General features: G+C 37.1%; 10 protein-coding genes across 16 annotated transcripts in view; all 10 read left to right on the top strand.

Annotated features, from left to right (window-relative positions):
* Positions 1–13,617: 13,617 nt before the first annotated feature.
* LOC132117082 (splicing factor, suppressor of white-apricot homolog) lies at positions 13,618–57,931 on the top strand. Its single transcript, XM_059526134.1, has 8 exons — positions 13,618–14,091; positions 14,447–14,694; positions 19,562–19,746; positions 36,706–37,031; positions 46,070–46,216; positions 50,083–50,244; positions 51,007–51,079; positions 57,260–57,931. Exons 2-8 carry the CDS (start codon positions 14,556–14,558, stop codon positions 57,323–57,325), a joined length of 1,098 nt encoding a protein of 365 aa, XP_059382117.1. The 5' UTR covers positions 13,618–14,091; positions 14,447–14,555; the 3' UTR covers positions 57,326–57,931.
* A 32,684-nt stretch (positions 57,932–90,615) lies between these two features.
* LOC132117075 (matrix metalloproteinase-17-like) lies at positions 90,616–157,627 on the top strand. The gene is made up of 10 exons (XM_059526122.1): positions 90,616–91,138; positions 127,084–127,216; positions 127,429–127,564; positions 139,345–139,631; positions 145,804–145,980; positions 148,526–148,628; positions 150,197–150,279; positions 151,037–151,189; positions 151,872–152,129; positions 155,487–157,627. Exons 1-10 carry the CDS (start codon positions 90,998–91,000, stop codon positions 155,807–155,809), a joined length of 1,794 nt encoding a protein of 597 aa, XP_059382105.1. The 5' UTR covers positions 90,616–90,997; the 3' UTR covers positions 155,810–157,627.
* Positions 157,628–163,346: 5,719 nt separating this feature from the next.
* Positions 163,347–186,897, top strand: ulk1b (unc-51 like autophagy activating kinase 1). 4 transcript variants are annotated; one of them, XR_009425732.1, is made up of 29 exons: positions 163,348–163,972; positions 164,330–164,422; positions 164,514–164,555; positions 168,333–168,365; positions 168,835–168,871; positions 170,254–170,427; positions 171,440–171,513; positions 171,621–171,722; positions 171,861–171,919; positions 172,004–172,086; positions 172,207–172,257; positions 172,871–172,959; positions 173,859–174,027; positions 174,192–174,252; positions 175,136–175,225; positions 177,253–177,387; positions 179,358–179,500; positions 179,616–179,693; positions 179,922–180,151; positions 180,975–181,117; positions 181,297–181,412; positions 181,639–181,761; positions 182,994–183,166; positions 183,258–183,436; positions 183,573–183,691; positions 183,873–184,030; positions 184,137–184,272; positions 184,358–184,622; positions 184,667–186,897. XR_009425732.1 is itself a non-coding variant. In XM_059526118.1 (29 exons), exons 2-29 carry the CDS (start codon positions 163,883–163,885, stop codon positions 184,411–184,413), a joined length of 3,036 nt encoding a protein of 1,011 aa, XP_059382101.1. In that variant the 5' UTR covers positions 163,348–163,603; positions 163,715–163,882; the 3' UTR covers positions 184,414–186,897. The 4 variants fall into 4 exon arrangements, 3 of the variants coding, with proteins under 3 accessions (XP_059382103.1, XP_059382104.1, XP_059382101.1); XM_059526118.1 differs by having other exon boundaries at positions 163,348–163,603; positions 163,715–163,972; positions 184,358–186,897; XM_059526120.1 differs by having other exon boundaries at positions 163,347–163,972; positions 182,997–183,166; positions 184,358–186,897.
* A 436-nt stretch (positions 186,898–187,333) lies between these two features.
* On the top strand, positions 187,334–190,156 carry pus1 (pseudouridine synthase 1). Of its 3 annotated transcripts, XM_059526116.1 has the most exons (7): positions 187,334–187,436; positions 187,531–187,660; positions 187,728–187,957; positions 188,036–188,173; positions 188,698–188,800; positions 189,173–189,858; positions 189,987–190,156. In XM_059526116.1, the coding sequence occupies exons 2-7, from the start codon at positions 187,591–187,593 to the stop codon at positions 190,017–190,019; spliced, it is 1,260 nt and encodes a 419-aa protein (XP_059382099.1). In that variant the 5' UTR covers positions 187,334–187,436; positions 187,531–187,590; the 3' UTR covers positions 190,020–190,156. The 3 variants fall into 3 exon arrangements, with proteins under 3 accessions (XP_059382099.1, XP_059382100.1, XP_059382098.1); XM_059526117.1 differs by lacking the exon at positions 187,334–187,436 and having other exon boundaries at positions 187,443–187,660; positions 187,774–187,957; XM_059526115.1 differs by lacking the exon at positions 187,334–187,436 and having other exon boundaries at positions 187,443–187,660.
* Positions 190,157–190,766: 610 nt separating this feature from the next.
* LOC132117070 (nucleolar complex protein 4 homolog) lies at positions 190,767–197,208 on the top strand. Of its 2 annotated transcripts, XM_059526113.1 has the most exons (16): positions 190,767–190,913; positions 191,008–191,128; positions 191,400–191,506; positions 192,007–192,114; positions 192,200–192,349; positions 192,439–192,541; positions 192,622–192,656; positions 192,728–192,778; positions 192,853–192,964; positions 193,052–193,112; positions 193,198–193,308; positions 193,423–193,586; positions 196,194–196,276; positions 196,372–196,485; positions 196,582–196,668; positions 197,079–197,208. In XM_059526113.1, exons 1-16 carry the CDS (start codon positions 190,773–190,775, stop codon positions 197,091–197,093), a joined length of 1,563 nt encoding a protein of 520 aa, XP_059382096.1. In that variant the 5' UTR covers positions 190,767–190,772; the 3' UTR covers positions 197,094–197,208. The 2 variants fall into 2 exon arrangements, with proteins under 2 accessions (XP_059382096.1, XP_059382095.1); XM_059526112.1 differs by lacking the exon at positions 197,079–197,208 and having other exon boundaries at positions 196,582–196,806.
* A 7-nt stretch (positions 197,209–197,215) lies between these two features.
* Positions 197,216–198,937, top strand: phpt1 (phosphohistidine phosphatase 1). Its single transcript, XM_059526114.1, is given in 3 exon segments — positions 197,216–197,360; positions 198,246–198,373; positions 198,456–198,937. Coding segments are annotated over 3 exon segments (366 nt in total). The 3' UTR covers positions 198,549–198,937.
* Positions 198,938–199,310: 373 nt separating this feature from the next.
* Positions 199,311–213,416, top strand: mamdc4 (MAM domain containing 4). Its single transcript, XM_059526111.1, has 28 exons — positions 199,311–199,578; positions 200,803–200,898; positions 201,005–201,166; positions 202,153–202,278; positions 202,360–202,593; positions 203,838–203,963; positions 204,099–204,260; positions 206,389–206,489; positions 206,617–206,772; positions 206,877–206,967; positions 207,106–207,222; positions 207,451–207,549; positions 207,645–207,782; positions 207,871–208,010; positions 208,116–208,218; positions 208,319–208,423; positions 208,532–208,663; positions 208,812–208,939; positions 209,148–209,361; positions 210,005–210,142; positions 210,219–210,343; positions 210,454–210,544; positions 210,712–210,861; positions 210,958–211,083; positions 211,530–211,654; positions 211,749–211,848; positions 211,999–212,189; positions 213,137–213,416. Exons 1-28 carry the CDS (start codon positions 199,521–199,523, stop codon positions 213,170–213,172), a joined length of 3,570 nt encoding a protein of 1,189 aa, XP_059382094.1. The 5' UTR covers positions 199,311–199,520; the 3' UTR covers positions 213,173–213,416.
* A 6,208-nt stretch (positions 213,417–219,624) lies between these two features.
* Positions 219,625–222,280, top strand: LOC132116675 (glutamine synthetase-like). The gene is made up of 7 exons (XM_059525537.1): positions 219,625–219,774; positions 220,209–220,407; positions 220,501–220,662; positions 220,896–221,042; positions 221,216–221,343; positions 221,419–221,618; positions 221,944–222,280. The coding sequence occupies exons 2-7, from the start codon at positions 220,239–220,241 to the stop codon at positions 222,254–222,256; spliced, it is 1,119 nt and encodes a 372-aa protein (XP_059381520.1). The 5' UTR covers positions 219,625–219,774; positions 220,209–220,238; the 3' UTR covers positions 222,257–222,280.
* A 3,096-nt stretch (positions 222,281–225,376) lies between these two features.
* On the top strand, positions 225,377–263,150 carry arrdc1b (arrestin domain containing 1b). Its single transcript, XM_059526110.1, has 8 exons — positions 225,377–225,595; positions 253,519–253,629; positions 258,636–258,686; positions 259,405–259,559; positions 259,653–259,835; positions 259,989–260,165; positions 261,211–261,676; positions 262,747–263,150. The coding sequence occupies exons 1-8, from the start codon at positions 225,478–225,480 to the stop codon at positions 262,812–262,814; spliced, it is 1,329 nt and encodes a 442-aa protein (XP_059382093.1). The 5' UTR covers positions 225,377–225,477; the 3' UTR covers positions 262,815–263,150.
* An 18,835-nt stretch (positions 263,151–281,985) lies between these two features.
* Positions 281,986–288,358, top strand: part of ehmt1b (euchromatic histone-lysine N-methyltransferase 1b) — a 19,018-nt gene continuing 12,645 nt past the window's right edge. The window contains exons 1-10 of the mRNA XM_059526109.1: positions 281,986–282,144; positions 283,740–283,827; positions 284,281–284,771; positions 284,943–285,105; positions 286,323–286,486; positions 286,715–286,867; positions 287,068–287,142; positions 287,313–287,424; positions 287,540–287,677; positions 288,263–288,358. The exon at positions 288,263–288,358 is cut by the window's right edge and continues 74 nt beyond it. Coding sequence (XP_059382092.1) covers positions 282,001–282,144; positions 283,740–283,827; positions 284,281–284,771; positions 284,943–285,105; positions 286,323–286,486; positions 286,715–286,867; positions 287,068–287,142; positions 287,313–287,424; positions 287,540–287,677; positions 288,263–288,358 — 1,624 coding nt within the window. The 5' untranslated portion in view covers positions 281,986–282,000. The remainder of the gene's footprint in view (positions 282,145–283,739; positions 283,828–284,280; positions 284,772–284,942; positions 285,106–286,322; positions 286,487–286,714; positions 286,868–287,067; positions 287,143–287,312; positions 287,425–287,539; positions 287,678–288,262) is intronic.

Below are 288,358 nucleotides of genomic sequence, written 5' to 3'. Positions count from 1 at the left end.
CAAGTCATTATAATCAGTAATTATTTCTCCACTGGATGCAACAAATGCCTTGTTTATAATGGTTTTTATTGTTTTTTTACTGGGACATGGCATCACATCATGGTAAGGGCGTAAGATTTCCATCACACGCTTGAGGAATTCGGCCAATCAGAACGCACTGGATAGCTGGCCAATCAGCGTACACCTCGCTTTACTGATCGATGAGCTTTGTAAAAATCTACGCGTTTCAGAACACCGAGGCATAGAGGAGCAACAGTAATGTGCATTATGTGGAAAATAATGTGTTTTTTGAACCTTAAACCACATAAACACATTTTATTACAGCAAATACCCAAAATAATGTTCTTTTTAGCAACATCATATGACCCCTTAAAGCAAAAGTGATATCAGTGATAGGGAATTATTTCAATATTAAAATAGTCTCTCATCTCCCAGTATCGGTTTAATTTTAAACTGGATTTTCAAGAATTTTACTAATGAATGATTAGTCAATAATAATTGATGATTAGTTTTCAGTGTTTTCACTAGAATTTAAATAACAATGTTTAAGAATTGTTTAATATTTTCCTCATAATATGAATTGTTTTCAGACAGTGAGTTTGTGCTTTAAATTTTTTTTACTTTAATAAGGATTTTATTTCCTTTCTCTTTCTCCAGTAAAACTTCATAAGCTTAATCAATTCAATTAACATTGATGAATATTTCATTGATTATTTAGTCAAACTGATGTAATTATTTAAATTTTAAGTTAGTTTCTTCTATCCCTATTTCATGTGCAACGTGCTATATTTTACACTTAGCCAGTGCTATTAGTTTTGGGCAGGATTGTTTGTTTTTTGATTAGTAGAAAATAATTAACCAGATTCTTTTTGGAAATCCATTTAATAAAGCCAATAGCACACTTTAACATTGCTGTGTGTGCTCGGGCTAATCCAAGTTTATTAAGCAACTGGTCTCAGACTGTGAACAGCAAATGATGCCAGTCTTGACCGCTGACTGCCAGAAAATGACATCTTGATATATTTACCAGTCAATTAGTCATGTTGACTCGAAAAAGATGTCAAGAAGAACAGGAATAATTAAGGCTGTTAATTCCCATCTTTATTATTTTGTATTTTTTTGGCATATTTTTTTTTTTTTTCAACTTTATTTGTTGTCTTGTGTATTCTGCCTCTAATGGTGTGTGTGATGCTGTAAATCCATTATGCTAAAACTACTTGTTGTTTTCCCTGTCATTACTGCTTATTAACTCCCTGGTCATCCTTAATGGATTGAGAGGCAAGATCGACTAACTGTGCAGCTGTACGTTATTGAATATAAGAAACATTCCAGTGAATTGAATTAGAATAAGAGGGTTTTTATGGATACATCTGCCTGTAAGTGCTCAGAGTGGCCTTTCTGTATTTCTCCTATGCGTGGCACTAGCTAATAAAAATTTCGTAAGCAAGTGATAGACTGACATTGTTTACAGTAGAAAGGAGGTGGGATTCATCATATTATCTGTATAGTAGAACACATACATGCTTTAAGTGATCGTTGACCTGTGATCTCTGTAAATCAATCGTATGCTAATAGACCCATTCTCAGCTTTAAATTGATATTGCATGTGCACAGCACAACGTTGAAGTGATCTAAATTCAGAGTTGCCGTAATCAGACCGTTTTCAGGTGTAGTAATGTGGCTTTATTTTTAAGGAGCTCATTTTGCCTGTAAATCAAACGGTAGAGCATGGTGCTATAGCAACACTGAGATCATGGGTTGGATTCTTAAGGAATGCATGAACTAATAAAATTTAGACCTTGAATGTAATCCAAGCCACTTTAGATAAAAGCATCAGCCAAATGCGTAAATGTTAAGACCATAACCGTAATATGTGCTTCTGAATAATAATTATGTTCGCCTAGAGGAATTACCTGAGTGGCTATTAGGAAGACATTAAGTATGTGCTAATCAACTGGTTAATAAAAAAAAAAAAACTACTATTGTAAAGGTGTCTTTCATGATTATTTATTAAGTAACTTGAGTTGGACTCTCATGGAAGGTTGCCAAGGAACTTCTGCATTATCTAATTAATATTCACTGTACCTTAAATTCAATGGGCGTACATACATAACAAGGTTAGATGCTCAGAATCCGTTAGATGAAGCATGGCATAATGAAATAGGAAAAACTGGATGGAACTGAAGATATAGTTGCATATAGGTATAAAGTAACAAAAAAGCAGCAAATTACAGTTTGAAATGTCAATTTGCATAGGTAAACAAGTTTTATTATGGATTTTTAAAAGATTTGGTATCAGATGTCACTTGCACAAGTTTACACACATTGAGTTGAGTCTGTAGCTCCTTTTTTTTCACAGTGTGTGATTATGATCAACAGTTTGACTGAAGATTGTCCTTCCCTTAATGAGACCGCCGGCTGCGAGCTATGGCTGTGTGTCTCTGTCGGTGTGTGTTTAGGTCAGAAAAGTGAGGATCAGGCTCTGATGTGTGGTTTTGTATGCGCTGCACTGCTTTCATCCGGGGCTAAGCAGAGACTTTGGGAGCTCAGATGAAATCGATTCCTTTTCCGGTTGCCATGGCATAGTCAGCAAACTCTGGCTCTTTGATTCTTCAGTGTGTTCTTGAGGGTAGTGTTTCTGGTTAGGTCAGTTCACTCATTCATACCTTTAATGTTCTTGGATATCAGTTGAACATGTTAATTTATTGTGATTAATTATTTAACAAGTAACATGTAAAAAAAATAATTATAGCATTTTATTCTTTGGTCAGATATGTTTACCTGCATGGGTTGTTTTACATGATATAGTAGCAGATAGAAAATTATGGAATAAGAATATATACACTTTTTATGCCATAAAATAACCATTTTTGCATCCTCCGTTAACCTTTCGGTTAGCAGTTCTTAATAGAACCATTTTTTTTGTGTGAAGAACATTTAATGGAATGGTTCCATGGATATTAAAGTTTATTTGTGGAACTTTAGATGCCAATAAAGAACCTATTTTTAAGACTGTACTATCATCACTTTGTCAGAAGAGTGTCTGAATATGGAGCTTGGAAGTAATAAGGAATGAAAGGAAATAAGAGCTTAGGAAATTGAGGGAAAAGAGGAAGGAAAGTGTTTTAGTGGGAAAATTAGACGAAATGTTCCATTGTTGCAATCAGCGCAACAACGCTGTGCTCACAGCAGGAACTTTTGTTATTTGCTTACCCTGCCAGTAATATTGTCTCCAGAGACAGAGCTGGGCTACAGCTTTAGCTAATTTCCTTGCTTCTTCAGAACTTTTTTGCATTATAAGCTGTGCAATTTTTTGTTGTTTATTCATTTTGAATGTCTTCCACTCTTATTTGTACTTCCAACTGGGTGGCAATCATTCCAGCTGCCGGATGTGCTGAATGCTTCCCAACCTCTTAAAGCCTTGGCTTTGCTTTGGGAGCACAAAATTCGACATGCATTCCCAAAATTTACTGGATAGAGAGCTCTGGAGATCCCTTGAGCTCATTTTTGGACTGCTGCTAAGCATTGTCTGAAAGAGCGATCAAGTTATAAACAGCGATCCCAAGAAGTATTTGGACTATCTTGGAAGCATAAAGGTGTAGTTCACCCAAAAATGAATCATTTACACCCATCATTTACTCACCCCATGTTCCAAATTTCTATGACTTTATTTCTCTTATGGAACACAAAGGTTTGAACAATATTATTTGAACATAAGTTTTCTTCATAATCTGTTTGTAACAGCTTTAGGGTGAGTAAATTTCACTTTTAGATTTAACAGACCCTTTAAATCACTCTTAAAATATCTGAATATTATTACATAAGACCAAGCAAAGTATCCAATCAAGTGGCAAATGCAAACAAATAATGCTGAGATATATCCACAGAGATATATATGGCTTAAGACTATAGTATCTTTTATGCAAAATACAGTTTCATGGCCAGTAAATTTTCTCAGTTCAAGGCTGGTGTTTCAAAAACTTTTTAAATTATGCTTTTCCTGCATGAGTATTTTGTTTAATATCATCTTAAATTGCGTGTTTTATCACGTCATTAGAGTGAATAAGTGAACTGATAGAAAATCTGAACCATGTCTAAGCACTGTCAGATGAAGCGAGTTTGCTTCTGCATTCGTGCACACTTCAGTGCTTTATTATTTTTTTTTTTTTTCATTTAAATCATTTTGGAGGATTTTTATTTGCACGGTCAGGATAGAAATCCGGAGGTTCAGAGGAAGGACAGAGGAAGCCCCAAGCCTGTGAAAATCAATTTATTCTTGTAACTTGTGCGCATACCTCAAGGACACCATCCCACAATCTAGTTCTTTGAGCATCATACTACGCGATGGAAGTTTATGTGGTTATTCATATTTCACTAACACCCGCTGCCTCATTAAAACCAGTGTCCCTCCAAGTGCCTGAAAGCCCTTTTTTTGCTTATGGGTGAATAAAAGTTGTATCAAATTAATAATAAGGACAGAATATCCCAAGCGCATGCACAGGAGAACCACAATCTAATACCTCAACACGAATGTTTTTTGTTGTTGTTGTTTTTTTTTTAATTGCATAATGTTCCTTTGTTCCTCCTCACTTATTCAGGATCCACTTTGGCTTGATTCACAAAGTTCCCCATTCCTGTAAATTCGTCTGTCTCAGCCAACATTTAAACTTGATGTTCTGGGATCTTCTTCAAAGCGAGTGACATTTGGTTCAGATTTCTCCTCCTCAGCAACGTCTGAATGCTTTAAGTCAGCTATATTTAACATATATATTTCATGTGTTTCCCCCCCTTAGTATTATTTTTTCGGGAAATATGTGAGGGAACTTGTGCCGTAAAAAGCTTTTACAAGGCAGAACAAGACTCTCAGGGACTGCTGTGGCTTGACTTTTAGAGGAAGATGTATTGTTCTGGATGGTTCAGGCGCTTTGAATAATTTTTAAGGTCAGGTGAGGAGTTTGACTTTAAAGCTGGCAGGTTCTTAAAGTCACGATTCTTGTAATTGCGACCCAGTCTCGTATTAAAAACCGTCTGCTTTAGCCATCATCACAGTTCTTGAAGTGTTCTCTTTGAAGAACATGTTCTTATCTTTAATAAGGTCTTTTTAAACATGGTAATGGTTGTTCCGGAGCCCATTGCCCTGGTTTATTTCTCCTTATCAGACCTTTCTCAGACAAGGTTTTTATATCAGTCCCATTAAAACAAGTCTAGTATGGCACTTAATGTATTTATCAAAGACAAACAGGGTCTAGCAAGTATGTCAGATGATGGCTTAATGTTGTTGTTTCTGTACTCTCATTAATGGTCTAATTATTTGATATTTAAATTTTTGACTGTAAAACTGCTAAAGATCCAAGTTAATTTGAATGAAATCGACTACGTTTTGTTCTTGTTTGGCAATCTAGAAACCTGAAAGGGGGTATAGTTTTGCTTGATTTGGGGAGATCCTAGTTAATATTTTCTTTTATGGCTTTTGGCTGGTCCCTCAACTTCATAAATCATCAATATTGTTTATGTGCTGCAGCTTTTCAGTTTCTCCATGAGACTTAAATGCTGCACCGCCGACGTTTCTAGCTCTGAGGTTTTGGCACGCACTCATGTTTAAATGAAATAGTCGGCCTTTTAGCTGCTTTTAATGAAAAGTGGAAACATTTCTCTGGTGTTCCAGACCTCTGTGTAACTGAGCTTTTCATTTGATGTTTTTTTTTTTCCCTGCTTTCTTTTTATTGCATGTAATGGAAAAGAGTGGATTGATATTTCATACCACCAACATGTATGTTTGTATATATATATATATATATATATATATATATATATATATATATATATACATATATATACAGTACAGACCAAAAGTTTGGACACATCATGACTATGAAAATTGTAGAGTCACACCGAAGGCATCAAAACTATGAATTAACACATGTGGAATTATATATGGAATTATATACATAACAAAAGAGTGTGAGAAAACTGAAAATATGTCATATTCTAGGTTCTTCAAAGTAGCCACCTTTTGCTTTGATTACTGCTTTGCACACTCTTGGCATTCTCTTGATGAGCTTCAAGAGGTAGTCACCTGAAATGGTCTTCCAACAGTCTTGAAGGAGTTCCCCGAGAGATGCTTAGCACTTGTTGGCCCTTTTGCCTTCTGTCTGTGGTCCAGCTCACCCCTAAACCATCTCGATTGGGTTCAGGTCCGGTGACTGTGGAGGCCAGGTCATCTGGCGCAGCACCCCATCACTCTCCTTCTTGGTCAAATAGGCCTTGATGCCTTCAGTGTGACTCTACAATTTTCATAGTCATGAAAATAAAGAAAACTCTTTGAATGAGAAGTGTGTCCAAACTTTTGGTCTGTACTGTATATATATATATATATACATACACACACACACACACACACACACACACACACACACACACACACAGTTCCTCACAAACACACATTTGATCAAGAATGATCCTCCACTCTTGAGCAGCTTATTTTATACATTAGAAGGATTTTTTGAACTGCACAGAGCTTTCTTCTAGAATTCAATAGAGCATATCCTCTGCTTATAACATGGCTCTCTAGAATACTTGATTCTTATTCATAGTATTCTGCTGATATTTTTGTAGAATGGCTGCTGGACTATATACAGTATGTGAATGTTGTCCCTGGCAGCCAATTTCCTAGATAGCTAGTTTCATCTCTTTCGTAGCACAGTGCATTCTTTTTGTGCTAGAATAATTTCAACTTGGATCAATGTTTTATGTATTTTTTTTTATTTAATTATGTGGTTTTATTTGTTTATAAGCAGCCATCTAAGCAACAATGAACTGTCGTTAGGTCATTATTGCAAAGTAAACCCCTTCAAGGGGTTATAAAGCTGCTCCACTTTGCATGGGGATCCAGATCAGCCTTTTGAGGTCTAATTTGTGATAATGAGTGGCGTTATCCCTTGCATATAATCTTTGATATTTTTTAATAAATGCTTGTTCATTTTTTTTATTATTAAATAATTAAAAAAATATCTCTGCTCTCTTTCTTCAAGTTTTTGCTTCTGCCAATATTTCATGTTTTTTTTCTTTTTTCTTAAATTAAAGTAAATTAAAGCTTTCGTTTTTAGAAGTGTTTATTTCTTACCCTCTGGCATGGTTTCTGCATTCCCTTTCATATCCAACAGACTGCTTTAAAAACATGAAAAGTGAAAGACAGGAATTATCTTTGTTGTGGTTTTTGAGGGCGGTAGGAAGTGAAAAACATGTCCTGCGTACATATAATATTTTCCAAATACTGTAATTTTTTGTGTTTTAAACTTTAATCAAAATATTTTTTTATTTTTTTTTAGTGATTAGTGGTGTTACCTGGAGGTGGTTAAAAAAATATAGGGCTGCAATAATCTCTTCATGATTTACTTTGGCAGATGGATGTGTGCTACAAATGTCAGTGACTTTGAGAATTGCCTTCGAGCACCAGTATCTCAGCTACGAAAGTGGCGCTTAAAGGCTGTCTGCACATTTCTAGCAGCGTGCCACTTTACAGCCCCCTCTAGGGCACTTTTACCTCAGCTTAACCATTTTTGATCATGTGTCCCGCTCTCTTTTTTATGTACATCCAAGGCTCCATGTTCCCTTTGGTTTCAGGTGGCATACAATGCATGAACAAGTGAAGGAAATCCACAGGGTCTTGAATATAGACTACAGGCAGTATGTGGAGGAGGAGACTGACCACTTTGCAGAAAAATGAATCAGAAATTGCTGTGCTCAATATAGTGGGTATAGGAAAGGGTATCATTCTTTTGTAGGAAAAAAAAAAACTTTTTTAACATAAAACAGTCAGTTAGCTTATTAGTAAAGACTTATTTTGGTCTGTTGCTGGTCTATAAGTAGATTAGCTGGACAAGCCTCGAGATAAAGAATTTAATTTAGTTGTCAGATTTTTTGTGTTTCTTTACACTGGCATTCAAAAGTGTGAACTTAAGATATTTTAATTTTTTTTAATGAAGTCCCTTATGCTGGGCTGCATTTGGTAAGAAAAAAAGTAATGATATACAATATTTTCAAAATGCAAAATAGCTGTTCTCTGATTGAATTTATCTTGAAATATAATTTTTCCTGTGATGCCAATGAGATTACAGCAGTATTCAGTGTCACGTGATTCTTCAGATTCTTCTTTCATTTTTGTTTGTGCCTCTCCTTGCACTCTCTTGCAACGTTTGCTTCTCATCTTGTCCTGTCTCACGTCTCACATAGTTCACTTAAGCACCAGCTGAGGTACCAGGGTATGTGCTTTCTGTCAAGTCCCAAGACTCCCGTATTCTCTCGTACCTACTTTAAAATCACATTCTGTAATTACTGCAACTGGCAGGCCATTAGCGGCAGTGCAAGAACAAACAGCAGCTCTTCCTGTTCACTTCTGTGGTGATTAAGCAGGCATATTTGCAAACCCCAACCTCTGTTTTAATCCTATGAGCTGAGTCTTTGTCTTTGAGCGTCTGCTTCATCAATTATAGATTGTATCTGTAATTAGAACCTCTTTGTCAATCCTAGCATTCTGCACTCCATAACCTCCATTATTATGTCTGTTCTAATTGTAAAGAAAATTATCCAGTATGTGTATTCAAAGCCTTGATGAGTACAGCTTTACTGTATAAGCGCCCCAGTGTTTCTGTGGTTATTTTTGAAATAATTATTTATCCTTAAAAATGACAGGTGGGTCACAACTTTCAGATGCACCAGCTTTCTTAAGTATTACAGTTATTATTAAGATAAATGTTGATTTTAAAATACATTTGATCATTGCTAATCTATGTTTATTTATAATACCTTGTCGAGATTTGATTTATATAACTTGAAATGTTAAACATTTATTACATGTAGAAATTAACATTGGTTAAAAAATGCAATAAAGAATTGTTTGTTTCTAGTTTTCTTATATGCAAAACTTTCTAATGTTAAAAAATTTACAATTTTTTTTTAGAAGTGTTGCTCTATTAAACTGCATGCTTAAGCAGTACATTAATGCAAATTACAGTTTTAGTAAAGTCATTTCTTAATTGTATGTGTTAGCATCAGCAGTGAGAGTGCTAATATGATCTGTGCTTATCTAGTCTTTGTAACTCTGTCTTGACCATCTGCCTACAACATTAGTCCTACCACTAAAATGATGTTTTAATGGACAAATAACATTTGCAGAAGTGCTTTAGCAAAAACATGAGCTTTGCATTTCTGCCTAAAACCCTCCCTTTGCCCAAAGACCTCCACTGAAAATGTCTTGTCCCATAGACTTCCATTGTAAATGCTTTGCCCTGTAGACTTCCACTGCAAATGCCTTGCCCTATGGACTTTCATTCTAAATGTATTACCCCTAGACTTCCAATTTGAATGCTTTGTCCCATTGGCTATCATTGTAAATGCCTCGCTCAGTAGACATCCATTGTAAATGCCTTGCCTCATAGATGTCCATTGTGAATGCTTTGCCCCATTGACATCCACTGTAAATGCCTTGCCTTATAGACTTCAGCTGTAATTGCATGGCTGTAGACAGTTTTCTGTTTCATGTACAAGTTGATAAATGTGTACTATCTTTCTTTCTCCCTTTTTCCTTCCCTCTCTTATCCCTAGCTCTCCTCGGTCCTCCTGCTCATTGTCGTACTTACCATATCTTAATGTAATTTATCTAACTTTATAGTCCAGTTAGCTCTGTGTTTGCAGCTTGAAAACCACTGTCCTTTATTTGTGCCTGTGTCTCTTTACTCGGTCTGCAGTACTTCAGCTCACCTTTGAAGAGTTGAAAGAGCCAAAGAGTGCTTCAGTCACCCTGCTTTCTTTGTTTGCCGCCTTTCATTGTATTCTCCTCTGGGGAAATGAACTATGTTTGCACCTCTCCTCCCTTAGCCTTGCATCCCTTGTTATTCCAATTTGTTTTGTCGCTTTTTTTTAATCCATTGTTATAGTGCCCTGCTTTTCTGTGAGCGGGAAGGGAACACTGTGACAGGGCGGCATCGGATTCGTCAGATAACCCAACCATCCTCGGGCCAATGCGTTGATGGCTTGATTAGTGGAAATAATTAAACCGTATGCAAGGCCTCCAACAGCTCATTTAAACTGAATAATTAAGAGAACAGGGGCAGCATCACTAAATAAGTCACCAGTTTCTTTAAAGCAGTATTTTTTATTTGTTGTTGAATGCACTTTTGTTTTACTTCTGACTTTCTGGAATAAGAAACCTACTTTTGTTTGTCTAAAAACAGTTTTTGTTGTCACTTTCTGTGCTTTCTGCCACCTGAACTTTAAGAGAATCCTTACATGTTGTTACACACATGGTTTTGCCACTGCTCAGAAGAAAGTCTGTTTTGTGAACTATTTGCAGTATAAGAGTTTTCAGTCTGTTTGACAAAGTTCAGTTCGGTTTGAGTTCGGATGTGAGGAACCTCACAGAACCTCACTAAGGAAGAGTCTGGCATTCAATATGGAGAACATTCTGGTTTAATGTGCCCAATTAAACTGATATTGATGAAGTACTGATGACGACCGCACTTGCGGGCATCAGTCCCACAGCACCAAAGCCTTTCCTGTTGCTGCTTGTCTCTGCAGAAAAACCCTGAAGTGAACAGCTAACGTTTTTCGCATCTTTGATGCAAGACAGATGCAATAAGCATGTAATATGAATCACAACCATTTGCTTTTGTAAATGTAATTTTTTAACAACATGACAGGTTTTAACACGTAATTGTATCATGTTTGGAGTTTTCAGCTTATGATGTGGACTGAAATGTCATGCAGTCAGTTGAAATATTGAAGCATCTTCAAATAAGATGAGATACAGCAATACTGGTACTCAAACATTTATCAACATTGTTTCTTGCAGTTGATGGTGTTTTGATGGCAGCATGTAACCTAATGTGACCAAAAGGTTTTATCGATTATTTAATTTTTTGGTGCGGTTTTATCTTTTGGTTGTTTTTATCTTTACTTGTGTTACACTTAATGCCCATTTTTTTAAAAGCTTCACCTACTCTCTTTTATTGCAGTAATAAGAAAATAAACTGCACTAAAAGACTCCTAGACTGTTTATTTACTTGTCCCTGTGTAAAAAATGTTTTCCCTTGTTAACATTTTCCTGTTCTTTAACGACTTTATTTTAAGATTAAAATACACATGTGCCATCCTTCAGCTGCTTTTTGTTCAGACATTTGCACATGTAGGTTTCAGTACTGCACCACATGGACAAAAACGTGAGTTTAAAAAAAAATCAATTTTTTATGCCATCCCTTCACATTTGTAACTTTGCTACAGAGCTAAACAGCTGTCGCTAGTATTCATGGTTGAACTGTGTTGATGCAACATTGCTGCTGTTCAGAACCAATTAATACAATTTGAAAAGGCATATGTTGCATCAAGGGAATAGGGCTGAAATGTGAACTCTGAATATTCTGAGATGTACATTGTGTGAAGTGAGCAATTTTGTTAGCGAGTAGTCTGATTTAACATGATCACTATAGAGTGTATGTGATTATGGGCAGATCATTTTTTTCTTAGAGATGATGGGAGAATCATAATTCCCATGGCATCAAAACTGTTTGTAAGCCACCTGAGTGACACCTACCATCATACTCTGAAATTGCAGCATGCTAACTCTCCCATAGTCACATTGCTCATCCATGTTTTGCTTTTATATTGCTACTTCCACATGCCATGGTCCATCAGGATGCGTTTCTTCTGCTGGCGCTACCCATAAACAGGATTATGGGATTACAGCCTTTAAATGAGAGGATGAAGACATTCTGTATGGCACCATCTCCACAGGGGAGAATGTGTTTAAGGAAACCCAAGGCTGAAGAAGTAATGTCACTCACAGGGGGAGACTTTAGAACAGCCCTTGAGTTGTTATTAATGTTCATTTGATATTAATTCAGTGATGTAAGTAGACAGCAGAGGTCTTTAACGAAGGATTCTCTGACAACCAAAGCACACTGAAGTTCTCATTTTTAAAGCAGAGCAAACAGGCAGAAACAAATGGACTGCTCACGAGAGCGATCGAAATTCACAGCAGTTTTTTTTTTATGTAGGAGTAATGATGGGAATCATAAGGATTCAAATGAGTCTGATTCTGATTTTAAATGTATGTTTATATTTAAATCAGAATGGAGTAACTTGTTTGTTTTTTCCCCCTTTTTACTAATTAATTTAAAAAATTGGCTCCATTTTTTATTTTTTTATTTTTGATATTAAAAAAAACTGAATCTGAATAAGGCTCATCAAATCTGAATGAAGCCCAGTTCTTAATTCTCAACACTAGGTTGGAGTACAGGCTACAGTACACTGAAACATTCACTCTCCCCACAGTGTCTCTCATCACTTTTTTTTATCAAGTGTCTGGTCACAGATCCAATCTCCCGCTTTAATTCCTTCATCTTGTCTTTCATCTTTGGGCGAGAGATTTCTAACTGGGTTTAATGTCCTCCTGACCCTTCATCTTACCCAGGGCTACAGTGAGGATCTACAGACACTTCTTTAATAGAGCTGTAAAATATTGAAAACTTCCATTAGGGACACTAAACTTTCAGAGTCTCTCTCTTTCGTCCTCTCACACTGTCCTTTTTTTTTCTTGTTACATAAAACCCGGCAGTGAGATTACGTGGGATTATCACAGCATGTGTGATTCTCTTTATTATTATTAGGGGCTATGCCCATCAGTGTAGAATATTCATTTGTACACTTCCGCTGACTCAGACTAAAGAATAAAACAAAGATTTGGGTCAGTATAAGGAAAACAACATCTCATTAGTGTGGAAACACTGTAGCTCATTATTAAGTTTTTTACCACCCCACAGTATGCAGTCCAGTCTTCCACTTGTATTGAGGTGGAGTCAGACATTTTTGAGCATGCAGGCAGATGGTTGATAAATGAGCATCAGGCCTGCATTGCTCTCATGCTGCATGACCGTGAAGGATCTTGTCAAGCTTTTCTCTGCTGCAGAACGTTCCTGAGATTATACTCGTCCATCAGTGTAGCTTCCAGATTGATACTCAATCCCTGCATCTCATCCTAATAGAGCTCAGACCACATGGAATATAGCAAGTGGGAAATGCTCTTTTCGTTTTTTTGTTTTTTTCTGTTTAAAGATTAAGTAATTTCTGTGGCTTAAAACATAATTGCAAATATAATCATTGTTTCTGAACAAAGCTTACAATGTTTCTACACATTAATCTGAGAGTGAAAAGTTTTTTTTTTCTTTCCTATAGTATAGATTTTGGGAAGGAAGAAAGGTAAAATGGAATGAAGGAAGGAAGGAATGGAAAATGGCAAGAAGGAAGGAATATAAAGATGGAAGGATTGAACGAAGAAAGGAATGTTAAATTGAAGGAAGTAATGTAAAATTAGAAGAAAGGAAGGTTAAATGGAAGGAAGGATTGAATTTAAAATGGAAAGAAGGAACCAAGGAGGGAAAGAATTTGAAAAAGAAATAGGAAATTAATGCAAAATGGGGAAAAAAGAAGGGGAAAATGAATGGAAGGAATGTCAAATTAAAGGAAAGTGAAATGTAAAAGGAAGGAAGGAATGTAAAATGGAAAAAAGGAAGGTAAAGTGGAAGGAAGGAAGAAAGCACAGAAGGTGATGAAAGCAGGAAGGGGAAAAAGGGGAAGAAAGGAAAAAAGCAGGAAGAAAGTAAAGTGAAGAAAGCAGTAATGAAAAAGAGGAAAGAAAAAGCCCATAGAAAGAACTTCACCATCAAAATATTACACATGTGGCCTTTAAAGGATGAGATGGATTCTCTCTCAGCCTCTTCCTGTAGCCTGAACTCCTTCCATTTCCCTTTGTGCCTCTTCTTCACCTGTGAACAGTATAGAGACATTTCTGGCTCAGAATAACCACATATTCCTTACAAAGAAGGTTCCTTAAAATACTTTGTCTGAAAACTGAGAGCTTAGAATTTTCATCCTAACCTGTGTCTGCAAAGTAAAGTAACTTTGTGTCTCTCTCTTCCCTGTATCTCTCTGTTCCTGCCGTCCTGGCCTCGCAGGGTTCGCAGCTTTACAACAGTGAGGGGGACCGCACACCGAACTGCTCTTCTGACAAGCAGCAGAACGAGGGCAAGCTCATTAAAGGTAAGGCAGCTCTGCGCTCCATGATCGAGCCCCGCACCACCTGACCTCAGAACATCGTTGTCAGCCATACTGACATTTCAGAATGTCCTCATGCACCCACATAACCACACCATCCCATGTCTCTCCATCTGTTAATTGCTGCTGTTGTGCTCAGGCTGTTTCACTTAGGGTTTAAAAATGGCGCGCTGACCCCTGTGTCTCTGCTGATGTAAATACAGATGAGTTGTTTGGGCTTGACTGTAATAATCACATCTTTGACTGTAATGACAGTACTTATGCAGCAAATTTGTGCTAAGTGAGGAAGGTTAACGACAGTTACTAAATAAATGCGTGTCTATTATTGCCCACTTCCCAGCGTCCTTTGCGCCCATCTGCTTCGCTATAAAGTCAAAAGAAAATGACCTTCTGCCTCTGGAGAAAAACCTTGTGCGATTGGATGATGACTCGGATGAGGATGGGATGGGATGAAGGGGGAGGTGCAAGAGGGAGTGGAGTTGGCGATAGGATTGGTCGAAGCAGCCACCAGAGAGCCACCCCCCCAACCTCCATTGGCTGAGGAGAAAAAGCTGGTACTGTCCAAGGAAGAGCTAGAGGCCAAACAAGGTATGTCAAAATCTTCACTAAAGAATTATTTCACTCGAAAATAAACATTTTGTCAGCATTTACTCACCTGCTTGTTGATCCAAACTCTGTGGAATTGTGTGCTAAAGTCTGAAGTCATAGTAGCTTCAAATGACACAATTCACCAAGATTTAGATCTGCAGAAGGAAAGAAAGAGGGATAAAAAAAGGAAGGATGTAAGGTAGGTAGGTAGGAGGGACATAAGAAAAGATTGAATAAAGGAAGAATAGAAGGGAGGAGAAATGTAATATAGGAAGAAGGAAAGAAGGGTAAAAAAAAACAAGAAGAGGGAAAGAACATTGGGAAAAGGAATGAACAAAGAGAGGAAATGAAGGTAGAAGAGCAAAAAGAATGAAGGAAAGAGAAATGGAAGATATGAGGAATACAAAAGAAACAGAAATGAAGGATGGAAGGATGAAGAAACAGAACCGGAAGAGAGGAGGGAGGTAGGAACGAAGAATGAATATGAGGGGAAAATAGGAGGAGTGGAAATAAAGGATAAATGAATGCCAGGAAAGGGGAAAGAAGAAAGATTGGAGGGAAGAATGAACAAAGAACAGGAAGAGGGGAAAAAAGGTAGGACGGAAGAGAATGAAGCACAGGATGAAGTGGGGAAATGGAGACAAGAAAGATTGGAAAAGGGAAAAGAAAGATAAAAACAAAGGACAGAAGGAAGGTCGGTCAGGAATATAGAAAGTGTGAAGAAGGAATGATGGTACGGAAAAGAAAGGATGGATCAAGTAACAAAGAACAGGAAGATGGAAGGAAGGTATGGAGAAAGAAAACTATGAATAGCAAGAGGGATAAGAGGGAAAAGGTGAAGGGAGAAGTATATTATGGGATGGGAAGAGAAAAGGAAAAGAAACAAGGAAGAGGAAAGAAAGAAAAAAGGAAACTAATAAGTAAGAAGAACTAAGCATGATGGAAGGTACTGGACGAAAATAAGGCCAGGAAGAGGGTAAAAATGAAGAATGTGAACAAAGGGCAGGAATAAAGGCAGGAAAGAAAGAAAGGATTTTAAAGTCTCTGCTCACTTTCATTATGTGGAAAAAAGTGGCTAGAGTATTTCTCAAAATAAAGTCAAAGGGGGTTGGAAAAAACATTAAATCAGTTGTTAATTTTCAAACCAGCCCTTTAAAACCACTAGACACTTTTCTGGACCATTCAGAAGTTAAGTTTCGTAAGTGTATCATAATTGAAATAATTTCTTGTCTGATGTCTTCAAGGCTGTACCTTTATAAATGTTCTGAAAAAAATGGTTCAAACAGAAGAGATGAGTCAGTTTGTGGAGTATTACAGAAATAACTCAAACTGATTTCCCTCACTGTAATTGTTGCAGCCCAAATGTAATTTCTCACTGGCCAGAAGCTTAGGCAGACTTTTACTGTAACAAGATAAGAAATATTGAGAAACAAACTGTAGTTTATCATGATCGCATTAAGCCTCGAGTTACCGGATTTTGCTGCACTTCTAGATCTTCTTCATTGTTCTTTTGACCCTCAGAGACTTAAAATAGTGAGCTGATCTGATCGCTGTCACATCACGATGACTGGCAGCACATGAAATTACTCCGGCGAGGGCCAGGGATCTAATGTAATAGATCTGTCCATATGGACCGCGCTCAGGAGCGGCAGTAACTGTCCCCTGTAATTAAGCGAGAGTGTTTCACACAGATAAAAACGAGAAGGACACTTCCATCAAAGATACCGACAGTGTCTACACTGGACATGAGATCTGCAGATGTGCCTGAGAGATTGTAAATGTGTTTTGGCCGAAAAAGATTTATTTGATCAAAACGTAGTAATTTTTATGTAATATAGATTTTTTGGTAATGTTTAGAAAAATCTTTACTGATACTTTCATCAAGGATAAACTTTTAACAAGGATACTTTTAAGGATAATTCATTCAAAAAAATAAAAATCCTCTTATTGTTCACTCACCCTCGATTTGTTCCAACCCTGTATGAGTTTCTTTCTTACAAAGGAATATATTATGAAGAATTTGACTGACCAAAGAGTTGCTGGTCTCCATTGGCTTCAGTGGTATGAGGGGAAAAAATTGTATGGAAGTCAGTAGGGACCGTAAAATTATCCCTATAAAGACACTGATTAAAAATATAATTTATCCAATGTCAATATTAATAGAAAAAAAATTATCAATATTAATTTCTTAAGAAATGAAAAACATACCAGCCCTAAACTTTTGAATGGTGGCGTATATTTTAAGTTTTTGCTATAATAATTCATTAGTATATTTTTGGATAGTTCATTCAAAAATGAATGCTCTGCATCCTTTATTCTCCTTCATGGCATTCTAAACTCGTAAGAAGGACTTTTTTCTTGTAACACTAAAGGATTATTATTCTTTTTTTTTTTTTAATGGATGAATTGGCTGCTGATTTCAATATAATGAAGGTCAGTAGGGATCCATCTCCAAAATGACTGAAAATCACATCTGAAGTCATATTTTTAATATGATGGTCTAATTTCATGTGATACTCCAATTCATGTAAAATCTTGCCTTTAAATGTCCACATCTATTAAAATATGACAGTTTTTAGATGTAAAACATCAAGTTTGATTGTGTCAAATCCTTGTCAGCTGAGGCAAAGACGAAGTCCAGAAGTACAAATACTGTATGGACTACTTTTAGGGTACTTTTTTTTTTAATGTTTGAGCTTGACCGCTCCAGTCCTCATTTACTTTCATTATATGGAAAAGGGCTGAGCCAGGCCCAGGATATTGTTCAATATTTCATTTTCCCTGGAAGACAGAAAGTTACAGTGTTTAGAATGACACGAGGGAGAGGAAATGATGACAGATGTTCACTTTAGGAGAACTATTCGTTTAACAAGAGACGTTTAACAATGTTTAACAAACTTTGCATTGGTTTTCTTGTTCCCCATTAAAAATTAATTTATTTAAATCTCATCACTTACACTGGACTGCACAGGGCAGACACTGGGGCCAAGCACTGAGCAGTAATGCTCCTGGAACGCGGAGTAATTACAGTAATAAGACCAGATGCCCAGAGGAAGTTTACTGCATGAGGAAGTGAAATGAATGGCACTGCAGCAAAGAAGGCCTCACTCAGTAGCAAACTAGCTTAGATTGCATGACTATCGACCCACCCGGAAGAACATAATCTGTATTGATGAGCTGTTAAACAACCAACGCTCAGTCTGTTTTCATGTGTCCATCTGTTACCTTTAGTCTATTTACTGAATAGAGTAAGTTTGTGTGATTATGAGTGGGAGTTTTATTGGGTCGACTCTGCTGTTTTTTTTTTATTGCACCACTTTAAGAATGTACACCCCTTGTGTATTTACCAGAGCTTACCTGTTTATATTGTAAATTGTAGTTTCAAAATTAAACCTCAAAATGTAGCCTTATTGGATTTAGTCAAAATGTTATTTGCTGCCTCAATTGCAGATTGACTTCTGAAGTGTGCAGATGAGAAATTATGTGAAAGAAGGAGAAATTTGCAGGAAAATTATTGGAGTCATTGCTTTTAGAAATGCCACGAGCAAATTACAGGTGTTAAGTGCTGTGGATTGCTTTGAAAAGGCTTGTCACACATGTATAACGTTATTGCAGTCATTTTTCTAGTGATGCGCACTGGCGCTTTGAAAAGACAAAATTTATCAATAATATAAAAACTTAATTACATATGACTTGATTTGATTTGTTTGCAACTTCAATCAATTTTAAGCTGGTCGAATTCTTGTAACAGCCATGTCAAAATGGCTCATCTTTTTATTATTTTTATGTTTTGGGGGCATTTTATGTAAAACCTTGGAGAAGAATAGGTGAACAGACATTATTTGCTATCTGTCTGTCTGTCTGTCTGTATCTATCTATCTATCTATCTATCTATCTATCTATCTATCTATCTATCTATCTATCTATCTATCTATCTAGCTATCTATCTAAGTGAGTGAGTGTTCTTCAGAGTCATTGTTTTTTAGTACCATTATTTAGAAACTACTCTTGTATTATATCATATCATATTATTATAATTTTTTTTAATTATATCATTTCATTGCGGTTTGTCTCTGAGCTCTCTCATTAAGGCGAGGACACAATGCCTACCACTAACAGAGGATTAAGTTAATTGTAACAGGACAGCAAGGCTTCAAGATTGCTTTTGTTTCAAGGCAGTTCAAATAACTTGTGACTGTCGAACCACTTGTGGGAAGGAGCTTTGCAGATTGAGGGACATCTCAAACAAGTTTCGTTCCTGACTCCTCTTTTTTTGTCACTGTTACACATTGTATTATCTCACTCGCAGTGACGTAATGAAGGAGAAGCCTCTGTTCTCTCTCCAGTTGTGTTTGTTCCCGAGTTATATGTGATTGTCTGTGGCAGGCAGTCTATTTTTAGTGTGGACACTGACAGGGGCTCCTTCTTGTTCTTGTATAATATAATGCCTTGCCCCCCCCCCCCCTTTTTCCTTTTGTCATTACTGTTCCTATAAACAAAAACGGAAAAATTATGCATGAGTAAATAGCCTAAACTGAGACACCGTCGCCGTTATACAATCCACAGCCAGGCAGCATTTAACACCTAATGTCACAAAGGATAATTCTATCGTGGTTGGTGCAAAACATTAAAATGCAATGCATTATCTTGTAGCTTTTTAAGCAACCATACAGTTTTTATGAGGTGCACTGGCTTACAAAACCAGATAAGTCACGAGCAGCCTCATCTAAAAACGTTTTACATTTGCTTAGCTGCAGCAACACAATGCACTTATGCATGCAAGCTCTCATGCTTTTAGTTTTCAGAGCATATGGTGTGTATCAGAACAAATGTGTGTGTCTGACCTTTCTTCCCTTTTCTCTTCGAGCCAAACAGAAGCTGGAGGACCGGTTAGCAGCCGCAGCGAGAGAGAAACTGGCCCAGGCCTCCAAAGAGTCCAAAGAGAGGCAGCTTCAGGCTGAGCGCAAGAGGAAAGCTGCCCTCTTCCTGCAAACTCTACGAGGACCAGAGGCTGAGGTCAAGCATACTGAGGAAACCGATGCTGCGTCTAAGGTTTGTTTTTTTTGTGTGTGTTTTCCAGCATTGTCCGTCTACCACCACATACAGTACACCTAGGCTTTCTCTGAATTCCTATTACTATTAGGAACTGAATTTGAAATGCGATCAGATGTGCATTATATACTTTATCCGTCGTATTGACATTAAACTTTGACTTTTAAAAGAACATTTTCTTATTACTAGAGTGCTTATGCTGGCAAAGAGCTGCCCACTCTTCGTTTTTCGCTTTCATTGCATTGCTTGACATGCTTACCCTGACAAAAAATTCTGTCTTTGCTCTGCACTTCAGAATCACGCTCATTGCCATGACGGATGTAGGTTTTGGTGTTTTTATTTCATCGGTCAGCATCATGTCAGGAGTCCTACTCGATAACACGGCTCTGGTTTCCTTAGTCTGTTTTTTTTTTTTTTTTGTCAAGTCCTCCTTTAAAAATAAGCAACATAGTTTATCGATCTATCAAGAATCTTGTGGAAATTGCTTGAGGGTATTGCCGGCCCGAGACTCAAACCCACAACCTTAGTGTTAGGAGTCAAACTTTAACCATTAGGCCACGACTTCCCCGTCAAGTCATATAGACCACTGTTATGGTACTTTTTTGGATCTTGAAAGTTTGTAGAGACACCCATTCCAGAGTTAGTTGAGATTTTAAAAGATTTCTGTCTGTCTTCTTGGCTAAATATTGTGTATGGGGTCTGCTTAGAGTGGTTTCTCAGCAGGTGTTTTTAAGATGGTAACCATGATCTTCCTCCAACTCTTGCTATAATGGCCAGCGCTGCCTGTGTGCAGCTCATATTTCCCCTGATCTTCTCCACAGGCTGCAAACACAGTTTCTCCTCCAGAATGTTTTCTCCATGGTGTCCACAGAGGGAGAACGAGAAAAGCAGAAGTGTGAGAGGTAGAGACTCCATTAGGAAAAGCGTGAGAGAGTAGGAGAGTGGCGAAGACTATTCTCGCCCTTTGTCTGCACAGGCGTGTGGTTCAGCTCCACATTAATGAGGCCAATGAAGCGTGAAATCAGAAGGAGCAGCTAGTGGAATGCGGACTGCCTCCTCTGGGCTTTTACCCGAGTCTTTCGCTCACATATACACAGTGCTACTCATACGTTCCTAACCAAATCCATTGTGAATGTCCCTCCTGCTTCTTATTCTTGGATACCTTTGCGTAGGATGCCTTATTTAGTTTCCAACTTATTGCTTTACTCTAAGGCCTGATTTAAGATGCACCTCGCAATAGCTTATGGCGGTTCTGTCATTCACCCTCAGGAAAGAAACAAAGATAGTTTGGCTACCCAGGCAAGATGCAAAAAAAGTGATGTGCGCAAAAAACTTTCTCTTGCTTCTAAATTGTTTTCATCCTAATTAGCTCTGTCCACGAGGTCTGACAGGATATTTCGGAATTATTCAAAAAATATTTTTTTGGCCCAAATCTGTTTATTTTTTATAAATTTAAATTGCGATTAAAATCAGGCTTTTTTTTTGTGGATTCATCTTAGTCTCAATCATTATTTTTGTATTTTATCCAGGGGAGTTTTTGTCGTTTAATCATTCGCTAATTTGCCCTTTTAGTAAACTTTTGTTGATCGCTTCCAGCTCATTGTGAAATCTCATTGGTCCAAATACTGCTCCTCACTACTGTATGTTAAACATGTAGTTTATTCTGATTGGCTGCCTGTGATCTCGTCTTGCGCACTAGTTTCACGTTGAGTGTAAATAGATGAATTGTTTGTTGCTGGGAAGTTTGCATCGCTCTTGTTCAGACTTGTTGTTCCTGTCTAAATGCTTGAAGTCCAATAGCTATGAAGTCCTAAAGGCCTGATTTATGTTTATGCATGCTTATTTGCCGGCCTGTAAGTATGTATGCGTCCTGCCTTTATCTGCTGACTTGACTCTGTTGAACCCACTTTAAGGCTTCACGGCTTCAAGGATTTTTGCTGCGTCTTCAATGCAAATCGTTGCGATTGGTCATCACTCATGACTGCTCTATCATCCTTTGCATTGCCTCGCCATTATCTTTTTCCATCTTTTTCCGGTGACTCAGTAGTGCTAATGATTTCAACCAATTTAAGCTTAATGCCAGCTGTGATCTTTGATGAAGCCGATTGCCAACACTGATCTTAGCTTCCCTTGCCTTTTTTTAGAAGTAGTGATACACCAAAGTGAAAAGCTGAGACAGAACATTTTTGGCTCACTGGGTTGAAAATTGAAAATGATCATTATAAGATAGCCTTTGTTTGGAAAAACTATGTAAATTATTTTAATATATTTATATATCTTATATGTCTTAACAGTTGGATTGTTGTTAGAGTAATATGTAGGCTACAACAAATAAATAATTATATTTATTTTATATTAATTTTCCTTTATTAATAAAATGTATATAATCAGATTTAATCTAAATTAACTAAAAAATTGTATTTAATATTTAAAATATTTTATATATTTCTAATAAAATATTTACATATTTTATAACTGTATAAATGTGTTTGTTTGTTTTTAGTTTATCTTTTAATTATTATTATTATTTTTTTTAATTATTATTATTTTTCTTTTAACTCAAGAACAAGTTTTTTCAAAACCCCCTTTTCAAATGTGTTGCATTAGGATTATGTGAACTGGAACATTTTGTGTATTTTTAATTTTATCTTTGTATTATTTGAGAATATATTTTTTTATTTTATTTTATTGTTTTAAACAGGAGCTTGAATTGATTAAGAAAAAACATTTAATAATTTACATCAGTAAGTAGTATATTACTTAATGGAAAATAATGTTGATTAATGAAAAAAAAAGATATATAAGTTGTAAATATATTATTTACTATTATGATTTATTATTATTCATTATTATTACTTTAAGGATAGCATGTCCTGGTTGAAAATTATTATTATTTATGTTTTACTTTATTAGCACTTTTAACTGCATTCTGTGACGTTTCTGATATATTCCATCCGGCTCTTTTTATTAACTGAACACAAGAACGTGGGTTTTCAAACCCCCCTTTTCAAACGTGTCGCATCAGGATTATAGGAACTGGAACCAGTGTAATAATTATAAAGCTTCTTGAAATTTAAAGCTTCTTCTGATTAGTTCAAGCATTCCACTGACTAGTCGATTTTGGAAATGGGTACATGCTGCAAAATAGAAGCAAGTTCTATGCACCCATAATTCCTTTTTAGATCTTTCCGCATGTGAGAAAACAGCACAGCTGAGAGACACGTTCAGAATACACAGAGCTCCCATTGTGTTTGCAGCTCCCACCACCCAGATGTACAGCCTTTAGCGCTTTACTGATTGCTATGGCAACAAAAATCAAATCTAGCCATTTCAGCATGCATCAGGTCATGTTCCCTAACTTTTACCAAACCAAGGACGTGCTACAATGTCTATAGATACGTTTAATAACTGCAAATAGCAGCGTTTTACAGAAAACTCTCCAGAGGCCAGGGTGGTCATACATTTTCGCCGTGTTGAACCAACAGCCATCTCGTTCCATCACAGTCGGCCGTGACTGCAGCCCTGTTTGTTCAATGAGAGTTTTCTGTTTCTTCTGGAGAGATAGCTTAGAGTGCTTCTGGCAGAGCTTGTATTTGTAGTATTTCATCTCTTGTTTGCTGGAGAACATGATTGTGCCACAAGATCACAGAAAAAACGTGAGCTTGATCTGCACTGCTGTCGCAGGGCTTAGTAAGATAGATTTGTTTTGACAGACAGGAGCGCTTTAAAGTGGAAATAAGACCCTGTTAATTGTTTGATGGTTAGCTACAACCTTTCGTCACACTAAATGCAGTTTGGCAGGTCTCTCTCAGAAAAAGCCAAGTTTGAAACAGGAAATGTGGGCAGTCATCTGTGCAGCCAGGTGGCGAAGCCCAGCAGTCTCTCTCTGCTTTCATCAGCATCTTCTACCATATTGCCTCAATGGCTGTTAGCTCTTTTGTTTCAATTATTTAGCTGATTGTTTTATTTTTTTTATGAAGTTTATCTTATCCAGCTTATTCCAATTTCTGAGTTGAATATTTTTTTTTCTTTGTCTTTTTTCCTCAATACTAATATATAATGAAACAGGAGCTTGAATTGAGGGGGAAAAACATTTAATAATTTCCATCAGTAAGCAGAAAGGTATAATACTTAATGGAAAATAATGCTGATTTATCAAAAGTAAATAAGCTGTAAATAGATGATTTACTATTATGACATTATTATTTTATTTTTTAATTATTGTTATAATAAAAACTACTTCTATGTTTTTACCTTTTAACTTGAAGTCACTTTCTAATACTTTTAACTCTTCTCAGTTTCTGTGCTCCTGCTGGTTCTTGAATTTAATAATTTAATAAACTACATCATAAAATAAGCAAGTATAATACATAATGAAACTTAAAATAGATTAATTAAAAACAAATAAGTTAGTGGAGTTGAAATAATGGGCAAAGAACATCTGTCAAAGCGGAGCTTATGCGACTGTTTCTTAGTCTGGCCAAAGCTTTAGCTGGATGTAGTGAAAATGTGCTTCTGAATCAATAAAAGCTGATACGGGGATACAGTTGTCCAGTTTCAGCATTTTCTGCAATTGATTTCAATTATTAAGAGCTGAAAATTTGAGAGTGAAGCAGCCAAAGGCACATTTATTAAATGGGATTGGAGAGGGAATGAGATCAGGACATTTAAACATGCATCTTTTTGTTGCTTTGGCCCCCATAATGTTGTGATGAAAGTCAATATTTATTCATGTTTGTTCATGATCGTTGTTTTATTTTGTTCACGGCTTCAGACACGCTGTGATTTTGAAACACCGTTTTCTACTGATGGCATTGATTTGGAGAAATAGTCTGCTGTGATTTTGCATCTGGTTGAGTGAAGTGATAGATAATGTTTTAGCTTCTGTACAGCTGAATTGAAATGACGAACCACTTTTTTGAAAACGGGAACTACGATTCAATATTCAGGACTATTGTTGTTTTTTATTCTTTCCCCATTTTGGGTCAGTCCCTATACACAGTACTATATTTTTAACTACCGAATTTAGACATAGATTGTTGTTTAGCAAAACACGATGAGAAATAATATCAATTAGCATTTCATGTATTATCTTATCATCAGGGATCTCAAACTGAGATAATATTTAATATTTTATCCTTAAATCCAGCCTACAAATTCTATTTGTAATTCTAGATTTTTGTACTTTTGTACTTTTGGTAATATATTTTTTCCACAAGCCTAAAAAAATAAATATAACCAGATCTAGTCTTGGTAACAACAAAAAGCCTACATGCTCAAAACTGTCAAAAAAGTTTGGTTCTGTTTGTGCAATCTCTCGCTTGTTTGCATGTTTACAATTCGCTATATAGTGGATTCCATGTAGTGGCTGATATTCAAGGAAAAAATGGCAGTTCTCAAGGAATGCAATCATTAGTCCACAAAACAGGCAACTTCAGTTTGAAGCTTCAAGCACTGCTGTCATGAAAGAATAATGATATTAACTTAAACAATTCTGTGTTCAAGATCTAAAATGAGACTGAAGACAGAAGCTGCAGAAAGAACATGGCAGGCCTTGGAAAACTTATTTTGGGGAAAAAGGAGACAAAGAGGGCACCTTTGTCAGTGTCTGCATTTTTTTTTTCAATGCTGCTGTTTGCAGTACTATAGAAATGCACCTTCTATGAAACAAGAAAATCATTTTTTTCCTGCTTTCTTGTGAGTATGTGTAGCCGGAGGATTTGAAAATCGTAACAAAGTGAGCTTGTCATGTTTCTCAAAAGGATCCTTTTGTTATTTTATATACTTTTTTCTAATTTATTTTAATCGTTTAATTTCATATTATTTAGGGCTGCACAATTAATCAAATTTCTAAACGCGATTCCAATTATGGACGCCACAATTACGAAATCGTTCAAAGTGGCAATTAATCATTCAAAAGACTTGACTTCTGTTATTCTGCATGTTTAAGATGCATTTTTTTTCTTTCTACATGTTATCTTAAGGGTTTTTCCATAGTTTCAATTTTAGTTGTAATTTTTTTTATTAAAATGTTTTTAATTAAAAGTTTAAAATTTGGTTTAGTATAACATTATAATCAGTGTTGGGGAGTAACTAGTTACATGTAACGGCGTTACGTAATTTAATTACAAAATTATTGTAACTGTAATTAGTTACAGTTACTAAGAAAAAATGAGTAATTAAATTAGTTACTTATGAAATGTTTAACGATTACAAAGGGGATTACATTTGAATATTTACACACATCCACATACAGATTTAACTGATTTCTTTCCCAAATTGCACTGACTATCCTGAGACATACCGCCCTAATAATTTCCGGGATGCGGAAATACAGTCTGGTTCGTAGAATCCAGTCATAAAAACGGAATGCCTAACGCGGACGGAATATCCCACATTTTGGATGACTAAATCAAAAGTAGGTAAGTACACTTGAATCAAAACATGACATGGACTAGTGCCTGTGAATATAAAGCCCCAAAATGTCAATGTCAATGTCACCTTTATTTATATAGCGCTTTAAACAAAATACATTGCGTCAAAGCAACTGAACAACATTCATTAGGAAAACAGTGTCAATAATGCAAAAATGATAGTTAAAGGCAGTTCATCATTGGATTCAGTTATGTCATCTCTGTTCAGTTAAATAGTGTCTGTGCATTTATTTGCAATCAAGTCAACGATATCGCTGTAGATGAAGTGTCCCCAACTAAGCAAGCCAGAGGCGACAGCGGCAATCGTTATTACAATTTCAAGGGGGATAAGAGACAATTATGTTTTTTGTCATAATCTTGCAGCCTTAATATTATTAAATATTATAATGGAAATTAAAATCAATTCATTATAAATAAGTAGGGCTGTGAATCTTTGGCAAGGCAGTGATTCGATTCGATTACGATTCATAGGTTTTCGATTCGATTCAAGAACGATTTTTGCAAATTTAGAACAATTCGATTCGATTCACAATTAAATTCGATTCGATTCGATTATAACGATTCGATTCTGCATTCTTTAAGTGCATTCACGGGATTATTTAAATGCTTCTACTAAATTATTTAAATGCTTAGTCAGGGGGCAAATTACAGTAGCATTTATGGTTAGAGAACCATAGGTTAAAAAAAATAATAATAAACCTTTTGTCCATTGTTAAATGCTAGTTTAATGATGTGACATGGCATAGGTAAAAATGTATGTAAGCCAAGTTTTTAAAAAAGAGCTTAAAGAGTATTATGTATAAGCTAACATTTTGTCACACCAGGGGCGTAGCCATAATTTCAGAAGTGACAGAAATGTCAAATACAATCATTTTATGTATGTAGCCTATATAATAATAATAATTATTATTATTTTATTTATTTTTTTACAAGGAATTATCTTCTTTTTTAATTACTTTTAATTAGCTGTAATAAATCAAATACACTGCTGGACAATAATCAATCATTTGTAATCGATATTTTTTTCCTAATGGCAATTTTATGATTGTTTTATATACTAGGTTACATTTAATTAGCAATTATTTAAAATTTCTGCACAGAATAAGGTAGAAAATATACTTTATAATTTCTGTACTGTAATAAATGTCAATTAGCACTGCATCATTCATAAATTGTTTGTGGGTTTTTTTTAGTTTCATCAGTTCATTCTGCTTTTATTCAGTTTAGCTGCAGATATAGCCTGGCACGTCTATGAGAGCGAGATCGCTTCTCTTTCAGTGTGAAAACGTCTTCATCTCTATTTGCCTTTTCCTCTCCATCAGCGAATGATTCTGAGAGAAAATGCACCAGATGTCCGTTTGCTAATGAAACAAACGCTACTTTCATGCATCAGATTATCAGATAAATCTCGCGCTCTTATTTCAAGGTCGTTGTTAATGCTGTGGTTCATTTTAAAAGTTTCCTTCGTATATTCGGTTCATCCGCATTGTTTAAAAACATTTATCATTCAATGGATCTGTGCGTATGATTTAGACACTTACATTTCTGCTCCGTCAATGCAATAAATACAGCTGTCGACGGCTCCGGTAACTCCGTCGGTAAGATGCAGAGAGCCATTGACAAACTACAGAAAAGTAAAACTACTGGCCACGAGTCCTATAGATCACACGTCAGCTGCGTCAGAGACGAACGGAGTGCGAGCGCAATCCTGTGACAGTCTCAGGCGGTAAACAGTGGAGCGCGTGAAGGACAGATAAGAGGCACGATTCACGAACACTCTTCAAGGTCTCCATTAATTCGTGCGTGTAGTAATTTAATGTGTATACATTTTGAAAGCATTGAATCGCTATAGAAATCGCGTTTCATTCGATTCTTAGCATTTTGAATCGATTACTGTCCAAGATCGGTGATTCACGATTCAAAAATCATGTTTCAAGATCGATGCATATGAATCGACAGGGTTTGTAATCGATGCATCGAGAAAACGAGTGAATCGTTACACCCCTATAAATAAGTAATGGACAATGAACATCTGCCAAAGTTCTTTTTATATGCAACTATTTCTCAGTCTGTCCAAATCTTTGGCAGGATTTTGTGATTTTTTTTAAATATAATTGTTATTTTTATAATGGTACTTCAACAGTTTCTGTGTAGTGTAGTCCACAAGCCAGTCTATTTGTGTTTCCCCTCAGACAAGAACAAAATACGCCAAATTCACTTTGGAAAAACAGCTAAATCAGTGCAGTGCTTTTCTGTGCTTCATTGCCATAGGATGTTCTGCCAATAGCAGTACAGCTTCTGGAGGGCCGGCTTGCCAACATATGGTCTGAAGTAAGTGTCCTCTGACCACTGTTCCAGACATTGGCATGTTTACTGGCAAATCCCAGCAGTCGATCGAGCACAGCTCAAAACTGTATTGGATTTGTGCTTATGGATCTGTCTGTCACTATGAGATGGTATCAGGACAGCTTATCCTGTAGACACTTTCTGTAGTGTCCGTGTGCATCCTCACGCCTCTGTGCTCTTTTCCTTTAAACAAATAAGTTCGCTCCGCAGTGTAATCCTCCACTTAACACCCACAGCCAAACGCTAGCTTAGCATTGATCGATGGTCTCAGACAGATTACAGTTTTAAAGAACGCTATTCTGACTATAACGGACTAACCTTAATCACAACTCTCCAGATTTCATGTGAAATTATTCTTAATGGACTGTAGCAATGCAGCCAATTGAATTAATAAAAAAATAACTTTCTTGGTCTTTTTTTGTTTTATAATGTGACGCTTTCGAGAAGTCAATCTTTATTATTGGCCAGTGACTGATGAAGACAAGCTGTGACTGTATTAAAAACCAACCGTCAAAAGGAGGACCTGTTTTCGGTTAAGGCCAGTATTTTACTGGAGCCATCCTTTTTTCCTGATCATGGACACAAGACAGAATTAATAAGGGGAAAGGAATCGATAGACCCTGAGGAAATCAGGCGATCTGAAACTGTTGAGGCTCCCCGCCACTGTGCCTGTGCTCCCTCTAATTAGTTTATACATAAATCCATAGCATAGATTTAAGAGTCCGCTATAACTTTCATCCTGACCTAAATGGAATAGAATGGCTACAGATTAGCTCTCAGCTAAAAGAAGAATTTTTACCTCAACAAAGACACTGATTTTACTGGTGGACCATTTTTCACAAATCCCAAATGTCATTCAGAAGACAGAAACAACTTCTTAAATGGGTTAGTTCACCCATAAATGAAAAGTATGTCATCATTTATGCCCCCTCGTGTCTTTTAAAACCTAAAACCTGTTTTTAACAGGTTCTGTATTGGCATAGATGACTTAGTGAAGTACTTTGAACATCAAAAGAATTTCATTTCACAAAAGGTTCTTTTTAGTAGAAAAGTTAGGTTATTAATGTTTTTACGCTAAGAATACTGAGAACTGTTCCATGAAAGCTTCTTTAGGCAAAGCTTCTTCAGGTACATTGTTGTGTAAACCCCTTTTTGGAATCTAAAGAGTGTAAGTACAATATTTAAGATAATTTTTTGTGTTTTTACTCCGTCTCTCTCTCTTTCCCTCTGCCACTCTTGTATGTTTTATCAGAGGTCCCAAAGCATGCATGTGCAGATGATGTCAAAGAGAGGTCGGAAGAGTTTGCCTCAGTCCTTGGTGTGCTGGCATTTTTAACACAGAGCTTTTAAAGCTCTGCTGGCAATGACTGCATTTGTGCTTGCATTTCTCAATGCTTTTGTATATGTTCATCTGAAAAACTGTATTTTGGCTATGCAGTCTTCAAAATGGCATATTTTTGGCATTTCCACCTCCTGGCTCACCGGCCAGGAAAATTTAGAAACGTCTCAGGCATTCACTCAGTATGTTGTCAAGAATTATTCTGGGTGCTAAATAAACAGTCTGCGTGTGATCAATAAAGCCATATTTTTCATCTTGAGTGTATTCGGATTAATTAGGAAATGTTCCGGCCTGCAGAAAATCTTTGTGCCAGCTGGTCTTTCGTCTTTCGTTTGACGAATGCACCGTAAATTGTTCACAGTGGACTGACGACTCTCCAGTTTACCCTTGTGTCATCAATCTTACATTGACTGCTTATTATTATTGCTTTTACTTTAATCCTGTTTCTTATTATTGACCTTTCATTATGTGGAACACATAGTGGAGCTTACAGGATGCCTAATCATTGCGTTCTTTTTGAAGGAAAAGAATATCAGATGTGACAATATGGCCACTTTGTTGACCTTCACTTTTGATTTGGTGTTTTCACTTAGGACTGTGCCCATTGTTCAAGTCAACCGCAAACTGTCACAGTTTAAGAAAGGACAATACCCAGAAGCCACTGCAGATCTCACAATGGAAATAGAAATAGAAATCAGGCCATTTCCCACTTCCCTTATTCTTGTATTTCCTGTCCATCTTTATTTTTAGATTCCAATGTACTTTATTTTCAGCATTGTTGGATTTTCTTTTTGAAGAGCAGGTTGTGTGTTTGGTGTGTATCTGTCGTTCCTGTAGAGCAAGGGTTTTCAATCTTGTGTCCGTAATTTGAAGACATATAAAACTGAATTCTTCAGTAAATTTAGTTAGGTTAATTTAATATGTAAATCAACCAACAACATGTTTTACGTGTCATTTATGAGTGTGTTTATCTTAAAAAAAAAAACTCAAAAAAATAAAAATAAAAAAATAAAAAATTTCTGTGAATTTCTTTTAAATTATTTGATTCCACTTACCTGGCAAACTTTGACAAATTCCACACTTAAAATTTTTGTTATATCAGCCTAGTACCTTGTTAACATTACTTAAAAAAAAAAAATAATAATAATAATAAATAAACTTGTGTGCTGCTACAGTTCTTGCCAAGTCAGCCAATCAGATAAGAGCTTGCCAGGTAGATCAAGTGTTTTTCTGTTATTTAAGCAGTATTTATTAGGCTGAGTATGAGGGCAGCAGACATCTGATGCTAAGACTAAGGTCTCCCTGGTGTCACATTTCTTGTCTTTCATGTGTGATAGTTTTTACCCTGGATGTGAGGTTGTGGGGAATTGTTTGATGTGCCCTTAGTGTGCGTCTGTTCATTTGAGCTTGTTCACACTCCCAGTTGCACACACTCCTGCCCAAAGGGCTGTGGCGTTTCTCTTCCTCTGATATGTGATTTACCATTTAATTGATTGGGCTCTTGTATCCGAGCTGCTCTTTTTAAAAGATGCTCTCATGGGAGAGCTGGTTCCAGCCGGTACTGCTTTAACAAGACAGTCATCACTCAGGAGGGAACACGCTCCTGATCAGTGACAAAAGCAGGGGTGCAGAGGTGAGACTCAGTGCCGTTGCACTTCTCTTTTGTCCGTGTTAAACAAGAATGTAGGGATTGGCGGTGTCCCTGAAGCGTTTTGTGTGTATCATAGCCGGGATAGAGATTTCTGAAGCTGCTGTTGAACTCTCTCTCTCTTATTTGACATGCAGAAATTGTATTTGCTGTGTCTTAAAAGTTTATGAATTCTTTTATGAAATGTTTTTTTTCTCCTATCACTATTTTATATGCAGAGAAAACTATAAGCAATTCATAGGCTGATTTCATCAAAGAGTAAACACTATCAAACAAAGGTGTGAGTTTGGGGTGGGGCTAACCATTTTTTCTTTTTTGAACAATGGTAGATAAGGAGGGGTTGTTTAAAAGAAAATTCCAAACCTGCATGACATTCTTTCTTCTGTGGAAAAGTACTGAATTGAGTTATTTTTCGCAAATGTATTAAAGGGTTAAAAGTCATTTCAAAATGTTCATAGGCAATATTAGTTGTGTGGTATCAATCTGGTATATCTCATATATAATTTGTGTGTGTGTTACACAGAACAAAGTCATACAGGTTTGGAACAACATGAGGGAATACATAATGAATTATTAGAATTCAGCTGTACCTACATTTTTATGTGTTAGTTTGTTTGACTCATTTAAGAATGGCAATGTCATTTAATGTTTTTGAACCACAGTAAGTCGGTAGGTCACCAATTTGTCTAGCAAATTTGCTATCTAACAAAGCCATTGTTATAATAGTTCCCTTCATGATTGCCTTACATTTAAATAATCAGTGTGTTTCTTTTATAGTTCATGTCCCTGGTAGGAACCTTCCAGGACGTCAGTAAGTACCCGTAGTGTTGCTGTTACTGTGCCAAGCAGCTTCTGTGACAGATGTCCATTCATTAAATTGGCATACTGAAGAAAAACAAACACAAAATTATTTTAACTTAAAAGCAGTATTTCTACCGCAATGAAGATGAGAGCTTTGAAACATTCATGGATGGTTCATAATGACTAGCCAGTTTTTAGATTATTCAATCTTTGCTGAATTGATTAATGAGAACATATCCATCGTTCACTGCTCATCCACCAGTACTGACGAGAAGAGAGTACTGAATTCAGCCATCTTGACTTGTCGAACTGCAGCCATTTCCATTTAAATCACAGATGTTCAGTATTTCTATTTGATGGGCTCTCTTAAGGTCATACTAAAGGATCTCAATAAGGATGAGGTCAGGACTATTCTGTTGAAGCCTTTCTGTTGTTGGTTTGCTCCTGTGTTTTGTGTCATTGTCCTTGTCCTTCAGTTGGTCTTTTACAACATGTCCTGAATTCATTTTTCCATTGGTGATAGCAAGCAACTCAGGCCCCAAGGCAGAAAAGAAGCCCAAATCCATGATGGCCCCTCCATTTCTATGCTTTTTGTTTGGTACACATCAGGCAATGCCTTTTGTTGTTAGCAAACCCAAAATGTTAGTGCGGTGCTGACCAACACCACCAATCTCGTCTCTCTTACTGAACTCAAGGTAAATTGAACACAAGATTATCTTGGTAGCCATTAGCCTAGGTGTTCATATAGTTTTTCCTCCTTGGAATGTTAGTATTTTCACACTGTGTTCAATAGACAAGAAAATGTATTTGTGTTATTTGTTTAAACAGACTCTGTTGACTGTGAGATCAAAATTTATAATAAATCAAGTAAAGGGATTAGTTCAACCAAAAATGAAAATTTTGTCATCATTTACTGACCACCATTTCATTCCAAACATGTATAAGTTTGTTTCTTATGTTAAACACAAAAGAAGACATTTTGAAGAATTTTGAAGAACCAAACAGTTGTTTGTCTACATTGACTTTCCAGGGAAACAAATACTGTGAAAGTCAATGAGGACCATCAGCTGTTTGATTACCAGCATTCTTCAAAATATCTTATTTTATGTTCAACATAAGAAAGAAACTCATATAGGTTTGAAACATCATAGTTTTTCCATGCATCACTATTATTAAAGACAGCATATGCTGTATCACAGTCACAGATGACTGAATGCAAAAATGTTATCAAGTCAAATCACCTTTATTTATATAGCTTATATTATATAGCAATTATTTATATATGCTCTAAATAAGCCTCTCTGTAATTTTTGTCCCCATAATACCTTGCTTGCCATCCAGCATGATGCAATGGCTTTACCGCTTCCTTTCAATTGCTTACTATGTCTCTCCCCTTCCAACTCTAAGAAATCAACAAATCATTCTTCACTCTTCAACACTTACTAAGTTTTGCATTTTCACTGTCCAGCAGATGCCAAGGCGATTTGGCAGGTACCTAGCCATGTGTACAGAGTAGTGAGATTGCACACAGCAGCTTTCAGAATTTCTAAAATCCCTTCATCGACCTCAATCAGAGATCCTGTGGGAAGAAAAGTGTCCTAATGTTTCATGTGAATGTCGGGTGAGATTAAAGCTTCCCTATGGTCTACTACAGTGCTCCTTTAAGAGTAGTGTGAAAGGTGCTTCAGATGTTCCCTACCATGATTTGGAGATCAAAAGTGTGGTGTTGAATTTGTGTTTTAGTGGAAAACATTTTTCTTGTGGCAAAGAAAATTCAGGAAGTAAATATGAAGCCCATTTCTCTTCAATTACGAAGATAATAGCTTTTTAGACTCCCATTAGATGTGACACTGTGTGTTTGTGTGGAGAGAAATCATAAATAAATTGAACTCCTGTTTCCCTGAAGTACCTTTGGAACGATTGTCCTTAACTCCAAGCTAACCAGATGCTCCTCCAGAATTAGAGAAACAATAGCCATTAGTTTTGAGAAGCTAAAGAGAATCATAAATAATGGTCCGTTTCAGGAAGCCCAAGCTAATTAGCGTAGCGCTGAGTGTCAACGCGTTGCCTGTGCCAGAGTCGCTGTGCCTCAGTATCCAAGGAATTCCAGGAGAGCGAAGTAAACTGTGGCAAAGATCAAAGAGACTCATTCTAGGTGTTGTTATTTGAATGAAAAAGGGTGTCTGTACTTTTGCTGGCTATAGGGAAGAGAGAGATGTCGACTATCTAGAATGTTGTGCACTGCTCATGCATTTAAATGCTCTCATAACACACTGAATCTGCCCTGTGCAGTCAGTGTTTGGGGGAAATCTAAAACAGTAGATGGGTAGGTATGTACCTACGTGTGTGTGTGTGTGTGTGTGTGTGTGTGTGTGTGTGTGTGTGTGTGTGTGTGTGTGTGTTTCTCCCTTTAAGTAACCAATATACTTCTAAAAGAGGAGATAGTTTTGCACTCATATTCCCAAGTGTCTTTATTGAGCAAGTAAGGATGCGATTAATCCCTAAAGCTTTGGGAGCAAAGTACCACTCACAGACTGTTTCTTTACTCAGGCTCTTTTGCTTTAGTCCCAGTCTCAGGTTAAACAAACAGTGTTTGACATATTTATAGATCGATAGATGACAAATACAATCTTCAGATTACGATTTGTACCATGTTTGTGTGTGAAGGACCAAATGAAAACATTTATGAAAGAAATGAAAGGTTAGACCTTGTCGTTTGTCTCCCACTAGCACTTCAACCTTTCTCTCACACTCAATCTTCCTCGCTCTCTCCCTTTCACTTGAATTTCTTAGAGTTCCAATAGCGGAACAGCAGCTGTTTTTTATACTGTAGGGATTTGGATGAACACTTTTTCCTTATTAACATGCGCGATGACTAAGCTCTCTAACTTTGCTGACCTGGCATTCTCAGCTCTTCTCTGAAGGTGGGTACTTAGTAGTACTTAAAAGGCAATGCGTCACTATTGCTCATACCTTGGGTTATGGATTTAACAAACCCCTCACCCTAAGTATTAAACTCCTTAAGTCATCATGCACAGTTTTTCCTACAAAGTTTGTGCTCCAATCATGTGGTATTGCGCTAATACAATAAAATTGTTCAGAAAACCCTTACAAATCCATGTTGATTGTGGCACCCAAGCCATAACTATTGACCAAAACATAAACTTGAGGCTGATCTCATCTGACTTCACCCAGAAAGCAACATCCTAAAAACTATATAGCAATGCTCTGGCAAACTTTTTATTATTATTATTATTATATATATATATATTTTTAGAAAATGTAAAAAATATACACATACCTGATTACATGGGCTCTAGCAAGCTTGATATTTTGGAGGGCACTTTGTCCCTATCTCTTGATAACAGACGTGAGAGACCGGACACTTGTGCCACGCTCTCCTTTGGAGTTTATCTAGCCAAATGTCAACCCAAAACCCCTGAAATCAAACCCAACCCTGCGTCCCATTATGTAACTTCAGCTAGAGATTAATCAAATTGAATGCACTTTTCTAATCTTCCATCTACAGCACCTACTCCAACATCCTTTTGCCCTGAGCAGCAGTATCTTTTACATAAGAGACGTTCCCATGCTAGATAGAAAGAGAAAAACACTATTTCTAGATTAATTGGGACACGTCTAAAAATACTTCTGGATGAAATTGCGTCCTGGTTCCATTTAAGCTCTCCAGAGCTTTATTATATGACCTGTAGCCCTTAGATTTCAAGTCTGACTTTATTGAGTCCAATGCCTTTTCTGCCTCGTGATAAAATGGACTTTTTATTTCCTCGTGTGTGATGAACCGAGACCCGCAGATGTGGTTTCGACGGCGTGAGCTGCAGGGTTGATTGATGAAATTTTATTTCTGATGTGAATCCAACAGCAGAGGGGATCTCATTTAACCAGACAGACACATATTGAAGTGATTACGACAGAAGAGAATGGCCAATTATGTTTCTGCCAGACCCATATTATGCTGCGAAACAACCAGTATTTTTAATTAGCGCTATTTCTGGGGTGGAAGGAATGAAGTGGAGTTATTAGGACCAGGGATAAAAAAGACACAGGCACTGGGGAGCCATCCACATACATAGTAACATTGCTTCCTTTCACATGGAGACATACACTGATGGCAAAAAACCTTTTTAAATTGGATACGGTCCCCGAGACTGCTCAAAGCCAGTTGGGGCTCTATTGATTGGGGCAGATGCGCAAATTTAGAAAGCTATTGGGAACACCTTTCATCTCAAATGTGTAGTAATTGTGTCCAGAGAATGCAGCCTGATTGGATTTTGCTCATTAAAATGGCAGTTTTCTTTCATGTGCCTGTCTAAGATGCGCTTCAGGTCTTGTGTGTCTAATCCCTCTTTTTTGTTGTTGTGTCTTTACAGCCATTGGTGTCCACCCTTCCCATGAGCAGCATCCCTCAACAAACATCTCGTATACCAGGCTTTGACTACCAGCCTCTGGAAAGCGCACTATCAAGGAGTGCAAACACCCATGCTTCTCATGTGACCACGTCTTCCTCCTTGTCTTCGTCCCGTGGGCCTGAAAGGGATCGGGATAGGGATCGTGGTAGGGATTGGGATCGAGAACTGGATAAGAGCAAGAAGAAACATAGGAAAAGGTCTCGGTCCAGGTCCCGCTCGCGCTCCAGATCCAAATCCAAAACCAAGCACTCTTTGCCCAGTGCCTACAGCACCTACAGGAGATCAAGGTAATGGCTTGGGAGTTGTGACATATTTCCAGGAACGATTTAAACTGTTAAGAAAGAGCTTGTTAATTTCTAATGGCATGTACCCAGGGCTACATTTACTGAAATGTAATTATATTTTTAAACTGCCTTTTCCACCTTATCCATCCAAAAATGTGTTAATCTAAGTAGCCTTTTAAGTTAAATGTAAAATGTGGTTTTAGGGCTTAAAAGTTGAAATGAATCATTTGAAAATGTCACTTCTTAAACTTAGAAATAAATTTACAGGAAAAGGTACATGAACCCTTGGGTGAACTTGGATTTCTGTGGTTGTAAAGTGTTTGTAAAATGTGATCTAATCTTCAACAAAATCACAACTTCAGATCTGCTTGGACAAATAAAACAAACAATGACGCGTTTTCTTATTGAAAACTACTGTAAACATTCAGTGCAGGGTGGAAAAAGCATGAAAATTTTAATTTGACACCCATGTTTTCCTATACAGGTTTGGCACAATATGAGGTTTGGAAAATGGTAATAGCGTTTAATTTTTGAGTGAACTCTCTAAAATAAGGGTCTCAATGTGCACCAAATGATTCCTGTAATTTCAGCTCATTTTCAGATAGGAATATCTGGAAGAATTTAGGAGTAATTGTGACTTTTAATGACCTCTATATGCAGAGATCAATAGTAATAGTCCAAGGGGTCACATACTTTTTTCTGCATCTACACACTACAAAATGTTGGGTTAAAAATAACCCAACCTGTAACCCAACTATGGGTTGGTATAGCACCTTCCCATCTATGGGTTATTTCAACCCAACCCATTGGGTTAAAATCCTGTTGGGTTAAAAGTTACCCAACAGTTGAGTTAATTATTTATATTAATTAACATCAGTATTTTTATTAAAAATTACTTAATACAACCATATTTTGAAACTACTTTGTTATAAATTACAGATTTTATTTTAATATGCAAATAACACATTTACAAATATATTTTAAAATATTTTATTTAAATGTACAAGAATGTGTAAAAATACAACTGACATTTTTAAGATGTACAAATGTGTCAATTCATATTCATATCAAAACACACAAACGTGCAAATACAGTTCACAGCTGTGGCCTAATGGTTAGAGAGTTGTACTTGTAACCCGAAGGTCGCAGGTTTGTGTCTTGGTGCTGGCAGGAGTTGTAGGTGGAGGGAGTGAATGAACAGCGCTCTCTTCCACCCTCAATACCCATGGCTGAAGTCCCCTTGAGCAAGGCACTGAACCCCCAGTTGCTCCCCGGGCGCTGGATCTATAGCTGCACAATGCTCAGGGGGTGTGTTCACTTCTCACTGCTGTGTGTGTGTGTGCACTTGGATGGGTTAAATGCAGAGAACCAATTCCGAATATGGGTTACCATACTTGGCAAATATTACGACTTTCAAATAAAATGAACCTAACATATAATAATAAAACAAAAAATTATCATAAAATCAAGTAATACAAATATACCAGCTGCTGGACCTACTGATGATCAACAAAATAAAAAAGTTTTTTATTGATTACAAAATACAAAGTTTTTAAAGAGGAGACAGTGTGCAGAAGAAACTATTAAAGACTGTGTGTTCCAAAAACTCTCAAATGGGAGCAAAGGGCTTTAGGTAGTAGATGTCATATACAAAGAAAAGTTTGAAACACAGATCGACTGCTTGTAGTATCTTCTTCTGTTCCATCGCCTCCCCGTTTAAAATAAAATCTTGGGAGGAGTTTTCCTTGTCAGCAAGCACCAGGACATGTAGATTCTGGCTTGTCTCATGATTCAAGTACAGCACTAATTAGTGCCAACCTTAAAAGAATTAAAAAAAAAAAAGTTCAGTTAACATGCATTGTGATGATATTTCATTGATACACTCACTTTACAAATGAGTGAATTTAAATTAGTTAAAAGCTATAGCGAATTTAAATTGGTTAAAGTGTTAATTCACCCATAAATTAAAATTCTGTCATTTTTTTTTTTCAAAATATCTTCTTGGAACGATTTGTATTGTACAACGTGTGTCTTATACAAAATAAATAAAGGTGACTTGATTACACAGGGCACTGTAATTTTAAGTGTTGCTTTTAATTACAGATTGAATGTTAATGAAGGACCGCTTCATTTCCGTGTATGATGTGCACACCATTTTTCCATTTGTGTGGTATGGTGCAGACAGCAGGAAGGGTTTTAAAGACAATTTCTTCACGAAGGCCTTTTCAAAAGTACAGAGAAAGCACAAGTTAAAAAAAACTAAGCTTACAGTTTAAATTTTTACAGTCTTTGTGGGGATCTACTATCATTTGCACTAAGAGACAGACTAAACCATTTTTTACTCCCTCCAGAAAATTTGTGGCAATATTTGCGGCTAATGTGAGTAAATTTTACCACCCTTTCCCCTTTAACTGATTTGGACTTGTAGGGAGGAACAAAAGTACACTGTAAATGAAAGGAAGCTTTGTTGGACGGCATGCAACAATACACTTATTTCACCTCATTTGTCTTTTTTCATAATTTTTGGAAGTCATAGGTCTAAGTAAAATTGAAAACTTATGTATTAATTAAATAGGTTACTTACCTTGAAATGTTTCAATTAACAGGCAGAAATTCTATTGTTGCAATTTTTCCTTCACGAAAAAAGTCCATTGACTAAAAACATAAGTATAAACACATTTAGTACAACACATTTAAAAAACATGTCAATTAATCTAGCTTCATAAGAGAAATTGCTGTAATTATAGGGTATTCTGATAGATGCATAACAATATTCAATATGAATAAACCATAAAAACACTATTACTGTACAATTAATTAGTGCTGCTGCGCTAAGACGAATATGGCTTCTGTTTTACGCTCCCCTCTTAAAGGTTGGCTGTAGGAGTAACGTTAACGTTATGTAAATTTGGGACACTGGTAAAAATTTCTGCTGAAAGAGCGGATTGCCTCAGGACTGCGCACTTTTCTTTCGTCTGAGTTTTGAACTTTTATAACCGAAAATTGCAGGTTCATTCAAACGATTCTCGCGGAGTCTGTTGTCTGTTGGATGACTGATGTGTGAGCTCAGCTTGGTCGCTCGAGCAGCTTCTTTCACTGGTCCGATCTGATAAATGGTCCGTGCGGCTTTTCTAGCTTAATTCTAATGATTTCGTCAAACTTTCACATTTCACCAGACATTTTTATCAACTTTAAGTAATACTTGTCTAAAAGTTTTGCAGCTAATCTTTTAATGTATTAATGCTGGCGAACAAACAGGAATAGGATTCCTCTCTGGGGGAAAAAAAACGGACTAAAGGGAATAAAAACTTTTTTAACGTATAAAAAAATAATAACTAACGTATCAGACACGTTACTTAATGTTACAACAGTTATATAAATCATAAGATTATATTAACAGTTACTTACCCTTCATAATCATGCAGGCTGCCGCTGATGTCCGAGCTGAGTCGCTGACTGGACCATTAAAAATTTGAACCGGAGTGAAGCGGGAAACATATTTAACCCAACGTCGGAAAAAAATGACCCAACAAATTTTAAGATAACCCAACACATTGACCCAATATGTGTAACCCAACGGTTGGGTTTAAAAAAAAAAACAACCTTTTTTACTGTGTATAAATACGTGTGGGGAGAGTGGCTTGTCAAAAGTTTTATTCCCAGAAACTGAGGCAAGGATGCAATACCCCACCTCTAAACTTTGTTCACCCCTCCACCGCCCTCGTTTTTTTTATTCTTCCTCTTTATTGGAACTCAAGGCCGATTTGTCATTATCCGCTGCTGAAGTTGCAGTAATTACAGTCCCCTCATCATGCCCGTCCTGACACGCCGTAATATAATTTCTGGAGATTAAATCATTTTGGCCCCAGCATTTAAATCACTTACAATGTGTAAAGGGCCTCGCTTTCTTCTCTCTCTCTCTCTCTCTCTCTCTCTCTCTCCATCTTTCACAATCTCTGGCTCTTTTCCTTGGTTAAATTTCCATTAAAACTTACCAAACAAGGGCAAAAAGTGTGGCTATAAGTCAGACGAACTTGGTAGGTGAAATATCGAAAGGAGTAAAACCGCTTCCTCTAATACAAGATAAGGAATGGCCTCGTTCTCTCTCCCTTTCTTTCTCTATGTGTGTGTATATATTTATATACACTTATGGAGAGAGAGAGATTTATATATATTTATATAGATTTGTAGAATAAATCTTGTGTCTGTGCAAGAGAAAGATTGAGATGAGTTTTTGGGCAGAAGCTCTTCTTAGACTACTAATCTAGTTTGGCTGAGCCCCTGTGGGGCTCTGTAGATATCGCCTTGGCTTTAGCCATGTTCTCCAGCTAAGAGCTGTAAGAGAAATCTTTCTATCCCTGGTGGTTTTCTTATTCCTGTTATTGAACTGCAGTTCATCCGCTTACTTCATAGGCTTTGCACCGCTGTGCAGACTGCAGCGTCTGCATTAAGATGACAATCCCATCTCCATCTAATCCAGATCGTCTCACTTCCGAGTTAATTTCTCATCGTGTACAGCCCCATCATGGCCTTCCAGTGTTGCCCTTTCCCATTAGTCCTCAGATGACCTGAGATAATGAGTGCGGATGCGGAATATAACATTGTACAGACTATAGGCTAGCCTGATGTTCCCTTTTTATGTTGCACTTTGAAAAACCCAAATCAGAAAAAAGCCACTTATGTTGCACTTTGCAAAAGGTTGTTATTATAAGTGTAGCCTTACAAATAGTAAAATTATAATAATGATGATTTGCTGTTACAAGCAATGAATTATTTAAAGTTTTAACCAGCTGCGTTTGGACGAGTGCGTTTATGTCCAAGGACTGTTACCCAAAAAACAATGTCTAAAGAAATTGGATTTGAAGTTTAGCACAACTCACCAGAACTAAGCAATGTTGGGGCATGTTGAGCTCAGCTTGTTCTTTCTGCAGTTTACTCAGGTTGTTATTCTTTTTATTATTTATTGTACAAAGAATGGGTTACAATCGATGACAAAGACTGTTCCATGTATCTATATCGAGAAAACAACAAAGTTAAAGAAATATATATTATTTTATGCTAATTTTCATATAATTTGCTGTTTTAATAATAAAGAAGACTTCTTTATTATTCTTCATTTTCATGTTCAAGCTTCATTTACAAGCTGCATGCGTTCTTGATCATAAGTCATTGGAGATTGACGTGGCGATATCCGATGCTGATACTGATATGTACTTTGGTTCGTTTTTAACAAGAATTTCTTTGTTAGAATTAAATAATCAACAATGAAGTCCTTTTATAATTACAATACATCGAAGATTTGAAAATAACAAAATAAACTATATATTAATCACCGCATTGTTTTTCCTAGAAAGACGCAGTGGTAACCTTAACATTGTATTTTATGACTCAACATTTGTAAATGGCCTAAAGCAAAAGAGTTGAAAAAATTCTGAAAATCTTTTAGAGCTATCTTCAGAGATTATTTGTTTAAAAATCTAACACACTGTATTACAATATTACACATGATTACACATAATAAATAAATCTGTATACAGTGCCCTCATTAAGTATTGGAACAGTAAAGACAAAATTACTCTGTTTGGTGTATAGTCAAGAAATCTGTAAATATGAATAAAAGATGAATATGAGACAAAACTACAGAATGTCACATTTTGTTATTGGGTGAATCAACACAAAGATGTTTTACCAGCTATAAGATCAGCATTTTTATAGTTTCATATCTCTATCTGATGTGAGCATAAGTATTGGAATAGTATAAGCTGCTTCATCCTGTTGCATTAATTCTACAGATATTAAAAGCAAGGAATTTGTCTTATCAGTTATATCATTGCTTCTGCATTCTAAGTCTTGCATTCGATGATGACACACACAAACCAGGATGAAGACGATGAAACCAACTTAGAACTATAGGGCATGGAGAAATAAAGAGTTTGGAAACTACCGGCGACAACAACGACCTGATCAGCTGAGAAAAACAACAGTAGTTGATGACCGACAAATCATAAAAGCTGTGAAAATGAACCCTAAAATACATGTCTATAAAATCACCAACAACCTCCAGAAAGCTGGGGTGATGCTCTGTCAATCTACAGTCCGCAGGAGAATTGGACACAGAATTACAGAAGCTACACAGCAAGATGCAAACCTCTGATCAGCACCAAAAATAGAAAGGCAAGATTCTTCACAAATGTGAGCCAGTAGAGTTTTGGACTTGATGGACCGATGAGACGAAGATTATTCTTTATCTAAATGATTGGAAACCTAAAGTGTGGAGAAAAAAGGGAACTGCAAATGATCCTGAGCATACAACCTCATCGGTATAGCTTGGTGGAGGTGGTGTCATGGCATGGGCATGCATGGTTGTCTCTAGAGCAGGACATCTTAATTTTAATGATGACATGATGTATGATGGCAGTAGCAGAATGAATTTGGAAGGGTACAAAATCATCTTGGCTACCAGTATTCAAGAAAATGCCACAAAACTCATTAGAAAGCACTTCATATTGGATCAGGACAATGAGCCAAAAACACCCTGCCAGTTCAGTCAAGGATTTTACCAGGGCAAAGAAATGTAAAGTCTTAGATTGCCCAAATCAATCTCCTGGTTTAAATCAGATTGAACTTTAATTTCTCCAGCTGAAGAGGAGACTAAAGGCAGAAACTCCCTAAAACAAGCAACAGTTGGAATTGGCTGCATTAAAGGCTGGGGAAAAGCATTTCAAAGCACAAGACCAAGAGTCTGGTGATGTCTATGGGTTAAAGACTCAGCTCTGATTGCATGCAAGGGATCTGCAACTAAATATTAGCTTTTAATCTTTTACATCTGCCTTAAATTCAACTGTTCCAATACTTATGCTCACATCAAATAGTGGGAAGAACTCTAAAAGTGCTGTCCTTTTTATTTGGTAAAACGTGTTGAAAGACCTAATAACAAATTTTGACATTCTGTAGTTTTGTCTCATATTCATATTTTAATCATATTTGGAAATGTCTTGACTCCACAGCAGAGAAAGCAATTTTGTCTTTACTGTTCCAATACTTATGGAGGGCACTGTATGAATAACTATTTAATTTAAGTGTCATGTTTGTGACTTTTTTTTCATATAAGCTATAGCTTCTGACCTTTAAATCAAAACACATTCTAAATATTTTTATTAGAAGTAGACCAACAGCGCCCCCTACAGAATTAAAATTCCTTACTGAGCGGGCATTAGGACCCGGGGGAGGCTGCTGCTGCACGTGCTATTACTGTTTACTCTGTGTACACCAAATACTGACATGATCTATTTGCTAGCACACCCTGAGCACATGTGAGTTAATGTGTTCCTCTTATCGGCAAGATATCGGCATAATTTTTCATAAATCGGGCAGATGCCGATATTGACATTTAAAGCCTTTATCGTCCGATTCCGATATTGGTCCGATAATATCATACATTTCTACCACAAACCATGAGGCTGTTGTTTTTTATTATAGCCTTCTTTAACAACAAGCCCATATCTCAGTCGGTGACTCCAAAAGTGTTTTCTGACATCAAACATGACCAGTGTTATGCCTCTAATTTTGTTACTGGTAATAATACAAGATTTAAATACATTGTTTAAAGCTGCTCACTCGTTTTTATTTGCTGCCTCCTGACACCTGACATCTCATCTCCAGTCGGTGCGTCAACACCAGGAACCATCCGCACATTTATCCTTAATGAGTATATTTGTTCAGTGTAGCGGAAAAAGAAAAGAAAATTTTAATTCACACTGGACACAATTATAATAAATGGATGCAAATGTATTATGGTTGGTGTAAAAAAAAAAAACTTTCCTCTTCATCAGATAATATCTTTGACACCCCTGCAGTAGATTATTAATGATAAGATTTAATATCTGTTTACTTTCTTTTTCCTGTGTGTATAAATATATGTTTTTCTCTCTCTCTGCCTGTTCCTGACCCCCACATTTTCGTTGCTCTACTTGTCTGAAGTGTACCTGCATATGATATATTTATTTTAATTCTCATTATCCTTCTGAGTGGGTATATACACATATGATTACATTTCAACCTACGCACAACTCTTAATAACAGCCCATCCGTTTTGTTACTGGAATGTGTTCATCAACATCACGAGCATTTTCCAGGATCAGTGAGGCTTTTGTTTTGTACTGTTATTGAACATTGAAAAAATTATGTAGCCATGCCCTGCAATGAATCAAATACATAATTCTTATTGAAACTGAATGGAGTTGATGTTTTATATATTTTGGAGAGAAGTTTCACAAGGTGTTTGTATTTTTACTCTGAGTTTTATGTCAAAGTCACAGCATTGCAGTATATTGCAGTGCTGCTGTCAGTGAAATCTACTATAAATGTGCCAATTGCTGCTTCATTTACAACTGTAACTGCCGTCATTCTCGACATTTATGATTCGCCATTTGAGATCCACTCAGGTGTAGTGTCAGTCCCAGATGGCTTGCACTGGAGAACAATGCTCACTGATTTGCCCAAATATTCCAGGTCCATGACATTTCTTCAATGTCTTTGTAATGTTTACAGTGATGTCTGCTGTGTATGGCACATAAGTCTAGGACTGTCATAGATAAAAATGTGACAGCTATTTCAGTGATTTATGCCACATACTAACAGGACATATTATGTGTGAGAACCCGGAAAAAAAAAAACACTTGATGCATGTTTAATGTATTTCATGGTTTTAATGTCATCCACACAAAATGTTGCTTTATTTATTTCAGACATTTTTTTTTTTTAAGTAATTTAATATTTTACTTTATCTTATGTTTGCAATAATAACCTTCCATCAATGTTCAAGACCTCAACTCTTCCGTTACTTATTTTTAGAACTTTCTTCATCTGTCAAAAAGGTTTTAAAGAGGTAATAGAGAGCAAAGATCAATGGATCATCATCAACTGTCAGTTAATTTAATAGCATCAAGTAGTTTAACCTGTGTGTTGATTTCTTGAGCAATGCTTCTAAGTTGATTATGTTTCTTTCCTTTCAATCTCTTTTTCTCTTTCTCCTCTCTCAGGTCCCAGTCTCATTCGCCCAGCCGTAGACACAGACGAGCTCACTCTTCGGACAGAAAGCGTGATGAGCGAGAGAAGGTTAGCTACGGCCAAAGCACCTTCCGCCTTGGCAGCAACCCAGCACTGGGCAGGAAGCGCTCCAGATCAAGGTGGGGTGGCACTTAGCTCACATCAGGTCTAAAATAGAATTTTTTTTTTTTTTTTTTTTTGCTGTGACAAAAAATATACATATTTTTTTATATAAAAGTTTGGGGGTCTTTATTCAGTAAGAAAATACTTTAGCAAGGATGCATTAAATTGAAACGTATCATTAGAGACATGTATAATGTTACATTTAGATTTTTAGATTTCAAATAAATACTGTTCTTTTGTACTTTCTATTCATGAAAACAAATCCTCAAAATATCATGGTATCATGTATCATGGTTTCCACAAAAATATTAAGGAGCACAACTGTTTTCAACAAGGATAATACACTGATGTAATGGTAATAATAATAATAATAAGAAGAAGAATAACAATAATAAGAAATATTTCTTGAGCACCAAATTTGAATATTAGCTTGAATTCTGAAAGTTATGTGCACGTGAAGACTGGAATAATGACTGCTGAAAATGTCTTAACACATATTTTAAATTGTAATTACATTTAACAGTCTTCCTGTTTTTTACCATTTTGGGTCAAATAAAAGCAGTTATTGTGAGCATAGGAGACTAAAATGCATTTTAGAAAAATTTACCAATCACAAACTTTTGAACAGTGGTCTACATATACAAAAATATGCCATATATTTAATTTTTAATGTACAGATTTACAGTGGCAAACTGCTGTGAATCAGGAAGAACATGTTTTATAACGGCAGCTGTGATATGGCCTCATTTGAAACCCTCTGGCTGTATATCATCACAAGGAGCAGTTTGGCTGATTGTCAGCATACATGCTGCTGTTCACAGTGGCTAAAAGGTGCTTTCCTGGTGTTTCCTCAGAGTCTGCAGCAGGCATGATCTTTTCATTTACTGTAATCCTTCTATTGAGGAGTCCTGTGAGACTCCACTCCATGACACTGCTATCATCACACTAGCCTCCCTTTCATTTCCTCTACCTTCTAAAAGACCACAAAAAGAGACAGTCATGGTGACTTTTCAGATCTCACCCGGCTTTTATGTCATTGGTTTTTATCTGGGCAGCCCACTCTCTCCAGTGCTCTTTAAAGCTGAGCTGAGCTGAGACGTTTCTTCATATTCTGCTGCAGAGGAGGTTGCAAAGACAAACTTTTTACACATCTCCTACAAAAGATAAAAAGTTCAGCATCTTTTTTTTATTACACCCTCAAACCTTTCTGGTTTGAACTGAGGGAAGAATTGAGAGGGAGAGATGGATGGTTGGATCACTTACAGGGTTTTAGTGAGGTTTGGTTTGTTAGAGTGATGATAGAAGCATCTTAGATGCAGAAGCTCGCTTACATGCAAGCATAGGAAGATTGAGTGCCTGTCTTGGACTAGGCAGCAGCTGTTGTCTTGGAAATATAGCATAACGGTTGGGTTACGGAAGTAAAATATAATTTATTCTCTTCAGGAACATATATCTTTACAAAATATGTAAATCTTTCAAGACAGACCAGCCACATGGTTAACCCTCTGAAGTCGATTAACGTGTCTACGCGTTATGAGGAATTTTCTCCTGATAACACTGAAAAGAACTTAAATTACACTTTCAGTGTTGATCGTACAGATAAGAGCAATACATCAATCGAATCTGTAAAGGGTCTACTTTTTTTGTAAACGGACATAATAACTTCAAAACCACAAACCTTTGTGCATTTATAAAATAAAGATAACAAACAAGGTGTGCTGTCTGCAGCCTTTGTCTGCGCTGATCTTCATTTACAAACGTGTCATTAAAATGAACTTTAACTCATGAGAGACATGAGAGAGATATCTATAGAAAGCTTGACATGTCTACATTTAAACTAAACAAGTGCTGCCGAAAACAAATATTCTGTGATAAAGTAATCCATATGAAAATTCTAGGCTACATCTCCAGTTCTCAAACGTCCCGGGAACCAATGTTCTCTATGTATTTTATGGCCTTATTCAAGTGATTTAACATTTTTAGTTTTTCACTAACCAAGCATAATTTAATTTTTTTTTCTCCAAAAACACAATCATGTACATACATGCTGCTCACATATTATTATAGCCCAGTTTGTGCTGATTACAGTGATATTAGACTTTAGCCATTTAGATGTTTATAAGAAACTTAAAAAAGCACAAATGTCAGCGCATGACAAAACTTCTCCAGGCCCCAAAAATACCCTTAGACCTCAGAGGGTTAAGCGATGGTATATGCTTCTGTAGAAACCAGTGAGTCACATTTAAAAAATAAATAAATAAATGCTTTATAGCCTAATTCTTTGTAAATCACTACACTACCCATGATTCTAAAGACTCATTATTCAGAAAAATCATAATCCTATCCATTTGTATATTATACTTTTAAATGTTTAAGAATTTATTAACTTGTAATTTTGTAATCATACAAGGATATGTGTGTGTATATTGCATATAAAATTAAGTCATTACTGTTTAAAAATTAAGTCATATAGGTAATAACTAGAATAATATACAAAAATTAGAACAATAATATTTACATGATGTATAAAGTTTCAAGTAAAATATTAGTAATACATAATATATACAAATATGATTTAGAATATTAGAAATTATCAAGTAATGATTCGCAGTGGTTTATGAAATGAGTAGTTTGTTCCCTCATAAAAGATGTTAAGTGCACAGTGTTTAACCTTTTTCCGTTTTATTTTTGGCTTAAACTCAAAGTTTCTGCTTTTCTGTTTCATCTCAGAGCTGCATGGCTTTGTTCTTTACTTAGAACTTTTATTAAAGTTTTTTTTTTATCATTATTAAAAAAAAATTTATCCCTTTTGAGAAAATGAATGGAGAAAAATATATTCGTAAGTCTCTGTTGATCTCCATACTGCTCTCATGTCCAATAAGCTGTAAAATAATCTTAATCATGCCATGATTATCTGTCTTTTAGGATTAGCTTATATCTATTTTCCTGTACTGATTCAATTAGTCATAACAGTTTATTACTGGGGTGGAATTCTTGGCACGTCTGCAGCAGTGCATTTTTAACCTCTTTGTGTCTCCTAGGACTGCTTTGATCCACTCTCCAAACATGTCTTGTCATTTTGCTACAGTGCCACAGGTAATTAGAGGTCACCATGCCCATTAACTGAAGTTGGGTGCTCTTTTAAAAATGTATTTTTCCAACTAAAGGACATGCCTAAGGTATTCAAATAAAATATTCATAAAGGACAGCATGGTAGATAAAGGCCCCTCGATATGGACTGTGCGCTTTTTCTTTGGAGAGAGCGCACACGCTGTGACTGTTATGTGTGATTGGCCTATTCCAGTCACCTCGCTGATGCAGTGCTGGATCAGGGGTCTTGCTGAAGGGACGTCTGCATGTTTTAAGACCTCACAGTGTTATCTCCTGTCAAACAGTTACTCTCACTTAACTGCATCATCCACAGAGCCACAAGAATCAATGCTTGTTTAGCTCATATAATAGTTAATGAAATGTGAAATACTTTATATTTTATATTATGTATTATTCTAAACCTATGACTTTCCATCTTCTGTGGATCAAAGAAAGAAGAGATTTGTGAATGTCAATGAATTCAATTCTAGTATGTGTGAAATATTCCAAATCTTATAAAGTTATACAAAACAATTTTATTTATATAGTAAATTTGATACAGAGTGGATTCACATATATAGATTTTTTTTTTGTAGTAAACATAATGTTCAAAGAAATAATTGAATAAATAATTTCATACAACATAATAGACTTATTAAAAATAAAGGCAAACATGCTGGTATTAACCTAAAATGTTCCCCTCTCAAATTTTACTTGTCATTTGATGCAAAGCAATGGCAGTGGCTCTTGTAGCAAACAATGCAGTTAAACTTTTTTAAATATCTCTTTTCAGATCACCTCATGAAAAGAAGAAAAAGAAGGGTTCAAAGTCATCACACCAATTTAAGGGTTCCTCCTGTTCGCCCTCGGCATCCCCTGACAGAGGCGGAGCCATGGCCAGAGTGTCTGCAATCCCCTCCCCTGCCACAAGCCCCACCTGCCTGAGGAGCTCCAGGTAAAAAAGCATCTCACTCTGGTCCCATTACTAAACAATCAATGTGAACCTCATGAGAGAGCCGCCCACCCTCTGAAACTCAGTCCGCTTCAGTCAGAATCATAGATTTCAAGCATATTTTCCCCCCCACTTTGTTGTAATATTAATTTGCCTAGAGCATTGCATGTAAGACACAAAGACAGTCTGTGCTGTAGCTTTTTGATTTGGAAGTTATAATGATTTTATGTATGATTTGACAACTAATTACCTGTTGAATAAAGTATGAAAACTTCAGATGCTAAAAATCAGCCATGATGACATTTTGATAAAACATGGCATAAAATGCATAAGTTTTACAAGATTTTTTTACATTATGGAGAGGTTTTGATTCAAAACCAGAGAAAGCACCACACTGCGAAGGGTTATTGGGTACAGGGACTGACTTTTTTCATACAACTTCTCAAGTTTCATCAAAAAGTTGCTCTAAACTCCCTCGGTCTTCGGTTGTTTTTGCTGCTTCTTCTTTACCTCCCACTGTGTGCCTCTCTCTATACTTTGTTTTATTTGGGCAGTTGTTGTGTCTCTTCCGGCATTGGGTGAATATTTCATGACCTTCTTCTGGTCGCTCAGTTTCAGCCTGAGATGTCTGCCCTGGTTACGTAGTCACCATTCGTCATGAATACTGTATTAAGATGTTTTTCACAAACAGTGCCAATTGGCGGCCCTCTGTCTGTATGTCACTGTCTCACTCTCTCTCTTTTTTTGTTTTTGTTTGTTAAACAGGGATGGCTCTCAGGAGAAAGACAAGCAAGTGTCCTCCACTATTGTCTCTTCTGTGCAAAGCAAAATCACTCAGGTATGTCATTAAGCAACAAAGCTTTTTGTGTAAACTAGGGCTTTCACTTGATTAAAATGTGTAAATGAATTAATTACAGTATGTCGCCTAATTAAATTGAATCAGTTTTATTTATGCCAATATTTGCAGAGAAATATCATCAAATAAAGATATTAATGAAGACATTGCATTTTTTATTTGTATTTTATTTATTCACTCTTTATTAAATAGGACATTGGAGATTTTTCAAGTCTGTTTGGGCTGAATTAATCTGTAAGGTTGAAGGTTTAGAATAAATATAACCAGAATGCTTGAGAAATATCAATACAGTGCTGCCTTGCAAACACTGTAATACATTAAAAAACACAACTTTTGCTACCTCTCTCGTTTTAATTTAGCGCCTAAGGGGAAAATGGACCAAAATTGTGTAGCAGAGCTGAGGAGATGCTTAGTATAGCTTTGATGTATGTAATTTAGAGCCAGTCATTCTCAGTGGTCTCTGTTTGCAGAACCTTACGTGCTGAAACTGAGAAATATAGTGATTTGGTTGTATGACCCTGTCGCCAAGGGTGGGTATGTACGTAGGTGTATGTATGTTTATGGGAGAGAGAGCTTGTCGCTATCGCATGCTGATTCAATGCAGCTGTCAGTCCCTGCAGCTCTGTTATGATCTCTGGCCTTGTGCAGCTAGGATGAAATGCAGAGTGCGCTCGCTTTCCTTCCTTTTGCTTATTGTTATACAAAGCAGACGAAAGGTAGCTACTATATGTATTCAAAAAATGCAGTTGTGTCAGAGAGAAGAGGATGTGAGAAATATGGAATGTAAGAAGATAAACAAAGTACACTGTACTGTGTTTCGCTTGCAGCCATCTGGATTTCAGCAAAAATAGAAGTCAGCAGGATAACAGCCTTTTCATTCACCCTCTTTGTACTAAAAAGTCCACAGTCTTGACATGGTTTCAGATCTTTTGGAAACCCAGTTTACTTCCCTTTTCTCTCAGCGCATAAAATCACTTCTGACACCTCAGAACTGGGGCAGGACTTCCAGGGGGCAACGTCTTTCAAAAACCGAGTTGGTTCTTATTAAAACCAGCCACTGCTGCTTGAATCAACAGAAGTGTGGTTCACCTTGACAAATAATTACCGGCAGAAACTTCTGCATGCCTGTGCATGCTTGCATTTCGCTTGCATGAGGAAGCCCCTTTGACCCCATTTCCCACTCTAGCCCTGGCAACGAAAGCTCTGGGCTGTACGCAACACTCGTGGATCCTGCGGTAGATCAGCTCGTCTCAGTTTGATCTTTTGCCCGTAGCCCTACCTCACACAACTATATCGGATCCTCCAGAGGAGAATGTTCCAGCTCTGACATGCACATCCCTACTATTGATAGAGGAAGAAGTGCTCTCATGAGGTGCCCCGGTAGAGACTGACGGGGGTTTTTATTACCGGCAAATGAAAAAAGCTGTAACATTAAAGGCTGGGGAAGCGTGTTCTCGATCTTAGCACTACTCCCCTGGGATTTAACAAACCCTCGATCTGCCTGTCAGACGAACAACAAGGGAGGCTGGTTTATGATTCTCCCTGAGGAACACAATAGTCTCTTTTTCTTTTCTAGTGCTCTGTGCTGTCCTCCCCATGATTTAAAATTTTGCTTCTCCTTTCTTATTTGCCACTGTTTCGCATGGGTGGTGTGTTAAGGGTGGAAGGTGAATGATAGTTTGATTAGGAAGCGTTTATGGGTTGCAAAATGCACCTTGGCAGGTTATGAGCACATTACTGTTGTTGTGTGCAAGATAAGAAACCAAAAAGCATTGCGTTCCCGTGTACCTCCCTCTGTGACTCTGGGGTAAAAGGTGTTTTTCATACTAACAACATGTAAAGGTCCTCACTGTATAGTTACAAAACTAAAATGAGAATATATCAGAACTGGGTTTTTTTCCACCTTACCTTGTGGCTCTTAATATTGGAGAATGACAAATGACAAAATTATGAAGAAAAACATTAACAAACTTTAAGGAACCTTTAAAGAATTCTGGAAATCTCCTAGCCCAAAACCATCTATAACCAACAACTATGCATTCAGTGCTAGCAAGAAAGTATGGACACCGTCATCATGAGAACTTGATTGGAGATGAAAAGACATCACTTGGATTGGTCTCTTTTGGATACCAGAGAGAACTAACTAGAGGAAGCTTCTAAATCACACCTGGGACTCCATTCTGAAGCTGGCCTACAATATAGGCCAGCGATATTGGATGTGAGTTTTCTAAATTGCTTTTAAAAGATTCGGTGATTGAAGCGCAACCTCCTTGAACTGAAAGTGGGGTGATCCTCTGAACTCTGAAGATGTACAGTCGTGCCCAAAAGTTTTGAGAATTACATTAATATTAGTTTTCAAAAAGTTTGCTGCTAAACTGCTTTTAGATCTTTGTTTCAGTTGTTTCTGTGATGTACTGAAATATAATTACAAACACTTCATACGTTTCAAAGGCTTTTATCGACAATTACATGACATTTATGCAAAGAGTCAGTATTTGCAGTGTTGGCCCTTCTTTTTCAGGACCTCTGCAATTCGACTGGGCATGCTCTCAATCAACTTCTGGGCCAAATCCTGACTGATAGCAACCCATTCTTTCATAATCAATTCTTGGAGTTTGTCAGAATTAGTGGGTTTTTGTTTGTCCACCCGCCTCTTGAGGATTGACCACAAGTTCTCAATGGGATTAAGATCTGGGGAGTTTCCAGGCCATGGACCCAAAATTTTAACATTCTGGTCCCCGAGCCACTAAGTTATCGCTTTTGCCTTATGGCACGGTGCTCCATCGTGCTGGAAAATGCATTGTTCTTCATTAAACTTTTGTTGGATTGTTGGAAGAAGTTGCTGTTGGAGGGTGTTTTGGTACCATTCTTTATTCATGGCTGTGTTTTTGGGCAGAATTGTGAGGGAGCCCACTCCCTTGGATGAGAAGCAACCCCACACATAAATGGTGTCAGGATGCTTTACTGTTGGCATGACACAGGACTGATGGTAGCGTTCACCTTTTCTTCTCCGGACAAGCCTTTTTCCAGATGCCCCAAACAATCGAAAAGGGGCTTCATCGGAGAATATGACTTTGCCCCAGTCCTCAGCAGTCCATTCACTATACTTTCTGCAGAAGATCAATCTGTCCCTGATATTTCTTTGGAGAGAAGTGGCTTCTTTGCTGCCCTTCTTGACACCAGGCCATCTTCCAAAAGTCTTCGCCTCACTGTGCGTGCAGATGCGCATACACCTGCCTGCTGCCATTCCTGAGCAAGCTCTGCACTGGTGGCACTCCGCTCCCGCAGCTGAATCCTCTTTAGGAGACGATCCTGGCGCTTGCTGGACTTTCTTGGACGCCCTGAAGCCTTCTTTACAAGAATTGAACCTCTTTCCTTGAAGTTCTTGATGATCCTATAAATTGTTGATTTAGGTGCAATCTTAGTAGCCACAATATCCTTGCCTGTGAAGCCATTTTTATGCAACGCAATGATGGCTGCACGCGTTTCTTTGCAGGTCACCATGGTTAACAATGGAAGAACAATGATTTCAAGCATCACCCTCCTTTTAACATGTCAAGTCTGCCATTCTAACCCAATCAGCCTGACATAATGATCTCCAGCCTTGTGCTCGTCAACATTCTCACCTGAGTTAACAAGACGATTACTGAAATGATCTCAGCAGGTCCTTTAATGACAGCAATGAAATGCAGTGGAAAGGTTTTTTTGGGATTAAGTTAATTTGGCAAAGAAGGACTATGCAATTCATCTGATCACTCTTCATAACATTCTGGAGTATATGCAAATTGCTATTATAAAAACTTAAGCAGCAACTTTTCCAATTTCCAATATTTATGTAATTCTCAAAACTTTTGGCCACGACTGTAGGTACAATTGTGGGTTATCTGTCAGATTGGTTGGAGGTCTGGACCCAAATAGCTACAAAGAAACCAGCCAACTACAAAAAGTAGTTCTCAGTCCCAATTACGGCTAGCTCTTGTTTGGTCATTTGATGTCTTAAAGCAACATCTCTTAGGTTTCCATTGAGCTAGAGTGAAAGTGAAAGTGAAAGTGACGTGACATTCAGCCAAGTATGGTGACCCATACTCAGAATTTGTGCTCTGCATTTAACCCATTTAACCCATCCGAAGTGCACACACACAGAGCAGTGATAACACACACACACTGTGAACACACACCCAGAGCAGTGGGCAGCCATTTACGCTGCGGCGCCCGGGGAGCAGTTGGGGGTTCGGTGCCTTGCTCAAGGGCACCTAAGTCATGGTATTGAAGGTGGAGAGAGAACTGTACATGCACTCCCCCCACCTACAATTCCTGCCGACCCGAGACTCAAACTCACAACCTTTTGATTGCCAGTCCGACTCTCTAACCATTAGGCCACGACTTCCCCCCTAGAGTAGACTTAGGTAGCCATATTTTCAGATGTCCTCAGACTTCAGCCAGCTGTGGTCTCGTAATGAGCTCTAATCATACTGAAGATATCCTCCTTTCATTGCAGTAATCTGCTCGGGTCAGTTGGAAGCTTTAAAAGCTCTTTATCCCAGCTTAGTCCTGTCACTCTAATGTACTGGATCAACACACTATGATTAGAGAGAAATATTCTCACTGTATATGTGTTCAAATAGTGGTGTATGTGTGGGAATTTGAATTAAATTAGTCAGACAATACAGGAAGCTGATGTGGAATCTAGGGCTGTACGAAATTGAAATTGAATCGAAATTGTGATTCGACAGAAGCTGTGATTTTCATGCATATCTTTCATAGAAGCACGGTTCTGTCATTAGCAGTAAATCTCCATCCGAAGACCAGAGAACACTTTCGCACTGAAAATCCAAATATGCCCCAAAGAAGAAACCCAGGAAATGCCTATCGCTGCAGCTGAATAAACAGAAGTTTAACTGTTTATAAAACTGCTTTCATGAAAAAACTGGCTTTACTAACAAAATGTGCATGACAATCGCATTCGATTAATCTTGCAGCCCTAGTGGAATCCATCCATCGATCCATCCATCCATTTTTAGGTTTATTCTGAATTGTGCACAAACCTGGTGGGTAGTGATGTGCAAGATTCCCCGACCCAGACCCTGATTTACTCTGTTTTAGTCCCAGTCTCTATACACTATTTAATGGCATCCATGTAATTGTGTGGTTTCACTTACCCAAAACGACTTTAAAAATGATTTCACCCCCATGAAGTATAACAGCAAACCCTTCTCTCTAGAGGCACGTTGGTCCTTGCCTGCGTTGTTTGTGCTTTTCTTGACCACTTTGTGTAATGATTAATTCTGCAGGGGCTTTATTGGAAATTCAGGGTTAATAACTTTCCTTCGACTGGACGAGGGGGTGGAAGGCAGCGGCAACTTTAATTCTGCAAACGTCAATGAGCAAACTATGCTCCCATGACAACCATGCAATTCAGCCACCTGTTTCTTAAGATTATTTTACTGATTTGCAAAGTTGAGCTGCTTTCAAATTTATAAGGATTAAAGAACTTTGAAGTGATGTTATGCTAGTGGCAAAGAAAGGCGTAATTATAAGAGAACCGAACGAAATGTATCTTTACTGTATCTTAACTGTTATGTTCTTGCACAATTTCTTAGTATTTTAAATTAATATTACTGTTTTTGGAATGTAATAATCATTGTAGAGCTAAACTTCTAATGAACCCGCAATATTTCATGAAGTACTTTTTTTGTTTTGAGTTTCTTTGATTAAAATTCCATTCCTATGAAATCAGTGACACCAGTTAATGTGCATATTCATTAAGCAAATGTTTATTCAAGTGCCAAGCTGTGAGTTCTCTGGTGTCACATTCTCCCTATGGGCCCTTAGCATGGAACCGGCCTTGGGTAAGGTAACCTGAGCCACATAGAATGAGGGGAGGCATTTGAAGAGCAGGAATCCAGCTCTGTTTGCCCATGGCCTTCTCTTCTGTAGGATGCCACTAGACATCCGTATGCATATTTAGCATGTTGGATTCTCATGCATACGAAGCCAGAAGCAAATCTGAATTTCAAATTGCAAAAAGTTGTCTGCAAGCTTATGGATTTGTGTTTCTGTTTTCTTGTCCTGTGTGTTTATATACTATGATTAGTTTCTCTCCCAGCTCTGCTCCCCTACGAATACTGTACTAACTTTTCCTCCATTTCTCCTTGCTTGTAGGACCTCATGGTGAAAGTGCGAGCAATGCTTGCTGCCTCCAAAGGCCTTCAGCCGAACTCCTCCTGAGAGAGTTTCACCACATCCAGACAGGATAAATCTCCAGCAACATCTAGCAAGGCAGCAGCAGCCTTCTGGCTAACTACTGGACCGCTGTTTGCCTGACAAGCTGCACAAAGCTGGATGCTTTTATCCCTTTATGTACTGTATGCCTGTTTGGACCTTGCGTTAGAAGTTTGTATTTCTTCTCCAGATTATCATTAGGCATGGATATCTCCTTTATTTTGAAGGTGCAGGTGGAACCAAAGCAGGTGTAGAAAAAACGAAACAGCAGCAGATGGTGGAGCCTCAGTCCTGCTGTGTGTTTTAGCAGTAAAACAACAAGTATTAAAGGCGTAATTCCTTGGATGCAACTAAAACATTCTTTCCTTTGTAATATTGTGTCTACCAGAAGGACACCGTTATATCCTTCTGTGAAGGATAATGCTGCTTATTTCTCTCCTATCTCCTTTTTTCCCTCTGAGCTCTTTTCGATACGAAGTCATCGGCTTTCTTGGTTGTTGCTGGGTTTTTTTTTTTTTCAATATGTGGCCTTCAGTTTTTCATTTCTAAGTTTATATGGGCCTAATTTTGAAGCTACTTTGTAAAACCATCAATAAAGTTTGAATTATGGAACACGAGTGTGGTTGACTTACTTTCCGCAAGCGACATCTCGTCATGTTCGCCTCTTGCTCCGTCTGTTTTTCATTTCCTGCACCTGCGAGCTCTGGCTTTTCGACCGTCGGCACATATACTGCAACCCAGCATGCACTCTGCATGATAATTAGGCCCCATGTTCTGCTGAAAGGTCCATATGAGTGGGGTTCTCAAGAGAGGAGAGAGCGAGAGTGAACGGTGGGAATCTTGGTCCATTTTAAGTGAGCCTTTAATCTCATGGCGGTTCAGCCCACAGAGGCAATGCTGTGGGTCTCATTTGGACTGGTAAGAGATCCCTGGAGCAGGTCAGTCCCATCCAAACCCATACAGTATTTACACTCACTCCCAAACTCTCTTGACATGGGGAACTTAACACTTTCCCATGTTCAGATTATGTTGAGTCTGATTCAAGTGGGATTTCCTGGAAAAGGAAATTATTTTTCCCATTATTTTTGCCAAAAAAAATATCCATCTGGTGTGCTTTTTATTGATCATCTTGGTTTTCATTGTTCACTATGTCCCGTATGTTCAGCTAAACCTGCACCATTTAATCAAGGCACTTAATTTACTCAAGTCATTTTTGATTTGCATTATATCAAAAAATGTTCTCGTTTGTAATTTGATGCTTAATGTTCCATAATTGCACCAATCACGATAATCGTAATGCTACATGCTTTTGAAAAGGGCAGCTTTGAACTACACTTAATAATAGACCCTGCATTTTAATTACACACTCGTTGAATGGTCACAATTTACATTGCACAGTTGGTTTGATCTTATGCTGGTTTTTTTTTGTTTGTTTTTTTTTTTTTGCCTTTTTATTTATTTTTTGCTTTCATATATTTTTTGGTCATTAACATGAAGCACATGACATAATGAAAAACTATATTAATAAATTATTTTAATATGAATTATTTAATGAGTATAATATTATTTAATATGAAAATATATGAATTATTGTTAAATTACTATGTAGAACAAGTTCTATAATTGTATTATTTTGTTTATTATTTTAATATATAAATATTTAATTATTAGTAGTAATAGTAGTGGCAGTATGTGCCCATTTCAATAGGCTTACAAAAGCCAAGTGTTTCTAAAATGAAATTCATGCTTTACAAATGCTTTGTTGTGAACGGAGCCTGTGTTAAGTGAGCCATTCACTTTGAAACGGTCCTGAATGTCTATTCCTTATGGCCTTCGTCCCTTCTAGTTTTCCATTATTCCATTTATTATCTTTATCCTTCTACATACTGAGTCTTGGAAATAAAAGGCTCTGCTAGAGTAGCAGTTTAGTTTGTTGTTGTTTGCTGGAGTACAATATTTCATTGTGACGCGGTTGTTAAGGACAATTTTCAGGCCAAGTCTTTATAGGCAATTACCTAATTATAATCTTTAAATGGAACTGTATTAGCTGGATTGAAACCAAAGGCGACATCTCTGGAGGATTGTTTTTTTTTGGTGTCGACATTGACCTGTTGTCAGAGCCGGTAGACAGAAGATGGGTCAAGTATGAGTCTTCTTGCAGGCGGGGGCATCTTTTTTCTTTTTCGCCCGAGAGCCTGTGTTCATTACACAGCAGCAATCTGCTCAGCCAGTGATTAAACACAGCTAATTTTTAGCCAAGGCTTCACTCATTCTAGGCTCGTAATGGCCACAATATTACCTCCAATAACTGGATTGCCTCGTATAGCATTAAATAATGGATTTATATGCCATTAAATGTACTTCATAACATCGATTTGATTCTGAAGGGCTACATTCAAGGTTTTGCCCACTCGCACTGTCTTGAATTTTGTGTATGACAAATAAAATGGCTGTGTGGTATCCAAGAAGTCACTTCCAGGGCAGAATGAGGAGGCTGTTAAGGTGATATTGTTGAGAAATACCGGCTTCAGTCTGATCGAGTGAAATGCTGGAACAAACAGCCTTCTGTAGACAGTAGGTTTGTTGATTTGTCAACTGATCTTTGGGTGGCTTGCAATTTTATTTTATTTTTTATTCAAAGGAGAATACATGCCAAATTTACTATCTTAAAAGTTCAATGAACTTGGGTTGGGTTGGTAATGACATTTCATGGCCTGTTCTTAAGTTTTATTTCCCTTTGCTTCCCACCGCAGTGGAAGCCCTGCTAAAATGAAAGCAGTCGTGCGGCGACACATTGGAAATCCAAGCTGGACCCAATTGAGTATGTAAAATTCAAAATCCAGAAGAGTGCCTTTGATTCTCTTGATGTGGTTATTCAGCAGAGGGTTGTTGCGCAGGGTTGTGGCCTGAACTCCTTTAGCAGCTTTGCAGAATTTCTCACAAGGGGGAAAAAATCTGAGCTTGCTTTGATATATCTTGTATATTACGAAATAGAAGGGCCATTTTGGAAGTGCAAAGAATAATTTCTAAGCGGAAAAAGAATATAGATGAAAACCCTAATCCTCTAAGGCATCGTTTTATGTGATGTAGGTGCTGTGTTACTTTTAAAGGCTTTAATGTGGTAATTGGGATGATTTCTTTCTATATATGCCCTCCTACAATTGTAGAAGGAGGGATTTGTTATCCACAGAACCTAAATGAAATGTAAAACATTAGAAAGAATGAAATGGACCATTGGTATGAGCTGTTTGTAAAGGTCAATTGACCAAATCACTCTTTTAATCCCTCTACGCTGTCTACTGTTTCCCATATTCAGGGTGTCCTGATTAAAGTGCTGCAGACTGTCTTAAGTCTCACTCTTGTCCTTCAAGTATCAATTCTATCCCACACATCCTCAGGAAATGGGTTGTTATCTCTCCTGTGGCAATACCATGTGATCACTCTAGCTGGACTGTCTGCAGATTTATCCAGCAGATGTGAGAGATTTGTGAGATGAAATCACCGGCTTCCAGTATAAGGTTACAATTTCATTTTGTTTTTGTTGCATTAATACATACATCTGTTTTACCCACACACATTACTCACTGAGACAATTGTAATAAATAATAACATCTTACCTCTCTTCAGTGAAAAACAATTTACTTGTTAACATGGACTCATAATTATTTAAAAATAAATAGTTTTCTCAGCCTTACCTGTCATATTAGAAAAATAAATATGTATTTAATATATAATTTTTTAATTATCACATTGATAATCAGGTTAGACGCCATATTGAAATCAATTCAAATCATAACATTGTGCTACAAATCCTTATCAGTCATTTTGGCTGAATGGGCTTTACATTTGAATTTATTTTCTATAATGTAATAATGTTACATTTGGTAGGCTATATCAATGTGACGTGATATATCAACAATGTCTATAGAATAGCTCTTTTCAGCCTGCTGCATTATTTTCCTCTTGATTATTTTCATGTTTCCTTCAGCTGCAAGTAAATGAAAAAAGGCAACATAAACTGTGCATTTGTGGTCTGCTCTCCCGATTTAATTTGCGATATAAACCATGAATAATTCCCTGGAATGCACTAAGAATCTTTCATTTTTCTCCCAAAATCCTCATGTCTCTTTCCAGGTGTATTTTCACAAAGATGCAAATGTAATTCTTACATATTAGTGAAATTTAGCATGTTTGTAATATTGCTGCTGATGCTCTTTATGAGTTATTCATGGTGTGTCGAAAGTAATGTTAATGCTTTTACATTTTTACATTTCCTTTTAATGATCGATGGTTGAGGTTTTTGAAAATGCTTATTATTGTGTTCATAGAACAAACCTTTTGCTGATTGTTTACAGTGTAAACGGAAGTTACTCCCATAATTTGGGCATGGGAAAAAGATGGATATACTTTGGTCTAAATAAACGCATGCACTTTATAAGCACCCTAGATCACATCATGTTCAATCATTTTCTTATAATGTAGTTTTGGTTGAATTATGGTTGATTTACTAATTCAGATTGTGATCAGAAATTAGAGACGTGTTCAGGGAATTGGGCTCAAATTAATAAAATGATTCGATTAAGGACTTCTGGGTGAAGGCAGACAAAGTAATTCAAATTGCTGATGAACGAAACATCATGAATGGAGCTGTACTTCTAAATTGCATCAGATGTAGTTCTTGTCCAAAGCCACAAACACGTTAGCAGAACGTAGCATGCCAAAGACGCAGGTATTTTTTGTAATTTAATTAGTATTATGAATAATTTTTAATACAACCCGAATTCCGGAAAAGTTGGGACGTTTTTTAAATTTTAATAAAATGAAAACTAAAGGAATTTCAAATCACATGAGCCAATATTTTATTCACAATAGAACATAGATAACGTAGCAAATGTTTAAACTGAGAAATTTTACACTTTTATCCACTTAATTAGCTCATTTAAAATTTAATGCCTGCTACAGGTCTCAAAAAAGTTGGCACGGGGGCAACAAATGGCTAAAAAAGCAAGCAGTTTTGAAAAGATTCAGCTGGGAGAACATCTAGTAATTAATTAAGTTAATTGATATCAGGTCTGTAACATGATTAGCTATAAAAGCTTTGTCATAGAGAAGCAGAGTCTCTCAGAAGTAAAGATGGACAGAGGCTCTCCAATCTGTGAAAGACTGCGTAAAAAAATTGTGGAAAACTTTAAAAACAATGTTCCTCAACGTCAAATTGCAAAGGCTTTGCAAATCTCATCATCTACACTGCATAACATCATCAAAAGATTCAGAGAAACTGGAGAAATCTCTGTGCGTAAGGGACAAGGCCGGAGACCTTTATTGGATGCCCGTGGTCTTCGGGCTCTCAGACGACACTGCATCACTCATCGGCATGATTGTGTCAATGACATTACTAAATGGGCTCAGGAAGACTTTCAGAAACCACTGTCGGTAAACACAATCCGCCGTGCCATCAGCAGATGCCAACTAAAGCTCTATCATGCAAAAAGGAAGCCATATGTGAACATGGTCCAGAAGCGCCGTCGTGTCCTGTGGGCCAAGGCTCATTTAAAATGGACTATTTCAAAGTGGAATAGTGTTTTATGGTCAGACGAGTCCAAATTTGACATTCTTGTTGGAAATCACGGACGCCGTGTCCTCCGGGCTAAAGAGGAGGGAGACCTTCCAGCATGTTATCAGCGTTCAGTTCAAAAGCCAGCATCTCTGATGGTATGGGGGTGCATAAGTGCATACGGTATGGGCAGCTTGCATGTTTTGGAAGGCTCTGTGAATGCTGAAAGGTATATAAAGGTTTTAGAGCAACATATGCTTCCCTCCAAACAACGTCTATTTCAGGGAAGGCCTTGTTTATTTCAGCAGGACAATGCAAAACCACATACTGCAGCTATAACAACAGCATGGCTTCGTCGTAGAAGAGTCCGGGTGCTAACCTGGCCTGTCTGCAGTCCAGATCTTTCACCTATAGAGAACATTTGGCGCATCATTAAACGAAAAATACGTCAAAGACGACCACGAACTCTTCAGCAGCTGGAAATCTATATAAGGAAAGAATGGGACCAAATTCCATCAGCAAAACTCCAGCAACTCATAGCCTCAATGCCTAGACGTCTTCAAACTGTTTTGAAAAGAAAAGGAGATGCTACACCATGGTAAACATGCCCCGTCCCAACTATTTTGAGACCTGTAGCAGAAATCAAAATTGAAATGAGCTCATTTTGTGCATAAAATTGTAAACTTCCTCAGTTTAAACATTTGCTATGTTATCTATGTTCTATTGTGAACAAAATATTGGCTCATGTGATTTGAAAGTCTTTTAGTTTTCATTTTATTAAAATTTAAAAAACGTCCCAACTTTTCCGGAATTCGGGTTGTAATTTTGCCCACTGAGTATGCCATTATTAAAAATTAATATGCCTATCCCTGTCTTTCTACACTATGGTGGGTTTTTGATAACCCGAGATTGCAGCTGTTAATAATGTCCCTCGAGATGCTATTTACTGGTTTGATTCTGTAGCGTTTTCTTAGAACCATCTCAACTAATCTACTACAGTCTTTCTTGGGGCCATCTTAAGGGCTCCTCGTAACCTGCAACTCAAGCCAGCATGTCATTTATGGGTTCAAGGGAAAAAAAGGAATATTTTATCAAAGCCATTGACTGAAATGTTTCAGTGGACATTTTGCAAGTCAAATAGTCTGTGGGATCAAGGGACTTGACTAGAGCAGGAATCCTGGGAAATGTTTAACTGCTTTATTCTGATGCTTTATACGTCTCCCTTATGTTATATCAAAGAATATGGTTTGATGCATCAATTAGAGTTTATAAAAAGCAGAATTGAAGTCTTGATTCTCACACATGCAGAGGCATGGCACTGTGTTTGGGCAAATGTGTGTCCCCAAGGTCCTTCACCTCATAAATGGTTGATTCAAGTGGGCGCTGCATAAATCCTTGTAAATCCATTCCTGGTGCTGAGACTGTCCTCTCATTTTTTTTTAAAACACCTGAAACATTGTTATTTTAGCTGCTGGGTGAAGTAGCTCTCCTCTAAGTGCTCTCTTTCCCTCCATCTCCCCCTCTTCCCTGTCTTGTTTATAGAAGTGCTATTAGTCTGTAGCTAGTCCGTGTCCAGAAAGCAACATTTGTCCAATGCTAATCTTGAGGAGGGAGATTGTGTTGAGGAATTATGGACTTGTATGTAAGTCTTATTATACGGCTCAAGGTTTTTGGCTGTACAGTGTCAACAGACTTGCCGAGTTAGCTGAGCTACACTCAAAAATATTTAGGCCTACATTTAAGATTTATGTATTTGAATTGCATAGAAAAAGATGGATTACACAGCTTTAACATGAACTTAATGTGATACATATTTGTAAGTCAAACAGGTAAGATTTAACGTACTCAATTTGCATCAAGTTAGATTTTCAAATGCCTTTTTTTATTAAATAGAAACTGCATACATTTTGCTTTACAAATATGCACCATATTATTAGTTTATGGTAAAACTGCAATCCAAATGGATGGGAATGTTTTATGCAATTCAAATTCATAAATGTAAAATTTAGGTCTAAATACGGTTTTGAGTGTCCCTCACATCCTCTAAAGGGAAAAAATAAAATTCTGCCATAATTTACCCTCATGTCATTCCAAATCCTAATGATTTTTTATTCTTCTGCAAAACACAAAAGGCACTGAATTTAATCAAAGCGAGCAATGTCATCTGACTTTTTCTGTAAAATGCCTTAAATATCTTATTATTTTTACTAAAACCAATAAGAGATTTTGCTTACACTATTGTGTGCTTCATTAGGCATATTTTATTATTATTAATGTTGCACTGCCATAGTATTAAACTGACCTTGTTTAGGAACTACATGAGGTGCGGTAAATGGTGGCAGATTTTTAGTTTTTGGGTGAACTATCCTTTAGAAACATGGATGTCTGAAACAGTGAAGGTTAATGATGGCTGCTGGCACTGCCCACCTCACTAGATTGAGGACTCAATCAAATGCCCCCCTCCAAACGCCAAACTCATAAATTTTCCTACGCAGTGTGCCCAGCGTGCTGCTGAATGTCATTTTAACTTATGACCTTGCAGTAGAGGGCCATGTAACGTGAGAGGGGAGAACTCGAGGCTCCAGACATCTGTGGGAAAAGCCGTCTGGTTGCCCTTTTGAAAAAATCCAAATCAAAACAAATCAGCTTCAGTTTGTGCCTGTCTAATTAACCTCGTATGAATTCGAACGAGCGCTTGCCTCCACAGGGTGTACACAATCGCAGCGAGGTGGAATATCTACTCGCTTTTCTTTTGATTTTCTTTGTTTCTGTCATTAACTTCCCACAGCGTCCTAAGAGGATGTTTTCAATCTTGTACTCTTTGTGTTTCTTGTGTAATGAGAGAAAATAGCATTTAGAGCTTTTAACAGGGTTCGATCAGATTCATGAGCTTGAGCTGCAGCGCTCTGATTTCGCTCTCTTCAGCGCTGCATGTTCAGACTGATTGAACTCGGAGAGAGTGAACGAGTGCCTCAAGCTTTGTTGCGCCTTCTTTCACAGCCCTACAGGCGGATGCTCACTGGAGAAGGTGACCCATGAGATTTGATAGGCTTTTTTCATTCTCTGTAATAGAGCTGACTGGATGAGAAGGACTTTTAAAAGTATATCACTCTCCATTTCTCACGTCTTCCACTTTGGAGTTTGCAGTGCAGTGTATGTAAAAGGGAAGACCCTGTTCTAAATGGCATATTTAATGTAGGCTTGTTGTCCCATGGCTTTTCTGCAATGTAAAATCAGTCTTGGAGTTGAGTCCAAGTCAAGTTTGAAGTCTTTCAAGGGCAAATTTAAGTCTCAAGTTTTTTCTCAATGGCATTTTGAGGGGGTGCCCCGGTTAAAATCACGTTCTGGGAGATAAAATATGTGTTTTTTGGGCAGGGTTCCCCTGGTGAAATTCGCATTCCAGGGCCTTAATATCACATTATTGGGGTCAGTTCAACCCATAGACATGAAAAACAACCCACAACAACAGTGTCAAACTAGCCCCAACATTGGGGTAGGTAGAAGTCTATTATGCTCACCAAATTGATTTAAATACTATAAAAACAGTCATTTATTTATAAAAAGAAAAGAAAAAAAGTGTAAGAATCAGCGGGATCATTCCTGATCAGTTTGAACTCCACTGAGAATGACACTGAAGTCACTTTTTAGAAATGTGCTGGTGTTAAAAGATAGCAAACCTGCTTATAAAATGATGAAAAACTAAAGTAAACAGGTTGATCATGGGGCAAAGTGATCTCTTAAGTGAACTGCAGTTTTAGAGACAAGACGTGATAGCAACATGATTACAATGCAGCGAGGAGTATAATTTACCTGCGAAGTGTGCCATTGTGTTTGTCCTGTGGCATACACCCACCCTTTATCAGGGAGAATAATGGCCTCATCAGTTTTCGTCTTTCTTGCCTCTGCACTAGCGAGAATGTGCCTTACTCTATGTGGTGGATAGCCGGGGAAGATACACCATTTCACTCAGAGAGAGGCTTTTTGTTAGGGCATGTGATGAGGCATGTTCAGCGTCTCGAAATCATGTATCTCCTCTACGAGATTGCACTGAGCTCACCTTCGGGCACTGCCACTATCAAAAATTATTTTCCTTTATCTTCGTAACATAGGGAAGCTGATGTATCCATGTTCCAAACTGAATATAACAGCTTCGTACTCCACCTAATTGGCTTCCACATTTACGCTGAAGGGCACTTAGATACATAATAATTTTCAATGCGAGTAATGTTTCACATTACGTCTGCCCTTTTATTTTCTCTTTCTCTTTCACCCTGTCAAATTCCTCTCCCGTTTCGTCTCGGTGTCTTTTTTTCACTTGCACACAAATGCACAGTCGGATTTCAGATGCTCTCAGCGTCCCCCGTGGACTTTGGTGTCCATATGGTCGATCTCTGTAGACGCCCGAGAGAAATGGAACTGAAGTGGTCCGAATCCACTTCATTTAAATGCTCATTGTGTTTTGATTTGTTGAGTTCAAGTGTTTATTCGAGAAGATATTCCCTTTAGGACTCAGCTGGACTCGTGGCTTTTTGTTTGAAATGTTTGTTATTTATTTATATATTTTTACATTTTAAAGCATCGGAATAGGAGGACTGTAGGGGCTTAGCCTGATTGCGCGTTAGAGGCCGTATTTGATCATGCCTTTGCTAGCTGTGGAGAGAAAAGTGGCTTCAAAAGAGTACGTTTTCAGTGGGGAATCACATAATGCAGGTTTTGGCCTCGTGTGGCTTTGTAAACAGACACTGCTTAGTGCTTTGATTCTTTATACCCTAGTTTTTGTGCTTGAGACCAAGATTTTCACCACTATAAATATGGTAGGTCTCATATACATAAATGCAGCTTTCTTATTTGAGTAGGGATTGTAAGGGAATGAAATGAAGGGATTTGTGGGGAAAGATCGAGCTACATGCTCTGCACAGACAGATCAACAGAATCCAGCCACACTTAAGTGGATTACTGTGGTTGAATTTAATTGCGACATCAGAACAGAACGGACACTATCTGATCTTGTAATGGTCTGGCTGAAGCTATATGTAATATCTAATTTTGTCTAATTACGTCGTAGTTCTGACCTGACGGGTGTCTGGGGAGTCATATTGCTACTTTGACCTTATTAGTTTATAGCTTCTATTTATGTAAAGGACGAGTATTGCTCTATAATGTCTCTTTTTAAGGGATAGAGCACCCTCCTATTGTACTGTTAGTTTTAGAACTGTCCTTTAGGGCTGTCGATGTAATTTTTTTTTTGTATTTAAGCTAAAGAGCAGGCTTTCATTTTCCTTTCTGAGTTTCATTAAAAACAGCATTTTCATTTTTAACAATTAGAACCCCCCCCCATTTTATCTTCTTCCACAGAGCAGAGAAGGCCATGACCTGGTTTGAAAAAGCATGAAAGCGAGTAAATGATGACAAATTTTTCATTTTTGGTTGAACTAATCCTTTAACAGCATTTCATTCCTGTCAGGAGACTACTCCAGCATACCAAAGCAAACCTCTGCCGAACACATACATTGACTCTAACCTTCATTTTCTTCTTATATTTCCTCTCAAGCCTTACTTTAAATAAATAAATAAATATGAAGGGTCAGGACTTTCCGCTGACTGGCAGGGTTAATCAGCACCTCTGCCTCTCTGCCAGTCAACCCTGTATCGGGTTTGTAACAGCATAATCCTTTTACGCTAATGCAAAGGATAACAGGGGAAAAAATAGCAGCTCTGTAACACTGAAGCCAGACAGGCTCTTGTTTTCACAGTATTACTGGCATAGAGTCGAGGGTTTCATTCATAATGCTTTATTGTGTGACAGCCGTTTTGAAATGTGCCCTCCTAGTGACAGATAAAATGGATAGGCCAACGAGAGACATTTCAGGAGCTGTTCATAAGTTACGGAGGGGAACCAGTGAAGCAGAGTGAAACTGAAATTAATGTTTCCCTGCAGAGGGGCAGCCAAGGCCATATCAGCACAGGAAGTGCCTGTCATTTAACAGGCCTCGTCCTCTTTAATTAGAATCTGCCCCTCAAAAGTAGCCTGTATTTCTGACTAAACACACAGCTGGCAGCTCTGTGCATGAAACTTTGGTCTGGCCTGGACTTCCCTGTGGTGCGTGTGTACTCAGACAGAAATTTCTCTGGCATGTGCTGTGGACGTTTTTGGAAGCATGCATGTAGACATGTGTGAACAGGATTAGGTTTAGCTTAAAATGTGCCCCATACAGCACAGGGGCATGAACTTTGTCACCTGTCTCACAGTCCACTGAAGCCTTTGAATCCAGTGTTTTGCTTACACCAAGTGTGATGGAGTGGCACATGTATGTATATGTGTCATGGATGTTCTGATTTGCTGATGTTCTGGTATTAGATTTTTGCCGATATCCGATATGTCAGTGTTTTTTTACATCTTTTTAGCCTATAGCCAATACCGATATTTATTTTCGTTTTGTTTTGAAGCACCACCAAGTCTCTGCTGTGCAGAAATTATAGACAAAAATATTTTACATTTAAATTTTGGTTAGTTTGTTATGCATTTGTTAGAACTAAAACAAACATTATTAAAGGTTGTTGTTGTTGTTGTTGTTTTTTTATGAGAGTACATTGAAAGCTTTGAAAAATATTTGCTGTTTGTTTGTTTGTTTTCCTGACAGATTCAATTGAAACCTTAACATTTTATTTATGGGTTTAACATTAATAGATGTTCTTTTAAAAGCTTCTTGTATTTAAGTTTTCATAATCCATTTGAAAAAAGATATTACGTTTGTGATTTTTATTCATGTAAGCTATATCTTCTGACCTTTAAATCACACAGACTGTTTATATATTCAGAAGCACAAGTATCTTGATGTTATTTGTGTATTTTACTAATATTTTATTACAAGTAGGCCTACAGTCCCCCCTAAGTAAATAAATCACCTTGATCTTAAAGCCAGCACACGTAAGCTATATATCTTATATATCTTGTTGGCAAGGTATATCTGCATTTTTCCCCCAAATTGGCTGATGTCTATGTTTACATTTTAAGCTTTTATCATCCAATACTGATAACGTTCCAATAATATTGTGCATCCCTAATATTTTTCCTTGTTTTATGTTTTTATTTTTAATGTTATTGTGGTATACTCTTAAGCTAAACCCCGAATGACACGTAACAGTAGTACTGTAGGTGGTTCTTGGTCTTACCTTAGTTACCTCAGTATTTGGGTTTCTGCTCGGGATGCTTTTTCTAAAAATATTTTGGCATGAGCTCAGCCACATCTGGTCGTTCTCATTTTTAAAGTTTGGCACACTGGACGGCATGGACTCCAGTAGACAGAGAAATTGATCTGCTTTTCTTTCCTCACAAAAGCAGGAGCTTTGATATGCATTGGGACTCTGGGACTGACCATTGTTTAACATTGTTTAATTTTTTACAGAGTAGCTTGTGAGTGGCTTTGAGGGGTGCACTGCCTGCTGTCTCTCAGTGCCCAGTGTCCCACGAACCAACTTCATTGTTCATTGCATTCTAAACCTGTCCATCTCCCAAAAGGAAATTGCATTTGGCTCTGTGGATGAAGCATGTGTAGTCACTTGTGACTTTTTTAAACTAGGCTTAGATGGATCAGCTCCCTCAATAAAAAGACCAGTCCAGCTAACAGCATATTACTCTCCAACACATGCACAAAGACTCATCTGAAGAGTTGGAAAAGATAAAAAATGTTTCTAAATCTTCTTGCTGTACTTTTATCTTACAGAATGTGAGTTTTCAGTGGAAAAATAGAATTTCATTCAGCCTGGTTTCAACTCGAACAACAAAAGCTCCATATTTTCGTAGCTCTATGCTATATAATTATGTTGTTGCTTGCTTTGTCTAATTAGTGCATAAAGTCTACACTTCTTGTTTTCTTGATTATATTTGGCTTTGAAATCTAACCCTTAGGTTCTTGCTGGACTGAATACAAGACTCTGCATAAACGTTTAGCATCTATGTAGCCGCACATTAAATTAAACTGGTTTCAGTCTCTCTTGGTAAAGCTTATTTGGAGCTGCGCTCCCCAGATACTTAGGAACTCTCTTTAGGCCTGTCAGCCTTTGAGAGAATCACTGTCTTGTCTTACACGCCACACTCGAACGCATTTTGGATCTTTGCTCCCTTAAGTGGAAAGAGCAAAGGAAGAAGTGACTGGGCATAGAGACTCTTCTTCAGAGCTCAAAAAACTGCACAATTTAAGTGCTCTATCATGGAACCAATGCCTTGTACTCTACTTCTCCAATGGCTCAGGTACCCGAAGGCATGAACAGACTTGATATTATGCTAAATGTTGCAGTTGTTACCTGCATCAGATGCTATTTCAATACTGGCGTGATTACAACAATTGGCTTTGATTGCCACTGAAATGAGCTGACGTATAACTGCATGAACTGCATGCATGCATTTGTTATTTTAGTGAACATTTCACCAGACATGATGTGTGGAGACGTTTCAAAGCTGTAAGATAGCGGATGGCATCCAGTACCCGTCTCCAAGGACATGTCTGCATTATCCTCTTCCTATTCCTCCTACGTCATTCTAGTAGTCTGAAGGCATTCAGGAAAAGAAAGGCATTTAATTTCATATATTATCTTGAAGAACTTCTTTTGACAGACACATGCATGTGCACTTGAAACTGGGCATTTGCTGTCATCATCTATTCTGTTGTTAAGCAATGGATTTGTTTTTCGAGCTTTATTTCTATTTCAATTGCTAATGCAATCAAAACATAATGGGTAGAATGTAAGTATCGGCATGAGCTTCTTTCATTTGCCTCTTTCATTCCTGAGAGAACAGAGGCTATTAAACTGGTCCTGAAAGAGAGCTGATGTACCAGTAATGCACATCCGTTTTGGTAACGGATAGATGGATATTGGCCACAGGGGGAGAGAGTTGTAGTGATTATTTGTGGCAGCATTATGTGCAATTCTCAAGTCGCTCAATGTATTTTCAGCCATGCATTTTATTAAGTTTTTAAATGATGGATCAAGATTCAGATGGCAGTCATAGGAGGTTCGGCTGGAATGCGATTAGCTATTGTTAGCCACACTGTGGTTAGACTTTGTACAATTGTATTGAGACTCAAAACAATGTTTGCATGTTTACGCAGAGATTCACACATTTCATTAGAGAAGAAATCCCATCTTATGAAGCAAGAGGGGCTGTTGGCAGCTTCTACGAATTCTTGGGAGAAATTATGACAATGACAAGTTATCAATCCTCTCTATTTCCTTCTCTCCCCCATTATGATAGCCCTCAGATGGATTGAAATCGTGCCAAATCCTCTTATCTGATTCTATTGATTTACCAGACTGCTTTAATTGCAGAGGTAGTTTTAAAATCAGAGAGCAAAAAGGTTTTCTATTTTCTTATATGTAATCTTTGTTCTTCCTTGAATTTTATAAAAACGTCTAATTTTTCCGCCTGTGCAATGTTTTTTGAGGCTCCACTAACCAAAAACGCTGTGATGACACTTTCATGAATTGAAAAAATACCCTTCTGCTTTGAAGCTGTTTTAGTTTACTCTGGTTTTGGTGTTATGTGATGTTGCAGTGAAATGAGGTTGGTTTTTACATGCGTTTACTACCACAGTGATTTTGACTCTGAGTGCTCCTCTCTTAAGTTGATGAATGTGAAGAGCAGCAGGGCTGATGAAGAGCACTACACTTTGAGGACCATCGAGCGACATTAGTAAATATGCAAAATTAGAAAATTTGTTTTCAGTTAATAAAATGTTGCTCGCTTTGCAATTCTGTAATTTAGGAATGTTATTTCCTCTTCCACACCCATATAATCTTTAGATGTTTGATCGTGTTTTTGTTCAGCAGGTCATGTCATCATCATTCTTCTGTGCTGTTTCTGCTGCGTCACTGCGTCTTTAATTTGATGTATAGCTGCTCTTGACAGAGCTGCCAGCGTAATCCTATTCACTGACCACACGGTCCATTCTACAGATTGTTCATCATTAATTTGCTGGAAATGGCTCAATGGCCCCTTGCCTTTGGGTGCAGATTAAAAGATATCGGTCCAAGAAAATGTCAGTGGATTCCTTTTTGATTAACGTGGGTGGTTTTCATTCGCTTGAAAAGAAGTGCTCCCTGTCCTTTGTGTACTGTATGATATTAATGGGTCAATTTGACCCCTTGGGCCTTTATTACACCACTGAAATATGAGTAGTTTCATAGATCAGATTTTCTGCTTGTTTTCTCTCTTCTCTTGTTTTCCTAATTTTTCTTTATCATAATTTTTTTTTGTGTGTGTGTGTGCACGTGTGTAATATTTTGCACAATTGTCTAATTTGTGAGGATATTATATATTATATTATATATATTATATCATATACATTTATTATTTAAATAAAGTGTACATGATTAAATGTATCTTATTTAATATATCAATTAATATATATATATTTATAATATTTTAATTAATATCATGTTATAAATACATTTATTTCCATAGCGATTGCATGCCTTGCTGTTATTAATACTGATTTGTCAAGATTGCAAAAAAACAACAACAAAAAAACAGACTCCATACTATTGGAGGGATGCTGTCTTGATCTTGTAAATTAATATTGCATATTTATGAACATGTTTTTTTTTTTTTTTTCGTACTGAAAGTCTTTGCACATGTGTTTGGACTCTAGTTGAAATGCTGAAATTGTTTTAGCTCTGGTTCAAAAAAGCTTTCCCCTCAAAAGTTTTAATCTATTAAAAAAAAAAAAAAAAAATCTAATCTGCGCAGGAGCAGCATCAGAAGTCTTCAGTCGGTCAGAGGAACATTGCTCATTTTCAGTACAGTGACGTTTTAAATTGGTCCACTTCTCAAGAAGGCTTGTTTGTGAAACCTCCATTAAATTTGCCTCTGAAGCCATCTGTTGGCATCCCATGGCGCCCTGATGAAAATGATCAAATTAGAGATCAGCGAGTAACAATACTGGCATGTGAGAGTCTAGCAGCTGTGCCAGACCCTACCCTTCTCCTTTTGGGCGAGTATCATGGAAGCCTGTTAGAAGAGAGTAAATGATAAGAGAAATACAACGGCAAAAGCCATAAGTCAAACGCAGCTGTCTTGTTAGGCATCTGGCACCAGAAAACCCACCGGACAGTATGTGTAGATGTGATGTCGCAATGAAAGCTTGAAAGAGAAAACCGTGTGACCGCTACAAATGAGTAGCTTGGATATGCACACTGTGTTACCACCAATCTGGATGATTGATTCACACTAACGTTTTGGGTTTTGTCACACAGATTTCTTGTCATTCTGAAGTTGTATGATGACTTCTTTGGGATGGGATTACTTAATATCCCATCGTTGTACTCTTTAACATAACATATGGGGAGGAACACCTCATCTAAAACTAGACGACTGGCAAGGGAATATCTGTATCTGCTCTCTCTTTTCATCTGGAAAATTACATGGCATCTCAAATGGTACAGTCGGAGTCTGAGGAAAGCGCTTGCCAAACGTTGACAGATCGTCCGCTTCTCTTCATTTCACATTGGTGTTATCTTACTACACACAAAATCTGGGGCGGAACCGAGCACCACGCGTGGCATGTTTAATTCAGGGCACCATGTTCCTGTATTTGTGTGCTGAGTTAAAAACTGTGACTCTGGTTTTCATTCACTAATAATTGCATACAGGTTTTGTACTGTTTATGTACATTTGAAATAAAAGTCATATATTATGTATTTTAATAATTTATACATTTTAATATTTTATATACACACACACACACATATATTACAAGTATTTAGTCAGAAAAAGGCAATTATTCATCCTGTTACTTTGAAAGTATTTTACTCGACTGATTCCATTTTTTATTTTTGTGGCATGGATGCTTCAGTTAGTTTGCAGTTTTAACCTTAATTTACAATAAGCTTGAATTTATTAATGAATCATGATTTTTGTGCTTGCAAAAAGATGCACATGGGCACGACTGGAGAACATGAAGGCTTGCTGGAGATAAGACAGACCAAAGGCCCTTTTGCCTTCTCCCGTTTTTTTAATAACGGCGACAGTGACTCAGTAATCAAGGGAAAAGCACCAAGCCTCTTTCCCGAAAAGATCCTGTGGCTAATTAATGGAGTACTTTGAAAGGGTTAGCTGTCAGACCGGAGGGATCCATAAATCAGAATTCCCTTCTGCTCGTTTTACTTATAGATCCAGCATTAGAATGGATGCAAAGAGGCCGGCACACCCTAAACTTGTCACTCATTCACATCAATGCATCTGAGCCCAAGCCTATTAGCAAAATGGATTTAGGTAGAGAAAGAAGGACGATGATGCACAGAAAAGGATGGCCAGAGTAGGTGAGAAGAATCTAGAGAGAGCATTAATGTTTTCTTAGGCCTCCATTACTCAATGAAGGTCAGAAAAATGTTTCTGACACCAAAAGAGGGGAAAAGGAAACCAATAAAAAAAAAATCCAATGTACTGTATAGAGCTGGGGTGGTGGCCCCTGCAGATCAGTGGAGCAAAAGAGATTATCCAGTTAAAATGAAAAATGTGAATGTCAATGCCTCTCCATTTGTCTAAATTAATCCATCAGTAGATCCATGTGCACTAATGGTTAAAGTGATTAGGATTGATATTTCTAAGCTCCGCTAAAGCTATCAGATGCACTTGTGATATCGACAGAAAATATAAAAAATAAGGGTTAATAAATAACCCTTCGGAAGCCCTTTAAAAATAGGATGGTTCATGCGCTCATCGCTGGCTAAGTATAGATGCATATTTCAAACCTCAGAGTGTTGTCCACTGGGTGTTGAATGGAAAGGCATAATGATCTGGCGAGATGACTGGTCTGGGCATGGCATGTTGAGAGCTTCCCACTGAGGGATCCTTCAACCTTTCAACTCAGTATACCACCCACACCGAGACTCTGTTGCCCTTTTTTCCACATCAACAAGAGCTAAAAGTCCTCACTCAGTGAACTTCCTCCCAGAACTAAATTGAAAATGCCTGTTAAATTACATTTAAACTCCTGAATTTAAAACAAGGTAGCGAACAAAATGTAGAGTTTAATATAAGATGTTAGAATTAAAATTAAAACACGACTTTTAACTAAAAATGCCAAATACAAATTCCAAATGTTGGCATGAAGTATTATTTTTCTGTTTGAAAAAGTTTTTACGGTTGATCAAATAAATGTAGACTTCTTTAAAAAAATAAATAAATAAAAACCTTACCAAATCCAATCTTTGGAACATAACTGAAAATACATTTTAGATTAATTTTCTCAGTTTCTGTGGCGTATTTATTTGTGTACAGGTTATGTGGTAACAGTCAGCATTATGACAGTGGTAACATGGGCTTGAAAAAAGAATAGCCAAAAACCATTACTATTTTGATGGAAAGGGTGTAACTGAGACCCACATTACCTCATAAATGGACAAGTCCCACAGGAAGAGTTCCGCCTGCTAAATAAGAGTGTTGTATGGTCGCTTCTGCCATAAGAATAAACCTCAAAGAGTGAAAAATAGTGACATTATTGACGTCTCCGAAGTCAAAATCTCGAACTTCAGTGAAGCAGATGTCTCTAAACTGTGGGTGTCATTTATGACTGGGTGTGTGATTAGAAACCTAAGATGATTTGCTGGGATTTCTGTCTCTTTTTCTGTTGGCTGTGGTTCTGAAAGGGCAGGATTGAGTGTGCTGTAAATCTGCCCCTCTCACTTACACCCCAGCCCTCCCTGGGACATTATCAACCTTTAGAGAAGTGCACCATCTTACAAGGAAATGGGCAGTATAAAAACACCAAATTCTGATAAAAGATTCTTGTAGTCATGTGACTCCAAGGATGTTTGGGATAGATTTAAGGATTGTGTTCAGGATTGCATCTGGGTTTGTTTTTAAGCCAATCACCTGAGCTCAAAAATGAACTAATGAATCTTGAATTGTAGGACAAGCAATTCATGCACTGGCTGATGGCTCTGCAAAACCCTGCAATCTTTTTCCATTCACTGGTGACCATTTTACAAACCTCAAAAATATCAGGTACTTGTACAGCATTTGTCATAATATACTGAAATATTTATATCACTTGTCAACCAACAAAACTACCTTTAAATTGGGGGAGAAGCATCCATATGGTGTTGATACAGAATCTGCCATCCAGACCTCAACCCCTTAGTGAGGACTCAATCATGCAAAGAGAGCCTTTGGTTTGCTAATGTGTAATGTTTTCTTTTAGTTCAATCTTTTTATCTGTTTCATTGCCTTTTACATTTAAACTCAGATACTGGCTTTGAGTACTTCTGTAAACTTCAAATAATGTGCTCTCACTCGCTGTGCTCAGAAAAACACTCTAATGGTGCCATTTCTTAAGGGTTGAATTGTTAGGAGAAAGGTTTTGGAGACAGGGCAATGGTGTGTAATTGTTTAAAGAAACTGTGTGTCAAAATGCCCCAAGGCCCAATTCCCAACTGTTGGACAACACAATATTCCATGTCTTGTGAGTAAGAGGAAAGTTTTTTTATGGACAGCGAGTTGTGAAAGGGCATTTCAAACTACATTTGAACTTTTGAATGGAGCTTAATTCGTGCAAAACCCATCATCATGATGCTAGGGTCGTTCTATTTGGTTCCTGTTTTCTCTGGTTTTCTAAATGGTGGTGAGAGTATTGCTGTATTGTTTCTTGGATTTTTTCAGTGGTTGTTAGGTAGCTGCTTACTAGCACAAGTGTAACGAGCCCACCCTCATGTTTATAAAAGGTTTATATATTTATGCCCAGACCCTAAAATCCCTAAATCTTATTTCTTAGAACAGTAATAGCAAAACGTTTACAATAAGCCAGCGCAAACGGTGCAGGATGAGTTGCGTGCCAATGTTTTAAACTTGTAAGAACACTGTTCAAAGCTTCTATCTTGATGTAATTCATTTCAGAGAAGTTTTCCAGATGTGCTGTTGGACACAATGAGGACACAATTGTATACTAAGTCTCAGAGTGGAGCCTAAATAGTCTCTAGTGGTCTCTGATTGTTTATACATAGTCGCCACCAATATGAAGAGTTTGCTGAAAAATGACATCATTATAAACACAGATGATTCGAGACCCAGCTGAGTGACCCACTTTTCAAGCCGGTGAATTTCACCCCATTACGTGAGCCAGAATTTAGTTTTTTATAATGAGAATCTCTCCATTTCTTTGCGCTGCTTGATATCTCTAAGCTCCCGCTCACTGACACTGTAATTGTTTTGTTAAACTGCAACAGGAGACTGGCACAAGTCTCCCTTGAAGAAAGCCGTGAAATTCAATGTCTGCAACCGGGAGCTTTGATCAGCCGGCCATGCTACTACTTCTTCCAAGCCTCAGATTTGCGAAACCTGTCTCTGCAGGAGAGCTTCTGCTATTACAAGCTCATCAGCATATGTAGCCTGAACTGGGACATATCTTCATTTTCATTTTCATCATCTTCATTTAAGCCCATTTGGGATTCTGCCACCACTGATAGTGTTGGTGCTTCACTGCTTTTAATGTTTCCAGACTTTGATGGGAAGCTCTTTGGTTCCCAGGAAACATTTGTAGCTGAAGCCTGTTTTGTAGTTCAGTCCCTCAGGAAATGAATTCAGAAAGTTTATGCATGAAGTCATTCAGTTCAAATGGTACAGTCTCACAATCTGTTGGTTGCGTTGTGAATGCAAGAATGTATCATACGGGGGCTTGTGAGGAAAACTGTGCCATTTCTTTTCTTTTAATACGCATGATGACTTTTAAAAGTGTTAAATGAATAGTTTACCCAAAAAAGAAATATCCATTCACTCACCCTAAAGTTGTTTCAAACCTATAGAAGTTTCTTTCTTTAGATGTAACACAAAAGAAGGTACTTTGAAGAACCAAACCTGTAATGACACTCCTCATGATCCAAATTTGCAATTTAATCCTTCGTTTAAAGCAACCAGTCTAACGTGATGAACTCATCCAAGTCGTTATATTCCTTTTTTGATTCCCATTTATACTTCAAAGCAGGAACAATCTTTTAACTTTATATAACAACACAATATGGAACAGTGGTGGAAACCTGTATTGCTCCATCTCTTGCTTGCTACACCACTCACTCAGATATGACATCTTAATCACATCATCACTTAGCAAGGACATAATAAAAGCATATATAATCACAGTATAAACATTCTTAAAGATTATAAAAAATAACAATGCTGTAAAAAAGAATTTTAACAATACTTCAATATTCTAATATTTGCATATTGTCTAAATAAAAGGATATAATGCATAAAAGGGCCTCTAATGCACAATCCCATTCCGAAGTCTTATTTTGCCGCAGAATATCTTAATACTGTGGAACCATTTGTAACATTTTAAAATCATTTTTATAATAGTATTTAATTTAGACCTGAATATGGTTATTTTTTATATATAATATATGATAAACAATAGTTAGGGTTTGTAGCATAAATATTAAAGTAATTATAATTATGACATAACATTTGAGCCATTTACATTATTTTGAATATATTTTTTTATAATTGTAACTATTGACTGTCTGTCTAGTTTGACCACCACTTTTTGGAAAGCTGGGTTTGGATCATACTAATATCAGGAGTTGCATAGCATGCAATCTGAGATGGTTACGGATTGATACCATTTTTTAATTGAGACTCCTGGGGTTAGCAGTAATTACTGTATCTATTCAACATGAAACAGTACACACCGCTCTTTTTTTTACTCGCTATTTTCAAATGAAGACAACACTGGTCAGGCATCTTAATTTGTGTGCTGTTCTTGATGACTTTGACCGGGAAACTTCTAATTAATTAAAACCGTTGTGCACTGAAGTTTTAATTAGGGTGGCCAGTATGTGGCAGTGATATAAAATGTAGCTCTAGCCGCTGGTTCATTATTGAAAATAATTGTGTCGCTTCCAGAGTGCTGCGGCCAGAGCCTGCATTTCTAAATGTGTAAGCATAGAAACTTACAGGGAAGAAAGAAGAAAAATGGGTGTGTTAGGATGGTAACAAACGGTCCCAGGTGCTCTGTCGGTAGAGTGGGATGAGCTCCGCACCAGCACGGTATGAAACGCAGGTCGGCATGCTGCCAATGATCCTGTCACCCTCGTACTGCACTGCACTATAAAATAATTCGTAAGCAAGTGACAGGGTCTGGGCTGGTTTAACGAGCTTAGCAACCTTACAGAAGCAGGTTGATGACTAGCATATAAAAGAAAGGTAAGCGGCAAGGAGGGAGAAAGTAATAATGGTTTGAATTAGTAGAGCCCGTCCTCCTTCCAGACTCTCTGTGCCAAAACTGATATAATTAGCCACCTCCTTACCCATCTCCTCTCAGCGCCCACCTCCCCGCTTGCTTTTTCGTCTATTTTTGTGCACCTTCTTCAGATTAGTGTCTCACTAAGGAGGCTATAGCAGTAATTAGTCGAGCTTCCAAAATAGCTTTTAACCCCATTCTCAGAGAATTGGGCCTAATAATAGATTAGGTTAATTGGTGACTTATTAATTATTATTAATTAATGCTGTTCGCTTTGTGGCCTCAATCTAACCCCCGGGCCATTATGTTCACTGTAAAACGAATCTGTGCGAAACGAATGCAGATTTTTTTCGTCATGTATTTATGTCTCACTCACAGGCAGCGGCCTGCTGATGAGTTCTGGTAATGATGCGACATCAGCGGTCGAAATTGCCGCATGTGTTTTGGGATGTGGGGTGGGGAATGGTGCAGACTTTACCATCAATTCCCAAGATGCATTTGTTTCCCACGTCTCCTCTGGCGAGCCTGTTTGTTACACCATCCTGCTGCTGTAGAACCAGAGCAGTGTTAAGCATCACATGTACGTTGCACATGCATACACATTTCTCTGTACTGAAAATGGAAACAATCTGTGCTTATCGTATTAAGGAATTTTGGAGGAATGGTAGCATGTGCCTAGAATGCAAATAGATACATGGATGTCGGTGGAGAACGACAACCGATCCATTTGATGACTCTGGCTGAAGTGGTAGCTAAAGATATTACAGCAGACTAGAAAAGTGCCTTTTCTTGATGCCCCTCTTTCTTAAATATTCAAATGCATCACATATACAAAATCTGGGCATGCTGTATCTAGTCCCAGTTTGCATGACTTCAATCTCAAATGACTTGTCAGATTTCAGCATGCAAGATCACCTCCAGGTTTGCCCTGCTTGCAGTTTAATCAGACTACCAGTCATTTTGTTTCACAAGATGTTACTGGTCAACATTTTATAACACACAATCAACAAAGAGATGTTATATACTTTCATATATAAGAGCAACTCTCTTAAATGAACCCATAGAATAATTACCAGTTGTATAGATTAAAATGAGCCCCAGGTTATCCTCAAGAAGTGAAACTGAATCTGTGGTCACAGTACATTGCCTCTCCATTCATCATATTTAATGTTCACAATTCTACAAATATGCCTGCACTTTAAAATTATTAATTAGATTATTAATCAATGGCACAGTCACTGAGAGCTTTATTTGGCGGCTTGAATTAATCTTTCAAGCAATTAGCTTTTCACACAACCACTTAATGCACGTAATATAATTTTATAATATATATCTTCTGTTTTTTCACCTATGTGGAATTTTTATTTATTAATTTATTTTGTAAAATAAGAGTCAGCTAAAGATTAAGTCTGCAAGAAATTAGATTTGTTACTGTGTGAGTCACAATGTAACTTAATCATATAATTATAAAGCACTAAAAAGAGTGACTTTTACTGATGGTGGTGTGTGGGATCTTAAATATATATTTCCAGCTTAAAGTGTATGGTAATTCATACTTTTTACATCATAGTGCATTTTTTTTTTTACAGTAAAATTACAGTTTTGTCATGTTAGTTTTTATATGGTTGGGTATCTAAAACAAACTGTTACATTGTTGTTCAGTTAAAATTATGAAAAGCGGAAGAGCAGAGGAAAACCTAGACAGTCACAGCCTTGATGTTGGATTGCATGATTCCTATAGTGACCCATCACTAGGCTGCAATCATGCTAGGAAACCTTTCTGCTTTGAACAATTGTTCCAGATGTAATGTACTAGCTGCTAGGCCTGTTAACGGAGGTGAGCTACAGGGTGACAAAGGAGAATAAAAGCGCTCTAAGCAACCATAAATCAGGAGACTGTCTGGCACAGTATAAAACCCCCACCCCCCAATCATCTACAAACCAGTGTCCGGAAGACAAACGAGTCTGATCAAATCTGCTTCAAGCTGACATGCTCAAGCCCTTTTAATTTCCTTCCTTTGATTGAAATACACAATCTCATCAAGATAGAAGGAGCTTGAAAAGGGCTCATAAATGACAGCAATTAAGGTAAAATGTTCTGTATCCAAAATGGCTTGCTCGAACATTGATGGGTGGTCTGTTGTGGGTTTTGTGTATTAGTTTTTTTCCTTTCTGAACTGTAATTAGGTTTATAGTTAAGGTCACACTGTAAAAAAAAAATTACAATCACTATGTGTTTATGTATAAAAAATAAAAAAAAACTGAAAGATATGGTTGTCTTTTACCATAAATTTAGTCTGCTAAGCTGACAATTCGATTTTTCGGAAATGATGTCAATTTGTAGGTCAACCTAGATATATAATTTGTTATAGATTTCCTTGTAAATTCAAATGTTTTTTTTTTTTTTCTTTTCTTTTATTTACTTTTTTTATAGCAATTTTAGGTCCCTAACTTTTATTTTGGGTAGAATGTGTGTTTGTGTATGGACACACAAGTGAGATTGGTGGAAAATCATTTCAGTTGGATTTTAATAAAAATTACAGTTTTCTAAATAGACTTTTGTTTGGATTTAAGAAAGAAATGAGGTCTGTTATTAACTTAAAGAGACTTTTGTGTTTTGTTCTACAACTTAAATTACACAGTCACTCCCAACCTTAAAAATGTTGCTAACAAGTTGCTACAACAGTTGTAAAATACATCTAAGTAAACTCACCTCTTTGTGGTTGTCCTCATTTAGCGGGTTGTTTGCATATTATGTTTTTAAAGTACACAGAATTCAGTAATATTCACATTTGAGGTCTTACTGTGTGTAATTTAGAACAATCGACGAAGAGGTAATAATTAAGTCAAGCTTTGGGGTGTTGATCGACTTTTTGTTCAAAATGTTATTTATTTTTTATTCAACTAATCCATATTAAAGTATTTTAAAAAAGAATGCATGAAGCTAGAATAAAATGTTTTTGACTGCAAGCAGATACCCTGTTCTTTTTTTTATGTTTTGTATGTTGAGATATTCATGCATATATAAAATGCATAAAAATGAAAACCTAAATAGGGACATAGTAGTATACTTAAAGTATGAAGTAAAGTTCACTTAAAGAAAACTTAAAAGTAACTTGCAGTATCAAACTACTAAACTAGCTATACTTCAAAGTGTACAAAGTATTTAATTAGTAGACTATCAGTATACGTTCACTTAGTATAATTGAAGTTCAAACTACAAGCATGGAGGTAAACTAGTTGTGTACTCAAAGTTTGCTACTGTATACTTAAAAATATACCTGAACTTTACTTAAGTGTACTACTTTGTGGTAAGGGTTTGTTTCTCATAAATCCAAAAGTTCTGTTTTCCAGGTTGGACTCCAAATAATTGAGCTCATTTTCATTTCCTATCCACACAGAGCCCTTTGTTGTTAGATTTAAACTTTTCAAGATCTGAAGTTGTTCCTGCAGGTAAAGGGCAGGTCCATTGTCGTGATGAAGTCATTTCTTCCTAGCATCTCGTCTCTCACTGTGCTCTCTCTTAGTGATGTTAGAAGTGTCACTAAACTGAAAAAGTCCTTGACAGGTTCATAACAATACTTTCTTTCAAACTGCTTTGTGTCCAAAAAATCGAATTGAAAGGACGAGAACCAGGGGTTTTAAGATGTTAAAAAAAAAAAATACACAGCACTGGACAAAATGTGAATGGTAGAGGAAATGCTGTGCCGAATAAAAGAAGGCATCAGGATGCTCCGAGACTACAGTAACTGAAAGAATGGCAATACAACTAGAGCATCCTGGGGGTTTTAGTCTCAAATTTGTTTGGGTCAGATATGACTTCCCAGAGTGAATCAGACAACATCTTCTCTTGAATAAGTATTTCAGTTCTTCCAAGTGAACCTGAACATTTACAGCCTATTTTGCTTCTGCGTTTTATTTCATGAATATTTGTTTGATTATAGACTGTGAATGTTGAGTGTTTGGAGGGGAGGAGTTCAAGTGGATGGGACTGGGGATTTCATCCGAAAAGGAAAGTTGTTTTAGTCAGAGCCGTAGAGAGAGAGAGAGAGTTGTGACAACGGAAATTCCAACCGTTCGACCGTCACGAGATTCACGTAGACCTCAAGTAGTTCCAGGAAGTTCATAACGGCCAATTGGAATACATTGAGTTAGAGAGACAGAAGTGCGATTTTTGGCAACTAGGAGACAATAAAATAATTTATTTACATTATTTATAAAATAATGTATACGTGGTTGTATCAGTGTTGTTTTTAAAATATAAAATCCACTAATATTTGAGGATTAATGTAGTCATAATTTATATGTCTATGTGTGTGTGTGTTCTTACTAAACATCTCTTTACAGCTCTTGGGTCATCTGAAGTCTTCATTAGAGGCTGGAAATAGTCAGCAAAATCAACAAAATTTAATTTTAATCATACTTGGAAACTGGCACTTTTTCAAAAAGACCAGGGAAAGACATGCAAAGTCCAGTCTTCAGGTGGTTCTTGTTCTGAAAGCAAGACAGACTCGGAGAAAAACATGGGAGAAATGGTTAAGTGATGCTCCATCACATTTCAGTCCTTTGGCATCTGCTCCTTCAACACAGTACTTCTATAGTAGCTATTACATTCAAGTAAAAATACAGTAATAATATACAGGTTTACTGTGATTACTTCTATAATACAGTAGAGGTATATAATACATTTTTGGACATTTTTCACATTTAAAAGCTTTAATTATACAATGAAGCATGAAGAGAATGAATAACATCCCTTAAATCTACTAATTAAGTGAGTAATAATCTAATAATAATCTGTTTTAATGCACAAGGTAATTTGATTAGCTGTGCTGATAATACAACACTTTATTCTATAAATGTCTTACCTTTCAAAAGTTTGTCCCAGCTGTGTCCTCTGCTGCATATCTACCGAGCTAATAGTATGAATGCTAACTTCTGGAAACTGTTGAGTGGCTCCATGATCCGCCATTACTGTACAAAAAAAAAATGGTCAATTAGACCCAAATACATAGAAACTATACCCTATTTTCCTGTTTAAACATTAATTCTTTTTTTTTTCTTTTTTTTGCATTTTTTTTTTATTATCTGGATAAAAATATAATCCTATTAATGGAGATATTTGTGCTTTTTAAATGTCTGTTCAATAAAAACAAATTGTTCTTGGCAAGTGGGTCTCCAAATGAAGTCAGCCGAAGCTAAAAAAATTCAAATCCTTAAACCCTTTAAAATCACTTTTCTAACCCCCCTGCTTTATGGGGCACATGATAAAGTATCTCCTAGTAATATAATAAAGAAGCAATTTCTTCGTGTTTGTGATGCTTATCTTCTGAAATATTATCTAAAATGATAACGTTTTCTCATTTGTTGTCAGTGTTGGAATGGGCAGAGTGGCCATATTATTGATCAATGAGGCAGGCGGGCTGTGTCTTTAAGTCGGTAGTTTTCACAGTGGTTATTTTTTACTTTCATAGGCCAGTTTTGATTTATTTTCTATCACACAAAACATCCCTTTGTCCTTGAGATGTTTGCTTTAGCGCTCAATTCTCTCTCTCTCTCTCTCTCTCTCTGCCCATTCAGCCACAGGAAGAGATTAATTAATGCCCAGCTGACATTTGTGTCTGTTTGTTTGTGTTTTTTAGACTGTAATCTCAACCTGTCCAACGGGAATGCCCATTAGGCTTCTACTGGAGCTGCGGATTTGACTCTCTGTGCTTCCGGATGAAAATGCTGTGCATGGAAAATATAGAGCAAACCAAGACGAGCATATAAAAAGATTTTCAATGTGCTGCAGTCAAAAGCTCAGAATTAGAATTTTATATTAGGATAGATGTATATATAATATAAGACGGATTACAGACTGTTTCCCTGGGAGCAATGGCATTTAGATTTAAATGAATATGGCTGCTTTGTCATTGATTTGTTGCCTGGTCTTGTTGAATTTCACGTGTAGAAGCAGAAGAATCCACATGATGATTCCTGCTATTTGAGTTCTTCTTTTAGGATCCTTTAACTGTCATTCTTTATATGCAACTGTTCAGTTACTGTACAAGCTTTTGTTTCCATCTCTGCAATCTTTTTGTCTTAATAGAGAACACAGACTGAACACGGTGCTCTCTTTCTCTTTCTCTCTCTCTCTCTCTCTTTCTTTCCTCAGCTAAAACAAACTCCAGTCGTGCATAACATTAAGAAACTTTCAATAGAGTTTCAGAAAGGTCTCTGCATTTCAAATCCCGAAAATTGCTTGCATAACTTACAACTTAAAACTGTCTTTGTTCAGAATAGAAAACAGTGTTACACGCTCTCTGCATCTTCCAACTGAAGATGTCATATGATTGACAGTCTGTCTTCAACTTACACCTGAGTGAAATTTAAATAAGCTAAACAGAGCAATGATTATCTTTTTATAGTTCCATGTGTGATTTCTTTGACATTACTAGATTGTTTGTTTATCCAAACTATTGTTTGCATTGGTATTTTGATTTAATTATTTGCAAGGAAAGCCGCCAAACAGATGGGCCAATTGCTAGTCATTTGTTGCTATGACATTTATCCATCGACATCACAGAGCCCAGCTCTGTCCAAAGCATTAGTTTATTTTTATAGTCATGAACAAATATCTATCTATCTATCTATCTATCTATCTATCTATCTATCAGAATTCTTTAATCTGTTTATTTAGCCACTGTTGCATTTTTCAATAGCTTTATAAAATCATGCCCAAAGGTTGACAAAATGGAGAATATAGATTTGTTTTCTGAATGAATTCCATAATTATGCCTAAGTCAGTGACTTATGCATAAAGATGGTAACTTGATTCATTCAGTAAATCGGTGTTTTGAGTGAATCTGTATTTGAATGAGTCTTTTGACCTACTGGAATAATAATACAGAAGAGTAATTTCTTGGACCTTGCATTCATGCTATATTTCCACAAAAATGGCAATAAAAGTTTGTTTTAAAAAGCTATTGAGAGTCTCTTTCTAGATCTGTACAGTATATGTGCAATTTTAATAAATAGTGCTCGTTTTAATTGTTAAATATTCAGTGTTTGAATGAAGGTGTTGAGTGGTCTGATGCGGAAAGACACTTAGTGGTTGCCAACTACTTGCTACAAAAAAAATACAAAAATAATGTTTCTTGTGAACAGAGTTGAAAGATTCAAGTTACTGGTTTGAATCAAAATAACCCCGAACTACAAGGCATGCAAGGATCCATTGTTCTCATTATAAAGGGGCACAGCTCTTGCTTGTTCCTCAGCAGATCTGAACGCTACAACAAAGTACTTTTTAATTTGCCTTTTCCTCTGCAACAATTATGCAATATTTAAGCCGTGAGATAGACATGTTACACTGTGTTGCATTGTAAGTACTCCAGATTAGTACAGTTATGATGTTCATGGCTTTGAAACGCTGATGTGCTTGCCGTGCTGTCTTTTGAAATTTAGTTATAATGAGCTTCGGAGAAAACAACAGTTTTGTATTTTAGATGTACAGACTTTCTAGGCAAAGGAGTTTGCTTCTCGAAAAATTAAACTACATTTAATAAGCTGTCAGTGCCGTCCTCTGTATGAACACTGTACAATTTGATCCTGTTGCTCTTTAAAGGCAAAGGTAGTCATATGTACTCCTGTACTGCTCAACACACTGCTGGTCAATTTATTGACTGATTGAAGGATAATATATTGACTGACTGATTTGTTTCAGGGTCAGGGTAGCAGTACCATTTTTGCTTCTGTAATGCTTAGTTGTAGTTTAAAAGATACTTGTTATTTAGTAATATTATTGATCTGACTGCACTGAAATCAGAGAACGAACTTGAACTGAATTGATCTGGGTGATGGAACTATTGTTTTCTGTATAGCTACTTTACAGCCAACTTAGTTTCATAATTGATGAATTTTGCAACATTGATACTTATTGAACTGAACTGATGTGAGCTGAATGACGACACTTGTCTTTTGTAAAGACACTTATAAATTAATTAAACTTGTTTCATTATTGATGAACGTTACAGTTTTTGAACTGCAATTAATCAACAGTTAAGTGCTTAAGCTGAATAATGATGCTATTGTATTTTAGAGTTGCAAAATTTGAAATAGTCACAGATTTGAAAAAGTTTGCATCATTAGTTCTGTTATTTTCCTGTTTATTACTTTGAAGCAGCTTTGAAACATTCTGTATTGTATAAAGTGCTATTGAAATACGGTTGACTTGCCCTTTACAATGTCAGAATTCTCAGATATTAAACACTTCGAATTCTACACTTTACATTCAATTCTCAATCGTTTGTATCATGAATGTTGATTAGTGTCTTCTTTCGTGACAGCAATCTAAAAGGTTCTCTTGAATTTTAATGATCCTATTAGGCAGTGAAGGCATTTTTGTGGGCTTTCTTTGAAAAGAGAACCTTATTTAACCCATCCATCCATCATCTGTTTAGCTTTGAGATGACTAGAATTTCATGTGATTTTTAGTATTCCTTTAATTTAACTCTGACTTGTCACATTGACAAAAGGTGCAGTAATGGTGAACCAGGGCTGTTGCTTAAATTCACAGGGCCCATAACATCTTCAGGCCAAAGGTGTCACAGGGCTGTCCAACCGCGAACAGCAAAATGTAATTTATTACACATCTCAGAAAGACAATTAGGTATTCTACACTTAAAATGTGCAAAATCAGATACCTCCAATGCTGTTTCTCTATTTCTAAGCGATATACATGGAGGGAGGAGTTCCATTAAAGCTGATGTTAACAGAATTAAGTGCCCTAAGTTAACTTTTTCCCCAAAGTGTAAGCTCAGCAGTCTTTTCAAAACGTCAAGTCTGAAGCTGGTAATCACTGGACGCCTGCGTAAAGGGATGCTATTCATTTGAATAAGAACCCTTGATAATCTTCTTCTGGATTTTTCTTGACAGATGTTTCGCTTTGCGGTGCGCCCGTGCATTTGATTAGCCACATGCAAATGAGAAGTTGTCATGTGCTTGACACCAGCGATCTTCTGTCCTTCCTCTCTTTCTCTTTCAGTCCTCTTGCCACACCATCTCCATTAATCTTTTTCTGCCTTCAAACCGCCATCTCTCTTTATGCATCACGTCCCCACACCCCAGTCTCCGTTACATGCTGTTTTTCAGCCAAAAGATCTGCTCCAACACTCCTGTCCTTCATTACCTGAGGCCAGTGCTTAATATTTCATATGTCTTTGCATTACATTTCAGGGTTGTGTCCCTTGAAATGTGCATTAAGCTTAAACCCATAACTCTGTAATGTACAGGCTTGTGATTAAGTGATAAGAGCTCTTACGGACTGTCAGGTGTGCCGTTCCCTGTGATGCATGTTTTACCCTCAGCTGCCTTTAGATTATTCACTGATGGGGAGATTTGTTGCAGCACTGTTTTTGTCAACTACAAAAGGTATTTGTACCTTAAACACATACATAGTGTGATATTTAGAGAAGGCACAAAGCAGTTTTATAACTGAAAGGTCACTTACATTACAGTATTAGTATTGCTGAGTAAACGGTTGTGCTGGCTGAATAAAGCCTGTGTTTCATGTAGAATTTTATTGTCATTTTCTGCAGAAAAGTTGGTTGCCAGGGTGTTGTAAGGTGGTTCCTTAGGTAGGTGCTTACTTGTTGACGTTGTTAGCGCTTAACGGTAAATCAGCTAACGTTGATATTTTGTTGTTTTTAGGTTGTGTAATCTAAAAGTATCCAAAGTTAAGTCAATGTCAAATTGACATAAAATACTAACGTCAACCCAATTTTCATTCTCAACCAAAATGCAACTTTTGTCCGAAGTCCAACATCAACTTGACGTTATATTTATGTCCAGTGCTGTACCTGCTGGGAAGGAAGTTCACACAGAAAATGAAAATGATTTCTCACCCTTGTCGTTCCAAATCTCTATGGCTTTCTTTTTCTGCAGAACACAAAAGAATATATTTTCATTGCTGATAATCAAATGTTGTTATCAGTGTTGGTGACCAACAGACATCTCTCAAAATATCTTAAACCCCATTTAATACTCTGCATACAGGTCTTATTTTGGTTTCTTAAGATATAACAGATTAATAATAGAATAGAAAAAAAGCTACTGTAGCATCTCCACAGACCTCTCCAGATCGATAATTTAATCTATAGCCTACATTCTCCAGCTGCTTTTATAGGGTGGTGGGTAGAAGTTATAAATTAATTTCATAATCTTAAAACATTAAAAGAGCATGCTAATTTATTGGCGCTCATAACCTAATTAATATTCATGAATAAGCTTTCGAATTCAGTGACGTCAAAAGTAGAACATCTGTGAACCATCATCTGCCTCTGTAACTTTTTAAACCAAAGTGTTATTTTATTAAAATATATATATTTATACATTTACTTCAGTATCATTTTAATATGATTTAAAAACGCACAGGTCTCAGCTGGAGTACAGTGCCCCCGCAGAGCCCCCCTCCCATCTGGGAAGTAGCTATAGAAGTTCTCCTCGCGTTTTCCGCGCGTCAGTCCGCTGCGTTCGGCGCTGAGAGCGGCAGCTCTTCTCTGACAGCACATGCACTGATCTCAAAGGGCTTCGGATTAGGACCTAGCGAAAACATTTGACTTTTGGTCTTTTGGGAGTGAATGCGTACACGGCTCATCTTCAGGATCCTTTGGTAAATCGTGATGCCCACAGTGAATGACATTTCGTTTGGAGACAGAGATCCCTGAGGAAATTAATCGCCCTGTATTGTGTTGTATGTGATGTGTTTCACGTGTCTGCGCACCACAGTGAGGTAGTTTGACTGACACGTGTTCCCACGGACCGTTAAATGACCGGGACCCGGCTTTGGGTGATCTATACGGTGGATGCGGCGGAAAGAAAGACCTTTCTTTGATCACCGGGAGCAGAGACAATATGAAGTCTCTCAGAAAGTGGAATTCCTCCTGGACCATTTGGATTATTTACCCAGAGATGATTCTTTTTCCAGTTCTTTGGTTTTTATCTCAGACTCGGGCGGCCCCGTCTATAACAACCGAGCAGATGGATATGGGGGTGGTAGGTGCTCTTTCAAGTCTGTCTTCCGACTAATAATTATCGTTAAGGGAAAAGGCGTGAAAGAAAAACCTGTGGCCTGTGGTTATAGATTATTGCACGTATTAGACACATCTGTAAAATCAAAAATGTATTCGGACTTACACTCCAACACGTCTGTATCTAGACGCGTAACGGATTCGTTTCATTATGTCTTCATAGAAGTCAAGTTTCACGGCGACGATTCAGAAGAAGCAAAACGTGCGTCAGAGTGTTAAAGAAATAGTTCAGCCAAAAATGAAACCATGTCATCGTTTACTCACCATCATTTTGTTCCAAACCTGTGTGACTTTCTGTCACACGCAGGAGGCTGGAGGTCTCAGTCACCATCCACTGCATTTTCACTGCCTGAAAGAAATTCGTAATATTTTGGAATAATAGGAGGGTGAGTAAATTATGCCAGAAATATTCATTTAAATATCTAGCTGATCATTGTTTGGTTAATTTACATTCCTTACCTGATTATGTTTGAAGTATAAGTTGCACAAACACCGTCTATCTCATTCACAAGCGTGGGTCGTATTTCTGGAAAACAGTCTATTTCAATTGACCTGTTTACGCTAGAGAATGTCGGTATTCTAAACATTATATGCGAAGATGCCGGACTGTAGCGGACAATTTTTTTATTTTATTTATTTTTTGTCTGTAACTGGAGCCATAATCAAGCTCTTCTCGGGTAGCTACTTTCCCCCTCAGACTCACTTTCATGCTGCGCGCGGATTCAGAAATAATATTTGACGTGACATTTTCACGCGCACCGAACTTTAAAAAAGCACGTAAACTGTGCACATTTGTTCGTTTGTAAGAAATGTTGACCGTAGAAATGTTCGTTTACTGAGTGGGATTTGTTGGCTGAGAATTTGTTCATTGCTCAAACTAAGTTGTTAAGGTATTTATTCCTGCGTTTCACACTGGCAGTTTCTCCAGAAATGTAAAATGATGGTAGCAAAAAAGAGGTAACGGCACTGACATCAACAAAACAGCAAAAGTTGCTTACTCAGCTTTAGTTGCATTCAATCATCCCTTCAAATTTTTTATTCTTTTATATTTTCATAATTTAAACAAGAGGCGTCATGCACCTGTTTTGTTTGTTGAAGATGCACTTCCCTCACTTTGTACACTAGGTAAGAAAACAATTTTTTAACAGCTAAGAAGTTTTGTGAATGATGGATTAGTCAGAGATTTTCATTTTGAGTGCAGAACGATCTGAGGATCCTGATTACATTTTTTGTTGTTGTTGTTGTTGTTTGGTTAAAACAAGAAAACGTACTTGCAATATTACTATTGCAATATTTGTTTTCCATTAGTTTCAAGCATGACCAGGGGTGAGACACATGCATTTTAGGCAAAAAAATCAATACAATAATCATGCCTAATAAACTACAAATCTTTTTGTTTTAATTTTTCTAAAATACACCATGCTTAAAAATCCCAGGTGTCCCATGTCCCCTCATATTAAATGGGCATAAGGTTGTGATCTGACTTTCATATTTGTGTGTTTATTTCACTTGGCCACATACTGGCAACAAAAGCATTTAATTTCAGTTAACAAGAGTACTCCAGTACTCGCTTGTTAAGTTGTTCTGTGGTATATTTGATGTTCTCTTCAAAGAAATGGATTTTCCTAATCAATATCCTTTTATCTTTTATATCCAGTAACTTTCCAAGAAGTGTTCATAAAGTACTGTATGAGTATTGATCACTTTCGGTCAGATATTCACTTACTTAAATATCCTCTTATAGTAGAAACTTTTAGCAGCGTCCAATACGTTTTTCATTTAAACTCTCAAATGAATGTTGGAGTTTAAAGGCTCCGTATTTCTTAATGACCCTCACAAATCTAATCTTGCGCTACTGAGCAGTTGGTCCACATATAATGAGGCTGTTGATGTCTGTCAGCGTGTAACACTGCATGTCATCAAACCTCTGATCATTAAACATGGCATAAGACGCTCTGCAAATGATCTCTGATGGGTTACAGCTCTCTGTGACAGCAGCTGATAATAACACGACACATACACTTCTTTCAGATTACATCTCCAGCAGCTTCCGTATAACTGTGGACGGCAGAGCAACTGTTGTTGTTAACTTTGCACCCCAGACAACTCATGCTTGAATGAAGACTTTGGGAGTCGTGTCCACCTCCAGGGAGGCTGGCTATTGCTTTGCGGGCTGTTGGCACAGCAACACTTGACAGGCGCAGACGATGCTTTTAGAGATCTAAAAGCTACGGGTGATGGCACAGATGGTGGGGTATTGTTGGGCTGGGATGGGCGGGTGTTAAGTAAGGGCGTTGTGAAGGAGCAGATGGGCGTGTGGCATAATGATTGGTTTTAAGACTGTTGCTCAGACTGTACAGAATGGGACAAGTCAGCACAATAACGATTACAAACCCCATGTGACACAGTGGACTTCCCTAAGTATCCCTCCCATTGAACAATGCAGCTGAAAATGACAATTCACGTCTCATTCACTAATAATTGCTTGCATTGTTTTGTATTTGTATGCACGGGAGAACATCTCACAAACATTTCCATCTATTAAACAACACGTTCCTAAGCACACAAGTTTGTTCTTAATGTCTCTTTAATGTCAGTGAATTTAGAGTATTCTTAATGAGCGGCCACATGCCCGAGGTTTGTCATTTGCAAAAACACACCCAAACCAGCTCCATATAAGGACTTTCCACACAACCTTTTCTTTATAGCCTTTTATCGTCTGCAAAATGCTCAGCAAGATCTTGAGGCTGTGTGCCATCTTCAAAATGCTTTTGGTGAGCCATGATTTGTTTGTTAAAACACATATATCATGCACAAATTGTTTTTAAAATGTAAAGTTTTTTAATTAAAAATAAGTGTATTTAATGAATAAAAGGCACCGTAATGATATGTGTGTGTGCAAGTTGTCATTACTGTAATTCTTTTGATATTATCTTATCATTTTAATGATTATTTTGATTACTTCTCATAATTTACATTTCATTACTATAGTAGTCATGATACAGATTAAAAACTGTATTTTTTCTAATAGTTTTTAGCTTTTGTCTGCAACAAATTGTACCATGTATAAATACTTAAACATTTGAATTAAAAAGTTGTTTTTGTATCTTTTACTTGGAGGGTAATAACAATTCCACATTGCAAAAAGTTGTTGTTGGGTTTTTTTTTTTATCTGAACACTTGTTTGTGAGACTAACTGAAATGGAAATGCATGGAAAATTCACCTACATTCAGTCCGTTTGCAAAGGTGTTTTTCTTGCTTTTTTTATTCTGCATCACATTGCATTCTGTTTTGAAATCCTCTGAGTCAAACTAATGTAATGTCTTTAACGAACGAGAGCACCAGCTGGACCCATCAACAGATGCATGCAGCAGCGCATGGGATTCACCGCCCGCCACCATCACCCATGCCATACTCATTATAGTACACACCACATATTAGCTCACAAGCCCAGAGTGACATGTCCTCAACTAAGCCAAAGAGAGTCAGCCACCTCTGCTGTCATGAGCCTGTCCATCATTCACATTGTCAGTTTGACCAATGTGCTCACTCACTGGCTCTCACTTCTAATTATCCTGAAAGACTTCAGCATGAGTGTGACAGGCCTGCGATTGAGCAGCAGAGTAATCAAGAGAAAGGGATGAGCATTAGAGCACAGCCTTGGAGACTAAAAGGGGCCACATACAGCATTTAGAGAACTGGTAAACATTAAATCAATAGCATTTCTCTTTGGCTAAGATAGACTTTGGCTGCAGTAGATCAGGTGATCTATTTTTCGGGGAAATACTCCCATTAGTCGTTCCTGTCAGTCAGAATTGGCTCTATTTTCCATTTCCATTCTGCTCAGACAGATAACAATGCAATGGGGTGTAGTAACTATTCTGATGCTGGGTGGGCCTGTAGTTTGGTGAATTTTCTACTTTCGGCTGTCGTTCTGGATTCTGGTGACCTGTAGTCCATTGCAGGTTTGGGATTTGGGTCAAGGAGATTATTTCAGGAATGAGGTCTGTGGAGGTGTGGATGAAAATAGATTTGGCACAGTGAGGCAAGCAACAGAGTAATATGTGTCGAATTATGCACCTGCTAAAGTTGCATGCCTATAGTCATAATTTTGAATGTCTATTAGGCTGCCTAATTAGATTCTCTCACAACCTGGAAGATACTGTGCACAACTTCCAGGAATCAGGTTTAAAGTTTGGGAGTCAGAGTCACTTCCCAACATCAACAACACTGATGTATCTTTGTCCCAAGCTATCACACTGTTTTTGATTGTGTTCAGCCCAGAGTGGAGAAAAGCACTAGGGAGGAATAGAAAAGTATGGAGGCTCATCACTCTCTTCTCACTCATGTATTATAACCCCTTCAAAAGAATACCTGGATGGTGTTTGTAGATATATAGAGTGTCAGACAGTCAGACCTTTAAGGAGCCTCAGATTCTGTTTCTCATTGGCACCCAGCGCAGCTCATCTCTCGGAGACCAGGATATTTTAGGGCTTTTGCTGCTTTCTGACCCTGTAGACTATCTAGATAACATGAGCAGCAATCTTGATGCAGGGGTCAGGCACATGGTTGGCATTCTTTAATAAGAACCATGTCAAACATCCAAATCCAAATATCTCCTTTTTTCATTACTGACATCTTGCATTTGAACACAACCATTTATATTCATAAGCTTTCGGGGGCAAAAAAATCTCTTATATACATAGATACATTTATTTTTTTCAGGCCCGAAAAGAAATAGTGAATCCGAATTTATCTGATAAGGCTAAATTTTTGCAAATGCAACAATAATGAGAATTACTGGAAATGTTATGGGAAATCATTGGTCAGAAAGTGTGGGAACTTTGGAGAAGCATTAGTATCTTCTATGCTTTTCTGCCTCACAAAATGTATGTATATTAAAGTGTGCTAGCATTTTGTTTAACATGTACACCGACAAAAGAAACCAAAAATAGCTAGTCCTCTGTGCATGATAGTGATGTGTTTTTGCTATGGTCCCTATGAACATTACAGGCCAGGGTAGTGATTATACTGAAAGCCTCGATGCATAAACCTCAGGAAACACAGTGCCCTGTAATAAGTCAAATGTATGAGGGAATGAAAAGAGCAGGACACTACGCCAGCAGCTAGGTCTGAATTCTTACAGATCAAACTGTGTGGTAAAGGAAGAAGGAAGGATGTAGTGTAGCTGCACGCAATATTACGTGCTTTCCATTGGATCGCACCGATTTCAGCACTTCAGAACCAATGCTGTTCAAGTCGAAATTATTAAAGAAAACCCTATATTGACTCCACGTGCACCCTTGGTCTTATTTTTAGCTCAAGGGAACCCCTATCAAGGGAACCCCTATCCTCCAGGCTGAGATCAAGGACGTCTTTACCATGGCTGTCCAAACAACCGACTAGCGCTTATAATTATGGTGGTTTTGTATTGGTTTGGATTTTATATAAGTACTCTCAATTTTAGGTCCAAGCCAGGTGGTGAAATAAACAGCCAGGCTTGATCCTTTATCAGTGTACCCTTGGCAAGACTCTTTAACCTCGGAGAGCTTTAATTGTACTGTACAGTCTTTTAGGATAAAGCTATAACCAATTTACTGCTTTACCTTCATTATTTGAGCAGCCATGTTGAATGCATCCATATTATATAAAATTATCAACTTCAAATGTCTTTTGTTACAACCTTTTTGTTGAATTTACTTGAATCCAGTAAGTACAATTAAATGAAAGCTTGGCCAACATAGTTGCAGGGAACCACTTGACATGGCATTTTGATAGAAATATAAAATCTAATACTTTTGAGTGCACAGTGAAGGATTAAATTGCTATAGAGCACAACAATGACTGACCACTTTTTAAGCGGCCTTGGTTGTCACACAAAGAAAAGAAAGAAAAAAAAGAGATGCATTCAAATAAAGCGTTCTAAGCCATAAACTGAACAAACACTCTCAGAGATGAATCACAGCATTGCATTTTTTGTTTTACAGATGGGTATTTAAAGTTTATTAGTAAATATTTTAGAGATTTAGAGAATGTACTGTAGGTAGGCTGAAGTATCATTTGCAATGCAAACAGTGTGGGAATTCAGTTATTAAACACAAATATTGATAAAGTGAAATTTTCTTTTACAGCACCATATATTATTACTTAATCTCAGAGCTCATGGTACATTTTATTGATTTATTACTTTTTTAAAGGTTTATATATATATATATATATATATATATATATATATATATATATATATATATATATATATATATATATATATATATATATATATATATATATATATATTTTATATATATATATAGGGATCAAAACAACATTGGACCCCACTGAAAAAAAAAGTAAATAATGACAGAATAAAAGGCAGTGACAGAAATGAAATATTGGTACATCAGTGCATTCATGATTTTCATGGCAAAATAACTTTGGTTGACCTTTCCACAGTGTTTGACATGGGGAATGGGGGACTGTTGTAACAACTTTGTTGTTTCTGAGTTCAGTGGTGAGTCAGTTATAGATGAGTCAGGAATACATGCTGGCTCCTTTGCCATTTAGACTGTATATTGCATAATTGCCCCAAGGATTTTGAAAACAGTGGAGTTATGAACTTCAGGCTGGATGAGAAGATCTTCAACATCATAAGGTTTCAAGCAATTTTCAGGTAAACGATCTCTACAAAGATCAGCTGAAAAAAAAGTGTAGAATAAATCCAGCATATGTTCAAAAATATGGCTGACGCCCACATCATCTAGCAACAGCTTTGCCATGATGGTATACAGATGGTGGAGGTACAGTAGAGACAAGACAGAAACGATTCAGGAGGCATATGTCCATGACTGCCCCGGCTAGCCAATTACACTTGAATCATTTGTCATGAAATTTGCATGTTTCAAAAGAAATGATGCAATCCCTACAGATCCCACCAATGAATTTAGAGGTAGAATTGTTATTGGATATGATTCAGCTCCATTAGTAACCAAGGAAGCAAATTACTACATTCTTCTGTTTGTTTATTTATCAGGAGCCTCTCCTGGCTGTTCTGAACTTTTTGGACTGCTTGTTTGTCATGTTAATTTCTTGCAGTTGCTAAAACGAGGGCCTTTGGGGAAGGTTTTTTTTTTCAGGTAATTTCTTGTCTCACTTGGATTGCTGTGATGAGTAGTTGGGTCAGTGGGGTTGTCTGGAGAGAAAAATAGCAGTTTTAAGTGTGCTTTTATGATAATTTCTGTTCTTAGCATTTCAGGGAGATGAAATACAGAACAGAGCACCAAATAAAAATTACAGTTCACAGCTACCAAGCATTCAAGGTGAATATCTTACCTCTTAATAGTGTTGGGAAGTAACAAAGCCAAGTGCACACTAAAAGACTCAGTGTCTTGTTGCTGTGCTTTTTTCCCCAGTTCTTTGTAATTTAGTGCAAAACAATTCCTTCCTCTGTGTCTTCGTTGACATATTGTCAACATATTATGAATAGTCTTCCTATGCGAGCTTATTAGGAAGAGAAAGATCTTGTAATTGACATTTGTAGTTGTAGTAAGTTTGTGAGAGGAGAGGAAGAGGACAAAGTGATCGGCTGGACTGCTGACGAATTTATTAACTCAAATTCAAACTCAAACTTTATAAACACCAATGGTGACTTTTACTCTGACATCAACACAGACACGATCGCACAACACTTCCGGGTTACTCGTTCCGGTTCCGTTTCCGGTTCGCGTCAGCAGTCCGTCTCTCTCTCTCTACTGCTTCTGTCTCTCCTGGCGTTTTATACTCTCTCCGCGCCAATTACTGAAACAAGAGACAGGTGTTGATAGTTTTCGCCCAAACCACTCACTTACCGCTCGTCTCCTGATTCTCTCTCCCGCTGCAGACTTCGCTAAACCACGCCCCCCCCTACCACATACCCCCACCGCCCGTCTCAGGCCGGGGAGCCATCAGGAGAGTGTAACAACGGCCCGCCACACAGGGCAGCCTTGACCTGGGTGAAGGCCTGCTGACATGGCTCCATCCACTGGACCGTATCTGGCACCTCCTTTTTAGTAAGGTCAGTCAAAGGGCTGGTGAGGTCCGAATATTTAGGAATAAACCGTCTATAATATCCCGCCAGCCCCAAGAACTGCCTTACCTCCTTTTTGGTCTTGGGACGTGGGCAGGTCGCAATAGCGGTTGTCTTGTCAATTTGAGGTAGCACCTGTCCATGCCCCAAGTGGAAGCCCAGATACCTTACTTCCACACGCCCAATCGCACACTTCTTTGGGTTGGCCGTGAGTCCCGCCCCCTCAGCGATCTCAGGACAGCCCTCAGATGCTGCATATGCCGCTGCCAATCATTACTAAATATAATGATATCATCCAGGTAGGCAGCCGCATATGCAGCATGGGGCCGCAGAATCTTATCCATGAGGCGCTGAAAGGTAGCCGGTGCCCCGAACAACCCAAATGGAAGGGTAACAAACTGGTGTAATCCAAACGGCATTGTGAAAGCTGTTTTTCTTTGGATAATGAAGACAAGGGGATCTGCCAATAACCCTTTGTTAAGTCCAATGTCGAATAAAAATGAGCCGTGCCTAGCCGATCAAGCAACTCGTCAACCCGTGGCATTGGATACGCGTCGAATTTTGATACAGCATTCACCTTGCGGTAATCCACACAGAACCGGACTGAGCCGTCCGTTTTCGGAACTAAAACTATCGGGCTCGCCCAGTTACTATTGGATTCTTCTATTACCCCCATGTCAAGCATTGCGCCTAATTCAGCCTGAACTACCTTTTTCTTTAAGCGATACGGCCGGCTGCGAACTACCACGCCCGGCTCGGTCTCGATATGGTGCTGAATAAGGTTAGTACGGCCCGGTAGGGGCGAGAAGACGTCGGCAAACTCTGCCTGTAATTTCGTTAAATCAGTGAGTTGGGATGACGAGAGGTGATCTCCCCCTGGGGCCAGGGCGAGGGATTGTGGTTTGACATTCGCCTCTGGTCCGAAGATCATCCTCCCCGCCAATCACCGTTGCCAACATCACTGATTCCGCCTCATTCCATTTTTTTAGGAGGTTGAGGTGATAGATCTGATGGGCCCCGTTCCTATCGGACCGTATTACCTCATAATCGAGATCTCCGACTTGTCGTGTGACCTCAAACGGTCCCTGCCACTTAGCCATTAATTTAGAGCTCGACGTTGGGACTAATACAAGTACTTTCTCTCCCGGTGCAAATTTGCGTTATCTAGTTCCCCTGTTATACAGCTGGCTCTGGCGGTCCTGGGCTTGTAACAAATTCTCCATTGATAGCCGCCCCAATGTGTGGAGTTTTGTTCTCAAGTCCAGCACATACTGAATTTAGTTTTTGCCCTGAGATGGCCCCTCCTCCCAAGTTTCTCTCAGTACATCCAGCACCCCTCGGGGCTGGCGTTCATAGAGAAGCTCAAAGGGGGAAAACCCCGTGGAGGCTTGTGGGACCTCTCGCACAGCGAATAACAAGGGCTCTAGCCACCTATCCCAATTCTTGACGTCTTCTTGAACGAATTTACGGATCATGGATTTAAGTGTGCGATTAAACCGTTCGACCAGGCCGTCGGTCTGTGGGTGATAGACGCTAGTTCGAATCGATTTAATGCCCAATAATCCGTACAGTTTGTGTAGCGTACGTGACATAAACGCCGTGCCCTGATCGGTGAGGATCTCTTTCGGAACCCCCACCCGGGAGATAAGACGAAACAGGGCATCCGCAACACTCTTAGCGGAAATGTTGCGGAGGGCCACTGCTTCAGGATATCGTGTTGCATAGTCAACTATGACTAATGCAAAGCGATGTCCCCGTGCAGAACGCTCTAATGGCCCAATGAGGTCCATACCAATTCTCTCGAAGGGGACCTGCATTAAGGGAAGAGGGCGCAAAGGCGCTTTTGGGGCAGCCGGTGGGTTCACCAACTGACATTCCGGACAAGACGCGCACCACCTGCGCACGTTGTCGTGAATGCCCGGCAAAAAGAAACGGGTCATGATGCGATTCAGTGTAGCTGCCTGTCCCAAATGGCCAGCCATAGGATTAGAATGAGCCGCATGGAATAGCATATCCCTGCGGCTCTTCGGAATCAACAACTGGGTTGTATTCACTTTTGTCCGAGCGTCTTGGGTCACTCGATACAACCGATCTCTTAAAATGGCAAAATACGGATAGGTGAGTGGGTGGGCAGGTTGGAGAGGCTGGCCATTGATGGAACAAGCCTGTTGAAACGCGTGTTTTAATGTCTCATCCTGAGACTGCTCCAGAGGAAAGTCATCACGCTCCGAGAGAATAAGTCTCCCGATTTCGCTCTGTTCCTCTGAAGCAGAGCCCAGCAGTCCTATATGTAGTTATTTTTGATTCAAAACAACTGAACACCTGTGACAGTGCGATTTGTAGTTGTAGAGAAAAGCCACACATGTGTATCAGTAAATTTGAAGTCACAGAGAGTATTGGGCAAACATCGTATTGGGCAAAAATCTGAGTGCAACATGAGTCATCAGTATTTTGTTCCATTTTACCAAAAGAAGAAAGCCAGTCATTTTATAGTAATTTTATATATCTGCTGTTAGTTTAGCATATAGATGGCCATAAACTGAATGAAAGAATGGAAAAAAAGCTGCAGAGTTTCATTTGTACAAACTGAAGACTTTGAGAATTTGTAATACTAATGTATTACTCGTGCTACAGAAATCAATCAAGTGAACTGCAAGTTATAAGAAAGAGTCGGTCAAGGCAATATCAAAGCACGGCAGAAGCCGTATATTTGATGCTTCAGCAGATAACATCTATTTTCTCTGCCTCTTCTCATTTGCAGAGGTCAGAAATCTTCTGAAAGCGATGTGTGTATAGTGCTCAGTGACAGCTTTATTGCTCTTTGTGCCCATTCATTTTCACAGATAAGTATAAAACAAACCTTTTGGTTTGTTGATAGTTATCTTTGTAAATATTAGAGGATAACTCAATGCCAGTACAGTACACTACAATACAGATAAAAACTGAATCTGAAGATGAGACTGTGACTTTATGTCAAATGGGCATGTTCTCATAAGGTCTGTAACTAGATGATTTTGAATCAAATGTGTTTTCTCGATTGGAGATGTATTTGTATTGCCTTCACAGACCTATAATTACTACATTACTCATAAACATGTCAGCTTACATGCATTTCCATTGCAATTTTGTGTCTCACAGTTGGGACTATTTCTCAGAATTGCTATATTATTTCTCTAAATTGTGACTATTGCTCTGTTTTATCAGCTTTATTTTCCCCCAATTGCAATTTTATTTCTTCATTTTTACTTTTTTATCTTAGAATGAGATTTATTTTAGAATGTGACTTCTTTTTTACAGGAAGGAACAGACTTCCCAACTGTAGATATGTGCAGAAATTGACTTTTTCAAAATCGACTTATCCTGAGAAGTATTCACTGAAGTAAGAAGTGTGACAGCTATAGATACAAGGCTCTGAAAACAATCAAATATAATTTTGCCCTTTCCGATGTTTTGTAGTTGTTGATGTATTCGTTGACATTTAAACGTCACAACGTCTTGAATTGTAAAGTCACAGACTCTTGTTTCAATTTTCAATTTTCATTACCTAACAGAACCTTTGGGGGCTCTTGGTAATTTCATAAACCGATTTACTATACAATTGACCTTCTCTAGTCGGGACTAATTTGGTTGATAAAAACGACATTAGAGAGTATGTTACTTTTCAGGGTGGCCTTCTCATTCATCACCTGTGCTCTTCTGTTCTACACATTTATCTGAAAATGAACATCTGTGGTTATGCTTTGTTGAAGTGCCCTGCAGCGAGGCCCAATGCTGACGTTACAGGACTCTTGAGTCTGGCCCCAGAAAGGATGAATTTATGAAGAAATTATGAGCTAATTAGCAGTTGTTAGTAACTCAGGGCCCTGGGATGAGAATGGATAAGACTCCTTCTTTTGTTGTGGCCTCTCTAATTATATGACAGACCTTTCCTGATCACACAGGCTCATCCACATCCACTCGCCCCCATTCCGCTGCACGATATACAGAGGAAATAGACATCTAATTTCATCTGGTTCAGAGCATCTTGCAAGAATTGATTCACTGATTCTGACAAGGACACAAAAGTTATTTTTACGCCTTCCTAACTGAGTGACTTTATTCAGCTGTGTGTGTATTTGTTTGGGATAAGCTGAGATATTATTACAAGAACGCGAAAGCAGTCAATTGTCTACTTTCAGATTGCCTCTCAGTTCCCCCAGGACTGATTTAGCAGTGCAGGAATGTTCTCGTACAATTCTTCCAAAATGTATTTCTGAGAGTTATTCAAGTCAAAGCAAAAGCTTCCTTGTTTGATGGGGAGTAAACAAGTAAGAAAACATGATGTCTTATTACATAGTGCATTCAGTATTTATCAAACAGTGACATTTGTCAATCTAACGAAGAAAACAGAGTGTGCATGGGAAGTTGACTGCAACTTTTCATATATTCCTAGGCGTTTGTTCGTTTCTATGAATACACATATTCTCCTGTCAACACTCAGCCCCAGTTGCCACCATTCCTCAGGTCTGTCTCAGACAGAGTGCTTCTAGGCTCTGTATATGTGTGTGTGTGTGTGTGTGTGTGTGTGCATGCATTAATATCCATCACATTGATATGTCTGACCGCGACAGCTGCTCTAGAATCATGTTGGTACCTCACAAATAGAACCAAAGCAAAAGGCTTTTCATAAAGTGTTTCGAAAGTTTTGGACCCATTCTTGTTTCTTTTTTTTTCACATTTACCAAAGCGGTTTAGTTATTGAATGTTACATGTATTAATAATTGCATAATATTACAATTCATATGTTATATCAAATACTAATTAAATATATCTTTGTATAGAATTTGCTACCCTTAATATGGTTTAAAAAGTTTAGAATTAATATTTTTTTTAATAAAAGAAAATGATGCTTTTATCAAGTAAAGACGTATTAAATTGACTAAAACTGATTGCTGAAGAGATTTATAATGGCATGAAAGATTTCTATTTCAAATAAATGCTGTTCTTTAGAACCTTCTATTCATTAATTAAACCTTAAAAAGCATCACTGGAGTAATGGCTGCTGAAAATTCACTTTTTTGTGTTTGTTAAAACTCAGTGGGCTTAGGGGAGGCTAGAGACATGCAGACTTTACCTACTGGAGTCCCTGTTGGACAATGTTTCTTTAGAAAAATGAGTGATCTGTTCACTGTTATGTTTTGTAATATTGGCATTGTTTTAATCGTTGTACTACTTTTTTATTTTCTTGTACTACGAATATCCCTTATACATACTGAGTATACTTTGTCCAAATTTTGGACTGATACTGAATACAGCAGTAATTGTAAATACGCCAAAGACTCTACTCTTGCATTTAAAAAGTTAGGTTTCCTGCTTCAGTTCTCTGGTGCTTTATTAAGAGCATATTGGAGAGTCTGTCAGGAGGCAATGTATATCTGTAATACTTTTATGCCCACCTTGCTCTATGTGGAACATGTAGTACAGTAAATAACGCTGTCCATTGGTGGCCAAAAGGGATGCAACTTCAAGTGCTTATGAAGGATCGGGCTCACTAAGGCACTTATATTTAACTACTGTAATAGAAAAATAGTTCCTGGAGTCAGGGTTTGTTTATTTTAAAACCAGTGCCGGCACTTGTTTACGCACATGAAAAGTGACTACTTGCTGCTTTGATGTGGGATTTCATCACTCCATTCTAACTAAATATTTGATTGGAAATATGTTGTTTGACACTCTGTATATGAGTGATGGAAATACCTTCTTGGCAAATTGTGCCAACAGAAGCAGACAGATCAAATGCTGTTAACTTCAGCAGGGATTTTTACCCAGAAGTCTTGAAGTACGTGTGTGAACGTGAGGTGCTCAAGCTTTGTTGAACAACCTCACTCACTCTCTCACTTATAAAAGAGGAATAGGAATTAGAGAGAATATGTTAAGTGACAGAAGCAGGAAGCGTGGCGTGGAATACCAAGGAGAATAGGCCTAGCTTATTTAAATGTGCATAGCTTGCTCCGAATGGCTCCAGCATACCACTGAATATGAATTCATTTTCAAGCCTTTCAGCAAATGTGGTTTTGTTAATGTCATTGTGCTTGGGAGAAATGTAAAAAAAAAAAAAAAAAAAACACGTTTTATGTCGGCTACGGCTTTGAAACTCATTCGCCGTAAATACAATTGCCTCTGTTGACCCAAATTTCACAGCTTTTGACAGAAAACCAGGGCCTGAAATTAACTTTTTGCCACACCTAGGTGAGTTGAGAAACTTTAGCTGAAGTAGTCTTTAGTTCTTATATTTTAAATGCATCTTAGATAAACTTGTGACAAATGTTTGCTTAGAGGCTCACACTACAATTCAAAAGTCTGGCATCAGTAAAATGTTAGTTTCATCTGTTTGACATTATATACACTGAAAATATGAATGTACTAACACTAAATTAGTACACATCAGAAATTATTAATGATGTATTATATGATACTGAAGACTGGAGTTTTTTTATTTTTTATATTGTAATAGAAATGATCTTGAATTCAAGTAATATTTCATAATATTGTATTTACATACTGTACTTTTATTTTGTTTAACTTTTTTATGAAGTTTAAAAAGTTACCACACACTATAAAACTGATTGGCAAGTTTTAATTTTAGACTATTCTGCTTCTTTAGTTCGAGCCCTTTGGCCCAGTAACCCATCTGTGATGTCTTTTTGCTCTGCAGGCTGACCCCTATTGAGCTGTAAGGAGATCAAATTAACCTGGACCGTTTGACACAGAATTTGAAGGCTATTTGAAGGATCTGACATATTGATCCCCTCCAAGGGTTTAATGAATCTGCTTGCATGTGTCTACCTGTGGTTTCCACTCATGTAATGGAGTGTGACGTCCATTAGCCTCTGCTCACTGATGTTTCAGATGAGACAGATTTGACAAACTCTCACTCTTGTTCTCTCTCTATTCAGTCTTTTTGTTCTCACTTCTGTGTATCGTATAATGGTAGTTCTGCTCCAATATTTTTTTACTTGCAAAAAAAGTAAAAAGTAAAGTCCTTTGGTTTAGTTTTTTTTAAAGGTTACAGTTAAGACACTTACAGTTGAAGTGCATATGGCCAAACAGTGCATTATAAATGAATGACACAAGTTATGTCCAAACTTTTAAAATTGTTCATGACAATGCAACTCTGGTAAACCTGGTTACTTTCACACAGTATGTGCAAAGACACCAGAAAGGGAGGAGACACGTATATTTACAGAAGCACTGTTTATATGGAGCAAACTCAACCCACAGATATTGTGATGGTAGCGCAAAACCAGAGGCTCATTAACCTAGAAAAGCTGTCCCACATAAAAATGGATGACTAAGACAATTTTACAGATCAAATAATAATGGGTTTTGCCAGAAATATCTATAAAAGTGCTTTAACAAAAATACAAGCTACACATCTAGGCTTTTATACCCTCCAGAATGCTGTTTTGAATAACATCCATTGTGAATGCATTACTCTAACTAATCATTAATTCATTATTTATTTATTCAAGTATTAATAAATCATTATTAGTATTAATATTCAGAAACATCTAAGACGAAGTTGATACTGTAATGAAGCATAATTAATATCTTTATCAAGTCTGGCGAGCATTAAAAGAGCCACATCTGAGAAATGCTTAAAGTTGCTTTCAACTTCAAATGAACTGGAACGATATACAGACAGGCAGCATTCTGTCTACTCAAAGTACAGCCGAGTGAAGTGTGAGTGTTTGGGTGCGGACAGATTCTCCACAGATCTCTCAGTCTTCAGCCTTGCCAAACACAGGGGATTTAATATTGAAGCGACCAAAGTGGCTTTAAATCATGTACACATGAAGTCAGTATGGCAGAGATGGAGAGGTTCCTCACATATTCTAAACTAAATCTCACGCAACCTCACTCCTCTCTGCAGCACATAAAATATATATGAATCCAAATAAAGGGCGCTCAACACATCCACAACAGTTGCACCCCATTTGAGCAGACAACAGGATATAAACCAGTGGTAATGAAAATCATGATCAGTTAAGCAAAGTACTTGTTCTGCCCAAAAGTTTCCCCCAGAATAAAGAATGTTATCTGAATTTTATTACAGTAGACTTTTTCTGTCGGCCAGTATTGGATAGTCTATTTTACCATTTAGAGTAGCATCTAGCACTTAAAGCTAAAAAAAATAGATTACGGTAAAGTTTTAACACTTTAGGACTCATTTCAAAAGATTACTTGTGTTTCTAATGATCTCACTTAATTCAGTTAATGATTGATTTCAACACAGTCTCGTGAGAAAACAGCTTTTTTTACGAGCAGTTTTGCATCAATTTGTTCAATTTGATTCATACAAAAACTGTCACCAATTTTCCACAACATAAAATATTCACTAATTGCCATCAGAGCCTGTTGGTTTATTCATACACATACACTAACGATTAAGCCTTGACATGAGGATGAATAAATAATGATTTTCATTTTTGGGTGAACTATTTTTCCTGTCATTTTGGAAACGTTTCATTGACACTGTCGCATTAACTTGTGCTTTCATGTGGTGAAATTCAGAGACAGTCTAAAGACGACACATGCCACTCAATGAAAAATGAATGGTGGAAAGTGCAATGCACAACACAGGAGCTGCAGGAAAGTCTTTGATTAAAAAAGCTAATCGTGTTGCGAAATCATCACGTGGTCTTTCTTATTCATGTGTGTACAGTACATTAGCTGGAAAAACCTAAAAAACTATGGGTTGATGTTTTTTAGCTTAGAGCTAGAAGCTAGAAGTAGTTAAATGATGGATACATTGTGCTCCAAAAGTCTGAGAGAACACGCATTTGTCATTTTTCTAATTTAAATATTTTTTTCATTACCAATTATAGCATGACAATTTGAGTGAAAAGTTGAATTGAAAAATTAACATGCATGTCAGAATGTCTTAGTACTCAATTTGTCCTACTTTTCTTTAATGACAGAAGCATTTGAGCTCCATGGACTCCACAAGTTTGTGTGAAACCTGGTGATCATGTTCTCCAGCATGATTTGTCTTTATCTATGAGTTGTATCTTTTGGACCTTTACTTTTAAGAGTGTTGTCACTAATACTGTATACTGGATTGGTGACCAAGAATAATTGTATTTCTTTTCTTATTAACTTATTTTAAATCTTTAAACTTTCCAATTTATCTCCAGGTTAAATCCCATATTTTCAATTTCAGCCTTTTGGATGCCATTACTGTATATGCTACAGAAATATCAGTCTGGCAGACAGTTCAGGAGATTTCTTCTTTTACCTTTTTTCTGCCACCTAGCCAGTGGATGGAATGGACCGACTTGCTTAAAGGGATTTTGTTGTGGTTAAAGCAATGTGCTATCATACTGTGCTTAGAAAGTGTCAAACTGTCGCCTCCCTCTCAGCTTGAGTAACAACAAAGTCAGAACCAAAGGGGAAGTGCCGAGTTTGTGTACACAGCTGCAGATACAGTACAGATGTGTTGTTTTTCTGTGTTATTGATGCATTCTTCTGTAGATGATTACATAGACACAAAAAACTTTGTCTGACTTTGTAAAGGACATCATTATTTTATCCTTGCCATGCTCGATTAATGTATAACCAACATGGCAGGTTGTTAGACACAAGACCTGCGTGATGGTGTCGTAGATGGTCTGCGTCTGAGAGATGATTGATCACGTTCCCTTGATTGTGTATTAAAGCAGTTCTGTCCTGAATGCTTGAAGTTGTTACTGTATTGATTTATTTGGCCTGTTTTTTAGTGTTGCCACTATGCTGCCACTCTGAATATGGATGACCAGGGAAATGGCAGGCAGCTCGGCTTTATCTCCCTGCTTTTTTCAAGCCCAAATCTTTCACTCACTCCTTCTCCCTCTCCTTATCTTTTAGCTTTGGCATTGCAGCTCATGAAATTCAGCAAACATTTCAACAGCAAAGTGAATTTCTTCCCTCGTAATCCTTTGTGTGTTTATGCACTTGGTTGTGTAAAACATCTCTTGAGTTTACGATTGGCTCTTGAATTCGGCACTAAGATAAAACCATCTTTTTTTATACATGTATTACTTTATTTCTCTTTCACCCTTTTGCTTGTTTACAATCTCCCAATCCTCTCTTGGTAGATTGAACTGGGCATTGGGATGGCTGGGTTTCCATGCTCTGCTTCAGCTGTAACTTTGCCCAAATCCTTCCTGTCCTCTTACCCTCTAGATTATACACTTTGCTCAGTTACTGTGGGACAAGTTAATGCGTTTATGTGGATGGAGAAAAAGCAACCAAATCATGGTCATGTACAATACCAATCAAATGTAAGGACACAATTGACTAAATGTAGTTTGTGTGTGTGTGTGTGTGTGTGTGTGTGTGTGTGTGTGTGTGTGTGTGTGTGTGTGTGTGTGTGTGTGTGTGTGTGTGTGTGTGTGATCTTAAAGAAATAGTTCACCCAAAAATGAAAATTCTTTCCTTAATTATTCAACCTCATGTCATTCCAAACCCGCATGACCTTTGCTCATCTTCGGAACACATATTAAGATATTTTTGATGAATTCCGGGAGCTCTCAATGATAGACAGCAATGATACTACCACAATCAAGGTCCAGAAATGTAGCAAAGACATCATAAAAAATTATGTAACTGATGACAAAATTTTCATTTTTGAGTAAACTATACATTTAAAAATGGTTACATGCATGAAATTGTTTTTGTTGACAAATACAATTTGTGCCTATTAATTTCCACTAAACTAAACCCATCTTTTGAAATTGTTTATTTAATTGTATTTATTTAATTATTTAAAATTATTAACAATTCAGCTACATAATTTAAAATTATTAACAATTCAGCTACAAACCCAGCCATTAGGGAGGCACAAGCCAGTGCACTCTTAGTGCCGGTCCCAAGCCCGGATAAATGGGGAGGGTTGCGTTAGGAAGGGCATCCAGCGTAAAACATGTGCCAAATCAAATATGCGGGTCACGAATAAGAATTTCATACCGGATCGGTCGAGGCCCGGGTTAACAACGACCGCCTCAGGTATCGTTAGCCAACAGGGTACCGGTGGAAATTGGGAGCACCACAGATGCCATATTTGCTTTGAGAACGTTGATGGAGAAGTATAGAGAAGGACAGAAGGAGCTGCATTGTGTATTTGTGGATCTAGAGAAAGCGTACGACAGAGTGCCAAGAGAGGAGCTGTGGTATTGTATGAGGAAGTCAGGTGTGTCAGAGAAGTATGTGAGGGTGGTGCAGGACATGTATGAGGACAGTGTGACTGCAGTGAAGTGTGCAGTAGGAACGACAGACTGGTTCAAGGTGAAGGTTGGACTGCATCAAGGATCGGCCCTGAGCCCTTTCCTGTTTGCAGTGGTGATGGACAGGTTGACGGACGAGGTCAGACAAGAGTCTCCCTGGACTATGATGTTTGCGGATGATATTGTGATTTGTGGTGAGAGTAGTGAGCAGGTTGAGAAGAGCCTGGAGAGGTGGAGGTACGTGCTGGAGAGGAGGGGAATGAAAGTCAGTAGGAGTAAGACAGAGTACATGTGCGTAAATGAGAGGGAGGGCAGTGGAGTGGTGCGGTAACAGGGTGAAGAGGTGAAGAAGGTGGAGGAGTTCAGGTACCTGGGGTCAACAGTGCAAAGTAATGGAGAGTGTGTTAGGGAAGTGAAGAAAAGAGTGCAGGCAGGGTGGAGTGGGTGGAGAAGAGTGACAGGAGTGATTTGTGATAGTAAAGTATCTGCAAGAATGAAAGGAAAAGTTTATAGGACTGTGGTGAGACCTGCGATGTTGTATGGGTTAGAGACAGTGGCATTGAGCAAAAGGCAGGAGGCGGAGCTGGAGGTAGCAGAGCTGAAGATGTTAAGGTTTTCGTTGGGAGTGACGAGGATGGACAAGATTAGAAATGAGTTTATTAGAGGGACAGCGCATGTTGGACGTTTTGGTGACAAGGTGAGGGAGGCGAGATTGAGATGGTTTGGACATGTGCAGAGGAGGGACATGAATTATATTGGTAGGAGAATGCTGAGGATGGAGCCACCAGGAAGGAGGAAAAGAGGAAGACCAAGGAGGAGGTTCATGGATGTGGTGAGGGAAGACATGCAGGTAGTTGGTGTAAAAGAGGCAGATGTAGAGGACAAGGTGGTATGGAGACGGATGATCCGCTGTGGCGACCCCTAATGGGAGCAGCCGAAAGAAAAAGAAGAAGAAGAACAATTCAGCTACACCTACTATTGTTGTGTTCAGTCGTTTTTGGATTTTATACTGACAACAGAAAAAAAAATAGAAAATGGAGACTTTTTGCATGTGCAACAGAATAATAGTCATCGCCTTATACGAATTCTTAAATCATTTATTTCAACTACATATAATCTCTATTTTGAAATCAAGAATGTCTTGAAAAATGAAGGGGAAAAATTGCTTTTCTGTTTATCTGAATCAAAAAAGGTATCTTATTTTTATGCTTTCAATGTCAAATCAAAAAGTGAATGAACGCAGAATACAAAAACACACTTAATTTTATTTCATTTTATTAAATTTTTTTATATTATTTATTTGATTAAAATGATGAGATGAACGCAATAGTAAAGGAAAAGCAGCTAACAAATCCAGTCTAGAAACTCCTTCAGTACTGTTTAAAAAGTATCCCAGGATGCAGTTTGTGAAGTGAATGCCCAGATGGATAATATAGTGAATAAAGAGTGGCAGCTTTTAATAATTTCATTTTATTGACTTTGCTATTGCTTCATTCATAGTCCAAACTTTTTTCCGGTGATCTTACTTGCCATTTATCAAACACTTTTAAAGCGAGGATGAATATAACCTTTGCAGAGCCAATCAGTCGAGCTGAAGCGAAGTGAGGTTAAGAGCCTGAGTCAATTGTGATTTAACAGGAAAGTGGTGTCAGAAACTATCCATTTCTTTAAACACTCCTGTGTGGAGTTGATCCTGTAACCTTTAAGTCTAACCTTTATTATGAGGTTGATATCTCCTCGTCAAATCCTTACAAAATTGTTCATGTAATTATGATACCCTGTCTACCAATACCATGCTATTTTTATTATCAATTTCATTTTGGCTTCTAGCTTCTGATGTTTTTTAACCAATTGATGGCCTCTAGATGTCATTCTCAGATGTATGATATGAAGTCTTCTCTTGAGTAATGTTCTGCTGGGATGCAGCCTTGGATTCCTGCTTAATATTTTCAGTAAAGCCAGGAGTTTGGATCAGGAAAGGAATGGAGATGATATTTGGATAGCCTCACCAAGGATTTACTCTCACTTTCTTGTTTTGTAATCCTACTGTACATAAATCTTATACAGGATAACAGTGGTCCAAAAAAAGTGCTTTGGCACTCTGCCTCTGTGTGTTGAAAAGCTAATTTGATTCTGTCTAAAATCCCTGTTCTTAGATAAACATAATTTGCCATGATTTTTTTTTTTTTTAGTAATTGCACTTTTTTGGGAGGATTTACTTAAAAAAAGGTCTAGGGGAGTCTTTTTTTTTCTTCTTTTTCTTCTTTTTTTTATTTATTTTTTTTTTTTTTTTGAGGATTACATGAATACCTTTCAGTTCAAACACTTTATAGAGATAAAGTTTACTTCAAAACTTTAGAAACATAATCTTAAGCTTAAGTTACTATGAAACTGCTTTTTTCTAAGATTTTAGACACTTTCAAGGGGCTGTCTTCGAATGTTGATATATTTATCAAATACATTCTTTCTTGCTTTTGTCTATAGTATTGTTTATTTGTTGAATTGAGATATGTATGAAATAATGTAGTTTCTAAAAGTATCCCACTATTCCATACATCCTCTGCTGATGCAATAGATGTGTCCAAAGCCGAAGACAGCTGCCTGGCTGTAGATGTGGTTAAAAAAAAGAAAAGTGGCTGTAGAAGAAGATACATGTCATATTTAATTAATGCACTACTGTTGGGATTAATGTTGGGAATAAGTAAGATTCTTGGAAAGAAATCAATACTTTTATTCAAAGAATACTAAATTCATCAGATATCTATTTAAAATTGATGCTGTTCTTTTGAACTTTCTATTCATTAAAGAATCCTGAAAAAACTACCATGCTTTCCACAAGAATATTAGGCAGCACAGCTGTTTCTTGATTTCTGATGGATCATGTGAGACTGAAAACTGGAGTAATGATGAAAATTCAATCACAAGAATAAATGACATTTAAAAAAAAGATACAATTAGAAAACATTTATTTTAAATTGTAATATTATTCACGATATAGCTGTTTTATACAAATAAATGCAGCCTTGGTAAGCATAAGAGACATTTAAATATATATATATATGTGTGTGTGTGTGTGTGTGTGTGTGTGTGTGTGTGTGTGTGTGTGTGTGTGTGTTGCAGACCCTCGCCCTGGAGGTTCATTAAACAGATGAGAAATTGTCTTTTTCAATAAAAAAGTTAGAGAGACACGAATTTGCTGTTAATCAGGCAGTCCTCTGTGTTGTCTTTATTAAGACTATGGCATTCAAAGCCATAAAACAATTGCAGCAACAAGAAAAAATGTATATAATACACATATAAATAAACAAACTAATAAATAAATCCTAAAAAAAAAACGTACTCAAAACTCAAATATAATTCAGGTGAGTATAACTCGGGTAAGTAAAACACATATCACAGGTATACAAAACTTTCTAACTTTTTATGAACTGGCCACTTTGCTCAAATTATTGCCATTCATTAATAGACTAGTACTCTGGCATAAAATCCATTTAAAAATAGTTAGGAAATAACTCTTGAATAAAAAACACATTCATTAGACATTAAAGATTTTGAATTACAGGTTTTCTCTGCAATTAAATAATTTTAAATAACCTTTTTCAATAAAAAAGTGAGAGAGACAAAAGTTTGCTGTCAGGAAATCAGGCAGTCCTCTGTGTTGTCTAAAGATGCCCAGGGTTGCCACCACAACTCAAGCTCTCAACTGTCACCCAGAAAATACATTTACAGTTACATTTAGTCATTTAAAAGACGCTTTTATACAAAGCTACTTACAAATGAGGCGAATGGAAGCAATCAAAATAAACAAAAAAGAGCATACAAATACAAATACACTCATTGACATCTTAAAGCCCGTTCACATGAAGAATGATAACTACAAAGATAATCATATTAGCATCCACACCAGTTGTTGCAAACAACAACTAATAACGGAAGTATTTACAAATATAAGATTCTTGTGACCCAAATTCTGTGTTTGGGGGTGGGGGGGGTCACACACACACACACACACACACACACACACAATAAAAAAAAACATAAATAGCCATATCAGCTCATAGGGTCATAAGTCATGACCCCAAGGTTAAGGCCCCGTTTACACTAGTGCATTTTTGTTTTAAAACGCATAACTTTTGCTACAGTTACGCCTATTGTTTACACTACTCAGACGTTTTCCACCCTCAAAAACTGAGACTTTTAATGACGCTGCAGATGCCGTTTTAGTTTGAAAACTCCGGGGTTGCGTTTTAGTGTAAACAGACCCTACTTATTGTTGTACCCATAGATATGTATGGGTAGAATCCCCATTCCACCGCTACAAATACAAAGACGCGTCCACCATCTGAATTACAGAGAATCTACCTATACATATCTATGGTTGCACCTGCATGAATGGTAATGTGACATGCGTCTTTGGTTGTGTAGTGTAGACAGAGATCGTTTCTGAAACGCAGCAGAAACGCCAGTGTAGACAAGGAACGGTTTCATTCTAAAACGCCGTTTTAAAACGAAAACGCATTAGTGTAAACGGGGCCCAAGAGACATGACCTGTGTGGTTCTGGCAGGTCTGCAGAAGTTGCTGTAATGGAAATTTTGTAGATTGAATATATCGCTCATCATCCACTTTCTCTGACATTTAGCTCTGTAAACAAGCTTTATTCACGGCATCCATGAGCAGACACGATGACAAGCCTGACAGGGATGTCAGTGTCTGGGGAGATCCCGACTAATGACTCACTTCCTCTCAGAATGAGAGATGAAGGGGCTTTGTCAGATGAGTCTGTTGACTGGACACAGCAGACTGGGATGTGCTGCTGTGTGTTTAGATTCTGCCCATCAGTCAGAGACAATTGCACTCTTTATAGGAGAGATGCAGCTGACTGACCACTGTGACTCTCTCCACTGGGGCCGTGCAGATGACAAGGAAGTGTCCTGCCATTTGACTCTTCTGCTTGACCTTTCCGAGCTCCATATGAAAGTGCCCCCTGTGATGACGGCTCTACCAAAATTTAATTATGGCCTTTACATGATATTGTGGGTATTTTAATCAGATGGTCTTTAATCAGAAGGTAAACGGGTGAAATAGTGGTCGAAAACGGCTAATTTCAGTATTTTTTTTTTGTTTTTTTTGTCTCTTTATCTCTCAGTTGGCAAAGCATTGAAATCATGTGAAAGGATTTTAAATCAGAAAATAAAAAATACTACTTACTATGCAGTTGCTAGGACGTTGCTCCGAACTTAAGTAAAAAAATCCCCTCAATATAGTACGTAAGGTGTGGAATTTTTTCCTTTGTTTTTATTTTTTGTTATCTGTCAGACAAACAATGTTCTGTTGCTAAGGCAGCCTGTGTGGTTAATAGAGTGTTGTAATAGGGCATTGTTAGGGCATTATTAAATTGCTTACTAGCCCAAGTAAAAACTCAAATGTTACGATCACTAGAATAGAGTATGTTTGGTGTAAATAGTTTTTCCTGTTTTCGTCTGCCAGATAAATATAGTGCTGTTGCTAGGGCAGCCTTGGTGGTTACTAAGGTGTTGCTTAGGGTATTACTAGATTGCTTACTTTATCAAGTCAACTCTCTATCTCTCTCTAACTCTCATATCTATGACGGATGATTCCTAAAATACAGTATGTGAAGTATGGATTTTGTCTGTTTATTGTCTGCCAGACAAACATTATGCTGTTACTAGGACGTTCCTAGAATATTACTAAATTGCTTAATAGCCTGAGTCAAAAATCTTTAATATTATGATCCTTAAAATAAAGTGTGTTGTGTTTTTTTATTTTTTGTTGCCTGTTTTCATCTTTAGTCAGATCGAGTTGTGAGCCAAAGTATTTACAGGAATATATAGTAATACTGATGCCTGCTTATCATGCACTACTAATAAAATAAACATTCAATGCACTATGAATATTTTACATCGCTCTATCTCTCTCTCTATTTTATCTCTCTATCTTAGTTTGGTACAGGCGTTATAAATGCTGTTGTTTATTAGAGCATGCTGATTTAAATAAAATGCCTGCACAAAATATACAGCTGTGACAAAGCAAACGTCAATGGGTCTTATTCACTAATAATTGCACAAGTGTTCTCGCTTATGTGAGCAGAAATATCATGCAAAATCCTTTAAACAAATGCTTATGCACATTATTTGACCTTAGCTTTATTCTCATGTTGATGAATTTGAATTATTATCAATGAGGGAGCTCATGCTCACAGTTATTAGCATAACACACGTCCCAAACTGTGTATTTTATAAGGCTGTTTCCACACAACCTGTCCTCTTCAGAAATGAGCTGCCTGGGCTCATCCATTAAGTGGTGGTCTTAATTGTGATACCCTCACGAGACACCTCATTTTAACCAAATTACAAGAAATCGCTACAAGTAGCCTATATGAGTAGGCTATTTCAGTGAAAAAAATACATCTAAGATGGCAGATGAGGTATAAAAACTGACATTTCATTCAATAGGGACAGCAAAAAAAAAAAAATCCTTGGTTTGTCCTATGTAATTTCATGCTTACTAGAGTGCTCCGTGGTTAGCTTAGCAACATGCTACTATTGAACAATTGAAATCATTTGCGAGCTGTTCAGAAGTGTGTCAAAGGATGTAATAGGCCTATTTCTGCATGAAATGTTTGCACACAGGTTTTATGCACAGATATGAAAGAGATGAATGAAACGGAGGGAGAAAATGAACCATTTTTCTCTGTTTTTTGTTTTCAGTGTATCATGCACAGTTGCATGTTTTCTGACAATATGGATTAGTGCAGCTTGGATTAGGTTTATGAAGGAATTAGAGACAGTTTTAGCATCCAAATGAAGTTACTTATACACTGCACAGATGAGATTTGGCAGCACATGAGTTTGGGACTGTAGTGAGAAGAAGAACAGCATAGAGATATAGGGATTACAGCATGACTCCTTTGTGTTTGCTCTGCCCTCTGCTTCTACTCTGCTGCAAACTTCAGAGGTTAAGTCCCATGGCAGTTCCACCTGTCCAGCACTAGATCAGCCCTTGACCTGTGACCTGTGACATTTAGGAGGTTTGATCTGCAGAGCCCCAGTAAAAGGATTGGTTTTTCCTTTTACACTCGTTTTCTTTGCTGTGCTCTGGTGTGAGACGTGAGTGGTGTGCAGGAAGAGTTGGTCCTAAGAAATTAAAAAATAAAATAAATAGAGTTTCTAAATTAGGTTGGTATATGTATATTTGTTTTATATCTTTTTTAATGTATAAATTAATTAATTTATGAATTATATATGTGTAATTGTGCAAGTTATTATTATTATTATTTATACACTGACTGAAAAAAAGCTTATCTTATTATGATATAATTATTGTTTCTACATTTAAATGTTGGTTGTGATAATGTAATATGTTGTGCAAAATAATATACATTTTATGAATTACTGTAGAGCTGTATTCGTTTATTAATATGTAAAATAAAATAGTATGTGATATTAATAAAACTAATAATATAGTATGATTATATTAAAAATTTAACATTATAGAGTTAATTTAAGTTAAGGTTAGTATCCTTAGATACTTTTTACTTTAGAGAATAAAATACGATAATACATGGATTTTTTTTATTTATTTTATTTATTTGCTTTGAATTTCATTACTCCCAATTTCATCACATTTAGTACTGTCTCATAACTAAGCTAAAATATATAAAATAATGTTTCTTTTGCTCCGTTGAGCAGCTGAACACTCAGTATGTTTACAGATGATGCTGTTTGCATACTCTCAGACCAAAAACAAGACAAAATCAAGCCTGTAACTTGTCTGTTTCTTCTGCTTCTTTTAAGAAAAAAAAACAGTGGCAATTTTTTATTTTATTTTTTCTGAAAAGAAGCAGAAGAAATGGACATTCTGCTGCCTTTCCTACAATTTTTCAGAAAGATCCTGCAATGCAGACAGATTTTGGGAGGCAGGCGGATGGCGGACAATCACTGACTGCTCTACAGATAAATGCTAGAGCAGTCCGAGGAAAGCGGAGCAGCCAGCTTTAAAGACCGTGGAGGAAAGAGAAAGACAGCATCCTTTTGCCTTCATGTTTTTTTTCACATTTTTTTGTCACTTATCCTAATGCTTTTCTGAAAGATGTCAAAAAAGGAAAGAAGCATATTGAATAATGATTAGGTTCAGCAATTTGTGTTGATGACACTCATAACATGAATGTATGAAGCAGTGCTTTTTTCGTATTATCCAGAAGAAAAACTTTGATTTTACTTTTGTCAAATGTCTTGTCTAAGTTTGATTCATTAATAAAATAGCTCTTTTTCCGTTTACTAATGAACACTTTTGTTAGGGTTCCACTCAGTTCCACTTATCTACAAAAATTATACTTTTATTTCAGTTACATTTATTGAATCAATGTGTTAACACTGTTACACAAATGGTTTAAAGGGTTAGTTCACCCAAGAATGAAAATATTCTACTCCTAGAAGCGTCCTAGGTGTATGTGACTTTCTTCTTTCAGAATAATCCAGTCGGAGTTACATTAATAAATTGTCCTTGCTCTTCCAAGCCTTTCAATCATAGTAAGTGCGTGTTTGTTGTCAACAGTTCAAAAGACGTGAAATAAAGTGCACTCATCTGTAATAAAACGTTCCCGTAGTAATAAACACTTTTTTTTCTCACATCTGCTGACTGTTGGGAACCGGAAGATGTGCAGGCAGAAGATGGAAGACGTTTGCGCTGCGCGTGCGTGCCTCTGGGAAATGTAGGAGCAAAAGAAACAAAGTTTCCTTACTTTAGCAAAGGAAAACCAGTCTCCTCTTGGTTTATTTCAAAATCAAATGTTGTTTTGTGCTTGTAATTCGTGACTGGCATTTTGTTTTGTTCTCTCTCAGCGCTCGTCACTAACCACGCAGCACTGACGCACTACGTCATTCACTTGCACATCTTCTGGTTTCCAACAGTCTGCAGAAGTGAGAAAAAGTGTTTATTACATTTGAAATCTGGATATTTATCTTACAAAAACACATGGATTCGCTACAGGGGTCCTTCATTCACCCCCCGGAGCCATGTGAGAGACATTTTATTACAGATGTGCGCACTTTATTTCACATCTTTTTTTACATTACTCTGATTGGATTATTCTGAAAGAAGAAAGACACACACACCTATGATGCTTCGAGGGTGAGTAGAAGATGGACGATTTTTTATTCTCAGGTGAACTTACCCTTTAACAGCCTTAAACATATAAACAATACAAAACAGTATTTTCTTGTAAGATATAATACAGTCTTTGTTTTACATACAGTACCTGTCAAATGGAAACATTGAGAATTTTAAATGTTTTTTTAAAGGTCATCAGGCTACATTTATGTATTTATAAATACAGTAAAAACAGTAATATTGTGAAATATTATTACAATTCAAAATAACTGTTTTCTATCGCAATATATTTTAAAATGTAATTTATTCAGTTGCAAAGCTGAATTTTCAGCATCGTTACTCCAGTCTTCAGTGTCACGTGATCCTTCAGAAATCAGTCTAATAAAGTCTAATAAATCATTCTAATGCACAACTTAGAAAAATATTTTTTCTTCTTCTTTTTTAACGATGTATGCTTATGATGTAATGCCAACACATGCTCTTCCAGTTCCAAGCTTTTAACCACTCAATGAAATCTCTCCTTGTGAGAAGACCTTTCATTCATATTGCCATTGACTGACATCCCGGACTATTAGCCTCTCTGTGGCACATGAGTATGTTAACCTTTCTCAGTGTGGCATAATGATCCGTGACACCTCATAGGAGGTGAGGATGAACATAGAGTCAAAATTGACTGCAGGACAAGGGTGAATTCTTTAAGTTTGGCGCGGTTATGTCAGGGTGATAAATCTGTGTAATAAATGTCCTCTGTGCAACCAAAAGACTGGAAATGGCTTTGATACACACATGAGCTGGGACTCGCTTGGCATGTATATGCTCTTCAAAGCGTAAACAGCTGCGCTGGAGTTTATTTTAAGGATTATTGTCTTAGTTTATTGATTTGCCGTTCATATTATATGAAGGTTTAATATCACTCTGAACATTTTCAACTCCCTATGCTAAAGAATTCAGGGGCTTTTGGATCACATGTGAGGGAAAGCCTCACTTTTTTTACTAGCCTTCCACTGGTTCATAGTAAGACTGATAACATGCTTGAGGATGCTAAGCACTGCTGAACACTGACCTTCACTGCTGAGCACACTCACTCATCACCACCACCAGACTTCCAAGGTTGGTCCATCTTTTCGGTCCCTCAGAGCATAGTGATGCGTTTGATCAAAGTCAGAATCCCTGACTGAGTTGATCTTTTGGAAAATGTGCCTCAGTAAAGCCTGCGACGGCAGAGTCTGTGGCATCTTTATAGGTCACTACTAACCATTAAAGGCTGTGAGATGACAATTCTCTGAAAATGTGGAGTGGAGTTGCAGATAGCATTTGTGCTCGGAGAAATTTGGACTGTGTCATTTTCTGACACCTTCAGCCTCCTTTCACTCCTATCATCTATCTGGTAAAGGTCACACACTTACATTGTGTTATATATTTATATTTAAATAAAATTGCAAATGCAAAATAAATTAAGATTATATTCCAAAGACAAGTCAAAATAATGTGTGTATATATATATATATATATACAGTATGTATATATATACAGTATGTATATATATATATATATATATATATATTTATATATATATATATATATATAAACAGTATAATCTGTAGGTTGTTGGTTGAAGCTGCAAGGTTGTTGTAATTGTAACGCTGATATAAAAATGTTTTACTAAACTGAAAGATTGAAATACAATGAACATTATTTCATTAAGGTATATAGCTTAAGATATTAAAGACATTAAATTGTCTGTTATTGTATTGAGATAATTGTTAGTAAAAAGGATTTAGCCCATTTAGATAATGATAGGATTCCTTTAGACATTTGCTTTAAACTCACATGGTTCCTCCTGACAGCTTCAGGAACAAGTATTATAACTGTTTAGCTATATTAATACATATTAAAGCAATGGTATTACTGTAATGAAGTGTTCTCTGTATTAGGATTCAGTGCATTAATATTTTTTTTAGAAAATAAGTATTACAGTTTAATAAATATTACAATTAAATCACTCTGTATACTCTGCCTTGTATTAAATGTATTATTAAAATTAATATATGCTAATGTAAACTTTAATGGTATTGATATTGTAACTGATATTAACATTCAGATTGATAAAATTATATATATATATATATATATATATATATATATATATATATATATATATATATATATATATATATATATATTAGGGGTGGGACGATACAGGTACCTCACGATTCAATTCTGTGGCGATATGTGGTCCACGATATGATAATATCACGATTCGCGATATCTACGATATTCAATATATTGGAAGAAATTTCATCAACGATATATCACGATATATGTGACTGAAGAGAAAAGGAAGGAATAAGGAAATAAGGAAATTTTATGCATTTATTAATGCCAACATTTCCAACATTGTGCAAAGAAATATGCATTTGCATAATTACTCACTGCCTCCTGGTCTTAAATGTAAACACTGTACATCTAGACAGATAAAAGTGCATTAACATTACAAAACAACATGAACATTAACATGTGAAGGACTCGGTGGCCCTTGACGTCCAACCAGCACAGGTTAGTGCAACTCGTTTAGCAGACCGGAGCGCACTCTCCACTTTGGCTCTGGTATCTGCATACAATGCAGGGATGACTTTGTCTGTAAAGTGCCGACGACTCGGTATCTCGTATCTCGGTTCCAGTGTTGTCAACATTCTGCAAAATCCATCATTCTCGACCACGCTGTAAGGGCGAAGGTCCTTGCAAATAAATTCGGCGATGGACTTAGTGATACTCTGTGCCCTCGGCGACCCAAAGGCGAGCTTTGCTTTGAACGCAGTAGGGATTGTCGGCTGACTTGGTTTGCCCTCATTATCACCTGAGAGTAGTTCACCGTGATAGCGAACGGGGTGCATTTGCAGATTCGTAGTGTTGCTGTTATATTTTATCTTTGCAAAGCAGTTCTTGCAGATTGCATAGTCTTTATCCAGTGCCTTTCCGTCGACTGTCTCGTAAAACCCGAAGTGTCTCCACACTTTAGAGTGGAAACTAGCGGGTGGGTCTTTGATTAGTTTTTTATTGTTTTCCGCCATTCTTCTCGCTTCTCTTTTTTTCTGCAATTCTCTGTTGTTGTTAGTTAACTTGTGTTCTTCACCGGCCGCTGTTTGCGCCACTTTACCCCTATTTACTCGAACAGCGCCCCCCGCAAACAGAATGGTAGATATTGGGTAGTGACAGTGACACTGACAACGGGTAAATTAATCATTTTGTGTTGTAATAAAATATCGATATTGGGCGCTAGTGTATCGATTATTTGTTGTGACAGAGAGCACAACAATATGTTGCAATATCGATTTTTTTTCCCACCCCTAATATATATATATATATATATATATATATATATATATATGTGTGTGTGTGTGTGTATGGTGTATATACTGTATGTAATTAAAAATGGACATTTAATTTCAAATTCAATTGAAATTTGACAGCGTTATTAAATTATTAATGTTTTTAATATTGACTTCAAGTGAGTGTTAGATGGCAAGTCTAATAAATATAAAAAATAAACTTGCAAAAAAAAAGTTGTAAAGTATTATTAATGGCAACACATGATATGATAGATTTATATAAATAAATATGTAATTCCTCCGATCTCTAGCAATCTGATGATTTTAGCATAAAGATGATTGTAATAAATATACAAAACTGCCAAATGTTCCTAACATTGTAATCATTAGGATCACAACATGCCTTAATCATGTTTATCATTTCCTTTTGAATACAAGTCATTTACTAATGGCTTGATTTGTATTTTCCAAGAACTGTACATTTCTAGCCACCTCTGATAACAAATTGCTCTTGTAATGTAGAAACATGAATCTTCTGTAAAGCTGCTTTTATATGGTGTATATCATACAAAAAACGTTAAAATAATTATAATAACAATACTGGTATGTACTTTGCAGATCCACTTAATGATCACACAGCAAGTTGTACTTTTCTCTGGAAAAGTGAGCACTTGTACTTTGAGTTTTTGGATATGTATGCTGCAGATAACAGCGTGTGACTGTTAGTAATCTGTGTGTGTATACTGTATATGTATGTGTGTGATATGAGATACTGAGTATGCACAGTGGTTCGTCATGCATCGATATTTCAGCCAGCGGGAATATAGCTCACACAAAAAGAGTAAGCCTCTTCTCCACACTTTTACACAGCTGGACAGTGTGTCAACACACAAATTATGTCTGCTGGTAGTGAGGAGGGAAACAGAGAGTAGGCAGCAGTCAGTGTAGAATAGCGCCACATAGCTGAAAAGAGCCAGCATTTATCAAACCAAAAAGATAATAGTTGTTAATACAGTCTTGTACAGTACTTTTAAGCCGCAGGTGATGTTTTCTTTTGTGGTTTATTAGAAAATCACATTATCTACGAAACGACTTTCTGTAAAATACAGTTTCATGTCTAAATTTATTTTAAATTTCTTTCCATTCCTGTTGGCTCAAATTAGGTTTTTGGAAACCTTATACTGAATCTATATTTTATATTATTTTGTATTAGCTTGATCTAAATTCTAAATTCTTTGCTAAAGATGTTTGGGTTATATGCTGATTCAATAGCTCCAAAAGATTGGGATGTTTTTCTGAATTTATGGCTAGGCAATATTGGTCATATTCTTAGCTTAGTGGCTTATATTGTGTTTTGCTGTTGTTTTTAGCTAAAATAGTAATGGCTTATATTCAGATTTTATGGCTAGATAATATTGTATTATATTGTGGTTTTATAGCTACATTAGATAATATTGGGTTTCATCCTTATATCTTATAAAATTTATATTTTATATTTTTATTTCATTTTATTTTTGTAAAATATGGCTCTTAAAACGTGCAACATAAAACTATCCGCAGGCAAAGAAACAGAGCAGTAAAAAATTTTTAAAAACATCTTTCAAGGAAGAAAGTCAAACAGTTTGAAACAAAATGATAGTTAGAAAATTGAACTATTTATGTAAGTCAGCTCTTCTGGTAAGTGCTCCATGTTGTTGACCCACTCAACCGCGTGTTCCTTAGACACTACTTTTATTTTTCCAAGTCGTCCAGTGTTTGTAGCACTCCATAAGCACACTGCATACTTCAAAGTGATTGAAGCACCTTAATTCTTAACTGCTCTCTAGCTTTCTTTCGATTATGTGTGGTAGGGCTTGAGTGAGGAGCATGACAGAGTTTAGCTTCAAGAAGTGAACTTTTCAACTCTTCAGTTATTCTGATTCAAAGAGAGTATGAATGCAGAATTTATGATGGTTTTTTTAGCTCTGGTAGCTGATGTTCTAGTTCTTTTGCTTGTCAGTGCCATCATTTGTTATACTGAAGTGAAGAGGTTTGTTTGTGTACCACTGGTCTAAAAGACCTTGGTATGTCCACTCGCAGCACATACTCTTTCTTTTATTGGCATTTAAAGGGAAAGCCCACCGCATCATAATACCCCTAGTCAGCAAGCTTTGACGTTTTTAATCATTCTCTTTTGCTCTTATAATTAATGTAGCCATGATGGTGTTTTTTCTAATGGATGAAGGTGGCATGATTAATCAAGTCAGAGCGCTTTCAGAGATCATACATTTTAATGAACCATATTACAGTGTGTAGCGTTGTGTTTTAGCACAAAGATTTATTAAATTTAATCCATACGCAAACAGTTTGCCCGCAGGCCTGGGCTGACGTGCAGCTGGGACGTCTCCACGCTCTGCTGAGAGTGCTGTGCTAGCACAAAACAACTTCAGTAATGGAATCGGTTGAATTGTGAGAAGATGATCCCAGTTATTGATCTGAATGACAAAACAGCATTAAAATTCAACATAGTCTGGCTTAACGCACAACAATGGGGGAAAAAACAGGATTGAGTGTGTCTGAATCTTTAATATTGCTCTGAATTTCCAACTCAGATCAATACTTGTTAATAGACATTCAGCACAGTCGCAATAGCCATCAATGTCAGAGTTGAGTTAAAGTGAATGGGTGCTGGAATGGGTGGTGATTTTCTCTTTAAAGTCTGTAGTGCTGATTTCATTGAGGTTTGATCAATTACCCTTGACATGGAGCTATATAATAGTGACTGATCATTGTAGATTTCAATGGGTTTTCATAAAAAAAATATTGTTGGTTTAAATATTTAATACATGTACGTATTTTATATATATATAATTTCTTTCTTTTTTTTATACCAAACCTTTAGAAATATTTTCTGGTCAGTCTCAGCCATTGCTCAGTGATTGACTGACAGTTAGCCAACATGAGTATAAGACAAACTTAATCAAAATAAAATTCATTAGATCCATTGTAAATACTTCTTTCTCACCAAAATTGATGTCACTTCCTGAAGGATGAAAGGAACTTTTTTTTATTTTTTGCTAAATAATGAGATTTACAAATAACTGACAGGATGGAATGTTAAATGGAATATGACTTGATTACCAATGAAAATAGTTTTCCCAAGAAAAAGCTTGAAACTTTTTAATTACAGTAAAACTGAAGAAGCACCTGGGATATTTCTTAATAAATTGCCAGTTTTTCATGTTCTAATTTGATGCATCTGAATAAATTTTAGCATCTGCTCAGAGCAAAGTAGTGAAATCATCTGTGACCCTGGACCACAAAGCTAGTCGCTGGGTATATTTGTAGCAATAGCCAAAATACAGGGTTACAATTATAGATTTTTTGGTAGCACTATATTTTACAGTCCTGTACATACTATGTACTTATTATAGTAATTACAATAACTATGTAATAACTAGGTACTAACCCTGAACCTACCCCTAAACCTACCCCTACCCCATCTACAGTAGTTACCTTGTATTACCAGAACTTGCTTAGATAAATACTCTTGAAGTATACTATAAGTACATGTAAGTACATGTACTGTAAAATAAAGTGCAACCGATTTTTCTTTTATACCAAAAAATCATTAGGATATTAAGTAAAGATCATAATTTTGTAATGTAAATATATTCAAACTTAATTTTTGATTAGTAAAATGCATTGCTAAGACGTTCATCTGGATAACTTTAAAGGCAATTTTCTCAATATTTAGATTTTTTTTGCACCAAATTTTCAAATATTTATATCTCAGCCAAATATTGTCCAATCGTAACAAACCATGAATCAATACAGAGCTTATTTATTAAGTTTTAAGCTTATGTTTAAATCTCTTTTTTTTTTTTTTTGATTTTGTGGTCAAGGGTCACATTTGAAATGTGATAATAGAAAACAAACTAAGATTTTAATCTTTAAAATTGCAGGTTAAATATTTTAACCAATTAAACCAAGTGCATTTTCTTACTTCCATAAATATACATAATTGATGAGGGATGTATGAAAATGTACTTAGAAGGAAACATTTTGCTGTAAACTGCCTGGTATTATCAGAAATCTTACATTTTTGTGAAAGCACCTGTTAATTTTGATATAATGATTTTCACAAAGCCTGTTTTCTACCACAGGACTGGTTGAGCAAGTTTGGCTATCTCCCTCCCCCTGATCCTGTGAATGGACAGCTACAGACTAAAGAGGCTTTGACGAGAGCCATCAAAGCCATGCAGAGGTTCGGAGGCCTGAAAGAAACTGGAGTGCTAGGTTTGTATGTTTTATTTTCATAATAAAACTCTGGTCCACATTGTCATTGGTTTTTGACGTAGATAACCACCAGTGTAATTCAGATTGGTTTGTTGTCTCATGTTCATCTTTCTTTCTGCAGCTGGTCTACAGGATGAGAAAAGCATTCAAATATCTGCATTCTGCCATGTATATGGGTCTGTATTTATGCATGTTTGTATGTCTCCCTGCAGACCAAGCAACCTTGGGCTTAATGAAGACCCCTCGTTGCTCGCTGCCAGATGTGTCAGAGCTGGACACATCTGCAGGCAGACGAAAGCGAGCGCTAGCTCCTCAGAATAAATGGAAAAAGAGGCATCTTTCCTGGAGGTACATTCATTTTTGGGACTGAGACTGTTTGAGTGATTCCTGTCAGACAGCTATACTGTACATGTCAGAGATGCATTCGATATATTTGACATCCATGCATTCTTGAATTAAAGCCTCAGTGGTAGTTAGAGCTGATGGAAAGAGACAGAATTAGTGATGCAATGAAATTTTGTGTACAAACTAGGATGAAAATGACATTCTGTGGCAATTTTGGCTTACATTTTTTTTAGAGACTGGAATGTTGAAGCATATTTTGACTTCATAACAGAAAATATTTTTTGCCAGAAAATAAGAAATTAATCTGATTTATATAATCTGGCTAATATTGTGGTTGTACAGAGACCAAATATTGACATATTCTGATTTAATAGCTAATATATTCAGATTTTATAGCTAGAAAAGGTTGAGTTTGGGTTTTTCAGCAACAAAATATTACCTTATTCTCATTTCGTAGCTAGAAAATAGTGGGTTTTATTCTTATTTTTGCTAGAAATTGGAAATATATTCTGATTTATATTTTTATAGATAGAAACTATGAGGTTATATTTTAACTTTATAGTTAGAACACATCGAGTTATATTGTGAATTTACAGCTAGAAAATATTGACTTGTGCTCTGATATTATGGATAAACAATATTGGGTTATGTTCTAAATAATATTCTGATTTTATTACTAGACAATATTGCATATATTCTGAGAAAGTAATTGGCTCATAAAGTAATTGGCTCATATTCTGATTGATATTCTGATATTATAAGTAGAAAATTCAGAATTATACTGGGTTACATTCTTATCTTATAGGATAATATGTTCTGATGTTATCGGATGTATAGAGCATTGCAGATGAGTGTCGGAAAGCCCTCAACACAGACTGTTCCAATTTCCATCACTGAAACTTTCCAAAATGCCAGTGGTTTCTGAGGCTGTCTGTTTTTATGACATATTGACAGTGTATCTTTTCTTAAATCATGTGTGTGTGTGTGTGTGTGTGTGTGTGTGTGTGTAATATGGGGCTTTGTCTACAGAAAGTTGTCTTGGGTTTCATACCAAGTTTTTCTCTGTTCCTCATTACAGAATCCCACAGTGATCTCACATTCTCTATGTTGTCAATCACACAGGCTTACGCTCATCCCGCTCACTCTGCCTATAGAGTGAAATAAACCCCTGCTACTACCCATTGTGTTCCGATTGGTAAAACATCAAAGTTTAGGTATGTTTGTTACTTGTAGGTAGATTTATTTCATGCCTGGGAAATTAGGTCTCTGTGGACGTTGTCCGTCCTTGGAAATATATTGCATTGCGATCAGAATAGCAGTTCGACTGAGGAACATTACTTTGATAATTTATTCCAGATCATCTAGATATGTTTTCCCATTTATTGGAGATGTTTCAGTCCTCATCTGAATGGCTTCATCAGTCGTAGGATGGTAGATGAAATAGCTTGATGAGTGCTGTTTTCATTCCCGAGCTCCTATTAAAACAAAACCGGGGTGGTAAAATCAAAGCGCTTCACTTTTTTTTCAGTCGTAATAATGAATAAAATCAATATTTTTGGTCCATATTCCCAACAGAGATGCATTTTAAGTATAATTATATAATTTAGTCAACATTTAGGAACTACCTCAGCATATAAATGGCCTTAAAGCTTATAAACATGACCTAAGCATCACAACGTTTTTTTTTTTACCTCAACACACACTGCAATATCATAACACCCACAAATCTTAATGGAAGTTGCTTCTCTGGTGTTTAAATTGTAATTGCTGTGTGAACTAGAGTTAAATTGCCATGGCAGAATTGAAAGAACTTTTAAAGTGTGATCTTTGTCCTTCATATGGTACAGAGCCATCGGCTTGTTAAGCAATAGTTTTTTTTTTTATGTATATTTCTGGTTGTTTTTCATGGTTTGCATTTTTTAAAATCATCAGAAAGGTGACTCCCAGAAATTTGTGGGTCTTCAATCATGTGATGAAGTTAAGTTCACTTGTTGCTCCAAACCCAAATGAGATCGAGATTTTCAGTGAATGATAACTTAAATTTTGGTCTCTCATCAAGAAAATAAATCTTATGCTTTTATTGAATAAATAAGAAATCATTCGTGTAGCTTAAACAGTAGAGCATGGCGCTAGCGAAACCAAGTTAATGGGTTTGATTCCCAGAGAATGTGTGAACTGTCAAAATGTATACTTTAAAAGCAATGTAAGTCACTTTGAAAAAAAGCCTACCAAATGCATACATTCAAATGAATGTTTAATTCTATATATCAAAATAGTAGCTTAACTTCTTTTATGTTCCACAAAAGAAAGAAATCTTGAAAAGCTGAGAAACAGTTTTGTGGAAACTATTAAATGCAGAGACATTCCCGTCATCCTAGAGCTGATAAACCCATTCAGATGAGTTGTGAACATCTTCAACACATACATCCAGATGGTCGGGAATAAATTGCTCAAGACATCTGACCTCACAGACATGCTGCTTAATAAACGTTTGGCTTTCTGACTCAGAAGGGTCATTCGAGAGTTTAACCAGCGGCCATTACTTCAAAACTAAACATGCATGACATCCCCTAAAATTTCTCAACAAAATGTAGCAATGCATATGAACAAATAATATACATAACTCATTAAATATCAATCATGGGTGCATTTAAATCTTTTAGAGAATGAAAGTGTGATGTATTACACAACACTCTCACGCTGGCCTCTTCACTCTGTCGCCCTCAGCTTTTGGATTATTTTTGCTTGAACCTTGCTTTTCTGTGTTGATGAGTTTGGTCAGACCCCGCCATGTGACCTCCACAGAGCTGCCCTTTGCTGGCTGGTGTGAAATGACTCCTATAACTGAGCTGGGAGAGCTATATCAGTTCTTGTACAATTCATGTCAGGAGCTTTGCACTCTGGTTCAGATTTAGTGACAGAGGTGTGCCAGTACACCCGCCGAGAGGCCGGTCACTGTAATAAAGCCTGTAATGGCTTGTTTTAGGAGCAGTGATAAAAAGCCTGTCCAAGACAATTGAAAAGGGGCGTAAGGAATAAGAAAGACAGACAGGATAGGAGAAAGACAATGATGGATTCTGAGTAATTATTGCACTGCGCCATCATACAGGTTTGTGAGGAGAGATCTTTTAAAATAGGCTTGGGCAAGAGAAGAATCAATAAGAGAGCAAAAAGTACTGACAGTATAAAACAATGAGCTTTGATCAGCACATGCTGTCAGGTTTTTATACACATCAAGATTCTTAAGGGAAGCAATTGTTTAGAAAATAACTAAACATACCGGTACTCAAATATTAATTTACTTACAGAAAAAAAGTGGAAGTTAATAATAGAATTCTCTTGTCCCCATAGCAAAATGATTTTTGTTCTTGTTTTTTCCTTGCATGAACATACTTACATGCTTAATATTTATTTATTTTTTTACAAATTGTTAATTGTAAATGTAAATTGAATTAAGATTATATTCTGATATTACGGGTTATGAAATGTCCATATTTTGGTTTTGGGACTCCCCAACAACAGGTTGATAAGCATGCCAAGTTAAAAACAGTCATTTATTTTTACCTTATTTGCTTAACCACTCCCAAACGATTCACTCAGCGATTTTTTTGTCTAAACCCATCCTTTGCATGATACTAATCTGCGGTGGTTGGTCTGATTGGTCATTTCATCATGGCTGTAATGCCTAAAACAGCATTTGTGAGTACAGTGCTGCCTTGTATACAGCTGTTACCGGGAAAACTACTATTTTAGTCGCTCCAAAAGCGGTACTTAGTGGCAAAGAATGAATTAGCATTTTTATTCAGACCAACGTGAAAATCAACTGAAGGTTTTACACAGCAAACACACAGAGCCATAAATGTGAAAACTTTTGCTGTAGCGGTCTTCAGTTAAGAAGACGTCAACATGAAACATCTTGGGATTCGTTTTTTTTTTTAAATGACTCATTTAAATGATTCAGAATTGAGTCTTCCTTTTGAGAGATAATAACTTTATATACAGCGCACTTTGAGATTTAAAACATTGCAGGATGTTTTAATTCACTTAGAGCCGTGTTACACACTGCAAAAAAGGTAATTTTCAAAAACCCATAATAGGGGCACTTTAATTTTGAGTACTGAAAATAGTGTGAGTGTATGTGTGTGTGTGTGTGTGTGTGTGTGTGTGTGTGTGTGTGTGCGTGTGCGTGTGTGTGTGTGTGTGTGCGCACATGTGTTTACACTTTTTAACTGAATTATCTGAATAAATGAGGATGTTTAAATGTTTTTTCTGGAACACAAAATTATTAAGGTCTTTTAAATATTTTGCTCACCTCAATGTTGTCTAGTAACAAAAAAGGGAATCTGAAAATTAATTTTCATGCCTTTTCTCCATAAAGCAACAGTTTATAATGACTGAATCATTAAGCTAAATTTGAGAATCAAATCAATTCATGAATCACTCTTTTAAACAAGCTCAATCAGAATCATTCAGACTAAATTGTCCATGAAGTGGAGTTCAGCTCATGGACTCCATTCACAGGGGTTCTTGAGTTACTAGTTCAGTAAAGTGAAAGTTTGTCAGTGAATAATGACTCATTTTTTTCTCTTACTCTCAGAAAGCTTTAGAAAACTTGAAATAAGGTGTACAAGTCATGTCGTCTACTTTTTTTTTTTGTCATTATAAATTTGGACATTGAGATTATTTAAAAGACCTCATCTTTATTCCAAAGAAGAAAGTCATATGAATTTTGAGTGACATGAGGATGAGTAAAAGCTGACAGAATTTTTATTTCTAGGTGAACTATACCCTTAAGGGTTTGATTTTTTTTTTTTTTTTTTTTTAAGTTTCTTTGGACAAAGTATTACTCTTGTTCTATTTTTCAGACAGTTTACTAGTCTAGACAGTTGGATGGCCTCTCAGTGGACACTGATGGATAAATGATTGATCAGCCTGTAAGAACGCAGGCTCAGAGATCCAACAGTCTACATATGTATTCAGAACGCACTGACCATCAGTCACAAACCGAGACGGCCTCTCATCATGACTCCATCATTCCACATTAGACCCTCACCATTCGCTAGGGCCACTGCCTGCTCGTTAACAATCTCATTAATTACCCAAATGGATTAGGAGTGATTGCTTTGAAGACAATATGTTTTTTTGTGCTGTGTGTCTCTGGGGTTGATTTCCCAGGCTGATTAGTAGGGAGCAGAGTGAAATGGCTTTATGATAAGCATCTCTTTCCTCACCACCCTCCATTACTCCCATTGCATTTCTGTCGATCAAACCCCTTGACGCTTCTAATCCTTTCCGTGCCGGCTGAAAATGGGAACATTTCTCACAATTGCTCAGTATGCTCAGGGCAATACCCAGTGAGAGTGTGAACGAGCTGTTGTGTGATTTCAGTATCATGGGTATCTATGATATGCTAGCCCAGGTGCCTCCACACAATAAGGGTGGAGGTTGTAAATCATTATGCTGTAGTTTAGCCAGATAATCCCACCCATGTCCAAAGGACTCAAATGAAGATAATCCATCAGGGTTGGATTTCTTTTTATCCCTCATGGCACGTGCCAGTTTGATTGGAGAGAGTAACTAAAAACCATAGCACTGAATAGGCTGAGGGGATCTTTAAAGGGATAGTGCACCATAAAGTCGAAATACTGTTTTCATTTATTTATCCATTCAAAAACCTGTATGACTGACTTCCTTGTGTGAAAAACAAAAGGAGAAATTATTTTTCAGTTATAACACCTGCATACATTTGAAATTGTGATTTGAAAAATAGTGTTTTGCTCTAGCGTGTCACACTTTTCACAAAATATGTTCATTTTATAGCTTTTTTGCCTTTGACAACCAACTTGTATTTTACTTTGAACACCTGAAAACTGCCTCAAATACATGATTTAGGGCTGCCCTTGACTAAAAAAATTTCTGGTCAACTAGTAGTCGTTCATCTGAAGCATTAGTTGACTAATCGCTCGTTTATTAATAAACAATTTAACTCATGATAATGAGTTTTTAATTGCCTACATAGCCTAATACGTTTTTTAATGAATGCATAAAGCTGGCAGAAGTAATGTTTACGAATGTGTCAGGGAAATGTGCTTTCTTTGTTGTCAGCTTAAAAAGATGAACTCGGCAACAAAAAAATATTTTCTTGTTTTGTGAAAAAAAGTTGTATTTATTTATTGATAAAAAGGGAGCGCTCGTCAGACTCAGGAAGCGCGGATTTCGAACGCCGTTGCCTAGCATCCATCTCGCGAATCTCCGCTCTCTACCCAACAAAACGGACGAACTCCTTCTGCTCTCTCGGACAAATAAGGATTTCTCTCACTCTGCTGCTCTGTGTTTCACGGAAACCTGGCTGAATGACGCCATACCGGACAGCGCACTCCATCTGCCGGACTTTCAGCTGTTTAGAGCGGATCGCGACGCAGAATCAACGGGGAAATCGCGCGGCGGCGGGACATGCTTTTACATCAATGAACGGTGGTGTACAGATGTAACTGTGTTAAAGAAGATCTGCTGTCCTGATCTAGAAACGCAGTTTATCAACTGCAAGCCGTTCTATTCGCCGCGGGAGTTCCACTCGCTCATTCTGGTTAGTGTTTACATTCCACCTCAAGCACATGTGAGCTCAGCTTTACAGAAACTCGCTGATCAGATCACAGACACAGAACAACAACACCCGGACTCTGTTTTAATCATTCTTGGGGACTTTAATAAAGCCAATCTCTCCCGTGAACTGCCAAAATACAGACAGCATGTTACCTGTCCCACCAGAGACAGTAATATACTGGATCACTGTTACACCACAATAAAGGATGCATATCACTCTGTTCCACGAGCAGCTTTGGGACGTTCTGATCACTGTCTGGTTCATCTTATACCGACCTACAAGCAGAAACTTAAATCTGCTAAACTTGTAGTAAAGACTGTGAAGAGATGGACCAGCGAAACAGAGCAGGATTTACAATCTTGTTTTGACATCACAGACTGGAGCGTTTTTGAAGCTGCTACCACCGATCTGGACGAACTCACAGAGACTGTAACATCCTATATTAGTTTCTGTGAGGATATATGCATTCCTACCAGGACTTATTTAACATTCAACAATGATAAGCCATGGTTTACAGTAAAACTCAGACACCTTCGTCAGGCCAAAGAGGATGCCTACAGAAATGGGGACAGGGTCTTGTACAATCAGGCCAGGAACACACTGAACAAAGAGATTAGAGCGGCTAAAAAGACCTATGCTAAAAAGTTGGAAGACCAGTTTACTTCCAACCACTCTACTTCAGTTTGGAGAGGACTGAGAGCCATCACAAACTACAAGACACCATCCCCTTGCACTGAGGCTAATCAACGACTTGCTAACGACCTGAATGAGTTTTATTGTAGATTTGAAACCCCCAACACCCACTCTGACCATCTCCCTACACAACCATTAACACCTCCTGCAATCCCCCTCTCCATACCTCCTGCTCTTCAAATCTGTGAAGATGATGTGCGCCAGGTCTTCAAGAAAAACAAAAGAAGAAAAGCACCAGGCCCAGATGGCGTTACACCAGCCTGTCTGAAAATCTGTGCTGACCAGCTGGCCCCCATCTTTTCACAGATCTTCAACAGATCTCTGGAGTTGTGTGAAGTGCCTTCCTGCTTCAAACGCTCCACCATAATCCCCATTCCAAAGAAACCCAAGATAACAGGACTTAACGACTACAGACCTGTGGCTCTAACGTCTGTCGTCATGAAGTCGTTTGAAAAACTGGTTCTGGCTTATCTGAAGGACATCACTGGACCCTTACTGGACCCCCTGCAGTTTGCGTACCGAGCAAACAGGTCCGTGGATGATGCAATCAACATGGCATTGCACTTCATCCTGCAACATCTGGACAAAACAGGGACTTATGTGAGGATCCTGTTTGTGGACTTTAGTTCGGCTTTCAACACCATCATCCCAACAACCCTCCAGACCAAACTGACCCAGCTCTCTGTTCCTAGCTCTATCTGTCAGTGGATCACCAGCTTTCTGACAGATAGGCAACAGTTAGTGAGACTGGGGAAATTCATGTCAAACAGCTGCTCCACCAACACTGGTGCCCCTCAGGGATGTGTTCTCTCCCCTCTGCTCTCCTCCCTGTACACCAACGACTGCACCTCTAAAGACCCCTCTGTCAAGCTCCTGAAGTTTGCAGACGACACTACAGTCATCGGCCTCATCCAGGACGGTGACGAGTCTGCTTACAGACAGGAGGTTGAGCTGGCTGTCTGGTGCAGTCTTAACAACCTGGAGCTGAACACGCTCAAAACAGTGGAGATGACTGTGGACTTTAGGAGAAACCCCCCTGCACTTTCCCCACTCACCATCATGAACAGCACTGTGGCTGCAGTGGAGTCATTCAGATTCCTGGGAACCACCATCTCTCAGGACCTGAAGTGGGACAATCACATTGGCTCCATTGTGAAAAAAGCCCAACAAAGGTTGTACTTCCTTCGCCAGCTGAGGAAGTTTAACCTGCCACAGGAGCTGCTGAAACAGTTCTACTCAGCCGTCATTGAGTCAGTCCTGTGTACTTCAATTACTGTCTGGTTTGGTTCAGCTACAAAATCAGATATCAGAAGACTACAGAGAACTGTTCGGACTGCTGAAAGGATTATTGGTGCTCCCCTGCCCACCCTCCAAGAACTGTACACATCCAGAGTGAGGAAAAGGACTCAGAAAATCACTCTGGATCCCTCACATCCAAGTCACCCCATCTTTGAACTTTTGCCATCTGGCCGGCGCCTCAGAGCCGCAAATACAAGAACAGCAAGGCACAAGAATAGTTTCTTCCCCCAGGCAATCTACCTCATGAACAGTTAAATGTTTCCCACTTAAACTTATGCTTATGCAAAAATGTCCAATATCCTTATATTTATTTGTTACCCCTCCATCCTAGAACATTCCTGCATCTCACTCAATCCTATTCCATTATCATTTATAGCACAATTGTTTATACACTTATTTATTTGCCAATTTGTAATTCTCCCGTAAATTTTTTTTTTTTTTTTTTTTTTTTTTTTTTTCTGTGTGTTGTTGTGTGTCTGTTTACTGGAAGCTTATGTCACTAAAACAAATTCCTTGTATGCGCAAGCATACTTGGCAATAAAGCTCTTTCTGATTCTGATTCTGATATTTTTGAACTCATTAAATGGTCAAATTAAGTCGGCTTTTTTATTTTACTTATTTTGCAAATCATCAGAATTTTTTTTTTTTAAGATGCAGGACTGTGTAATAAATGGAGAACGAAACTTTCAAGCTTCAAAACGGATGAAAATTGGTTTAATATGATTCAAACACTATATTCCAAGTCTGATCTCGTATGATTGCTTTATGTAAGAAACAGATTCATATTGTTGATTCATGGTGAACCAGTTAGTTCATTGAAAAAAAAACTGACTCAAAGGAATGATTAATTCATGAATTGGACATTGCAAATTAAAAAAAAAAGGATAGAAAAAAAAGATTCTCTGATAAGTTGGATATAAAGGTCTTCAATAAATTCCTGTCTGTTTCATAATTTTACAGAGACTAATTTGAGGAATCATTCCTTTAAAACACCCGCCCAGCAGTGTCACTCTCAGTGCCTAGTTGTAAGTGTGGAGGATTGATTTGATGTGTGATTAACACCATACAGTAAATGTTCTGTCTGTACCACTGATCTGCAGGAGTCAGACCCACTGTGAGAATTACCACAGAATAGAGGAAATGAGTTCTTTTGAACTTGTTCCCCCTGATATCTATTTGTCATTTTCTCTCTTTTCATCCCTTTCCCCTCTTGTCTGTCTAATCAGTCTTGTATCACATAGAGACAAAGAAGTGGGATTGTGACTGAAAATTAAACTTCAACATTTGGCCGTTTACATGCTGCTGGGATGGCCAATCTTCCCTGAGGCACTTTGCCTTGCTTTCAGGTTAGCTGCCCCTGCTAGTGCCTGTATAATAACCAAACGACATGAAGTAAAAAAAACTGCCTTGATTATTCTCCAATTTATGCTGGCCATCTATTGAAACCCTACCAAGGGCACATTATGGCGAAAATAGATGGAAAATTTAACTAGAAATTCATACCTCCTTCCATAGCTCTGAACTTATTGCTTGTAAACCTGTTCTAACAGGACATTTCAGGGAAACAGAATGGATTGCATAAGAAAAAGAAGAAAAAAAATGCACTAATGAACTAATTGGAAAAAATAGCAGGAACCCCAGAAAAGTCTACTATTCTAAATTTATTTACATTATATATATATATATATATATATATATGTATATATGTATATATATATATATAAACTAAACAAAAAACATGAGTGTATTTCTCCCCACAAAATTATTATAATATGTATTTTCTTTCTTAATGTTTACTTAATAATAATAATAATAATAAGAAGAAGAAGAAGAAGAATATATTTAAAAATATATATATTTATTAATTACAAAATGATATTTATGTATTATATATATATTTATATTTATTTATATATTTATATATATATATATATATATATACTGTTTTTTAAGTTAATTTGCATGTATGTCTCTCTCTCTTTCCATGTAAATTATATATTAGTTATTATATAATTGTTCTAATTACTTATTACCCCATATACATATATATAATGCAAATTAATGCAAAATATTTTTTATAAATACAAAATAATTTATATTAAATACAATTATATCACATTATATTATATTTTTGATCTTTTTATGTCTTTTCTTTGTTGTATATTTTTCCACAAATTCTTTTTTCACCAAAAAAACCTACTACTACTACTACTACTAATAATAATAATATATTACATTTAAAATACATATTTTTTTGGCACATATTCTTTGCAACACTTGACCTAGACCGTGATCATCTTAGGTTAGGCTACACCATGAACCTAAGCAAAGATTTCTACCTTTCAAACATTAGATTTGTATTCTTTGCTGTGTGAGAAATGCTTAGGATGTTTACTGCATGTCTGGCAGAAGGCAAGCAAAAGAGCAGTGGGGTGAGATGAATTAATGTACAAACCGTGTAGCACATCACACAGAGAATGTTAGTACACAAAGAGGTCACTTAGCTCATTGTTAATGCAGCTGGGGGCAGTGCTGACCTTGGCACGGCATTACTGTGCATCTCCAACCTTTCCTTTTGAACCAACCCACTGTAAACTTATCACATGTACTGCAATAGAACTTGACTAAATCTACATGCTGACCTTGAGCAACCGGTGCGAATATGCTACCAGCACCCAAAGTACCCTAAAAGAGTCAATGTTCTGCAAATGTAATGGAATGCCTGAACCCAGTGCTTGTGCAGAAAGGATAAGTGTATTTTGTGCAGAGGGCACACTTTTTAGTGGGCACTTATAGAGCCAGCACTCGGAAATTAATTTCTCATCGATCTTCCTCTGTACCCTCTGAAAAAGGGCTCAAATTGCCCTTGGAGGAAGTGATTACCATGATTGTGGGGAGTATAGTGGACCTCCAATTCACCCGAATTACCTCGAGTAAAAGAGAATAGAGAGAAAGAAGATATTTTGTAACTCCTAAATGCATTACCATGGAACTAACCCTGAGTTAGAAAGAGCCCCGAGATGGGCTTTCAGAACCGTTTTTGACAACCTGCTGCATGTGTTGTCCTAATTATACGTTCAAAGCAATGCTGAATTTATCTTCTAGCACTGTCGGTGGTTTCACAAAGGGATTCTTGTCTATTTCAAGCCACTGTTTCAAACATGAACTCATGTTTCTGCTTTCACAGGGTAAGGACGTTTCCAAAGGAGTCAGCTTTGCTGGGCCGGGACATGGTGCGGGCGCTTATGTACTATGCCCTGAAAGTGTGGAGTGACATTGCTCCTCTCAACTTCCATGAGGTGGCGGGGAATGAGGCAGACATTCAGATTGATTTCACCAAAGCGGATCACAACGATGGATACCCTTTCGACGGACCCGGTGGCACAGTAGCCCACGCATTCTTTCCTGGAGAACGGTTCACAGCGGGAGACACGCACTTTGATGATGATGAAGCCTGGACCTTCAGATCGCCAGGTAAGACAGCATGAGGTATATGAATGAGAGGAAATTGTTCGCTGTATTCATCCAAGGAGCCCTGTATCTTTTTCAATAATTTAAATTAATTTATCATTTATTATTATTATTCATCGGTCAAAAAGCTGATAAAGTTGTAAATTGTTATTGTTTTGTTTTATATTTTCGAAAGAAGTCCCTTATGATCACCAAGGTTGCATTTATTTGATCAAAAATACTGTAAAAAACTGTATCCCTGGCAATAGGGATGGAACGATTACTGGAGAGTTCCATTTACATTCAGCCTGTGTGCATGCCCTGCTGTAAATTTGGACAGTTTGACCAAAAACAAGCTTATGTGGATTCTACACAGTTAAACAATTCAGATAAGGTATCTAGAATTATTTATGGAGCAGATAAAATACATATAATGATTTATTAATCAATTATCATTTTGACATAACTCTTTTCTTTGTTTAACCCTCTCTACAGCATAGTGCTGCCTACAGGCAACAGACATTTTTTTATGCTTAAGTAAGCTTATTTAAAATGACATGAACTGTACATACAATATCTCTCTATATGTGTGTGTAAATGTGTAAATAAGACTTTTGTCAGGTTTTATGATTGAAATGCACATGTTTGCCCGAGAGGCTGCACTAACCACGAGATTGATAATTAGCATGGGTGCATGTGGGGTTCCTTTTACCCCATCCTGCCCAGTCAGTGGACCCTGATGGAGTTGGTTCAAACAACCCTTTGCATCCCTACTCTGCTCTCTTGTGGCTATGAGACATATGCTCCTGGACAGCTGTAGAGTCTGCCCCAATTAGGCCCCCATCAGATGAGCATCTGTTTGCTCCGTTCTTTGGCAGGTGTGGATGTAATATGAAGGATTGAACGAAGAGAAAGAAAACGAGAGAAAGAGAAATGGGGAGGGAAAGTCCTACTTAAAAATCACAAAGCCTTTCACCACCCACTTGTACTGTCTCGACATACACGGCTGAGTCTTCCATCTCTCACTCCTGCTGAAGACAAGCCCTCCACCTCTTTGTGTGTGATCAACTGACCCTACACCATAACACGGTCACTGTCCATCTAATGACCACCTGCACCTGCTCCTCCCATATGGTCATCGGTTATTCTCATCATTACCAGCCATTATTCATAATGGGCCGTTGTAATAAGCCCAAGATTTCAGCCTAAAATTTCCTAATTTACCGTGTTATTTTTGGCTTTCCATCTGCCCAAGACTATCCAGCAAGACTATCCTCTCTTTTTTTCTTTTTCTTTTTTTGGACTGTTTATATATCGGAACTCAGACCCCACATTTTGTTGTAGCCTCATGCTAAATTGCCTTAAATTATTTTATTTTATTTTTATAATCACAGCTTTAGAATGTACAGGTAATTTTCATCAGCGTCATTTTGTCCATTCTTAAAGAAAATGTTTTGCCCCTTCAAAGTGACGAAACACGGAGTAATACTAAAATAAAGAGCTGGATGTATTGTTTCGAAGGTGAGGAAGAACTTGTTATTAAGCGGTAGGCAGAATGTGAATCTGAGTTTAGTAGTTTACAGCACGGTGCTGCCAGAGGGTGTAAATAATTAATGTGATCCTGATAGAACACACACACAGCCTCCTGCTGCGAACGGAACTTCCAAACGCGTCTGTAGACGACAGGTAAAAACTTACACTGTGATTTCAGTTTTATTATTGACTTTTAGTGCTATTTGTTTCAAAAGAAACACCTAATGATGATTTTTCAAAAATCATTATGTAACAGTAAGATTGACATTTTTACATTAAAATGCATTATTTTTAAGATGCAGATCCTTACATCCGTCAAGAATATACATTTTTAATGCTCAGATGATTGAACTCCATAAAAAAGGCAAGCTTTATCATGCAAACGTGTTTCTCTCTCCCTCCAACTCAGTCTGGAGAACTGTAAGCATATTGTTTTTGACATAACAAGAATTTTCTCTTTGAGGGAACAGCGGAAAGAGACATTTCTGCTGTGTACAGTATAATTAACTCTTAATGGAGATTAGACAGAATCCGAACTACTCTGTTTGAGATTGCGGCTATCCTTTAACTTGTTGCACAGCAGCAGAGGCATCCCATTTTCCCATGGATCATGTGTCGAGTGGAATCACAGGAGTGTCTCTGTTTTTATGACAGCAGGCAGATTTCTTTTATTAATTATGCCTTCATTGGCTGTTCACTAATGCAGACTGATTGTTGTGGCCAAAACAAAAGGCTCATTAAGCAGGTGGATTTTGATCAACTTTTTGCAATTTGACCCAAGCCTGTAATTCACTATTGTATTTAATGTTCATGTGCGTGACCACGTTTTTTTGTGTGTATGACAAAATGAGGCAGAAGACCCTGGTCCATTATCGTCCATTTTAGCGAGGCGCCAGTCATTAGCGGTGTCTACTGTTGATTTCCTTTCTGCAAACACAATGCAGGAGAGAGAGAGAGAGAGAGAGAGAGAGAGAGAGCTTTTTACCTTCAGAAGAAGGTTATTTTAAGAAATCTTCAACTTCCTGCCTATATGCTTCACTGACTTTAACAGATTAGTTCAATCAATTCAATCAATCAATTCATTGTTTACTCCCCTCATGTCCTTCAAACCTAGTATGGATTTCTTTTTCTGTATAAATCAAAAGGATAAATTTTGATGAATTATATTGGCTATTCTTTTACATGCAGTTGCAATGTGAACTCAAAGTTCACAAAAGCACAATAATAAATGATAAAAGTAGCTCATTTAACACTTCTGCTTTATTTCAAATCATTTTCAAATCCATATGACCACATAATTGAGTCAGTTTAACTTCAGAACCAGATCAGTTTGATTCACGAAAAAATCATTCAGACCTGTTTTGTGAACTTGATTCACAATTCTTTGAAAAGTTATTTGAACTCAGAAACTGAATTCATTAATTACTCATTCAGACTTCACTGAAAAGATCTGACTGAAACTAATGATTCAGTCTCAGTGATTTATAATTAAGAGTTGTGAAGAATCTAATCGAAAAAGTGGTTTCTGATACAAAGGTGTTGTATCGTTTTGGAAGATTTGAAATATTCATGTCTGTGATGCTTTTATTGTGTGAATTTTTGAAACTTAAAAAGCCACCACAATTTATTGCAAAAACAGCAACCAGTACAAAACAAGAAAGAAACTTCTGTGGGTTTAGAAGGACATAAGGGTGAGCAGTTGATGACAGATTTTCCATTTTTGGGTGAACTATTCCATTAAAGCCATTCTGATCTGATAATCCTTAACACATGTATTTGTTTACTGAACAGAAGGTACTTTAATACCATAACCTTCACCCAAACAAGCTTCTGAAATCCAGGGCCAAACTGTTAACACGCACAGGCTAAATTTCAGTCTTAAAATAGTTTACACTCATTTATTTCAGTCATCTGTGACAGACACCTTCAGCTTGTTGCTCTAGGATGCCATGTACCAGATGTTTCCAGTGCGTAAGGTCTTAATCAGATTGCTTCACATCCATCTGTCATCCTCCGCATCTCCTCCTTTGGAACCCGATCTGCACAAAGTTCATCTGGAAAAATCGCTAGCTTGTGCTAAACAAATCAGCCTACAATCAGATACAGCAGTTGCTAACCAGACACAGGGTAAAACTCATCAGTCACGAGTCTTTCTTTAATGTATGTTGGCTTAAAGGGAGTGCAACCAAAAATAAAATGTCTGACATTTATTACTCACCCTCATGTCCTTCTAAACAGATGAGTTCTTTTAAAAGAATGGTTCACCCAAAAATAAACATGTATTCACCCACAGGCTATCCAAGATGTAGATTTGTTTTTTCATCATGACAGAGTTTGAGAAATTTAGCATTACATCACTTGCTCACCAATCGATCCTCTGCAGTCAATGTGTGGCGTCAGAATGAGAGTCCAAACAGCTGATAATTACATTGCAATAATCAACAAAGGATCCACCCAACTCCAGTCCATCAATTAATATCTTGTGAAGTTAAAAAGCTGTGTTTGTAATAAACAAATATACGTCATAAGGCATTTCAACTTTAAAATATAATAAAAAGTCCTTAAATCATAACTTCCTTTACCTGTTGTCCTCTCACATCAAAATCCACCAACGTGTTTATTTGGAACTGTTTTGGATTTTATTTGTGTGATGCCTTATTTGTGCATATTTCTCTCCTGATTCAGATTTTTCCCTGGAGATTTTGGATAAAGGACTCATATTTTAGCCGTTTTGATCCACAAATGATGGACTGGAGTTGTGTGGACTACATGTGGCTTATTGTTATCTTTTCATTAGCTCTTTAAACTCTCATTCTGACGGCACCCATTCACTGCAGAGGATCCATTGGTGAGCATGTGATGCATTCCTAAATTCCTCCATCTGTTTTGATGAAGAAACAAACTCATCTACTGTACATCTTGGATATATATAGCCTGAGGATGGTGATTACTTTTTAAGCAATTTTTTGAATGAAATTCATATAGAATTAAAATGACATGAGGGTGAGTATAGACAGAATGTTCATTTTTATCTGTACTGTTCCTTTAAAAGACACACAATTTGAGATTATGACTGCATTGTGCTGCTGAAAACTTGAGTGACTTTCCTCATCGAGTGAATCAGGTCCCGGCCTCTTTTGTTTGCATAATCTTAAAAGTGCATTATGCTAATGTAAGAAGCAGGAAACCCACATGAGGGAGCCGAGTCTCCGTTAGTGATACACAGCTCCTTTTGAGTCGTAATCTTAATGAGCAAGTCACCGATTTAATCCTCGGTTTTGCTCAGAGGAGCTTGACTAGCTGTTTTCTGCTTTTACAGACCTGAAGCGTTAGGTTAACTGTCACGCGTTTTCCAATTTTCACAGTTTGTAGAGCACAAAGTCCTTTTCTGTCTGTCTGTAGATCTCTTCCTGTCTGTTTGTCTCTCTCTCTATTCCTCCAAATCCAATGACACTTTCCTAACTCTGGCTGCGTTTTTGTTGCCATCTCTGGGGGCCATTTAACAGGAAGCTGTGAATGTTTTTTATGGCTGGCTGCATCGCACGGATCTTTCTGTGTACTAAAGCGAGATAATGAAAAAGGTGAGTAACGTTTAATGGCGCAGACCCCCCTGTCAATCACCAGCTCATTGTGTTGAGAAATGATAATGTGGGTGGACATCCTGAACTATTCCCAATTTAATCACTGTGATTTACAGGATATGATTACACTGGATGTCTTCATCCTTATGAAACAAGCTGTTTGGTGTTCAAAAGGACAGAAATACCACAAAAGAAAATAGTTTTCAGTTTCAGTTTTTTCATTTAGATTACATGGAGAGCAAATTGCTGAGGTCTTCTCAGATTGTTCTCCTTGCGTGTTTCTTAATGTTGCCTCAAACTGTGCTCATATTTGCCCAGTCAGGAATCTCATCAAATTCTTCAGAAGTTCTTCACCAAAATTTGTGAGATTTGCTAACCACATGGTTTTAATATATATAATGTTAGCCACATGGTAAATAATAAATATATGTGACTCTGGAACACAAAAATAGTCTTACGCCGCTGGGGTATATTGGAAACAATAGCCAAAAATACATTGTATGGGTCAAAGTGATCGATTTTTATTTTATGCCAAAGATCATTTGGATAGTAAGTAAAGTTAAGTAAAATAGAGTTCTGAAATAATTTCTATAGAACATTTATAGAGTACTGTTAAATGTGTTAATCAAAAGTGAAATTTAAAACTATAGCCATCGATAAAATAAAATCATTTGTTATTTATTTCATGATTTAAATAATGTAAAAATTCTAATTTATTATTTATGTAATTAAAATACAATATAAAAATCATATTCATTTTTAAAATGTATTTTTATTTTATATATTTTCACCATTTCTTTTTGTACAACTCTATGGTGGTCTTTGGAAATGCATTTTTTATTTATTTATTTTATTATTTGATATTTACTTTGCATCATTTATGGATTTTTTTTTTTTTTGCACTGTTATGCTCTGAACATTTTCACAAACCTTATGTAGAACCCACTTGGTGTCTGGGTTTCTGTGGACCCCAGTTTAAAAAACCTCTCATCAAGGCAATACTTTCTTCCTCTGCTTTGTTATTATGTAGAAAAAAACTTTTTTCTCTAACATTTCTTCTTTCTTCTGTCTTTTCTCATCAGATTCTCATGGAATGGATCTTTTCGCAGTGGCGGTGCATGAGTTTGGCCACGCCATAGGACTCGCACACACCTCTGCCATTGAGTCCATCATGCGCCCTTACTATCAGGGGCCAGTGGGCGACCCGCTCAAGTACAACCTCCCGTACGAAGACAAGATTCGCGTCTGGCAGCTTTATGGTAAGAACGTCCACCCCTTGGTCACATCTGGCTTCTTTCTTACTTCCTGTACCTCCTTCCTCTCCATCAGTTAGCTGGAAACAGGTACTGTGGCAGACTGTGTGAGCTGAGCTCTTCAATCAAACACGGACACCCTGCTATCACTGTTTGAATCTCAGATGCCTTGGCATTGTTGGAGAATCGAAAAGTGACAAGTAGCGACAACTCGAAGGCACAGTCTCTGCGAGACATACAGACAGATAGATGCTGTAATCTGTCAACAGTAAACACACAAGAATGACACTAAGAATGAGCCTGCTGATAGTGCCGTTACATGCACTGTCTGCGTCGTCTTATTGCCATATTCACTAAAAGAACTAGAATCAGGTTCCACAGATACACCTGCACCATTCTGAGTGCTTGGATATAATAATATATAATATAATATTCGAATACAATGAGTATTATATTCATTATATTCAGACATTTTTATTATTATCCTAATTTATTAAGTTATAACAGTTATTTTAGTATAACTGAAATACTTATATATATATATATATTAAATTAAAATAAAAAAATTTAAAAAATGAATTTTAATTTTAGTATATATATATATATATATATATATATATATATATATATATATATATATATATATATATATTAAAATACAAATAAATATTATATTATATTCAGAAATATTGTTATTATAGACTGGGAAAAAAAGTTTATTGTGGAATGTGGAAAAAAAATTTGGAACCTTAAACCGCATAAACACATTGCATTACACCAAATACACCAAATAATGTTCTTTTTAGCAATGTCATATGACCCTTTAAATGTATAATAACACTGTAACAAGGACCTCTTAAAATAAAGCGTAACTGTGAGTTGTTATGGAAAGAGTGCATTCACGTCACTTGCACATTCTGACTGGCATGTAGAATTGGTTTAGCAGTTCTCTGCATTTCCTCTATCCCTACCCACTCACACTACCTTGTTTTTAGCTGAAGTGCTCATTGTAATTTGCAGTGATTGGCACTGCATGCCCCCTCTGCAGGCTGCCCTTTTTTGTGATCCCAGCAGGTAAATAACGGAACTAAACCAAGGGCACAGAGAGCGGAAGTTATTGGGTTTGTATAGGGGCACTATTGATTTAATTAAATGGCTTAGTTGAGTCAGGCTAGGAGCACAGAGATTAATTGGTCATCACCATGATTTGGACCCTGCTAATCAACATGCAGAATGCAGAACGGTGCTGCAAACACACATGGTGGGAAGCAAAGAGTTAGAGAGAGTTATAGATAGAGATGGAAGGATCAAGATAGGCTCAAATACAAGCAAATACTGCCAGGAGCTCTGGAACTTAGAGTAGAAGGTGAACCCGGGCCAAGTATTTAATATATGTTCTGCAGTTTAATTAGCGTGCACATATCCAGAGTTAAATACCACTGCTTTTTGTCCAATTAATTAACCCTTATGTTCTGCTGAGTTGACTGTCTTTATATTAATAATAGTATTTCGTAGTGGACTTAATATTCCATTAAAAAATCTTTTAATGTTCATTTGCTTCTCAGATGGTCCTCCTGGAAAAAAGATTCCAACAATCTCAGGTGTCTTCTTGTGTGTTTCATCTCAATAATGCCTGAAGTTGTGCTATGTCATTTCAATATGAACTAAATGGTCTCCAAAGACCAGTTTATCTCAGTCATGATAACCACACCGATTTTGTAGCTCAGTTCTCTAGTTGTTTGTCAGCAGTTGATATACGATAAGAGTCTCATCTGTGTCTCCTTTTTTAGGAGAAATATCTGATACCAAATTAATAATTAAAACATATCTGAGAACTAAAAACAATCAAAAGTCTCATAAATCTATTAATGTTATATAATGGACCTGGGCTAACATGGACTAACAATGAACAGTTGTATGTTTATCAACTAACGTTAACAAAGATTAATACATACTGTAACAGTGTATTTTTCATTGTTAGTTAATGCATTAAATATAGTAAATAAATGGAACCTTGTTGTAAAGGGTTACAAATTTATCGTGTTTAATAATTTTTCTTACCTTGGGTCATTTAATGGGACCCCAAACATGAATCGCATACTGTAAGATTTTTGATGATGAATGTTGTATGTGTGTTTTTAAGACAGAAATTTGTTTTATAATAAGTTATCATATGATTATAAAACCTGTCAAGTATCAACCACACACAAAATAAGAATATTTAATGTTTTCGGGCTATTAAAAGTTTAGAAAATAATATTTGAATTGGAACAAAGAAGGAATGAACTTGTACATTTTGTTGAGTGTCAAACTTTATCCTCATTAGCTTATTTGTACTTGCACAGTATTACTCATACATTCTCTTTATGTGGCAATGGTAGTTTTGCAAAACTAATTTTATGAGACTGGCTGTTATCTCTACTTTTAAGTTATTATTGTTAGTGTAATAAGGTTTGTCAAAAAGTAAAGCACACCCTTAGCGTGTGTTCCTCTCAGAAATGTGCTGTTTTTCTGCCTTTGTGCAAGTTGAACTCGCATTGTGTTTTGTCAGGTGTTCGAGAGTCTGTATCGCACACAATGAAGCCAGATGACCCCTCTCAAACCGCCGAACCTCCCGTCCTGCTTGACCTCCCCGAAAACAGATCTATGATACCGTGAGTCAACAAGCGTGTGTCCACAAATCCACACTCCTCTGAATATTTTGAATTGTAGAGGTAGCAGTCCATCATTTAGAAGGAAAGTATGTATGGACTTCATAATGCACCTGCAACTGCACTCAACCTTCCTGAAGCAAATGCCAGAATGACACAAATTACAGACTCAATTTCTGACCCCAAGTAAGCAAGCATTTAGCTGCTCTGAGAGCAGCGTGCACCTCTCTGTTTCCTCTCCCTCCATCCTCATGGCAGACATGTGAGACAGGTAGATTTAGTTTGACAAAGGTCAGTAATATATTCCTCTCAGAGTGCTCAGCTAATAAGCTGTGAATGAAATCTTTGTTAATAAAGTGTCAAGCGAGTTCCAGCTCACAAAAGCAGCTCTGTCACCATAATTGCTCCATCATTAACAACCCAGCCACGTCAAGGTGCTAAGTCAGTCATTAGCCGAGGGGATAACGCATTCAGAGGTTCTGTTGCAAGCTGGTGATAACATCTTCATTGATTTGCCCAATCTTAAACCAAGCACATAGTAAAGACATTCAAGTCTGGTTGCACATAGCCATAGTTAGACAAAAATAATAATGTACTCTACAGGTTTACAGTAAAAGTGCCAATGCTTTCAAATTAAAATCAGCGGCTTCTGCTGATTTTAAACTTGATATTTAAATGGTGGCATAAGAAAGTAGTGCTTATTTTAGAAAACCTGACAAATGTCTTGAGATAAATACATTTACTGTTTTAGCTTACACTATAGATTTTTTTTTAATATTTTATTTCATATTTATTTTTTTATATATTTTATATAATTTTATTTTATTTTTTATTACATTTACTTTCTATTTTTAAATATGTTTTAGCATGTTATTTTTATTTTTTGATTTATTAAAAAAAAATCAAAACTTTATTTAATACATTTTATTTATTTATTATATCTTTTTAATTGTTATATTTATGTTATATTTTATTTAGTAATTGTTTAGCATTTTATTTTTGTTATGTTTTAGCATGTTATTTTTATTTTTTTATTTATTAAAAAAAATCAAAACTTTATTTAATACATTTTATTTATTTATTATATCTTTTTAATTGTTATATTTATGTTATATTTTATTTAGTAATTGTTTAGCATTTTATTTTATTTTTCGTTTTATTTTAGTAATTTATTAGCAATTTGTTTTGTCATGTTTTTTTGTTTGTTTGTTTGTTTGTTTCCTTTTGTTTTTGACTGAATGCAACTTTTCCCCTTTCCAGACAGAAGTTGTAGTCAAGACATCTACCAGTAGGGCCTAACTAGACCATGTAAACCAGCTAAACCATGACTCCTCTGGTATTTTTGAAATAACTGATTCTGGATCATGTAATTATTTAAAATTATGCAGCAGTGAACTTATTCTGCATTGCTCTGAGACAGCATGACCACCTCAAGGTGTGCATAAATTCCTTCCATAATTATTGATTTACTTATGTAGAAACAAACACTTCAACTAGTGAACGTCTTATGCTCTACCTTCACATGTCTTGCAAAGCCATTTATTTAAAACTTATCCATTTTTTCCTTACAGATCTGCCCCTGATGCCCCTGACAGATGCACTAGCCACTTTGATGCTGTTGCCCAGATTCGAGGGGAGGCCTTCTTTTTCAAAGGTAAGAACACCCTGAAGTCTTGTGAAATCAGTAGCTATTAGAAACAGACCATGTATAAAGAATACACCCTTTTGTGAGTATAAACTACAAAATATCAATAAAAACATTATCTTAATTGGTATTTTGTGTCTTGTTTTCCAATATCTTAAAATTAATAAAAAAAGCATAACTTCATGATATATTATGACTAAAATTTATATTATTGTTTATTATAAATATATATAAGATATATGTATATATAAGATATTAATGTACCTAAATATACATAAATATGAAATTTAGTTTTTTTTTTTTTGCATTAATTTTCTTATCCCATTAGAATTAGAGAAGATAAAGTTAAAACATGAAAGAAACAATTTTCTTTTTTATTTTTATGATTTATTTATTTATTTTTAATCTTTTGCATTATAATACTCAGTTTTGTGGACACAATAAAACTTTTTTTTCTCATGATGCAAAAACCTTGAACTTGCACTGCTGTGAAATTGTTTTGTTTTCCTGTTTAGTCATGAATGCACTGTCTCCAGACTACAGCTGTCTGCATTTTGATATATTTTCATTTGTGCACTGTATTTGCTTGGCTGGTTCTGCCAGCTGGGCACCCTCCTACCCACTGCCCCCGGCCACGCACACATTCCATGCTTTATTAACCAATGTCCCTTATACATATAATATGATAGCACATACAGTAATTACACCATAAACTTACATAAACACACCAATAACCACACATTCTTACTGTCAAACCTCTCATCAGGGAAGTATTTTTGGCGTCTGACACGTGAGAAGCACCTGGTGTCGTTGAGGCCAGCTCAGATCCATCGCTTCTGGAGAGGTTTGCCTGCCAACCTAGACAGCGTGGATGCTGTATACGAGAGACCTGGAGACCATAAGATTGTGTTCTTTAAAGGTAAATGCTTGGATTTAATCTTTTATGAAGTTAACATTAATTATAACCCTTCGATATAACGTTTCCTTTAATTATTACTTGTACATCTTGACTGGTTTGTCAGAATTCCTCACCTTAAGTATTGCATTTTGGCACATGACTCATTCTGAACTGGATGAGTGCAGCACCTTAGCGTTGTGGTGTCGTGTTTTGTGCAACACATTTAGAAAATGTCCATATTACACTGTGTTTGTCGCTTTTAGCAGTCAGTAATCTGTGGTAATTCTATAGTTAAAGAGATCATGAACATCTATCAAAGACTCTTTAAAATGATTTCAAAAAGACCCTGATAATGTAGTTAATTCCAGACATTAAAAACAAAATGCTCCCTGGAGCGTAGACACTCACTCGCAAAAAAAAAAATTCTTGAAATGATTGGTATTTAACAGTCTGTAAATGTCATTTCTAATAAGAGTTGGAATATAAAGCAAACAATGTCCTTCAAAGATATAATGCGAGAGTGTTTTGAAGTCATTCCTCAAATCCAATTTCAGCTCAAAAGCACAGAGGTAAAAAGAACACATGTTGTATATTTAGAGCATTTAAATGTATTTCACAGCAGGTCTGTGTTTTCTGATCTGGTTTGCTGCTAATGAAGCCTACAATTTTCCCACCTCACAATAAGTTGTTCTCAATTCCCTAGGTGGGAAATATTGGGTGTTCAAGGACAATAATGTTGAAGAGGGCTACCCACGCTCTATCACAGACTTCGGACTGCCTGCGGAGGGAGTGGATGCTGTATTTGTTTGGCTGCACAATGAGAAGACCTACTTCTTTAAGGACAGCCGTTACTGGCGCTATGATGACCATCTGCGGCAAATGGACCTCGGCTACCCAAAAGACACGGCGCTGTGGAAAGGGATCCCATCTCAACTAGATGACGCCATGCGGTGGTCTGACAGTAAGTACTGTGAATCTTTCATTTTAAGCAGTTCTCCTGGATGCTATCTTTTAGAGCCACAAAAAATGAATCGCTTTCCTTCAAGCATGAAAAGACATGAACATGAATTTCTGTGCTTGTCTAGGCTGGTTCATACCGGTTCGCTGTTAAACTAGGTGGAAAACAGCACAGCCATGCAAAATGTATTAGACAAAAAATATCTTTTTGTCATCAGTTGCTCACCCTCATCTCATTCCAAACCTGTATAAGTTTCTTTCTTAAGTTGAACATAAAATAAGTTATTTTGAAGAATGCTGGTAAACAAAGAGTTGGTCCCCACTGACTTACACAGTATTTATTTTCCAACTATGGAAATCAGTGGGGACCAACAACTGTTTTGTGTTCAACATAAGAAAGAAACTTAGACAGGTTTGGAACGACATGAGGGTGAGTAAATAATGACAACATTTTCATTTTCGGGTGAACTATTCCTTTAAGACTGTTGATATGCTCTCAGAAGTTGACAAAATCAGCTTCTAGAAAATGTGGTCAACTGTAGTACCTTTTTGAAAATCTCATTTTGTACACATAGATGTCCATTAAAAAAAATGGTCTCTGAAATGAGAACATCCCACCACCTAAATAATTAATACTGTGTGCAAATAAATACCATAAAAATAGCAATATCATGTAGCAAATCGTGTTTTTTCCAGGCCATAACATACAAAAAAAGCTGTTAGCACCTCAGCATCTGTTATTTTAGTATTATTTGTACTATTATTTATAGTATATATGCTATTATTTTTTAGTATTTATTAATACTCTGAATATTTTTATTTTTCAATTTTCAGTTTTGTTATATGCTTTAATCTTTTTGTGTTTTGAAATGTTTTTTTATTTAGTTATTATTATATTTTCATTTCCATTTTATTTTTAGTCATTTTTGCCTTTTATATAGTATGTATATTTTAATTATATTTCCATTATTGAAAGTGTTTATATAATTAACTTATTAGTAAATAATAGCAACACTGTTCAGCGTGCTCACAGCTTCCAGTTTCAACTGAAAACACAGGAAAATAGGCTTATCAAGAAAATAAAAATCCTTAAATTACCTACAAAATTAAAATGTGTGCGCTCATATTATCTTCCATCATGTAAGGTACATATCCAGTAATATCTCAGAAATGACTCCTTAATGCTTTATACATCATATAAAGGAATGGTTCGCAGTTTTATGACCCTGATTTGCCTTGGAAGATATGATTTTATTTGGGTGGAGAGGATGTTAGCCAGGCAGGTGTTTTGATTGTGTGGTTGTCATAGCAGCAGTTTTGAGCTCTATGTGAGCTGAATGGAGAAAGGAGCATAATGTCCTGTCATGCCTAATGCACGGCATTGTGCTTAATGCACAGCAAGCTCCTCGTGGTGTCCTCAAGGATGAAGAACGGGCAATTGAAATTCTGTGATGGATCAAATCAAGCCTGTGGTAAATAAAAGCAAAGCACATAGCTAAGCACTTTCATGTAAATACACATACAGCTTCTTTTATTTCCCTTTTCCCATGTTGTCTATTACACTAATACTGTCAAAATTGAGTTGAAGCATGTAATAATTCAAAATGGTAATCCATGTATTAAATTTGACCAACCCATTGTCAGCATAATCAAATTATACAAAATGACTGACAGGTAGAAAGTCTATTAATGATGGAGAAAAAAAATGCAGGCCACACTCTCCTTGCTTTTCACAGAGCTTAGGAGCGGCTCGTACTATTTCTCAGAATATATATTTCAGAGATATCTATTAGAACATTTTATGATTGTTATTCCATCGCATCCAGCACCTGTAATCAACATAGAAGAATTTTTAACATGTTTTAAATGTCTCGTGCCCAATTTTTTTTTACAAATGGCAAGGGACCATTTAGACACATTTACATTTTGTTTGCCCCTGTTTTATCCACCCTGAGAAATCCTCTTTGCAGCTATTTCACGCACAAGCATAGTTTTAGGCTCCACTTGACGTGCTAGATCTGTTTTCCCTGTGTTACCTCTGTAGGCTGAGTGAGGGGCAGAGAAGGTGTCTCATCAGGTGTTGTTCTCGGAGGCCAACCCCACAGGAAGAGCTCTGAACGAGGAGTGAGAGCAGGCCACACTCTAAAGTGACAGTCCCTGGCCTCAATGGGAGGGAAGAAGTATCAGCTTGAGGAGGTGCTGGCAACAGTATCCTGTTCAGATAGACAGCACTGAGGGCCAATTTCACCTGCAGAGCGAGACAGAGAGAGATAGTAAAGCTCTTGTTTAGATGGGACAGATGCAATGACTAGGCTTTCATCAAGTGGCAAAATGTGTTGGTGATTCTAGACTCTATCTAGAGGGCTATTGTCTTGTGTCTCATCCTCCCTAACACATGATTTATTCAGCTGCCATAGAGTGTTAAAGAAATAGATTAAAAAATATATAATTTTTGTCATCATTTACTCACCCTCAAGTCGTTTCAAACCCATAGGACTTTCTTTCTTCTGTAGAGCACAAAAGGAGATATTAAGCAAAATGTCTGTGCTGCTCTTTCCCATATAGTTAAATTAGGTGGGGACCAAAAACGGTATATAATCTGTGTCATTTTCTAAAGTTGTTTGATAGCTTTATGTGAGAAAAAAACAAAAGTATTTAACTATGTGAAAGATTAACATTGTTATTCTATTTTTTTATTTATATAACCACTTGTGTATAAATGTACGTGAGTTAAAAACAGTTCAGAGGTTGTCAGTCATTGCGTTTAAAATATTTATTGAATATTTATAATAATTTAATAATATAACACACATTTGAATGGTTCTCTGATGTTGCTTTTATTTGCAGGTAAAAAAAAAAATATTTATATATATATATATATATATTAAAACATTTCTTATATATCTTTTAATTTGATTGTTTTAATTTTTTTATTATTTTTAATTTAAAAATTTTATGATTTCATTAAAGATTAGCTTTTCATCAACTCATGAACCCCCTGCAGTTCCCTCGGTTAATTTTGTGTTTATGGTTTTTTCCAATTACATTTTTTTTTTCTGTTTATATTTTTTTGACAGTCAATCAATTCTCAGACAACTAGGACAGTCTAAAAAACAGACCACCAGTGTCCACAGAAGCACTGCTCAAAGCACAACATATTCTCCAATATTTCTGAGCCCCAAGGCTCATATTCTAGTATCACCCCAGGTGGTCTCAAAACAGGAAATAGAGTTGACAAAAGCCACAGGGGCAAAAGTGAAACCATCATGATGTGTATGCCAGATGAAAGCAGGTCTGAAAAATCCATTCAATGCATCAACCTGTATTTTATTTCCTTATATTTTCTACTTTTTCTTCTCAGGAGCGTCATATTTCTTCAAGGGAAAGGAGTACTGGCGTGTGGCGGGCAGCGATATGGAGGTTGAAGCGGGTTATCCGCGTCCCATCGGCAAGGACTGGCTGGTGTGCACAGAAATGCAGTCAGACTCCCCGGAGATGCAGAACAACTCGAACACAAGGCTACATGGGCAGCACCACGCAGACCATGCAGAAAATGGCTACGAGGTTTGTTCCTGTACTTCGGACTCAGCCTCCCCGTTGGGGACACAAATGACCCTCTCACCCGTCTGGGTGTTAGCGCAGTTCTGGACGCTTACACTCGCTCTCTCCTCTGCTCTTCTCTGATAAGGGCAGAGCCACAGGCCTGTACTCAAAAAGAACATACAGCAGCCTGTGGGTAAAGAGAGCTTTGAGAGGCTCTGGAAAAGCCTTTCACCAGCGCTGGACTGATGGACAGGCCTCAGCACTTCAATCAAGAAAGGATCACTTTTTTTTTTTTTTTTTTTTGGGTTTTCTAGAAACTGGAAATTTGATTACTATTACTTTTTATTATTATTATTATTATTATTATTATTATTATTAGGGGTGCTTGCTATTGCTTACCTGAACAAAGATTGAAAAATGTAAAATTGCCTAAGATTGACCATCGGGCTATTCAAGATGTAAATGAGTTTGTTTCTTTATCAAAACAGATTTGAAGAAATTTAGCATTGCATCACTTGTTCATCATTGGATCCTCTGCAGTGAATGGGTGCCGTCATAATGAGAGTCCAAAAAGCTGATAAAAACATGATGATAATGCACAATTAATCCAAACTATTCCAGTCGAATCATGTGAGGTGAAAATCTGCATGTTTGTAAGAAACAAAAACATTAATTGATGAACTTGAGTTGTGAGGAATGCAGATTGTTGTGATGTGTTTGTCAGCTGTTTGGTCTCTCATTCTGACGGCACCCATTCACAGCAGAGGATCCATTGGTGAGCAAGTGATGTAATGTTACAGTTCTCCAAATCTTTTCTGATGAAGAAACAAGCTCATTTACATCTTGGATGGCCTGAGAGTGAGTAAATTTTTAGTGAATATTCATTTATGTGTGAGCTTTTCCTTAAATCCGAAATATTAAACTGTGCATAATTTATCTCACACCGTTTGTGCTACAGACATGAATGATATCTCAAATCATGTTGCTCATTGAGGTGTGCTGTTAATTTATCAGACCTACGACTTCACCTGACAGACAATAAAACAACCGAAAAAAATCCTGCAGGAGAGTTATGAGCCATATTTAGGATCCAGAATATCACATAGACTTGTCTTAGAATACATCCATAAGTAACCCTTGCAATGCATAGCAGCATTCTAGAAATAAATCTAAATATCCATCGTGCCAGAGTGTTTTGCACAAGCAAGCATCGCTAATATTTTATTATAAAAGCAAACATGTATTATTAATATTCAAAATGTCAGAACATTCATTATCAGGTTCATTCAATTATTTTTTTTCAGAATATATTACAGTAGATATTACAGTAACCAGCTAATCTGAGGCGCATCCAGAGCCAGTAATAGTAACGATCATGATGATAATGATCATAATGATAGTAGGGATATTGCTGATATAGGGAAGGCAGCAGAAGTCTCACAAATAGGGCTTCCGGCTGGATGCAGTTCATAGGCATCATGGGATACCATGAGTCACAACCTGATAACCTTCCCTTGCTCCAAGTGCTTTAAAAATGCTGTCACTCATCTTTATTGGCACCTTTTTCGGCTCGTTTCTTACTAAAAGCATAATCCTTTACTGATCCTACGGGTTCCATATTGAAACCCTCTCCTCCTCATCCTCTCTGATCGACCGATTCCCAGTGTCTTAGCATCTTTTACTTATTAGTCTGCCTTGTTCTAAGCAATTATATTTACTTTCATCTTCAGTACTGACTGTTTTAGTAATAACCACCACAAAATCATCACTCTAAAGCAATGATAGTTACTTATAATTGTAATCAACTGTTTTTTTATTTATTTTTAATAAACACCACTATTGTTTAGTTTATCAAGGTCATGCATGAAGCTGGATTCACAATGCCTGGACCTCCACAGCTAGAAACATTTGGTTTAAATTTAAAAATATATTTTTTTTTTGTCTTGTTACAGTCTTTCTAACAGTTATGAGAAATAATTCAACAGACTGGGAGGATGTTTGACAAATATCCTGGGCTGCTGAGAGTGCACTCTGATTACATATGTAAAGAAATGCTTATATACTATATATAAATACATATACATATATATTTAAGGTAAAAACTTCTATGGCGGTTGCAAAAACATTGTACATTCTGAGCTGTCTTTTATAAGGTGAAATATTTTTGTAAAAAATAAAGAAGAATGAGCAAACTTGCGTGATGAGTGCTGTAATTTCATGTCACACAGAGACTAAAAGCGAGCCCCACGCTGCGTTTTCTCCACAGACATGACAGCTGCTGTCACGCGGTTCCCGCCGCTGGTTTTTGTGCACCACATTCACCTAACGTTAGAGATGCCAAAATAGCATCACGCCACCGATCAGAATTGTATTAGCACCCAGAGCTCTGTTGGCATGATTTTCTTGTTTGTTTATGTGCAGACATCCTACATGTGTTCTGCTGTAACTTTGTTATTTTGTTTCTGTCTTACTGTATAGCAAAGACAACCAAATACATTTCACAATGGCTTTTGAAACTAACCATCCCCTTGGCAAAGAGCCCACTTTGTGCCATGTAGGTCTATGGGAGAAAAAGCAAAAAACCTTAGAGATTGTTTGCGTGTGTGGGTGCTGAATTAAAAGGCGCTGAGAACAAAACCAGTGACTTCGAATGATGTGTCAGTTACCTTCTGGTGGTGATAACCAAAATACTTTGAGCGGTAAAATGTTTCATCAAAGGTTACAGTGCTTTTAATTACCCAGCTGCCTTGAGACCATCAGCGCCCGTAGGTAAGCAGACTGGTCATGTTTCTGAGACTGAAACTACATTTATTCAGCCCAGGGACCTTGTGCAGAGATCCTGTGAAGTACCGACTGAAATTTCAATATTGGATGGTTTGGCTTTACCGCTTTCTTGAAGGTAAAAACACGGTAAGGCTGATTCTACACACGTGCTTGAGTGGAATCAAGTGGGCATATGTAGTTAGTCCCATAGCAAGCAAATCCATATGGTTTAGCTAGTTTATTATGTCAACCATGGTTGGACAAAATAAAAAATTAGAAGAAAAGGGCTCCTTTTCAGTTTGTGACCGTTAATTGGAATTAAATCTATATATCCTCTCATCCATCCAATAAGGTGTTTTCCACAAAAGTTAAAGGTACAGAATGTAGGACCTGCCACTAGAGAGCGCACTACCAAAACAATAACAATCCCGTGGTTTGATGACGCTAGGAAGGAGCGTGGAATGATGGGATTTGTTGTCTTCTAACACAATAATTGGGCATACATAGTAAACGCGAGTTTCACAATTTGCGCGAGTAGATGACATACAAAGTCAATGTAAAGACGCGATCAGACTATGGATCAGACGTGTCCTCACGCGGGTCTAGAGACTCGATGCCCCGCGTTTGGTGTGTATGCCCCATAATACTAATCTTGTTGATCATTATAATTGCATACGTTTTCTGTAAAGATACGAATCAAAACAACTCACCTGTTGAGTAAAACACAAGCGAGATCGGCATCTCTTTCTAGTTGAAGTTTGTCGCGAAGTTCTCTCAATCTAGAAAATGCAACACCGATATTGATCCTCGCTCTTTCTCTCCTCTTGTCCCAAACTCTTCTTGGGTTGTTTGGTTGGCCCGTACGCATACGTTTACGGGATCTGTCCTTGTCGACAGAACCAGCGGCAGACTGTAAACAGTAATTATGTTCCATAAATAAGTAACACAATCCACCATAAAACGTGCAAGAAGAAATAAATAAGGACCTGCTTGAAGCAAGCTAGTGGTTTGCTGGACGATAGACACTAATTCCGCACAGTGTTGCCAGATTGGAAATGCCCAAGTATCGTACCAGAAGTTCAAAATTATCGTATTTGGAAGAAAATTATCGTACACGAGTCAAAAGAGTTATTTATCTATTCTAAACCAACAACATTTCGACACGACCTGCAAATTACCACAATAGATAAGGCGTATTGTTGGACGGAAGCAGTGAGACAAAATACTATCCCATTATTTTCAGTGACTGTCTCGGGCGTGGCGCATATTAAAACATATTTAAATGATTTTAACACTTGCTTTGTCGCATCCAGTTAAGAAGGAATTTAGCTGTTTCTGCGTGGTGCAGTTAACTCCACATCTGAGCCGCTGTCATCGGAATCCTGCGTGTTGCCAGATGTTGAAGGGGTTCTTTCTGTCATGGACCGCAACTAGTGCTCGTTGGCTTTAAAGCAGGGCACCCTCCAGCATTCTTAACACACTCTGAGGTGCACACGAATGCATTTAGAGTGTCTGTAATGAGCCGATTTCGTGTATGAGTAAAGAAGCCCTATGACTGCAACTACCACCATTTAAATTTTCATAAAATTCTGAAATTATCGTACATTACGGGATTTTTTTCATTATTGATCGTACATCGTACAGAGGTGAAAATTATCGTACAAATACGATAATTATCGTACGTCTGGCAACACTGATTCCGCATTTGTCCTCACTGTCATGTGGTCTCTACGTCAGTTAAGGCGGTAACAAAGGGTAACTAACGTCATTGACAGGCAACTGCACTGCCCCGTGTCACTGTTTAGAATGGTACATTAGAGAAAAACATTAGAGATATTGTTAGTAATCAGCTGGACAAAATATATAACATAGCCTAGTGGTTTATGGATATTTTACTGCAAATATCTTACAAATTGTACCTTTAATGTAGCCTATAAAGTATGATAAAATAACTATCTAAATATCTATTTTGAATTATTATTTCCATTTCAATTCATTTGAATTCTGCTTGAGTTCAATTTAAATTGCATTTCTAATTCAGTTCTGAATGACCTGCAATGATGTTGAAGTTTGTCTTATCATCTTTTTACAAATTAAAATATAAATCTCTCTGCCAAAGCAGCACCAGCCCCCTCTTAACTCATTCCTCCAGTGGTTGTAAGCATAGACTCCGGGTGTTTTGAACACATTGTATGACAATTACGAGCAGAAAGAGTGTTGCTCGTTCCTCACTGGTGCTGTAGGGTTTTGGACTGAGCCACAGCAGGGGAATTCACCAGATGGTTTAGGCAGAAACCAATCCATTCCCTTTTGGGGCCGTTGCAATTCACGAAGCCACTGTATATGGCAAGCCAAGTGCACACAAAACTCGAGGTCTGTGTTGGTATTGATAGTAGTGATAGACAGTTTCACCAGGCGGTCATGAAGAGTCATCCGCCTGCAGGTCTCTCTGTCCCCAACTGACAGTTTCTGATAACCTTTTTGCTCGTATGAGGAGTAGTTCAGCTCAGTGGCTGTGTGAGTGATGGTTTGTTTGCCGTGAGTTAAGCTTCTCTGCAGTTCCATTTGATAAGCTGACAGGTGACTCATGTGAACACTATAGATTTACCGCTCAGCGGTCTTTAAAGTTGGAGCAGCAGCACTTTGATCTCCACCATACATCTGTGACATTACTTTCCTACAGCTCTGCCTGCTGGCCTCATTGACACAGGAGTGCTCTGGCATCTATAACATTGATTTCCATCTTGTTCAGGTGAAGTCTTTTTGATGTGACTGATCATGAAAGACCGTTGAGTACAAAAATTTGACCGGACTGGGTCTCTAAACATGAACAAACAGGGCTGTTGTTGAGATCAGGAGCAACAAGAATAAAAGGAACCGGCATACAAGCAATTTTATGGATTTCACCATCATGACGTACTGCCAGCACTTGCCTTTCCACTCCATGAAGGGAAAAGCCAAGCATATCAGATTCAAAACATGAAAGAGTTTTAAGTAACCTTGTTGAAATGGGTCACAAATGCAGGATGCTACATGCTCTCAGCTGGATCTTCCAAATGACTCGTCCCCAGACCAATTCCAGCTGCCAAGCTTTTGCATTGAAGAAGCTGTTGTCCCCAATGCTTTGGGTTTTTTGCAAGCCTGCAGCACCCTCTTGTGGTTTAACTAACTCACATGTTCTGATTTTGCCATGATTGGGGTCTTAAGGAGATCTCTGTTGTGGAAAAAAACAATGACAGCAGTTTCCATTTGTAATACTTTTAATGAATCCAAAATTGGATACTGATTGAAGTGTGTTATCAAGTTATAAAGTAATAGCAGTTCTGATTAGGAAAAGTCTATAAACTATACTGTTTAAATCTGTGGGGTTGATAAGACGTTTTGAAAGAACTCTCTTAAGCCTTGTTTAAACTGTCAGCCCAAATCCGATTTTTGTGTAAATACAAAAATAAAAACTTAAATCCCTTCATTATGCTCACCAAGACTGCATTTATTTGATCAGAAATAAAGCAAAACAGTAGAATTGTTAAATTATATTATGATTTAAGATAACAGTTTTCTATATGAATGTATTTTAAAATGTAATTTATACCTGTGATGGCAAAGCTGAATTTTCAGCAGCGTTACCCTAGTCTTCAGTGTCATGTTTATATGAAATCTGCATATTTTGAAACAGTGTAATAGCCATTATTGGCACTTTTGATCAATGAAATGTATTTTCTCCAAATAAAAGTATTAATTTTTTAAAAATTGAATGATTACCATATTCTCGTTTTTTCCATAGTTATTTCCATTTTTATTTTGTATGCTTGCTGAGATGCTTACCTTCTAGTGAAGAAAAAAACTTATCCTTGACTGTGTATTCAGTTTTCATTTTTGCAGTGAATGTACTTTCCAGGTAGAGTAAACAATTAAGACTAAAAAGGTCATTTCTTTAAACTGCCTGTTAACAGAGTCTATCTTACTGCTAAAATAACAAATATTCAACAAATAGCCTCTATATATTTTTGTAGTATTGCATGGGTCAAAATTTTCTTTTTTTTCTTTTATGCCCAAAATCATTAGGATATTAAGTAAAGATCATGTTCTGAATATATTTGGTAAATTTTCTATTGTAAATATATATAAAAACATAATTTTTGATTAGTAATATGTGTTGCTAAGAGCTTAAATTGGACAACTTTAAAGGCTATTTTCTCAATATTTAGATATTTTTGGGCCCTTAGATTCCAGATTTTCAAATACTTGTATCTCAGCCAAATATTGTCCTATCCCAACAAACCATACATAAATGGAAAGCTTATTTATTCAAAGTCAGTTTTAAAAAAATGACACTTATGACTGGTTTTGTGACCCAGGGTCACATATTTGAGTGGTTTTAAAAGTAAATGTTTTAAACAATGATGTCTCCACTTTAAACTATACACTAAAAACTCTAAAATCTAAATAAAGTAGCAATAGCTATTGTTTTATTTAATTTTTTTGCCCCTAAATTTTTCTTTTGCCGTCTGTCTACGCTAGTATTTTCATGTCGGGCCAATAATTTTGCTATTCCATACTACTCCACACGATGGCACCTGAAGTACGCTATTCTGCAGAATAAAGTATTTCATGCCCAAAGTTATAGTGTTACTGTTAATTTGACTTTTTTTTCCAGTGAAAATTTAAAAAGCTGGAAAGTTTTACGTTAATTGATGATTTACTGATGATCTAGCCTATAACGCCGACTGAATTCCACTAACATAACAACCTGATTCTCTTGCAGTCTACTTTTTGATATTAATATAAATACAAAATTATTTACATCTCATTAATTAATTTCACTTAATTTCATGTGCGTTTGCTTTTTGTTTATTTTTGTGTTGCGTTACACTGACGCGAACGTGACATCGCTTCGTTGACGTCAACACCGATTCTGGGTGAAACGGTAGCGCGCATGTGCAGCGCTGCAGACCTCGACTAAACAGAGGTCTTTGTTGAGACAAACAGACAAATCTTGCGCGAGCTTTTTAGATATCTCAGGTATATTTGGTAAAAAGACAAGCGAGTTATATACAATCGCGACTCTGCGAGCCTGATTTACACACGAACGCGAGGATATTAGCACAGCTGACAACATCTCTGCTAACAACATCGGATGTACACAAACAAACCCATCGCTAGCGTTTTAAGGTGGTATTTTTAGCGTAGCTCGATTTTCTTTATTTTCCCATCACGACAGGTGGTTTGTCAGCATGGGGAAGTGTCATAATTAAATGGAATAGATCTCGTCTTCACCTCCAGGATATCATGAAAGAGGAGAGGGGTATTTGTAAAGAAAGGCTGCCCATGGCACGCAGAAGTGGGGTTCAACTTTCCAGCAGCCTCGTCCAGACAGAGGAGAAGAGGGAAGCAGAAAGAGGTTATTTGTGGGCCAGCTTTATTTCACATAAATAATCAAGGTGCAGGGAGATGGAGACTGTCGGGAAATTCGAGTTCAGCAGAAAGGACCTCGTAGGACACGGTGCCTTCGCTGTGGTATTCAAAGGCAGGCATCGAGAGGTGAGAAAATATCATTTTAAAAAGTATATTGCATAATTACCGTCTGCATGCAGTGGTGTCATTGTGCATTATGTATACATACTGGTTGCAGAACTGGCATACCACCTTAAAGACCCCTAGCACAACAGATGGAAGCTAGAATAAAAGATTAAATGTCTAGTATTACAGAGAGATACGCATTAAAACCCATTACATATAATACATTTTCAAGCTTTTAATGTGTCATTTTAGTTTTTAGAGATGACTTTAAATTAGAGATTGTGAAACAACAGATCTGTGTCTATGGTCAGTTATGTTAAATACAATGTAGACTGCAAAATGATTATGGTAAACAGCTAAAATCATTGAATTTTTCAGAAGCATGATTGGGAAGTTGCCGTCAAATGCATAAACAAGAAGAATCTGGCCAAATCTCAGACTCTTCTGGGGAAAGAGATCAAGATATTGAAGGTACGTTTTGGTTTTTTTGGCTGCCAGTGCACTGCGTTTCCATTACATTATAATATTTGTGTGGAAATTAATTCTTATTTGTTTTCTTTAGGAACTGAAACATGAGAACATTGTTGCATTGCATGACTTCCAGGTTGGTTGATATGTACATTGCAGTTTTTAATGCAGTTGTCTAGAGAAAGTGGTTTTGTTACAACTTTACTTCATTGAATACTATTAAATACAAATATTGTACTTGTTATAATGGGCTAAAGAGGGTTTGAATGTATGTTTTACCTCCCCAAGGCTGTATCATGACTTCCTTTGCATTGATTGGTTAAAACAGTCACATGTTCTTCTATTGACATGACATGTGCACTTGTTTTAAATGGCTCTGTTGCATGGCATTGTGGGTACTGGAGTCTTGGTTACACATTTACATTTTATTATATATTTAGATCTAAAAATTACAATGTTTCTATTGTGGAATGCTAAAAACGCAAAAAATATGCAGTATAAGATGCTAAGACTTTTTTTTTTTTTTTATAAATACCAGGAAGAGATATTGTTTACTCACTCGATTCAGTATTCAGGGTTCATTGGCACTTAGTAAAAGCCTTTCTTACAACGGTGCAATTGAAACCAGTATAGCCAGACTGGTGAAATGGTTTCATTGAAGAGTTGACACGTTTTTTAAACATCTGGGTTCTCTGTATTTGCTCTGCGCTGGGGTCATCTTGAGGTTAATGTGTCAGGCGTGTTTTATTGGTGTAAGTTCAAGCCAGTGGGAGTAAAAAAGACATGCTACTACTCGGACTTCGAACCAGTTGTAAATTATATGATTTGTCTCTTAATACAATGTTTGTTACTCACAACTGGAATTATTACCTTAATCATTTGATTGACAATAGTTAATTCCCATGTTATTAAAAATAGGATTAAAAAAAAAAATAATAATAATTAATACCATGTTACTGAAGGATTACCATATACATGCAGTTTACATAGTACCATTGTACTTTTTTTAGTTATCATTTACAGTTTATACTGAAGTTTGATGTTGCTTTTGTCTCCACGTCATGTCAGTTTGGTGAAAGAAGGCTCACACTCTGGTGTTGCTTTCAAAAGGTACAGCTCAAGTGTCTCGGCACATTTCCACCACATGCTGACCTCTTCTCACATCTCCTGAATAGTCACACCACTTTCTACTGTGGTGTTGGCTGTCTGTGAATTGAATGCCATTAAAGTTCGAGTAGTTGTTGCACTATCCTGGAGAGAAGAGCCTGTGAGCTGCTTGGCACCTTGCCACATGTGACAAACTTGTACTTTTTTGTGCAGGATGAACCTTGCAAGAGTTAATCTGGTCATCTTTTCCTTGCAAAAACAAAAACAAGATTTTGAGCACTGCTTATTTTTAGTGAATCAGGTTTATAACCACTTTAATTAAAAAAATAAAAGTAATGGTTCCATCAAGAAACTTTAACATTCATGGAAACTTCCCATTTAAAAAAGGTTCTTTAGTTTTTAAAAACTATTCTTCACACTAAGAATAAAAAACTGTTTTTTTAAGAACTGTTCACTCTAAGGTACGTTGGGAAACCAAAATTGGTTCTTCTATGGCATTGCTGCAAAAAAAAAAACCTTTACATATAACTGTGTAAAAATAGGTTCTCAGCAGGTTTAGTAACAGTTTAGGTGAAATATAACATTTAAAATAAAAGGGTTGTGTTTGAAGTCTGATGAGCAATAAAGTAATCGTGTAGTCATCTCAGAACCAGTTTAGTATGGTCTCCACTGTGCCTGTGGTAGAATTCAACATCAGCAGATCTCATGGGTCTGCTGTGTTCATAAGCAAAGCTCACTTTATCACCCACATGAACATCAATCATCTAGGCAACAAACTGTCTGTGAGTAATGTTGGGCCTGTTGGATTTTCCCAACTGAATGGCCAAGCTCATTCAAGCGCTAGTTGTCATTAAACAGTGATGTTTGGCTTAGTTTCAGTCTGGCTGCACAGTCGGTTAGAGTCTATCTTCAGTGGCAGAAAGTAAAACTTCAGCAATGCTGAGTCAGCAGCATATGCCAGTCACGGATCAGTCTATTCGGCTCATTGGTTGAGGCGACCATGGCAAGGGGGGAGGTCATCTGTTGCTAAGTGATAAGGATGTTCTAAGTGGGCTACTCTGTATTTTTTCGAGAGGCCTCGGCCATGGGCTCGGGAAATAACAGGATTATGGGGCCATAAAAGCTGACTCAATAGCAAACGCAACCTGTGCTGTAGGACTGATAGTGATTGTCTGAATAGTTGAATATTTTACGCTTTGGCCACTTCGGAGAAGCCTATCATGCATTTGGTTTGATTATTCAGTTCATATGTACTGAAGACAGTTCTGTACTAATAGCTAGTGTGTGTTTATAAAGTATTAGTTAATTATTTCCCTAAAGCTTATAGACTAGCATTGCTGCTTTGTAGTTGTCTGTTTAAGAATCCACAGGTTCAAAAGCATTTTCATTGGTTGATTTTGTATTGGCATGATACTTAAAGGAATAGTTCGTCCCAAAAATGAAAATTGTTATCATTTATTTGCTCCATGCCTGCATGTATGGTTCTTTTTCTTCTGTTGAAAAAAAAAATATATATATATATTTATTTTATTTTTTTTTTTGAAAAATGAATTTTGTCTCAATCAAAGACAGTAGTCACCTGAGATGTGTTATGCAGAAGAAAGATATATATATATATATATATATATATATATATATATATATATATATATATATATATATAGCTGAGTAAATAAGCTTTCCATTGATGTATGGTTTGTGTCAGAAAATCACCTTTAAATTTGTCCAAATTAAGTTCTTAGCAATGCATATTGCTTATCAAAAATTAAGTTTTTTATATTTTTAAGGTAGGAATTTTACAAAATGTCTTCATGGAACATGATCTTTACTTAATGATTGATTTTTCTTTTATGCCAAAAATCATTAGAATATTTTGACCCATACAATGTATTTTTGGCTATTGCTACAAATATAGAATTAATTAAATATATAAATAAAATTGAAATAAAATCTGTCAATATCACTCAGTCTAGGTAATCTGATCTTTCGAATGATTTAATAACACACACATGAAATCTTAGAGAGGTCAAATTTTTTACAATGAATATCAAATTACTGTACATGACAGAATTTTTGAGAATTACATTATATTATATTATATTACTAAAAGTTTACTACTATAAACTTTTTTTTTAATTGTCTTATAAAAAAAAAAAAAAAACTTCCAATCTGTATTTTGCTAAAGTTTGCCAGTATATGCCAGTATATGACAATAAAAATAAACCTGACAAAAAATGTCAGTATTGGTTAACCTCTACTCAGCTCAATATTAAATTTGGCAGGTAATTTGTGAGCATGCACTAGATCCACTCAAACTAGAGCAACTGCAAAGTAACACCCTTGGAATCACCCACAACACCCGAGCATCGTGGTTAGCACCACTCACATTTCACATTATCAGCAGTATCTATACTCTCTTGTGTCTGACTGAGGTTCAATAGTGTGCGCTGTGGCTGCCTTGAATAGAAATCTGTCACACCACCGCACAGTTTGCACATTGATCTTTGAAAATGTACAATGCTAACAAAGCCTTTGACCTTTGCCCTCCCCCTGGCCTTTATTAGCCCATTATGACCCAGTGCAGAAAAAACACACTCACGCCATATGTGGATTAGTGTCAGCCAAATGCATTTACAATGCACTCAAATAAGCTGTTAACACTGGTTCCACTGCCCTCTGTAAACATGTTATGCACAGAATCTTTTGAATATATATTAAAGAACATGAATTAATTTGCTGCTCTGGCCGCCTGTCTGTCTCAGTGTTGAATCTAATTGCTCCTGTGTTTTTGTTTTTTTCTTTCTAGGAAACGGCAAGCTCTGTGTATCTAGTGATGGAGGTAAGTGGGCCTGTTTTCCCAGTGTCTTTAGTTGTTGATCTTGTCTGTCCTGTACCTGGTGATGCTTGCAATTAGCCATGCCCTGGGGCCAATGGAAGACAGCTGCAGTAGTTAATAACAACACCATTAGACAGAAACAGACTTTAAATCAGGTTGTTTTGTTTGACATGAGGAGGATTTGTAAAATCTTTCCAATTGCTATGAGACTCAGCCTCCTGTAGATGCCTTTCCACCTTGTCAGTTCTCAGAAAAGCTCAATGGAAAGGCAATGGGGCCACTGGGAAGCCCATCAGTGGTGCACAAAGGATAACAGGATGGGAAATAACTGAGTGAAGAGTTTTAATATGCATCTGAATTGTCTCTCTCTGTGAAGTGAACTAAGCCCCATTCATATGCAGCTTTTGTTATTCAGCATTGTGTGGTGCTGTTATTCATAATAAAAAGATCAATGTTCTTTCTTTAACTGCAGTACTGCAATGGAGGAGATCTGGCTGACTACTTGCACTGTAAGTGGGACATTTCATTTATCATGCGTTGAACCTTTTTTTGTTTTTGTTTTTTTTGCTCTCTAGATTCTCAACACACCAGCCTTCTTTATTAAATTATGTGTTCACTCTTAATAATACATAAATTGAATTTGATTGGAGTAAAATTCTGCTTTGATAAAGTAGGGATGTTCAACTTAGCTTTAATTACTACAGTTTTTTGCTGCTTTTGTTTGCGTGATATAAAAAGTGATATCAGATTATATCAAAAGTAGCAAAACCAAACTCAGGAAGTTAGGCCAGAAGGGTTTAGGGTGTGTGTTTGTGTATGGATGTTTTGTTAAAAGCGGGTCTGAGGAAGCTGCAACTGTTGACTGTAGGGTGTGAGCTTGTTTTCAGAGGAAGCAGTTGCTCTGAAAGTCCAGACACAACAGTTTTCTTTCTTATGGAATCTTGACATGAAAAAAAAAATTTGCTTGTATATGCAATGTGTAGTATTTGAATTTATAGATATAAACTATGCAGTGCTTTCTTAGCACTTTGGAAGGATTGCAGGTTGAATTTGCATTTGATTTGCCTGTAAAATCTGTAACTGGTTACATAAACTGTAAATATAGTGTAAATAGTGTTGAGGCAAGGCCAGGTGATATAATAGAAAACATTATCTCTGTGCTTTTTGATGGTATTCTATTTAGGAATTTGATCTGAAATTACTTAAATGGTGATGCGTTTTTGTGAATGGGAAGACATAAATTCATTAACAATCTAGTTAAATGTCAAGATGCACAAAGTTTGGGGTCAGTTAGGCTAGATGTATTTTAAAATAAATGAATAGTTAATTCAGCAAGGATGCATTCAATTATATTTGACATTTTAAAATGTTACAAAAAAGTCTATATTTCCAACTAATTATTTTCCTTTGAACTTTGCTCATACTATGAATAGAGAAAAATGTATCAGTTTCCCCCTAAAATATTAAGCAGCACAACTGTGTTCAGCATTTGATAATAATAAGTAATGTTTCTTGAGCATTAAATCAGCATATTAGTATGATTTCTGAAGGATCACATGACACTAGAGACTGGAGCAACTGATGCTGAATATTCACTTTAGCTAGTACAGAAATGAATTATTTTTTAAAATATGTTCAATATTAAAGTTATTTTAAATTGTAGTATTTCACTGTAATTTTAAGCATAAAAACAAAACAAATCAAACATTTGAACAGTATTGTTTATTGCCCACACTGTTAAATTACATTTAACTTTTTTAATTTATGTTAACTGTAATAATGCTGCTTTGTTTTGAATCTCCAGCAAAATCTTATTCATATATTGTAAACATTCAATAGCTATATTTTGCCAAGCCCCAGTGAACTCATCTTTACTCTAATGCTCTTTTAGCTAAGGGCACTTTAAGTGAAGACACCATCCGAGTATTCCTGCAGCAGATCGCGGGGGCCATGAGGGTCCTTCAGGCCAAGGGGATCATCCACAGAGACCTGAAACCCCAGAACATCCTGTTGTCCCTTCCTGCAGGCCGAAAGTCCAACTCCAATAACACTTGCATCAAGATAGGTGTGTGAGCCAGTGCCAGTGTTTTTTCTTATAGTTTATCGTTTTTACATTCTCAGCTTTCAAAGCATTAGAAACTCTAGATGCTATGTCCATATGCTTAAGCAAGTCTGGCTTTTGCAAATCAAGCAATTCTGTTTGTGTTCTGCTTAAAGAAAACGCCACCGATTTTCCATATTCCACTATGTTCTTCCCTCAAATTAGATGAGTTGATACGTACCTCTCCCGTCCCAGTGCGTGCACTCAATCACTGTAGCATGCAGCACAACTATGCTAGCGTTTAGCTTACTACCATTCACTCATTAGGATCCAAACAGGGATTAATTTAGAAGCCACCAAACACTTCCATGTTTTCCTTATTTAAAGACAGTTACATGAGTATTTGCATGAGTAAGTATGGTGACACACAATAAAACGTGGCGATGTACTAACCCGATAAAAAATGATAATATATACATATATATTTAAACCTACAAAAAATATTAAAATGTATACAAAAACAAATTAGAAGATGAATCATAATAGTCTGTTACAGTAAAGAAGTACTAATATGCATTTAATTTATACATTGAAGTCATTTTACGTTTGTTTACTTTATTTCTGTTTCTGAAAACTGTTTAACCTACCTAAAAAGCACTGTTTATTTCATATGTATCTTTGTTCTGTTGTGTTTATGTAGGCCTGTTGAATGTTAAATGGATCCAATCCATGTTCATTAGAAATTATTTGATGATGCAGCAATAAAACGTAATGCAGGTGTTTTTGAACTGATTTAAAACATGATTAAAATACTATCTATTTTGATGCCAAAATTTCAAATAAGAGAGGAAGTGGCAAATATCGGTATCGGAATAGACCAATAAGTGTTTGTTAAAATCTTATCGGGCCCAAAAAGCCTATCGGTGCATCCCCTAAATAATTTAAGTATTCTCTTTTATCTACACCTGTTTTGCCATTACCCAGAGTGCATGGCTTTACCAGCACAGTTTGTAAAATCTTCTTTTGGTCTCCTCAGCTGATTTTGGGTTCGCACGGTACCTCCAGAACAACATGATGGCCGCCACACTCTGTGGATCCCCCATGTACATGGTACAACATTTTTACATTTCCTTTTCGAACTTTTCATATACATGTGCATCATTGTGATTATTCTCATTATATCTCATTTATTGTAACTCTGAAATGCTATTCACCAGGCACCTGAGGTTATTATGTCACAGACCTATGATGCCAAGGCTGACCTGTGGAGTATAGGGACCATTGTGTTTCAGTGCCTGACTGGGAAAGCTCCATTTCAGGTTTGTACCATTCTAATTATAGTTTATTATATAGATGTCACTTTCAAGTCTGAGATATTACGGCATTAGGAAGAAAGCAATAATATAAAAAGTGCTTGTTTTGCGATGTTAAGTTTGTTGTGATTGTCCATCCTTCAGGCCAGCAGTCCCCAGGACCTCAGATTGTTTTATGAGAAAAATAAAACTCTTAGCCCAAAGTATGTCCATTTCTTATTGACTCTGATAGTTAATGATACTTTTCAGATTAGTTTGGGAGTACAGATTCTGCTCTTTCTCTACAGCATTCCCAGAGAAACTTCCAGCCATCTCAGACACCTGCTGCTTGGCCTCCTGCAGAGAAACCATAAGGACCGTATGGACTTTGGTCAGTATCCTGAGTGTCTATGTCCACTAGATGACGAGGCAATGTTTGCTATTTATAAGTTTAGTTTTGGCAACCATGCATTCTTCTTAAGCTGATTGTGAAATATTTGTGTTTTTATAGATGAATTCTTCAGGCACCCTTTCTTGGAGGCAAGCTCCTCTATGAAGAAGTGTGAGTTATTGCACTGCCATTTAAAACTGTGTTTTGACCATTTTAAATAGTAATGCTTAATCTTTAGAAAACGATTATTGTTAAATTAAATATTATTTAAGCTGTTTTATTTATTTTTTATCGGGTTTGCATCCTTGCTACTAAAATTTGGTTTAATACCATGATTATTTTTTATTAATATTAAATAAACAGACTTTTTTATAAACTTTGTAAATAAAAAAAATTTAATCAGTGTATATCAAAAAATGTTTAACTGTTACAGCATAATTAATTAGAATAATTGCAACACCAGAATGTTAATATAAGTCAGTAGGGGTAACAAAATTGGGACTAAATGTTGGCTTGTAGTTATCCATTTCACATTAAATAAACAAAAATATTAATGAACTGTTTTTTCATACAGTATGCTATAACATGGTCATAATGTGAGAATACATTTTTTGTGTTTTGGGTGTTTATTTATTAATTGGGTTACAAAATGCAGGCGACAGCTAAATATGATTTAACTCATTATTTGAGTTTTACTCCAGTGATTTGAATATAAACTAATTAGAAGGCAAAAATATATGATTTTCATTGTATTTCTGGAAATGTGTGTCTGTGTTCTTCACAGCTGCTCCAGTGAACGTGACTTGCTTTCCCAATTCAGCCTCTGCAAGCTCATGCAGCAGTTCGTCTACTTCACACCTGGCCTCTCCTCCTGTAAGTGTGAGTGTGTGTGTGTTCATGTCCGTGTTCAATGTGTCAGCTGCACTAATAAATGTTGGAGTGTCAGGGGTTTGTCACAGACATGAAGATAAATAAGCACAGCAGCCATCTGCCTTCTCAAACAAAGATGCACTTTCTTAACATTTTATGGTGGCTTGTAACTAATCCATGATAGGAGCCACATGTTAATCAGCTCTGTATTTTGTGGTATTTTATGGGTCTCATGGTATCAGAATGCTGTATAGAAGTCAGGGCTTTAAAAGCAAAGAAATCATACATTCTGTTATTTGAGGTCTATAAATGGTTCTAAATATCATTTTTATTAAAGAGACCATATAAATGTACGTTTTACATGCTTATTTTTTAACACTGTTATTCAAAGGTTTTTTCAAAGGTCAAATTATTAGTTTGAGTCAAAAGTTGTAGTTAATGGTTAGTTGAAAGCAACAATTGGACCTTAAAATAAATTGTGAAAACATATATTTAATGTTTTAAATGTGGAAACTATTATACATTTTTCAGTTTTTTTTTTTTAATAAATAGAACATTTCAAAAGATCAGCATTTTATTATTATTATTATTATTTTACAATTTAAGTCTTTATTTCAGTTATCATCAATTTAAATATTAATTGATTTAAAAAAAGCTTTTTTTAGCATTTGCCTAAAGAAGAATACATACACTACTATTGCTGAAGAACAATAAATGATATTTAAATATATTCCATTAAGTGTATTAAAATATTTATATTTTAGTAAATATCTGCTGTCACAAATTACATTAAAAAAAGCTATTTTTATGATCTCGCATTCAGAAATGATACCTGGTTTTAGCTTGACTGGATATTAATAATTCAGCCACTCTCAGAACTCATCCTCTTTTATATTTTGTAGCAATCCCTTGCAGAGATCCAGCAGGTCCGTGCAAAGGCGTTAGCCTCCCCTACCCAGGATTCTCCAGGATACCTGCTGAAGGACTCGGGAGGTGGCGGAGGCGGCAGCAGTAGCAAGAACTCGTCTTGTGACACTGATGATTTTGTCATGGTTCCAGCTCATTTCCCCAGTAAGCCCTTCGAGAACTTTGTCCTGCCAGCTATTATATTTCCTTTCCTTCTCCTCATTTAACAAACATTGTTACAAAAAAAAAATTTAACAAACATTGTTACTGTCCTGTTAAAGTGGGATTTCTGGGTATTTATCATCTTTTTTCCCCTCTTGTCTTTTTAGGTGAGCTTACCTGTGAGATGCTGACAGGAAAGGTTCTCCAGGACAGTCTGATGTATAGTGGGTAAGAGCTCACTTTGACTGTTCACAGATCCCACAAAATCTCTTTCCTGCTTGACTCTAAAAGTTAATCTATCATACAAATTTAAAAACCAAGTTTATTATGACAAAAGCATTGGCAAGGTTATATGTTTGATTCCTGGGGACAGACATTTTATTACAAATGCCAAATTCATAAATGTAGATGTAAACTCCAGTAATGCCCACAAGTTGCACTGGTGCTGGTGCTCATGTAGCTGATGCAAGTTTGAACCCGGTTTGCAGCACGATTCTTCTGAAATCATTTTATCATGCTCATTTGATGCACATATTATTATCAATGTTGAAAACCATTGTGATGATTAATATTTTTGTTTTGTTTGAATTTTTTTTTTGTATACATAAAATATATAAATAAAATGTGTGTATATATATATGTATATATATATATATATATATATATAAAAAAAAATATATATATATATATGTATATATATATATATGTTTGTATATATATATATATATATATATATATATATATATATATATATATAAACTGCATTTTTTAATTCTTTGACTAATAGAAAGTTCATAAGAATAGCATTTATTTGAAAAAAAAAATGTAACAGTATAAATCACTTTTGATTAGTTCTGGAAAAAAAGAGAACCATTTTCTTTCTTGGCAAAAAAACAAAAAACGTTGGAATGGTAATATATAAAATAAGAAACTGCACACACTTGGCACAGTATTTATGGTTGGTTGTAAAGCCTGTACGCTTGCATAATTAAATCTTCAATTTGACTTCAATGGAATAAATTTCCCTCACTAAATAACAATGCTAACATATTCTATAGTATCATTTTGCATGAATCCACTGCTAATGTTCTCCCTCTCTCTCCTGCTTTAGGAGTTCTCTTCTGACGTCTGGAGGTCAATGCAGTCAAGGAAAAACCCCGCCACGTTCTCCCTCCCACAGCAGCTCTCCAGGACCCAGCGGGTAAGAACACAGCCGGATGAAAAATGACTAACAAAATGACCTTTTCATGTCAGGGCATTTCAGCTGTTTTCTTCTAAGCAAACAGGATGAGTCATGATAGTTGTCCAGTCAATATTTTTTTTTTTTTGATATTTATTTAAGTTTACATTTATTTGTATCTATTAAATTTATTTTATTTGTATTTGTAGAAACTAGTTTTGGGCCATATGGTCATTTTTCAAATCGTCATATCGTCAGACTGTGGGATCGACGATACACGATATTATCGTGCATGGGTGGAGCAAGAGAGAGACTCTTTGTTCTTGTCATAGCATAACTATTTAGTGTTTTAAACCACGCAGGTGCGTGAGATAGAGCCTATGGAATCACCAATAATCGAAAATATATACTTTCAAACACACTGATAAACTAACGTTAAATATATAAAAAATACTGTATTTAAAACAGCTAGTTCATATCGTGCACCCTGTGACAAATTTGCTGCATCTGCGCACGGAAGTTATCAGTCTAAATATTCTGCAAAATCAGTCAACGGTGAAAATCAATAGTAGATTTCTTTTAAGTCTAACAGTTTAACACTAATATTGGACATAAACGAACACGTTAAATATAAAGTATTCAAAACCGGTAAGTTGATATATTTGGAATAAAGTTGAACTGAACTGCATCAGTCATACAGCGCTCCGGACAGCGGGCCTCATGACGAGACCGACGTACCGCCACAGACACAAGAATGAGATGCATTCTAACATAACTGTGGCATTAAACTCAGTTAGAGAGGGCTGGTTTAAAATATTGCACATATATAGGCCGTTCAGATTACATGTTAAAATGCAATGAAATACCTTATGTCTGCAGACGATGTACGTCTATTTGTGGATGGAGACTTTGTAACGGCCAAAACTATGTATTGTGCATGCATCACATTATAGTGCGGTGTGTCCTTTAGGAGACTGATCACTTAACTTATAACGCACACTATGTGGTGATGACATAAAAGGACTACATGAGAACCACTTTGGATGATAAGTTCGGTCTTTACTTTATTTGTAATGCCAAGAAAGTGTTAATCTCTCATATATGAGAAGAGTGCATTGCCGTATACCAGCCATTAAATGTGTGGGACACCAACTCCTTGTTTTCTCTCTTTCATTTCATGGATTTAACGAGTTATCAGAGTCAAAGCGTTACATCTTCACCTACAGGCTCTAATCCTCTTTTGTGCGCACACAGGGGCGTTTTTGTGTGTGTGTGTGTGTGTGTGTGTGTGTGTGTGTGTGTGTGTGTGTGTGTGTGTGTGTGTGTGTGTGTGTGTGTGTGTGTGTGTGTGTGTGTGTGTGTGTGTGTGTGTGTGGAAATGTGGCGCTGAAGTGAAATAGCTGGGCATTTTGATTGCCGAATTATTATAGGCCGCCTAATAAAAATAAGAATAGTTCTTATTATTATAATTTAATACATTAATAGGAGAATGAGCCTAATATCATCTTGACTATCGACAGAGAGATCTGCTTACGTCGATATCTCTGACTATCGTCGATACACGATACTATCGTCTATCGGCACAACCCTAGTAGAAACCACAGGCCTTTTTAGGTCACAGTTTCTACATGTAGCAGCAAGACATAGAATGACGTTTCCTGTCTAGTAGCAAAGGCTAACCTTTTCACTCTTTGGTTTCTGGGTCATTGAAGTTCAGAGCTGCCACAAGGGAAATGAGTCCTAGATTGGCTTGAGGATTGCATCTTTGATGGGCACAGATCTTCCTGTTTTCCTTCATTATTAAACACAGCCCATGAAACCCGCAGCCTCACACAATAGGCAGTCATAGATCTCTCCCAGCCTCTGCTTCTCTCCAGAAAAGTCCTGTGAGATTTAAAATGATTTTATTTTATCGATCGGGTGCTAGAAGATACTGATGTTTGTGCTTTTATGTTTTCAATTTTTTCTGTCTGTCTCTCTTTCTATTTGTTCAATTGCTCCATATCTTTGGTCCTCACTCTGTTTTTTTATTTCCGCCTCATTCTTAGCCGGCCGAGTGAGATTTCTGGGAGTAACTATGGCAACTATGGGCAGTCCGTACCCATTCCAGTCCCCACACAGATTCACAACTACCAGCGCATGGAGCAAAACCTCCAGTTCCCGGGTCAAGAGGGCTCTCCACAGTGAGTGAAAGACATTCCTGATATTTCCTCCTTGAAATTCACTTGGCCATGCTCCACAGAAATTAATTTGGAATGACAAGAAGAGGCATTAACTGAATTTTAATTCAGAGAAGGTCAACACTTTTACACAACAGAGGCATTTCTTTTCTTTTCTTTTTTGTGTTTGTGGTGCAACACAAGTTTTGCTATATGTAAAATAACATTCTTCTCAAGCGATAAGATGTATTTTTCTAAACTTCTATATACTCAATTAGGGCTGAAACGATTCCTCGAGTAACTCGATTACAAAGAAATGAAAGCCTCTTTTAATTTATTTTAAATCTCACGCCAGGTTCTTTCGCAATGATTTTTTTAATGTTACACAACGCGTTTACGTCACCCACAAAGCAGAAGGAGACACAAGCGCTGCGGCCGAAGTCGCATACTGCAAGGAGTCAGCAATGTTTTGATTTGAGGGCGCGGACAAATGTAAAGAGAACGTCATGGTGTGTGTCCATTGCAAGATAGAGCTGTCATACCACAACTAGGGCCTTGTGATTTCCACGATGCAGAAAACGCAGACGGAATCGCAGAATCCAGCCATAAAAATGGAATTTACAGTTTAACGCGGAATGGCACGGAATTTGCCAAATTTTTAATGAATTAATCAAAAATAGGTCATTGCATTTACATCAAATCATGATATGGACTAATATCTGTAAATATTAAGCCGGAACAGTCTATTTAAATATGAATCCTGCATGTTCTGCGTGTCTCTGCTATGAATGGAGCAGAAGCGCGACTAACGTTACCTTTATTACACACACAGAAGCGTGCGTGACGCTCGCAGTAATTTCAGCGTCTGCTGTCTCACTAAATAAAGACGTGAACACATGAACAACATCTCCCGAACTGCTCTGACAGTCACTTCATGAGCATTTGACCGTTTGATTTGAGTAAAACTAGCGTCACATCACATACACCGAACTGTAAAGGTACGTCAACCCGTCAAAATAAAAGTCCGGTTTAAAGCCAAGTATTTGCCAGATATGTATTACTATTGTTCAGCAGAATGTACATAGCTACAAAAAAAAAAAAAAAAAATTCAAAGTTTAATCACACAACATTTCTTCCATGTTTTATTTTTTATAGTAAATCCCCTTTGTTTAACAAAAAGTTTGCTTAATTTTCAATAATTAAAAGATGTTTTATGTGTTTAATGTGCATCTCAGAAAATGCTTTAAAACCCCAACTGAATGGCATTTAAATGCACTTAATTCATCTGTCAACTTTATTGTCATTGTTCACAGTACAAGTACAGACAGAGAAACAATGGGTAATAATTAAATGTTTTTTTTTTTATGTATGCATTGCATTCTATGCATTTAAAAAATAAAAATAAAAGAATTTTCTAAAAAAGGAAACTTAGTTGTTCATTTTAAGAGACCCAGGAGTCTTATTTTCTCTTGCATAATTAATATTGCACTTTAATTAAGCAAAAACACATTTTATCCGATTACTCGATTAATCGATGGAATTTTTTGGTAGAATACTCGATTACTAAAATATTCGATAGCTACAGCCCTATACTCAATGTTCTTTAAGTTCAGTGCCATTAATTGAGCAATTAAAACTTTTAATTTAATTTAACTGTATCACAACATTTTTTTACGTAAATAGTTTGGGATAGTATTGTTACAACATGGTCTTTAAAACGGAAGTTAATTTATTAAACATAATTAAATACAATTTTCTAGAAATATTTTTTGTTTGTATTATAAAGTGGTAATTCATTCAGAAAAATAAAAAATATTAAATACAAATAAAGTAGTACATGCTTTTCCTTGAATTTCTGTTTCCTTATTCAAATTTGAATTGTTTTGTATCTAAATTTAGTTAAATTTTTATTCAGTTCAGTAGGAAAATATTGATTTAATTTTCTTCTATTTTCTCTCTTTTTTTTCTTCCTTCCTTCTGTCTTTCTTTGGCAGGTCTGTCACGGTCCAGAGATGTGGTAGCGGGAGCTTTCTGGCTAGTGGAAGGACAGGGCCTTCTCCTCCTCAGTCTGGTTCTGCTCTCACTTCCCGCAGGCTGTCTACAGGAGGCGCGAAACCCTTCCAGCTCTCTCCACAGGGTGAGGGATGCTTTCTTTTGCCCTAGTCATGTCACTAGCTAAAGATGATTTAAGAACCCTTGTGCTTCTGAACTTACTCTGTCTGTCCTTCTCTACTTTGCTTTTGTTTCGAAAGTGGGCACAATTCCTGAGTTGCCAGGCCAAGTTTGCCCAACAACTGTAGAAATGGGTCACAGGGGCTCTCGGGGTGGAGGTAAAATATTTTTTCCTCTTTTTGCATACTATTTTGTCATTTTTTTTTAAATGACTTGACAGTATTTCATAGCCTAATTACTTTCCCTTTTGTAAATATTGTGCATGTCAAAAAAGTTGGGAAACAATTGCTTTCAGCTCTTCCCATAATGTGAATGTTATTCATTAGGGTTTTTGTTTTTTTTTGTATTTTTGGATGACTCCTTTTGAACTCTTCCTGTCTGTTTAGAAACCAAGGCTCGGCCACAGCAGCAGGGTCTGGGCACTCGGCTCAACAGTGCCCCCTGTTTGCTGGAGGCGGCTGGTGGGTGCAGGCAGAAGATCAGGAAGCAGCATTCAGACCCGGTGGTGGCCCCTCAGGGAAACATGATGCCCTTTAGGACCATGCACTCCTCACCCAGGCTCAGTGAACTTATGCAACGCAACCCCCTACCAACCATCCTGGGTTCTCCTTCCAGAGTAAGATTTCATGTCTGTTTGTATGTCCATGAACTCTCAGTATAAACTATTGTTGAAAGTTGGGAGTTGCCAAGATTAATACAGAATACAGTAAAAACAGTAATATTGTGCAATATTTGGGGGAATTTTTTTGTTTGTTTCCATTAATATATATTAAAATGTAATTTATACTTGTGAAATGTTTTTCAGCATCATTACTCCAGTCTTCAGGGTCACTTCTGATCCTTCAGAAATCATTCTAATATGCTGATTTGGTGCACAAGAAAGATTTCTTATATTTAGCTTTTTTATTTTTTCATTTAAGGATTCTTTGAATAGGCAGTTTAAAATGAAATTAAAATGTCTTGTAACATTATAAATGTCTTTATTGCCATTTTTGACTACCGTATTTTCTGGACTATAAGTCGCACTTTTTTTCATAGTTATAGTCAGGCGCGACTTATCAAAAAAAGAAATGAACCAAGAGAAAACATTACCGTCTACAGCCGCAAGAGGGCGCTCTATGCTGCTCCGTTTTCCTGTAGCCTACACTGAAAACATAGAGCGACGGTAATGTTTTCTCTTGGTTCTTGGTTCTAAATAAATGCGACAGTGTGACTCATATATGTTTTTTTCCTCGTCATGACGTATTTTTGGACTGATGCGACTTATACTTAGGTGTGACTTATAGTCTGAAAAATACGATAATTTAATGCATTCTTGCTGAATAAAAGCACTTTTTTTATCTTCTTGACCCCAGATTTTTTTAAATGCTTTTGTGAATACTATCTGATCAATGAAAACAAATAATGTAAAGAAAAATTCTCTTCTTTCTCCATTCAAGGCCATGCCCCCGTTTGAGTTTCCCAAGCCCCCGAGTTCCCCGAACATGGTCACGTTTCTGACCCACCAGGGCCTCAGACCAGCTCAGGGAGAGGCTAGTTTGTCCCCTGCCTACCAGCCTGAGGAGAAGAAGGGCTTTAGGAGGTAAGAAAAAAATAATTGGATGGATATTTAAGCTAGTCAGCTCTTCTAGTTTTGGAACGGAACCCTGGACTCAAGCTGATACAACCTCGCTGTCCTTTGCATTCCTTTCTCCTTTTATTTTTTCTCTTTTTTTGCTTTCTCTTTTATAATCTTCTTCACTCTTTTTCTTGTCCGGGCAGGTCTCAGAGTGCTAGCCGCCTATCTGATGTGCTGCTGATGGCAGCGTTTGGGGGGCAGAGAGGAGAAAGAGGCAGCATGGAAAATCTCAACACTGACAGAGCCATAGACATCACAGGTGAGCTCGCACCTATAAAAAGGTTAATTTATACACTTATAAAAAGTATACATTTGTCAAAATGTATACATTTTATAAGTGTATAAATTAACCTTTTTTATAACTTTAATATATTTTAGAATGTGATCACAGAAGTAAATTACAAAGCTGATTTTTTTGTCAGCCATAACTACAGTCTTTAATAAGTTTTATACAATGTAACACAGTCTTGTTGTTCCGCTCACAGCGCCACCTGGTGGTGGAGGCTTCGTGGTGGGCTCAGGTAGCCCTGCTCGAGTGGTGTTTACCGTTGGATCTCCTCCCAGTGGAGGAACACCTCCTCAGAGTTCTCGCTCAAGGAAGTTCTCAGGTGAGTTATTTTCTCCCTCCAGTTTTGACTTGGGCTGGGTATTGTTCAAAATCTTTCAATCCGGTGCCAATTTCGATACCTCAGTTTCGATACCGGTTCCTAACTATACTTTTTTCGATACCATATTTTTAAAATCCATTTCAACATCAACACAAATACATTAAACACAAAACTTTTATTTTTCACCTTAATTCAAACAAATTCTGGTAACACTTCACACTCAGGATACTCACATCCCGGGGCTATTGTGTTTTCCAGTCCGATGGGCTATCGTGAATAGTAATGTAAAATTCCTAACTTGCTTCGCGTTGTTCACTCGCTTGAAGGGGTGAAACGGATCGTTTGCACTTGCTTCTAAATATTGCTGATTCAATCGTTTTAAACAATTTGCACACGTTCGGAGCTTGCGCACACTCATTCAAAGCACGCGCTGCGAGCAGCATTTCAGACAGTGCGCGTACAGAGAATGAATTCATCTTTCGCGTATCGTAACTTCTGAATGAACACATACACACACAATTATATCAAAATAATTGTCTCTGCAAGTATTCTCGTAAACACAGTCGGTTATGTTTTAAGTGAACGTATACAGTGGCCTGCTGCTTAAAGAAATTTGCTGTACCGGATAAATCTGTGTCTCTCTCTCTGTTTTTTAGACGACGTGAAAGGGGGCGTGTTTTAAGATACGCAATGGAGTAGACCAAACTAAACAGGGAGGAAGGGCAAACCACTCATCCAAACAAATGCTTCATTAAATTGGTGGTATTGCCAGCTTTGGTTGCAATACTCTTATCGCATATGTTGCACTTTGCTGACTCGGCATCCACTTTTATAAAGTGTAGCCACACTTTAGACCTCTTTGGCATTGTAAAATGGAAACGTTTTGAGAAAAAACAACTACACTTGTGTTGTGTGACTGCGAGTATCTTCAGAAATCCTCCCCATCATGTCACGTGGTGGACAGCCAATCACGGCGAATTTAGGTCCTTACATGCACGTATGCTACAAGCTCACACAGACACAGCCGCTTGGCAAAAAAAAAAAAAAAACAACGGCTGCTTGGCTTTTGGCACCGAAAGATAAATATTTTTCCGATACTCATAGTATCGAAGTTTTTCGTTCGATACCATAAAGGCATCGAAGTTCGGTACCCAGCCCTAGTTTTGTCTCTATTTAGATTTAACATGGATCCTTCAAGGTAATGCTGACCCAAGCCCCTCAATGTCTCACAGCAGGCTCTTCAAGCTCCATTAGTCCTATAGGTTCCCTCAACAGCCGCTACCCACAAACAGGCATTTGCATGGATGGCTACGAGGGGCCCTCAAGTCCCCGCTATGGGTTTACTGACCCTATCTCAGCTGTGACTTTTGAAGCCCCTGAACTACCAGAGGAGACCCTAATGGAGGTAAGCACCAAATTACTGCATTACTTTTTGATAGGATCATGTTAGCAAGTTTATGTTTGAGTTTAACGCCACACTTCTCTCTCCACCGCAGCAAGAACACACGGAGACTCTGCGCAGGCTCAGGTTCATGCTGGACTTTGCTCGCTGTATGGTGGAGGTGGCAGGAGCCCGTGGTGGAGAGGATGCCCAGGCCGATCTCTCTTCCACCAGCCTGCTCCAGCAACAAAGCCTGGTTGCCGACCAGATCAGCTCTCTGAGCCGAGAGTGGAGGTGAGAAGATCTCTCTAGCAATGGATCACAGTTGCTGTTTGTTCTATACATGTTAACAGCAGAAGGACAGTGTCACTAGTGTTGACAAAAATCATTAAAACAGAAATTAAGACTTGCATGTGCATTTATTTTACAGTTATGCTGAGCAGTTGGTGCTTTACATGAAGATTGCAGAGCTTCTGTCATCTTCTCTACAAACAGCCATGGAAGGCATCAAACAGGGAAAACTCTACCCCTCGACCACGGTCAAACAAGGTCAGCAAACAAACCTGGTGTAGATAAACTGACCCACAGTGTTTTATAGAACTAAAATATATTAGAATTGCATTGTCCAATGTACAAATACTTGAGACTAACTGTAGTTTTCATGCAAGTCATTAAAAACGTCCATAAAGTGGAACTGAGGAGGTTTTCATCTTGATTTTTTTTCTTTCAGTGGTGAGGAGGCTGAATGACCTGTATAAGTCCAGCGTGATGTCGTGCCGTTCTCTGAGTGCCCAGCTGGAGCGATTCTTCTCCCGTAAACACAAACTCATGGACCACATCAACAGCATCACAGCAGAGAGGCTCCTTTTCAGCCACACTGTACAGATGGTAAGAAAACCGTTAGGAAATTATGACTTCCAGGCTTTTTTCTTTTGTGAATTGTTGGCTTTTAACAGTTGCTCAAATGTATTTAAGAAGTGGCCTGGTCTTACAGGTGCAGACGGCTGCTCTAGATGAGATGTTTCATCAAGGGGAAGCATCAATTCAGCGCTACCATAAGGCCTTGCTGCTTATGGAGGGTCTGTCTCTGCTCTTCACAGACCAGGCTGACATCCTCAGCGTTAGCAAGTGTGAGTAATACAATAGACTTCAGCATGTTTTAATGTTATGTCACTTTAAGATCATTTGCATAACCAGTATGATATTTCTCTGTAGGTAAGCAATGCATAGAACGCCGTCTCAACGCCTTGCAGTCGGGTCTCTGTGTGTAAAATCTTTCCACCATGCAGCTGTTACACCATCAAGATTCCCCTTTCTCCCTCAAGCAATCTTTTTCCAGTGCTGTGGGGGAGTGAACAGCCCTCTGATTGGACCACGTTAACCTGATTGACAGCTGATGTCATTATGGTGGAGAGATGCGAAGATTTGGATGTGTTGCCACTTTACATCATCACAAGCACAGAAGGACAGAATAACACCTGTGTCAGTTGTCAAGATGAGACCTGTTTCAAGTATAGTTTAAAGTATAGTACAAACATGTTGCTCAGTGCACTTGTTGGCTCACATAGGATTTGGTTGCATGTTATAAATGGGTTGTGCAATCTTAGATGAGGTTTATCCACTCCAGAACATCAGTTTCTTATAGTTTCCTTAGTTTATAGTCAGTGACCTGCCCATTCACTACATTAACTAGCAGAGAAACGTTATAGAACACGATTAAGATGATTATAAGTGATTTAATAGTGTATTTGGGAGTGCTTTGTGTGATTGAAGTTAAAGTCATTTTGTTTGGTTGGTTGGTTTAATTCCAAATGTCCAGTTAGAAGTAGATACACTCTTTGAATGAATGTTGCGGACCGGTAAATGGTGATCTGTGCACCATTTGAATGTTATAAGAGGCCCAAATACTCCCTCACTGGGGAGTTCAATCAGAAATTCAATGACCAAATTACAAGCCATTCAAAAAACTGATAGTTTTGCCAATTACTTAATAGACATTCTCATTGTTCCTGAGAAGGAAATGTATAAAGCCAGCTAAATCATTTGTAGCACTTTAGTGAATGTTTACCAAGTAAGAGCATGTCAAGTCCCTGTTTCCTCCTTAAAATGTGTAGGAAATTAATATTGTGTGCGGTGTTTGGACATCTCTTGTGGCCTGTTCAGTTTCTTCTTTTTTTAATAGCTATTATTGTGTTTTTATTTTGTTTTTAGCAATCATTTGTCTGAATGTAGTTCGATTTTTTTTTCGAATGTTTGTCGCATTAGGGCAAGACAGAAATTTGCTGCGCCATTACAGAGGATTTTAGCCGTTATTTGGTCTAAATATTATGCCAAAACATCTTTAGTGAATTTTCTAGATTAGATAAAGGTGGCGTTAATGTCAGCCCGCTCAATATTGGTTTGCGTTGGCATCAAAAACTGCTGAATTTATAAGGAACTCTTGATTATACCGAATCATATGTGTGCCCTGATGATCAGTCCTGTTCCTGATTTAGATTAAACTCGGACTTTAATGCCCATTTTTAGTGTATTTTTTTTTTTTTTTGAGGACAGAATGTACTTCCTCTTGGGTTGTGCATGCATGGTTGTTGCTGTTGTTGATGTGAGCTGTGTATAATCTGAAGCAGGTATTTAAAGGACAGATCTTAAGATAGTAGTCAATTCTAGATTGCACTGTTTGAAGACTCTTTTGTTAGGTAAGCAGAAGACATTCAAAATTGAGCAGACCATTTAGTGTGAACACCACATTTCCTTACTTTATTTGTAGAGTGCTTTTTAGCCTTATTTCAACTGTGTTGTACATGAAAAAAAAAATTTAAAACATTTTTAAAATGTGCCTTTAAAGAAAAAAAAGAAAAAACTGAAACACTGAAAAAAATAATTTCTTTTTTTTTTTTTTTTTGTACATTGTCAGAGTTGTGTTTCGATTGGTTGAATTTGACTGGGTTGAGATGCAGTGAGATTGATTTCGTTTTGCTTCACTTTTTAAGGTGTGTGTGAATGTATTTGTGTGTGTTTAAATATCATACATACTAGTTTTCTTTGAATAAACTGAACTGCGTTGTCATGATAGTGAGACATAAGCTATTATTTCTGTTTTCAGTTCCAAAGGCCAGTTGCCATCAAAGTAACATGCATTTTTTGCTGTCATACATACCGGTTCAATTGCAGTTTTAACAACTTTGTTAAAAGAGCAATAGCATTTTTTTATTTTCTCTGATTATGCTGCATTAAATGTATTTATTGTGCTTTTTAAAAGGCATAAAATAAAAATTGTGTTAAATCCATCAACTGCTTAATGACCATTGGATGTATCGTGACACTTTTAATCGCTGTGTACTGCATGAAGTGTTTGGTCATCTGATTTAAGCATCACTTTGTCATTAATCTACAGACACTAAAACTTGCAATATGTGAGCTCAGCAGTTCTGCATCACTACACTGATGTCTGACATCCTCATTTTGTTCTCCAGTAATAAAGACATACATGTGTTTTACCTTGATCTTTCAGTATCGTGTAAATCTGAATTGTAAATTATCGCTTTAAAACTTGTACATTTAACAAACGCATGGAGATTTGCTTTACATCACCCTCTCCCCACCAAAGATATGAACCTTCTTAGTTGTGACTGTTGGTAAACATTTACAGTTGTTTGTTCTGTAAAAAGACCTGTATACACTCTTTCATGTCTATATAGTGTGTAACTTTTTGCTTTAAACAGTACAGCACCAATAAAAGAGAAAAGCTGAAATAAGTGTATTTGTTTTAAACTACTTCTAAGGTTTTTTTTTTTTTTTAGCTGTAGTCCGATAAATATTTAAAATAATTTGTGAAATATTTAATTTCATTTTAGAAGAATATGTTTTTGAATTTATATATTAAATTGTATATTTCAAAATGAATATATATATATATATATATATATATATTATATCAGGGTTATTATAGTTAAAAATTTAAATAAAACCATGAAAAATCACTTAACTAAAACTAAATGAAATCAAAATGAATATGAACTACGGACAAAACACAACAAAATAACTAAAACCTTAAGTAAAATGAAACTGTTAAATATAAAAATAAAAATTCTAAGTTTTTCAGATTCAAAATATTAATAAAAAACTGTTAGAGGAAGGTTGTAAAAGCATGGTCCCCTTCTTGTTTCCATCAAAAACTTTTTTTTTTAAAACCTGGCAACCCGATTTAGGTCACGCGATATTCGGCGAGATGTGAAAGTTCAGCCACTCCACGTGGGTGTATGCACGGTACAGGGGAAATAAATAAGTCGATGCGGTAAATATAGATTATACTGCTGTCATAAATCCATGAAAATTTTGTTTTCTAAATTAATTTAACTTATTGTAGAAAATGTCCGTTAATGTAACAGAAGTCCAGTCGGTTTTGTTCAAAAGACATTGCTGAGACCCTCACTGAAGAGTGTGGGGACATGCTGAGGTGCTGCCGGATCATTCATATTTTATCGAGTCACACATTTATTCCAGCTCTCAGAAGCAAGGGTGAGTTTCTTAACCATGCATTCTGCTGCAAATTAACAGATTCAGCGCTAACTAAAACGCTTTTCAGGGTGGCCAGATCCTAAATTAAAATTCCGTGGATTTTGCATGTCCAGCAAGATGACTGAGGATTCAGCAGACGCCCAAATCAAAGCGTTGAAGAGACCAGCAGATGACACGCGCACTGACACTGAGTATGAAGACAAGAGGCTGAAAACAGACCAGGATGAAAGGAAATACCCCAAGAAAAAGGTGGCCCTGCTGATGGCATATTCAGGCAAAGGGTATTATGGGATGCAGGTAAGTTTTGATGATACAGCAAAGTGATTTATATGTTGCTGTTCTGCCCAATCATTAATACTTGTCCTGTGCATCCAGAGAAATGCAAAGAACTCTCAGTTCAGAACCATTGAGGACGAACTGGTCACTGCTCTTGTGGGAGCAGGATGTATTCCAGAGGGCCATGGAGATGACATGAAGAAAATGTCTTTCCAGCGGTGTGCACGAACAGATAAGGTGAATATTTTAACCTGATGCTCAATTGTAAAAAAAAAAAAAAAAGAATATATATATATATATATATATATATATATATATATATATATATATATATATATATATATATATATAATTTTATTTTATTACAGTGAGGGCTGTTATAGGTAATATATATACATATTATATATTTGTTTACATAATATGTGTGTGTATACTGTGTATATTTATTATGTATATATAAATACAAGCACATTCACGGATGTATTTAAGAAATATGTTATGTTATATTTTTATATATATTTATATAATTTTATTTTATTACAGTGAGGGCTGTTATAGGTAATTAAAAATACAATTAAACCAGAAAACATTCAAACCAAACACATTTTACTACTTGAAATAAAATATTAATCATAATAAACCTATTTTGGATGTGATTAATCGTTCGACAGCACTTATGTGTGTGTGTGTGTGTGTGTGTGTGTATATATATAAATATATTTTTAAATATAATTTCTCATTTCTTCTCATTGCATTAACAGGGTGTTTCTGCTGTGGGTCAAGTTGTGTCTCTGAAGGTGTGGATGATTGACAACATCATGGACAAAATTAATGCACATCTGCCACCTCACATAAGAATTTTAGGTCTGACCTTATGGTTTATTATTTTCATATTTCCTGTTCAATCAGTGTTATATTTGTATGCTATCATCTTGTATATTAATAGTTTGAAACCACTTTTATTTTTATATTTTCAGTTTACATTTTAGTTTTAGTAAAAACAAAAAAAAATCTATGTAGCTTTTCCTTGTTTATTTCAGTTCTTATTTTAGTCATTTTAATACTACAGTATTTATTTTGAGTTAGTCACCATGATTTTCTTCCCTCTCGATTTAGCATTTATTATTTATTTCTTATTTCAGCTTTATTTCAATTAACAAAACAAGATTTTTAATCGTGTTAGTTAACAACACTGATGGAAATCTGTACATCATTTAAATGTTCTCAAACTTGCAGGTTACAAGAGGGTCACAGGTGGCTTCAATTCCAAAAACAACTGTGATGCCAGGACGTATTCCTACATGCTTCCCACTGTGTCTTTCTCCCCAAAGGACTATAACCAAGAAGACACGTCATTCCGTCTGAGTTCAGAGACCCTTCAGAAGGTCAACCGCTTATTTGGCCTGTATAAAGGCACTCACAACTTCCACAACTTCACTTCACAAAAAGGTCCTCGGGACCCCAGCGCCAAGCGTTATATCACTCACATGTCCTGTGGAGAGCCGTTTGTGAGACAGGAAGCTGAGTTTGCCGTCATCACAGTAAGAGGCCAGAGCTTTATGATGCATCAGATCCGGAAGATGATCGGTCTCGTGATCGCTGTGGTCAAAGGGTATGTGGATGAAAGAGTGATCGAGAGGAGCTGGGGAGAGGACAAAGTTGACGTTCCCAAGGCTCCTGGGCTCGGGTTAGTGCTAGAGAGGGTGCACTTTGACCGCTACAACAAACGCTTCGGAGGAGATGGCATCCATGAGACTCTGGAATGGACTGAGGAAGAAGAAGCCATCGCCGGTTTTAAGGACAAGCACATTTATCCCAGTATTGTGGAGACTGAGCTCCATGAGAAGTCCATGGTAAACTGGATGGCTACACTATATATCCATGATTTTGAAGCAACGGCCACAGGAAACCAAGAGCGCAAAGTAGGTATTGTATTAAAGAAATAAAATATATAAAAATTCCTCCTTTTTATTCTGCCTTGTTGTGGTTGGAATGAATTTGAATTATAGACACTATATTTAATGTTTATCCAAATGCATTTTTTTTTCAGGATGATGATGAAGATGGAAACGCATCTGACTGAATCACTCAGAAGCAGTCTTCTTTTTTTTTCTTCTTGTTTTGGTTTAATCTTTTATTTTGGTTTTTACTTGTCCTAACATTAATTTCCAAAGATTCCACTGTAATTAAAATTCTTAAATAAATAGATGATTTTATTAAGGCTTGTTGCAGTTTTCCTTTAAATGGTTTATTTTCCGTTAAACAGTTTTAATGTCTGTTTGCAAGAAAGTATACAGTGCATTTGTTAGACCATTTATTCTAATAGATTATTACTATTTTATAAATGGGTAATACTTTTCGTGTATTATAAATACTGGGTGCATTACAAAAGGTTTTCTCCAAACAGCTGTCTTAAAATAAATGTAAAAAAAATCTCTCTCATTAGAGACACTAGAAAGTTCCGTCTTTTATATAAACTACAGATTGTATCCATGACAACCCGATTTAAGAAGAACCTGAAATCCAAACTCTGAAATCACAAACAACTCTGATTGGTCTAGTCTGATGAAAGTAACTCGTGTCACGTGACGAACATGTCTGACACTACAGCTCTATGGTCTTAAATCACTACTTATTTTAATAATTCACACCTTAATAATGATATTTGAAACGTTCAATATGAAAATACAGAGTGAAAATCATAGACTGTATGGTGAAAAGTTATAATATAGTAGATAAATTATCTCAATTGATCAGTAACTGATATCGGCTTCCTGCAGTTCCTCCAGCTGACCGCTAGAGGCTCATCCTTTGACATGAACACAGTGAAACAATCATGGCGCCGTCCACGGACAGCAACGTGAAAAATAAAAACAGTCAGGTTTCATATAAGAAAGATATAAATACTAAAACAGGTCGTATACTACAAAACAAGAAACATTCTAACGACATATTCGATGTTATTGAATATTTGCAGGTATGTGATGCTTATTTCATAGTGGACTCAACACGTTATTCTGGTCTGTAACGTTAAATACTCCTGTTACAAAAATTTTTTTTCTCATTTGCAGTCCGAAAAGGATAAAGAAATCATTTTCGCCACCGATGCTTGCAAAAGGGTTTTCTGTCAGTTGTTCGACAGAGGAGATCTTTATGTCGGGGATCTGCCTCAGGAAGAGGACCTCATGAGTGGTAAATTACTGCATCTGAAGATCATTGGATAAACAAAGTTCATGTATTAGACTGCCATCTGACCGATTTATCTTTAACGTTATTTCACAAAAAGGAACGCTTACATAGGGCACATTTCTATGTGGTTATTACATATTGTGTCTGCAAAACCAGCTGTCAGGTTATGCGCTTAAATATACACCATTTATTGTTTGTTTAATAATTTATTTTAATATTTATTTTTGTAGTCAAGTCCAATCTATAAAGTCAACTTAAACTGTAAACTTCACAGATGATCGCAGTGCTGAAGAGAAATACCGTATATTCATGAGACACCGTTACAACAACTGTGTGGAGCTTCTGCTGGAAAACATGGACCATGAAGCTTTCCAAGTGAAGGTGAGGGAAAGAAACATGATTGTTTAGTTTTTATAAACGTGGTCTTTTATGTAGTTTACCTATGCAGTAGATTGGAATATAAACAAATCAGATATCCAATAACTAACAGACTAGTGTTGGTTTAATATTATTATTATTATTATTTCTATATTATATATATATATATATATATATATATACACACACACATTTCATAAATTTTATGTCAGTTGTGTAATTTTAGCACTTCTAATTTCAGTTTTATTTTTAGTTTGTTTTAGTAATGTTTGTGCGTTTTATACTTATTTATGTACAGTTTTACTTTTATGTAGATTTTTCTATTTTTCAGTTTTGATAATTTTAGTAAATTTGGTATGTTCTTTTATAAAATATTCGTATATAGCTTTAATGTTATGTCAGTTAGTGTCAGTACATAAACTCAGATGTTAGTAATTTTGTTATGTGCCTTTTTTAAACACACACATATATATATATATATATATATATATATAATATTGCAGGAGGCATCCCTCTGTGCGCTGATGAAGTTTGTTGCAGCAGAAGGCAGACACCCTCTCCAGAATCTGGACTTGATTGAGCACTACAGCTTTCCCAGGGAGCTCTTACGGGTTGGTTTTCTTCACATCTACACATACTGACGTGTTGCACACTGAAGTCATATAAGCATGTAGCTCCTTGCTCTCATCAACACAGACCCTGGTGGAGCATCTTCTCTCAACAAAAGAAGACATGTCACTGCTCATCTCCAGGTTTCAAGAGTTTTTGGAGATGGACGACGTGCGCTACTACGTCATGAGTTCAGTGCGAGACAACATTTACAGAGTCATGGGCCGAAACAAAAAGGTGAGTGTGGTGTTGTTTACATTGCCAGTTTTTCTGCATATTTATTCTGTATTATCAATTATACAAGCTAGTTTTTCTTCTTTCTTTAGGCTGTGATTCCTATATATCAAAATAATGTGTACACACTCCTCTCAACCATCAACGTACCCAGCCAAGGATCAAAATTGAAACATTTCCTTGTCAAACAAGCATGTAAGTTTGCTTTATTACCGTGGTATTATCCCTACAAGACATTGTGCTTCATAAACACTTTTTCTCGCTGTGCTTTAAAGACAAACCTGAAGAATGGAAAGCAGCCAAACTAAAGGTACATACTTTTTTATTTTACATTTCTAAAGTGTATGCTGACATTATAAATACATATTTTTTTCCACTTAGGAGCATAAACGAGCTTTTGAGCAAATGTGGCTGCAGTTTCTTAAGTTCAAGGTAAAACAACCCTCACTATAGTCCCACAATACTCATTTTTTTGAGGTTCGTAACTGGTGTTTGGGCTCCCGTAGTTACCCAGCAGCATGTACAAGAAGATCCTTGTGATCCTTCATGAGTCCATAATGCCACAGATGAGTGATCCCTCACTTCTGATCGACTTCCTGAGCGCTGCCTATGACATTGGTGAGTCCAGGGTGTACTAAAGAGTTGTTATTCATGACATTAAATGTTATACAGTTATATTATCTGTAATGCACCTGTTTTTCTCAGGTGGGGCGATCAGTTTGTTGGCTCTCAATGGTTTGTTCATCCTCATCCATGAGCATAATTTGTAAGTATTAAACCAGGCGTTTATTCTAATCGACGTGAACATTTTAATATTTTTTTTAAGCCATATTTGTGGGTTGGTTGTGTAGGGATTACCCAGATTTTTATAAGAAGCTGTACAGTCTGCTGGATCCCTCCATCTTCCATGTCAAATACAGAGCACGTTTCTTCCACCTGGTGAACATCTTCCTCTCTTCAACGTAAGTTTGCTATCTACACTTTTGTTTTGGTTAAAGAGCAGTATGCGAATGAGTACATATATGTCGTGCTTTGTTCTTAAATGCAGTGAAATAGTAACCCGTTTGCTCTGACAGGCATCTGCCAGCCTATCTTGTGGCAGCGTTTGTGAAGCGTTTCGCTCGCCTGTCTCTCACAGCGCCACCTACAGCTCTCCTCATACTTCTGCCGTTCATCTGTAATCTCATTCGCCGGCACCCTTCGTGTAGAGTTCTCATCCACAGACCCAGCGCTACAGAAGGTATGTCACTGATAGAATGATCAAATTATTCTTCATTTATAATAAATACATATTTATTTATTTATACATAATTATTTTTTATTTATTTAATATTTGTAGCTGTGTATTTTTATTATATATATTTATAAATGTATACATTAAATATATATATTTTTAAATATGTATATTTAAATTATTTTTCTTATTTTGTTTTGATTTAAATATATGTATTTACATGTATTTTATAAATTACTTATTTAAATTAGGGGTGTGCACGGATAGTCGAACATTCGAATATTCGTTCTGCTCTAATTATTCGATAAATAAAAATGATATTCGAATTTCGCAAAAAAAAAAAAAAAAGTTCACAATAAAACCTAATTTGGTCACTTTCTGTGATTCTCCACGGCATATTTGAAGATGTATGCAAGCAAAAAAATGATTAATGAATGAATTAGAGGCCGTTCACATATCGCGCCTAAAAACGCATGAAAACGCTAGCCGCGCCGCTTTCTCCTTCTTTCCAAAGCGCTCGGGCAGAAGCGCTCCTGAGGCTAAGCAACAATGACGCGCTCTCTCCATGAAGACGAAAATTTCAGCAAAGGTTAAATGGATTTGCAGCACAAAAAATCACTTTCAGTAGCTCTGCTACTAAATTTATTTCAAAATGGCAATCCATATAGGCTACAGCTATAATCAGCTGTTCCTTCATCTTGGCTGAGCTTTCAACATTGTTACGGGAAAGGATGAAGCTGAATGATTAGTTCTTGTCACATGACCTGCGGTGCGCTTGCAGCATTCTGAAAAGTTTAGATGTTTTTAACTTGATGCAGTGCTGACGCGCCTGGAAAAAACGGGCGCGTCACACCACATGCGCATCGCGACCGCGTCGCTTCCATTATGAGCGCGCATACCGCGCGCCTACATTGGAAATAACGAACTTGAGCGCGCAAAAGACGCGATATGTGAACGGCTCCTAAGAACTGCGGTCTTCTACAGTGCTTCAAATATGCCGTGGAGAATCACAGAAAGGGACATTGTTGCGTTAGCTCTCAAGCAACGAATAAACACCGCTAACTTGGAGAATGCAGTGAAAGCTCATCTTCTCGCGTCTGCCTTAGACCCTCGGCAAAAACATCTCAGGTTTCTCGATGAAAACATGAGAGAAGTAAGAAAAAAACTTTTTTGAACATTATCAGAACATTTTCCTTGATGCGAGTGGTGCGTCACCAACGATGAAGAGGATGCAATGCCCACTCGTCGGAAAAGGCTGAGCCAGTTCTTCAGCGATGATTACAGAGAGTCCAGCCGAGACGAGTGGGAACAGTTCTTGCTGGAGCCATGTATTCCACCAGATGAGGATCCCATTCAGTGGTGAAACGAAAACACGAAGCGCTTCACAAAACGTATTCGCTTAGCACACTGTTATTTGTGAGTCCCAACAACGTCTGTGCCGTTTTCTCTGCGGCTGGCCTTATTGTTAACAGACTAAGGAGCCGACTTTCCCCCGATCATGTTTACATGCCCGTATTTCTTAACAAGAACATGTAAAACAATAGAAAAAAAGTTTAAAAAGATTTGCTGACAGTTTAAAAGTTTCAAAGTTAAGTGTAGGCTGCATTCTACAATAGCCTAATCGCTGCAGGCTGCTTTACGTTTTTTCTTTGTTCACTTTTTTTTTTTCTTTGTTCACTTTTTTTTTGCTTTTAATCTATACTTTTGTTTGTTTGCACGCATTGTTAAAGGTTTTCAGCTACAAAACACGATGTGTAATGTTCAAGCTTATTGTGTGTAAGCTTGTTTAAAATAAATGTTGCTGAAAAATAACGTCTGTCTCATTAAACTTAATTTAAATAAACGAATATTCGAATATTCATTTTTTGTGAGCTCAAATATTCGAATGTGATATTTGCGGAAAACGCCCATCCCTAATTTAAATAGATTTTATTTATTTATTATAAATTACTGATTTAAATAGTTTATTTTTTTTTAATTACTAGTTATTCTAAAAATATATAATTTTATTATTATTATTATTTATTTAAATCTATACATTATTATTTTGTGTTTATTTAATGTTTTTAAATATACATATTTATTTTATTCATTTGAAATATGTACACTTACAAATGTATACATTTTATTTGTGTATTTATTAATTATTTGTAATTATATATATATATATATATATATATATATATATATATATATATATATATATATATACACACATACATACATGCACGCATCTGTTTACTTATTGTTTTATTCATTTTTTTTATTTTGTATTAATTACCATTTATTCTCAAAATGGATGTATTTAATTTAATACATATTTATTTTTATTGATTGAAATTATATACATATACATAATTTATTTATTTATTTATTGTCTATTTATTATGTATTTATAATTTTAGTTTTTATTTAAAAGTCAATGCATTTATTTATTTGTTAAATTATTTTTTTTAATATATATTTTTGTATTTTTTTTTTGTATTACTGTTTATTCTAAAAATAAAAATAAAATCATTTATTTATTTTATTTATTATTCATGGAATACAGGGACACTTGTCATTTTTCGGTATTTATTATGAAAAATTGTTCTTGTCAATTGTTTTAATCAGAGCCTTGTGATGACCCGTATGTGATGGAAGAGGAAGATCCAGCTCAGTGTCATGCTCTGGAGAGCAGCCTATGGGAGATCAAGGTAAAACTAAATCCAAGAATCTTCCTGACATTGACATTCTGACTGCCTCACCATCAACAAACTCCACAAAGAATTCACCTCTGAATATGTCTTAGACTTTGCAGAAGCATTACCACCCTGATGTGGCCAAGGCTGCCATGAAGATCAACGAGCCACTGACTGAACAAGAGGAAGATATCAGTGAGATGCTGGAGCTCTCGACATTTGAGGTAAATAGCAATATTTGGGAGTTTTGATAGTTATATTTGCCATGTGTTACAAAATTGTTAAATTAATCATTATCCCCTCCACATTTTGTACGGCAGCTCATGGAGCGAGAACTCAAAGCTGAAAGGAAGACGATACCACTAGAGTTCGACACAGCCACAGAGCTCCTGAAGAGCCCTAGAGAGGTGCTCGGAGTGCACTTTTCCCTAGAGTAACCACTCTTATTTGCAAATATGATCTTTCCAAAATGTATTCTTTGTATTAAAAAAAAGTTTGTGCAGTCCATTCCCTATGCTGATAATAAAATAAATTTTTGCAAAAAATGAGCATGTGCTGAATATGTTGTGTTCTCTAGTTAGTGTTGATCAGACTGTAAAAACAGCAGTACAAAGAAATAATTTAAAGAATACTATATATGTATATATATATGTTTCCCTCTTTTAACCCTTATTAAACCTCTTCAAATAACAAATAAATCCAAACAGCATACATTACATGACAAAAAAACTTACCTCTAATAAAAAATAGCATTACACAAAAATTCAGCCGCTTTGTTTTGCATACATACACATGTCGTTTTGCTCCGGTCCTCTAGGTGTCGCTGATGTGAGAACGTTCACTCCAGTACGTCAAAACGCAGCAGTGGCCGGTGGTAAATGAAGTGCTTCTCTGTTGTTGCACTGAACTTGGATTGTAGTGTTGTATAGTTATTTTCCCCTCGCTTTTGCAATAATGTCCGCCGATCGACTCGCTAAAATCCCAGAGGTTGATTTAGATCCCAACGGCGTCTTCAAATACGTCCTCATACGGGTGCACAGCAAAGACGACGATTCACATGTTGATATTGTGAGAGGATACGCGTGGGCCGAGTATCATGGTAGGGATCCGTTCAAGTGTTTGAATGAATGACAGGTGTTGGGCACATTTATTGAATGCAATTGGTTTCGAATGTGAGACAAATAAAGAAGTTTCGAAGCTGTAGTTGAATGGCAGCTGACAAATGTTGATCTCGGTTCAGGCAAACTTAATTAATATCCTAAAACATTATATTTAGGGGAAATACTGGGCCAATATCGAATCTCTTGGTTTTGATGCTTTTATTTATTAAATTGTGAATTTTTTCTTTTTAAGATTGTTTGATTTTAACCATTTTTAAAGCAACCCAGTCGTACGCATTGACTCGTTCGTTCTCTGAAGTGACTCACTCAAAACAGAAGACCTCCTGCGTCCCAATGTGCATACATACCATCCATTCTAAATTCTGTGATTTTAGTAATTTTCCACGCTATTTAGGACAGATATGGTGGATAGTATGTACATTGGGACGCAGAGATAGTCTCCATACGCAGAAACAGCCAGTGAATGAATCTTTTTCATTCAGTGAACTGATTCAAAAGATTCGCGTCACTGGGAGAAATAGAATAAACAAATAAATGTTTACCATATTGAATTGTTGTCATTGTTCTCCTTTTTTTTCATATTGCTTTGTGATTGGTCTTTTATTTCTTACATCAATTAATAATCTATTTTGCATATTACTATTATGTTCTCTTTCTTTTTTTCTTCTGTATAAGATTCATCTTTAATATTTCATTTTACTACCTTTTTAAAGCACTTGAGTTTGCTTAGATACAAACTAGTTTATTAGTCTTTCTACATATGTATTACAGTTTTTAGGAACTTTCTCCACACATTTGATAGGAGAACAAGTGTTTCTTTGAAGGTCTTAGCTACAAAACCTTCATAATGTTATCTCCTCAAGCTGATATCTACGACCGTGTGACCGGAGAACTGGAGAGAGGTGGAGGACTGGATTGTGAATGTCTCGGAGGTGGAAGAATCAAACATGACAGCACAGCAAAAAAGATCCACGTCTACGGTTATTCCATGGTACGCATGATGTTCTAATGTTGAACCATTTATATTACTTTAATTTGATTATCCATTAATCAGTTCATTTTTGTTTCTTCAGGGATTTGGTTGAGCAAAGCATTCTGTTTCCACAGAGAAGATAAAAACCCATTACCCAGACTATGAGGTGACCTGGGCGGATGAAGGGTATTGAATGGGTTAAATCACAGCGGCGTATAAGGACGCTATTTCAAACCTAACTGCCTTAACATAGCATTCAAGTCTTGATGTGCCAAGGCTAAGAAAGAACAGAACTTTAATAGATTTCTGATATGGATGGACGGATGGATAAGACATTTACTCCAAAACTATAGGAGAGGCCATCCTCATTATATTTGATTGGTTTTAACTTCATGTGTAGTTTAACACATTGCAACAAAGAGAAAGGAAAGCAATTATGTTTATAGCCATTGGTCTTTAAATCTAGGAAATTATCAAATAAAGCAGGTTAAGTCCTTCATCCAAACCATAAAATGTTATGAAGTGCAACACTAACATCCTGAAATGATAATAAAGTCCAGCGAAGTGCTCGAATCCTTTTTTGTCATTCATTGAAGTTGGAAGAAATGTTTGTTTGTGTCACAACAATGAGGTAAATATCTTTTAAAAGCAAATTACTATGGTTAACTACAACAATGGTTGAATGATTTCTAAAGCACCATGCTATAAATCTGGGCCCTCAGATCTGATCGGTGGTTGTAAACCTTGCCCTGTAAACTTAACAATCCACATCCGTTTGTCAGCATTTTTAATAGAACATGCCATTAGGAGCAATGACTTTCTTGACTTGAAATATTATGACCTAACAACATCCAGGCGAATGTTATTTACGTTTTGTATTTGCAATATTTAAAAAAGCTGCATTAAGTAAGCAGATTTTTCGTCAAGATTAAAATGAAGTGAGTCTGTGCTGCATATTTTCAGAAGGGCAGCTTTAAAGGAATGATCTGGCACACGTCTGGGGGTTAAAATGTAAAGTCCAGGTATTATCTCTGTGTGGAAGCAGGAGGGAGGGACGCAGGTGAGGTTAATAACTTCATATGTGGCAGGACGGTTCTTTTCCTCACTGTACGCTGAAGAAGAGCTCTTGTTCTGTCTTCTGGTGGCAAAAGTAACCACTGGTTTAATGGCTACCTGCCACTGGATTCTCCTTGTGTGCTTCACACTGAATTTCTGTCAGAGGGGTGAGATCTGGTGTTTTTCTGTTTATTTGTTGTTGACGTTTTCAGCTCATTTGCTTTACATATTAAACGCCACTTTGAGACATGTGCGCACTGTTGAAGATTAGTTTTTTTTTTCTTTTCAGGTTTAATTTTTTTCTTTTTAGTGCTTTCAATTATATATTTTAGTAGCTGATATTTTTAATTATATTATTAATAGTTATATGAATCTGCACTATATTCTCAGTTTATGCAATCTCTAGTCTTTTACCTCATTGAATCTTTTTTTTTTTTTTTGATGAATTGTTTAAGAATTATCACCCGTGTAATGTATGTGGGAATCCGGCCTCATATCTGACATTTGTGTATCAGAGACCTTTGACTGCGTGTGATTACTAAAAAGACAGACCTTTGTGACTTGAACAAGAGGAGATTTAGAAATCCAAGTCTTTTGAATATTTTGAAGCCTAAACCCATGATAAATTGCACTTTCAAGCTCTTGCAGCATAGTTTAATAGTTTCTTGAGCAGCAAATCAACATATTAAAAAGATTTCTGAAGGATCATGTGACGTTGAAGCCTAGAATAATGCTGCTGAAAATTCATAGTTGGAATAAATTGCGTTTTCAAATATATTAAAAATAGATATTATGTTAACTGTTCATATTACAGTTTTTTACATAATTTCTGATCAAATAAATTAAGTCAAGAGACTTCTTTTATTTTATTTTATTTTTTAATCTTATTGACCCCAAAGGTTTGAATAGAAGCATATGATTTTTTCAGACCTTAAATAGGTTCTTTATTGTTTGTGCAGTAATAAACTCCCAGCAAAGACATCCTATATACATATATATATATATATATATATATATATATATATATATATATATATATATATATATATTTATTTATATATATATATATATATATATATATATCTTATGTTTGCCAAAAGTTGATTCAGGCACTTTATTACTGATTACTTGACATAATTTTAAATTAATTAATTGGTTTATTTAAAACCCTCAAATGGAGTTATTTTTCATGTAATTGCAAAATTTAATGTGATAGTAATGTATGAAATATTGCATAAATGTTTTGTTCAGTTGGAATTAAATAATTGCTCAAAGCTTTCATAATGCCTCTTTAGTAGTACAGTTATAGAAGGGTTAGAATTGTTGTGGATTTTATACACACAACTGTGAAAGGCCAATCATGTGTCTTCATCATTCCTCATATTCGCTAGCTGTGTCTATGGAGCAAAATGACTGCAACGGTTCTTCAGAAGACAGATGTGATTTTGTTTGTGACTGCCAAGACTGTAGTGACGAGCAAAACTGTGGTAAGACACTGAATGTCTATATTTCTACCTTCTGGTATCTGGTTGATGTATTTATGTGTCCTTTTCTTGACATGTTTCCTGTTCTCCTTTATTGGTTGAATGTTAGGTTACCAGGGACGGGACTTTATGTGTGATTTTGAGCACGAGGGGAAGTGTGGATGGACTGTCCAGTCAGATGACGGTGGGTACATGTGGCAGAGACAGCAGAGAGGGAACACGCTCCCTGACAGCGGGCCGTCCTCGGATTACACCACTGGCACTTCCACAGGTACCCTCCCTGCAGGAGCTTATATATATATAAAGCCTTTCCAAATCCAGTGATAGATTGACTTAATTAATCCAAGCTTCAATTTAGCTCAAAATGTGTAAAAATGCAAATTTAGGAAGAATAGATTTATTTTTTAAAACAATTTTAATTCAAATTTAGACGAATGTGTAAAGAAAAATACACTACTTTTTTATTTCTTATATAAAAAAAGAAAGGATGCATTAAATTGATCAAGAGGTACAGTAAAGACATTAATAATGTTACAAAGGTTTTCTATTTGAAACAAATAATGATTTTGAAATTTTGAAAAAAAGCAATATGTACAAATCTTATCAAAATTGATTATAATGATAAATATGTTTCTTGATCACCAATATAGCGTATTCGAATGATATAATATTGAAGATATTCAGGTTTGCTATCACAGGAATGAATTACATTGTAAAATATATATATATATATATATATATATATATATATATATATATATATATATATATATATATATATATATATATATATATATATATATATATATATATAATATATATATATATATATATATATATATATATATATAAAATATATATAAAATTATTATTATTTTTTTTTTTTAAATAGCAAAAACATCAACAAATCAAAAACATAAAAAAATATATATTATTATATTAGTGAAAATAATATCTTTCTGACCCCAAACTGTTGAACGCGGCTGTATATTTTAGGTGATGTAATTGGTTATAATTAAATGCATATATTTTATTCAATTTTTTCTACTTTGGTTAATTTAATTTTACTTGCATCTATAATAACTGTTCGAAAATAACAGAAATAACAAAAAGGTGTTTGAAATAGTTTTGTTTAAAAAATGTTTTTATTTTAATTCCTAAATGTTAGCTAATGCATTAGTTGCGATCTTAAATGCCTAACAACACACTGAAGCTTTATCACTGTTTCTCTTCATGTGATGGGTCTGTTTTCTTCAGGCTGGTTCATGGCAGTGACGGCTGTGACTTCAGATACTCCCAAAACCACTGTGCTTGTGTCCCCTACAATAAAACATTCCTCTCCTACTTGTCGCCTCCGGCTCAGATACTTCATCTGGGACTCAGGTTCACACACATACTAACAATATGAAGAGCAGAATTAAGTGAAGATGGGGACACATCTAACCCTGTAGGTGTGTGTTTTAGGTCACACAGAGTTGGGTGACACCCCACTGTGGGGATCGGTGTGGCAAATTGATGGCAGGAAAGCAGTGGTGTGGAGGCCAGAGAGCTCCAGCATCCGCAGCTGGAGGGAGGCCACCATCTACCTGGGAAGTAACTCGGGCCCTTTCCATATCCAGCTTCATTCGCGACGCAGTCAAGGGAAGCAGGGAGATGTGTCCATTGATCAGATGGAATTCCTAGATTGTGCCCTGCCAGGTAAAGAAAAGAATTAATTAAAAAAAGTTAAAATTAATTAATTTATATATATATATATATATATATATATATATATATATATATATATATATATATATATATATATAATTTTTTATTTATTCATTTTTTTGTGGGGGCACCAATGAAATCCCAGTTTATTTGTATTTTATTATTATTATTTTATTATGTGTTTTTTTTTTCTCTCCAAGACACTGGTCAATTACAATTTAGTTTTATTTAATAAAAAAAAAAGAAGTTTCTTCTGCTCATCAAGCCTGCATTTATTTGATCAAAAATACAGAAAAAAAACTGCAATATTGTGAAATATTATTACAACTTAAAATGATAGTTTCTTTTTGAATATACTTAAAAAAAATGTATTCCTGTGATGCAAAGCTGAATTTTCAGCATCATTACTCTAGCCTTCAGTGTCACATGTAACATCCAGTCTATCACATGATCATTTAGAAATTATTCTAATATTCTGATTTATTATGAGTGTTGGAAACAGTTCTGCTGTCTAATATATTTGATGAATAAAAGGTTAAAAAGAACTGCATTTATTCAAAATAAAAAAAAATTCTAATAATATATATTCTAATAATATATTTTCTTTACTATCACTTTTTATCAATTTAACACATCCTTGCTGAATAAAAGTATTGATTTTATTTTTTTTTTAAAAAGAAAGAAAAAAAAAATTACTGACCCCAAATTACTGACCAGTAGTGTATATTGTTATTACAAAATATTTATATTTTAAAAACAGCTTCTTTTTTTTTTTACTTTTTATTCATCAAAGTAACCTAAAAAAGTATCACATGTTCTGAAAAAATATTAAGCAGCAGAACTGTTTCCAACTTTGATAATGAATCATCATATTAGAATAATTTCTAAAGGATCATGTGATGATGATCCTAAAAATTCAGCTTTGCATCACAGAAATAAATGATAATTTAAAGTATAATACATTTAAAAACAATTCTTTTAAATTGTAATAATATTTCACAATATTACATTTTTTTTCTGTATTTTTGATCAAATAAATGCAGGCTTGATGTCGCATTCCTGGGTCCCTTTCTTTTTTTTTTTTTTACATAGATCCGTTTTGCTACTTATATAATCAAAGGTACAAATTCATTTTTTAGAGGTTGCATTTCAAATCCACTTGCCTTATTATGAATGTTCATGGTCCTTCGGGGATCAATGATAATAAGGATGTTTGGATTCTCTTTTTCGTCCAGTTCCCCCTGAAAGTGGAGCATGCAGTCCTGGATTTGTGACATGTAAGCAGGAAGGATGTGTGGAGGACTATAAAGTGTGTGACCGCACGGATGACTGTGGTGATGGAACAGATGAAGAGAACTGTGGTGAGAGACCAGGAATCAGTGTTAATGATGAGATGTTATTTCAATGATTTAGTCTTTAGTGCATTTGATTCCTGTGTTAGATCACTGGTCTGGAGTCATAATCACTGCTGTTTTGTTATGTTGATGTCTATTTAGAATATACAGAGGACATGAGCTGTGACTTTGAAGATGGCCCTTGTGGATGGGACCTACAAACGATATCATCCTTGAAATGGGCAAGGACCAATCAGATAAATATATCACTTTCTGAGCCTCTAAAAGGACCTGGAAGAGACCACACAACTAATACAGCGGCAGGTTTGTGCGGCCCGGTCTGAACTTACTGTATATTGTTTCTTGTACAAAAAAGTGATGTCCGATTCGTGAACGAATTGTTCAATTTAACCGGCTCTTCTTAGTGAACCGGTTGAACCAGTTCACCAAATCGAACTGAATCGTTTGAAACGGTTCACGTCTCCAATAAGCATTAATCCACAAATTACTTAAGATGTTAACTTTTTTAACGTGACTGACACTCCCTCTGAGTCAGAATAAACCAATATCCCGGAGTAATTCATTTACTCAAACAGTACACTGACTGAACTGGTGTGTAGACCGCACTGAAGATCAAGATGAACACCGAGCCGAGCCAGATGACGAACGAACACGCCCTCTGCTGGAGCAGTTCTCGTTCTCGAGTCAAGAGCCGGTTGCATCGGTTTTCGGATCACCAGTACACTGAACTGAGAATCGTTTCTGTCGGACGCGTCCGATTTGAGAACCGATGAGCTGATTCTCGTTCTCGAGTCAAGAACCGGTTGCATCGGTTTTCGGATCACCAGTACACTGAACGAAAACCGTTTCTTTCGGACGCGTCCGATTTGAGAACCGATGAACTGATGCTACTGCGCATGCGTGTAAAGTATTTCAGAATGTGTGATAAAAGATCTATATACATTTTTATTATTATTATTATTATTTTTTTAAGATGAATGTTTCTGTATATTGTAGGTTATGAATAGGCCAGAGGGGGTTTCAGGGAAGTTGGACAATAATTAAGAACTCTAAAGACTCTATGTTTAATAGGAATAAGGTGATTTATGAAATATGTGTACTGTATTTATAGTTAATGATGACACATTCACAAATTGAGTTTGTAGTAAACAGAACATGAACACGAGTAGAGCCGCTGATTATACTGAACTGAAGCACGTGCCGGTTAGAGTGATTCTCGTTCTCGAGTCAAGAACCGGTTGCATCGGTTTTCAGATCATCAGTACACTGAACCAAACCCGTTTCTTTCGGACGTGTCCGTTTTGAGAACAGAGGAGCTGATGATACTGCGCATGCGTGATTCAGCGTGAAGCCAACTGACTCACAGCACGTCTGAACCGGAATGATTCTTTTGGTGATTGATTCTGAACTGATTCTGTGCTAATGTTATGAGCGCGGGTAAACCGAGGGCTTGAATGAAGGTGCAATCTGGCGAAACGTAAGTTCATTTCATTACAAATACATCGCAATGGTTTATGTATAGTGGTTTCTGCGCTGAGGACACCTAATTTATTTACTTTATATCTTCAAGACTTAAATCCTCATATGCACATTATTGCTGTTACTGTATTTGGGTGCGTTGTTGCAAAACTTAATTGTAAACTTTTCATGATTATGAGGTTTTTAACTGACTAAAGTTATGATTACTGACTTTATATATTTGAATGTTTGATAGACGTGACGCCATTACGTCATTGCCAATGACGTCATTATGTCGAGCGTAAAAGAACCGGTGAACCGTTTTTTTCAACCGGTTTATTGAATCGAACCGTCCGAAAGAACCGGTTCGCGGAAAAGAATCGAACTTCCCATCACTAGTACAAAAGTTCAAGTTTTTTAACACAGCATGTATTATACCATTCAAAAGTTTGGGGTCATTAACATTTATTTTTTAAGAAAGAAAGAAATTATATTTTTTTATACAGTGAAGATGCATTAAAATGATTGCATTAAAGTGACTAATGAAATGTATAATTTTGCTAACTTCTATTTCAAGTAACTGCGGCTCTTTGGAACCTTTTATTCATTAAAGAATCCTGAAAAAAAAAATCAGTTTCCACAAAAATAAACCGTTTTCAACATGATAATAAAATTTTTTCTTGTGCACCAAATTTATGAAGAATCTTGTGGTTAATATTTAAAGTTTAATTATAATTGATTTATGCCCATTTTTTTTATTTTATAAATTTTATTAAATTTTACATTTTTTTTATTATTTTTTTATTTTATTTTATTTTACTTTAATGAGCTATAGAGCCATTAAAATGTATTTAAGGGTTGTATTTTATTCAGTTTTTTGCCAGTTTTTATTTTTATTTCTGTTCTCATTTTAGTTTTTGTTAAAGATGTGCACTGAAATAGTCTCAAAATAAGCATTAATGAATTATTTCAGGACATTTCTTGTATGTGACCAAACCCGATGCCATGAAGAGTGATTGGACGTCTTTTCAAAGCCCTCCCCTGGCACCAACCAATGACACACATCCTTGTCGGGTAAGTATATAGTACCAAATGCCTTACTTAATGCACTTGTTTTATCAAAAATCTATCCACACAATCAGGTTGAGATGGGTGGAACGATGTCTATAGTGGTTATTACACCCATTTTTCATAATTACAGATGGTAATGTACACACATCAGTTTGGGCGGGTGTCTGGCGGACTTTCTGTGTTGGTGGCCGGGGAGCAGATCTATCCTGTATGGGAACGTGGAGGTGCTCTCGGAGACTTGTGGGTAAAGGCTGAGGTGGAGTTTGTTGTCAACAGCACGTTCCAGGTACATGAACTCATCGCTCCACTGACAACATCACACAAGGTTGTCACTTTTTATTACACTGCTGTCATAAAAGCTGTCTAATTTATTGATCTTGCTCCAATCAGATTCTGTTTGTCGCTGCCATTCGAGACCAAACTTACGGAGGGATCGCTATCGATGATATTGTGTTGTCCCCTGAGTGCCACTTATCCAATGGTACTCTCTAGTCTCTAGTTTTACTCCTGTCTACATTGATTATACACCACAACTGTACGCTTGCCTGCATATTGTCAGTATTTTTTTTTATTTTTATTATTCAATAGTCTCTCTCTCTTGCATTTCCCCTGCGTGTAGAATCAATGCCACGTCCAGAATATCCAAAGCCTCCCGCTCACCCTTGCACAGATGACGATCTGAAGATCTGTGACTTTAAGGAGGACTGTCCTGCTGGAGAAGATGAGGCTCAGTGTGGTGAGGTCCCCCATTATTTATATGTTCACGTTCAGTGTATTTGCATGCTTTTTTGTTGTTTTTAAATGTGTAATTGCACCAAAAGAAACCAACAACATATTTTGCTATTTATATAAGTCAGATCATATCATACATTTCTTGCCAATGGCTCATTTTCTATTTATTTATACATTTCCGAATTATTTTATGATAGAAAATAATCATTTTCAAACAATGTTGTGTACATAGGGGACTTCTCGTATGAGATGGGAAGCTCTGGCTGGACAGATACCAGTATAGGGAACCAAGCTTGGGAGCTAAAACTGGAGTATCATGACCGCATAAAAGGTGAAAAATCAGTTTCTATTATGATGGAACCAGGAAATGATTTTATGAGGTAAGTTAAATTAGTTTCATTTGTGTGTGTGTGCGTGTGTCATTAGAGGAGTTCCTGACTGTGACTGGCGCTCCTGGGCAGCAGTTAAGTGAAGCCCAAACTCGTAGCCCTCTCTTGGGTCCGTCAGGTCCAGCATGCATCCTTCAGTTCTCCTACAGTCTCAACGGCAGTAACCCACACATAGGTACAACATCAGCTGTAATACCCCTGTCTCACCTCTGTAAGTCGGCGTGATGGATGGTAGACTATAGATTCTCTTGCTCTCTCTGCAGGTGATCTGGCAGTGTATGTTGTAGACAGTGTGTTAGGAACTCATCCTGTGCTGTGGACGTTTTCTGGAAGGACCAATGAGATGGCAGGGATTTGGAAAAAGGAGGAAGTCTATGTTGGAGCCAGGGATCATCGCTTTCAGGTGGAGTGTCTAGTTGTGTGTCTGCCTTACTGTCTGTCTATCTATCGTTCTATCTATTGTCCTATCGTTCTGTCTTTCATTCTATCTGTCTTTTGTCATTCTCAGTTAGAGTTCAGGGCCCGTGCTGAAGAGCTCTCCCCAAGTACCCAGATTGCGGTGAAGGATGTGCACTTTGTTGACTGTTCTGCTCTGTTTGTGCCCTCTGGTGGTGAGAAGGAACAAACAATTATGATTTTTATTTATTTTCATTCTTGGTTGTTTTCTTTTCTGTCTTCCTCATCCTCATCAATTTTTTCCCCTCTTAACAGAAATATCATGCAATTTTGAGGTAAATTTGTGCGGATGGTACCAGGACCAGGCAGATAATTATGACTGGATGCTTCAAAGTGGAATGGACCACACTGTCCATGATGGTCAGGATACTTTTGATGCTGACTGAATTGGGAAATGGGTTTATCATGTTTGAAAACATCTGCATTCTAATACAAACTTCTTTCTTTTCCTATCTCTTTCTTTCTCAGGTAGGAGTCTGGTGGTGGATATGTGGGACCCTTCACTGCGAGGTCTTTCTGGACGTCTCCTGTCAATCAAACAGTATAGTAATTCAGAGCACTGTTTGTCCTTCTTCTACAAACTCTATGGGCCAAACACAGGTGGATCTGAACACCTTATTCCCAGCTTCTTTAAATATCAGTTTAGTTAAGCTGATGTGTGAGCAGAAGATCTTACAGCCTGTGCAGAGTAACTGATTCAAACATGACACTTCATTATAATTCGTGTGTTTCGTCATCTCTTTCCCAGGTGCTCTCAGTGTAAAGATGCTGTTTGCTGACAGCTCAGAAGAGCTTTTGTGGACGCGCAGCGGTGCCCATGGAAATGTTTGGCATGAGGGCCGTTGCTCTGTGCCGCCTCAGCTCACCACGTTCCAGGTGCACACAAAAGTTGTTTACATGCCTAAAGGATAATTGTCAGCAAAAGCACTAGAAAAATACATAATGACTTTATGAATGACCACTGATAACGGCTACATAAACTGACTACATTAAGCATCTTATAGGATGTTTAACATTTTTTATATTAACAGTTGCTTTAATCTTCTTATCCTCGTTTCTGTCTCTCTTTGTCTCTCATATGTAGCTGGTGTTTGAGGCCACTCGCTCTGGTTTTGACGGTCAGTTGGCTTTAGATGATGTGGCGTTTGTGGCAGGACCATGTTCTTTGCCTACTATGTGCTCGTTTGAGAGTCAGACTTGTGGCTACACCAGTTCTGGAAGAGCGAGGTGGATACACCAGAGCTGGGCTTCAACAAAAACTGGACCCAAGACGGACCATAGCTTAGAGACAGAAAATGGTTAGCGAAATTAGAAAATTAAAGGAATTCGAGCTCAGTTTTGATCAAACACCTTTTGTATTCAGTGATTTTGCGTCTCATTCACTAACAGCTCACAATCCAGCTCAGACAAAGTTTTTTTTTTTAAATGTACTCACCCTCGGGCCATCGAAGATGTGAATGAGTTTGTTACTTCATGTGAACAGATTTGGAGATATTTAGCATTACATCACTTGCTCACCACTGCAGTGAATGGGTGCCGTCACAATGAGAATCTAAACAGTTGACAAAAACATCACAAGACTCCAGTCCATCAATTAACGTCTTATGAAGTGAAAGGCTGTGTGTTTGTAATATGGACGGTAGTCATGTGGATTACTTGTAGATTATTGTGGTGTTTTTATCAGCTGTTTGGACTCCCATTCTGACGGCACCCATTCACTGCAGAGGATCCATTGGTGAGCAAGTGATGTAATGCTAAATTTCTCAAAATCTGTTCAGATGAAGTAACAAACTCATCCACATCTTCAATGGCCAGAGCGTGAGTACATCTTCAGAAAATGTTTCTTTTTGGGTGAACTATTGCTTTAACCTGTTTTTACCAGGTTTTCTCTTTTAGCTGGATTAGTTCAAGTGAATGATATGAATGGTATGTTGTGACCAGGTTTCTACATGCTGGCCCACAGCAGTTCTGACGTCCTTCCCGAGGGCAGTGTGACCACCTTGACTTCCCCTGTGCGTAGAGGTTTGTCTCAAACCGAATGTGTACACTTCTGGTACCATACAGGAGGAGACAAACCAGGTAAGAGAACATCATCTCATAATTGTGTGTGTACAGCTATTCATTCGCAGGTAAAACCATGCGTGTCCCCACACAGGCACGCTGAATGTCTATGTAAAGCCAACTGATGGAAACAAGATACAGTTATTCTCCAGTAGCATCAGGCAGGGACATGCTTGGCGTCATGGCCAAGGGAATGTCAGCTGGCATGGGGATTGGCAAGTAAGTTATCTGATGCCTTGCCTTGTTTATTAATGTAATGCACTGAAACCTATTTTGTTAGTTTATAGTGTTTAGTCTAAGTGTGATGCTATGTATCTTTTGGGATTCAGCTGGAGTTTGAGGTGAAGGGTGAAGGAGATCTATTTAGTTTTATCGCCATTGATGACATCACCTACTCGACTCACAGCTGCCCCACAACAGGTCAATCCGAATTGACACCATTTACTTTCTCAATACCCATTCCTGTTCTTATTGTGAATGAATTAGTGTATGCTATTTAAAATGGAAAAAAAATGCTTGCTCCTACATCTTATTTATTATTAATAATATTCTATTTTTTTAAATAATGAATTATGTGTGAATTTCAGATAGCGTCTGTGGTTTCGAGAAAGGTCTGTGTGGTTGGTCCAATACTCAGAACCCATCTGTAGACTGGTTAGACTGGGACCTGACCAGTGTGCAAGATGAGATGTTCTACAGCACACCACCATATGACCACACACTATACACAGAAGAAGGTTATTTTTGCTCTTTAACTCATAATAAAGATATTGTCACCAGCTCCTGTATTTTTGAGGAACTGGATGTAATTTAGTCTTTTTTTCTGACTCTAGGACACTTCTTGGTCCTTCCTAACTCCCAGCGTGACACCGCTACCCAGAATGCCTGGCTGCTGAGCCCTCATCTGGCACCAACCAAAGGAACCTGTCTGAGCTTTTGGGTTTATCAGCCAACCATGTGTATGTATATATGTGTCTATATCATCAAATGGTTAATTTTGGATGTTTATTATCTAAGTTGTTTAGCATTTCACTGACAAAGTTTGGAATCATGAAGGAAGGATTTTTTTTATATTCTTCTATTCAGCAAGGAGGCATTAAAATAACAAAAGTGACGTTCATATTGGTTACAAAAGTTTTAAATAATCTGTTCTTTTATCAACATATTAGACTGAAGGATCATGTGATACTAAATAATGGAGTAATGGTTGCTGAAAATTCAGCTTTCCCATCACAGAAGTACATTTAAAGGGAAAAAAAAAAAAATTTAAACTTACATTCTTATCAACCCATACTTCTAACATATTTGTCAAAATATGCTATTACAGTACATATCCTGTAAAATGCACTGTTAGTCATTTTGGATTTCATTTATTAATGATTATTCTATTGCTTTCTTGGTGAAGATGACACTAAACTTATAGTGTGGAGGCTGTCTGAAGGGACCAGACATGAATTGCTGATGCTGCATGAAGGAGGTGGAAACTGGAAACTCTTCAGTGTCAATATCACCTCAGAAACCGAGTACCAGGTTACCAAAGTCTACTGTACTCTGTTCATATAGGTTTTTTAAATGATCATTTGAGTGTGATTATATTGATTGTCTGTGTTTTAACGGGAGGCAGATTGTACTAGAAGGATTTAAAGGCGAGAAGGGTGTTCTTGCTTTGGATGACATATGCTATACAGTCGGGGTGAACTGTGCTGGGCAGAAGACAGACCAAAGTAAGAGTTCTTCCTATACCAAGATTTATTTGACTTTTGAGTCATTTACATTTTTATGTAGTCTTGTTACCATCATACCTATGATTCTGTGTGGACATGAATGAGATGGGTGTGAAAACTTTAAGTGAAAATCTTTTTATGTGTTTTCAGCCTCATCTGACAACACGGGAACCATTGTGGCCTCTGTTGTAGTCGTCATTGTGCACTTAGTGCTTCTCGCTGTCTTGGTGGTGTTCTACCTGAAGAGTAAACATAAAGCCAATGCTTTAATACAGGAATCAAACGTATCTCATATAAACGGCGTTGGCTTTGGCAATGCCATATATGAATCTGGAAATGCTGTAAGTTATCTAACTATATATGGTCTTGTTTTGTGTTGAAGGGATTCGGATATTATTTACTCACCCCTCTTTGTATTCCAAACCCGTATTTCATTTCTGTTGTGGAGATCTAAAACATGCATTTTATGTTTGTTTTACACTAAATGTACTTTCATGGATGGATTTAGAAATCTTGTTTGGAGGCTTGAGAAGTCACGTACCATATTTTTCGGACTATAAGTCGCACCTGAGTATAAGTCGCATCAGTCGAAAAATACGTCATGATGAGGAAAAAAAACATATGTCGCACTGGACTATAAGTCGCATTTATCAAGAACCAAGAGAAAACATTACCGTCTACAGCCGCAAGAGGGCGCTCTATGCTGCTCAGTGTATGCTACAATGCAATGAGCAGCATAGAGCACCCTCTCGCGGCTGTAGATGGTAATGTTTTCTCTTGGTTCATTTCTCTTAGTGAAAGTGAAAGTGACGTGACGTGACATCCAGCCAAGTATGGTGACCCATACTCAGAATTTGTGCTCTGCATTTAACCCATCCGAAGTGCACACACACAGAGCAGTAAACACACACACACACACTGTGAGCACACACCCGGAGCAGTGGGCAGCCATTTATGCTGCGGCGCCCGGGGATCATTTCTCTTAGTTCATTTCTCTTGGTTCATGTTAAATAAATTATGATAAATAAGTCGCACCTGACTGTAAGTCGCAGGACCAGCAAAACTATGAAAAAAAGTGCGACTTATAGTCCGGAAAATACAGTAGGTACTGTTATATAATTTCTGATTTATTGTAATTGCATCGAAAAGAACAAACAGTATAGTCTTCAGAATTTCACGTTTTGTGTTGCACAGATGAAAGAAAGTCATATTGGTTTACTATAATCTCTTATAATATAAACTGCGCTCCAATATTTCAATATCTTTTTGTGTGCATGCTTGTTTACAGGAACTGGAGGAGGTGAATGAAAATACAGGACCTTAGGAGTTTGTTGTGGTGACTTTGCCACTAACTGGCAGTCTTCAGTAAAACGGTGACATCACAGAAGGAGAACTGCTTGTGTGGCTGTGGCAGGACTAGCCCAGTCATAACATGCAAATATACTACACGATATAGAGTTTTCTTCATAAAGAGTGAATTATTGGGGTCAAGTAACTTCACTATTGGCTGTTTTATATGCCATCTCAGGATATAAATTAACGTCTTCAAACAAGTAAACCAATCCAATATAGTAGGGGAGAGCGGGGTAAGTTGTCACATGGGTAAGTTGTCACACTGTTCATAACTCCAAAACTTGAGGCTCTATCTCAAAAATCAAATAGCCACTTTGTGTGACGACTTCTTCTATAGTCAATTTCCTGTTCAAATGTGGTCAAGATCGCTCTAATCTGAGTTTAGCACAATTTTCTTATTTTTTGGCTTAAAGAGTAAATATTTTCCACTCTAAATTTTATGCAATACAACTTTGTTAGGTATGAATGTTAAAAATTATTATTTTGCACAAAATAGAGGAGACAATAACGTTTCTTTTGATACTTTAGCTGAAGTGCTATATTGAGCTAACCTTGAGATTTAGCCAACTTTAGCACACAAGTCAAGTTTGGCACATATGACAACTTGCCCCAGTACAAAAAAACACATAGAACATGCTCAAAAAACATTGAGATGTATTTCTGGAAACTGGTTTTGCACCATCCTATGTCACAGATCGACCCATTCAGAACCCTGCCCTGCCAGGCCCCAGCAGCAAATCTGTTCTGTCTAGCATGCCCAGTTATGCTTCTGCTATCACCAGCTCACCCTTACCCAGCAATGCTATTGCTGACAGCGGACTACCAACTCCAGAGCAATTCTTAGAAATAGAAAAGCAACTAGAAATTGAAAAGAATAAGGCTGAATCTAGCTAAAAGCGGTTTCAAAATTGTTGTATGTGAGTCAAAATCTGGACCTACTAAAAACAAGGCAGTTAAAAGAAGAAAAATAATAGAAGAGTCATCATCAGAGGATGAAGAGTGCTTCTGGCTCGACTTTGTGGAGCCATTTTCAAACATTCGTCCAAAAGAGTCCTGGGTAAAATGTGTAAAAATCAACAAATGGGCCCAAGATGCTTGCACTTCAGTCCAAGCAATTTAGGTGTGCCAGAATTGTGACTCTGAAGATGAGTCTGATTAGTCAGATACAGGGAATCTGTTTTGTTCAGAGGTTAAACATGTTAAGTTAAGCGAGTTATCTGCAGTATTTCATTCAGTTATCATGGATCTGTGTGCAAGCCAGAGAACGTTTGAGTTTAAAGTTCAAAGTAAAGTGGTCTTGCCCATTAAAACATGTTTTGATTGAAATAATAGTTTTTTCAAAATTCTATAGGCATGATTTTTTTTTACATTTCCAGTTCTGGTTGAATTTTAAAGTTAAAATCAATAATCAGAATTAAATAGCTGTGTTCTTATTGTTGTTCTTACTTTAGATAGTCTAGTGTGACAACTTACCTGCCGATGGGACAAGTTGTCACAAGTGCACATTCTCTATTCAACAGTCTACAACTCCGTAATGATATAAGATATGAAAATGTAATGAAAACAACATATGTGCCCAAGACTTCATTCTTTCATTTGGTATGACATTTATATCATTTTGATCTAAGGTGCTCATTAAATGTTAGACAGTTTGAAAAGTGTGACAACTTACCCCGCTCTCCCCTACAATTTAATATATGATCTACAGTAAACAGAACAGCAGTGCAAACAATCAACAAGCCCTGTAGATGTCTTTTAGATTTTAGATGTTTATGATGTACAGTATATTGTTAGAGCTTTTGTGGTGTAAATGGATTGGGTTCACCATGGCCATCACTGAGAAAGATGTAGCTTGTGGATGATCTTTCAACTTTATGGATTCTCTATTAAACAGATGCTCTAAAAGAATGCACTACATTTTCAAGGGTGCAGTTCATAGTTTTTTTATGGGAGAGGGGAAAAGTGAAGTAAATGAACCATTTGAGATGTTAAGTGTATCGTATTGAATTGTATTCCAATTCTGCATATGAAAATGTAACATTAAATTCAGAATTTATTTAAAAGTGTCTCATCTGCAATTAATAGGGGTATTATACAACTACATTATGCAACCTGAATATTCTCTTAAAGAATATCTTAGTGTAAATAAATTGTACATGTCGATAGATGGATGGATGGATGTAACTGCCTTAAAATTTGTTTTATCCATTAACAAGGTGTTTATTAAATCCGACTGTCTTTATATATATATATATATATATATATATATATATATATATATATATATATATATATACGAATTACACATTTTCTCGTTTATAATCATGAAGTATTTTCTTTTCAAACTCGATATTACAGACAGATCCGAAACCGAATTACGACGTCTCTTGGCAACGGCGATGTCTCCAGGGCAACACCCTCTTCTGGCGAAAAGCTTCGGCAGGAAATTTTAAGCAACAAAATCCTGATGCTTCGTCAACCGTAAAATATGAAAAGCTTTGCTGTGTTCAAAATGAAAGCTCGGATTATGAAACAAAAAGAGGAGCAAAATATCGCTGTTTACAAATAGTTTTTGAGAAGTTACTCGTGGGGTGACAGACACGATCACGTGACAGTGATGCTGTGACTAAATTCACTATTATCTATCACTGCAACCTGCATTGCTGTGTAAAAACCTGTCAAACAGTGAATACTTGTACTTTAACAGTCAGGATGGACCCCGGTGTGCTCATATTCTTACTTTACGTCTTGATAGCTCACACGCTGGTGTGTGGACTAATCCGGTACACGAGACAAGGATAAGATGATTTTATGTGTATTTTACCTCACAAATTCGTTCAAAATATCCCTTAAGTTGACTCAATTTGACCAACTTCTTTCTTGGACACCCACAAATATAAAAAGAGAATTATCCTGTATTCCTAAATATTATTATGCTACCATCTAAATTAACATTACTTCATGTGACTGAAGCAACTTTAACTGCATCTTAATATCCACAGTGTTCACTTTTCTGAAGAAAATCAGTCATTATCAATATAGAAGTATTTGAGTAATATATTGCTGTAAAACAATAGATGCTAATTAAATATCTTCATGTTTCTATGCTTTAATAACTGTATGGGCTTTATACCCACAGTTCCCGTGTCTGTCATGGAACGAAGAGAGTCAGCCAGCCTAGCCAGCCAGTCCGGACAGGAGGACGAGACTGGAAGAAACCTGCGCATATGGTCAGGAAATTGTGACATGAGGGCCGCTGTGGACATACCGACCCATAAATGTGGTTCCTAATTCTCCTTTCTGCACTGTGTTCAATCACTGAAGCTATGCTGGACCGCTCACTGCCAGTTCATGTTCATATAATCTCAACTCTGATGCTCAAAATTTAGTTTTCCTATTCACGGTCATTGTGGACATCTTTAGAGGTTAATTTCTAGCTATAGTTCACCTAGAAATTGAAATTGTGTCAGCATTTACTCACCCTTACTGTGGTTGCAGACATGTATGAGAAATTTAGAAAAAAGTATTTACTGTATTTTATTTTTATGCAGTTACAAGGTTTTAAAATAGAGACAATCAGCAAGTGATTTTGCGTGAGGAGCAGATCATTTTTTTGTGTTCAACAGAGAAAAGAAAGTGAGTCACACACATTTGGAATAACATAAGGTTGAGAAAACATTGCAGAATTTTAATTAAGAGTGAACTAACCTTTGAAGAATGTTTGTAGAACCAGATTCTATGCTAGTGCTATTTTTACATAAACTTAATATGAGTTTAGCCAAACGCAAAGTTCAGTCACAAGCTGAGGTTCTTCAAGATCTCTTGTCACATTTACAATGCAATATCACTGTGAATTTTAATATCACAATATAATCACTGAAATTAATCCTAGATTGAGCATGCTAATCACTGAAATTAATCCTAGATTGAGCATGCTAATCACTGAAAGTAATCCTAGATTGCAGCGTTTATTCTGCATTGCTTTTGATGAAATTCTTCTGCTACATTTCTAAACATGATTTGTATATTTCTTGTTCAATTTGTTGTTTACATTTTGTAAATGAATTGCAAATTCTTCTTTTAGATTCTTCTTTCTAAACCTGTACCCCCGACTGTGTATTGAAATTCATTAAATATGCATTTTAGCATCAGCTATGATGTAGTGATATTTTTGGATTTGAGGTGTCATTGTATCAGCAGGTTTGGGATTTTTGGAGTTTAGCAAGCACTTTCACTTTCAAGTCTCGTCTTCCTGAACTGTGGGTATAAAGCCCATACAGTTATTTCAGTGTTGAAACAGCATTTTCAAATATACATTTTTGATCTGTCTCATCAGAAAGATTTGAACTCGGTCTTTAATGGAAACGTTCATGAGAAACATGAAAATTTGCTGAAAATGTACTCCACTGGAACAGATTTGGAGAAATTTAGCATTAAATCACTTGCTCACCAGTGGATCCACTGCAGTGAATGGGTGCCGTCAGAATGAGAGTCCAAACAGCTGATAAAAACTTCACAATAATGCATTCAACTCCATCAGATAATATCTTGTATATCTGGTATTTTTGTAAGAAACAAATCCGCCATTAAGAAATTGCTTCAGCGTTTCAGCTAAAATACATGTTCTCTATCCATAATATTGCTTTCCTTCCATTGGAAAGTCATCTTGTCTGTATCAGAACAGAAATATGAACAGATCAAGCACTTTTTACAAATCAAACAGTTCTAAACAAATATGTTGGTTGATTTTGTGAGAGGACAACAGAGGATGGACTTTTTCACAGGAGGAAGTGTTATTATGGATTATGGACTTGTAACGTATTTTGGCAATGTTTTAAAGTTAAAATGCCTTACTGATGGATTTGTTCCTTACAAGCACAAGATGTTAAATGATGGACTGGAGTGGTGTGGATAACTTGGGGATTATTGTGATGTTTTTATCAGCTGTTTGGAATCTCATTCTGACTGCACCCATTTACTGCAGAAAATCTTTTCTGGTTGAGCAACTGACGTCATACTAAATTTCTGTCTGTTCCGGTTCCTTTAACACATATCCTCGTTCAGGTGATTGTGGTTTGCCTTTTTTTGGTTTTACTTTGTCTCACAAACAGTATCATGATCCACCCAAATCTAAACAAGAATGCAGATAGGTGAGAAAACTGGTTAAAGGAAAGGTTGCCTGTCATCATCTTGATCTTATAGTATCTTTTCTTACCTGCCAGTAAATTCTTTTTGTTCACTACAATAATTTAGGCGTCTTAGGAGAACAGGTTACATGTTCTATTGATTTGGCCAAATGTGGACACCCAAACACTGCACCCATAGGCAACGTACAACTCACTTTTTAATATCAAAACTACTGACATTAAAAGAGATGGGGTGGCTTTCTATTGAATGTTGGAACATGGAATGGGAGATTTGCTTTCATTCAAACACAAAAGTATCAGTAAAGTTGAGTGACAAAGTCTGGCATCCCAGAAGTGTTCAGTGAGGTTCAGATTTTTGTCTTGTTTTCCAGTACAAATAACATTCATAAATCAAGACACATTCACTTAAGACGCAAAATGACCGAAGATATTAAGATGAGTATTTTTTTCTGGAAAATCTTTTAAAATTAAGTTTTTGCTTAAAAAAAGAAAAAATATCCACTAGTTGAGTAAAAAAAAAAAAAGTTTTCTCTCGAATTTTTCTTACCCCACTGACAGATTTTATTAACTTTATTATTTATTATTAAGAATGAAGTCATTTCAATTTTCTTTCTTTCTGAAGTCATTTCAAGTAAATGTGTATTTAATTAAAGTCTTTGTTATTTTTATTTTTTAGAAATGTCCACTTTTGCAGTGCAGTGTGTGTGTGTGTGTATATATATATATATATATATATATATATATATATATATATATATATATGTGTGTGTGTGTGTGTGTGTGTGTATGCATGTCTAAACCTGTGGCTTTTTTTGAGGGGGTCTGGCTCCTAAGACAAATTTTTTGCAAATATTTATAATCAGGTTATTTACAGCAATCACTGTTTCAGAAAGTTTGGGACTCTTGTGTGTTTATTGGCACATCAGAGGCTAACTGAACTGTTAAAAAAACACTCTGTGCTTTGTTTGTGCTGATGTCTCTTTGAAGTGGAAAAAATCTCTCAGTAAGTATACCATGTAATTGAGTGTTCAGGGGAGCTGAGGTGAAAAAATGGTTGTGTAGGTTTATCTTTCACCGAACACACTGCTCATGCACAAGTCTCTAAAGTTGACTCGAGACATTAGACTCGATAACAAAGTGATGCATTCCAACGAACAATCATTGAAACACTGATTTTTTTTTTTTAAAGCCATTGTAACAGCAGTGCAGATGGTTTGGCTGAACAGGTTTTATTAGTTAAATGTTTATTGACTCATACTGTTTGATACTGTTTCGGTATCTCAGGTGAGGGAAGGATGGACATCAAGCATACTATCTACGTCACTCTATACAACATAACTTCAGTGACAGGCTGCCTTAAATTTGACTGTTTAAGCGAACTGGTTTTCAGTTGTCATATGAAGTGGAGCCAAAGATACATCTCTGAGTAAGTCATCTTTAATTGGTTCATTTAATATGGTACATTAATGAGCACTGAAATTTAGTTTGTTGCTTGTTATCCATTATCATCAATGACAATGTAATAATTATTTAAAACATTTTAATCATAATACGATATCATTTATATCACTGCATTTTATTGAATATATAATTACAGTACATTAGTCTGTTTCATTGTTTTTTTGTTCTGTGTTTTCTCTAATATCCTACATAACTGAAAGTTGGCTAGTGATGTTTCTCTATAATTTCATTTTGAGGAATTCATAACAATCAAATGTAATTTTTCAAATGAATTGTCATGCTATTTATTTTATTAAACAACTAGCTTGACGTTATCTATCATATAAAAAGATCATCTTTTTCTAAAACATTGAAATTCACTCCATTGACACATTGTTCTGTCGTGTATCATCTCTCTAGGTTCATTGCTTACTGTAAATCTGATCCAGTATGTCTTACGTATCAGACAGCTCAAGTCTCAACAAAGCCCTGCGGCAGCAGTACCTCAATCTGCCCCAGGGACACTTCTGTCAGGTCACTTATGTCTGGATCGATGGCTCTGGAGAGGGTCTGCGTAACAAGACTCGAACCATGGATTCAGAGCCAAAGAGCATTGCTGGTAGAGAAGCGTTAACTGGTTTCATTTTCTTTATTTTGAACGTTTTATTTATTCTTATTTAGTTTTTTTGTTGTTCTTGTTGTTCTTTGACAGACCTACCAGAATGGAATTTTGATGGTTCCAGCACAGGTCAGTCTCAAGGACACAACAGTGACATGCTACTGATTCCGGTCTGCATGTTGAAGGACCCCTTCCTCTTGGACCCGAACAAACTGGTACTGTGTGAGGTGCTGAAGCACACCCGAGAACCTGCAGGTAAAAATTTCCTATATTAGAATAAAAAACATTGTTTATCCATTCCAAATTCCAAAAAAAAAAGAACTACTTTAAAATCAAAGTCATTCAAACTACAACCTTCTTTTGTTAAAGTTCTACAAACACCACATTTTGTAGTTAAAATACGCAGAGATTAATTTGAGTTATACAATTTCTCATAGTGATCATACAAACTTGTGTAAAACTAACAAACAATATTTTTTTTCCTTTAGAATCAAACCACCGTAACCACTGTAACAAGGTCATGGAAAAGGTCAAAGACCTTCACCCCTGGTTCGGCATGGAGCAGGAATTTACTCTCCTAGGAATGGATGGACACCCTTATGGCTGGCCCAGACTGGGATACCCCAAACCACAAGGTTAAATCTTTTATCAATTCTTGTGTTCCATAAGGATTCAATTTTTTTTTTTAATTGTTATTTGATGTTCTATTTTTATGTGTCTGATTGTACATTCAAATGACATCTGTGACATCTTTATATTGAAATAAAATTGCAGATTTGTCCTGAATTTTGTGTCTATTTTCTGTCAGGTCCGTATTACTGCAGTGTCGGTGCTGACCGAGCTTTTGGCAGAGACATTGTGGAGTGTCATTATAAAGCCTGTCTGTATGCTGGCATTAAAATCAGTGGCACTAACGCAGAAGTCATGCCCTCTCAGGTAACAACTGTTACACTGTAGTTATTAGACATCATGTTCTGGATAGCCAGTCTGGACAGTTTGCTCTGTCTGCAGTGGGAGTTCCAGGTGGGTCCGTGTGAAGGAATTGAGATGGGAGATCATCTATGGATGGCACGGTTCCTGCTCCACAGGGTGTGTGAAGACTTTGGAGTGGTGGCCACCCTGGATCCTAAACCCATTACAGGAAACTGGAACGGAACCGGTTGCCACATTAATGTGAGCACAGTGCAGATGAGAGAACAAGGAGGAATTGAGTATGTACTAAGTTATGCACACACTCATAAGTCATATACCGACTAAAACATCAAACAAACAGAGAGTGTTAAAGTCCACACCCACATATGATAACATTCTGTTTATCTGTCGCTCTTAATGCTCAAGCTCTTTAAAGCAGGATGGATTCTGATATCATCCATCAGATGGAAATAAATCCTGCTTATAGTGATTCCAATGATATTGTTCCTCTCTGTCCTATCATTACAGTTGTGGTGTGAACTTCCATTATTGTTATAGTCGTCCTTGGTGTGAACCGTGTCTGGTCATGTTATCTGATCTCCATGATTCTTTTCTCTGCATCAGGCACATTGAGAAAGCCATCAAGAAACTGAGCAAGCGTCATGCAGAGCATATTCAGGCCTACGACCCACACGGTGGAGAAGATAACAAGCGTCGCCTCACGGGTTGCCACGAGACCTCCAGCATCAATGATTTCTCAGCAGGAGTTGCTAACCGTGGGGCCAGCATCCGTATCCCACGCCAGGTGGGTCAGGATAAATGTGGTTACTTTGAGGACCGTCGTCCTGCTGCCAACTGTGACCCATATGCCGTGACCTGCATAATGGCCATCACATGCATGCTGGAAGAGGAGAAAGATACCCATGAACTTAAATAACACACTTTTGGTAACTAATTAATTGTATAGTATATAATTGTATAGAATATTAGATAGATAAAGGGCACTTAAACCTGTTACATTTGTTACTTTTGTTTGTAAATCGTACTCTATACATATTAAACTCTTCTTAAAGGATTGTTTTATGACACATGATTTGCAGGCAAGTTTGATATGTCGTATTGAATGATCATATCTATACGTCATATACATACATACACTCACTGGCCACTTTATTAGGTACACCTTGCTACTACCGCTACTACCCCTTTTGCCTTCAGAACTACCTTAATTCTTTGTGGTATAGATTCAAAAAAGTGTTGGAAACATTTCTCAGAGATTTTGGTCCATATTGACATGATAGCATCACACAGTTGCTACAGATTTGTTGGCTGCACATCCATGATGTGAATCTCCCGTTCCACCCCATCCCAAAACTGTTCTATTGGATTGAGATCTGGTGACTGTGGAGGCCATTTGAGTAAAGTGAACTCATTGTCATGTTCAAGAAACCAGTCTGAAATTATTTGAGCTTTGTGACATGGTGCATTATCCTGCTGGAAGTAGCCATCAGAAGATGGGTACATGGTGGTTATAAAGGGATGGACATGGTCAACAACAATACTCGGGTAGGCTGTGGTATTTAAACAATTCTCAGTTGGTTGGTACTAAGGGGTCCAAAGTGTGCCAAGAAAATGTCCCCACACCATTACACCACCACCAGCAGCAGCCTGAACCATTGAGACAAGGCAGGATGGATCCATGCTATCATGTTCTTTTTCAACAGTTTTTGAAGTACTCAGACCAGCCCTTCTGGCATCAACAACCATTCTACATTCAAAGTCACTTAAATCCCATTTCTTCCCCATTCTGATGCTCGATTTGAACTTCAGCAATTAGTCTTCACCACATCTAGATGCCTAAATGCATTGAGTTGCTGCCATGTGGTTGGCTGATTAGCAGTTTGTCTTACCAAACAATTGAATAGGTGTACCTAATAAAGTGGCCAGTGAGTATATATATACACAATGTATATGGTGTGAATGATAATCATAGTTCAACCATCATTCAAACTGAGGACACCTGCACATGCAGTATTTACATAAACACATTTTGTTTGGACTTAAAACAGTGGAGTCTCTAAATATTATATTAGGTGTTTTGCAGTATTAATATATGTATACATTTACAAACATATACTGTACATATATATATATATATATATATATATATATATATATATATACAACCTGAGGAACCAAAACATTATGACCAGTCACAGCTGAAGCGAATCTCCTAACAAGGCCACATATTAAGGTTTGGGTAGATTATATGGTAAGCATACAACCTGTTCTTGAAATCAACATGTTGGATGCAGAGGAAATGGGCAAGAATAAAGATCTGAGTAACTTTGACAAGGGCCAAATTGTTATGGGGGTCAGCATTTGTATCCCCTATCGGGTGGCTGAAAACAAATATGGTTACTTTGAGGACCGCCGTCCTGTCGCCAACTGTGACCCATATGTCATGACCTGCACAATGGCCTGCACATGCATGCTTGAAGAGGAAGAATTGAAATAAAGCAATTCTGCAAACAAATGTGGTTGTTGAGAAGAATATAAGAATGAATACTAATTTATTATGACATATCATATTTGTTTAAATGTAAGAAAATTGCATCATAAACCAATGTGTATGATTTTAATATCACAACACATCGCTACTATCTATAACATCAAGAAGCATGACAGGTTTTTTTATTTATTTTTTTTAACTTGTAAAATTAAGTTGCTGGAAACGAATGACAACGAAAGTCTCGCACATTTAAGGAATCTGTGTTATATGTACAGTACAGTACACAAGTGTCAAAAATTGGTATGATTGCTGTTTTTTTTTCTTGGATGTCCATAAGGGGGCGTAACAGGCAAGTGTTTAGAACTCGGGTAACTCTTTGAATAAGCCTAGTAGAAACGTATTTTCGATTGGCACACACTGTTTGTAATAACGTATCTGTTACAAAGGTTATTTTTTTTAACTCAAATATTTTCATACCTTGATTTTATTAATCATTACTTTTAGTCTTAAGAATCTGAAAGAAGATTTTAATACTGCTTGTTGCTAATGTTGGTTACAACCACTGACTTTCTGCCACTTTCACACAAGTGTATCAGAACAAAAACATAAAGACATATTTCTTATAAATCTTGAGTCATGTTTATATAAAATTGTTATTTTGTTCTATTACACCCGGACTAAATCTGGACTACACAAAAGAAGACCTCTCTTGAAAGAAATGCTGATGTCAAAAGGCACAGGAGATGGCTTTAAAGTGGCTTCTATTCTCAGCAGATGACTGATGTGTGGAGGGCAGGAGTGTGTTCAGTCCCCATCATGAGGTGCATTTGTCATTCCTAGAACAATGGCAGAAGGGATGTCTGTTCAGTTTTATCAATGCTCGTGTCGCCAGACAGATTTAGGTATGGATTTTTGCTTAATTTCCTGGTTGGTAATGGAGAAAGCTCAGCGTGGTGCTCCTTGTACATTTACATCACAGCCTTCTGACGTAACATTAATTTTTTATGTTAGTTATTCGAACATACACAAACTCAATGTTGTTCATACTAACTATTTTATTGAATACACCTCATCTATAAGCAACATGTTTGAAAATTCAAATTTTTATATTTTTGAGGTGCTTCAACAGTCAAGAAAGTCATAAAAAACTTTTAATTTGGCATAGTCATAATTGTATTATTTAAAATATTATAGCCTTAATATAAAATACGTATTTTGAAGCAGTTGTGTATATATTTATTGTATATAAATATAATTTATATACATATATATTTCAATGTAATGCAATATTAATAAATTACTAGCAAATCAAAATGATATAAATCGTTTTAAAATAAAATATTTAAATGTAGGTCATGTATTGGATGTGCATGACAATCTTTCAATAATTATTTATTAATTATTTATCTATTATTATAATTATTTATCAGCATTCAAATGAAATATTAAATCCATTATGTCATCAATACTATTATTTGGATCATAAAGAGCAGGGGAGTCTGACTATCCCGATGACGTCAGCGCTCGTGTATGTGGATGGGCGGAGATGAGAGCCGCAGGTGGGACGTAAAACTGGACGCTTTTAGCTGTTAGTTTTACTGTCGATCTCATTTTCCTTGAGCGCTTGAGTGGTGCTTCTGAACGACATGGGGAAGCTTCAGGAATTCGAGATTACTTTAACTAATAACAAAGTGGTCTACAACCCCGGGGAGTCCATATCAGGAACTGTGAGAATTAAAACAAGCCACTCCTTACAGTTTAAAGGTAAGCGACGCTGTGTATCTTACATATGCTTACAATAGGAAAAAAATGATTTGCAGGGACAGCACAGCTGGTAAGCTTTGGGGTTTCCCCGTTCTAGTAAAATTAGGGTGCTAAAATAATGCATTTCAACATGGACGTGTTGCTTGTTTGCATGTTGACATACAGCATCCGTTGCTGCTCCATTTCATATACAGTACTGTACTGGTTCGTATATATGTATTATTTATGTGAAATAGGAGCTGTGATAGGCAGGCATTAATGTCTACGCTTTTGCCTTCATGAACGTCAGTGTACATCCTGTTTCTCGTGTGCTGCTTGATTCTGTTCGATTGCACAATCACACCCGAGCTGCTTCTGGACCGCTGAAACACATTGTATATCGTGTGCGTTCCAACAAGTGTGTTTTGATGTTTGTCATCACTTGATTTCCATCTTTAAACGTCCACAGATGAGTGTACCTGCAGAACCGACAGACGAAATCCTAGCGTTCATTCAGGACGCGTTCTTGCGTTCAACAACGGCAAAACGCAACGCGTATTAAAACGCGACGCGCTTATGGTGACCAGCTAAACGCATCTGTAGCTACTCTTAACCAAAAACGAAAGAACGCTTGAACGACCGCTAATTATTGCAAACATGTTTTTAAGAAGTTAACTGAATTTTGTCAGTGGTTTGGTCATATGAATGTCACGCATATAAAAAGATGCTGACATTTTTTAAGTCGTCAGAAATGTGCGATGGATTCCAAGAAATTCAGCGACTCGAGTTACATCTCTGAAGCAGGACAGTGGCACCCCTAAACACTTAGTTTACCGTCAGATATGCCTTAAATTTAAATGTTTTGTTACATGTAAATCTATAATTACAACAGTATTCTAAATAATAATAGTAGCCTATTTATGTTTTGCTACCCTCAAGCGGCCCACACAACTAATGTTCTACTTTTTGCAAGCATTCTCTCTGACTGCTTTATTACCTAAATGAAAATGGTGTTTAAGCATTATGTAATAAATAATGTATAAATGTATAAAATCCACACATGCATCTAAACATACCTCATCCCCTCCCAAAACCTTTTTTTTTTTTTATACTTAGGGGCTTTACCAACCTAACAAAGGGGTAAAGACCCAGTTCCAGCAGCTCCCTTGAGTTTCTAAAACATCTAAAAGAAAAGTTATAATTGTTAGAAAATAAACACCTACTGCAACCCACTCCCCACTAGCCACAATTTTGCATATTGCTGGTCTTTGGGGAAAGAGATAAGAAAGTAGGTTAGACACACTGTGTGAATGTGTACAAAGAATGTATTGTAAGTGTTTTCACTGAACTGTTGGGTTTTAGTGCGTAGGCGAGACTCACGGACTGACACGCGAGAGAAAGAAAGATTCCAATGAAACAACTCTATTATTTTTCCTTTGCACTGTTACATTAACACTTGAGTCTGATCAGATGCATCAGAAGTTGGTGTGCTTTTCACTCAGTTCTAGGACCCCACCCTTTTTGTGACACTTCTGAAAAATGATCGACACTCTGTGGTCATGTTTCTGTTCCTCTCAGTTTTTCCTGTCAACAGCGAGAATGCGCCTCTTTGCGTTCGAACGCCGTGGATTGGCACAATGTTTTTAAGCCTGCTGTAGTGTTTATCAGTGGATTGCGTGACAGATGACACCACTATTATAAGGGACAATAAGGTCGTGTGACTAGTCATTCTCTGCTGGCACTTACATGTTTTAGGTCTTGTTGCATTTCCAATTTAAGTTCTTTGGGAACTGGTTCTGAGCACCTTTCACCTTGACTTAATGTGGAAAAAGCTCCTCTAATGTGGCAGACATTGTGCATTAGCATAACTAAACTGCTAGCCGATTTGAATCGTGGGTTAGCTATATTATTTTTTTTTAAAGGAATAGCTCATCTAATATCTAAATTCTGTTATCATTTACTTGCCTTTATTGATATATTATATTGCAGAATGGACTTGGATACTTTCTTCAGAGTCTTCTTGATACAAAGTGAAGGATGTGATGTTGTTATTCTGAGAACAGCTGTGCTTTTCAATCCACATTGCTCAATAGGTTTTATAAAAAAAAAGCAGCTGACTCATGCTTTGGCTTTCTTATCTGTCTTTTTTGAGTCTGGCCGCTTTGATAAGTAGTCCTATCATTGTCCTGATGAGCATGAGAGACAACGGCATTTTTTAGCCTTGTTCCTCATAACTCATTGGATGAAAATGAAAAGCATGGCATGAATATTAAAACCTGAGTCTCTTTCAGTGCAGAGACACCCTCCTGTTGAAAGACGTTCTCTTATTTACATCACAGCCGGCATTCAGTGTATAGGGTTACTGGTTAACAGACTGAACAGCCAAGACAGCCTCAGCTTTGGCAGAAGTCGTGTATAATCCCTTAAAACTATGGAAGAAGGACTTTAGCATGGTTTTAATCAGTCAGAAACTCTAGAGAAGACATGATTGCTTAAATCTCAAATAGAAATACAGTCTAGAAGGACATTAAAGGGATAGTTCACCCAAAAATACAATTCTGCCATCATTTACTCACACTCATGTCATTCCTAACCACTTTGAGCAACCAAATAGTTGCCGGTAGCCACTGAGGTCCACATTTATTTTCTACTATATCCCTACTATGAAAGTCAGTGGTTACCTGTTTGACCTCTTTAAAATATCTTCTTTTGTGTTCAGCAGAAGAAACCGGTTAATACAGGTTTCGAACAACTTGAGGTTGAATAAATTATGACACAATTTTCATTTTGGGATGAACTCTCCCTGAACTATGAAGTTTTTATTTTGACCCTTTGGGATCTGTGTGATTTGTGGAGAGAAAATATCCTTAGTGTATCGCTATATAGGATATAAATATTGACTTTTGTCCCATGGAAAATGTATTATATGCAAAGGCTGAAACACTTAAAATACTCAAAAAGCACCATGAAAACCCCCATGTTTACAAGTTGCTTGGCAAAATATATTTTAAGCTGACATAGGTCCATTTAAAGGAGTGTTTTTCTTTCAGGAAAATGGAGACTTGTTTTGTTTGCAGGGGAATATGCAAATTTCTGTCCAATCAAATTTTCTTAAACGACACCAGTAGATAACCAGAAGTTGTTTTTTCCATGATATAGGACTCAAGCTAGACTATTAGCTATTAAAAAAGACAAGACCTTCTAACTAGGCTGTCCAACTAGGGCTGCAAAATGTAATTTTTGTATTTTTTACAAATTTAATAAAACAAAAAAAAAATATATATATATTTTTTTTTTTACAAATAATATAAATATATAAATATAAATATACAAATCTCTAGATTTTGTGTGCTGAACAGCTTGGCCAAAAATGTTATGACTATATATCAATACTGACTATATGATAATTATAATAATGAATGTGTGGAGCAGCATTTACTTTGAAACAAGCTGCTCTGAGACTCTGTTAATGCATGTGTGTAAATGAACACAGTGCTGTGCTGCACCCTAAAAACATGCAATGCATGCGTTTATTTCATTAAATTGAAGCCTTTGTGATTGGATAATGAGATTTCTGTTTTATTTTGATTAATCATGCAGCCTTGCATTCGACTTCTTGTTTCAATAGGAAATATGTCAACAGATCATGATAGAAAGCATGTTCACGTTACATCCAGCTTGGTATCAAATGCATACTAATGATTGTGATAAGCTTGTTTGTAGTGCTCTAGAGCCTTTTCTCTCTCTGTATCTCAAGAGACAAGCCCGTCTATTCATTAGTAGTGGACTGACTGGCCTGTAAGGCAACACCGCTGATATCAACATGATGCCACTCTGTCCCACGCTGGCTCTGTGGGAGTGTTTGTGAAGAACTCACTCCTGTCCCTCATTATAACAGGGCATTCAGCACATTTACAGGCAGTACAGTACCTACGCCCTTGTTTGTGTCGAAATATTTTGCACACTATTAAACACAAATATAAAGTTTAGCCTGAGGCTGTTTGTCCCTTTAGTAACGGGAATTGCAGGCCTCAAACGTCATTATTTATTAATGGAGCACACTTTTTTTTGGAGGAAGGAAGGTATTTTTTGTGTATTCATCCAGTATGATGCCTCATTACTCAAGTATTCAGGATGAGTTTAGACCAGGTCACCTGAGAAACCTTTAGGGACAAAACCTATTATGTTAAGTTTCAAATGGAAGTTTGTATTTGCAAAGCTATTTTAGGGAAGTCAACATCCCAAAATTTACAATGGAAGTGAAAGGGGACAATTTTTTGAAGAATTTAAAACTGAAATGTGGGGCTTATAATTTTATAAAAGTAATAACTAATTATTCTCTTAAAACTTGAAGTAAAACTGTTTTTAAAGTGCCATAGTTCAAGTCTGTGAAAGTTTTTGCCCCCCTTCCTGTTATTATTTTGTATTTTTTGCATATTTCTCACACCTAAAAACTTCAGAACATCAAACTAATTTTCTTATTACACAAAGAAAATTCAGGTAAATACAAAAAGCAGTTTTTAAATGATGATTTAATTTATTAAGGGAAAAAAGCTGTCCAAACCTACCTGATCCTACGTGAAAAATGAATTGTTAAATCATGAAAGAACTATGATTAACCAGATTATTTTAGAAAGCTGAGTTAAATTTCACTAAGCACACCCAGGCCTGATTACTGCCAGACCTGTTGAATCAAGAATTCACTTTAATAGAATTTCTCTGACAAAGTGAAACATGCTTAAAGAGCAACATATCATGCCGCCATCTAAAGAAATTCAAGAACAGATGAGAAACAAAATAGTTGACATGTATCGTAGGGTTATAAAGCTATTTCTAAGGCTTTGGGACTCCAGCGAACCACGGTCAGAACCATTATCCACAAATGGAGAAAACTTGGAACAGTGGAGAATCTTCCCAGGAGCATACTTGCCAACCTTGAAACCTCAGAATTAGGGAGATATTCAAAGGGGAGGGGGGTTGGGGGCTTATATAATCACACACACAAACAAACGTAAAGAAGAATATAATTCATTTACTTGTACATAATTTATACATACGTATTATAGCCATCTTGTCTCGGCATAAATAACACCATCGGATCTTCCTTTGGAAAGATGGCCCAAAATACTGGGCTGTGACCGGTGCTGCATTGCCGCAGCCTTGTGCTTTTCTGACCCTATGTGTGTAATTAAATCCGCTCGGCCACCGTATTCAATGGAGAAGTCTGATCTACAAAACTTGCAGGCAGCATATCCCTTCCCCTTCGAGCTGTCCTGGATGAACGTGAATTCTTTTTTCCATTCAGTTAGGAATTTGCAGGCATATTTTCTCTTGTTATTCGCCATGTCTCTTCTTTCTTCCTTTTCCCCTTCTTCTTCTGCTTCTTTTTCCGTTCTGAATTTGCCGCGCTTGACTTCGAGGTGCAACCTTTATTATTGTTCGGTCTGAAACGGCGCCCAGTGACGGATGGTGTAGCAATATTGTTGTCCAGGAGAAATCGGGAGAAATTCGTGAGAAAGGTCGGCCTGGGAGATTTTCGAGAGGGGCTTTGAAATTCGGGAGTCTCCCGGAAAAATCGTGAGGGTTGGCATGTATGCCCAGGAGTGGCCGGCCTATCAGAATTACTCCAAGAGCATAACGACAACTCATCCAGGAGGCCATAAAAGAACCCAGAACAACATATAAAGATATGGACAACATATAAAGGCCTGACTTGCCTCAATTAAATTCAGTGTTCGTGATTCAACAATAAGAATGAGACTGGGCAAAAACGGCATCCATGGGAGAGTTCCAAGAAAAAAGCCATAGTTGGCCAAAAAGAACACAAAAGCTCATCTCACATTGGCCAAAAAATATCTTTATTATGCCCAAGACTTTTGGGCAAATATTCTGTGGACTGATGAGTAAAAAAGACCTTTTGAAAGGTGTGATTCCCTTTACATCTGGCGTAAATCCAACACAGCATTTCATAAAAAGAACACCATACTAACAGTCAAACGTGGTGGTGGTGGTGGTGGTGTGATGGTCTTGGGCTGCTTTGCAGCTCCAGGATCTGGATGAATTGCCATAATTGATGGAACCATGAATTCTGCACTCTGTCAGAAAATCTTAAAGCAGAACTTCCGGCTGTCAGTTTGTGACCTCAAGCTCATACGCACTAGGGTTATGCAGCAAGAAAATGCTCCCAAACATACCAGCAAGTCCACCTCTGAATGGATCAAGAAAAACATAATTAAGGTTTTGGAGTGGTCCAGTGAAAGTCCAGACTTAAATCTGATTGAGATGCTGTGGCATGATCTTAAACCATGCTTTCATGCCTGAAAACACTCCAATGTGGCTGAATTAAAACAATTCTGCAATGAAGAGTGGGCCAAAATTCCTCCACAGCGATGTGAAAGACTTATTGCCAGTTATCACAAACGATTGATTGCAGTTGTTGCTGTAAAGGGTGGCACAGCCATTTATTAGATATGGGAGGGGGGGGGAGCAAAAACTTTTTAATGGCACCGTATATTCAAATATAAGAACCGTTTGACCAGTCTGCCATCATTGAGCCCAAACCTGGCTTGAAATATCTTGATAAATTCCTGACCTTATTATCAGTTTTAATTTCAGTTTCTTAATGAAACTATTTAATGAACCCTTCTGTTTAACCAAGCCATGCCATGCCCTCATTGGTTCATTGTGCTTTTGAATAAAACATTTCTCTGTTTGTTCAAGGCCGGAGACTCTGACGTTGCCGCATGTCCCAGCAGGTATATAGGCTATCACAGAGTTCACAAGAACTCGCATGACCACATCTGCCAGCTGCAAATAGCAAATGAGTCATAGTGAGAGTATGCTTGGGGCATCCAACCCCTAATGTGTCTAGACTTGGGGATGTTTTTCATAATAGAACTAGCTTTTAATTAATGATATGCAAACTGCAATCATGAATAGAAAATAAAGTGTCTTTGTGAAAGTAAAATAATTTGGCTTTTCTAAAGAGCGTCCCCTGAACAACTGTCCTTTTGTAAATTTTACATCGCAGTGTATTAAAGCAATATTTTTGTTGATAACCCCAAAACATATTTTTTTTTAAAAAGCAACAATTGTTACAGTGAGGAACTTACGATGCAATTCAAGACAGAAAAGTGAAGCTTCTTTGTAAAGTGAAGTACTTGTATTAATTATTTTGTTAACTAAAATTAAGCCAGTTTTTTTATTGTTTGATCTCTAATAGATGTTTTAATAGATGTCTTTTAAGGGGTTTTATGGCATTGCATTTTCATGGTGACAAAGTTGTAAAATGGTTAAGAGTTAAGTAAGTATTCTTTTCATGTTAAAATCCATTAACACGATTGAAAATTTACTCACCTTTAGGCCATCCAACTTGAGTTCGTTTCATAACATAAATTTGGTATAATATCACTTTAGGGTAGTCAAAAGCAAACGTTTGAAGTTAAAATATCTTGATGGATTAGTTTATTACAAACATGCAAAACCGCGTTTTGTTTTGTAAGACGTTAATTGCTGAAATGGAGTGGTGTGGATTATTGTGTTGTTTTTATCATCTGTTTAGACTTTCATTATGACGGCACCCATTCAAGTAATGCAAGTAATGTAATGCTAAATTTCTCTAAATCTGTTCTGATGAAATGTACATCTTAAATGGCCTGAAGGTGGGTAAATTTTCATCAGTTTGTATTTTTGCTGATCTTTTCCTTTAAAGAAAAAGAGTGACAAGTGTAAACGTGTTTTTGTGGTAATCAAATGCTGTCGAATGAGCTTGACATGACAAAAACCTGGACTATTCCTTAGAAATAAGTGTGTGAAGAATAAAAGCTTGTCTGACACTAGAGAGATTTATTGTGGTTTGTTTGACCTTTCAGTGATTGTTATAGTGAGATATCAAGATTGGCAGTTTATTTGCCAGTAGCACTCATGTTGGCACCTCATACCTTACATTTTCCTGATTTCGCCTTCCAGCATGCCAACTACCCTTAATGGGGCTCTTTTTTATAGTCACAGCATCATATGCCTGAAGAAATGCGTTCTCTCATTCTCTTTATGTGTCTCTTCTTGTTTCTTTCTCTTTCTCTCCAGGTCGTCAGAGTGAGGAAGATGTCTATTTCTGGGTTTTAGATAAGACAGATTTGTCCACAATGTCTAGCTGAATGAGGGATGCAGCTGTAGCATTTGAAAATGAGCTAAGGATGGGACAAATTTACTCTCTTTTGTTTGTGATTAATGATGCTCTCGACTCTTTAAATGACTGTTTTTAAGTGTACGCTTTCAGCTCGTTCTCAAGCAGTAATGAGTAATGTAGGACATGCAGTACATCTGGCCTCCCTGAATATATCTGGTGAAATTTTAGAGCACTCACATTGTCTTATTACTCTCAAAGGGAAGCAAGGAACCTTTCTGTTCCATAACGAGAATATTTCATGACACTGATCACATGTGAGAACAAAAGCCTTCCAGTCTCTCAAAGTTCCGTTTTCTGTATTAGTTCCTACTGTTTTTGCATTCCTACTTTCAATTTTACATTCAATCTTCAGAAACCCTGTTCATTTAAAGGGACCGTTCACACTAAAATGAAAAACCTGTATGACTTTCTTTCTTCTGTTTCAATTGTTTTTATCCATATGATGAAATTCAGTAAAACGACATTGGAACTCACTGACTTGAGTCACTCACTGATTGTATGGAAGAAGCAAAAAACATACACAAAATATCTTCTTTTGTGTTCCACACAAGAAAGTAGGGATGGGACGATAACCGGTTTTATTGATAACCGTGATAAAATGTGCTGAAGGTTAGTAATATCGTTTAAAAATGAATTATCATTAAAACCGTGTTTGATTATCGCGGTTTTAATAACTCACTATTAAATCATGTCCAGCCAGCAACAGTCTGACTCAAGCGCAGCGCACAATGTTTTTTTTTGTTTTTTTTCGAGAAGGAATGGCGAAAGTCAGTGACTTTTCTATGCTTTTCTATGCTTCTACACTTTTCATTGTAAGGAAGGAAATGCCACAGAATTTAATCTTTCTTTAAATTAAGTGCATAGAGTTGCTTGTTTTATTAGTTGTTTGTTGATTATTAAATATAAAACTTGCTGAAATGTTTTCAGTGTGAGCTTCAACTATTTTTGAACACTTTCATCTCGTTTCAACAAAACCGTGATAATATTGATAATCGTGATAATTTTAGTCACTATAATCGTGATATTAAATTTTCATACCGTCCCATCCCTACAAGAAAGGAAGTCATAACTATCGCTTAATGTATATTATGTCTCAGTAGTGCTCAGGAAATTTTATGTTTGACCTTAATGACCTTTCTTTGTTCTCTTCTGTTTGTCTGAATAGCCCCAACTCGATGACTGTAAGAGGCCACACTTCTCACATTATTCCATGCCTTGCGTGGAGGCTTGCATGTCACACATTCCTCACAAATGGTGTTCCGAATCTTCAGCTCTTCAAATATTCTTAAACCGCACCCAACTGTCCAATCATGGCTCTGGTGTAGTTGGTAACCAAAAGCCTTTGTGGTGAGCTTTGGAATGTTGGAATTTCCTCTGTGATTTGTTTGTTTGTAAGTGTGTGTATTGGTTCGAGAGTGTTTTATTGAGGTTAGCTTTCACCTGGCAGCAGGTTTATGCCCATTACTGGGGATATCTTATCGGAATGTGGTTGCTAGGCCACCGGCATTCAGAAGTACTGGTCCCAGGAGACGTATGGGGTTTCCCAACCCTATGTCCTTTGTGTGCAGGTGCCCTCTCGTATTCATGCTCTCTCAGAGGACAAAGACGCCTTTACCTTTCCAACAGAGCAGGCTGGAGTGATTGTGAGGGAGTTTAAGAGGCCTGTGGTTTTGAGAGGACAGCACATGTTTTAGTGCAATTTAATTAGTTAATGTTCAGAGTAGATCAGGTGAGTTTAGGCTAAGATCCTGTGGAAAATTAAGTATCAAGTTTATTGTTTGTATGTTAATTTTCAGTTGAGTGAATATACTTCAACGCGCAGTAGTATAGTTAAACTCAATCACAGGTTTTCAATTAATTCTGCATAGACCTGCATAGAATGGAACACTTTTCGTTTACTTTTAAAAACTAGTTTAATTATATTATATGACTGACAAATGACTGATATTGAAATTGTATAGTATTTTGTAAATAAATCTAAAATAAAATCAATCATTTTTAACTGGTACAAGTAAATGGAGACATCACTATATTATAATATAAAGTTTGTATATAAAAAAAGATATTAAATTATGGTTTGGTTACCAGCATTCTTCAAATATCTTCTTTTGTGTTTAACAGCAGAAAGAAACTCATGCAGGTTTGGAACCAGTGAAGAGTGAGTAAATGATGAGAAAGTTTTCAATTTTGAATGAACTATCCATTTAAATATTCAATATTAGACAGCATAAAAATAGAAAGGTAGAAAAGTAATAACACAAATCTGGGTGGCGTTGTTCCAGTTTATCTGAAGCATCTCAACTTACCATGTGCTCTAAAACACTGTCATTAATTAAATCAGGTAGATAAGAAGTGCTACCTGCCCTCCCAGCCCTGAGGATATTATAAAGTAAAGACAGGGGCCGATTTGTCTGTCTCGTTGAGAATTAAATTACAGTTCTTCCATCAGGTCACTGAGAAAGGCTCTTTTCTCCTCCTCTGAGTGCAGAAGAACTCTCGTGATTTTCATTATATCGTGATTTTCATTATATATTGAGTTCTTCATTATGCCTTCATTACAAGGCTTTTCCTGTCTGTAAATTCAGGAGCATTGCAGGCCAAACAAAAGATAAATATATTTGGAATTCTGTTTTCCTGCTAAAAGATCATTTTCCATTAGCAACATCAAATTCACGATTACATAATATACCAAAAATATCATTGATGGTGATGGATTATATTTCAATGCATTTCACAGGACTAAGGACAAAATAGGCCTGTTTTTTGATTCTCTGTATTCATTAGAAGCTCATCACCCTTCAAAGGAAGGACTGTACTTCCTCTCTTTGTAAGTCCACTTAAAACAGGCTGCAGTGAGCTTAACGGATGTTTCGGTAAATTATGTAAGAGCAGTTACTAGAAAGAATTTACCCTCCAAATGAAAATCCCCCTGCTGACTAAGAAACCTTGTAAATACCATTATACTGAATATGTATACATTCTGTACAACAATTTGGAATTATGGTTTTATCATACTGCCACCGTACTTGTAAGAGATGGGTTTGCCACTCTCTTACATCATAGTTGTTGTATTGTAACAGTTCAGTGTTTCATGTATATTGAAATATTCATTTTATTCACTTGATATATTTTAAATATATTATGTATTTTTATATCTAGTATTGTGTGTGTGTGTGTGTGTGTGTGTGTGTGTGTGTGTACAATGTATGTAAAATGTAAAAGTTGATTAAATTAAATGATGCAGCTCTCTTCCAGTAGTATTTTGAGTGATTATGATGTGAAATAGGCAGCACAAGCTTTTACCGTAATCCTGATGACAGGATCCTGTACAGCGAGTAAACGAAAGCCTGATAAGTTATTTATGTCTCTTTATTGAAATATAAATTAATCCACCTACAGCTTCTATGTCTGTGCTGTTTATTGAGTATCTTCTGTGAACCTGGTTTTTACTAAGCGATAGCAACCATAAATATAGGGAGAAAGATCTTGTTTAAACCAAGGTGACCTGCCTCAGTTGAAATTCTCAATTTGCCTGCTGTAATCTGCCTGTTCCCTATCAAAGCCGATGTGTTGTTACCGTCCCTGGAGTAAATCTCCCTCTGAATACGCGACCGGCTCCCTATGATTTAGAGTTTGCTCATAAATTCTCATGTTTATGTAAAATATTCATGTATGTGGTAAACAACTTTTTTTTAATTATTCGTTTATTTGTTATCTCATTGACAGACACCTCTAATGCATCATTCTGCAATGTCTTTTCAGTCTGACAACCAGCATTGTCTGACCAAATGGTATGTGAAAAAAATATTCTAAAGCTTGGCAGAAACTGAGGGCTTATGGGCGAGAACTCAAATATATAAATATATTTATATATATCAAAACCTAAATGGTGCACTAAGACTATTTTCTCAATCGATATTTAGGCCTGAACCAAATGGACAAAAGCTGTAATGTTCAAGTGCATTTAGACTGGAGAAATCTTCAAGTGTGGCCAACCTTTCTCTTTCGTACTTTAGTGGATCCATGTTGCACACACTGCTCTGATTTGACCAAGTCAAGTCATAAAAATCAGGATTACAAATAGCTTGACTGTTTATCTTTCCCTGTGCTTTACAGCTTCATTCGACATGTGGTGATGTAAATTAACAATCTAATGAAATTTAAAGTCCTTTTCTGTGGACGCCCAGGGAGAGGATCATGGGACAGGATGGGCTTGTGCTGTAATTGGTGGGAATCTTGAGGTACTGTGTGAGTAGAAAAAGGACTGAATGTCACCTATAAATTCCTGTCCTAGGGAAGGGACGTTATTAACCTTTCTTTTAGATCTGAATGACCAGAGCATGTTGCTATCTATCTATCTATCTATCTATCTATCTATCTATCTATCTATCTATCTATCTATCTATCTATCTATCTATCTATCTATCTATCTATCTATCTATATTAACATCTTTTGTACATACATATTACATGTAGTGCAATAAATGTTCTTATTCATAAAATGTAGTTTAATATTATGATTATGGCTGCAGCTCATTAAAAAAATGAAAATGACAGAACAAACAAATAACAAAATGACTAAAACTTCAACTTAAAATGAAATGAAAACAGAGAAGATGTTACTTTAAAAGCATATTTAAGTTTAAATATAAGTGGGAAAAAATAGAAATACATTAATAATGGCAGATATTTACATATTACTCCCATTAAGCAATGCTGTGGATTTCTTGCTTTTTTCTAGTCTCTTTATATCTCCCATATATTAGCTTGCAATCCATACTGATCTCATTTTTATTCTTTACCATGCAGCTGAAGGTGTGACCAATGATGTGAATGGCAGATGTATTATAGTTGAATTGAGCTTTGTAATCTGTGGTGCCAGTGGATTAAATGCTGTAATAAGCTCATAAAGTGAGTCGACGGGGTCAGGTGCGAGGTTAGACTGAAGAGGGAAAGCAAGAGCGTCTAATTGCTCTTGAAGTTTTAATGAGGACATGAGAGTTGAGTTACCCTCGAGCATCAAGGATGATGGAGCTCCTCAGTCGATGATGTCAAGCTCATGATGAAATGTAGTGTTAGAGTCCAGCCTCAGCATTCAGTTCTATTGGCAAAATATTAAACATTACTCAAAGGTGTAGTTTGTCCAAAAAGGAAATATCTGTCATTATTTATTCATCCTGATGTTGTTCAAAACCATTATGATTTTCTTGAAGATTTTGTCTCTACATTCTTTCCTTTAAAGATGTCTAGAGTTGCACATTATTTGGATGGGCGAAAGTAATAAAATTCCACCAATCTGGGGTGAAATTTGCGTCTTTGTGAGAAACTTAACGTTTTATAAGTCATCCATTGTGTGTGGTGTGGTAATGTAGTAAATGTTTCAGTGGGTGGAATAAACCAGTTCATTGCTTTCAGCTGTTGAAACCCAATAATTATCAAGTCTGATCTCCAACAGACATTTGAAGGGTTATATTGTATCTTCTGTTGTACGTCATAGTCACATGATGCTTACTTTATGAATTAAGCAAGTTTATGGAACTTCCTTCTCTCAGTGAATTCATTGCATTCTATTAATCTCATGAATCACACTCTTGACCAATTGAAATTGACCCTGTGCTTGCTGGGATACAGTCCTTCTTTGTGTTTTTGCCTAGAGATCAAGGACTTCTTCTGTGTGCATTGTCGAAAGAAAAACCTGACTGTAGACAAGCACACTGTAGCACTTTTGTGTGTCTCCACTCCAGCTGAACTGTATCTAGCCCAACAGTAAACAAGGAAATATCAGTCTTTCCCCAAACCCAGCTGTCCGTTTCAATGCCAGTGCAGGCGGACCTTCACTGTGCTGACTCACTGTTGCATTGCTCCAGTGTCACAGGGTTAAATTCTCTCTGATGGGTTTCAGAATTCATCACCGATTGGACACACAGCTGCCAGTTACTAATGCCTTTAATTTGTTTTGTTGTATGCCCAATGAAATGTTTACAATTATGAAAATAAAACAATATAATAAATAATAAAAAAATATTTTAAATACAAATGAAAAATGGATTAAGACTTTTTGATTTCTTAAAAGAAAACAGACTGGTAGACAGCCAGATTGACAGACAGACAGACAGATAGATGGACAAAACGACAGACAGACAAAAAGACAGAATGACACATAGACAGAGAGAACGACAGACAGACAGATAGATAGACAGACAGAATGACAGATAGAGAGATAGATGGACAAAACGACAGACAGACAAATAGACAGAATGACAGACAGACAGACAGACAGACAGACAGACAGACAGACAGACAGAACGACAGATAGATAGATAGATAGATAGATAGATAGATAGATAGATAGATAGATAGATAGATAGATAGATAGATAGATAGATAGGTAGATAGATAGATAGATAGATAGATAGATAGAACGACAGACAGACAGACAGACAGACAGACAGATAGATAGATAGATAGATAGATAGATAGATAGATAGATAGATAGATAGATAGATAGATAGATAGATAGATAGATAGATAGACCGACAGATAGACCGACAGATAGACAAATAGAAAGAATGACAGATAGACAGAGAACGACAGACAGACAGATAGATAGAATGACAGACAGATAGACAGAATGTCAGACAGACAGACAAATAGATAGACAGATAGATTTATTAAGTTTATTGTTTTTTATTTAGAAATGTAATTTGTGTATGCTTGTTAAAAATGACATTGTTTTAATGTATGTTTCAAGTGAATGTTTTTTTAAGTTAAATAAGGAAGTCAGTTAATCAGCCTTACTATCTTTTAATTTAAGATGAACAGTTTTCTGTTTCTTAAAGGAGGTTTTATGGTCTACGCATTGCAGAGCTGAGCTTTCAGAGCCAGTTATGCATATACCTGAAACTCTTAACTGTGTAATGTCAGCAATAAATTCCTGTCCTAGGGAAGGGACGTTCTCGCAGGACATGGGTGGGAATGGTATTTCAAACAGATAATTTGCTGCTCAAGATTCCTTCATCCAGACTTAAACGCAGATGTGACAGAGCTTTCTCTATCGCAGGCCCGAGATTGTGGAACAACCTACCAAGCCACATCAGAACTGCTCCTTCACTAGATATTTTTAAAGTCCCCGTGAAACAGAAGTTGCAAACGACTTTTCTCCAGTGTTGTGACGTATTTCCGAGAGAAACGGAATAATAAATGAGGAAAATAGTGGGCGTGGCTTATTTTCCAACTAGCACCTGATTGGATCTAGATAAGTAGGTGTTTAATTCAAAAAATGGAGGCAGATCTAAACGCAAGTTTACAATTGGTTGTTGAGGATTACTCGCCACCTGAATCACCGCAAATGTAAAAAATCGAGCCATTCTGGACCGTAATGAGGGAATTTTAGGGAAAGGGAAAAGTATTCCGTGAGTTCCACAACCAAAAATGGACCTCCTCGCCATCTCTCTTTTCACGCGCTGTCAATGCTCGCAAACACACAGGCAGCCTGTCTACTGTCAATTGGAGGGGCGTGGTTACGGATTAAGCAGACACCAAATTCCTCAAGCCTACGTCATCAGTGAAGGTCCTCCAATGCAGAGGGGAGGGGCATTTTCAGATTTTGATTAAAGATTATGAAGCCAAAAAATTTTTTTTTGTGGATTGACTCGCATGGATGAATTGTTCAGCACAAAACGATCAATTTAGGCGAACAAAGTAAATATAGTCAATTTTGATTTCATGTGGACTTTAAATCTCTTTTAAAAACCCATCTGTTCTCCCTTGCCTTTTTGGATTGACATGGATAGTTTTTATTATGTTCATTGTCGTGTGTGAAAACATAATATTTGTGATAAAGTGCTAGACATACCGTCTACTGGAATGTAATTTTCACACTTGGTGTCTTTAAATATTATGTACCATCAAATGCTCAATGGAAGCTATACATTCCTTTACTTGGACTGGCATGTAACATATTCTAGTGTTGTCAAATTCTGTCTGCTTTATTTTTATATGTCATGCATTTTATTTTGTACAGCACATTGGTCAGTCGGGTGACTGTGTTAAGTGGTGCTTTATAAATAAATGAACTTTAAACTTGAACTTGATAATAAACCTTTCTTTTAGATCTGAGGTTTTTAGGGGAATTCTTTTTATTCTTTTTTTGTTAACAGTTAGGTTTGTGTGTTAGAATATACCGTTGGAAGAGTACTTGAATAGGTCTTTGTATGTAGTATTCTTAGATGTAACTCATTGATAATAGATGGGTGCGCAGTTTCTCACAGTCGTCTGATGACTGGCAAAAGTGTTGCTTACGCTGCGTGTGTTAGGAAGCAGGTTCAGCCCATGCTGTCTTCCCATGTGGAAGGGTTGTGATAAACACAGGAGATGCTCTGGACGCCTACTGCGGTGTTTCTCACCGACACATGCGCTGAACCGTATAAGCTGCCAAGAGGCCTGGACCAACTCCAGCGTGTCCCCCTGTAGACTTTGAGTCAGATCCCAGCACACAGTGTTCATCCAATAATTTTTCTATTATCATTTACTCACCCTGATGCTGACTTTCTTTTCTCTATAAAACACAAAGAGGGTTTTTGAATAACGGCTTAAATTTTGTTTGGTTTCTTACTCAGAGCTATGACTTATAATATTCAGCATGAATCATAGTAAGTTTGCATTCCATATGAACCTTGAAAGCACCAGTGACCATTCAGAATTCAAAATTCTTCAGAATTATAGATTTTAAATGTAGTTTTCTATAATGTTGAAGTAATACAATGTGAAATCGTGACATCTTGTGAGATTTCAGAACCATTGCTTCTAATGGAAGACAGAAAACATGACAGAAATGTGATATTGTAAGAGTAACACCATAAACCACACACATGCCACAATTTCACTTTATAATCACTCTGAGGCTGGGAGGCTCATTTCCATTTCATGAAAGCTTAATTTCCATCTTGGTCTTTTGTCCGTATGAAGCTACAATGAAACCAGCTGGCCTCCCCATGTTGCGCAAGAACTATTTTAATTTTAATGGCCGCAGTCAGTGTCAACATGACCTTCTACATATACACTAACAAACGGAGGTAAAGCCATCTCTACATCCTCTCTTTGGTTGTGTTGTTTCCTGTAATAGTTGAGTGTTTCAGTCATGGCTGATACAGTACACTTGTCATAGTGTGAATCAGTTTTACAAGGGTTTACTGCAGCTGCTCAGTTGTTAAAAAAGACAACAGAACATTTGGCAATGCAATGCTTATGTTTCTTCTTTCTTATTTACCTATATTTTATACTGTATATGTTTTTTCTTTGTAAGCATGTGAGCTGCATATTCCCATGGTCATGTAACTGAAAAATACATTTAAAAACTTTACATAATTATTTTTAGGACAGACATTTTTTTTGTGAAAAGAAAAACTTGCTATAGCAAAATGTAGGAATTCCTTCGAAAGCTGCAGCTGTGTTTCTTCATTCTTTTCAATGAATCAAACTGGTTTTCAACTCTGTCTGAAAGAGTCATGTGAAAGAGAAGTGAATCAGTTTAAATTGTTGTTGATATTATATTTTACATGGGACTGGAAAGGTCACAAAAAACTCATGGAAAGTCCTGTAGCCAAAGTAAAATCATTTTAACACAATGTACTGTTTTCATTTTCATTACTGCTTTTTTTATGTATAGGGGTAGAATATATAGTCAGCATAATTGTATAAAAGGCTCTGACGTTTCTCGGTGCCTGCCGCTTTAAGACTCTTCTTCGGTGGTTACGGCAGAGGAAGTGTGTAGCTAGTGTGTTGGTTTTGGTTATAGTGAGTTCGGAAATGTATTCAAGTTCAGCAGCATATGTACCTGTGTTGTGTAGTTTCCTTAATCTGTTCTGAAGGATCCAGCTTCCAATATTAATGTGTTGAGTTCATGACAAAAAGTAAGTGACTGTCACTCCGTTGTGTTTGTGTTTCTATACTGTAGAATTACAATGCATTAACGTGCCCAGCGTGATGAGTGAGATTTATAGCGATAGAACAATGTTTAAGCTGTAAAACACTGTAGGAAATAATAATTTAACTGATGTGAGCTTTCTGATTTCTAAATTATGTAGTACGTTTGTAACATTTAATTAGGAAGAGTTAATATCGTGCTCAGGAGACCATGTGCAGACGCTGTTGTGCAGTAACCTTTTCTCGCCAGAGGATGTCGCCATTTCTCCTTCTGTAAACCCCTTTTTAATATAGTTTAATGTAAACTGGTCAGTGATATAGGAGGTGAAGCTATTATGTGAAGGAAGTAATATCCTCATGTAATTGTTGATTATGTTTAAAGGGACATAGCAATGTTTATTGATATATTTATGTTTGATGATCCTGATTTGTATTATTTGTGTGGATTTATTATTTACGTTGCATAGTAATTTAAGTACCTAATGGTGATTTATTTGTTTCTTTATCAGACTATGACAATATTGAATATTGGAATGTTCTGATGAGTACTGCTGGATCTCAATACAGTCAATAGAAGAAATTACATCTCCTCGTTTTTTATTCCTGTATCCTGACCGATACACCATCCTGTTTACTGGCTGAAAACCTTGGTGAACTAGCCCTGATAGATTACCTCACTAACATTGGTCCTTCGAGCCGGATCGCAGTATTCAGGATGGAGTCAGATGAAGAGATGTATCCTGATGTGAGACCTAAACGTCAAATACGTCGACCGGTCAGACTTCAGGACTTCGAAGTGGACTATATGGGATATAGTCAACGAGATCAGCATCAATGGGGCCTCTCATCCCCTGCCTTGGATAGGAGGGCGTTCCTCACTCGGGAGGGTCCAGATCAGATGACCCCTTTCCAGACAGCCCACCCTCACTCTAGTGGTTTCCCTGGGAATGCTGCTCACCCTGAGATTCCTCAGCTAGCCCCAGACCACAACCAGAGGAGAGATTTGGATGGGCTTATCCAGCCTGCGCGAACACCCTCATTCCATCAGAGCCCGTATCTGGATTCTCGTTTCTCTGAGGAAATCAGAGCTATTCGAGAGGAGAATACTAAACTGCTCCAAACACAACAGGCCTTTCAAACGGGCATAAAGGAACTCAATGAAGCACGGCGCGAGATGAAAGAGCTACTGGAGGTAGCCCGCTCACTGAGAGCAGACCTGGCCCAAGTTAATAGCCCAGCCCCAAACTATAGTAATCCCACATCTCCACAAGCCGATGCTGTAGCCTCAAGGAGTTTCGCTGTTGCACCACACTCAAAGAAAATGGAGCAGGAGGACTGGCCTGATCCTCCACCCTGGCCTGAACCTGATGAGAACCTTTCAAGAGGGATGTACAATCTCAGGGTCGAGGAACAAGGGCTAGAGAGTAGACATCACGGCCTTTCCTCTGAAGTTAGAGTATGTATTCCTTGTGAGCCTCCACTGCCTCCTCAGTACCCCCCTCCTACTTCTGATAAAGGGATATCACCATACCCCTCTACACGACCCTCTCAGTTGCTCACACACCCTGCCCCAGCTCATGCACCTGTAATGCATTCAGCGCCTGCCCGAATCTACCATCCTTTAGCAGCCACTGGAGCGGTACATGGCATGCCACCACCTAATCAGTTTATGCAGCCGCCAGGGAATGAGCAAGTGTATCGAGGGCCTCAACCCACAATCCCAAAGTTCATTTACCCGGATCCCAGTGAATTTGCACGGCTTCGCATAGCTCTAGAAAACCTACTCCCATCTAATGCTACAGAACTCTTCAAGTATCAAATACTTGTAGATCATTTAAGGCTGGAGGAAGCTAAGCTTATAGCTGATGCTTATCTAAACTCGCCAACCCCCTACAGTGACACTATGTCAGCCCTCCATGACAAATTTGGTCAGCCTCATCAACTTGCCTTAAAGAAGATAGCAAGTGTTCTAGAAACCCCCGAAGTAAGGCGTGGTGATACGATGGCATTCCAGAAGTTCTCTCTCCAGATACAATCTTTAGTGGGCTTGTTGCGGACTCTGGGTCCTGAAGGGGAGATCGAACTCAACTGTGGCTCACATGTTGCTCGTCTGTTGAGCAAGCTCCCTCCGGAACAGAGAGCTGATTTCCGTCGACATCAGTTCAAGCAGTTAGGGGCGACCCACACTCTACATGATTTGGCAGAATGGCTCCGCTATGAATCATGGTGTCAGGGCTTCGACAGTCAGGCTACTGGACGCAACATAAAGGAAAGGCAAAATGTGAAGACTGATGGTCGTCCTGGAAGACAAACGGTGACCGTCCTACATGGAGCTGGTGAGTCAAAAGAGACCGCCTCTTTGTACCACAAAGAGAGTTCAGTCAGCAGAGGGGCCAAGAGTAAAGCTTACTGTGCTTACTGTGAGAGTACTGAGCATTATCTTAGTCAATGCAGTGCGGTCACCAAACTCTCCAAAGACCAGCTTAGAGAGTGGATACGGGTTAACAAGCGGTGCTGGCGCTGTGCACGAACTCATCAAGCCGCTCAGTGCACATTGAAGAAACCTTGCAACATCTGTCAGGGAAAACATCTACTGGCTCTTCACGAGATAAATACAAGAGCAGAGAGGGGAAATAAAGATGTAGCCGTTAAAGAAGAGAGCTGCTTAACCAGCTCTGCGGCTGACTCGCTCTACCTGGACAGACCTGGAGCCGGGAATCGAGTCATGTTAAAGGTCGTTCCTGTGCTTGTACATTATGAGGACCGGACACTTGACACCTTTGCGATCCTCGATGATGGGTCAGAGAGGACCATGTTGTTGCCAGCAGCAGCTAAGTTTCTTGGCATAAAGGGCACTCCTGAAGCGCTTCCTTTGCGTACAGTCCGACAGGACATCCAGATCCTCCATGGCCACACAGTGTCTTTCCGTGTCTCACCAGCTGCAAACACTCACACCAGCTATAAGATCAATGGTGCTTTCACAGCTGGTCGCCTCAGCCTAGCACAGCATACTTACCCTATTGATCGCCTGAAGAGGAAATACAAATACCTAAGTGGCATTCCCCTACCTGCCTTAAGAGATGCTCAGCCAACACTCCTTGTAGGCTCTGACAACCCTCAGCTGATAACATCTGTCGAACCAGTCAGACTTGGTCCACCAGGTGGCCCAGCCGCAGTCCGCACCAGGCTTGGGTGGACTCTTCAAGGCCCTACCCCATTCATGGGGCAGCCAATCCAACCTGCACAGTGTCTGTTTACTTCATCTACACCACCGATGGATGAGCTTTACAAGCATGTAGAGAGGCTCTGGCAAGTAGACACTGTACCTTACCGACATGAAAGAGAGGTGACTCGATCAAAGCAGGATCAGCAGGCTGTAGCATTGCTTGAAGCCAAGACGGTCCGTACTAATGTAGATGGAATTCTTAGGTACGCCACACCATTGCTGCGCCATCCAAGCATGCCACCTTTGCACTCGCCAAAGGAGTCAGTTATGCCCATGTTACGTAGTACTGAGAGGTGACTTTTAAAGGACTCCAAGCTAGCGGATGCATACAAGATGGAAATGCAGAAGCTCATTGAAGCAGGTGCTGTGAGGGAAGTCACTGAGGAGACCTCTACCAAAGAAGGATGGTACATCTCACATCATCTCGTCAGCCACAACGGAAAGAACCGCCTGGTTTTTAACTGCTCTCACCAGTACCTTGGGCAGACCCTGAACCAGTACCTGCTACCTGGCCCTACCCTTGGCGCCCCCTTGCTGGGAGTATTACTGAGATTTCGTGAACATCCCATAGCGGTTAGTGGAGACATCAAGGGGATGTTTCATCAAGTCCGCCTCATCCCTGAAGATCGCCGCCTTCTAAGGTTCCTGTGGCGGGACCTGAAGGTGGAAGAACCCCCAAGAACATTTGAGTGGCAAGTTTTGCCTTTCGGCACAACCTGTAGCCCGTGCTGTGCGACATACGCCCTGCAGCGCCATGTTGTTGACCACTGCCAGCCGGACGATGACCTGAGATTCTTGGTTGAAAACTGCTTTTACGTAGATAACTGCCTGCAGAGTGTGGGTACGCCGGGTGAAGCTAAACTGCTGGTGGATCGTCTCAGGGATCTTCTGATTTCTGCAGGTTTTGAGTTGCGTCAATGGGCTTGTAACAATCCAGGCGTCCTGAGTCATTTGCCTCAAGAGGCCAGATCTGAAAGCCTGGACCTGTGGCTGGCACAGGATAAGTCCAACCCTCTGGAATCAACACTCGGTCTCAGCTGGAATTGGGCAACCGACTCCTTGGGCTACAAACATAGGCCTGTGTCCTATGAGGTACCAACTCTGAGGAACATTTACAGAGTTTTAGCTACTCAATATGATCCCTTGGGTTACATGTTACCTTTCTCCACCCGAGCGAAGCTCATCATCCGGCAGCTGTGGGATAAGAAGCGAGGTTGGGATGACTCTAACTTACCCGTCGAACTCCTGCAAGCCTGGTCCAGCTGGGAGGCTGAACTTGAGTCCTTACCTCTCCTTACATTTCCACGTGCATATGTTCCGGCGGATGCCAACCTTGAGGGTGCCACCCGTGAGGTGCACATCTTCGCAGATGCGTCTGAGCAGGCTTATGGAGCCGTAGCCTACATGAGAACTGAGGACATGGAAGGCCAGATCCACCTGTCTTTCATCCTTGCTCGTTCACGAGTAGCTCCAAGACGCCTGCATTCTATCCCACGCCTGGAGCTTTGTGGAGCTCTGGTTGCAGCGCAGCTGGCTCATGTCCTCGAGAGGGAACTTACCTTGACAGTGGCTCGAACTGTGTTGTGGTCAGACTCCACTACAGTACTAACCTGGCTACACTCCCAGTCTTGCCGCTACAAGGTCTTCGTAGGCGCCAGAATAGCTGAGATACAGGAGTTAACAGAGAAGTGCACTTGGCGCTACGTGGACTCAGCGAATAATCCTGCTGATGATCTGACGAGAGGGAAGACCCTGGAGGCCCTAATAAATCCCAACCGATGGTCTCAAGGACCTCCCTTCCTTCTCCAGAACCCAGCCACCTGGCCAGAAAGACCCAGCACAGAGCCATTTGAGGACAATGTGGAACTCCGGAAGACCACCTTCTGTGGAGTAACGATTACCTCACCAATGTCGATCAGCAGGGATGATAAGGTGTACCAAACCTGGCAGGAGCTCATAGATGCCACTGCTCAAGAAATTCTAGGACAAAACCCTTCAAGCTCACCACCTAATGCTGAAGAGTACCAACAGGCAGAGATGATTGTTCTCCAGCGAACCCAACAACAGTCATTTCCAGAGGACTACAAGCTCCTTGCAGCTGGGAAACCTGTCTCACCTGGGAGTCGATTACTCACCTTGGCTCCGGAGTTAGATAAATCTACGGACCTCATACGAGTAGGAGGTCGGCTACGACGTTTGGAAGGTCAAGATGACATGACATTGCACCCTGTAGTTCTGGATGCCTCACACCCAGTTACACGCTTGCTTATCCAAAGGTTCGATAGCAACCTGCACCATCCTGGTCCAGAGCGGGTCTTTGCAGAGATGCGGCGGTCATTCTGGATAATCCATGGAAGGGAGGCGATTCGCAGACATCAGCGTTCTTGTGCCGAATGTCAGCGCTGGAGAGCTCAGCCTTCCATTCCCCGAATGGCGGACCTTCCCGTTGCTCGTCTCCGATTACACAAACCCGCCTTCCATTCCACTGGCGTGGATTGTTTTGGACCCATGTTTGTGAAGATGGGCAGACGCCAGGAGAAACGCTGGGGGATAATATTTAAGTGTTTAACAACCAGGGCGGTACACTTGGATCTCCTCAGAAACATGGATGCGGATGCTTACTTGATGGCCCTAAGACGGTTCATCGCCAGAAGGGGGACACCTGCAGAGTTGTTGTCAGACCAGGGGACCAATTTCAGAGGAGGAGAACGGGAACTTAGAGAGGCTTTTGCCAGTATGGAGCCAACCTTGCGGGAACGACTCGCGCGTCAGAGGATTAAGTTTCAGTTTAACCCCCCAGCGGCTCCACACTTTGGTGGAGTGTGGGAGAGAGAGGTCCGCTCCGTCAAGTCTGCACTTTACACATGTGTGGGGGCACAACCTATTGATGAAGATGTCCTTCTCACCGTTCTCCTGGAAGTTGAGGCAATCCTCAACTCTAAACCGTTGGGTTATGTATCTGCCGACATTGCAGATATCGACCCTGTGACACCCAATAGTCTGCTTATGGGGCGGCCCGATGGATCTCTTCCCCAAGTGGTCTATCCTGAGACGGAGCTCCTGAGTCGCAGACGCTGGAGGCATTCACAAGTTCTCGCTGACCAATTCTGGTCCAGATTCATCAGAGAATATCTCCCTGGGCTGCAGACTAGACAGAAATGGCACTCCACTTCTCCTGAATTACTGGATAAGGCTGTTGTCATGCTGGTGGACCCGCAGCTACCTCGAGCCCTGTGGCCCATTGGGCATGTAACCAAGATTCACCGCAGCGATGATGGATGCATTAGATCCGCTGATGTGGATATCAGAGGACATGTGTACACCCGACCGGTAGCTCGGTTGGTGATGTTGCCAGCTCTCCCATCAGGGGAGGACGATGCCTCGGTGAGCACGCCTCAGCCTGACTGATGAGCCTTTTAATGGAAGCAAATGTGCTTGCACATTTGGGGGCGGCTGTATAAAAGGCTCTGACGTTTCTCGGTGCCTGCCGCTTTAAGACTCTTCTTCGGTGGTTACGGCAGAGGAAGTGTGTAGCTAGTGTGTTGGTTTTGGTTATAGTGAGTTCGGAAATGTATTCAAGTTCAGCAGCATATGTACCTGTGTTGTGTAGTTTCCTTAATCTGTTCTGAAGGATCCAGCTTCCAATATTAATGTGTTGAGTTCATGACAAAAAGTAAGTGACTGTCACTCCGTTGTGTTTGTGTTTCTATACTGTAGAATTACAATGCATTAACGTGCCCAGCGTGATGAGTGAGATTTATAGCGATAGAACAATGTTTAAGCTGTAAAACACTGTAGGAAATAATAATTTAACTGATGTGAGCTTTCTGATTTCTAAATTATGTAGTACGTTTGTAACATTTAATTAGGAAGAGTTAATATCGTGCTCAGGAGACCATGTGCAGACGCTGTTGTGCAGTAACCTTTTCTCGCCAGAGGATGTCGCCATTTCTCCTTCTGTAAACCCCTTTTTAATATAGTTTAATGTAAACTGGTCAGTGATATAGGAGGTGAAGCTATTATGTGAAGGAAGTAATATCCTCATGTAATTGTTGATTATGTTTAAAGGGACATAGCAATGTTTATTGATGTATTTATGTTTGATGATCCTGATTTGTATTATTTGTGTGGATTTATTATTTACGTTGCATAGTAATTTAAGTACCTAATGGTGATTTATTTGTTTCTTTATCAGACTATGACAATATTGAATATTGGAATGTTCTGATGAGTACTGCTGGATCTCAATACAGTCAATAGAAGAAATTACATCTCCTCGTTTTTTATTCCTGTATCCTGACCGATACACCATCCTGTTTACTGGCTGAAAACCTTGGTGAACTAGCCCTGATAGATTACCTCACTAACAATAATGTTTCCTTATGCCAGCAGAAGTGCACAGATGGTACACAGCAGATGGCACCGGTGCTTTAATGCCTATTTATTATGAGTCGTCTGATACTCAGAGGACCGTCTCTCCTTTGGATTTAGTTGTTTTATTTGTGCTAGAAATGGAAGGGCTCTCATGCCAGTGTGCCAGGGAGGGCTCTTGCCCGGTCCAGTGATATGCTGCCATCTGCCACCAGTGTTTTGTTTCTGTGGTGAACTGGTGCTGATTTAGACTGTGTGCTGGCCACACACTAACAGGCTTTAACATTCCCCAGCTGTGTGTTATGCCTGCCCTGATTGGAACCCCCCTTCTACCTCTGTCTGAAAATGCAAACTGACAGTTTTTCTCTGAGAAAATTATACCTGGTTTCATTCATGATGGGTCTTTTGTGGCCACACTTACCCCGAGCAGTTTATCTGTCTGTTTGGAGTTTGACTTGCATACTAAAAAAGTAACTTGGACCAGGACAAAGTATCACAATAACTGCAATTTTTAAATGGTACAATACATTTGTTTTGTTAATTTTGGTATGTGATAAAATTGCTGGCGGGTCATTGATTATATGCTGCATGCGTGTGTTTGATCCCATGAAAACACAATTTGTGGTTTGTAGTCCACGTGGTAAACTGTATACTCTTATAAACACTGACGAAAGTTGCTTTCAGCAGATGTATGCATTTAAAATGAGTGGTCGTTGTCTTTTGGGAGAAAAAATTAGAATACTGTTGACTTATCTTGTACTCATTCAAGGTTTTTTATGCAAATATTTAGCTAAGAAGTGCCACTGACATCTGTTGTTTTTTGTCTCTCACGTTCTGCTTTATCTCTATTAATCTCATGCTTTTTTTAAGTACTGCTTTATTGCTTTTTGAATGTGAATATTTAATGCACAAGATTGCATGCTTGCAGAAAACCATAAGGGTTGTTTAAATGTTTCGAAGATGGTTGTTTCCTGTTTTACTGTATATGTGAGAGTGATGCTGTAATGGTGTGTTCATTTTAAATCAATCTAGTTGAGATTTCTTGGGCTTTACCAACCACTCACCCATTACATAATCAGATCAGCATGTGGTCACATGGCAGTCAGTTTGTGTCTTTTCACTCAAATTCAGATTTGCGTTCACTGTATATTTGTGAACTGCCTGACAGGGTCATGTAAGGTGTATATGTTTGTCTAAGCAGGTGTATATGTTTTGTCTAGCACCAATGCTAAAAGCCATACACATGCAAATGTCTTTGTCTGTATGACCTTGACCTTTAGGTCTGATTTCAACCTAAATTTTGGTCTTTGAAGGGTTTGACGTTGATCCGTCTGTTTAAGTTTTGTACATTCAGGTGTCTTTATGTCTGGGTACACCCTGATAAAGCCTGTGTGGATAGCTTAGCATCACACAATTATAATGCAAATAAGGATGGCTGTTTCTCCTCGATGCTCCAGACAAATGGGCTTTTCCGTCTGGTTGAATGTTTAATTCGTACGGAATGTCTGTTGTGTGGATTGGTAGAAATCAGACAGGTTTTTCGATGAAAGGAAAACAATCAACATTCCTATTCAACATTTGCTATGTTGCTCTAGCCATCAAGAAGATGACATCAGATCAGTTTACTGTGGAAAATCCAAAAACATTAGACCTATCAGACCTGTCCTTGCATCATTTCTTGAAGGTGCGGAGGAAGGTTCGCCAACATGTTTCGCAAACAGCCTTATCTGTTTAAATGGAATGACAGGGTGTGTCAGATATGAATATATTTTTTTCTATGTTTTTTTTCATAAATAATACTTTCTTAACCACTATCATTTTAAATGATTTTTTAAAGAAATTTTTGACATGGAATGCTATAGGGGACAATATCCAGGATACAAAAACAGGTCATTTAAAATAAATATTTACATTATATGCTTACTATATAATATAAAAATAATACATTCAATACTTAAATATTATTTATGTTCATCAAAGCATTTAATGTTGTTACTGTTTATTATATATATATATATATATATATATATATATATATATATATATATATATATATATATATATATATATATATATATATATATATATATATAATCTGGGGCTGAATGCTGACAGGGTATATAAAACTATTGATAAAAAAAAACTGAATGTGTATTTTCACCATGTTTCTGGGAGTGGACAAGTTCTTTTGCCGCAATTTGCTTGACACAATTCTGTCTTTTTGTCTTTTCACAGCCATTAAAGTCAACTGTGTGGGGTCGTGTGGCATCTCGTCCAAGCTGAATGGTGCATCATGGATGCTTGAGGAGAAGTACTTGAGCAGCACACTGTCTATAGCTGATAAAGGTAAGGAGGCCAACTTCCATTCACCATCTCTTTCAGTTTCAGCTTTTCTTCAGTTCAGAAATGCAATCATTCTTAATATTATTAGTCAAATTTAATTTAAATGGCTTTTAATGGCTCCCATCTTTGCTTGAAAACTTTGCTCACTTTGAAGGACTTCATTGTTTACTTCTCAAATTTGTATTACTTGATCAACTATTTGTGTCTGAAGAGTTTCCTGTTCTGAGTATGTGTCTTTCTGGTTTCTTCCTGTCTGTCTGAATGTGTCAAGTATCACATAACCCTTACAGGAGGTTAGATTTGAGTTATTCCTTTAAACCAGAAACCTTTCATCTGTCTCCTTCGAGCAGTCTACATTATAATGATAATAACCGATCTGTCTGCATAGAACTAATGTTTGAAGAACATGAATGTACTGTTATTTCTGATAAAGCTGATAGTCGTAGTGTCCAAACAATGATCCTGCTAGCGAATCAGGTGTATGGTTAGCTGTAGTCCGTTCACTCAGAAGCCATATTTGCGATTTTTGAATGGGGGAATCTTGAAATCTCAAAAACTGTTTGCTGAACTCACAATTAAATTACATATTTCAAATCCGCAACAAAATCTGAAATGAACTACCCCATGAATGTTGTTTCTTATGCTTAAATAGCGTTTAAAAAGTGTATTTTTCAGGCTAGTCCAGCCAATGCGCATATGCACTCATAACGCGCTCAAGACTGTGCATGCACATTGGCTGGTCTAGCCTCAGGTTTCTATGGGAACCAGACCTTCTAATGGTTGCTGCAGTGACCCAATGATTTACCAATCAGCGATTGGCTCTTTAATTAAAAGGCGGGACTATTCCGCCATATTGTGCGTTGCAGTTTCTCCCATTCATAAGTATAGGAAAGAACCGTATTTGTATTTCTGTAGTCTTTGGTAGGGTATAATAGGAAATGTCTGTATATTTAAGAGAGATATCAGTGGAATAGATTGAGAAAAACAACTTGTGACAGCCCTAGGCCAATGAAAACATTTTAGGCAGTTATCTGCCAATCATGTACAGTAAATTTAGGATAGGACTATATGTTTGTTTAAAGGGGTGGTTGATGCGATTTCACTTTTTCAACGTTAGTTAGTTAGTTAGTTTGAAATGTTGCTGTTTGAACATAAACAATATCTGAAAAATTGCAGCGCTGAAAGTTCAATGCAAACGGAGATATCGTCTTTTAAAATTCTGTCAGTTTAATGCCTACAGAAACGGTTGGTAAGGGACTACAACGAGCTTCTTCCCAGGTCTGTTACGTCACGAACCCAGTCAAACCCCACCTCCGGGAACACGCAACAAAGGGGGCAAGGCCATGTTGTGCTGCTTTAGTTTAGAGAAGAAGAAGAGAAAACTAGGAGTCCATGTAAAAATCTGTGCATATACAAATCACGATTCTGTCTTCTAATGATTCATGATTCATGATTAATGATTAATGATTTAGATCGTCAGATCAGCTCCAACAAACTGTTCCATTTATACACTTATTTTCACAAAGCAATGAGAAGCGTTATACATGGACACGCGTACGGTTACTGTGCTGTAATTAAAGCTTTAATCAGAATAAAACAGTATATTAAAAGCTAACAGAAGCAGTAGCATTTACAAACAACAGCGTATCTAAAAGTATGAGACAACTACAAACAAACATATCATTAAGAGCCATGCTTGCACGGGTTCTGCGTGATCCTCTTCATTAATATTCTCTGTATCTCAATCGGGCTCAAATTGATAAGCAATATAGAGGGCGTCATTGTTTACAATACAACCAGAGTACATTCTGAGCTTGAAAGGGGAGGGGTGTTCAGACACGCTCGAGGCGGTTTAGCGAATCACAACACACTGAGCCAGCTGACCAATCTCAGCCCATCATGTGTTTCTGAGGGAGGGGCTTCATAATAACAGGAAATAAATTGAGGAGTTTGTCAGAGAAGGGAAAGATTGGTGTGGAATAAAGGTAATTATGTGAAAAATAATGCATTTTTTTTAAAACAAATCATGAACACATGTTAGACTGCACCTCATAAACACAATCAAGCCTGGGAAAAAAAACAGTAAACCACCCCTTTAAACTGATAGATTGACTGTGTAGAACCAGCTTATTTTTACTAAAATAAGCAAAACTTACTCTCCATTAAATTTTTTGCTATTTTGCTTAGCTATTAGGTCTACATCTTTATCAGGAGTGATGTGACAAGTTATCAAGTGTTCTATCCACACTGAGCTTGAACTTGACATGGTCACAGCCAATTAAAAGACCTATAAGATTTTTACAGTTCAGACCAGCAGAACACCACAAAATGCAATAGCCCCCGCTCACTTGGTTCTGGAAATATTTTTTCCATAGGGACTTTTTAAAGAAGTCTTACGAGCCATTAACCAAACCAACCTGTGAAGTGAATCACAACATTATAAACATTGATATGAAGCAAAAAAGGATTTGAAAATCACCCAAAAAGATTAAGGTATCATACTATAATCTGGGGCTGAATGCTGACAGGATATATAAAACTATTGATAAAAAAAAAATGAATATGTATTTTCACCGTGTTTCATGGGAGTGGACAAGTTCTTTTGCCGCGATTTGCTTGACACAATTCTGATGGAGATTTATTAGCAAAATTATGGATAATGTAGTTTTTCCCCAGGATTTCCGCAGTTAAATTATTTCAAGAATAAATTGAAATTATGTGGGCTGATTGCTTTAACAAAAATATAAAACGGCGATTAACAATCTCATAGCTTACAGAGAGCCTTTCTTAAACGGTTTATAAGTTTTCATTAAAAATCAGTTACCCAATTCAGAAAATGAATGGTATTTTTACTTCCAGAACTGACTGTTGCACTCCATATAAACCAACCGTTACAGTAGCTGCTTACTAGTAAAACCAATATTAAGATTTACACAAAAGCGTTCTTGCATCACGCGTGATTATTAAAGAGTATTTTCAGATTGCACAAAATTTCAAAAAAATATCTGTCTCTCACCTCTGTGTTCAGGTCACACAGAGTCATTATGTTCTGCTGTGTGAGGTGAAGTGTGAGCTCTTGGCATATGTGTCCCGGCAGGTCTTTTCCTGTCAGAGTGCTTGTTAGTTCACATGGCCAGGCTTGTCCTACGACCTCTTTCCAGGAGTCCCTTTAGCAGCCCGGCCGTCTGAATCAGATGTGCTGGGGAACAGTGCTCATCTGACCCCGCAGGCCAACAGAGGCACTGAGTGTCTGTTATGCTGGCTGCCAGGAACTAATGCTGTCTGCCCGTTAAGGGGTTGTGTTCCACTCTTCATTGCTCAGCAGCACCGAGAGACAGGGCGGTGGTGGTTTGCAATGCTTTTAGTCCTCTTGGGAATTGAAAATTGGGTGGTACTGTTGTAAATGATATAGTTGGATGTGTTTCATAGCATTCCGACAAAGACATAAAAGAACTGACACACTGGCAAGGTGTGGTTCTGTTGAAATTAAAGGGATATTTCACCCTAAAATGAACAATTCTGAGCCATTTATTTTTTTATACAAAAGAAAATATTTTGAAAAATAGTGTTGATTTGGGTCTCGCTGACTTTCTTTCATGGATAAAAACAGTCAAATCATTCTTCAGAATATCTTCTTTTGTGTTCCTCAGAAGAATTAAAGTCATGCAGGTTTAAATTGGATGACATGAGGGTGAGAAAATGATTCAGAATTTCCATTTCTGGGTGTGTTAATCAGCCATGAGAGAGTTTTCAATCATCTCCCTTTTGACAGCACTTTGTGAAAGTACAACATTTCCCCGTTTGACCTCTCGCTGCTGACGACATGGAGATCTGTATCTTTGGATTTCTATTAACTCTTTGAAGGCATACTGAGCAGGAAAAGGTGACATCTCTCCACACCTGAGCAATATTCCACTTGTCACAAACTTTATATGGAAAAATGAATGCATGTGTCACTACTCATAAATTCATTTAGAACAGGTTTTGTTAGTGTCAAAACAGTACCTGGTTTGCATGCATAACAGTAAACTGATGACTATCGAATATAAGCCCGATGAAGCAATAGATATTGTTTACTTACTTTTTTTTCATTGGAAGTCTGTGTAGTACAGAAAGTAATGAATATAAGCTAGGCTAGTTTTGCCTTAATTAACTTCGTATCCTGTTGAATGTCTTTTTTTTTTTTTTTGAGGACTTCCTTCCGTACAAACACTGCAAGTATAGCTTGCTAAGACTGATAGTTGATATGTCTGCTCTGCTCTCCAAGCTGCTTGTGTCAGTATATTTCCCATCATTTTCTCTAAGAGCCCTTTTCCTGTCTTACAGACTGTGACTTCTAAAGACGAACAGATTTAAACAGTAATGATGGCTGATGTTAACTCGTTTTCTCCTCACACATGAACATTTTTAAATCAGACAACACCCTTAGATGTGATTTTAGTGCCAAATTTGAAAGTTTTGATAAACAAGCACAGGCGGCGCATGCTGTAGCTCGTGCGATTTCACACGCAGGGTGCCAAATTACAAACTTTTTAAAAAAAGGATCACAACAGGGGCACACATTTCCAGTGCTTTATTCAAGATATATATATACACTTCCAGATCTTTGAATAACCTCTGGGGTAGTGGAAATCCCCAGTTAGAAAGAACAGGAGAGATCATTGTTACAGCTGTCAGGGTGCTTATCTGCCCAGATACACCGTCCTGTTTGAGTCACTGACTTACCAGACTTCCACTCCCACAAAACACTGTTTCTCATGATAGGGAAGTACTTTTCGAAGTCTTCTATGCTTATGTGTTAATATTATGGCATATTAAATATGTACACTTTCGGTAAGACTTACAATAATAGCATATTGTCGTCACACATTGTGCCGTGTGTATGTGGGTTCTTGTTTATGCTATATTGTACGGACCAAATGTCTCCAGGATAGTAAAACCAGACAAAAAAAAAACCTGTGTGTGTGTGCATATGTACATAATTTGTTCTTTTTTCTCTGCCATTACAGGTAATCTGTCAGCTGGCGAGCACAGCTTTCCATTTCAGTTCGTCATTCCAGGTAACTTTCTAGAATTTTACATGATTAGCATTTCAAAGCAGTTAAAGCACATTTTCATTCAGAGCAACTTAATGTTAGTCGTTAAATGAGGATGTTGTGTTGTGTACCGTAGATGGAGAGCACTCAAGTGTGAAGTTTAACTATGCTGAGGGTAGAAGAGTTTAATTTTAACCTTGAACTAATAGTAGCTGTATAAAGTCTTTTTGTTATGGAACCGCCCCTTTCTGCACAAACACATGTCCCATCATGAGCTATTAAAGGGAAGGTATAGCAGCAACATTCCTGGCTGCTTAATTAGTGACCGCTTGCAGCCTGAAGCTGCGCCCCTTGCCGGTAGACTGTATGAACAGCTATTGAAGAAGCATCTGATAAATCTAGGGACTTTCCACCCCATAAAACAGGAATGCATTTTGACATAAAACATGCAAATACGAAGACAGAGATATAGAGATTATGTGCTTTTATTTATCACATTTTCAGAGCTCCTGAGCCTTCAGATTCTATTTTGCTTTTAAATAAGGTTCAGAATGACAGCACTTAGAACTGTATTGATTCGTTTTATTGATTGTGAGCTCTAACATCATCTTGTCATCATCCAATATTCTGGTCCTTGAATGATTTTGTTGTTTTGTCAAAGACACGATTATTTTATAAGTTCGCTTGAATAGGAAAGCTTTTGACAAATCCCAAATAACATATTTTTTTATGTCTGTTGTAGCATCCGTGCCAACCTCGTTTGAAGGCCCATTTGGGAAGGTTTTGTACAAAATTAGGGCTTTTATTGACACGCCACGTTTCTCAAAGGACTACAAGACCCAGCGACCCTTTTACCTTCTCAATGTGCTCAACCTCAATGAGTTGCCAGATATAGAGGTGAGACCTGGCAATGTGGAAAAAAAAACTAATACTAATTCTATTTTATTATAGTTGCTCTCCAGTTCCTAATGTCTGCCCTTCTTTTCCCAGCAACCCAGCTGTGCTTTGACAACAAAAAAGTTTAACTACCTCCTGGTAAAAACAGGCACGCTCATGCTGAAGGCCTGCAGTGATCTAAGAGGATACACTCCTGGACAGGTTATCAAACTATCCACTGAGATCCATAACAAGTCTGGTAAAGACACCGGCTATGTGATGGCTAGCCTTATTCAGGTATGAAGAAAATTAAAAATAGACTCTCCTGATGTTTAGTTTCATGAAAATACCACATTTTTCGTGCATTCTGGTTGACAATGGGTGATGTACTTGTAGATGTAAATTGTCAGATAATGCTAATGCTCATTACAACTGTGTATATCTGTGCAGAGAGTGGCATATAAAACAAAGCGGCCAGTGTTTGATCTGCGGCCCATAGCAGAGGTGGAGGGTGCCGGGGTGAAGGCTGGCAAACATGCAGAGTGGAAAGAACAGATCATCGTCCCTCCTCTTCCTCAGTCAGGCCTCACTGGCTGCAGCCTCATAGATATTGAGTATTTTATCCAGGTATGGGATAAGAAATGTGAATCTTAACATTGCAAGACGTAAACTCATTTGCTCACTAAAATGTCTCCTTTTTTGAACAGTTTGATTCATGAATGAATCATTAAGAGTTATTTTACAAACTGAATTCAACCAGTTAATTTAAAATATCAGATGGAGTGAGCTGAAATATAGAAATGAATCTGATTCATGAAAGAATCATTTCCGTTTGTGAACCAGATCAGCTAATTCATTGAAAATATCTGACTTTCTGAGTTGAATTTAGGTCAAGTGAGCTTTATAGTCATTTTGCTGTATGTGGAAACATTCAAAGGAATTAAATTGTGTTCCTCACAAGAGTTTTCTGAACAGGACACATTGAAAATATTGAATTAAAAAGAAAACTAAAGAAGTCTGAATCATAAAAAAATCATTCAGAGCATTTTTTTTTTAACAGGACCGACTGATGCGTTGAAAAAAATCTAACTCTGTGAATATATTTCAAAAACCGAATAAATCTGATTCATTAAAGAATCATTCAGAACAATTTTGTGAACTGGATCAACTTGTTCATTGTAAATATCTGATTCAGCTAGTTGAATTCAAGAAGTGAATCAATATGATTAATAAAAGAATCATTCAGAACACTTTTGTCAACCAGTTTTGTCAACTCACTCAACCAGTTCATTGAAAATATCTGACTCGATTTAAGAACCAAATCAGTATAACTCATGAATGAATCATTTAGAGTAGTTTTGAGACGTGGATCAACCATTTCGTAGAAAAGATTGGACTCTTTTGACTCTCCAAATCCAAAAGATTGGATTTTTCGACTAACCAAATAAAATTAATAAACGAATCATTCAGATCAGTTTTGTCAACAGATCTACTGATTCATTTTAACGATCAAACTCAAAGAAAGATTTGTTTACAAAACCCATGAACATGTGATTTTCTATTGTTGCATGAACCTTTAAGTTCCTTTCTTAAATGCATTGCTGAAGTCTTTCAAATTAAGATTTACTTAATGTCAAGAAGTGCATATGAGAAATCCTTTCTTTCCTCACAGGTTTCACTAAAATCTCCAGAGGCTGTGGTCACGTTACCCATCTATATTGGGAACATTGCTGTAAACTTGACTCCCTCCATTCCTCGCCCCATCGCTCAAGCCGCACCAATGCCTGCCATGCCAAGCCTCAGCCCTGCACCCGTAGTCCCCAGCGCACCTCCTGTGGAGGACGACCTGGAGGGTGCGGTGGGTGCAGGAGGAGTAGACAGCGAGGAGATCCCCACCAAGAGTCATTCTCAGCAGGACCCGTCCGGCGTTCCTCTCTCCATGTCTCCCAGTGCGTTCGGTCAAGCATCTGGTCCAGTCGCACCGCAGCCCGCCCAGTCCTCCAGCGGCTCTGCTCCTCTCTTCTGTTTGTCCACAGGGGCAACCATACCTTTCTTCACAGATGGAAATACAACGCCTGTGCCCACTTCCTGTCCCCTCATCCTGCCCCCTGAATACAGCACCTGGGAATACCCACATGGTAAGTGATCTAGTTGAGAATTAGTACCCTGCACAGGGTCATATCTAGGTTGTTACCCTCCAAAAAGTCTCACAGGATTTACATGCAACATGGTCATTTACAAAGCAAAGCAAAAACTGCAGCTCGTAATGTAGGTCATAAACCATTTGTGAAATAATGTGTAATTTCGTTAAAAAATATATCTCTTTTTGATTCAGTTACCAGCATTCCGATTTGTAAACTGAGTGTTGAAAGGCCAAATATGTCAGTTTATGTGGTTACAAATGATAAATGATGATTTTCATTTAAAGTTGATGTGTAAATAATCATGAAATGTATTATAGTAGTAGTTATCAAATTATTTTATATATTTATATATATAAAATTTATATATTTTTTGTATTTTTATATTTTTTGAATGTTGAAGCTATTTATGCCATGAAATGTGAAGCAATAAACTTGAACACCACTGAAATATGTAATTAAATCTAGGAACTGTATGTGAGATTAATACAACAAACTGGAAAATTTGACATGTATCTGTCTGCGTGTCTTTTCATTCCATTCATTCTATCTATCTATTAATTCTTTAAAATATTAAAACACTTGCACATGCAAGTAACTCAACACATATCAAATCAGTTTTCCTTGAGAGCCATTTATGCTTAAAATGTTCTCAATCATAAATGTCAACATCATCTACAGTAAAAGATTGGAACTGAAACATGACTAGTTGTTGAAACCCAATCGGTTTGCCATTTTATTCCAGACATTACTTCTGTTATTTAGTTTTTATATAGTGTTACATTTCAACTTAGGGTAAAATTACAACCCTCAAATGATTACGAGTGCGCAACAAGCTGTAACTTGTCATGTTGCCATGTGTAGAGTAAGTGCAAATGAAATCATTTAGACAATTCAACTCTGACCCAAAAATATCACAGTAAATGAAAATCTTATATTTTTATAAAAGAGGTTTCCTCTGTCACAGTGTGAATGTAACTGATTACATACTTGAATGAAATGCAGATTTATTTAAATGTGTTTGTTTATGGGTTTTTATTCATATTATTATTTGTATATTTTTTCAGAGCCACCTCCCACTTATGAGGAAAGCTGCAGTAGCAACAACTCCAGCTTCAACAGTAGCATGAGGTAGACTTCTTCGTGCCATTCATCTGGTGCCCCCTGCTGGACGGTACAGACATTGCTGCCACGCCATAAACAAAAAACATCCCCTCAGATTACCATTTCAACATTGGAGAAAACCACCCTGAAACTGTACAGGGAGAATGTTTCAGTGCCTAAGAAAATGTAGCACTCTTGAGCAACCCCGAGATAAGACAAACACAGAGTTCTTGAGAAACGAATACCAGCATCTGTAACATTTTGAAGTGAAAGTTACACTGAGGATACATTTTCATTCAACCAAGGCTGGCCTTATATAAAGCTGATCAAAAACATGCTCCGTAAAATCTGAATTTAAGCAGAAATATTATGCTCCTTTCCTTGTGATGATCATTGTGAATCATAATGCACTCCGTGCTTATGCCAGCAGGAATGGCTCTTGACGAAGATTCTGGGCCACAGAGAAAGAGCCTCTGGAAAGAACAAGTTTTATTTATTGGTGAAGATTGATGTTGGAAGTTTTCATTTGATTATGTGGATATGTAGTCGACCGTCTTTGGGCACATACGTCGTCATCACTTGGCCAAATGGTAGCCGGTGTTCCTTGAATGCTTAAGGGAACAACATATTTTATATCATTTTTAAAAGAAAATTACATTCATTTTGTTTCACAGACTGTCAAGAGATTTTAGGATGACACTTTGGACTCCTGACTCTGTATTTTTGTTACCTTATTTTACACAAAACAGCAAAATAATCCAATTTTTCTTTTCTGGGGTTCATCTTTTCACCCTAGAATTATTCTTTCAAAGTATTTCATAGAACTGTCATTCAGACTGTGAATTCTTTTTGTTTTTTTTTTCATTTTCCAGACTGTACATAATATCAGAGCTGGTAATACGTTAGATGTCAGAAATTTCTGATATGCATCTGATTCAAACTGTACGTGTCTTTATATGTGACTTGTTTGGATTTATACATCGATATTTCTCATATTAGCCCACAGCGATTGGAGATTTCAGATGGATTTCCAGTAAGGCCTTAGGTTGTACTTGGATTGGTGTGTACAGTCCTTTCATATGGCAAACACTTTTCCCAAAACACTTGTTCAGACCTTTGAACTGCTGAAGAAATTGAAGCACAAAAGGCACTTTTAAATGTTTGTGTGTGTGTGTTTCTGTGTTTGAGAATGTTTTCTCAATTCCTTCTCCAAAATCAAAAATCAAAGTTTAATATTTGATTCAGTAAGCAAAGGAAATCATATTCAGAACAGACCACCTATATTATGCTCTCTATGATTTTGTATGAAGCAAATTAGAAGACATGTTTTCAGTACTAAATTATGTGATGTTCTTTATCTTAGTGTTTGTTTAAAATGTATATAGCAGTATGAACCATTTACAGTGCTGACAGAAAAATCATTTAGGACATTCAACAAAAAGGGTGTAAAAGCATTACTTCAACAGTGAATAGCTGATGTGCTAATATGCATATTTCTTAAAAAGAAATCCAGTAGCTTTATTTTAGTTTATTTTCATTGATTTTCTAACCTGTGTACATTTTGATGAAAACAAAAAATATATATAAAAAGCTAGCAATTATTATAGTAGCATGAAATGGATCAGTGCAGTTTATTTTAAACTTTATTTAGCAGACATAATACAAAAACGTACTTTTGAATCATCTTATTAGACTGCAGAAGGTGCTGATTTATTAGAATGACCCATTCACATTCATTTCAAGGGATTTGGACTTTGCTGATTGTATCCCAGCAGGCCACTGTGACTTCTGACAGTGCAGCTATAAGATTAAATTGAGATTGTGTTTCTTCACTGTGAGCAGCACTCTGTTGAACTCTCAGCCATTGCACAGATGTTAAGAACATTTAAATGCAAAAAAAAGAAAATTCACATTTGCATAGTTCATCATCAAAATCCAGTAAAGAAACCCCCGACTTGAATGCCTGTTCTGTATTTTAAACCACATTTTGCCTTAGATGAGATATTGATGCATCCCTGGTCCCACTGTAACTGTATAGAAAACAAATACTTTGAAATAACATTGAATTGCTATTACTGTTCTATATTTGCCTCTCAAGCCTCTTTGACTTTCTGTTTGCAGCAGAAAAAGTCAAAAGGGATAGTAGATAGTTATTTTAGCACTGAAGATAAAAAAAAATATATAAATGTGCAAGTCCTTTTCTGGAAATGCTAACATTGCAGTATGGACAAACACTTATTCCTTGTTTATTTACATGTGCTATGTTCTGTCTTTTCTTTTTCACCAAAGTTTCAATAGCTTTATCAAGTTTCATTTCATCATTGTGTGGTACTTTTCTTTCCCTGGATTTACCAGCAGGTTTTGAAATAAAGTAGCACGATTGTGGATCAGTGTTCTATGTAAAGATGTGACAGAATGAAACTTGTACAGCAAATAAAATCATTCAATTCTCAATTTTTCACCCTCAGATGCTGCTCATTTGAATTTCGCATTTTAAAAAGACTCACGACTGTTCACTCATAACGAGTGATTAAAATATTAATTTGTTCATTCATCAGTTCAGTGTGAAATCAGAATTGATCTGTTTAAAGGAATCATTTGCCTTAAAGTTGAAATTTGCTGAAAATGAACTCATCCTTACACCATTCGAGATGATGATGAGTTTGTTTATTCATCAGAACAGATTTGGAGAAATTAAGCATTACATCACTTGCTCGTCAGTGGATCCTCTGCAGTGAATGGGTGCCGTCAGAATGAGAGCTCTAACAGCTGATAAAGACATTGCAATTATTAATTAATCCACGTGATTCTAGTTAATAGTTCTAGTTCAAGTAATGTCTTGTGAAGTGAAAGGCTATGTTTTAATAAAACAATTAAATCATTAAAGGTTTTTTATTTTTACTTTAAACCATTGCATCTAGCCAAATGCAAAGGGCTTTTTGTGTCTGGTGAAATCAGTATTGATAAATGACTCCTTTTTTTTAGCCGGAAGCAATGGTTAAAGATAATCAGAAAGCTAGTTAAAAACATCTTAATGAGTTTATTTCTTACAAACATGCAGCTTTTCACTTCACAAGATGTTAATTGATGAACTGAAGTCATGTGGATTATTGTGATGTTTTTATCAGCTGTTTGGACTTTGACGGCACCCATTCACTGCATATGATCCAATTGGGGAGCAAGTGGTGCAATGCTAGATTTCTTTAAATCTCCAAAGAAGTACTCATCTGCATCTTGGATGGCCTGAGGGGGAGTGATTTTTCAGCAAATTGTGATTTTATGGTGAACTTCTTTAATTAATACATGTTCACCGAGATAACTGATGGACAACTGATAAAAAAAATAGGCATGTTCCTTTGCGACTTTCATTTTTAATTATAAGTAATGACAAAGATCAGTAATGCTTATGAAACAATTTGTTGTGTCACACCGTGTCATTCTGCAGTCCTAAATACATACACCTAAATAAACATAATTCAGAATATCCTTTGATTATGTGGTTTTCAACATGATTCTCACTCCAACGCAGTTTTCTGGATGGCAACAGAAGGAAATAGGGGGTAAAAGATCAAGGCGACCAGCTACACCCCCAGCACTGCCTGCTGCCTCTTTCCTGTTGCCATAGAAACTGTATCCCAATCCATCATTATCACAGTGCCACATAAGGACATGGACATTGGTGTGTAGTCGGCATGGATGGTAGATGCTCTGAAGGCCTGGGAAAGGGAAGAGGCAGTGACAAAACCAGAAAGAAATGTGTATGGAGAATGTTGATGGGTGGTCAGAAATAAATTCTCTTGGCTGAAGTAAAATGTGAATGCTGGTTTTGTGATCTTGGTTGACATGTTGGCTGATGCCAAAGGGGTTTAAGGAAGTTTTCAACTCTGCTAAAATGGCAGGCTAGCTTCAACCCAGCTGGTTTTAAAATGGCATGGTTAGAAACAGAAGAGATATCCACTATTCATTCCATAAGGCCTATAGATAATGAGCAAAGGTTAGCCCTGTCCAACTCGGGAACGAATCTATCGTTTGAATTTAATTCAAATCTTTTAAATGAATCTATCTTTAAATGAATCGATTGATATCTGACAAAACTGGTGTGAACAATTACGAATTGAACTGAATCGGTCCAACTCACTGCTGACTCACATATCGGATTCGCAATGAATCGAGAACAGATGAGTGAGCTGATATTTGAAATGAGCAAATGAGGAAAAACTAGGTTACTTTAAAACAGAAGTTTTACAAGTGAAACATACTGGAAATAAACATTTAATCGACATATTTTCAGCCTTAAATTTTGTCTAGTGAGCTGCATCGTGGCTGCAGCAAATTGAACTGGGACATAAAGCAATAAAAACGCAATTTAAAAACGCAATAAAGTAACGTTTTAATTTAGATAATTTAATGTCTCTGAGTTTTTTTTTTAAATTGGATTCAAAGATTTACAAATACAGCCAGGGAGTAGGCCTACAATCAATCAATTAATAAATCATTTTACAGCTTTGTGATTTTAGTTTTAAGGTGTCAAATAATTTCTGGATCTCTCTCAGAAATTTGACCAAAACCAAACCAAATGAGTACAGCTCCAAAATAATATGTTTTATTTTATTTATGTATTTATTAGTTTCAAAATTGCATACGTTTATTTTTGTATTAATATTTAAAAAAAGCTTGCTTGGGCATGTAGATGGCGTAATTACGTGAAGGCGAAAAAAGAATCGTGAATCCGTGTTTTTGAACTTGTAAAACCGTTTGAAAGAACCGATTCTCAGAAATGAGTTGGACTTCACTACTTCACTGAAAGAAAGCGAATCAGTGACGTAAGCAAGTGGGGGCGGGGTCTCGGGTGAGGAGCCATGGCTTCAATGAAAACTGAGGTAAGAGAGCAGAGCAACGAGAACGATTCTACGTTGTAATTTTGTTTATCAGTGTATTCGTTTAGGTCAGTTTGACTCAACGACTGATTGACTGACCGTGTGAGGCATACCGAGCTGGTGGTTGAGGGTTTGAGTGGCTATACTGAGTAGGTTTCGTTTCAAAGAGCCCGCCTGACGGTCTGTTTCAGTGCGAAAACTCGGTGCTTTTGTGCCACTGAGTGTGTGAAGCTTTGTGAAGGGAAATAATGGGGCGGCCTCCCCTTTTGCAGTGCGGCTACTCGCCTGGAAACCTGAATACAGTTTCTCTGTGCTCTTAGTACACGGCAAGGTGATTGTTGTTATGCTGGTTCCAGGGCACTATCCGGCTTCAGATGCTGCTGCTGTGTTGCTATTGTAAAAACAGCGGCAGTGTATATTGTTATATTATTGTCCTTCATTCACAAACACTTCCCTTCGTAACTCAACTCAACCATACACCCAGAGGATTTCCCTTGTGTTTGGGAATATTTAAGTAATCTCAGTAGTGTGTAGTGTATTTCATGCAGGAAGCTATAGCTAAAAGTTGTTGGTACTAAAACACCTGTCAACATTAGTGTTGTGTGGCTAAAATGAAGTTACACTGGTTACAAGTAAAAGGATTTTAGATACTCGTTTGTTCTTTGGAGCTCTGTTATGTCCTTAATTAAAATTCCCAAGGGAATCAGTTTGGAATTTCTGTAATCATTCTGACTATCCTAAAGACCCTAACCTAAATTTTCTTCAACATGTAAACATAAAATAGTAAGAATTATGAAAGAAATTCCCATAAAAATTCTGTATACATTTTTCACTTAGGATTTTTTGACAGGGGCCGCCTTGTAAAGTCATGTTCATAGGAAGAAGTATACAGTAATGGTTTAGGTTTTTTTTTTCTTTTTTTTTTTGCATGGCAAATATTTAGTATATTGGATAAAATTGAATGCATTGGAGTTTTATTACTGACAGCCATGTCTGCAGGGTGTTTAGGTGCTCACTATATGGAGTACTATGAGGAAATCAAAGGTTATAGATAGGAGAGAACTTGCACTTGTTCACCGACAGGGGGTGCCTGGTGATTGGCTCTTTTCAACAGTTTCAAGTGTCTCTTGCGGTAGGCTATGAAAAATGAAGGTGCAGGATAGTATATTGATAGATACTACATATATTGTTTTCGCTGCAAATACATTAAGGACTACATTCAGTGATTGACTCAAGCTGATTTTGTTGTCTTGTAAAACTAATCTATACTGATGTCTTTAGCTTATGAAGTCAAGGAAGGTGGGCAGTGGGCATGATGAAAACATTTCAATGGAAAAGAAAAAGACTTGATGAGAAGTGGTGGCAATCTTTAGACACCTAACAATCTGATTGTCAATTAAAGGGATTTCACCCAAAAGTAAAAGCACGGTCAGAATTAGTTTTGTCCTTAAAAATGAAAGTCAGGACTTTGAAGTCATTGCAGTGTTGTGTAATTGTGTGATTAAAATGATTAAAAGTCATAGACTTATTTACAAAGAAATTGTGGGAATGTGATCTGATTGGCTCAGCAAAACGGATAATGATATATTTTAATGCGATTAATTATTTAAGTGATAGTAACCTGCAAAATATGTACTTTGAATGTCTAAATAAAATTTTATGACATAATTTTACATAAAACTTTATTTGGTTCTTGATAAATACACAAACATTGGGCCCTATTTTAAAGATTTAAGCACATGGTCTTTTCCTATTCTCTTTAAAGAGTAATGGGTGTGTTTCTGGCATAACGTACAATAAACCAATCAGAGTCTCATCTCCCATTCCCTTTAAGACCCAGTTTCGCTTGTGCCATGGTGGATTTACACGGCGGAATTTGCAACCGCAAAGACGGAATGTATCTCCAAAAAGAAACAGATCTGCTCGTGCACGAGCAAATAAGTAGCCTAATTCTGATACATGCAATGAATATACATTATGACATGTAGGCATTTTTATATTTATGTAGCCTACACAATAATAATTCTAGCTACTACTCTCTGTTTATGTCTATGATGAATCACGCATGGTACTGGGCTACTCCGCAGTGTATCCACCAATACCAGTCTGAAATAGTCTGAATATAAAAATGTATTATAGGTCTACTGTAGTGATCCTGGATAAGCCAAAAGAGAGAGAAGTAGCTCCGGCTACAATGCCCTTCCACAAGATGCACACAGGTCTGTTTATTAACTGCAAGAGTGGCAAAAGTTACAGACTACAGCTTTAAGTAAACATAAACAGTTGAGAAAGAAAATGTGTATCAATTCAACCAATGTGTGCTTTAGGTCTTAAAGTGACTGCAGCCTAATGTACTTGCTCCTGTCTATGTCATTAATGTTACTCAAACAAGAAATGACAAAGAGAAAATAATTAGCCATTCTTGATCAAATAACATTTGTAGCTTTAACAAAGATTCATCTTTATTTGCTTTATACAGTACAGTACAGTTGATTTCTGTACCTGAATGCTATTGTTACAGCAACCTGAAAAATGGTATCTTTGTTGCATTGTATTTATTTGCTTTATTGCTTGTAATTTGTTTATTTTATTTATTTAGTTTGTTACTGATTGTTCACCTAACTAGTTGGCTGTAGTGCCAAAATGTCAAAACAAAAAAATTAAGAATTTTACAGAAAATAAAAGTTATTTTTAACTTTTATTATTATTATTATTAATTTAGTTATTTAAGTATGGCAAGACTAGTAAAACTGTTTGCAAGTAAAATGTATTTAAAATTTTCTGTGCTGATGTGCTCCCCCCGAAATCACCCCACTAGGTGGAAAGTGATTCATTCTTTTCAAATGAATCTATTCAGGTTGTCAGATGATAATTCCTGTATTTTTTAATATCATACATTTTTTTAAAAAACAATATGCTTTGTTGAATCTACATAAATGCAACGAAAAAATCTGCTAAGAAAACTGGCTAGTGGGACACTGCATGGCGTTAGGCAACAATTTATTGCATCAAAATGCAAAACTCGACTCTAGTTAGATCAGGCCATCCTTACAAATTAACAATCGCAGTAGGGCAGTTATCAGAGAAAGTAACAAAGAGAATGTATGTCTTTTGTTTAAATGGGACAGTTTGTCCATAATTAAATTTTGTCAGCCACTTCTTGAAAAGGTTAACATTCAGTCATGTCAAGATGTATAAAAGTTTTAGTGATGGATTGAGACTGAAGTTGAACTCTTTGGCCTGAATGGAAAGTGCTATGTTAGTATGTTTGGTGCAAATTAGTAAGTTTGACTACCAGCACTGTTATCTTGTTTGTGGTTAGGAACCACCCATCTGGTAACCACATGTCTTGTATTGTTTAGCGACTGATAAATCTCAAACAGACCCCACAACAATAACAGTAACTCATTTAATTGATTGTGAGTCCGTTTGGAATGAGTAGGAGCTCACTGATCATGGCCACGGCCACAAGATCCCGCCCAACCAACTGCCAGTTGTGATATCATGCATCCTGTCTGAGTGTCAAGCTGGGTCATTAACTTAACAGGAAGTTAACTGGGGCTGTTAACTTTCAGGTTGAGACGTGGGCTTGCACGCCAACCATCTTAATGTTTTGACTTTAAATAAACATAGAACTGGAAATCATGAAACCATTTTAAGTCGTGAAACAAATGTATCAAATTACGTGCTCTGCATCATTATCAAGACAATTGTGATTAATAATCATATATTTAGTTAGTAGATGCTATAACTACATTGGCCCACAAAGAATAGTTTTTCATTGATGGCCAACATTATTTCTGTATTGTGGCAAATTATTTTTTTTAAAAGACAAATAAGTAAAGTCAGGCTGGGACTCTTAATAATGTTCTGTGATTGTCAGTGTAGACAAAAGCAGAACAGTTATCTTGCTTTGCTTGAACTTTCGATCATTTCGTACCAGGGATGGAAATTAACTTTTTTGTCTAATTTCCAAATCTACCAGCCACTCAATGTTTTTACCAGCCACTATCTTGTTTTTAACCGACAATGTGTAACTGCATGTGAAAATTAATACTACAAGATCTACAATACTTAAGCAGTTTATTTAATCTCAAGTCTCAATGAAATACTGACATTTTCTCTTTCAGTGATGCTCAAAAATGCTGCCTTTCTAGGAAGCGATACAATGTTGTTTTTACAAACAAAAATGAACAGCGTAACAACTTACTAGCCACAGAGCTAACTTTGCTTATTATGCCATTAAAAACAACAAGATAAACACAAACTGTCTATATAATCTAAAATCTTGCAGAATGCTGGAGAATTAATTTACTGGGGTTTGACAGAGACGTGACCGTATGTGGAAATTTGTGCGCGATAACAAATTCAACTCTTCACGCGATCTTGTATATAATGAGCGCGTGCTATAAAACGTACTGTAAATAACCAACAAATATATCACTCTGCCAGCAGCACTACGCCAGCGTACACACTCCAGGGATGGAAATTAACTTTTTTGTCCCCTGGCCGGGTGAAACGGTATGCTATTTTTATTTACCTGCCACGGTGGCCGGTAGGTGAAGCGAGTTTACCCGCCACAACACAACATCACCCGCATTTGGCTGGTGGCGGGTGCTAATTTCCATCCCTGTTTCGTACACCGTTGTTGCTTGTGAAAACACAATGGTAATATTATAATAAAATCTACTTTCATGATATGCCTTTTTAAAGGGATAGTTCACCCAAAAATATTAATTAGGGTATATCATTAATTACTCACCCTTGTGTCATTCCTGTAAGACCTTTGTTCATCTTCGTAACACAAATTAAGATATTTCTGATGAAATCCGAGAGCTTTTTTACCCTCCATACCCTCTGAAGCTATGAGAATTATTTTTGTGTAAAAGAAAACTAAAATAACAACTTTATTCACAAATTCATTTTGGAAAGTAGCACAATGTATTCAAGTGCTTTCCTCTAAATGTAATAATAATTTTCATTTTGGGTGAACTATCCATTTAAATGAGATCAGATGAAATTTAAACATATCCATTAATTAAAATATAAATAAATAAAATATAAAATATATATTTTGTTTGCAAGGGATGCTGGTTATTTTCTACTTTTGACATGACAATAATCTTTTTTTTTTTTAAGAAACTTGCTTTTTACAATAAAACTAAAATGTGAATTTTTCTTAAGACGTCTTCATTTCAAGCAGGCTTTGATTTTATTGTTCGAAATATTGAAACAAATAACAATAAATAGTTTGTTTCTTCTAATTGTTTTAAAATTGCAAAGATAAGATATACACTTGTAAAAAAGTCAAAATGTGTTGTCAAAGAAGTTCTTTTTTTGGTTATTGATTTCAGGCCTTAAAAAAAGAGATAAATTATTAATTTATTTGTTGTTTTATGGTTTGCTTCTAGTTAAGACTTCATGTTTTATTTTGTAGATCTTCTCAAGCCACTTGATCTTGGGAAATCAAAAGGAACTACATTAGACTGTGGTCTAAACCTGAGTTTCCCTGCTAAAAAAAACATATTTAGTCTAATTATTTTGAGTGGTTTTCATATACAGTTGAGTTTTATCATTATTAACCATTTCTATATAGTGTGCATTTTAATGATCTCTAATTTAAAAGTCCTGTTGACATTAAAATTTCAAAGCAGATGGATAAAAATGTTAGATACGTGAAATATATATATTTTTTAAAATTGTTTCGGTTTGGCTCAAGGATGTGTTTTGCTTAATTCCAAACCACATTGGCCTTTTGTTTTATTATATTGCAGGAAACAAAGTTTGATGCTTAATAATTCATGTTTATGTGTGTAAATGCACAGATTTGACACTTCAAAAACCAATGAAACATTGATAAATATGCACATTCAAAAATGTGCTGTTAATGTATTGCTTCTCATTCTAGTCAGAATCCTTCGAAATATCATAAAGGTATTAGATTGAGCTACAGTTACAATGTTAAACACACCAAAAGAGCCTATTAATTATAGCTAGAGCCCGTTCCATGAAATGGCTGCAGTGTTGTTTTTTTCTGCTCTTCCTTCTTCGTGAAGAACAGTAGAGCTCCATCTGAGCATGCTCAGTGTGGCACATGTCAGAGCTTTTTACAGCGAACTGGTCATGTGACCTCTGCTCAGGGACGGTGCATGTGTGGGAAGATAGCTAGTCGTTTGGAGAGTGTAAATTTGTTTTCCCCTCCCCCATGAATGAAGACCACTGCTTAAGACAGGTACAGCCATGTTGCTGGAGGGTTTGACCTCTGATGAAGCAGGATTATCTCCATTTTTGCTTTTGTGGTCAAAGGAATAATTGTTTCCAGAAAGCTGCTCCCAACTGGTTTGCTGTAGGTTTTTTGAAAGAAATGGACTGGGTACTCTAAAAATCCACTGTTTTGATGCGTGGTAATTAGTTCTTTTCTTTTGTAAATTCTTTTGGATTTCATTTGATTTATCTGTCTTCTTTCTGAAGAACTGATTAAGCTCACGCTCCAGGATCTGAAGAGTGGGCCTGCTTCAAGTTGGACAGGAACTTGTAGCAATCTCAGATTTGTGAGGCTTTGTCCTGTGCACACTCCAAATCTGAACTCTGAATGTTTTCCTTGGAAGGATTTTTTAGGGGTGTAGCTGTACCCCAGAACCATATTTAATTAGCCTACCATGCCTCTTCAACAACTTTGACTTTTGACGTTTTTGAAAGTTTTCTTAATCTACTTAAAGGATAGATTTATTTCATCACTCATTCAAGTCCATGAACTTAGAAAAACCTTCAGCCTCTCAAATGCCTGTCAAAACTTAGACAAGAACATTACTGGCATTTTTAGATGGTTTACTACAACGTTTTTGCATTTGTTTTCAATGGCAGAGAAGAAGAACTTGCAAATTGGATCAACTTGAGCAGCCAAGCAAATCGAGCCGATTATGCAGGCAATCCTTGATGCTTTTCCTGATACCCGAGTGCTGACATCGGCCACCTATAATCAGCAGTGCAAAACATAGACTGCTGCTACTCTGGCTGGCAATGAGCTTGGTTTCTCTGGCTGGTCCTGTTGTAGATTCCTTTGAGGTGAATATCCCTCAAGCTTGTTTGCATGCCTGGAGCCGTCTGGATAATATTCTCAAAACACAACTCTGCGTCTGTGTGTTTGTTTCATATTGATATTTCTTTTGTGATGGGATTGATAGAAAGCTGTAGATTCTGGAGAAATGCAAAGAAACGAGTCATGAATAGCCACACTATCGCTCTCTTTTCTTTTTGCTTGTAACTCTCCCTCCTTCCCTCTCATTGTTCTCCACCACTGTGCTGTAGAAATACAGGAAAGCATAGAAGATCTTAGCCATTTCCCAGCTGGAAGATATGAAACTACATTGTCGCTCTCTAAAAAAACATCTTGAGAGCCTTTAGTATGATAATCATGGCTTCTGGGAAAGAGGTTTCTCTGACTATCTGTGTCAGTGGTATGAGGTGACTATAAAATGGCTGTTTTGTGAGTGAAACTCCTAGTATGCAGGGTTCAGTTGAAGTCCTGTTCTGTGTTGGTGTCAGTAGTACCATTTTTTTGGCAGAACGAAAATCAAGAGACGTTTCTGCCCCTGCCAAGGTTGAAAGATGGGGCCTTGACATGTTGAGAAATGATTCTTGCAAAATCAAAAGGAATTTCATACTCAAGATCAATTTCATTGCTGCGAAAGTTTAGCTGTCGTGCAGAGGATTCATTGTCCTCTTATATTCACAAACCTATATTGCATCTGTATGGAGAAATGCATTAGGCCTATAAAAGAATTTAGAGCAATGGAACAGCTATGTATACCCTCAGATTTTGTTAGCAATATCAGTATGATTAGTATGAGAGCACTAGATTACTTTCTGAGTGCAATCTACAAGCTACAGAGCTATATTATATAAACTGATTAGGCCTCCTGCTTTGTATTGCTCTGAAAAATATGGAGATATCGGCTTGATTTGTGTCGTGAAGATGAGGCTGTGAAGATCTGTTGTTTTTTTAGAATTACTACATGGTTCCTGTCAGTTTTGGAGGAAATACATTTACTCTCATATACACACTACCAGTCAAAATTTGGGCTCAGATTTTTTAAAATTAAATAATACTTTTTATTTCATTTTCATTTTAATTATAAATTGACCAAAAGTGACAAACAATTGTTGGCGCCGATAGCCTTGTGGGAAATGCGCCAACATACAGTGGCGTTGCGCTTACGGGTGTGCCGAGTCCGAATCCCAACTCAAGGAACTTTCCCGATCCTGCCCCCGTCTCTCTCCCACTTCCTGTCAATGCTAAAACGGTCCTATCATCATAAAAAAAAGTAAAAAATCTAAATAAAAAAAGTGACATTTGCATCGTTTCAAAACATGAAAGATAAATAAACGACAATAATGCTGTTCTTTTGTACTGTTTATCCAAGAATCCTGAAAGAAATTGTATCATGATTTCGACAAAAATATTGCACTTATTTGCAATTAGTATTGCAATTTATTGTTTTTAACATTTAATAATAATCAGAAATGTTTCTTGAGCAGCAAATCAGCATGTGACACTAAGGACAGGAGTAATGATGCTGAAAATACAGCTTTTCCATCACAGGAATAAGTTACATTTTAATATAAAGTGTAATAAAAAAAATGGTAAAAAAGAAATAAAAGAAATGTGCGTTCCGGGCCGGAATGTCGGTCTCTGTTTTTGTTTTTGAAACCCGCCCACTGCCAGTTTACCCAACTGTATTTCAGCACCCTGGGTTGCTAGTTGTCGGAAAACACCGTGAATTTCATTTCTTTCATTGTCAAGTGCGTTGGTTCCTGTTGACGTCGTCAATCTGGCAATCTGCCTGTGCATCAAGTCTGAGGAGGAGGGGCCAGGTGAAAAAAACCCTTTCCAGTATTTTGAATTTGGACTGCAATACCTAGTTCAATCAATCCTACATACAGCACATTTAAACAAGGAAAGAGTTGAAGGGCTTCTCACCTTTAAATTTTTTTAAAATAAAAATAGCCAAAAGCCTTAGCTGTGAATCAAGATTTTTTACTTGATATCACTTTTTAGGCATTTTTATTGTACAGTGTTTGATTAGACAAAAAAAAGTTGTAGGGCTGGATGAGTTATTAATTGTTGGTTTGTTTTCCTTGAAATGAATGTATGATTGTAAATACACATATTTACTAAAAATCCCAGAGCAAAAAGCTCATAACATGGGCTTAAAGCCATTTTTGTTTTATTATTTCATTGGATATTTAAATGACTTTTTCATTGGAAAGAATGAAATTAAATAACCACAGTTTAAATAGATTTGTCTTAAGCTAGTCTGTTTCCTCTTGGTTACTAAATATTCGGTTGAAATTTACCCCGATTGTACTGTTGAAATTGTATCTGTGAAATACGCTCTTTTGAGGGATTCAGTTTACCTTCATGGCCTCCGATACACGACCCTTGTTTAATATACATGATTTCGATACAGAGAAATTGATGCTGATTCATAAAGACTACATCCAATCTTCAATGTTTTTCATTAGCCTAAGCTAGCATTTACATTGAATTCTGCATCTGATCAATATACAAATGTACCAAGCAGCTTGTTTTCAGTAATGTTTTAGCCACTGGTTTCTCTGGGGCTTGTGTCTCTTATGACATCTGTGCCCTACTAAGGGACTTCGAAGAGAATAAGACCTCTTGAGAGACAACAGCAGATTAAAGATAACAGATAAATTGCTTCTGGTTCCTGTGGTAGACAGCAGAGCGTCATGTTTCATAGCTTCACCATACCTTTCCTGCTCCTTTCGAGCAATGAAATGGCTGCCTGAATTCGTTGTTGCCCTGCTCTCAGTAGAAAAAAAATTGAAATTTGTACTGACTGAGCATGCTCAGTGTGAGCTTTAGCTAGCTCGGTCTATAGAGGGAGCCTCTAGGTCACATGATCAACAAGCCGGTTGAATGTTTGCATGCGGGAGGAGAAAAGAAAAGAAAAGCAGTCAGCTCGAAGCTCTTTCTCCCTCAACGGAGGCCATCGTTGTGAAAGCAGGTATGAAACCAATGGAGGAACACCTTCAGTGATTAAGTGCTTGGGTGCTGGTTCTTAATGTTCATCATTTGAGACTCATCATCTTGATTCCTTGTGTTTTGTCATCACTTACTCATCTCACCATGATGTTCAGAGGAGAGAAAGGCTTTGAGAAATGAGTGAAATATGGCACCCAGTCTCCCTCTTAAGCTTTCAGCCATTGCTGTAGTCAACGGCCCTTTCAGCTGAAACAAGAGCATGCAGTGTCAAAATCCGTTTGAGCTTGAAGCCTTCAACAGTGGCTTTCCTTCCTTCACAGAGGTCTGAGTCAACGTTTGAAGTCTTGAAAAAATATCCTGGGGATTAATAGCATCTGTGGTCAGGTTGCTGCTTATGCTGGCACAAATCTTTAGAAAAATGTAAAGCAAAGGAAGAGGAGTGATTTCTGAATGCTGGGCAGCAAGCAAGTGGTGGTTCAGTTTTATCATCTGTTTTGACCTCCTGGACCTTTCTTTAGTTTGTATTTTACTCGTTCTGCCTGTTTTGACATCTTCATTGATCTGGATCCTGAGAGTTTTAGATGCCTTTAGAGAGTGGAGACCTAGCAAGCATCCCAAAATGTTCTGCGCACTGTTCTACATTTTTCGATTCTGATTTATCTGTGCACATCATTATTTTTATGTTTTTTTTAATGTTTTTTTATTTTTATGCCATCTTTAATCAAAAATTGCCTTCATAATGATATCTGTTCTCCAGTGACATATTGCAGTGATTCAATGATGTGAACAATCCAAACAATCCCAAATGGGCCAAATCAAGTACTGTCCTACATTTTTCTGTTTCACTTGGATATACATCACAGAAAAACGATCACAGCTTCTGCCTTAATGCTGACTTTTAAATAGCATTGGAAACCAATAGACATTAAACACGTATAAACACTTTAGTTGGCTACGTTTCAGATTTCACACACATTTTTAATTAAACTAGTGCCATACAGTTTAAAAAATATATGGTTACTTTGCAATTTAAACTGAATTTGTCTGAAAAAAATATGTTTAGATTTCTGGCAATCAGATCAAATATCGATGTTGAAAACGGTAAGTCAATTGTAGAGGCATTGCATTGTGGGATACAGTATTTCTTATTGTGTGCTCTGTTGCATTTCTTCTTTTTGCCAAATGTTGTTACTAATTTCTCAGTAGGCATATAATATATTGCAGAAATGGTAAGAGTGGTGTGGTTGGTAATATGCTATTTCCAAACATAGACATATTGTTGAGGAAGAAACATTTTGCAGGCCCAGGCCTGTTGTGTGATCCTTGGCTTCCAGTGTGATGAGACTAGACTACAGTAAATCTGAAATCATGCTTTTTGGATGTTTCCTGAGAGAGCTGTTTGAAACCGTCCAGTTTCAGAGAGGCTTTAATGAGAAACGGGTTCTGTGACAAGACTGATGACACAGTTTAGTGGTTAGTCTTTGCTGCAAGACCTAAAGAATGAGGCCTGTTGGGTTTTTTCCCCTGATTTTTTTATTTCCCCGCATTTTTATTCCTTCAAATGTGAACTGACCAAACACAGTTGAACAAAGTTGTGTCGAGTTTCATGCTATAAGCATTTTGGCTTAGTTTTTTTATTGTATGGTGTAATCATTTTGTTTTGTCTAATGGTTTCAGCCCTTGTTTAGCGTATTTACTGCTTTTGAATAGATTGGTCACATTGCCCTCTGCCTTTGCTTGCATTTAGGTGTCTTCATTGATTGCCATTCATGCATGAGTCACAGCCGCAGCTGACACACTGTACGGTTCCTTCACCTCTGAGGTTTGGTTGCACAAATAATTGGATGTTAAACTGAAATGAAGGTGTGAATCATTTTTAGCACTCTCATATTTCATACGTCCTCATTAAGACATTGCGCTCATGGCTTGGGGTGTGTGTTGAAATTATTAGGAAGGTGATGTCAACAAAATCCTTATGGGGTTTTGTTGTCTGCACTTTGATCTGCAAAATGCAAAAATGCAAAATGGCATGATACAAACCCCAGTCACCGTTTACTTCAGAATCCACAGCTCAGATTTATAAAGTCAAGTCTTAAAAATCCCTACTGGGTGGCTGATTAATTCTTAGCAGATACCTGAGAAGCTGATTGTATGCATATGGAATGGAAAAACCTGTTTATTTGTGGAGAGTTGAAAAGTAATACTGCATTTGCACTTTCCATAGACACCAAAATAGGTAATTAGAGGAAAAACTATATCCCACCCAGCTTTAATAAAATGGTAAGAGGATTTAGTCTTCTGTATTGTAACAGATATGTATTTGAGTAAAATTACATCATGGAGTAATATCCAGAGAATGGCTAAGATTTTTTTTTTTCTTTTGCGAACCCCAGTATAGTCTTATGTGGATGTATAATATAACGCAGCATAAAATTGAGTTATTTGATATAGACTCAGTTCTCAATCATATATTATATCTCAGGTTTTTTTATGTAAACTTAAACTTTATATGTAAACTAAATGTGTTGGTCTGCTATCCCCAGTCAAGCCAAATCCCAATCCACCACCCCATATTCCGTGGAAAACATTCCCTGTCTGGCTTGTCGTATCAGTAAACACTGTGGTTACAACATGGTGGAACGGAGCAGAAGGCCCTTCCCTCCTCTCTCCTCTACTGAGCATGTTCCCTCTTTGGCCTATAGGGGGAGATCCAGGGAAACAACTGGATAATCGCAGTCAAATGCTTTTCTCTCAATGAGAGGAATGTGGGAATTGATATCCGGGATTCATTTCAGCTGGTTTACTTGGAAAATGTCTTGGCGATGAAAAGATCACTGGAGGCAATCCTCAAGGTGATGGTTTACAGTATATTGATGGCATGAAAGAGCTTGACATGATTTTGGGAATCTTCTGTGAATGGAAAATGAGGGGAAATGCTGATTTATTGGTTCTTGATCATTTCTGGTATGCCTGTGCCAAGTTGCTTTTACTTTTGAAACTGTGAATTGTAGTACTGAAAACAGCTATGCATGCTAGGTATGTAAGTAGATTGGGATATACTAGCTGTGGTTATTGGGTCAGAGCATCTGTGACCTTGTGCAACATGGTGATGGTGCCAAATTGTTGAAATCAGCTGCAGATTTGCATTTGTTTAAAACTAGTGCACACTTTGTGTTTGTGGCTGAATTAATTTCTTCCAGTTGTCCAATAAAACAAAGTGTTGTGTCATGAAATGACAGAGGGAGATTGAGTGAGAGTTCATATTAATCACTCTATTCTGATAGCAGTTTTCCATAAGATAACTTTTATCATACAAACTCTCTAACTGTTAAGGAATAGCAGGCTAATTAAATATGGAAGCTAAGAACAAAAGAAGACAAAATGGGATACTCTAGTCAACCTAGCTAATTGGCTGGTCTGTTATTAGTTTAGTTTTCATTGAGGCCCACTAGACAACGTGTCAGTCCATGTATTATGGACTCTGATGTTGGATATTTGAAACCATTTATCTTTGTAAGCTAACGTGAGAGATTTCTTTTCCAGAGACATTTTTTTTTAAGTGTGAAGAGAATGTCTCTTCAGCTGTTCTCTCTTTGCTTAAGGAATGTTTTTGTAAGATAAGGAAAATAATGCTCTGAACAAAATTTTTTTAAAAAGTGATCCAAACCAGGGGTACTTAATCAGGTTCTATGGGACACCTGACAGATTTTGCTGTATTAAACCTATTAAACAGGCATTATGACTTCAAATAGACATGTAAGGACTGTTAACTGGTTTATTATAATATTCTGATTAATGCTTGTTACTTATTAAACAAAGCAATGCAATTTAGTAGTAAAGCATTCATAGACTGTCATATATATATAGACTTCAGTAGCAGATTTCTTTACTCTCATTAACGTTTCTACTAATGACAGAGTGTTTTGTTTGTATAAATTGAGCTTTGGTGCTAATTGCATGCCACTATACAAAGAGTGCAAATGATTTGTTAATCTGGATTTCATTCATGAATACATTTGTGAAAGGAGGTGTACTTGAGCCTTATTGATGGGGCAGTTGAGGCACATAAGACAAAATGGTTGGGAAACACAGCTCTAGATCAAGGATTTGCTTAGAAGTTGTTGCACTCAAAGAAAAGACGTTTTGCAGTAACCAAGATATGAGTAGATCAGAGGTGCAGCGGAATGCTGGTAAAACAATAATCCCACCATAGCAGTCCTCAGAATTACCCTCAATCTGATGGACTGATTTGATAAGGTGTGATGGGGTCTTTGTAGTGTCAGTGGGGCAGATCTTGCCTGGTTTGGGCAGGGAATGGGGGGACTCTTATTATGAAGTGGCTCCCCTTGTGGCGAGAGAGAGGAACAGAAAGCCACACGACCTCCTTTGTTGCAAGAGCAGCTCCAACGAACGAGCGGCAGACATTTTCTGGCTGTGGAACAGAAGGCAGTCAGTGTGACTGCCAATCAGATGAGGTCTGGGGATCGGGGCTGGGGCGGGGGAGGGGACAGACAGTGAGAGAAAGCTTGGATTTGCTTGTAATTACTGCACCCTGTGACCTACCTCTTCCTTTCTGAGCCTCGCTGCAGATATTCACTCCAGTAGTTGGAGGCTTGTATGTGAGTGAGACTGGATGCACCACTTCAGTTGCATGGGTCGAGGACGTCTGTCTTTGCTTCCAGACAAAAAAGAAAAATCAACAAGTCTATCTCATCACCTCATGCCTTGCTGTTTCTTCCCTATCCGGGGTTTATTTTAAACATGTTTCTTCAATGACAAGCGAATTGAGTGAAGCTGGAATCCTTGATGCAGGTGATCACCTGACATTGTTGCAGGTTTCTCCATGCTACTTGGGATGTGGTAGTAAGTTGAGTAGTAGCTCAAAGGATTATGCATGATTTCAGGTGCCTTCCTAGGCCTAAGTGGGCTTGATCTGCTCTGTCCAACTGTATGGGAGTCCTGTAGATGCACACTGTCTTTAGGAATGAGACCTCTGGACGTCAGGCACTCTTTCTAGAGTTGCGCTTTTTTGTTGTTGTTGATTGTTACATCTCAAGGATGTGGCATATCTGATGGTGCCAGCATAATGATGTTGGCACATTTTTTGTATATTTTGTTGTATCCATCAAGGGCAGTTTTTTGGACTCTCAATGCACCTTTTCCATGAAGTCTCAAATTTGTCTTTGTTTTTGCAGGGAGATTTAAATCTACTTGCTGAAACATGGATTTGTTGCCAGTGGTTTGTTTTGTTGCATTACAGTAGCAGGAGAGATGTTCCACATGGGCTTTGTCAGGCTTTGGATCAGGCTGTCTACTTCCAGTGGACCAATAGCCAAGAACGAAAGTGACCAATTCGAACAGAACATAAAAAATGAAAGAGAGAGAGGGAAAAGGGTGCAAGTAGGAAGCAAGTCCATGCTTGGCCTCATTGTTCAGTGTGTTTGCTTTTCCTGTTAATTTTCTCATGTTGTTAGTGTTGTTGCAAATGCTATGATATTATTAAGCCTGGTCATTTTGATTATTGGATGGAGATTTTAGATGTAATGAACCTGTAGAAAGGCTTTTGCTGAAATCAGTTGTTGGGAGATATTGAATCTCTTGAAAATATTAACTTGACTCAAGAGTGATTGACAGCTCAAAGCCTAGCCAATCAAAGCCCTTGTTATTCAGATGTTGTTTAGACCGAACCTTTGGGATAAGCCTCTCACATTCCCAAAGGGTGTCTAAATATTTTTTTCTATTTTTTTTCTCGCCATTGCTTGTGTTTTGTTGCCGGTAGCCATAAATGCTGTTGTTTTAGAAACAGTGGGTCATTTAATTTAGATCCAAACTTTAATTTGATCCGCTTTCATTCTCATTACCTCTTTAATTGTTTTAGACCAGTTATTCCTGCCACCAGCCTGGCTTGGACATTGTAAAGTTTCATCAATTGGCTTTATGCATTCTCCCCTCTCCTTAAAAGAAAAATTATTGCTTACTGCATTGATACTCCATAGTTTGCACTTACACATTTTACACAATGTTAAATTGTTATGGAAATCCCTTAATTCAACAGTGTGCTTGTTTTCAGCCCTCCAGTTTGGCCAATGGGAATTCGGGCAAGAGGGAAACCATGAAGTCTGAGGGGACAAAAGAGTCTCGCAGTGATCCAGAAGAGGGTAAATACTGAATTTATTTTGATACATGAGCATTTATGAAATAATGTTGATGGCAACATTTTGACTCATTTCACTCTTGATAGCCATGTCTTAACACATATTGACTTGTTCTTTAGTGTTTAGTGAGTTACATTTTTTTTTTTCTAATTCTATTTTATTTATTTTTTGGGTGCAAAATTTGAAATATTATACCTAGACCAGATGTCCCACATAAACAAGGATGATTGGGAGAACTATTATATTATTTTTTTTCTCCAGAAGTATTAATTTATTATTTAAGTGTTTAATAAAATACATTAGCTTTAAAAATACTGGCCTTCTGGTCTCTGGCACTGGTTACTTCCATTGTAAGTGCCTTACTTTTACTCTAAGCACAATTTTTTACTTTATGTTGTGCCAAGTTGCTTTGAACCTGAAACAATCTCGTAACTTTTTCTGTTATTTTTCTTATAGGAGGAGATGAAGATCACTCGAATGGGCAAGCCAACCCTCTCAAAGAGGCCAATGAGCTGAATGGGACCTATGAAAACACGGACACAAAGAGAACTGAACAGAGCCTTTCTACAGGGTCACCAGCCCAATCCTCAACCGTGGAGAACGGACTGTCTGAGACTGAGCCGCCCCATGGCTCTACAGTGGGCAGTAATGGATATATTCTAAGCAAACAGCAGGAAGACACCATGTCAGCCCCACATAGGACTAACTGGTCCCCTGTAGGGGGTTCCACATTGGGGCATGGGACTAAAAGCTCACCAACTTCAGCTTCTACATTGCAACCCCCTGACCAGGGATCTTCAAATAGTGCTGCAAGCCCAGGACCGAGCCCAATAGAGAGACGAGCAGACACAGAGACTAAAAATGGCATAGTATCAAATACACCTCCACCGACGATACATCGCGCACGCAAAACTATGTCAAGGCCGGCCTCAAACCAGACACTAAAGGTAATGAGGATCTACCACAGTGAAACATTCTTCTACATCAGCTGCACTAGTCATGACAGCAGTGCATTCAACATTGAACATCCGACAATGCCGTGTTTTGGTCTTTTTTTTAGGTCTGCTCATGACTCATGGTCATGGATACATATAATCGCATTTCTGTTCCTCCTTCAGCTTTTGAATAGGGGAAATAAGGAGCCAGTCATGGTGAAAGATGACAGTCTGGGCAAACCAGAGACAGTGCAGCCTCGGCCATCTCCGATCCAGAATCAGCTACCTCAAAGCCAAACTGACGCCACATCTGTACTGAACACCACACCAGCCAAGCCACAAACAGGTTATTCACTGTATTACCTTTCTTTGCTTCCAACAAAACTGATTGCTCTAAAGCTGTTTTGATGGGGCTTTACATTATATTTACATCTATCTATCTATCTATCTATCTATCTATCTATCTATCTATCTATCTATCTATCTATATATATATATATATTCTGATAAAACAATATAATGTTATTAAAAATATAAATATTTATCTATACTGGATTGATTTATACTGGTAGTTGGATACTTTATTGTGCTGATTTCAACAAATTATTTGTAAATCACTAAATGTTATAATTTAATATTAATTAATTTAATCTTTAGCAAGTCAATGTGTTTTTCATACTGTTTGTTTTAGTGTTATGAAATTGTATACTGTTTGTATTAGTGTAATAAAATTATTTCATTTTAAAACTAAGTATGCAGTATGCAGTGATGGCCAAGATTATTAGAACACTTACTAAGCATATTTAAGAGGTTTTTTGTTGAATTGGCCATTATAATACCCATAAACAAACTACCTGCGACAGAAGGATTCAACTGGAACATTGAAAATGATGGACTGGCCCCCTCAAAGAGGCTTTACTCTACTCTTTGGCTTGAGATGCAGAAGGCATGGGATAACATTAGTGTTGAAGTTCTCAGGAAATATACTGACACTATGCCAGAGAGATGTGCTGCTGTAATTGCTTCAGGTGGACAAACCAAATATTAGAGTTAAAAGTGGATAAAAACAGTATGACTCACTTAATCTTATATCTGTGCTCAGAGCAACCATCTGAATGCTTCATGAACATTATGAAATTAAATCATGTTTTGGAGGCAAAAAAACTAAATATTTTCAGATCTGTCAGGTGTTCTAATAATTTTGGCACCACTATATATATGTATTTTGGGCACTGCCATATTATATATATATATATAACTCAGCAACTGTCTAAACTTTTATTTTTGACTAAAATAGTAGACAAATGGAAATGTCTGGTAAAATTGTAATTACCGTAGCTTACACATTGTGTTTGTTCAAGAACTTTTGATGGCCAAATTTGCAGCAACATGTTCATCAATTATATTGACATTGTCAAACATGGTTCAAGTTCAAATTGAAATGCAGATAATTTTTTAACTGTTTAACAGTTTTTCATAAAAAATGATCGTATTGCTTTTACAAAGAAACAAGTGCTTGAAAACAGGCTTGTATACCAGAATTCTCCCTTTATGCATTGACAGTTGAAACCAGACCTGTCTCTCCCTCAGTAGCAGCCATGTCAAGGAAGAAGAAAAGAAAGATGGGAACTTATAGTCTTGTGCCCAAGAAGAAAAATAAAGTCTTAAAACAACGCACAGTTCTGGAGATGTTTCAGCGTATGTCCCAGTCTCCACCCAACCCTCAGGTGAGAGATTGGACCTCCAGATTTGCACCTAAAGAGTGAAAAACCGCCTTTTATATTGTGTTTTGAAAATAATCTTTGATTAGTTGCTTAGACTGAGTCTTGACCCCATAAGGAACCTTATCTAAATATTTTTGCATTGGTAATTGGTTAACCTTTTCTGTACTTTGTAAGCCAAGGCATGTGAACGTAGACATCTAATGCCAGCCTTTTTATTCCTTGGTTTCACAGTTGTCGAAGGAATCAGTTTATGTGAATGGCGAGAATGAGTCTGATGAAGAAGAGTCAGAAGAAGGAGAAGACACGGACGAGGATCAGGAGCTGGTCAGAGAGGATGGAGCCAAAGCCTCTCAGGAGGGACCCAAGTTAGCTTCAGTTTCTCAGGTGGGAATTGAGCAATAAAACTCATGAGCCAATGGAAAATGGCCAAATGGAAAACATTCATTATTTTCTTCCATCTTGTCAGTTATTTCCTTGATTTTTTTTTTGGCCAAACGGCTTGTTCACTGAATCTGTGAACAAGTAAAGTAACGCCTACAACACATTACATTCCCCTGTTTAATAGTTAATTTTTCATTCAAAAGCCTCTTGAAGAAGAACATGAGTCTGAGGAGTCACCGGAGGGCGAAGGTGAAGAGGAAGGGGATGAATCAGACTTGGTGAGTCCCCAAACATTCTCTAATATCAAGTATCAATAAATACAATATAACCAAGGGACATTTAGATAAAATGCTTGGAGACTAGTGAGTTTCACAGATTTGATTTGAGGTTTCTGAGATAATGCTTTGTTTCAGTTTGTGGACTGTAAGTTACTTCTGTTTCTCCTCAGAGTTCAGAGTCCAGTTTGAAAAAGAAATGGAAAAAGAAAGTCAAGGGGGACCATGCCTGGCTCCGACCATCAAGGAAACGCAAGAGGAAATCGAAAGCGAAAACTCTTTCAGGTACAGTAAATGTTAAAATCCATGCTTTCCTCAAATATCTGCTGAATGGCAACAACTCGGCTGTTAATGAGTTTCATTTTCAAATCTCTTTATGTCTGTTCCATCATTACCCCAGGAATGGAGTCCCAGTCTCAATCTGAGAGCCAGGAATCACTATCAGCCCCTTCTGACAACAGGACAGAGTATAAAGAAGTCCCACTTGACTCCCTCAACCTAGCGGCACAGGAAGCCTTACTGTCATCTCAGAGTACAGGTGAAATTCAATCCTTTGGCCGTATTGGTTAGATAATAATAATAATAATAATTATTATTATTATTATTATAATAAGAATATTTTGCTATTTAACTTGGGAAAACATTGAATGATGCAATGGTTTGCTTTTTGACTGTATGAGGAAATGCAAAGGGAAGTCTGTTTCTTGTTAAATGCTATGTAAAGTTGTAGTCTTTTGAAGCTGCAATTTGTTAATTTCTTTAAACCAAGAGTTTTTGCTAGTTGAAATTGGCTACTTTATCTGCTTAAAAATCTAATTTGTGGCAGACTGTTCCATTTGATTGGTTTCGAGCTCAGCATCTTGAAAGACGCATTTGTGTAAAGTTCAGAGCTTGATTACTGCAGGGCCTTTGTGGTGGCCTCCATCTTGGATAAAATGAGTCATCGAGACTCAGCTGATATTGTGCCCCCTGGTGGTCATGTGTCTATCGAAGAGTAATCCTGAAGCAGTTTGTGCTATCTGTGCAATGTTTGTCATCCATCTACATCTCATTATGAAGTAACATCAATTTCCTGCCATTTGTTTCCAAAATGATGGTCTTTCAGCTCTTTCATGATTATAAGAGTCTTACAGATGGTGTTTCTCCGCTGTTTCAGGGTCAGTGAAGAGCACAGACACTGACATGGTGCAGGAACTGCCCCTTTGCAGCTGTCGAATGG

Source organism: Carassius carassius, chromosome 36 (genome assembly GCF_963082965.1).
Source record: "Carassius carassius chromosome 36, fCarCar2.1, whole genome shotgun sequence".
NCBI lineage: Eukaryota > Metazoa > Chordata > Actinopteri > Cypriniformes > Cyprinidae > Carassius > Carassius carassius.
Note: the sequence above shows the minus strand (reverse complement) of the source record. Positions and strands in the feature narration are given on the sequence as shown.

Excerpts from the sequence above, each read along its gene's own strand:
- LOC132117082 (XM_059526134.1), top strand. The coding sequence starts at position 14,556 with ATGAAGGGGGAGGTGCAAGAGGGAGTGGAGTTGGCGATAGGATTGGTC. Across the intron at positions 19,747-36,705 it reads AAACCGATGCTGCGTCTAAG|CCATTGGTGTCCACCCTTCC; the intron begins GTTTGTTTTTTT and ends GTGTCTTTACAG. Across the intron at positions 50,245-51,006 it reads ACCTGCCTGAGGAGCTCCAG|GGATGGCTCTCAGGAGAAAG; the intron begins GTAAAAAAGCAT and ends TTTGTTAAACAG.
- LOC132117075 (XM_059526122.1), top strand. The coding sequence starts at position 90,998 with ATGAAGTCTCTCAGAAAGTGGAATTCCTCCTGGACCATTTGGATTATT. Across the intron at positions 148,629-150,196 it reads GAAAACAGATCTATGATACC|ATCTGCCCCTGATGCCCCTG; the intron begins GTGAGTCAACAA and ends TTTTCCTTACAG. Across the intron at positions 152,130-155,486 it reads CGCCATGCGGTGGTCTGACA|GAGCGTCATATTTCTTCAAG; the intron begins GTAAGTACTGTG and ends TTTTCTTCTCAG.
- ulk1b (XM_059526118.1), top strand. The coding sequence starts at position 163,883 with ATGGAGACTGTCGGGAAATTCGAGTTCAGCAGAAAGGACCTCGTAGGA. Across the intron at positions 171,723-171,860 it reads CTGGGAAAGCTCCATTTCAG|GCCAGCAGTCCCCAGGACCT; the intron begins GTTTGTACCATT and ends TCCATCCTTCAG. Across the intron at positions 172,258-172,870 it reads AAGCTCCTCTATGAAGAAGT|CTGCTCCAGTGAACGTGACT; the intron begins GTGAGTTATTGC and ends TGTTCTTCACAG.
- pus1 (XM_059526116.1), top strand. The coding sequence starts at position 187,591 with ATGCTGAGGTGCTGCCGGATCATTCATATTTTATCGAGTCACACATTT. Across the intron at positions 187,661-187,727 it reads TCCAGCTCTCAGAAGCAAGG|GGTGGCCAGATCCTAAATTA; the intron begins GTGAGTTTCTTA and ends AACGCTTTTCAG. Across the intron at positions 188,174-188,697 it reads GGTGTGCACGAACAGATAAG|GGTGTTTCTGCTGTGGGTCA; the intron begins GTGAATATTTTA and ends TTGCATTAACAG.
- LOC132117070 (XM_059526112.1), top strand. The coding sequence starts at position 190,773 with ATGGCGCCGTCCACGGACAGCAACGTGAAAAATAAAAACAGTCAGGTT. Across the intron at positions 196,277-196,371 it reads GCAGCCTATGGGAGATCAAG|ACTTTGCAGAAGCATTACCA; the intron begins GTAAAACTAAAT and ends AATATGTCTTAG. Across the intron at positions 196,486-196,581 it reads TGGAGCTCTCGACATTTGAG|CTCATGGAGCGAGAACTCAA; the intron begins GTAAATAGCAAT and ends TTTGTACGGCAG.
- mamdc4 (XM_059526111.1), top strand. The coding sequence starts at position 199,521 with ATGGCTACCTGCCACTGGATTCTCCTTGTGTGCTTCACACTGAATTTC. Across the intron at positions 201,167-202,152 it reads CACCACTGGCACTTCCACAG|GCTGGTTCATGGCAGTGACG; the intron begins GTACCCTCCCTG and ends TGTTTTCTTCAG. Across the intron at positions 203,964-204,098 it reads AACAGATGAAGAGAACTGTG|AATATACAGAGGACATGAGC; the intron begins GTGAGAGACCAG and ends ATGTCTATTTAG.
- LOC132116675 (XM_059525537.1), top strand. The coding sequence starts at position 220,239 with ATGTCTTACGTATCAGACAGCTCAAGTCTCAACAAAGCCCTGCGGCAG. Across the intron at positions 220,408-220,500 it reads AGAGCCAAAGAGCATTGCTG|ACCTACCAGAATGGAATTTT; the intron begins GTAGAGAAGCGT and ends GTTCTTTGACAG. Across the intron at positions 221,344-221,418 it reads CAGAAGTCATGCCCTCTCAG|TGGGAGTTCCAGGTGGGTCC; the intron begins GTAACAACTGTT and ends CTCTGTCTGCAG.
- arrdc1b (XM_059526110.1), top strand. The coding sequence starts at position 225,478 with ATGGGGAAGCTTCAGGAATTCGAGATTACTTTAACTAATAACAAAGTG. Across the intron at positions 253,630-258,635 it reads ACTGTCTATAGCTGATAAAG|GTAATCTGTCAGCTGGCGAG; the intron begins GTAAGGAGGCCA and ends CTGCCATTACAG. Across the intron at positions 259,836-259,988 it reads TGATGGCTAGCCTTATTCAG|AGAGTGGCATATAAAACAAA; the intron begins GTATGAAGAAAA and ends ATATCTGTGCAG.